This window comes from Homo sapiens, chromosome 5 (genome assembly GCF_000001405.40).
Source record: "Homo sapiens chromosome 5, GRCh38.p14 Primary Assembly".
Classification (NCBI taxonomy): Eukaryota; Metazoa; Chordata; class Mammalia; order Primates; family Hominidae; genus Homo; species Homo sapiens.
The window spans coordinates 122246790-122535147 of NC_000005.10; the positions used below are offsets into that span (position 1 = coordinate 122246790).

The 288358-nt window shown below is 39.1% G+C and overlaps 1 protein-coding gene, 3 long non-coding RNA genes and 1 pseudogene across 57 annotated transcripts, besides 9 other annotated features; 2 read left to right on the forward strand and 3 right to left on the reverse strand.

The window, feature by feature from the left end:
* Positions 19884-21083: an enhancer, noted in NCBI's record as "MED14-independent group 3 enhancer chr5:121602368-121603567 (GRCh37/hg19 assembly coordinates)". NCBI's record gives its function as "activates an origin of replication core promoter dependent on BRD2, BRD4, P300/CBP and CDK7 cofactors, and independent of MED14, by STARR-seq in HCT116 cells {active_cell/tissue: HCT116}" and the evidence as "EXISTENCE:reporter gene assay evidence [ECO:0000049][PMID:35650434]".
* Positions 50005-50506: an enhancer, noted in NCBI's record as "NANOG hESC enhancer chr5:121632489-121632990 (GRCh37/hg19 assembly coordinates)". NCBI's record gives its function as "activates a minimal SCP1, AML or CMV promoter by ChIP-STARR-seq in naive H9 embryonic stem cells {active_cell/tissue: H9 hESC(naive)}" and the evidence as "EXISTENCE:reporter gene assay evidence [ECO:0000049][PMID:30033119]".
* SNCAIP (synuclein alpha interacting protein) lies at positions 64564-217430 on the forward strand. Of its 54 annotated transcripts, none has more exons than XM_047417911.1 (14): positions 64971-65049; positions 141778-143081; positions 144300-144402; positions 154197-154337; positions 157004-157076; positions 176079-176950; positions 178563-178742; positions 185180-185293; positions 193840-193965; positions 197774-197943; positions 203056-203148; positions 203744-204812; positions 206136-206206; positions 216702-217430. In XM_047417911.1, the coding sequence occupies exons 3-14, from the start codon at positions 144346-144348 to the stop codon at positions 216784-216786; spliced, it is 3051 nt and encodes a 1016-aa protein (XP_047273867.1). In that variant the 5' UTR covers positions 64971-65049; positions 141778-143081; positions 144300-144345; the 3' UTR covers positions 216787-217430. The 54 variants fall into 54 exon arrangements, 49 of the variants coding, with proteins under 49 accessions (XP_006714797.1, XP_047273881.1, XP_047273888.1 ...); NM_001308100.2 differs by lacking the exon at positions 64971-65049 and adding an exon at positions 65448-65495; XM_011543738.3 differs by lacking the exon at positions 141778-143081 and having other exon boundaries at positions 64898-64993.
* Positions 65250-65349: a silencer, noted in NCBI's record as "silent region_16268". NCBI's record gives its function as "represses an Ori minimal core promoter by ATAC-STARR-seq in GM12878 lymphoblastoid cells {active_cell/tissue: GM12878}" and the evidence as "EXISTENCE:reporter gene assay evidence [ECO:0000049][PMID:35858748]".
* On the reverse strand, positions 74502-76571 carry SNCAIP-AS2 (SNCAIP antisense RNA 2). The gene is made up of 2 exons (NR_198973.1): positions 76531-76571; positions 74502-75045 (listed from the first exon to the last, which is right to left on the reverse strand). It is a non-coding gene; the product is annotated as an SNCAIP antisense RNA 2 (long non-coding RNA).
* Positions 122538-123038: an enhancer, noted in NCBI's record as "H3K4me1 hESC enhancer chr5:121705022-121705522 (GRCh37/hg19 assembly coordinates)". NCBI's record gives its function as "activates a minimal SCP1, AML or CMV promoter by ChIP-STARR-seq in primed H9 embryonic stem cells {active_cell/tissue: H9 hESC(primed)}" and the evidence as "EXISTENCE:reporter gene assay evidence [ECO:0000049][PMID:30033119]".
* Positions 126723-127692, forward strand: ANCV1RP (ancient vomeronasal 1 receptor pseudogene; annotated as a pseudogene).
* Positions 135853-136467: an enhancer, noted in NCBI's record as "OCT4-NANOG-H3K27ac-H3K4me1 hESC enhancer chr5:121718337-121718951 (GRCh37/hg19 assembly coordinates)". NCBI's record gives its function as "activates a minimal SCP1, AML or CMV promoter by ChIP-STARR-seq in naive H9 embryonic stem cells {active_cell/tissue: H9 hESC(naive)}" and the evidence as "EXISTENCE:reporter gene assay evidence [ECO:0000049][PMID:30033119]".
* Positions 136468-137081: an enhancer, noted in NCBI's record as "OCT4-NANOG-H3K27ac-H3K4me1 hESC enhancer chr5:121718952-121719565 (GRCh37/hg19 assembly coordinates)". NCBI's record gives its function as "activates a minimal SCP1, AML or CMV promoter by ChIP-STARR-seq in naive H9 embryonic stem cells {active_cell/tissue: H9 hESC(naive)}" and the evidence as "EXISTENCE:reporter gene assay evidence [ECO:0000049][PMID:30033119]".
* Positions 174824-175033: an enhancer, noted in NCBI's record as "active region_22995". NCBI's record gives its function as "activates an Ori minimal core promoter by ATAC-STARR-seq in GM12878 lymphoblastoid cells {active_cell/tissue: GM12878}" and the evidence as "EXISTENCE:reporter gene assay evidence [ECO:0000049][PMID:35858748]".
* SNCAIP-AS3 (SNCAIP antisense RNA 3) lies at positions 189708-232298 on the reverse strand. Its single transcript, NR_051996.1, has 6 exons — positions 232226-232298; positions 231797-232026; positions 207587-207720; positions 204992-205017; positions 203758-203877; positions 189708-190548 (listed from the first exon to the last, which is right to left on the reverse strand). It is a non-coding gene; the product is annotated as an SNCAIP antisense RNA 3 (long non-coding RNA).
* LOC107986446 (uncharacterized) lies at positions 207801-230038 on the reverse strand. Its single transcript, XR_001742867.2, has 3 exons — positions 229999-230038; positions 222195-222272; positions 207801-212545 (listed from the first exon to the last, which is right to left on the reverse strand). It is a non-coding gene; the product is annotated as an uncharacterized LOC107986446 (long non-coding RNA).
* Positions 227378-228206: an enhancer, noted in NCBI's record as "OCT4-NANOG-H3K27ac hESC enhancer chr5:121809862-121810690 (GRCh37/hg19 assembly coordinates)". NCBI's record gives its function as "activates a minimal SCP1, AML or CMV promoter by ChIP-STARR-seq in naive and primed H9 embryonic stem cells {active_cell/tissue: H9 hESC(naive and primed)}" and the evidence as "EXISTENCE:reporter gene assay evidence [ECO:0000049][PMID:30033119]".
* Positions 268053-268590: an enhancer, noted in NCBI's record as "NANOG-H3K27ac-H3K4me1 hESC enhancer chr5:121850537-121851074 (GRCh37/hg19 assembly coordinates)". NCBI's record gives its function as "activates a minimal SCP1, AML or CMV promoter by ChIP-STARR-seq in naive and primed H9 embryonic stem cells {active_cell/tissue: H9 hESC(naive and primed)}" and the evidence as "EXISTENCE:reporter gene assay evidence [ECO:0000049][PMID:30033119]".

Here is a 288358-nt window from a genome sequence, read left to right on the forward strand (position 1 = left end):
ATATATATATATATATATATATATATACATATATATACACATATATACTTTAAGTTCTGGGTTACGTGTGCAGAACGTGCAGTTTTGTTACATAGGTATACACGTGCCATGGTGGTTTGCTGCACCCATCAACCCATCACCTACATTAGGTATTTTCCCTAATGTTATCTCTCCCCTAGCCCCCAACCGCCAACAGGCCTTCGTGTGCAATATTCCCCTCCCTGTGTCCATGTGTTCTCATTGTTCAACTCCCACTTATGAGTGAGAACATACAGTGTTTGGTTTTCTGATCTTGTGATAGTTTCCTGAGAATGATGATTTCCAGCTTCATCCATGTCCCTGCAAAGGACATGAACTCATCCTTTTTTATGGCTGCATGGTGTTCCATGGTGTATATGTGCCACATTTTCTTAATCCCGTCTATCGTTGATGGACATTTGGGTTGGTTCCAAGTATTTGCTATTGTGAATATTGCTGTAATAAACATACATGTGCATGTGTCTTTATCATAGAATGATTTATAATCCTTTGGGTATATACCCAGTAACAGGATTGCTTGGTCAAATGGCATTTCTGGTTCTAGATCCTTGAGGAATCCCCACACTGTCTTCTATAATGGTTGAACTAATTTACACTCCCACCCACAGTGTAAAAAGTTTCTATTTCTCCACATCCTCTCCAGTATCTGTTGTTTCCTGACTTTTTAATGATCACCATTCTAACTGGTGTGAGATGGTATCTCATTGTGGTTTTGATTTGCATTTATCTAATGACCAGTGATGATGAGCATTTTTTCATATGTCTGTTGGCTGCATAAATGTCTTCTTTGGAGAAGTGTCTGTTTATATCCTTTGCCCATTTTTTGATGGGGTTGTTTTCTCCTTGTAAGTTTGTTTAAGTTCTTTGTAGATTCTGGATATTAGCCCTTCGTCAGGTGGATAGATTGCAAACATTTTCTCCCATTCTGTAGGTTGCCTGTTCACTCTGATGATAGTTTCCTTTGCTGGGCAGAAGCTCTTTAGTTTAATTAGATCTTATTTGTCAATTTTGGCTTTTGGTGCCATTGCTTTTGGTGTTTTAGACATGAAGTCTTTGCCCATGCCTGTGTCCTGAATGGTATTGCCCAGGTTTTCTTCTAGGATTTTTATGGTTCTAGGTCTCACATTTAAGTCTCTGATCTATCTTGAGTTGATTTTTGTAAAAGGTGTAAGGAAGGGGTCCAGTTTCAGTTTTCTGCATATGGCTAGCCAGTTTTCCCATCACCATTTATTAAACAGGGAATCATTTCCACATTGCTTCTGTGTGTCAGGTTTGTCAAAGATCAGATGGTTGTAGCTGTGTGGCATTATTTCTGAGGCCTCTGTTTTGGTACCTGTACCATGATGTTTTGGTTGCAGTAGCCTTGTAGTATACTTGATGTCAGGTAGCATGATGCCTCCAGCTGTGTTCTTCTTGCCCAGGATTGCCTTGGCAACGCAGGCTCTTTTTTAGTTCCATATGAAGTTTAAAGTAGTTTTTTCTAATTCTGTGAAGAAAATCAGTGGTAGCTTGATGGCGATAGCACTGAATTTATAAATTACTTTGGGCAGTAAGGCCATTTTCACAATATTGATTCTTCCTATCTATGAGCATGGAATATTTTTCCATTTGTTTGTGTCCTCTCTTATTTCCTTGAGCAGTGGTTTGTAGTTCTCCTTGAAGAGGTCCTTCATCTCCCTTGTAAGTTGTATTTCTAGGTATTGTATTCTCTTAGTAGCAATTGTGAATGGGAGTTCACTAATGATTTGGCCCTCTGTTTGTCTGTTATTGGTGTATAGGAATGCTTGTGATTTTTGCACATTGATTTTGTATCCTGAGACTTTGCTGAAGTTGCTTATCAGCTTAAGGAGATTTTGGGCTGAAACGATCGGGTTTTCTAAATATACAATCATGTCATCTGCAGAGAAAATTTGCTTCCTGTCTTCCTATTTAAATACTCTTTATTGCTTTCTCTTGCCTGATTGCCCTGGCCAGAACTTCCGATACTATGTTGAATAGGAGTGGTGAGAGAGGGCATCCCTGTCTTGTGCCAGTTTTCAAAGGGAATGCTTCCAGTTTTTGCCCATTCAGTATGATATTGGCTGTGGGTTTGTCATAAATAGCTCTTGTTATTTCGAGACATGTTCCATCGATACCTAGTTTACTGAGAGTTTTTAGCATGAAGGCGTGTTGAATTTTACTGAAGGCCTTTTCTGCATCTATTGAGATAATTGTGTGTTTTTTCTCATTGGTTCTGTTTATGTGATGGATTACATTTATTGATTTGCATATGTTGAACCAGCCTTGCATCCCAGGATAAAGCCAACTTGATCATGTTGGATAAACTTTTTGATGTGCTGCTGGATTCAGTTTGCCAGTATTTTATTGAGGATTTTCACATTGATGTTCGTTAGAGATATTGGCCTGAAATTTTCTTTTTTTGTTGTGTCTCTGCCAGGTTTTGGTATCAGAATGATACTGGCCTCATAAAATGAATTAGGGAGGATTCCCTCTTAGTTTCTATTGTTTGGAATAGTTTCCGAAGGAATGGTACCAGCTCGTCTTTGTACCTCTGGTAGAATTTGGCTGTGAATCAGTCTGGTCCTGGACTTTTTTTGGTTGGTAGGCTATTAATTACTGCCTCAATTTCAGAACTTGTTATTAGTCTGTTCAGGGATTCAACTTCTTCCTGGCTTAGACTTGGGAGGGTGTATGTGTCCAGGAATCTATCCACTTCTTATGGATTTTCTAGCTTATTTGCATAGATATGTTTTTGTATTTTCCGATGGTAGTTTGTATTTCTGTGGGATCAGTGGTGATATCTCCTATATCATTTTTTAATGCGTCTATTTGATTCTTCTCTCTTTTCTACTTTATTAGTCTGGCTAGCAGTCTATTTTGTTTTTTATTTTTGTTTGTTTGTTTTTTCAAAAAACCATTTCCTGGATTCACTGATATTTTGAAGTGCTTTTCGTGTCTCTGTCTCCTTCAGTTCTGCTCTGATCTTAGTTATTTCATGTCTTCTGCAAGCTTTTGAATTTGTTTGCTGTTTCTTTTCTAGTTTTTTTAATTTTGATGTTAGGGTGTCAATTTTAGATCCTTCCTGCTTTCTCCTGTGGGCATTTAGTGCTATAAATTTCCCTCTAAACACTGCTTTAAATGTGTTGCAGAGATTCTGGTACATTGTGTCTTTGTTCTCATTGGTTTCAAAGAACATCTTTATCTCTGCCTTCATTTCGTTACGTACCCAGTACTCATTCAGGAGCAGGTTATTCAGTTTCCACGTATTTGTATGGTTTTGAATGAGTTTCTTAATCCTGAGTTCTAATTTGTTTGTACTGTGGTCTGAGAGACTGTTTGTTATGATTTCGTTTCTTTCGCATTTGTTGAGGAGTGTTTTATTTCCAATTATGTGGTCAATTTTAGAATAAGTGCAATGAGGTGGTGAGAAGAATGTATCTTCTGTTGATTTGGGGTGGAGAGTTCTGTAGAGGTCTATCGGGTCCACTTGCTCCAGAGCTGAGTTCAAGTCCTGAATATCCTTGTTAATTTTCTGTCTTGTTGATCTGTCTAATACTGACAGTGGGGTGTTAAAGTATCCCACTATTATTGTTTGGGAATCTAAGTCTCTTTGTAGGTCTCTAAGAACTTGCTTTATGAATCTGGGTGCTCCTGTATTGGGTGCATATATATTAGGATAGTAGCTCTTCTTGCTGCATTGTTCCCTTTACCATTATGTAATGCCCTTCTTTGTCTCTTTTGATCTTTGTTGGTTTAAAGTCTATTTCAGAGATTAGGATTGCAACTCCTGCTTTTTTTATGCTTTCCATTTGCTTGGTAAATATTCCTCCCTCCCTTTATTTTGAGCCTATGTGTGTCATTGCACTGCACACGAGATGAGTCTCCTGAATACAGCACACTGATGGGTCTTGACTCTTTATCCAATTTGCCAGTCTCTGTCTTTTAATTGGGGCATTTAGTCAGCTTACATTTAAGGTTAATATTGTTATGTGTGATTTTGATCCTGTCATTATGATGCTAGCTGGTTGTTTTGCCCATTAGTTAATGCAATTTCTTCATAGTGTCAATGTTTTTTACAATTTGGTATGTTTTGGCAGTGTCTGGTACCAGTTGTTCCATTCCATGTTTGGTGCTTCCTTTAGGAGTTCTTGTAAGGGAGGTCTGGTGGTGACAAAATCCCTCAGCATTTGCTTGTCTGTAAAGGATTTTATTTCTCCTTCACTTCTGAAGCTTAGTTTGGCTGGATATGAAATTCTGGGTTGAAAATTCTTTTCTTTAAGAATGTTGAATATTGGCCCCCACTCTCTTCTGGCTTGTAGGGTTTCTGCAGAGAGATCTGCTGTTAGTCTGATGGGTTTCCCTTTGTAGGTAAACTGACCTTTCTCCCTAGCTGCCCTTAACATTTTTTCCTTCATTTCAACCTTGGTGAATCTGACAATTATGTGTCTTGGGGTTGCTCTTCTCGAGGATTATCTTTGTGGTTTTCTCTGTATTTCCTGAATTTGAATGTTGGCCTTTCTTGCTAGGTTGGGGAAGTTCTCCTGGATAATATCCTGAAGAGTGTTTTCCAACTTGGTTCCTTTCCCACCGTCACTTTCAGGTACACCAATCAAATGTAGATTTTGTCTTTTCACATAATCCTATATTTCTTGGAGGCTTTGTTCATTCCTTTTTATTCTTTTTTCTCTAATCTTGTCTTTCTTTATTTCATTAACTTGATCTTCAATCACTGATATCCTTTCTTCCACTTGATCGAATCGGCTAATGATACTTGTATATTCTTCACAAACTTCTCGTGCTGTGTTTTTCAGCTCCATCAGGTCATTTATGTTCTTCTCTACATTGGTTATTCTAGTTAGCAATTTGACTAACCTTTTTTCAAGGTTCTTAGCTTCCTTGCATTGGGTTAGAACATGCTCCTTAGCTCAGAGTTGTTAGTTATTACCCACCTTCTGAAGCCTACTTCTGTCAGTTTGTCAAACTTATTCTCCATCCAGTTTTGTTCCCTTGCTGGCAAGGAGTTGTGATCCTTTGGAAGAGGAGAGATGTTCAAGTTTTTGGAATTTTCAGCCTTTTTGCACTGGTTTTTCCCCATCTTTGTGGATTTATCTACTTTTGGTCTTTGATGTTGGTGACCTTTGGATGGGGTCTTTGAGTGGATGTGCTAATCCTTTCTGTTTGTTTTTTTCCTTCTAATAGTCAGGCATCTCTGCTGCCAGTCTGCTGGAGTTTGCTGGAGGTCCACTCCCGATCCTGTTTGCCTGAGTATCACCAGTGGAGGCTGCAGAGCAGCAAAGATTGCTGCCTGTTCTTTCCTCTGGAAGCTTTGGCCCAGCATTGCACCTGCCAGATGCCAGCCAGAGCTCTCCTGTATGAGATGTCTGTTGGCCCCAAATGGGTGGTATCTCTCAGTCAGTATACACGGGGGTCATTGACCCACTAGAGGAGGCAGACTGACCCTTAGCAGAGCTCATACGCTGTGCTAGGATGTTTGCTGCTCTCTTCAGAGCCATCAGGCAAGGACGTTTAAGTCTGCTATAAGCCCCTGACTGGGGCTGCTGCCTTTTTTACAGAGATGCCCTGCCCAGAGACAAACAATCTGGCAGTCTGGCCACAGCAGCCTTGTTGAGCTGCAGTGAGCTCCACCCAGTTTGAACTTCCCAGTGGCTTTGTTTACACTGTGGCTGTAAAACCACCTACTCAAGCCTCAGAAATGGCGGATGCCCCTCCCCCCACCAAGCTCCACAATCCCGGGTGGATCTCAGGTTGCTGCTGTGCTGGTAGTGAGAATTTCAAGCCAGTGGATCTTAGTTTCCTGTGCTTCGTGGGGGTGGGACCTGCCAAGCCAGATCACTTGGCTCCCTGGCTTCATCCCCCCTTTCCAGGGGAGTGAACAGTTATGTCTTGCTGGTATTACAGGCACCACTGGGGTATGGCAAACAAACAAACAAAAAACAACAACAACAACAACAACAACAAAACTCCTGCAGCTAGTTCGGTGTCTGCCCACTTGGTCGCCCAGTTTTGTGCTTGAAACCCAGGGCCCTAGTGGGGTAGTCCCTGGAGAGAATCTCCTGGTTTGTGGGTTGTGAAGACTATGGGACAAGTGCAGTACCTGTGCCAGAGTTCCTCAGGCTCAGACCCTCATGGCTTTCCTTAGGTAGGAGGGAAAATTCCCTGACTCCCTCCACTTCTCAGATGAGGTGATGCCCCACCCTGCTTTGGCTCACACTTTGTGTGCTGCACCCACTGTCCAGCCAGTCCCAGTGAGATGAACTGTGTACCTCAGTTGGAAATTCAGAAATCACCCGCCTTCTGCATTGATCTTGCTGGGAGCTGCAGACCAGTGCTGTTCCTATTCGGCCATCTTGAATCTCCTCCCACATCTAAGTCTTTAATCCATCTTTAGTTAATTTTTCTATATGGTGATAAGTAGGGGGCCAGTTTCATGCTTCTGCATATAGCTAGCCAGTTTTCCCGGAACCATTCTTTGAATAAGGTTGTCATTTCCCCATTGCTTATTTACATCAACTTTGTCAAAGATCAGTTGGTTGTAGGCATGTGAGTTTATTTCTGGATTCTCCATTCTGTTCCACTCATGTCTGTGTCTATTTTTGTACCAGTACCAAGCCGTTTTGGTTACTATTGACTTGTGTAGTTTGAAGTCAAGTAATGTGATGCTTCTGGCTTTTTTCCTTTTACTTAGGGTTACTTTGGCTATTTGGACTGTTTTTGTGTTTCCATCTGAATTTTAGAATAGCGTTTTTCTAGTTATGTAAAAAATGACTTTGGTAACTTGATAGGAATGGTGTTGAATCTGTGGATTTCTTTAGGCAATATGGGCATTTTAACAATATTTATTCTTTCGCTCCATTAACATGGAATGTTTTTTGTCATTTGTGATTTTTCATCAGTGTTTTGTTCTCCTTATAGAGGTATTTCACCTGCTTGGTTAAATGTATTCCTAGGTATTTTAATTTTTTATGGCTATTGCAAATGGAATTGAGTTCTTGATTTTGTTCACAGACTGAGTATTGTTGGTACATAGAAGTGCAAATGATTTTTGTACACTAATTTTGAAGCCTGAAACTTCACTGAAGTCATTCATCAAATCTAGGGGTTTTATGGAGGAATTTTTAGGGTCTTCTAGATAGAAGATTGCATCATCAGGAAACAGAGATAATTTGACTTCATCTTTTCCAATTTGGATGCTTTTATTTCTTTCTCTTGCCTGATTGCTCTGGCTAGAACTTCTGGTTGAATAGGAGTAGTGAGAGTAGACATCCTTGTCTCTTCCAGTTCTTAGAGGAATTGCTTTCAACATTATCACATTCAGTTTGATGTTGGCTGTGAGTTTGTCATATATGGCTTTTATTATTTTGAGATATATTCCTTCAGTGCCTAGGTTGTTGAGGGTTTTCATCATGAAGGAATGTTGAATTTTATCAAATGCCTTTTCTGCATTGATTGAGATGCAGATGATCATATGGTTTTTGTTTTTAATTCTGTTTATGTGATGAAACACATTTATTTATTTGCATATTTTGAACCATCCTTGCATCCCTGAATAAAGCCCACTTGATTGTGATGGAGTGTCTTTTTGATGTGTTGTTGGATTTGGCTTGCTAGTATTTCAGTGAGGATTTTTGTTGCATCTATGTCCTGCAGGGATATTGGCCTGTCCCTCCTCCTTGGTTTCATGGAACTGTTTCAGTAATATTTTTGTCAGGTCTTCTTTGCATGTATAGTGAAATTTGACTGTTAATCTGTCCAGTCCAGGCCTTTTTCTTGTTGGTAGGTTTTTTTTAGTACTGATTCAATTTCATTACTCATTATTGGTCTGTTCAGAATTTCTATTTCTCTGTAGTTTAATCATGGGAGGTGTTATGTTTCCAGGAATGAATCTATCTCTTCTAGGTTTTCTAGTTTGTGTACATAGAGATGTTCATAATAGTGTCTGATGATCTTTTGTATTTCTGTGGTGTCAGTTGTAACATCTGTCACCTTCACCATTTCCAATCATGCTTAATTGAATCTTCTCTCATTTTTTTCTTGATTAATCTAGTTAGTATTCTATTTTGTTTATTCTTTCAATGAACCAGCTTTTCATTTTGTTGAGTGTTTGTATTTTTTCTGGGGTGGGGGGTCTCAATTTTATTTAGTTCTGCTCAGATCTTTGTTATTCCTTTTCTTCCGCTAGCTTTGAGTTTGGCTTGCTCTTGTTTTTCCTAGTTCTTTGAGTTGTGAAATTAAGTCGTTAATTTGAGATCGTTCTGTCTTTTTGATGTAGACATTTAATGCTGTAAACCTTTCTCTTAACATTGCTTTTGCTCTATTCCAGAGGTTTTAGTATGTGGTATTTCTATTTTCATTTGTTTAAAAAAAGTTTGATTTCTGACAATTGTATTATTTACTCAAAAGTTTTTCAGGAGCAAGTTGATTGGTTTCTATGTACTCATGTGGTTTTGTGAGTTCCTTTTTGTTATTAAATTCTAATTTTATTTCATTGTGACCAAGAAGATACTTCATATGATTTTGATTTTTTTTGCAGTTATTGAGAGTTGCTTAATGGCCAGGCATATAAATAATTTTAGAGAATGTTTTATGTGCAGATGAGAAAAATGTGTTCTGCTGTTGTTGAGTGGAATGTTCTGTAGATGTCTATTAGGTCCATTTGGTCAAAAGTCCAGTTTAAGTCCAGAGTTTCTTTGTTAATTTTCTGCCTTGATTGTCTGTCTAATGTAGTCAGAAGGGTTAAAGTCTTCCACTGTTATTGTATTGCTGTAGTATTGGTTCATTCTCACACTGCTATATTGAACTACCTGAGACTGGGTGATTTATGAAGAAAAGAGGTTTAATTGACTCACAGTTCTGCAGGCTTAACCAAAAGCATGGCTAGGAGGCCTCAGGAAATTTACAATCATAGCAGAAGGCAAAGGGGAAGCCCACATATCCTACTACAGTGACGAAAGAGAGAGAAAGGGAGGGCACTACATTTTTAAACTGCCAGATCGCCTGAGAACTCTATGATGAGACAGCACTAGGGGAATGGTGCTAAACTATTAGAAATTGCTCCCATGATCTAATCACCCCCCACCAGATTTCTCCCCCAACACATGGGGGTTATAATTTGACATGAAATTTGGTTAAGAACACAAAGCCAAACCATTTCAGCTGTCTAGCTATTTTCTTAGATCTAGTAGTACTTGTTTTATAAGTCTGGGTGCTCTGGTGTTGGGTACATATATATTTAGGCTAAAGTTCCTTGTGGAATTGAATGTTTTATCATAATATAATGCTCTTCTTGTTGTACTGTCTTTGGGTTAAAGTCTATTTTATCTGATATAAGAATAGCAAACCCTGCTATTTTTTGTTTTCCATTTGCATGATATAAATTTTTTCTATCCTTTAATTTGAGCCTGTGAGTGTCTTTACACATTAGGTGGGTCTTTTATAGGCAGCAGATGGTTGGATCTTTTCTTGTATCCAATTTCCCAAACTTCATCTTTTAAGTGGAGAATCTAGGCCATTTATGTTCAAGGTTAATAAAGCTATGTGAGGTGATTTGTTGTTGTTGTTGTTTGTTTGTTTGCCACAGTGTTAGCTAGTAACTTTGTAGTCTCAATTTTGTAATTGCTTTATAGAACCAATGAACATTGTATTTACATGTGCTTTTATGATACTAAGTATTCTTTCATTTCCATGTTTACAATTCTTTTGAGCATTTCTTGTACGACTGGTCTAGTAGTGATGAATTCCTTTACTGTTTGCCTGTCTGGCAAATACTTTATTTCTCCTACATTTATGAAGCTTGGTTTGTCAGGATATAAAATTCTTGGCTGAAATTTTTTTTCTTGGAAGCTGAAAATAGTTCCCAACCTCTTTAGACTATTGTTTCTGTTAAGAATTCAGCTGTTAGTCTGATGAGATTTCCTTTGTAGTGATCTGACCCTTCTCTCTATCTGCTTTTAAGATTTTTTCTCTTTTTATGTTGGCCTTGGATAGTCATATGATTATATGCCTTGGTAACGTTTGCTTCGTGTAGTATCTCACAGATATTCTCTGAATTTCTTATATGTGGATGTCTACCTCTCTAGCAAGATCAGAGAAATTTTCCTGAATTATTCTTTCAAATATGGTTTCCAAGTTGCTTACTTTTTCTTCTTCTTTCTCAGGGATGGCTACTAGTCAAAGGTCACTTTACATAATCCCATATTTCTCAAAGGCTTTGTCCCTTTTTAAAAATTATTTTTTCTTTATTTTTGTCTGACTGAGTTAGTTCAAAAGACTTGTCTTCAAGCTCTTAAATTCTTTCTTCTGCTTGGTCTATTGTTAAAGCTTTCATGTGTGTTTTAAAGTTACTTTAGTGAATTTTTCATTTCCAGATGTTCTGTTTGTTTTCGTTTGTTTTTTTGATGGAATCTCGCTCTGTCACCAGGCCGGAGTGCAGTGGCGTGACCTCGGCTCACTACAACCTCGGACTCCCGGGTTCAATTGATTCTCCTGCCTCAGCTTCCTGAGTTGCTGCGACTAGAGACTACATGTGTGCATCACCATGCCCAGCTAATTTTTGTATTTTTAGTAGATACAGGGTTTCACCATGTTGGCCAGGATGGTCTTCATCTCTTGACCTCCTGATCTGTCTGCCTCGACCTCCCAAAGTGTTGGGATTAGAGGCGTGAGCCACCACACCCAGCCTGTTTGGGTTTTTTTTTTTTAAATAGCTGTATCATTTTTCATATTCTGAATTATTTTATCTGATTTATTTGTGTTGATTTTCAACTTTCTACTGGATCTTATTGAGCTTTCTTAAAAATCTATATTTTGAATTCTTTATCATTTTAGAATTTTCTTTTTTGTTAGGATCCATTGCTAGAAAGCTGATGCAATCCTTTGGAAGTGTCAAAATACTGTTTTTTTTGTACTACCAGAGTTTTTGTGCTGATTTCTTCTCATCTAAAGGGGCTATTGCTTCTTATTTTTGTACATGCTATTGTTTAAATGGAAGTTTTTAACTTTTAATTTTTTTCCCTTGAGAGTATGCTCATGGTATAAATTGTGTATGATTACTTGGCTTAGTTTCTGGGTACTTTCAGTGGTTCCTTGGTTATGGAGAGCTTTTGCGGGATGGCATTTTCAAATGCTGCTTGTGGTAGCAATGTACTGGATGTATGAGCCAACACACTACCTTCTGCAGGGCTGAGCTGTAGAGGACTCAGGAAGGTTATCTCACCCACTAGCACTATGCCCTTCTGACAGCAGGTTTTTTATTTGATGCAGCAGTTTTTTTATTTGATGATGCAGTTCAGTCTTTATTCCAGGAGGTGATGATTAAGAGTAAGATCTGGTTCTCTTTTGGGCAGTTTGATGATGAGTGGAGGCTCCTGTCCTGATGGGGGATGGCAGGAAGAGATCATGATGGGGTGCACTGAGGTCTTGAGGGAAGGGGTGAAGGGTACAGTAGCTCCTTGTTTTGAGTAGACAGGAATGTGATCTGCTCCCTTATCATGACCCTGTCACAGGGTTCATGAACTTCAGCTCATACATTTTCCTTTGGCTCCCAGCCACAGTATGACTGAGGTCTGTGGAAATGCCCCTCTGGTGGCAACCACCAAAATGTCCTCAGGGCAGAGTCTCTTCCCTCAGTCTAGAACAGACAGTTCTGCAGCTTGTATGCCCTCTATTGCTGGAATGCTGCTTCTCTGCGTAGGGAGGGAGAGTGGGGCCCTGCCCTTCATGCAAGCCCAGGCAGGGTGGGATGTTTCAACAGGGGGTGTAGCCACCATGAAAATCACTGGAAAGTTCATATCCAAGTGCACTTAAGCCGGCCCTGAGAGGGGAAAGCCTCTATGTATCTGCAACAGTAGATGGAAAAGCAGGAGGTGACCCCTATTCCATATTTATTCCCAACCACCTTCAGCAATCAGCATCACACCTGAATTTCCTTTGTCCCAAGGGGAGACTTTGGTGGACTGCACTACCCTCTCTTCTAGGGGTAGCCAGTACTGTGGACTAGATGTTTGGGAATCCTGTAGCTCCCCAGGGAGCAACTGGTCCCCTGCAGTGGCTAATGTCAGAGCAGGTTGTGGGATATATTTGCAGGGCATTTGGTAATGTGGCAACACAAGGGCTAAGATTCCCCTAGCAGAGGAGTGGCCCACAGAGGTGCACAACCAGTATGGCACCTGCTGTCTCTCTTCCAGCCTGAGCAGTATGTGAGTGCACCAGCATTAGCTGGCCACATGGTGCTCTGCCCCTGAGAAGTTCCCAAATTGCCACCAACAGCTTGCCTGGAGTTGCAAGCGCAGAGGGACTCCCTGAAAACTTAGCAATCAGCAGTGTGTCCCAAGAGTGAGGGGGGCAGAGAGGCACCTTCACCTAAAATTTCTGCAAGATTCTGAGTTCCTCAAGGGTTAATCTCTGCCAACTCTTGCTGCTTTACTTTTCTGCATCCCAGCTTCTTCCCATAGGCTCTCAAATAGGTCCTGGCTGCCTTGCCTCAACTTTCCATTCAGATTAGTTATCATTCACCTGCAACTTTGATCTTCTTTCTAAGGACTGCTGCCATGTGACATCCCTAGTCAACAATGTTAAGCAAAATAATATATTAATCTGAAATATATTATAACTACATTGACATTATTTGAAACATTAAGCTCTCATTGTAAAGACATAAAATTTTTTCTCAAAGTGATATATTCTATATTCCATAAAAATAATTTATAAAAGAAAAAAGAAATAAGAGGTGCTTCCCAGAGTGTGTGCATGTGTAGGGAGACATAGCTAGGAAGAGAGAGCCCTAAGGTACAGCTTAAGAGTGCTAAGTGAGAGAAGGGAAAGATGGGATAAATGACAAAGAGAGGGGAATATTCCATTCAATCTTGGGCTCCTTCATCACATCACCTAGCTTTATCCCAGCCATTAGGTGGTAGGATCTGGACAAAAAATATCAGGAAAAAAAATGACCAAAAGAGAAGAAAGGATATGAACCTGTGTCATGCCAAGCCTCAGGTTTCAGTCCATGTTGAAGTTTAAAGGGAGTGGGTTCAGGTGGCAGATAGCTGACATAACACTTGGGGGGCCATAGACAGGTGAAAGATGGTTTTATTCAGCAGCTCTCTTACACTGTCTGCCTTTGTCTCAGCTGCCTGTTCTGGCTCTGCAGCTCCTGCTGCTTCCACTCCTGCAACTACATTCCCTGACCTGCAAGGCTGGCTTTCCCTTACAGGGTCTGCAGCTTCACATTCTCTCTCTCAGCACAAGCCAAGCCATGCCATATGTACAGCATCAGCAAGGCAGTTATACCTTTTACAAGCAATAGTGGCTCAGAGTTGGGTGACGAGCCTTCCCATGTTATGGCTACATAGCAGTGATTACATAACAAGTGGAGTTATGTGTCTGCACTCCGAACTGGCTGAGTCACACTGGCCCTGATGTCTGCCTCGGCCTATTCTTGGCCACAGCACATCCATGTACTTTACACTCTACCCCCTAGGCCATAGGTCTTGGATACACAGGTTATACATACAAGCTTTGGGTACATAGGCTCAATATACACACACAGGCTTTATACATAAGTTTTGGGCACATAGGTTTGATATAAAGGTTCGGCACACAGACCTTACAAGCTTGTTGTGAAATATCTAGTTATGTGTGTGTGTAGACATTACATATTTGTAGACCTGTTTATGAGTTCACATGAGCAAACAAACACACATGTGGGAATTGAGTGGATGGGACAAACATAAACAAGGGATTCTGAAGGGAGAGACAGAGAGAAGATCCATCAATAAATATAATGTGAAAATTATATATTCAAGTTTGTGTGACATCATCTGAAAAATATTAGCTGTTATTTAGAAAATTCTCAGTTTTCAAAAAAAGACTATATTCACAAAACTTAAGAATTGATAGTTTGAAAGAAAAAATAAAGACTCCTGAATGCCTTCCTGTATACCTTAATTGATGTTATGAAAGAATGAGTTAGAATCGTATTCAGGAACCATGCCAGTACAAAAAAGAAAAAGAATAAAAAGCCATGCTATACTGAGCTTCAGTAATATTTTGGCATTATTTAGAAAGTACCTCATATGTTACTCCTCTGAAAAAGTAGGCTTTACATACAAATCTTGAGTGTAGGTGTGTTCACACTTTTAGGCTAAAGACTTTATAGGCTAAAGAGGGTGAAGATTATAAACTTTTGAGCATCATAGTACTACAAATAAATACTTGCACACTCATACACACTAACTCTGGCTACAGGGTAATTTAAATGCCACAGGGTAATTTAATTCATTATTCTTTGCTACTTTTACTTCAGGTGTTCAGTTGTGGACAAAAAGGCTCAGAACAGTCAAACTAGTTCTGTACATGGAAATAGTCTGAAACAAGAAAATAAAAAACCCAAGGACAGTTCACGTTAGATTTCTAAAATCATCACAGTGCTAAACTATAAAATTTACTTTTCCAGGTGTAAAGCAGATGCTACAAGATTATTTTAAAGTATTTTCTTTTCTTCAAGGACTTTTCTTTCAATATATTCTCAAGATGACATACCAATCATTCACACTTGTGTTGAATACATTCCAAATATCCTAAGTGGGAGTACATACCTTCTAACAAAAATCAAACAAAGGCTTTTGAGGGTTTATGTAACTGGTGTTTTATTGAGAGACATTGCTTTTCTAGCATTTCAGGAGAATTCCCGGAAAACAAGTTAAAATATACTAGGAATATTATTATTAAGAAGTAATCAGTGATATTAACTTAAAGAAAATTTAATAAGATCTATTTTTATTTACAGAATACTTAATCCTCATTAGATGAGACAATAGTCAGCTCATTGCAATAAAAGACTTTCTGTTGGACAAAACAGGTATGAAATAGTTGGGGAAAGAAATTTGATAATATCATAAAATACGTGAATGACAAACCCCATTTTTTAGTAAACTTACATGTAACCCAAATGTAACAGACATTAATATATACAGGACGTAAACTTTATAGTCAGGTTGAACAGAAGTAAATTCAATTTTATTGCACCATAGGTAAACCTAAGAAAATATTTGGACTTCTTTCCCAAAATATGTCACTCGTTCTGTGTCCTAAAAACAAATAACAGAAAAATACAGTTTACATATATATGTAGCAAACACAAAGCTGATTGATCATCATTATACAATGTACATGTATTTAAATCATTATGTTGTGTCATTCAAATATTTTAAACTTAAAAAAATTTAATTAAAAAAATTTAAATTAGAATCCATAAAGCTGTGAGTAAGGCTTTGATAGATGTCTTTGTGTTCCATCACAGGCAATCCTGTAAACCCTAAATGAGGGGAAAGCTTGACATGCACATCCAACAGTGACCAAAAATCCATTATGGAAAAACAGTTATACAGTGGCTGAGGCATTTTTCTAGGTTAATTGGGATGTGGCAATATAGCAGAATCCTCCCTCTGACTATACTCACTAGTTTCCAATGACTACAGCAAAAAAAATTTCACCTTGTGACCTAGGAAAACAGTATATCTCAGGAGAATAACCCTGGCTGTCTGCTAATTTCATCCATACCAGTGAGGCATTTGCTGATAAATGCCGGGGAAAAGCTTCTGTAGGCTGTCTAATGTGCAATTATCATAACCTCATTTGGAAAAATCTCCAGAACCACACCCATGGGGACCCTCCCAAGATAAAAACACCCCCACCTCAGCCCTCTCTCCTTTACTATTTCCCCTTCTCTGCCTCCTCTTCATCTGGGGCTCTTCCTCAGACCTCTGTTTCCTTCCTCTCACTTCTTTTTAGTTTTTTTCTATCTCTTGTTCTCCTCCCCATGTTTTCTTCCTCTTTTTCTCTATTTCTTCCTCCACCTTCTCCATTTCCTCATCCCCTGACACTTCTTTTGTCATAGCTTCCTTTCTCTCTATTCCTCTTGTTCCTCTCATCTGCTTGAAGTAGTCTTTTGGGATTCTTTGGGATGGAGACTTTGGGGATGGATGTGTCTCCAAGCATATTCTTTGCAGAGCCTATTTCAGCAGCTCTTCACAGGGGTCCCATCCTTTGCCCCACCACAGGCTTCATCTTTGGTTCATGCTGACCCTTTGTAGCCCAAACACATCATTCCCTTTGAGGAGGTAGAGTGGTTAGAGAGATAAACATGTTATTAGAAATCAAAATCCTATTTATTTATTGCCATCAGCAATACATTTAGGCCAGATTTTCAAAAGCCCTCCCTTTTCAGAGCCTACCATTTTTAAGGTTCCTGCTTAATTTATGCTTAAAGCCAATTAATTGTTTCCTGAAAAAAGGTAAAAAGCCAATCTGCTCTCATAAAATTGAATGCTGTTTCTTTGAAAATTTTCCCAGAAATGTTGGTGGAATTGTTCTATTCATCAAGACTCAAAAGATCAAGAGAATGAAAATATTTAGGAGAAAACAACAACAACTTCAAAAATGCCAATGCTGTGTCTACTGTCTCTAATGGTTTAGATAGAAGATGTTAGAGCCAGCAACTGATAGCATTGATGAATTATGAGGGCTTATATATCAGAAATGAAATGGTTAAAGTAAATTATGCTTAAGGCATGCAAATGCATCATCCCCCACTACTGTTTAATTATATTAGTAAATAGTCCACAGTCAGACTCCAAGAGAAAAAGCCCTTTGGAGCTGTGTTGGTGGGTGCTTTGTTCATGAAGTAAATGCAAACATGGCCCTATGAATTCACAACCTTGGAATGCAAATGTTTTCCCCCATAGTAACATTAACAACTGTCTGATAAAGAAAACTGAGTTGCTGGATTATATACCCACAGTTCCCCTCTTTAAAAATTCTGTTTGTTTCTTACACTGTGAATTGTTTTATGATAAAAGTAGGGGTTAAAAACAGTGCTTGTCTGTGTTGTTCTTGACAGAATTTCAAATGCAACCAAATTCTCTCATCCTACTTAAACCAGACAAAAAATTATTGCTTTCATGTGCTCTTACTGAATCCTATCAGCTGTTTCCTGATTCACAATTTAGTATGTGATCATGACATTCTTATCTGTGAGTAACCCAAATTAAAGTTTACCTTGGCCTCTTTTTTAGATTTTCTTATTGGATGAAAGAGACATCCTTAGCATTCAGTGGCAACTATGTTAATGAAAATGACCCTAGCCAGCCATCCTGGCACTAAATATGTGTGGTTTGCTAATTACAAAAGGAAAAAAAAACCCTCTATTATGTCAGATTAAAATCTTTATCCCTTAATGAGCAGCAAGCTCAGAGTTTCTTTGTCTGAATGGTGTCTTCAAATCAATTGTTCTGTATCAGAGTCCAGGAAATCTGATTTTGTAGCTGAAAAATTCAACATAAACTTATATATTTGTATATAAATAGAAATTTATATTTTGAAAAATATAAGAAATATTTTAAATAGGTAAAAGCATGATCTGAGAATGAAAACAATGCCAGTTCATTGTTTAAAATGTGTTATTCAGTTTCAAGTAAAAAAATACATATATATACATGATCTTGAGACATTTACATTTGTCCAAATGATCATAAAAGGTTTACATTGGAAAGAACTTTAGAGGCCATCCAATGGTTCTCAAATTCAGTTTGCCTCAGAAGCACCTGAAGGGCTTGTTAAATAACAGATCATGGGCTCACCCATATCGTTTCTGAGTCCATAGAAACTTTGCATTTCCAATATGTCCCAGGTGATGCTAATGTTGCTATTCTACAGGCCACACTGTGAAGACCTTTGACCTAGTTCAACCCTCTTGTTTTACAGACTAGAAACCTACAGTTTCAATACATTGTCCAATGCTAAACAACTTTTGAGTTGGTGAGGTAAGAAAAGAACCTGGTTCTTCTTGTACTCAGCTTAATTGTAGGTTTTCCACACCAGTGCTTCTCAAACTCTGATGTGCATACAAATAACCTGGGGAACCTTTCAAAACACAGCCTGTGATTCAGTAGGTCAGGGAGGGGAAACTGGGCTTCTACATTCACAACAGGCTCTGTCCCAGGTGCTGTCCTAACAGCTGGTCCACAGACACATTTCAAGTAGCAAGGTCCTGCAATGTGGTATGCAATAGTGTTGTCCTTTTTATTTTAATTATTTACACTAAAAATGTAGGACAGATGTTCTTTTTTTAATAGACCATTTTAAAGAGCAGTTTTAGGTTCACAGCAAAATTGAGCAGAAGGCACAGAGATTTTCCATACACCTTCTCCTCCCCCACCCACATTTCCACAGCCTCTCCCACTATCAACATCCAGAATCATGGTGGTACATTTGCTACAATAGATGAACCAACATTGACATATGATTATCATCCAAAGTCCATAGTTTACTTTAGGGTTCATTCTTGGTGTTGTATCTTCTGAGTTTTGACAAATGTGTAATGACATGTATCCACCATTATAGTATAATGCAGAATAGTTTCACTGTTTTAGAAATTCTCCGTGCTCTGCCTCTTTATCATTTCTTCACACCTAACCTGGAAACCACTTATCTTTTTACTATCTCTACAGTTTTGCCTTTTCCAGAATGCATATAGTTGGAACCAGAGTATGTAGCCTTTTCAGATTCACTTCTTTCACTTAATAATATGCATTTAATATCCTCCATGTGTTTTCATGGCTTGATAGCTTACTTTGTTTTAGTGCTAAATAATATTTTGTTGTTTGTATATACCACAGTTTATCCATTCACCTAACTGAAAATATTTTGGTTGTTTCCAATTTTGAACAATTATGAATAAAGCTGCTATAAACATCTGTGAATGGGTTTTTCATCAACATAAATTTTTAATTCACTTGAGTAAATACCAAGGACCATGATTGTATGGTAAGAATATGTCTCTTTAAAAAAAAAAAAAAAACTACCAAACTGCCTTACAAAATGGCCATACTATTTTGCACTATCAAACTGCTTTACAAAATGGCTGTACTATTTTGCATTCCTACAAGCAATTAATGAGAGTACCTGTTGCTCTACATAATCACAGCATTTAGTGTTGTCAGTGGTGTTCTGGATTTTGGCAATTCTTGTAGATGTAAGTGGTATCTCATTGCTGCTTTAATTTGCAATTCCCTAATGACATATGATGTGAAGTATCTTTTCATATCCTCATTTGGCATCTGTATATCATCTTTGTGAGGTGCCTCTTCAGGTCTTTTGCCCATTTTAAAATCAGGTTATTCTTTTTGTCATTGTTGAGTTTTAAGAGTTCTTCGTGTGTTTTAGATAACAGTCCTTTCAGACATGTATTTTGCATATCTGTGTCTTTGCAGGCTATGACAAATCTTCTCATTTCCTTTATAGTAATTTTTAAGGCAAGAGACATCATTTCTTAACTAGAATTAATTCTTTCATAAAGTTTAGCTTTATTGATTAGCACTAAATATATGTCATATAAGTACATGAAGTGTTAAAAATGTCTTTTAAACTATCTTTTTATTACTTAAGAAAAAGAAGCATACTCTGAATATGCTAGGTATTTTTGTATATGTATTACATAGCCATTGCTTGCTTATATATAAAAGTATTCATTCATTCAACAGCATTTATTACCAAGCAATTTCCCTGTGCTAAGGACTTGGAATACTAGAGTCATAAGACCCAATCTCTGTCATCAAGTCTACTTAGGAAGGTAACTGTAAAATAAAATACAGTGTAATACAGTAGATGTTAGCACAAGCAGTATATACAAGAATAAAAAGACTTCTAGAAAGAAGTATTTATGGATGACTTTCCAGACAAGGTGACTTCTGAGCTGGATTTGAAAGTACATATGGGAGTTTCACAGATTTGGAGTGGGGAGCAATTGGAGAAAGACAGACATTTCAGAATGAGATGTAGTAGAATTTAAGATATTATGATTAGGATCATGGCGGGCAGTAGTCTGGGCTAGATTGCAGCTCTGGACAGAGCAGCCAGTGGCTCATATTGTGAATTTTAGCTTCAGATCAACTGCAAGAAAAAACCAGCAATCCCGAGAGGACCCACAGACCCTCTGAAGGAAGCAGACTGCTCCTGCAGGACCTAGGAGACCCCCCAAAACTGTGAGTGCCCCAACTGCGGAAGTGGGAAAGGGAGAGCCTTCACTCCCAGACACACACCCCCACTGGAGAAGCTGAAGGTCTGTTTGCAGGAGAAGTTTTCGTCTTTACCTGTAGTGGAGTCAATTTGGAGAGCTGAGTGAAATACAGGGGTAGAGGAAGCAGCAGAAAGGCCCTGGGAGCTTGCTGGGTCCCCTAGCAGGCCACTCCTGCCTGGCACCACAGGGATCCAACACGAGAGGAACAGGGGGTAAAACTCCACAGCGAGAAGGAAATCTTTAGCTGAAATTTGCAACAATTTGAATGGGGTGAGAAACCTACTGGCCAGAACTCAGGGGAGTGTGCAAATCCAGTGTGCAGACTCCACAAGCTGGGGAAGAACCAAGCCCTTTCCTTTCACAGTTGGAAGGCAGATAGCCTGGGGCAGGTTTTCAAGCCTGTATTGCTCTCTGCTTGGAAACTGTCTGGGTGCTGTAGCAGGGAGAGAACGGTGGGAGTGAGACCAGCCCTTCAGTTTGCGTGGGAGCTGGGCGAGGCCTGTGACTGGTGGCTTTCTCTCACTTCCCTGACAACCTGCGTGACTCAGCAGAGGCAGCCATAATCCTCCTAGATACAAAACTCCCGTGACCTGGGAATCTTATCCCCATACCCCACAGCAATCACAGCAAGATCCGCCCAAGGAGAGTCTGAGCTCAGATGGTCCTTCCCTACCCACCTTGGTAGCAGAAAAACCAGAGCATATAATCGTGGGAGTTCTAGGGCCCCATCCATTGCCAGTTCCTTCCCATAATACCACAGCTGATGCTTTCTGGAAATCAGCACCTCCTAGGAGGAGATTATCCAGCATAAAAATAGAACATTAAACCACCAAAGCTAAGAACCCTCATGGAGTCCACCGCACCCCCCTCTGCCAGAACAGGCACTGGTGTCCACAGCTGAGAGACCCTTTCACATCACAGGATGCTTTGCAGACAACCCCCAGTACCAGCCCAGAGCTGGGTAGGCTTGCTGGGTGACTAGACCCAGAAGATAGACAACAATCACTACAGTTTGGCTCACAGAAAGCCACATCCATAGGAAGAGGGTGAGAGTACTACATCAAGGGAACACCCCATGGGACAAAAGAATCTGAACAACAGCCTTCAGCCCTAAACCTTCCCTCTGACAGAGCCTACCCAAATGAGAAGGAACTAGAAAACCAACCCTGGTAATATGACAAAACAAGGCTCTTCAACAATCCCAAAAAATCACACTAGTTCACCAGCAATGGATCCAAATCAAGAAGAAACCCCTGATTTACCTGAAAAAGAATTCAGGAGGTTAGTTATTAAGCTAATCAGGGAGGGACCAGAAAAAGGCAAAGCCCAATGCAAGGAAATTTAAAATATGATACAAGAAGTGAAAGGAGAAATATTCAAGGAAATAGATAGCTTAAAGAAAAAAACAATAAAAAATTCAGGAAACTTGGGACACACTTTTAGAAATGTGAAATTCTCTGGAAAGTCAGCAATAGAATTGAACAAGCAGAAGAAAGAAATTCAGAGCTTGAAGACAAGGTCTTCAAATTAACCCAATCCAAAAAAGATAAAGAAAAAAGAATAAGAAAATATGAACAAAGCCTCCAAGAAGTCTGAGATTATGTTAAACAATTAAACCTAAATCAGTGTTCCTGAGGAAGAAGAGAATTCTAAAAGCTTGGAAAACATATTTGGGGGAATAATCGAGGAAACCTTCCGCAGCCTTTCTAGAGACCTAGACATCCAAATACAAGAAGCACAAAGAACACCCAGGAAATTCATCACAAAAAGATCTTTGCTTAGAACATTGTCATCAGGTTATCCAAAGTTAAGACGAAGGAAAGAATCTTAAGAGCTGTGAGACAGAAGCACCAGGTGACCTATAAAGGAAAACCTATCAGATTAATAGCAGATTTCTCAGCAGAAACCCTACAAGCTAGAAGGGACTGGGGTCCTATCTTCAGCCTCCTCAAACAAAACAATTATCAGCCAGGAATTTTGTATGCAGTGAAAATAAGCATCATACATGAAGGAAAGATCTAGTCTTTTTCAGACAAACAAATGCTAAGAGAATTCGCCATTACCAAGCCACCACTGCAAGAACTGCTAAAAGGAGCTCTAAATCTTGAAACAAATCCTGGAAACACATCAAAAGAGAACCTCTTTAAAGCACAGATCACACAGGACCTATAAAACAAAAATACAAGTTAAAAAGCAAAAACAAAAAACCAAAGTTCACAGGCAACAAAGACACGATGAACGCAACAGTACCTCACATTTTAATATGAACATTGAATGTAAATGTCCTAAATATTCCACTTAAATACAGAACTGCAGAATGGATACAGAACTGCAGAATGGATAAGAACACACCAACCATCTGCTGCCTTCAGGAGACTCACCTAGCACACAAGGATTCACATAAACTTAAAGTAAAGGGGTAGAAAAAGGCATTTCATGCCAATGGACACCAAAAGCAAGCAGGGTCAGCTATTCTTATACCAGACAAAATAAACTTTAAAGCAACAGCAGTTAGAAGAGACAAAGAGGGACATTATATAATGGTAAAAGGTGTAAAAGGCCTTGTCCAACAGGAAAATGTCACAATTCTAAACATATATGTCCCTAACACTGGAGCTCCCAAATTTATAAAACAATTACTAATAAACCTAAGAAATGAGATAGACAACAGCACAATAATAGAGGAGGACTTCAATACTCCACTGACAGCATAGACAGGTCATCAAGACAGAAAGCCAGCAAAGAAACAAATGGATTTAAACTATACCCTGGAACAAATGGACTTAAGGGATATACACAGAACATTTCATCCAACAACTGCAGAATACACATTCTATTCGACAGCACGTGGAACTTTATCCAAGATCAACAATATGGTAGGTCATAAAACAAGTCTAAATAAATTTAAGGAAATAGAAATTATATCAAACACTCTCTCAGACCACAGTGGAATAAAACTGGAAGTCAGCTCCAAAAGGAACGTTCAAAACCATGCAAATACATGGAAACTAAATAACCTGCTCCTGAATGAGAACTGGGTCAAAAAAATGTAATCAAGATGGAAATTTAAAAATTCTTTGAACTAAATGACAATAATGGCAAAACCTATCAAAACATCTGGGATACAGCAAAGGCAGTGCTAAGAGGAAAGTTCATGGCCCTAAACACCTACATCAAAAAGAATGAAAGAACACAAACTGACACTCTAAGGTCACACCTCAAGGAACTAGAGAAACAAGAACAAACCAAATCCAAACCCAGAAGAAGAAAGGAAATAACCAAGATCAGAGCAGAACTAAATGAAATTGAAACAAACAACAACAACAACAAAATACAAAAGATAAGAGAAACAAAAAGTTCATTGAAAAGATAAATAAAATTGATAGATCATTGGCGAGATTAACCAAGAAAAGACAGAAAGTCCAAATAACCTCACTAAGAAACAAAACAGGAGATATAACTAACACCACTGAAATACAAAAGATCATTTAATGATACTATGAACACCTTTACGGACATAAACTAGAAGATTAGCAGAGACGGACAAAGTCCTGGAAAAATACAACCCTCCTAGCTTAAATTAGGAAGAGTTAAATACCCTGAACAGACCAATAACAAACAGCAAGATTGAAATGGTAATTTAAAAATTACCAACAAAAAAAGTCCAGGACCAGATGGATTCACAGTAGAATTCTACCGGATATTCAAAGAAGAATTGGTGCCAATCCTTTTGACACTATTCCCCAAGATAGAGAAAGAAGGAACCATCCCTAATTCATTCTATGAAGCCAGGATCACCCTAACACCAAAACCAGGGAAGGACATAGCCAAAAAAGAAAACTGAAGACTGATATCCTTGATGAACATAGATGCTAAAATCCTTAACAAAATACTTGCCAGCTGAATCCAACAACACATCAAAAAGATAATCCACCATGATCAAGTGTGTTTCATACCAGGGATGCAGGCATGGTTTAACATACTCAAGTCAATAAATGTGATACCCCACATAAACAGAATTAAAAACAAAAACCACATGATCATTTCAGTAAATGCAGAAAAAGCATTAGACAAAATCCAGCATTGATTTATGATTAAAACTCTCAGCAAAATCAGCATACAAGGGACATACATTAGTGTAATAAAAGCCATCTATGACAAACCCACAGCCAACACAATACTGAATAGGGAAAAGTTTAAAGCATCCCCTCTGATAACTGGAACAAGACAAGGATGCCCACTCTTACCACTCCTCTTCAACATAGTACTGGAAGTCCTAGCCAGAGCAATCAGACAAGAGAAATAAATAAAGGGCATCCAAATCAGTAAAGAGGAAGTCAAACTGTCGCTGTTTGCTGGCGATATGATTGTTTACCTTGAAAACCCTAAGGACTATTCCAGAAAGCTCTTAGAAATCATAAAATAGTTCAGCAAAGTTTCTGGGTACAAGATTAATGTACACAAATCAGTAGCTTTTCTATACGCCAACAGCAATGAAGCAAGTTCAAATTGTTTCAGTTCCAATCAAGAACTCAACCCCTTTTACAACAGATGCAAAAAAATAAAAGACTTAGGAATATACCTAACCAACGAGTTGAAAGACCTCTACAAGGAAAACTGCAAAACACTGCTGAAAGAAATCATAGACTACACGAACAAATGGAAACACATCCCATGCTCATAGATGGGTGGAATCAATATTGTGAAAATGACCATACTGCCAAAAGCAATCTACAAGTTCAATGCAATCTCCATCAAAATACCATCATTCTTCACAGAATTAGAAAAAAACAATTCTAAAATTCATATGGAACCAAAAAAGAGCCCACATAGCCAAAGCAAGACTAAGCAAAAAGAACAAATCTGTAGGCCTCACATTACCTGATTTCAAACTACACTATAAGGCCATAGTCACCAAATCAGTGTAGTAGTGGTACAAAAATAGGCACATAGACCAAAAGAACAGAATAGAGAACCCAGAAATAAACCCAAATACTGAGAGCCGACTGATCTTCGACAAAGCGAACAAAAACATAAAGTGGAGAAAGGACATCTTTTTCAACAAATGGTGCAGGGATAATTGGCTAGCCACATGTAGGAGAATGAAACTGATTCCTCAACTCTCACCTTATACAAAAATCAACTCAAGATGGATTAAGGACTTAAACATAAGACCTGAAACTATAAATATTCTAGAAGACAACATTGGAAAACCCCTTCTAGATATTGGCTTAGGCAAGGATTTCATGACCAATAACCCAAAAGCAAATGCAATAAAAACAAAGATCAATAGCTGTGACCTAATTAAACTAAAGAGATTTTTCACTGCAAAAGGAGCAGTCAGAGTAAACAGACAACCCACAGAGTGGGAGAAAATCTTCACAATCCATATGTCTGACAAAGGACTAATATCCAGAATCTATAACGAACTCAAACAAATCGGTAAGAAAAAAAAAAAAACAATCCCATGAAAAAGTGGGCTAAGGACATGAATAGACAATTCTCAAAAGAAAATATACAAATGGCCAACAAACATATGAAAAAATGCTCAACATCACTTATGATCAGGGAAATGCAAATCAAAACTGCAATGTGATACCACCTCACTCCTGCAAGAATGGCCATAATCAAAAAATCAAAAAACAGTAGATGCTGGTGTGGATGCAATGAATGGGGAACACTTATACACTGCTGGTGGGAATGTAAGCTAGTACAGCCACTGTGGAAAACAGTGTGGAGCTTCCTTAAAGAACTAAAAATAGAACTACCATTTGATCCAGCAATTCCACTACTGGGTATCTACCCAGAGGAAAAGAAGTCATTATTCGAAAAAGATGCTTGCACACACATGTTTACAGCAGCACAATTCACAATCGCAAAATCATGGAACCAACCCAAATGCCCATCAATCAATGAGTGGATAAAGAAATTGTGGTATATATATATACAATGGAATACTGCTCAGTCATAAAAAGGAATAAATTAACAGCATTTGCAGTGACCTGGCTGAGAATGGAGACTATTATTCTAAGTGAAGTAACTCAGGAATGGAAAATCAAATATCATGTGTTCTCACTGATATGTGGAAGCTAAGCTGTGAGGATACAAAGGCATAAGAATAATGCAATGAACTCTGGGGACTTGGAGGGAAGAGTGGGACGGGGGTGAGGGATAGAAGACCACAAATATGGTGCAGTGTACACTGCTAGGGTGATGGGTGCACCAAAATCTCACAAATCACTGCTAAAGAACTTACTCATGTTACCAAGTGCCACTTGTACTCCAATAACTTATGGGAAAAAAGTAAATAAAAAATTTTTAAAAAGAATTTAAGACTAGAAGAGGAATGACCTGAAGATGAAACATTGAGATAGGTTTATATTTAGGGAGCTAAAGAAAAAAGAGAAGTAAAATAGAAACACAGCCTCTTCAGAGACTGGAGAGAAACTAATATTCGAAGCTAACTTTTAAAAACAGAATAGAATTACCTATCGGTTGCACTTATACTCCAGCAGACATAAACAATGAGCATCTAACTTCTCATCAGTTTTTAGTCTATAGAAAATTCAGTTCACTGTAGCTCAATGAGACTCATTGTTAAAGCAGACACACTGGCTAAACTTCAGGGATTCATATAAGTTTAAAAGTTATAATTTTAAAAACATCATCTCTTATTAGCTATTAAAGTATAAACTAATATATAAACTTCTATTTTAAGTGTAATGTGCTTTAAAACAATTTAATGAAACAGAATCAACTGACTAAATTGTAAGCTTCAAGAGGGCAGGGACTGTAAGTTGAATTAATAAATTTCTAAAGATTAATTAACTAGAATTTTTACTTCTGATCTTGATCTTTACTTCCTTAAAAACATATATGTGTTTTTTAAAGAAAGGTCTTCTTTTCTCTACATTTTTTCACAATGCAGCTCAGTTGCAAGCCCCTGCTCTTTTTGGCAGCCTCCTTCTCTTTAGGGAGCTATCTTTCTCTGACTCAGACATTTCTGCCTTTCTTTCTCTCTCGTGTAAGACCTCTACCTAAATTTTCCAGCTATATTTCAGCTAAAAGATCCCCTCTTTCCTGTGTGGGTAATTCAGTTTATTTTCTACTCTGCAGTTTCCCTGTCTCTCCTTGGAAGAAAGAACCCTTATAGAAATTTCTTAGGTCTCAACATATCTGAGCACAGTGATTTAGAGGTGTGTTGAAATTTTTTTCTCAGATATGACTTTTTAGATTCAGAATGAATTCTTGTAAATTCCCAGAATCACTTCAAATGGAAACTTAAATACATTAACTTATTATGTGCCAATTAGCTGATTTTTGTTTTCTATCTAAACTTTTTGTCACCTTTAAACATTAAATATAGAACATTGTTATCAATTTAAGGATTATTCAGTATTTAACACAATTGAAATCATATTTATGAACCATCATGTCAATTCAGAAATCATCAGCTTTTAAAATGAAAAATATAAATATAGAAAATAAACTTTTAAGATCATTGAGCAGATGGAAAGAAATAATAAAAACTAAGAGCATTTATTAGCAGAATTGTAAACAGGAAAACCATAGAGAAAATTCAATGGAAAAAAAGCTGGTTCTATGAAAAAATCAAATTGATAAATCTCTAGTAAGACTGATGAGAAAGAAAGATGGAGGAGGCACAAATCAACAACATCAGAAATAAATCAGGGCCTATCAATACAGATCCTATAGATGTCAAAAGGAGAATAAAGGAATACCACAAATGACTTCGTGCTCGTAAATTTGATAACTGAGAAGAAATGAACTTGAAAATCCACAAGCTACCAAATTCAACCAAGATGAAATAAGCAAACTAAATAGTCCTACAAACACCAAACTGAATTAGGAATTTCAAAGCTCCTGAGAAAAAAATCACTGGGCACATATGGTTTCACTGAAGAATTCTACCAAACATTTGCATAACTAAACCCAATTTTATACAACCCCTTCCAGAAAATAGAAGAGGAAAGATTTCTCATCTCGCTTTATGAAGATAATACTACCCTAATACTGAAATCAGACAAAGACAAAACAGAAAAAGAAAACTATAGGTCAATATCTCTCATGAACTTAGATACAAAATTCCTCAACAAAACATTAGCAAATGGAATCCAGCAGTGTATAAAAATTATTATAAACATGTCCAAGTGGCATTTATTCTAGGTTCGTAAGTCTGCTTCAACATTTGAAAATCAACATAATCTACCATATGACCAGGCTAAAGAAGAAAACTCATATGAGCATATCAATTAATGCAGAAAAAACATTTCACAAAATCAACATACAATCATAAGAAAAACCCTCAGCAGGAGAAATGTCTTCAACTTGATAAAAACACATCTACAAAACACCTACAGTTAATATACTTAATGGTGAAAGACTCAGGCAAGGATGTTCGTTCTTACCACTCTTTTTTTTTCTTATTATACTGTAAGTTTTAGGGTACATGTACACAACATGCAGGTTTGTTACATATGTATACATGTGCCATGTTGGTGTACTTCACCCATTAACTCGTCATTTAGCATTAGGTATATCTCCTAATGCTATCCCTCCCCCCTCCCCCCACCCCACAACAGGCCCCGGTGTGTGATGTTCCCCTTCCTGTGTCCATGTGTTCTCGTTGTTCAATTCCCACCTATGAGTGAGAACATGTGGTGTTTGGTTTTCTGTCCTTGCGATAGTTTGCTGAGAATGATGGTTTCCAGCTTCATCCACGTCCCTACAAAGGACATGAACTCATCATTTTTTATGGCTGCATGGTATTCCATGGTGTGTATGTGCCACATTTTCTTAATCCAGTCTATCATTGTTGGACATTTGGGTTGGTTCCAAGTCTTTGCTATTGTGAATAGTGCCACAATAAACATACTTGTGCATGTGTCTTTATAGCAGCATGATTTATAATCCTTTGGGTATATACCCAGTAATGGGATGGCTGGATCAAATGGTATTTCTAGTTCTGAATCCCTGAGGAATTGCCACACCGACTTCTACAGTGGTTGAACTAGTTTACAGTCCCACCAACAGTGTAAAAGTGTTCCTATTTCTCCACATCCTCTCCAGCACCTGTTGTTTCCTGACTTTTTAATGATCGCCATTCTAACTGGTGTGAGATGGTATCTTATTGTGGTTTTGATTTGCATTTCTCTGATGGCCAGTGTTGATGAGCATTTTTTCATGTGTTTTTTGGCTGCATAAATGTCTTCTTTTGAGAAGTGTCTGTTCATATCCTTCTCCCACTTTTTGATGGGGTTGTTTGTTTTTTTCTTGTAAATTTGTTTGAGTTCATTGTAGATGCTGGATATTAGCCCTTTGTCAGATGAGTAGGTTGCAAAAAGTTTCTCCCATTCTGCAGGTTGCCTGTTCACTCTGATGGTGGTTTCTTTTGCTGTGCAGAGCTCTTTGGTTTAGTTAGATCCCATTTGTCAATTTTGACTTTTGTTGCCATTGCTTTTGGTGTTTTAGACATGAAGTCCTTGCCCATGCCTATGTCCTGAATGGTATTGCCTAGGTTTTCTTCTAGGGTTTTTATGGTTTTAGGTCTAACATGTAAGTCTTTAATCCATCTTGAACTAATTTTTGTATAAGGTATAAGGAAGGGATCCAGTTTCAGCTTTCTACATATGGCTAGCCAGTTTTCCCAGCACCATTTATTAAACAGGGAATCTTTTCCCCATTTCTTGTTTTTGTCAGGTTTGTCATAGATCAGATAGTTGTAGATGTGTGGCATTATTTCTGAGGGCTCTGTTCTGTTCCATTGATCTATATCTCTGTTTTGGTACCAGTACCATCCTGTTTTGGTTACTGTAGCCTTGTAGTATAGATTGAAGTCAGGTAGCATGATGCCTCCAGCTTTGTTCTTTTGGCTTAGGACTGACTTGGCAATGCGGTCTCTTTTTTGGCTCCATATCTCAAACATAGTACTCAAAGTTCTAGCCATTTCAGTAAGACAAAAAAAAAAAAAAGAAAGAAAGAAACTCACACATATTAGAATGGAATAAATAAAACTGTCCCTTTTTGCAGGTGACAAACTGTGTAGAAAATCCTAAGGGATCCACACACACACACAAAACTACTCCTAAAACTAAGAAGCTCAGCAAGGTTGTAGGACACAAAATTAACAGAGAAAAATTCATCACATTTCTATACACAAAGAAAGAACATGTGGAAACAAAAATTAATATCACAATACCATTAGGATCTTTCAGAAGAAAAAAAGGAATACTTAAGTATAAACTTAACAAAACACATACAGCATCTGTATGCTGAAAGTTATAAATGCTGATTAAAAAAAAGTCAAAGACCTAAATAAATGAAAAGGCATGCTGCATTTGTGGACTGGAAATTTCAACATAGTAAAGATGTTAATTCCCTCCAAATTAATCTATAGGTTTACAATTCCTATAAAAATTCCACTAAGGGTTTTTTGTAGGCATACACAGGACAAGCTTATTCTGATATTTACATGGAAAGGCATAGATCCTAGAATAGCTGAAACCATCTCGAGGAAGGAATAAGGTAGAAGGAATCACTCTACCCAATATTCAGGCCTACTATATAGATAGAGTGTAATCAAGACAGTCTGATATTGGTGGATAGATAAATATAAGGATCGATGGAAGTGTATAAAGAGCCCACACAAATAGACCCACACAAAATATGCTCAACTGATATTTGACAAAGATGCAAAAGTAATTCAATGGAGGATAGGTAGATTTTTAATTTGAGATAATTGGAGGTTCACAAACAGTTTTAAGGCATAATACAGAGAGATTCTATGTACCTTCTACCCAGCTTCCATCAATGATAGCAGCTTCAAAACTATAGTACATTTTTCAACATATGGTACTGGAACACAATAGGAAAAAATGAATCCAACCTAAATCTTATACCTTATACAAAAGTTAACTCATAGTGGGTCACAGACTTAAATGTAAAACATACAACTCTGAAATTTTTAGGAAAAAGTATAGGAGAAAATCTTGGAGATGTAGGGTCAGGCAAGAATTCTAAGACTTGACACCAAAATCACAATCCATATGAGATAAAATTAATAACTTAGACTTCATCAAAGTTTTTAAAATTTTCAGCTGGGCACGGTGGCTCACGCCTGTAATCCTACCACTTTGGGAGGCCAAGGCAGGTGGATCACCTGAGGTGAGGAGTTCGAGACCAGCCTGGCCAACATGGCGAAACCCTGTCTCTACTAAAAGTACAAAACAATTAGGTGGGCATGGTGATGTGTGCCTTAATCCCAGCTACTCAAGAGGCTGAGGAAGGAGAATTGGTTGAACCCAGGAAGTGGAGGTTGCAGTGCACCGAGATCACACCACTGCACTCCAGCCTAAGCGACAGACCGGGATTCCGTCTTAAAAAAAAAAAAAAAGGTTTTAAATTTTTCTCAGTGAAAAATCCTTTTAAGAAGATGAAAAATCAAGCTACCAACTAGGAGAAAATATTTTCAAACCATCCACCTAACAAATGTCTAGCATCTAGAATATTTTAAGAACACTCAAAACTCAACAGTAAACAAATAATCCAAATACAAAAAGACATGGAGCTAGATGTGGTGATATGGACCTGTTATCCCAGCTACTCATGAGGCTGAGGTGGGAGCACCTCTTGAGCCTGGGAGTTCAAGACCAGCCTGGGCAATGTAGGGAAACCCTGTCTCAATAAAAATAAAGATAAAAAAAGAAATGAACAAGTATTTAACCAAAGGGGATATATACTTGACAGATAAGCACCTGAAAATTTATCAGTCATTAGAGAAATGTATTATAATCACAATAAGAAATCACTGTATACCTATCAGAATGACTAATATAAAACATATCAACAACACTAAATGCTGACAGAGATTCAGAGAAACTGAATCACTCATACATTGCTGTTGGGAATGAAAAATGGTGCCACCACTATGTTATACAATTTGACATTTTCTTATGAAACTAAACATGCAACTCACATATGACGCAGAAACTGTATCCTTGGGCAATCCCAGAGAAGTGAAATTTCATGTTCACACAAACACTTGTCATGGATGTTTTATTTATGGTAATCAAAAACTGCAAACAACCCACATGACCTTCAACAGGTGTATAGCGAAAAAAACTGGTACATCCATATATCATAGAGTATTACTCCTCAATAAAAGAATACTTATGACAAAGTGGATGAATCCCTGAGGAATTATACTGAGTGGAGAAAGCCAATGCTAATAGGTTAAATACTGTATAACTTGATTTATAGGACATTCTTTAAATGACAAAATTATGGAAATGGAGAACAGCTGACTGGTCACCACTGCAAGGATGGCTATAAAGGAGCAGTGGAAGGAATCCTTGTGATGATGGAGTTGTTCTGTATCTTGCTGATAGCATGTCAACATCCTGGTTGTGATATTGTACTATGGTTTTGAAGAGGCTATCACTGAGGGAAGCTGGATAGAAGGTACATAGGATCTCTCTGTATTATTCCTTAAAGCTGTTTGTGAACCTCCAATTATATCAAATTAAAAGTGTAACTAAAAATCATCAGTTCTAATCTTTTCCTATTTTCTAATTTTTTGAAAATGTGTACTGATATCAAAAGAAGAAAAGGAAGTCAAATTACATAAAATACTATGGAGAGGAAATAAGAACTTATTATTTTACAGAATACTAATAATAATACTAACAACCCATATTATAAACATGAAGCATCATATGGGATATTGCAAGACTACAGAATATGGCATTGCTTCATCTTATATGGAGCAAGGTGGTGTGTGAGGAACCAAAATGAATTGGGGAGAATACAACCTCAGTTTCTCCATATAGAATGTTAATAAAATGGCATTTCTTTCTCAATCTCATTCAAATTATGGCTTTAAGCAGTGCTTCTTCTGTCATCACTGGTCAGTCTTATTAATGAGTTTTATCCGCTGATGATAGTATACCTATTAACATTAAGATAATTTATGTAGGATATTAGTTAATCAGATTAATTCTATAACGAAAAGTGAAAATTTCCTCATTTCTTTTATTTACTTATTTATTAAAAATAATTTCAACTTTTATTTTAGATCTGGGGCTACATATTCAGGTTTGTTACATGGGAATATTGTGCGATGCTGAGGTTTGGCGTGTGAATGATTCTGTCACCCAGATTTTAAGCATAGTACCCAATAGCTAGTTTTTCAACCCTTGACCCCCTCCCTCCCTCTCCTCTCTAGTAGTCTCGTCTATTGTTGCCATCTTATGTCTATGAGTACCCAATGTTTAGCTTCCACTTATAAGTGAAAACATACAGTATTTGGTTTTCTGTTCCTGTATTACTTTGCTTAGGATCATGGCCTCCAACTGCATCCGTGTTGTTGCAGAGAACACGATTTTGTTCTTTTTTAAGGCTGCATAGTATTCCATGATGTATATATACCCTATTTTCTTTATTTTTTATTTTTATTTCAATAGTTTTGGGGGACCAGGTGGTGTTTGGTTACATGGATAAGTGCTTTAGTGGTGACTTTTGAGATTTTGGTGCACCCATCACCTGAGCAGTCAGTGTACACTATACCCAATGTGTAGTCTTTTATCCCTTCCCTCCCCGACCCTTCCCTGCAAGTCCCCAAAGTCCATTGTATCATTCTTATGCATTTGTGTCCTCATAGGTTAGCTGCCACTTATGAGTGAGAACATACCACCTTTGATTTTCCATTCCTGAATTACTTCACTTAGGATAATGGTGTCCAACTTCATCCAGGTTGCTGTAAATGCCATTATTTCATTCCTTTTTATGGCTGAGTAGTATTCCATGGTATATATATGTATATCACATTTTTCTTTATCCACTTGTTAATTGATGGGCATTTGAACTAGTTTCATGTTTCTGCAATTGCGAATTGTGCTCCTATGAACATGCATGTGCAACTGTCTTTTTCATATAGTGACTTCTTTTCCTCTGGATAGATACCCAGTAGTGGGATTGCTGGATCAAATCATAGATCTACTTTTAGTTCTTTAAGGAATCTCCATACTGTTGTCCATAGTGGTTGATATGGTTTGGCTCTGTGTCTCCACCCAAATCTCATCTCAAATTGTAATCCCCATGTGTCAAGGAAGAGACTTGATGGGAGGTGATTGGATCATGGGGGCAGTTTCTCCCATGCTGTTCTCATGCTAGTGAGTGATTCTTATGAGATCTGATGGTTTAAAAGTGTTTGGCAGTTCCCCCTTCGCTTTCTCTCTCTCCTGCCACCCTGTGAAGAAGGTACCTGCTTCCCCTTTGTCTTCTGCCATGATCGTAGGTTTCCTGAGGTTTCCCCAGCCATGGGGAATTATGAGTCAATTAAACTTCTTCTCTTTATAAATTACCTGGTCTTAGGTAGTTCTTTACAGCAGTGTAAACATGAACTAATACAGTGATTATACTAGTTTTCATTCCCACTAGCAGTTTAAAGTGTTCCCTTTTCACCACATCCATGCCAACATCTATTACTTTTTTTTTATTTTTTAATTATGGCCATTCTTGTAGGAGTAAGGTGCCTGTCACATTGCGGTTTTGATTTGCATTTCCTTGACAATTACCGATGTTCAGCATTTTTTCATGTTTTTTGGCCACTGTGTATCTTCTTTTGAGAATTGTCTATCCATATCCTTAGCCCACTTTTTGGTGGGATTATTTCATTTATTTTCTTGCTGATTTATTTGAGTTCCTCATAGATTCTGGATATTAGTCCCTTGTCGAATGCATACTTTGCAAAAATGTTCTCTCACTCTGTGGGTTGTCTCTTTACTTTGCTGATTATTTATTTTGCTGTGCAGAAGCTTTTTAATTTAATTTAGTCCCATCTATTTATCTTTGTTTTTGTTGCATTTGCTTGTGGGTTCTTGACTATAAACTCTTTGCCTAGGCCAATGTCTAGAAGAGTTTTTCTCATGTTATCTTCTAGAATTTTTATGGTTTCAGGTCTTAGATTTAAGTCTTTGATTCATCTTGAGTTGTTTTTTGTATAAGGTGAGAGACGAGGGTCCACTTTTATTCTTTTACATGTGGATTGCCAATGATCGCAGTTCCATTTGTTAAGTAGGGTGTCCTTTCCCCACTTTATGTTTTTGTTTGTTTTGTTGAAGATCAGTGGCTGTAAGTATTTGACTTTATTTATCGGTTCTCTATTCTGTTCTATTGGTCTATGTGCCTATTTTTATACCAGTACCATGCTGTTTGGGTGACTACGGCCTTATAGCATATTATTAAGTTGGGTAATGTGATGCCTCCAGATTTGTTCTTTTTGCTTAGTCTTGCTTTGGCTATGTGGGCTCTTTTTTGATTCCATATGAATTTTAGGATTGTTTTTCCTAGTTCCGTGAAGAATAATGATGGTATTTTGATAGGAATTGCACTGAATTTGTAGATTGCTTTTGGTAGTATGCTCATTTTCACAATATTTATTCTACTCATCCATGAGCATAGGATGTGCTTCAATTTGTTCGTGTTGTCTATGATTTCTTTCAGCAGTGTTTTGTTATATTCCTGTAGAGGTCTTATACCTCCTTGGTCAGGTATATTTCCAAGTTTTTGTTGTTGTTGTCATTGTTGTTTTCCAGGTATTATAAAAGGGGTTGAGTTCTTGACTTGATTCTCAGCTTGGTTGCTGTTGGTGTATGGCAGTGCTATTGACTTGTGTACATTGATTTTTGTATTCTGAAACTTTACAGAATCCATTTATCAGATCTAGGAGCTTTTAGGATGAGTCTTTAGGATTTTCTGGGTATATGATCATATCATCAGCAAACAGTGGCATTTCAACTCCCTCTTTACTGACCTGGATGCCCGTTATGTCTTTCTCTCATCTGGATTGTTCTGGCTAGGATTTCCAGTACTATGTTGAATAGAAGTGGTACAAGTGAGCATTCTTGTCTTGTTCTGGTTCTCAGGGGGAATGCTTTCAACTTTCCTCCATTCGGTTTACTGTTGGCTGTGGGTTTGTCATAGATGGCTTTTATTACCTTAAGGTATGTCCATTCTATGCCAATTTTGCTGAGAGTTCTAATAATAAAGGGATGCTGGACTTTGTCAAATGCTTTCTTTGCGCATCTGTTGAGATGATCGTATCATTTTGGTTTTTAATTCTGTTTATGTGATGTATCACATTTACTGACATGCATATGTTAAACCAACCCTGGATCTCTAGTATGAAACACACTTGACCATAGGGTATTATCTTTCCGATATGCTGTTGGATTTGGTTAGCTAGTATTTTGTTGAGGATTTTTGCATCTGTATTTATCAGGGATATTGGTCTGTAGTTTTCTTTTTGGTTGTTGTTATATCCTTTCCTGGTTTGTGTATTAGGGTTATACTGGCTTCATAGAATACATTAGGAAGGGTTCCCTCTTTCTCTATATTTTATAATAGTGTCATTAGGACTGGCACCAATTCTTCTTTAAATGTCTGATATAATTCAGCTGTGAATCCATCTGGTCCTGGGCTTTTTTTTCTTGGCAGTTTTTTTTATTACCATTTTGATCTCACTGCTTGGTATTGGTCTCTTCAGAGTTTGTATTTCTCCCTGGTTTAATCAAGGAGGGTTGTATATTTCAGAAAAGTATCCATATCCTCTAGGTTTTCTAGTTTGTGCACGTAAAGGTGTTCATCGTAGCCTTGAATGATCTTTTGTATTTCTGTGGTATGTTTGTAATATTTCCCATTTCACTTCTAATTGAGCTTATTTGGATTTTCTCTCCTCTTTGTTAATCTCGCTAACGGTCTATCAATTTTAATTGTCTTTTCAAAGAACCAGCTTTTTGTTTCATTTATCTTTTGTATTTTTTGTTGTTGCTGTTTCAATTTCATTAGTTTTGTGCTGATCATGCTTATTTCTTTTCTTCTGCTTTGTTTGGGTTCAGTTTGTTCTTGTTTCTCTAGCTCCTTGAAGTGTGACCTTAGATTGTCTATTTGTGTTCTTTCAGACTTTTTGATATAGGCATTTAATGATACGAACTTTCCTCTAAGGACTGCCTTTGCTGCATCCCAGAGGTTTTTATAGGTTGTGTCACTATTATCGTTCAGTTCAAAGAATTTTTTAATTTCCATCTTGATTTCATTTTTGGCTCAATGATCATTCAGGAGCAAGCTATTTAATTTCTATGTATTTGTATGGTTTTCAGGGTTTCTTTTGGAGTTGATTTCCAATTTTATTCCACTGTGATCTGAGAGAGTACTTGATATAATTTCAATTTTCTTAAATTTATTGAGACTTGTTTTGTGGCCTATCATATGGTCTATCTTGGAGGAAGTTCCATGTGCTGATAAATAGAAAGTATATTCTGCAGTTGTTGGGTAAAATGTTCTGTAAATATCTGTTAAGCCCATTTGTTCTAGATTATAGTTTAAGTTCATTGTTTCTTTGATGACTTTCTGTCTTGATAACCTGCCTAGTGCTGTCAGTGGAGTATTGATGTGCCCCACTATTATTTTGTTGCTGTCTATCTCACTTCTTAGGCCTAGTAGTAATTGTTTTATAAATTTGGGAGCTCCAGTTTTAGGAGCTTATATCTTTAGGATTGTGATATTTTCCTGTTGGACTAGTCCTTTTATCATCATATAATGTCCCTCTTTGTCTTTTTTAACTGTTGTTGCTTTAAGTTCTGTTTTGTGTGATATAAGAATAGCTATTTCTGCTTGCTTTTTGTGTCCATTTACATGGAATCTCTTTCTACCCTTTTACCTTAAGTTTATGTGAGTTCTTATGTGTTCATTGAGTCTTTTTAAGACAGTAGATATTTGGTTGGTGAATTCTTATCCATTCTGCTATTCTGTACCTTGTGAGATTTATCCTTAAAGGAGGATCTATTTTGGTGTATTTCAATTTTGTTTAAAGATTTAGAGCTCTTTTTAGCTTTTTTTTTCTTCTTTTTTTTTTTTTTTTTGGAGTGTTGGCTTTGTAGTAGTGACATCTCTCAGCATTTGTTTGTCTGAAAAAGACTTTATCTTTCCTTCATTTCTGAAGCTTGGTTTTGCTTGATACAAAATTCTTGGCTGATAATTGTTTTGCTTAAGAAGGCTAAAGATAGGACCTCAATCCCCTCTAGCTTGTAGGGATTTTGCTGAGAAATCTGCTGTTAATTCTATTGGTTTTCCTTTATAGGTTACCTGATGCTTTTGCCTCATAGATCTTAATATTCTTTTCTTCATCTTGACTTTAGATAACCTGATGGTTGTGTGCCTAGGCAATTATCTTTTTTCAATAAATTTTCTGGGGAAGTTTTCCTCGATTAATCCCTCAAATAAGTTTCCCAGACTTTTAGATTTCTCTTCTTCCTCAGGAACACCAGTTACTCTTAGTTTTGGTTGTTTAACATAATCCCAAACTTCTTGAAGGCTTTGTTCATTTTTATTTTTAATTCTTTTTTCTTTGTCTTATTGGATTGGGTTAATTTGAAAGCCTTGTGTTCAAGCTCTGAAGTTCTTTCTTCTACTTGTTTGACTCCTCTGTTGAAACTTTCCAGTGTAATTTGCATTTCTCTTAGTGCATCTTTCATTTCCAGAAATTGTGATTATTTTTTCTTTATGATATGTATTTCTCTGGAGAGTTTTTCATCCATAGCCTGTATTATCTTTAAAATTTCTTTAAGCTAGTTTTCACCTTTCTCTGGTGCTTCCTTGAGTAGCCTAACAGTCAACCTTTTGAATTCTTTTTCTGGCAATTCAGAAATTTCTTCTTGGTTAGGATTTACTGCTGGTGAGCTAGTATAATTTTGGGGGGTATTACAGAACTGTGTTTTGTCATATTACTAGAACTGTTTTTCTAGTTCCTTCTCATTTGGGTAGACTATGTCAGAGGAAAGATCCAGGACCCAAGGGTGGCTGTCAGATTCTTTTGTCCCACAGGGCCATCCCTTGATGTGGTGCTCTCCATCTTCCCCTAATGATGGGGCTTCCTGAGTGATTGTTATTACTCTTCTGTGTCTGGCCACCCAGTGGAGCTACCGGGCTCTGGGCTAGTACTGGGGAGTGTCTACAAAGAGTCCTGTGATGTGATCCATCTTCAGGTCTCTCAGCTGTGGATACAAGCACCTGCTCCAGTGGAGATAACAGGGGAGTGAAGTGGACTCTGCAAGAGTTTTCAGTTGTAGTTCTGTTTAGTGAACTGGTTTTCTTGAATGCTGTTTATGCTAGCAGTGAAGTTGTCACATGGACAGACTCAGGACCTCTGGTTAGCCAGGATGTTACAGGTGGTGGAATTAGCTGTTGTTTTCTCCTTCCTTGGAGCGGGATTGTTCTGTTACGAATTGCTGTAATGGTTTGAGTTGGTTGGCCTCCAGCCAAGTGGTAGCACCCGCAAGAAAGCATCAGCTGCAGTAGTATGGGGGCATATGAGCTTGCCCTAAGGTTGCTGGATAAGTATTAAGGTTTCTCCGGTGATGGATGGGGCCACCGAGCCCCCACAGTTTATGCCTTTTGTCTTTGGCTACCAGGGTAGGTAGGGAAAGACCATCGGTGGGGGCAAGGAAATGAGTGTCTTAGCTCAGACTCTCCTTGGGTGGAGCTTGCTGCAGTCACTGTGGAGGATGGGGGTTTGTTCTCAGGCAAATGGAGTTATGTTGCAAGGGGGAATATGTTATGTTCCATGGGGGAATATTGCTGCTTTTGCTGTTTCGTACAGTTTGCCAGGGAAGTGGGGTAAAGTCAGCAGTGACAGACCTCACCCAACTCCCATGCAGCCAGCAAGGCCAATCTCACTCCCACTGTGTTCCTCAACAGCCAACAGAGCTGAATTTACATCCAGGCCTCCAGTGCACAGGGCTGACATCCTGCCCCAGGCTACAAGCCTCCCTGCTAAGAAAGCAAGCCGGGCTTTCAGGCTTGCTTTCTCACTCCCTGCCTGCCTGCCACAGCTTCTGTGCTCCATGTCTGCAATTCCCATCCCACCCGACCCCAGATTCTGCCCAGGAAAGTTCGTGCTCAGTTGAAATTATTCCAAAGTTCAGCTGGAAGTCTCCTTTTCCCATGGCCCTTCCCCAATTCCACTGGCTGCCCTTTCCAGGGACCTCTGTGAGACAAAGTCAGAAATGGCTTCCCTGGCTACTGGGAGTGCCTACAGGGCTCTTCCTGCTGCTTCTTCTACTTTTATATTTCCGTTGGCCCTCTAAATTTGTTTCAGCTCTAGGTAAGGTTAAATCCTTCTCCTATGATCTGGATTTTCAAGTTCCCCAGTGGGGATGTGTGTTTGGAGGTGGACTTTCCCCCTGACACTTTGGGCACTCACAGGTTTTCAGCTGTCTCACGGAGTTAGAAGCAGGAAGCCACTTCTTTCAAAAGGTCTGTGAATTCTTTCGGGTTTCCTGGTATGTTCCTATGGTAGTTCATGGAGTAAAAGTTCATGACGTGAGTTTCCACATTCTGTTCAGTCTGTTTGAGTGGGAGCTGCAAGTTAGCCCTGCCTCTTATCTGCCTTTTTTTAATGAAAAATCTCATCATTTCTGTGCAGAAAAAACAATTATAAAAGTACAGTCTAGAAGTTGAAGCCTAGAATTGGAGGTTGATGTTATAGAACCTTTATTTTTTTCATCATTTTATATGAACCTTGATACCATAACATGCCATGACATGCCATTTGTATATTCTGATATCTGTTAATTCATTTATTTTTATATTCATTTGTTCAGCTAACATTTATTAAGGATATAATATGTGCATAAAATTATGCTTGGCATGAAGGTAGAGCAGAATGGCATATAAAGCTCCACCTCAAGTAGACTTGAGGGTAGCACATATCCAGAAACATCAGTAATATAAAAGGAAAAGTCTTAAATGCCCTAAGATGCAGTTCATATAAGCAAAGGGCACTCAGTATTCAGAAGAAATGAGTCTTTCCCACCCAGACAAAGTAGGGAAGACTTTGTAAAGAGAATAGTGTCTGGTTTGATTTTTAAGAAGGCTGGATTTAAACAGGCTGAGACAATAAAGGATTACGACAGAATGTGGCAGAGACCCTCTAGAATTGCAAGGGAAGTCTGAGCCACTTTGTGGCTGACAAAAAGAAGTGTTTTGTTTGTTTGTTTTTTTGTTTGTTTGTTTACCTCTGACATTGGTCAGTCAAGCTTCGTTTGATTCCCAGTGATAAATCAGGGACTACTTTGCAAATAATTTTTTTCAACCATTCTGTAAATTTCTTATATGTATCCATTTGCTTTTTCAATAAAATGAACTTTTCAGAAATTAAAGAACCACAAATACCTAAAATACCTAAATAAATATATATTTTTGCTACTTTTATTGACAATGCAGATAGAATGAGAGAAAGTTGACAAAACAAGGTGGCAAACAGGAAATTATTAACAAGGATGAATTCAGTGGGCTTAGGGTTTAAGGATAGTAGCACTGAAGTATGACTGGTTCTCAAATAATGTCATTTTGCTATATCATTAATGAGAAAAAAAATTGATTCCCAGCTAGAGCCGCTGTCTGTGTGGAGTTTGCATGCTCTCCTCATGTCTGTGTAGGTTTCTGCAGATACTTTGATTTCCTTCACATCCCAAAGATGTTCTCATCAGGTTAACTGACATGTGTAAACAGTCCCAGTGTTAGTGAGTATGGGTGTGTGAGTGGTCCTGTGATGGGATGGTGTTCTGTCTAGGGTGGGTTCCCACCTTTCCCCCTGTGCTGCCAGCATAGGCTCCAGCCACCCATGACCCTGAACTGGAATAAGCAGGTTGGAAAATGAATGAATGAATGAATACAAATTATTGAAAGTTAAAAAAATGTTAAAGTCTACGATAATCACACAAATGCACAACAATAAACAATTCAGTACAAAAGTGCTTAGTGAGCACATGATATTTGTGTTAGTTTTTGAACTGCATGGTGGTAGGAGGTGCTCCTTACAATGTTCATTTTGCAAATATTTATTTCTTAATTTAACCCACTGCTACTACAACTGTCATCATTCACCAAATCATCAAAAATTAGGTAAATAGTTATCTTACTTGTTTTCATTTATCTTTCTTAAATGTATGTATAGCTCATGTTTATTTCAATGTTTAATATTAGAAATATTTTGGGTCTTTATTTAGAAATTTAATGATGTTTTTGTAACCAAAAAGATGCCATAAGAACTTAACTCTTGTTTATATCAATTAGTGTATAGTAAATTGGTTTAGTTATATTTTAATTATATCACTTAAAATGACAGTTTCCAAGAATCCATCAGTGAGGTTGAGTGAAGACTTATGTACTAAGGAAGTCTGGGATTTACAGGTAGAGTATTTTTAAAAAAGCGAAATTAATACTTATTATCATGAGGCAGTGTTATAAAGGGACAATCATTTCCAAAGTCAGTGTGAGGATTTGCCCGATGTGAACTTCTTTCAATTTGTGGCTGTTTGTACCTGGTGAAGCTCAGGCTGATAAATTACTTGAATGCATATGTTTATCTATTGTTAATCCTCTGAAGAGCTTAAGAAAGTTGCTGGGATTTTTCCACCTGCATATTAGTTAATTTGGGACATCGTTTTTGATGTCCATCCAAACGCTTTCATCTTAGACACTGAGTAAAATCTAATGCCAGGCAAAATGTCTGCTCATGAATTTGAATTCTCTCTTTCCCTGTTCTCCCAGAATCTGGACACTCTTTTGTGTGTGTGTGTGTGTGTGCATGTGATATGATGTGTGTGTGTGTGTGTGTGTGCGTGCATGCAAGTGGATGTGAGTGTTGAGAAGGGGAGGGCAAAAGGAGTAGTTAAGGAAGGTGATCCTACCACATATTAACTATTGGTAAACTGATCTTCAATTTCCTTGAAACTCTAAGAACCACTTTCATTAACTAGAAAGTGATATTCATCTTAGTAAAAAGTAGTTATATCAAATTTAGTAAGTTCTACAGTTGTAAAGCAATGTTTGGTCTGTCTGTGAATATTGATAAATTCTCAAACATAATAGAGTTATCAGTTTTTTCAGATAACTTTTGAAACTTCAGGCTTCGATCTTGAAAATTTTTTAAACATTAAGATAGCTGGCCTTGATCATACCCCACCTCCAAGTTGACCAATGAGTGGCATAAGAAACATTTTTGTAAGGTCTTGAAATGTGAACACAAAAAACCTTCATATATCCATTCCTGCTCCTCCTGCTCTCTAATTCCATAGAGGTACCATGAATGTATATAACAGACCTGTTTCCCTCAGCACATTTCAAAAGAGAAAACATATTCAGATCAACAAAGAGTGTTTTTAATTTACCCTGATGAGCTGTATTTCAAATCGCCATGCAGATAGGAGACTTGAGTCATTTGCTTACACACACACACATCCCTACTCATATGTTGATCACAAAGCAAACTCCTCTAATCACAAGATTGCAGGACTGAACTTCTTGGGAGACATACCAACCAAGAACCCACAACTTCACAGGGAAGTTTAATTACTACATTGCCCCACGGAGCTTACCCTCAACTCTGACAAGCAGATTTCACATTAACATGATACACAAAATGTCTAAACTCATTCTGTTCAGAATTTTTTAAAAATGGCTGTACGTTGTCTTAAGTACTCAGCCCCAAGATGAAGAATCCTCAAAGAAAACAATAGTACATAAGCTGATGTGGTAATGTCAAATACCAGATACCATGCAGAAAATCCAGTGTGAGTTTTCTCCTTCATGTAAAGGTCTGGTTCACTCACCTGAATAAACTGGCCTCTGATATGCATTACACCATGAGTATGAGATCAGAATTTTCTTCCTTGACTAATGTCTAATGTAGAAACACGTAAAGCCTATGTTTCTTTAAATAACTATGGTTATAATTATTTTAAACCATTATCAAGTGCAAAGTATTTGAGTATTATCAAGTGCAAAATTTTAAAGCATTGGTTCCAAATTATGAATCGCTCACGTTGGACAAATCACTTTACACCCAGATGCCTGACAGTTGCTCTCAAAGACCAGACTGGAAACTCTTTATCCTAACACTTAGGTTTTCTCCTAAACTCTGCAATTGCCTTGATGTCCAAATAGGAATCCAAAGGTAGTTAAAAACAATAGTAAAGGTAACATAAGAGACTAAAGAATCCAAAGAAACTGAATGTTCTGGGAGTTTCTTTATCTTTTACAAGCGTTAACAGATTGCAATTGTGAGTTTATATTTTTTGGCAAGCATGTTTATTTTGTACTGATGAAAATATTTGGCTTTGCAAAATGTGTTTTGGTCAGGTAGACTCATGACCCAGGCCATTCATCACTGGCGTAATGTCAGGACTAGGACTGTTTGGCTCATCTAGGAGAACATGAACTCCCAGCATATGCAGCAAAGAGCAGTCCCTAAAAGAGCAGGTATCTGAGGGGGGTACCACATGGCCCAAGTGTCAATAGCAGCTGCAGATCCTTGTCTCCTTCCCCACTCCACCCTGTATAGACCTGCAAATTGCAGTATGACTCAGACCTTCCCTACTGCTAGGAGAAGAATACACGGGACCACAATCATTTTGAAAAGTGGGAGGGAGTCTGTTGCGGGTCTGGGCTGACTGTCCTCACCCCCGGCTAGAGTGATCTCTCAGTGGACATTCTTTGCTGTTTTATAGGACATTGCAATGCAATAGATCTGGTTACGTGGCAGTTGTGAGCTGGTAGGGGGTGGGGTGGGGGGAGGAGGATAGATGATGATACATTCCTACTCTTGTCATAAATGAGCACAAATTTCTTCCATGGGTCATAGTCAGTATAAATGGCAAAGTCCCCAAGTTGTTCTTTGAGTAAGTCTGCCTACCATAACTCATATAGATTAAGAGTGTTTACATACATACACAAAAAATTCTGTTGCTGGGGGGTAGCTAAGCCAGATGGAACATTTTAGAAAACCCAAACACAATTTGCTGTCACATGATGCTACAACGTTGCTACTGCTGCACAACCAGTAGGGGATAAAAATGTACTCCTTGTTTGAACTTTATCTTAGCACCTAACCTCAAGTCCTCTGTCCCTTCACTGATGGCTATTTAAACCTTGTACAGCATGTACAGAAGGTTGACCACCAGTTGATACATCTGTGCTGTAGCAAACAATATTAACAGTTAGGATCAAATGCAATAATACCTAAAACATCTTCCCATTTTCTCTGACCTTCAAGCTTTCCTTATGCTTAAAACATGTTTGGCCTTTCCTTTATATCCTGGTGCTATTGGAGACAAGCTCCTGATGGAATTTTCCATATCTTTTGGCTTGTGGAAAAATCCCTTCACCAGGTGCATTGCCTGTTTCAATGGCATTTGTTTTTGAACTGCCTACTTTTTTTTTAAATCCAGTATTATGGCAGATTTGTATTTTCACAGTTTATACATCTATACTTCTTCATGGTGATTTAGGCATGTCCTGGCACTTAGTCATTAAAACACAAGAGAATAAGGATTCTTCACGATTTCTCTCATTATTGAGCCTCAGGCCCCTTTGTGTGTTTAGGGGTTGAAAGTCGGAGGGAGTGATGTTCCTATTAATAGATGAAAGATGAATTTAAGAGAAAGGCTATATAAAGATAAGCTCTTGCAACATACACATAAAGCTGGTGCTTCACTTCCCAGTTTTGGAGTGTCTGGGATGAGCAGGAATGCTGGAGACCCAGCTGCTGCTTCTGTGCTTCACCATGAAAAACTTCCCCTCTGAAGTGCTTGCTTTTTTAGATGTCACATGATTCTTGCAGCTGAAGCAATCCTTCTCTAACTTGGCTCTTTTACATGCAAAACATTTTAAATCATGTTCACATTAGCTTAGTGTACCTTAATTCCAATCTTTTAAGTTAAAATAAGAAAGAACTTGTTTTCTTTTATTGAAACAGGGAGGGGTTCCCTGTAGGGCAAAAGGGGTCAAAATATTTAATCTCCGTTTGATACCAAGTTCATCACCTTTATTGTTCAGTGAGTTTTCTTTCTGATTATCTTATGTTTTTAGAGTCTAAGTAGTTTTATATGCAAGAAACAAAGGACTAAAGTGTTTTTGAAAAATTATGCCAGAAAGAAAAAACAATTGCCTATATAAAGCTGAAACCCAAATATCTTAAACTGATTTTCCACTTAATTCCTCAATCCTTTTCTAAGAGTGTAAGTATTTAGCTAATATTCATTACATACATATTTGAATTAACTCTGTACTGTGTTTAATTCTCAAACTCTTGATCTTGGATAGCAGGACCAAATCTCTAGCTTTTTGTGCTAAAATTAATGAAAGGGAGGAAGAACCTAAGGACAATAGATGAGCCACTACCCTTGGACTACCTCTGGATTTCCCCTTCTGAGCTCAGATAGGCCAGGACCTCTGCATTCTGGATGGGCTTTTCTAGGAGCAGACTTTCTGAGATTCACAGATCTGTGACCCATTTTGACAGGACGTGTATGTAAGAAGGCATATTTAAAATGTCTGCCCTGAAGTTACCCTAACTTGCCAGTCTTCTGGAACTGCCTTTTCTTTACTATCTAAATAAACTGGATCAATACTCCAGTCTTACTACCCTTCCCTATATTTTTACAGATTTCCCAGAGGGATTTGTTTACCAGCATAACTTTTTAAAAATTTTTCATTTTTATTTTAGATTCAGGTGGTACATGTACAGGTGTGTGACAAGGGTATATTGCATGATGCTGAAGTTTGGGCATCTGTTTATCCTGTCACCCAGGTAGTAAAGGTAATACTTAAGAAGAAATTTTTCAACCTTTCCCCCTCACTCTTTCTGCCTTCTTGGATTCCCCAGTGCCTATTATTCGTGTCTTTATGTTCATGTGTACCAAAGATTTAGCTCCCAGATATAAATGAAAATGTGATATTTTCACTGCCTACTTTTCTGTTTTTGTGATTTTCTGTTTTTGTGTTAATTCACTTGGGATAATCCATGTTGCTGCAGAGACCATGATTTCATTCTTTTTATGACTGTATAGCACTCCATGGTGTATATATACCACATTTTCTTTATCCAATCCACCATTGAGGGGCACATGGGTTGATTCCATGTCTTTGCTATTGTGAATAGTGATGCAATAAACATGTAAGTGCATGTGTCTTTTTGGTAGAACAATTTATTTTCCTTTGGGTATATACCCAGTAATAAGATGGCTGGCCTGAATGGTAGTTCTATTTTTAATTCTTTAAGAAATCTCCAAACTGCTTTCCACAGTGGCTGAACTAATTTACATCCCCACCAACAGTGTGTAAATATTCCTCTTCTCTGTAACCTCGCCAACATCTGTTATTTTTTACTTTTAATAATAGCCATATCTGGCTGGTGTAAGACAGTATCTCATCGTGGTTTTGATTTGCATTTCTTTGATGATTAGTGATGTTGAGGATTTTTTCATGTTTATTGGCCACTTCTATGTTTTCTTTTGAGAAGTGTTTGTTCATATCTTTTGCCCACTTTTTAATGGGGTTTTTTTTTCTTATTGAATTGTTTAACTTCCTCATAGATTCTGGATATTAGTCCTTTGTCAGATGCATAGTTTGCTAATATTTTCTTACCTTCTTTAGGTTGTCTGTTTACTCTGTTGATAGTATCTTTTGCTGGGCAGAAGCTTTTTAGTTTAATGGGATCTCACTTGTCAATTTTTGTTTTTGTTACAATTGCTTTTAAGGACTAGGTCATAAATTCTTTTCAAGGCCAAAGTCCAGAAGGGTATTTCCTAGATTTTCTTCTAGGACGCTTATACTTTGAGGTCTTACATTCAAGTCTTTAATCCACCTTGAGTTGATTTTTTTGTATGGTGATAAGTAGGGGTCCAGTTTTATTTTTCTACATATAGTTAGGCAATTTTCCCAGAACCATTTATTGAAAAGTCCTTTTCCCGTAGCTTATTTTTATCAACTTTGTCAAAGATGAGTTGGTTATAGGAATATAGGTTTATTTCTGTATCCTCTCTTCTGTTCCATTGGTCTATGTGTCTATTTTTGTACCAGTACCATGCTGTTTTGGTTACTGTAGCCTTGTAGTATAGTTTGAAGTCAGGTAATGTGATGCTTTTGGCTTTGTTCTTTTTGTTTAGGATTGCTTTGGCTATTTGGGATCATTTTGGTTTCATATGAATTTTAGCAGAGTTTTTTTTCTAATTCTATGAAGAATGACATTGGTAATTTAATAGGAATAGTAATTATTGGTAAATTAACAGGAATCTGTAGATTGCTTTGGGCAGTATGGTCATTTTATTGATGTTGATTCTTCCTATCCATGAGCATGGAATGTTTCTTCATGTGTTTATATTGTCTCTGATTTCTTTCAGCAGTGTTTGTAGTTCTCCTTGTAAAGATCTTTCACCTCCTTGACCAGCATGTCTCTTTCTCTGAATTCCTCTGCCTAATTGGGCTACCTGCTTCCCCACCTCCATGTCCTGCTGGGCAGTACTGAGGGTTATGTCATTGTTATGTCATTGAACAGCTCTAGGGGGCACCACTAACTTTGTAGTTTATGTGAATGACATCTTCTGAAGCACATATACGGGTATACGGGTGAATGATGTCCCTGGAACTGAGCAACACTGTGGCTGCCAAAAATTTTTTTAAAAATAAAATAAATAAAAATAAAATAAAAATTATTTTTTTTATTCCCTAAAGTACTATAACTCAAAACTCATATGTATGATAGAAGTCTACAGAAGGTAATATAGCTAATAGGGAGTTAATTGCATTACAGAGTGGGAAATGCTTTTAGGCCAAGTAGGGGGAGGGGAGGGGTTCAATTTTCATAACCAAACAGTCCCAGATCATTGGGGTATTTTACTTAAAAAGAAAAAACTCCCAAAAGGAATTCCACCTTATTCCTAAACCTTTGCCCTTTTGTCTCAAAATGCCAAGATGACAGATATTTTTATTGCCTTTACAGATGGTTTAAGGAAAAAGGAGGGAAGGATGTGATGAAATCACATGGATGATTTAGAACTATGGCAAAGCCCCAAGCTGAAAACCTAAAATCTCTGGATTCATTTCTGTTTGCCACTTCACATTATATATTTAGCCTTTCCCAAATTGAGACCAAGAGGAAAACAGCTTTCAGAAACAAGTTTCTCTTATCTAGCCAATGTCAACCAATTGTTTACACTATTGATTTGAAAATTTGCCTCCTACTCTAGGTCTTTCTTACATTGCCAATTAGCTGGTTCCTAATATCCTGTCACCAAGATTAAGATTCTCTGATTAAGGATTTATAACTGGTATCTCATTTTTATTATATTTCTAGAGAAGTGAAGTCTCCCCTTACTGTGTAATTCCTCTCTCCTGACCATGATTGGTAAATACATATTTAATTGAGTAAAATGTAAATAAATTTTCTTTTTAAAACTGATTTATGAGAGTTTAATGCTATCCAAATCAAAGTCTTTAATTATTTTTTAATCCTTCAGATAGCCACTTCATTGAATACAAAATTAATTGATGTTATGAAATTTTCTTGATGTTGTACTAAAGCTAAGTAAATTGAATGAACATCATCACTTATAGAAAAATTAGAAAGCACTGTATTTAAATAGAATGATGTCCAAAATAGCTCAGTAGCCAGGCAAATATATTCTTGGTAATAGGATAGTTGGCTAGTCCAGGCTATCTCATAAAAGGACACAGATGAAACTAGAGAGACTGGCTAGAGAACTAATTATCAATTGAATATAGAGCTATATTTAAAGGATTTTATTTATTGCAGTCTGTGAAATGAATTTTTACATATATTTAAGAATTACAGAGAAATAGACAATCTTCTTCATTAGAACCTTAACTTCTCTTCCCTATTATTGTAATCAAAAATTATATCACATACTGCAATTTCAGTAGCTGCTTAGAATATATGGTTGGCTATATAGAATCTACATGGTTTAAAGAAAAAACAATCATGATATGAAATAGGGAATTCAAAGTATCAGAAAAGATGGGACTGAGTTGAAAAGACAAGAGACAAAGGTAATAGTTGAATCAGTTGGAACAATGCTGTCTTCTTTATCCCAACCTGACCCAATGTGTGTCTCTTTTGAGCTCTCTAGTTGAACAACATGTGATGGGCATTTAAATGAGGTTCTATAGAAGCAGTTAGCATACCGTGTGTCCTATAACAAATAAGGGCAGGTTAGCCATGAAGGAAATGAGATATAAGCATGAGAAAAGTAATCACTGAAGTTCACACATTTCAAACAAGACCTTTTACTACTTCTTTTGTGGAGCATGAAGAGGCTGCCTCATATTCGAGAATGTTCTCTGGCAGAGCTCCTTTCCCCTGCTGTGAAGAGGAGGGCTAAGGACTGCTGAGCTACAGTTGCAGCTCTGTTAGGATATTCCATGAAATTTCCTATCAAATAGCAGAAGGCCAGGCCTAAGTTAGTGTGGTAGGGAGTTGCCTCCAATGTGCTTTGAGGAGTTTCTAAAAGCATTTCTGTCACCAAATGCCTCCCATAAGAAAGTGCTTGGAAGTCCCATCATAATATTCATTCCTCTTACATAAAGGAGATCTTAACCAGACTCAGGAAGTCCTTCTTAGCAACACATAGTTTACCCAAGAGGTGTACCCATGAGTGACCTGAACTGTATAGATTTCTCAGCTTGGTTCCACATCCTATTAAGGATCCAGAGGGAGTGGATCCCAAGACAAGTATATTTGGGTGGCAAGTGTAGGGTGAAGACAGAAAAGTCCGAGATGTAGTAAACATTCCAGATTTAAAATAAAAACAATAAAATGTGGACATATGCACACCATCCCAGGGCAAGAATAGTGGGTTTCTAGAGGCAATGAAACTAAGGGCCTATTTGAGAAGTAGAAGGCCATTGAAAAGCAAAGTGAGATGGTTAGTACCCAACATAAGCTTTGCCTACCCCGCAATTTTGCAGTCAAGTCCTGACTTTCAGTAAGGAGGGGAATGGCTTTGGTGGTAGCCATTTATGACTCATGTATGATTGTCAAATGAAGTAAAGTAGGAGAAGTCACAGAACTCTAGCTGACTTGGGCTTCTGACTCTCTTCTGAATGTCAGTGTTGAACAGGGATCTGCCATCAGGAATTTATCTTCCTTGTTAACAAAGAGGGAGGGCTTGTGGTTTTAACTGGCCACTGATTTTTGAGCTAATAATCTGCCACCTTTGGAGATTCCATTACAGAGTTCTCATGTTATTTTCTTACTTTCAGTAGAACTGAAGAAAACAATAAACGAGAAATGAAAGTGTGCTCTGCTGTCTCTCTGGGGTCACAGGCCAGTCACCTGCGCATCCTGTACCAGTCAGGTTATCTGGCCAAACAAGGAGAGGGAGCCGTGCTACACATCAGTCAGCACATTTTATCTCACTGCTTTCCGCCATAAAAATGCCAGCGTAAAGAAAATTAAGCCAGGTGACAAACCACAACAAGAAAAGATTGTTTTCCCAAATTTTCTTGCCTGAAGAAGGTAAAGGAAAATATTAAAGGTAATTGGGTCAGGCTTCAGTAACTTAAGTGTCATATACCACCCACTATGCAACCCGCCAAATAGCCTGCAGGGTTAATAATGATACAAAAGCAAAAAAGGAAAAACTGAACTGTTTGAAAACTCACGAAATTTCCTCGGGAAGGAATTCAAAGAAGGTGAAATAAATGAATCCTGTCCACTAGGCTGATTAAAGAGCAGCAATTGTATTGTCAGTCCTGCCAGGACTCAAATGCCCCCTCAGAATTCAGAATTAGAGGTACTTGTAACCCTCTTGATTTAGACAAATGGACAATAGACATCTGCCTGAAGGTGAAGAACAGTTTTACTAACTGTCTTGTGTGGTAATTGACAGCAGCTGACAATGAAAACTGCGGAGAGGTAGGTTAAGAGGTCAGTTATCTGCCAAGACCTGTAAGCCTGGAGCATGATTTGAATGTTATACATGAGCACCAGGAAAGGCTGTGCATGTGTGACTGTGGGTATAGAACTCACCCATCCTGTGTCAGATAATTTATGTTGATGTTTCTTCTCATGTCACATGTCAAATCATGCCTCACTGGCTGCTGCCAATTTCATCAGACCCAGTGTACACAAGGATCTGTGCAGGGTGAAGGTTTTCATTGGCCCTTGTCCTTAGATCATTAGTTCGTAGCTTGCAATTAGAGAACTGCTGCAACAATAATTCAAGTAATCATAACTTTTAAAAAGAAAAGAGTTTAAGAATATATTCATAGTTGTGTATTATTATTATTATTAATATATCATTGGGACTAACAGGAAAAAAAAAAAAACCCTCAAAAACTAGAGACAAACTAAATGGCCATCAATACACTGAAATATTAATCAGCCATTAAGCAAAATGAGGTGGATTTATAAATTTTTGCATGAAAAGATGTCCATAAAATGCCTTAAGTTATTAAAAATAAAAAGAATTTGGCCAGGTGCAGTGGCTCACGCCTATAATCCCACCACTTTGGGAGGCCAAGGCGGGCAAATGGCTTGAGTTCCGGAGTTCGAAACCAGCCTGGACAACATGGTGAAACCCTATCTCTACAAAAAATACAAAAAAGTTAGCTGGCCATAGTGGCACACACCAGTAAACCCAGCCACCTGGGAGGCTGAGGAGGTGGGAGAATCAGCTGAGCCCAGGAAGGTTGAGGCTGGAATGAGCCATGAGCACACTGCTATACTCCAGTCTGGGCAACAGAGTGAGACTCTGTCTCAAACTTATTTTTTTTAATTTTTAAAAAAGAATTAAATTGAGAACAAAATATATTTTTTGATTCCATTTTTTGTTAAAAAATAATTTTTTTGATATATGAGAGGAAAAGAATCTGAAAGAGTACGCTTGAGGAATAGGTTTGAAAAGAGTAAGATTTGGATTTTATTTCTTACTGAATACACTCTTTGCTACTTACATGTTTTGAAATGAGCATAAATTCATTTATTAATTTTTTAAAATAGCCAATTTCTTATTTAAAAAGGGGAAATGGTAAAATAGAAAAAAACAATATGGGAAGAGCTGAGAAGTATGGTTCAAAACTGTATTTTTGTGGGCAGATCACTTGAATTGCCAGGGGTAGTTAATTTTATTGTACTTGCTTAGTTTATGTTCAATTCTATTGGATAACTTAAGATCTATATTTTCTCTTTAGAATGCCAATGTGTGTGTCTGGCATGTGTGTGGTTTCTGATAGCACACTGAGAGAAAAAAAGAGAAAATGTTGAATTATTTCTACTTTTCTTATTTTTGTTCTCCATTTGGGGAGGTCCTTTTTATTCTTTTTTTTCTTCCCTCATTTCTTTCTCTTTTATTACCTAATTTTTATTTGTGCTAAAACTGTGTATTATTCATGAATCTTTTGCTTACAAGAGACAGAAACCCAGCTCAAAAAAGCTTATGCCATAAAAGAGAAATTGCGTTAAATTTTTTCATGAAGATTTTCTTTTCTTTCTTTCTTTCTTGCTTTCTTTCTTTCTTTCTTTCTTTCTTTCTTTCTTTCTTTCTTTCTTTCTTTCTTTTTTTCTACCTCTTATTGCTGCTTTTTTCTATGTTGCTTTCATTCTCAACCAGGGTGTTCCTTCAGGGTAGCAAAGATGGCAACTGTGGCTGCCCTAGGCTTACATCACCCTCTGAGCTAACAAAAGTAAGAGAACAAGAAAGACTACCTCTTTTTAAATAGGTCTAACCAATCATCTGTCCCTGTGCAATCTTTATGGCCAAGAGGATGTGAAACCCTGATTGGCTAGTCGTGGTCATGTGCCCATCCCTATACTGAGGGAGGCAAGTGTTCAACCAATCTATCAATGGGGGGAAAGAAGAGTTCTCAGAAGAAAAAGGTAACAGCTCTTACAAGAAAAAAGAAGGTCTGCTAAAAGGCAAAAACAACATGGAACATTAAGTGTCATACTTCATATAAAGAAGTAACAGAGCCACCTTCCTAAATGTTTTGAGAGTTTCCCTGCCCAAGGTTTCTATAATTTCTTCTAAATATTTCTCACTGGATTAGAAGACATGGTTGCTTTTTGTTTTCTTACCTGTGTATCCTGTTATGAGCAAAAAGTTTGCTCTGTTTCTCTGGTTTGCCCAACTGGCCTGTCATTTGCCTTTTGGTGATTTATCTTAAAAGGAAATTCTGGTAAAATGAAAACTTTTGATTTTTAAAACACCTTATTTGATTATGAGGGAAAAAAAATACAGTGTTTCAGATACAGTTTTTGAAAGTCTTGAGCTGGTGAGTTATTGCATAAAAATAACTTATGTTCTTCTTCCTGAGCCAGCAGTCCTTTAAAAAGCAGGTGTTCCGGATACTGGAGATGACAAACAGCTTTATAACTAATGTGAGGAAGAGCAGAGGACAGTAGACTCCTCTGCCAAGTGTTAAAGCCAAAGGGAAATATTCCAAAATGGACTTTTCTGTAACTATCTCAAAACAAGGGAAGCCAGAGGATTAGTAAAACAGTAAGTGTACAGTCTAGTCACTTTGAAGCCTGACATATTAGCTAGTTTGCTAAGGGCATACGTTTATGTAGATCTTTTAAAGGGAAAAGATTTTTCTTTCAGCCAAGAATAAAGATGCAATAGTTTTTCTCTGTCTTCAGCTCATTTTAAGTATTATCAACATCTGTTGCATAGTCTACTTGGAGTGGGACTATTTTTATGCAGTTTGCAGAATGCACACTGGATTCTTAACACACTGACTGTAAAGGCTTATTTCCTGATTATTAAGTTGTTTTAGAGAGAGAAAGAAAAAGAGATGTTAGGTATAGGATTAGAGAATCATGCAGGCTCTCTTTCTGTTTGAAGAAGCACAACAGACCGGAACTGCAATATATTTTGCAGCCCCTCAGCTACTGAGCACAAGGATAAAATAGTATTTTGTTTTGTTTTTTAATATTCCCAGTTTCCTTCTTTTGGAACATCTACAGAGCACATCAGTAATTTCCTTCTAGCATTTATTGATGAGTTTTCTACCAAACATCAATTTTTCCCATACTGTGTAACTGTCACGTTCATCTGTTACCATTCACGTAAACCTGTAGCTAGTTAGCCACCTGTTTTCCCCCTTTTGACAACACTGCCATCTGTTTTGATGGAATGGTTTGGGATGGAAGTTTAGGGAGCAGGTATGATGGGGATGATTTTTCACATTCCCAAGAACAGAACTGTCCAGTAGAAATACTACATAACTGAAATATGTGATTTTAAAGTTTCTAGTAGCTGAATTTTTTAAAATTAAAAATTACTGGCGAATTTTTACTTTGGAATATTTTATTTCAACGTAAGACTTTGAAATCCAGTGTATCTATTACCTTCACAACACATCTTAATTCGGACTAGCTATATTCCAAATGTTCTATGACTACATGTGGCTACTGTATTAAACAGTGCCATAGAAGGACTAGAAGGACTCTGTAGGCCATACTTAAATTATCCATTGTGGACGTATGATCATTTTATATAACACTACATAGTTCTGAGTAGTTTAGGATACTATGAACATAAAATTGTTTTTTTCAAAAATCCTTGTTTCCTCAAATCTGTACCAAGATTCCAAGCTCTTTTCCCCTAGTCAATCTATCTACTAAAAGCCATTTCCAAAGTCAGGACAGATTTTAGAAAACGTGGAAAGCTAGAGGTGAGGAGAAGTGCTCAAAATTTACAGCTCATAATTCTTAAGTTAAATTCTATATTAGATAATGACATTTTTAAAAAAGTATCCACCTGGTTATTTATGATTCTCATAGACTTTTCATCACTTTCATGATTTCTGCTACCCCTGACTTGCTCTTACATTTATTTTATGTTCTAGTCTCAATTCTCCAAGGTTTTGGAACGATTAATCTCCTTTTTACCTTGGCTACACATTTCTAATAGCAGTGATTGATCCTCATGCCAGAGGATGCCCTAGGAGTTTCTACTTTCTCTTTAGAACTGCTTTCTAGGGATGAGTAGTACGTGGTGACATTGATCACACCAAGGCTTTGCAAGCACTTTAATATGTCAACATTTCCACTTGTGTTTTCTGCATCTATGGTTAATGGAGGTGGTGGTGACGATTGTTTTTGTTTTTGTATGCATGTGTGCCAGTCCATGGGGTACATTGCACATGAGCCTCATTAAAGCTTCCTTAATCACTAACTTAATTTGGGAAACACTCTGCACACCTTTTTGGCTTCTGGGTGGTTGTTGGATGGACACTCAGCAGTACAATCTGCCTCCCCTACCTGGAACATTCCTCTATTCACTATTCACATCATTAACTTCTTCTGGTTCTTCAAAACTCAGAATTCTTCCCTAACTGCCCAAGGCTGTATTAGATCCTCTCTTTATTTTCTGCCACAGCTATCTGGGTTTTGTCTTCATAGCACTTAGCAACAAGGAAATACACATGTTTATTGACTGTCCATAAGAGCAGTCTGTTGTGCCTGTTCTGTTCACCTCAACAGAGCCTAAACAATTATCACAGTGCCCAGTACATAGCAGGTGCCCAAGAATATTTGCTGAATAAATGCATGGAAAAGTACTTTGTATTTTTTCAAGAACTGTATTTTTCCACTGATAACAAATTAATGACAAACATATCAAAATCATATTAAAATCAGTACAGAGTTTAAAATGCTGATGATACTCCTCTCATTACAGATGTTTCATTTTTGAAAATTCTTCTATGTCTGTTCTTGAGTTATGAGTCAAATCATCTTTGGAGGTCTGGGTAGAATGTTAATGCTGTTTACAAATCAAAGTTTAGTATCAAATGAGAAGATCTAAATATTAAGTGCCTTAAATTGCCAGAGAACCAATGGCAATACTTAAACATGAACTAAAAGGTTTTTCAAATAACATTTCACATACTGTGACTATAATAAAAGTCGGGTTGTGGAAAGCTATACACTTACCACATAAGAATATAAGATATACTATTATTGTGGCTTAAGGAGCAAATAATTCAAGTTATGTTTAATGCCGTGATACAAGTGGAGAAATAAGGATATTTATAGCCAGCTAGCCAGCACTCAGCTTCAGGGTCCATATTTCAAATGGATTCACCCATACTCCATAAGCATTATAGAGTTTACTTACTTAACAAACAGTAATTCTCTTAGTATGTTTAATTGTAATTTTTTTTTAATATTAGCTTATTTAAGTCTCATAGTCTTTTGAAGTAGAGACTATTAGCATCCCATTTTGTAGCTGAGGGAACTGAGGCCTGGTCATATTAAATAATGTTGAAGATAAAATAAGGCCAAGTGTGGTGTTCATATCTGTAATCCCAGAACTTTGGGAAGCGGAGGCGGGTGGATCACTTGAGGCCAGGAGTTTGAGACCAGTCTGGCCAACATAGTGAAACCCTGTCTCTACCAAAAATATAAAAATTAGCTGGGCATGGTGGCACATGCCTGTAATCCCAGCTACTTAAGAGGCTGAGGCATGAGAATCACTTGAACCCAGGGGGCAGAGGTTGCAGTAAGCCAAGATCATGCCACTGTACTCCAGCCGGGACAACAGAGTAAGACTCTGTCTTAATAAATAAATAACTTTAAAGATAAAATAAGTAAAGCTGGGGTTTGAACCCATGGAGTCTGACCCTTGGATTAATATCCTTAAGTCCTCTATACTATAGGGTTACATTGGACTTTGAATTTAAAACCATTTATTCCATCAATAATTACTTTCTTTTCTATTCCTACAAATCACCTTTAAAAAATTCCCCATGATTTACAAGGAACTTTTTTTTTAAATCAGCCATCAGCTTTTTTTTTTTTTTCATCTAGTTCAATATGTAGTCAGCATTTTTCTCCTTGTTTTTTTCTAAAGACGACCATATGTCCCCAGTCCAGGGAATTTGGCACTAGAAGCTACAAATTTGGGGAAGAAAGTAAAATTCACAAGATAGTCATATTTAACAGGACTGAAAACCTTACTTCATTTTCAGAACTAGTCTTTCTTCCCAAAAGTTGTTTGGAATTAGGATTTATTCTGGTTTGGAACAGTGGTGATTATAATTACTTAAGCATTCCATGCACTGACAGCTTTCTGCTGCTACTTAGATGTAACAATTCTAAAGTATTTGTGAAGCTTATCCAAGGGGAACAAGTTTCTGTCCTATTAATTCACTAAAAGCTGCTTAAAGATAAAGCCAGAGACTAAAGTCAGTTATAGCTTTAATCCCCATTGGATCTAAATCCCCTTTTTCCATTTCATAGCCATGTGCATCATCCATAAACCAATCTAATTATTTCCAAATGCATGTCCTTGCTCTCAAGTTAGAATAGATGAGTAAAAAGATAAATTACTTGTATCATAAAGACAACAGAAACTCCGAATACAACTATATCAGTGGATTTATATTATAGTAATATCAAAGCACAGATTATATGCTATAGTACAATTATTATCAAAATGAAGAAAGGAGACTTAATAGTTACCTCTAGGACCAGAAGCAATTAAAAATATAATGCTGTTACAATTGATAAGTAATCAATGGAATGTGTTTTCATTGGTTTCATAGTCTGCAGCCATGTCAGATCCACATGCATGTGGCATGGTGTTCGGAAGTTGACCTGCATTTCTCTTCAAATCATTTAACCACACTCAGCTGACCTGCATTCCTTTTTAAACAACCTAATCAAATTTATTTCAAATACCAAAACCTTCAGTTAGAGATTTAATCTGTGTTTATGCACACGTGTGAAATCTCTAGTGTCTAAACGTGCCCTTGCCTAAGAGTACTCCATGTTTACAGAATATAAATTTCATAAGATTTCCCAATTTTTTCAGTCTTAAGTGAACTTTTTCATTTCTTTTTTTTCTTGAAAATGGAAATCCCCAGTCAAGGTCAGACTGCCCCAGATGATGTTTGGTTTTATGCATGTTGGCCTATAATCAGGGAGTCATTCTGGGAGGGAAAGTATAGGTGCCCCTCCCTACGGATCTCTCTCATTCCCTTCTCCCCCTCGCCTTACATAGTCTTTAATCTGTGAGATATACCAGTTGTTGAAAGCACCCATTCTAGGCCTGCATCTTAGAAAATATTTCTCTTTCCTATTGCCCAAGTTGGAAAGTAGTATAACCTAGCAGGCAAATTACTAATTTGGAAGCATTTGTATATTAATTCTATGATGTAGCGTCCACTAGAGGACTTGCCTGCATATTTAATAACTAAGATATTGCTATACACATATGTCATGGTATGAAAATAAATGTGGTGCCCATTCAGCAAGGGTATGGCATATTCATTTATCCCCAAGATCAATACTCTGATGAAGGAGGGCTATTTATTTCAGCAATAGAGAAAACAAACCTAAGAAAAAATTGAATAAGTCTGTACAATTTGTAGGGTTTTAAACACTCTTCCTTATTAAAATACCCACTTTTTGGTTAAATAACAGATCCATGATATCAGTTTACATTAGTGACTAAAGTAGTTACTAATGAAGATGAAAAAAAACAGTAGAATACAAAGGGGGAAAGGATGGTGTCAAAGAAGAGAACCAGAGAACATTGATTTTATTCATGCCCTTGTAATAGAAGAACACCCTACATCTGAATATCAGAATGTTTCTGTAGGTTGATTTTCCCTTAGATTTTATAGGGAAGAATAGACAAGTTACAGGTGGGATGATTTATTGTTTGGGTCGTTTTGCAGTCAGGGGAAGTCTAGGTCAGTTAGCTGAAGAGGAAATGTTTATCTCTGTTTCTAGCAAGTTTCAGAGGGACAAACAGTTTTAATCTCAGCTAATCATTCATAAGATAGAGAATGGGAAGTTGAAGGGTCTGTGTCTGGTCTTATCAGCAGATCCAGGCAAAAAGGGGAAAGTCTGTGTTTGGTCTTGTCCTAGGTAAACAAAGGAGTCATCTGTGAATCTTATGGGGGTCGTGAGAAAGAGTGGGCTGAGAGTTTTATTTAAGTCACATGGGCAAGGGTGGCTCTTTGTGGTGAGCCATTTCCTGGAACACTAAAAAGCTGAGGGATTTCTCAATCATCACTGTTTTCTGGAAGCACCAGGCTCAGGTAGATTTCACCATTGTCGCTGGAAACCTGATTCAGACCAGGGGCAACAGTGGACAGATAGGGAGATGTGATGTGACCCAAGGGGAGTCATTCAAATACACCTGAAAACTATAGGCCACCTTGGGAGGGTAAAGGCTTTCCAGTAAAAGTATCCAGGAAAAAGCAACTTGCTGAAGACAATGTGGATAGAATCCCTGAGAAAAGCAACCAGTCCAATGAGGCTCAGGTAGCTGTAGAAATACCACTTTTAAATCAAAATTGAAGGTTTACAGATGAAGCTGAGTGAGGAGAGGCAAAGAGTCTCTCAAGGCCTAGGTGGAGAGTGAGCCCAAGTCAGCCTCAGTGCTAACCTGCCAAATCCTAGCTGTTGGGTTAAAGTAAGAGTAGATAAATCCAGTCATGAAGCTTATACATTGCCTGCCTGAATGGAGTTTGAAATTCATAGTTTCTGTCTATATTCTAGCTGCTACCCAGATTGACTATGCTCTCTGATGGTAACTCATTATGGAAGATAAGCACAGGGGAAAGATCATAGCCCCCAAATCACATGATTTCTAGAAAACGCATTAGTCCCTTGTGGATAGTCTCTATTTTTGCCCCAAAATGAGTGTCATAACACATGGCAAGACACTCATTTATCTGATTGTGTTTTTGCACATGTCTAACAGTTTCCATTTAAAATACCAGCAACAAAGCTGCCGATGAATGATACGTAGGAATAGGTAAAACAGAGTAATAGAATTAATTGGAATCCCAGGATAATCTCAAGGAATCAGATTAACAATCCATAAGATTTCTTCTACACTAAATCTTTTATTAAAGCTGCTATATTATAAGCAGTTAAGCTTCTGGATTTGGATTTCATCTCCCTCCCCATTATAACTATCAGAGGTGCTAAGAAGATGCAAAATACTAACACTTGGCACAAGAAAAGAGAAAAAAAGAAATACTGAAGGAAAAAAATAACTTTTTAAAAGTGAAAAGCAATCATGAAGAACAGATCAGGTGAGGAATGTCAAATTGTTAGTCACATCCAGCTCGAGCACACAGGGACACACATGGCAAGAAAGATGTGCCCTGGCCTAAAGAAAAAGATAAGGGAGGTACGTTCAGGGAAAAGGAGGTGGGGAGAATATGTGAGCGTGACCTAAAACCTGCTAGAAAACTAGGTAACTCCATGTTTTTCTATAATGATTTCTTTCCTTGTAAAACTCAAAAATGTTCAAAAACTGGGTTCCTAATCATTCTTCATCAAAGTCCACAGTTCTTTACTCTTTTTTTTTCTGCAGTTATTTACGAAATTAAAACTGCTATAGAATTTATACTTCTCTTCAGCATCCATTTTTATACTTAAGCTCTCTGGCTTTTATGTAAAATACCCAGAGAATTTTCTCATGTTTTATAATATCTACAGTGAAGTGTAATATGTTCATATTTCCTCATATTATTATTTACCAAATATTCTAAGGATTATTTACCAAATATTCTAATTATTACCAAATATTCCAGGATTATTCTAATATTGTAAGAATTGCACTTCTTTGTCCTCTTGTGATTTGGTAGAGCCACACAATTAGTTCGGGCCAATGAGCTGTGAGCAGAAGTGATTTGTGTAACTTCTGAGCCGAAGCATTTAATTCCTAGCATAAACTACTGGAGGGATGTATTTCTCTATCTAGAATTACCAGCAATATTGTTGTTAGTGGCTCCTCCATTGGGCTGCCATCTTTTTTTTTTTTTTTTTTTGGCGGGGGGTGGATGAGGTCTCACCCTGTCTCATAAGCTGGAGTACAGTAGAGGAATCATAGCTCACTGTAACCTCAAACTCCTGGCTTTAAGGTATCCTTCTGCCTTGGCCTCTCAAAGTGCTGAGACTGCAGGCATGGGCCACTATACCTAGCTTGGGCTGGAGTCTTAAAGTGAGAAAGACATGAAGCAAAGATGCAGCCCATGTGCAACTGTTGTACAGTGGGAGCAAAGAATATATTTTTATTAATCTATGGAAGTTTGGGGTTGTTGTTATGGGATTGTTTGTTACTGTAGCACAGTCTAACCTATCCTGACTGATATAATCAAATTTGCAAAAATATTTAGTCTGATTTTTGATATAAATAACTTATAATTACATATATACAGTGGGAGCCAAGCAAATAAAACTCAGCTCCAGAATAAAAGAGCAGCCTGGCCTGACCAATTATAGCTCCCAACCAGAATCAGAATGACGCAGACTCATTAATAAGAATAAAAAATCTGAGCTTTTACCACAGATTTGGATGGTTAAGTCAAATCTACACTTTAAAAATAGAAAAAATAAGGAACATTTTTTTCTATTTGATCATCAATAGTGTTATGGTAGTTTTATCCAATTTTTGTAGCACAATAAAGATATATTTATAGAAATTGGGTAAAAGGATAGAGAAGACAGATGTTTAATTGTAATAATTAAATGAACAAATTACTGGCAGCTCTTTGGCAGATGATATACAGAGTGAAATGCATTTTTGTACTAATTATTTTCAGTAGCTAACTCTTGAGTATAAAAATGTGTTCAGTGTTGAGGATCCCAATATGAGTAATATGTACGCCCTGTCATCATGATGGGAACTGACAATTGAATAGAAGAGGATAAGAAACAGACAAGAAACAGAAGTATGCTAAGTGCTTTAAGAGGAGTACACCCTGTGCTGTGGCAGGCATGGGTGGGGCATCCTAAAAAATGGTAAATGAGCCAGTGGCTGGGCTGCTAAGCCACGTCTTGGGAATAACTAGCCCATAGAGGCAGCTGCTTGATTAGAAAACTGAATGCCAGAAACTGGTTGTCAGTAAGAAGCAACATAAGGACTACTTCCACACTTTGGTATATCAATTTGTAGTTTGAATTTGGCAAGGGTATGCACAGGAGAAGCAAACCAATAAACAGTCCAAAGGAAGGCAAACACACAGCCTATGTGGGAAAGTGTATATAAGCCTAGATTTAAATCACACTGTAAAAACAATCACATGGAAACAATGCTAAATATGTAATCAAAAACATGTTAGAAACCGAAAAAACATAACAAAAGAACCATAAAAAATAGAGGAAAATATCTGAAAAAACAACTCAAAAGATTGCTCTTTTACACTGTAGCATGCTATTCCCTTGGCTATGCAAAAATGGGAAACTTTATTTCCCAGGACAACCCACTTTCTGTACATACAGCACTATCAGACCCCTTCTTGTTGAATCATTTATACTGAATTAACACCTGGCTCGACCAGAGCTAATGAATATTTAGGACAGTTGGAAGGAGATGACCATTTACAATTCTTCAATAAATGATTCCTTCAATAAATTAAAATCTGATTTTCAGAAAACAGAGTGTCAAAATATTTAAGAGAATAGAAATGAAGTATGTTCTCTGTAGATCATGTCAAGGGTGACACCAATCCCATCCATATCTACTGGATGAAAGCAAGATGTGCTTTTCTCGAAGTTTACACTAGGCAAAAAAAAAAGGCAGTTTTATTTTAACCAGATGTGAACAAATTAAACCCAATATTTTCAAGTATTTTTAGTGCCACATGATGTCATCCAATTTTATATTTTCTACTGGGGGATAATGTGTATTTTTAAAATTGTGAAGCCACTTTCCATGTATGTACTTAAGACTTACACACGATAAATTACAATAAACAAATTACAACACCGCCGGACATGCTCTTGGCTGTTTATGTCAAAAGCCGAGAAAGAAATTTAGGTTTTCAGTAGGACATGGAATTAGACGCATGTGAAATGTCTTCTGCTGGCATTCAAGTTAGTCCTCATTTCAATGACGATGGTCCTGGTCCGAACAGGTCCAGGGCAAGCATTACTCCGGCTATGCCCTCCTAGTACACTGTGGACTCCACAAAGACTGCAGGCAGTCTTAGGCTAGTTACCCAGGAAACCCCAGCTTTAAACAACCAGAGCCTTCCTTTTTTTGTTGTAACAAGATCACACATCCCCATTGCCACTACTCAGATAGTGCCGGGTGTCCTAGGATCTTGGCGTCGCTCTTGTCCTCTGGAACAGGCATGGGAATGAGGATGCCTCTAAACTGACCAAGACTTACTTCCTCATGCTTTTCTCTGGGGCAGCATCAGGCAAGCAGCCATACCCTGGAACAAGAGTGTGGTCCTCAATGGCTTTGCTGAGTGAACTTCTCCAAGTCATCTCGCCTGGGAAAGAGATTTCTCAAAGACCATTTAAAGCTTTCCAGAGGGCAACAGCGAGACAGTCGCGAGCCAAGGTTACCATAAATGCTTCCACAACCCCTGATTTCATTTCGGAAATAAGGAAAGAAGTAGTCACCACTGCAGGCGTTGCTTACGCCTCATCCAGCAGCCTCCCACCCCCAATCCCTCAACAATTAAGAGACAATAAAAGTAAAGATAATATTACTGTAGGGCCATTGGTACACTGAAACGTCGTTGAATTAAAAAGTCTTTATTTCAGCCTAACATCTTCTCCATCCACCCACACTTGAGCACAGAACATTCCAGGCAGGCAAAGCCACCCTTGCCCTCCTCTCCTTGGCCACGTCCTCAGGGGTGGGCGAGCTTCGGGGGGAGGGGTGGGGGTGAAGACTCCGTGCCAACGCAAAATACTCTGCCAAAAGGCTTCTCAGACATGAGTTTCCCAGGGCAATGCCCACCTTCCGTTCCCCGCCTTCCCGAGTCTCTTCTCCCAGTTTATGCTGGAACCCTGGAATGGTCTGGGGACCAATGAGATGGCAGCGGTTAACGCTTGGATCACGGTGAGGGGGCGATTTCCAGGGGGAGAGGCCAAGAAGCAAGGAAGGGGGTGGGGGGCAGGAGGAGAAAAGTGGGAAGCGCGGACAAAAAGTAGGCGGGGAGGAGAGGAGAGCCCCAGCTGGGGAAAAGCAACGGCAGTCGAGGTAAAAAGAGCGAAAGGTAAAGAAAGAGCAGGTTCGTGGACAGGAGCCGGCGGGCAGGCCGGGGGATCCCTGGTGAGGAAGCGGCGAGGGAGGGGCGTGGGCCGAGCCGGGGGCGCCGCGGGGAGGGTCGCTGTCAGTCAGGCCGAGCGGGGCTCGCTGGCCTGGGGGCGGCCGCAGGGGCGCAGCGCAGCCTGAGGGCGCGGCGGCCCCGGCAGCCTCCGCAGTGGCAGTGGTGGCCGCGCCCCCGTCCCCGGCCGGGCGCCCGCGCTGCGTTCCTTGTCCCCCAGCGCCGGCTTCGGGCCGCGGCCGCCCAGGCTGCCCCCGCCCGCGCGCGCCCGTTGGGGGGCCCGGGGAGCGGCGCCCGCGGCCGGGCCGCATTGTGACGTAGCGGGGCCGCGGCAGCGCCTCCACCGCCCGCCTACTTCGGCTGAGGCTGTTCTGCTCCTGCCGCTGCGGTCCGTCGGTCGGTCAGTCAGTCCCTTCGCGCTCCTGAGCCGCCGGCGCGCCGGGCGCCCCGGGTGAGTCCAGGTCCCAAGCGGACGCCGCGGGGAGGCGGGAGGCGGGCAGCCAGCGGCTCAGCCTTTCCAAGTTTGCACCAGGCGACCCCGGCGGGTGTCGCCCCGTGCTCCCCAAGCCCCGGGACCCCTTTGTGCCGCGAGTCTCGGCTGCTCCGGGCAGCAGAGGCGCCTCTGCAGAAAGGGTTTGAGGGGGAGGTCTCTATAGTAACAGTAACAGTGGTGGCGGCAGCGGCTGCTTTACTGGGGAAAGGGGGAAACAACCCCCGCCTCGGTTTCCAAAGGATTGTTCTTTTCATTTGCCCGCCTCATGTGGTTCTTATTCTTGCTGTCACCCGGGATCTTATCGCAGGCAGGGATGGGCAGTTCCGCGGCTCGGAAAAGCTGAGATAAGGAGGGGCGAAGTAATAGTAATAGCGACAGTACTAACAACGGTAATAATAGCTGTAGAAAAGGGACGTCTGGTGTTGCTGCCGCCCCTCGCTCATCAGCACCAGCTCCCCGACTGCCCTGTCCAGCCCGGGCTCCGCCAGCCTCCCTCTAGTGCTGTTCTGCGTCCCAGGCTGGTCCGCGTGGATTTCAGAGGGGAATGTTTCTCTCTTGGCCTTGTCTCTTGGCGATGACTTTCATCTGCAGGTGGTAAGTGGGGTGAACCCAATTTTAGCTAATTGTCAAAGGCCACATTTTGTTTATTTCATTTTTACGAAGAGAAAAGAGGGAAAATTATGAGCCATTACTGGCAGCCATACAGTTTCCACAGGAAATACTAGCATTCTTTGAGGAACACGCTACTGCTTGCAGCGAAGAAAGTCTTAGGAAACAAAAAGGCAACAGCATTGTTGCTCATTTTCAATGGACGGCTAGGAGGGGGGAAACGTGTTGTTTTTTCCTGTGGGAACGTTGCTTTCCTTGGGAAAGTTAATTAAGGAAGCATTACTGTCGGTGCCCCTTTTCACTTGCTGGAGGCAGGATCGGATTCCTCTTGGCTGTTACTGACAAGTGCCCATCAAAGAGCCCGGAGGACGGGAGAACTGCTGCAGGACAGTCTCGCCACACACCACGTGCCGTGGAGCCTGGCCAGGGTGCAGTTTGCAAAATGAAATAAGGGCTGTCTGGGGAAGTTTATGAGGATTACATGTGTGCACAGTATGTCAGTTCTCCAAGGTGTCACTCTAAACACGTAATTTTCAAGCACTACTTTCGTTGCTGAATCTGTAGGAAGGGAAAAACCTATTTTTCTTTTATGGAGCAGACATCCCAATTGGGAATGGGTTGAAATCTGTATTTCATTTGTACATATTGAAAATTTAAAAGGCAAAGAACAAGGTGTAGGAAAGCAGTATGCTAATGTGTACACATCTGGGAGAGAAAGTCTATTGACTGTTTCTGATGCATCTCAATGTTAAATTACATTCAGCATGGTTAGAGTACAAGGAGACACCTTTAAGCAGTCCTCAAGACTTTTTGGAAGGTGCAATATTTCGGTACTGATCGCGGAAGTCTCTCTGGAAAGGGAGTATTAACTGAGGATTACCCATAACTAAATATGTATGCATTAACAGGTCTGGAATCAGAAAGTAAAAGATAGTGCTTCTCTTAAGGATCTTTTGGACACCTCAGTTAGAAATAAAATATAGCATGGGATTTTGAAAAGAAGGGGTATAATTTTGAATGTAAATTTCATTTTCTCCGTAGCAAGCATTTCATGAAGAAAAGTTACAGATAGTAGATTTGAAATGATGCTGCATTCATGAATTTGACGGTTACCATTTGTTGATATCCAAAAGGAAGTGACTAAAGCAAATGCATTTCTCTGTCTACTCTGTCACAACTTTCCTAATTCCAGACAGTTGTTCTGGTGCAGGTGTACAGTGGAAATGCAAGCCAAGAAACTTTGTGCGTGCTATTGTTTTGGAAGAAATTGTAGCAGTACTTTACTGCTCTTAAGGGAAACCCACACAAACATCTAATACAAACAAATGATCTTTGATATTAGCAGAAAAAGCCTGGAGCTGTTTTTCTTGCCAGATTTAAGGCATTTCTTGTCAAAAGAGGAAATCTCCCAAGGAGCAGGTGCATCATTATAGGAAACACAAGGGAATTTCTCTTTTAAATGCAAAATCTAATTGAATAGCAACAAGAGAATCAGTAACACTCTTAGAATAGAAGCTTTGTTTTTGGCAGTTTGTCAGGTTACAGTTGCAAACCACATAGGAGAAATATGTGTCTTGGGAGAAAAATGATATCCTGGTGAAAATCAAATAGTTGCTTCTGTGAAACTTTTACCCTTATATACTTATTTTCTTGTGCCCATTTGATTTATATGCAGATTCACTTGCAGGAAGTTATTTATGGAAAATGAATCAAAAACTTGTTTGCTAGTATCATATGTACTATGCATGATTTTTCACTTTATAGATTAGGTAACTAGATTTATATTTTATGGTTTGCATCTTAGCGGTTTTTTACGTTTTTGAAATTAATGATCAAAATATGTGTTAAAATAATTTTTAATTGATAAGACTGATAGCTAGGCCCTGGGAAAGTACTAATTGATTCCTAAATAGTTATCGTGCATTTACTTTGTGCTTATTTGTAATACAGCAATTTAAAATCCATAGTCTTTTCGTAAGGAACATTTTCATAGGAAATAGGACCCATGGAAAATTAAATGATACTAAACATCGAAGAACACATTTCATAATTGAGTGCCTAAGATGCTAAATAGTAATTGAAAAGGAATTCTGAGGAGAGAGTGATCAAGGTAGCTTAAATGTTATATCAGTTATTCATTGCTGGATAACAAATCCCCACAAAATGCATTTACTTAAAATTGCCACTATAGCTTATGATTCTGGTGGTCAGCAATTTGAGCTGGGCTCAGTGAGATGGTTCTTCTGCTATTCTTAGTTAGGTTCCCTCAGACGTTTTCAGTCTGCTGGTGGTATAATTGTGAATGGCTTTACTTATATGTCTGGCAGTTATCAGACTGTTGGCCAGGGTAACATAACGAGTGGCTGGGATGTACCTCCCATTCTCCAGCACACTCCCCTTGGCTTCTTTACATGGCAAATCAAATAGTGTTGTAAGAGCAGTAAAAGAACAACCTGCAATGCAAAAGCAACTTTAAAACCTCACCTTGAATCACATTAGCTACTCTCCCATTAGCCATGTCAAGTCAGAAGGTTACCCCAGATTCAAGGGGTATAGAAAGAGTCCACTTATGATGAGAAGGAGCTGCAAAAAATTAGAGCCAGTTTTTGTGATCTACTACATTTTTGAGGATACTTGTGTCTAGCAGATGTTTTCTGCTGAAAATAATATGTTAGGAGAGCATATTGGAGCCTGCTTAGCAATAGCCCAGGATTTAGGTTAAGTAATTGTCCAGTAAATCATTGTCCTGCAATTTTTTTTCTATAAACCCCAGGTAGAGGAAGTATGACACAATGATAATAAAATTTTAGTCATATCCTTCTGACAGTGGTGTTGGGATGGTTTGGAGACAGGAGGCTGGTGGCAGGGTGAGCTGAGCATTGTTGAAAGTTGATGTTTTTGAGAAAAATGGAGGCAGGAAAATTGGAAAGGGGTCGATCTGGGAGATCCCATATTTAGGATGAGGTGACTGATTATAGGGGGTTAGTAAAAGTAAAAAGTCGAAAGCATTCTGAGATTTAAAAATACTTAAGTGACTAAAAGAATGATTGTGCTTTTGTAAGAAATAGAAAAATCAATAAGGGATTTATTTGGGGGAGGAGAAAAATTCAGTTCCAGAAATGTTGATTAAAAGAGATAAATTGAATGTCAAAGTACTTTATAAGCTGCAGAGTAGGCTATGAATGTTAGCTATTGTTTAGTGTTTAAATCACAGTGCACTATTGTATATAGTTAAGTTTCTTTATGTGTATATCAACAGAAAACAAAATACAACCTCAGGGATTCCCTAAGATGTCAAAGGGAAGTCAGAACCACTACTCTCAGGATGGAAGGTCTACTCTTAGAATGCTCTTCCCTTAAACTAAGCATACCAGGCAAGAGAACACCTTTGACTTAATTTGAGTGGCATCCACACTCCTGAGCCAGTAGCACTGACTGACAGCCACACCAGGTCAGCACACAATGCAAAGTGGGTGGGTTCACCCTTAAAGGACACTGGAGCACTGCTGTCAGAAGTGGAGATGGAAATAGGGTGACAAGACCAACAAATGCTCACCACAGATGAACACTTGAAGATTTATTTCGGCCTAGACGTGGGGAAGCAAGAGGTAAGAAGGCAGGAGGTGACAACTTAGGCATATGTCCATAGAGTGTAGATGCATGAATAATAGTTGAACCCATGCTTGTGGTGGAGTTTTCTCGTGGAAAATAAAGAAAAGACGGTCTGGCACAATGCCTCATCCAGACTCCTTCATTAACGTTAATGGATGTTTAATAGAAGGGAGAAGAATTCTAAACATGTTCTGTTCTGCCTTTCACCTAAAAGCTCATGCAAGGTGCTGTTTCTTCAGCCTCATTTTATGGCCAGACTGAAATTCAGGTGGTGCCCTTACCGCAAAGTGCAGCTGCTGGGCCAGACAGAAACACCTGGCCTCTCCAGCTTCACACAATTAGTCTGAACAGCATACACAGCTGCTCTTTATGGAACGACCTTGGATGGACCAGCTCAAACCAAAGAATACGTTTTTATCATTTTTATTGCACAAGTCTAAAACCCCTGAAGACACTCAATAAATGTTAATTGAACGAGTGGATGTGCCATTATCTCGTGCAGTAACGTTTTTTTAAAATGATCTGGTCTGGCTTTTCATTATAAGTGTAGAGTTTGCTATAAAGTCCCTAAGTGCCTTTTGTAGACTTAAATGTTTTAAGGTACTCTTGTCACAGTAATGTAGGTTTTTTAAATCCACCACTCATAAAAATAAACTATTTTTCCTTTATTGAGACACAGTTGTCTTTCATCCTTGTGTTTGTCAGGACACTTGGTTGCAAATCACAGAAACCCAGTTTATACTTGCTCAAGTAGGAAAGGGCATATACTGGCTACTGTAAAGGAAAAGTTCAGAAAGAATCCAATTCTGATTTCTTCTTTTCTTCATGGTGGCAAAATTTTCATCTGCAGCTTTAGGCTTAACTCCTGAGAAAAAGAGAATTCAGGATTAACTTTAATTAGACCACTTTGATCACATGCATATGCTTGAACCAGACCCTATGGCCGGAGATTTGGACCATGCCACTTGACTCAGCTTTGATTATGAGCCCAGTCCTGGAGGCTTTTGGAAGGGGAGAGTGGTATGTGTGACGGCAGGTGGGAAGGAGTGTATGGGAGTGAAGGAAGTACATGGGAGACTAGTCAGCAAAACTCTTCTAAACCATATAACCTGAGAGCAGGGAAGGGGTAGTTTTTAAAAGGAAATATTGAAAAGAAGAGATAGGAGATGCTGTGCGTGCAGAAACAGCAGATATCTATTAAATACTATAACACCTGTTTTCCCTGACAGGCATATCATCCTCTCACTACACCTCCAAGCCAGAGACCTGGGAATGATCTCGATCTGACCTTCTCCCTTTCTTCCTCCACCTAATCAGTCACCAAGACCTCCTGCTCCACTTCCTTTCATGTTTCACTCTTCCCAAGTCACCTCTACAAATGCTGCCTTCAGTCTCTCAGCTTTCAATCCATCCTCCTCACCGCTGCCTGCTTGCTCTTTCTAAAGAATAGATAAAATTGAATTATATAACTCCCTGCTAAGAACCATTCCAAACCTTGTCATAGTCCTGGAGAAAAGTACAGGCTCCTACCATGAATTCCAAGATTCTCTCTGAGGTGAGTCCTGCCTCCTCCTGTGGGTGCAGGGGATGGGTAGGTGCTGGTATGTTCAGCAACGCCTTCTTCTAGCTGCCCATATTATCCCCATGCTTAAATGCTTCATTGCATGTGCTTTTACATGGGCTGTTGTCTCTGTGGAATATTGTTTCTTCTTTCTCAAACTATGAACTATTAAACATTTACTTATCCTTCCAAACTCATCTCAAGTGTTGCTTTTTCAAGAAGCCCCTGCTGAACATCCCCTCCCAGCCTCTCCCCACATCACACTTTATCCTGTGGTACGTATGGCGTTGGATATACATGTGTGTCTCCCTCTGTAGACTAAATGTCTTGAGAGCTGGACTTACTTCCTTATCTTTGCACATCCTGTGCTCAGTACAGTGCCTTGCCCACCATGTATCTCAAAAATTTTTAAATAAATGAGAGAAAAATGTGTGTTGAATCATTCATCTTTCATTTTTTCAGGTGACTTTCTTTAGGTATATTCTATTTCCTTTAAATTGATTTTCACATTTGCCTCTTAGGATACTGGGACATGAAGACAGATTCTCTTTGAAGCTGCTGCTCAGACACTTTTTCAACAGTTTTCTCAATGGTTTATATACTTACTTATTACTTGGTCACTAATAACAACCTTAAGGAGGAGGCTGGAAAATATCAGTGACCCAGAGTAAATCTCCAGGCTAAAATCTATGGGTCAGAGACCAGATAAGGAATCCTTTTCCCCCTATCATCAGAGAGGATATTTAATAATTAATATTTATGAGGCACTCTGTTTTGAGTACTTAAAAGATGCCTTACAATTACTTTCTTATTTAGTTCTCACAGCAGCCCTAGGTAGGAGGCGTCACTGTTATCATCTTTTTTTTTTTTTTTTTTTTTTAACAGATGAGGAAACAAAGATTTAGAGATTTGAAGCAGTTTGTCTGCCACTAAGCTCCTTCCTCCTGGCGACTGCCAAGTGGCCAGACACTCACCTGAGTTGTTGAGGAGTAGAATAAAGCTTTGATTGGGCTCTTCCCATTCATCTGTTATTTTTTGTTGTTGTTGTTTTTATTCTAAGATGAGTAACCATCATCTTGAGAATAAAACATTATAGCTGCCTTCTTTGGTCATCAATCCTATAAAAAAAAAAACTATGGAAAAAGGTGTATTTAAAGAGGTAAGGGCTCCAGTACTATTGTTGAAATTAAGATCAGTTTCTTACTTATAAATTCCAGTCATCTTCCTGTGATACTGCTGCTGCCAGAAAATAAAAGCGTCTTATGGAAGGAAGTTGTACTGCTGCATATAAAATGCAGGCCTCTTGAGGAGGCACAGAAAAGCTTGGTTTTGAGAGTCATTCACAGAGCTATTCCATAGATAAATAGAAGGAGCTAAACACTTTGGAAGCCACAGAAACTCAATAGTTCTTAAACTGTTTTCAGTCTGAGAGTCTTAAGAGCATCATATGAAAGCTATGGATTCTTTCCTTGAAGAGAAAAGATGTCCACACATACCCCGCTTTGTATTTAATTTTAGGGATTTCAAGGATCCATTGAATCTCGTCTGTGGATTTCCTGGGACTCCTTGGACTCCAGGTTAAAAAATCTGTTTTAAAAGCTGATGCAGAAGGAAGATATTAGCCATTGTTGAATGTTTACTGTGTTTGACATGTAACCATTTATTCAGTGTTTACCGGATGCCAGCCCTTTTTGAAAGGTACATTATAGCTAAGCCATGCATTATGAGTCCAGTTTTAAGCCATGGAGGAGAACGAGGTTCAGAGAGGGAACTCACAGTCTCCCACTGGGAAAGTACTGAGAATAGAATTAAACACAGAACCCAGGTTTGTATCACCACTACTTCATGCTGCTTCCGCACTCATTCATGCAACCAAATGAAGCTTAAGACTTGTGCCACTGAAATTTGGATCCTCTGTTGGTCCTGACTTCCCTCAGCCTTCAGCTTCTCTTGTTAAAAGTAAGTTAAGTGGCTGCTTCTGCCACAAGAGCTTCCTGGAATGTGTCCAGTGCAAGAGCAGTCAAGGGCTGGGAAGGTCTCACCTCACTCTCCTCCTTCACCTGTGACAATGTTTTCACAGTGGGACAGATAACATCATTAGAGTGACAGCACTACTGGTTTGATCATCTCTAGGTAAGTTTCTACTTCTTACTCATTTCCGAGTACAGTTTGCACACTTGGAAACTTTAACTTAACAGATGCTCAACAGCAAAAATGACTGCAAATTCTCCATGTGACCCCTCTTCCACAGTATTTATTGAGGCCTGTATTCTGGGCTCTGTCCTCTAAGTTGCGGTCACAGCAGTGAGCAGACAGATGTGGGTCCTGAGCTCATGGTATTTATAGCTAGCTTATATCTAGCTAGGAAGGGGGCTAATAAATAATCGAAATAAAGCGTGGTAAGTGTTATGAAAAAGGAAGTATCAAGAATTTATTCTATTCAAGTTTCTTCATTCTTTTCAGCTTAAAAACTCTGATCACAAAACATTGTATGTTTCTCCAGCCCTTTCTTCCCCCAGGATGTTTAGAGTGCTTCAGGTTTCCGAAAACTTAGTTGACAGAGTCAGGGGGATATGCAGGCCAAGCAGTTAATCTCAGTCCCCGCTTTGCAGATGAGAAGGCAACAGTGACCAAATGACTTAACCACAGATGGAGTGAAGACAGGGGTAACTGCTTGGTCTGGTCCCCAGTAGAGCATTGCTCACTATAAACCACAAGCTGCTTCTAATTTATTTGAGATGTTATTATCGTGGCCTTTATATTCTGGTCTCTCTTGCTGCAAATGAGTCCGGCAGGCAAGCACAACTCAGAAAGCAAATTCACCTTCTTTGTAGCCCTTGATGGGTCGGTCCCCCTGTTGTCTCTTTCTCATTCCATAGGCATTTCCCCCACTCACCCTCTTGCCCTGAGACCGCCTCCCCAGATTTTCTCCTGAAGCATTGTCTTGTGACTGCACCAACCTACACTGGCAGATAGAAATGTAATAGGATCCATGAATGGGAGCCATGCAGGCAATTTCATATTTTATAGCAGGCGCGCTTAAAAAAGTAAAAGGGAACAGGTGACATCAATTTTAATAATATATCTTACCCAATATAGCCAAAATGGTAGCATTTCCATATGTAATCCATATAAAAAATCATTAACCAAGTACCTTACATTCTTTTTTTCCCATATTACATCTTTGAAATTTGGTGTATGTTTTTTACTTACCTCAATTCAGAATGGCCACATTCCAATGTGGCCACAGGTGGCTGGTGACCCCTGCAGTGGACTTCAGGCTTGGACTCTGAGGAGACCCTGGGATGCCTAAGACAGACTTAGTGACCACCTCCTCAGCCTCCCTCGACACTTAGCTCAGATCTTTATTGCTGCTCCAATAGAAGGTTCACAAGGTTGTTTTCTCAAACCTGGGTTCTTGAGGGAAGGGAATATGTCTTTGTCATCTTTCTATCTCTCATGTAGAGTGCAGTGTTTAGAAAGCCCACCATTGGCAGTGGGTACATGGTGAATCATTAATGAACAAAGGAGGGATAACTGTAACTCCAGGAGTTGAAGGGCTTGGTATATGGAGGCTTACCTGTCCAACCCCTGCTCCCTGGCTCTGTTCCCCCATCGCAGGGGCTCCTGTTTCAATCTCCCATCTTTGTCCAGTGCTGCAGAACCACATTGGAGTCAGATTGAATGGACAGGAGGCATCTCCAGTCACACATCTAGGCTTCTAACCTAGAATTGTATTGAGACTGTATACACCTTGTTTAGTTTTTGTTTCACCTCTTTTAATACCAAATACTAGAAGAACTTATAAGCAGTCTAGTATGTGAAATCATAAGTCTTATTCAACAACATGGAAAAAAAAAACAAAAAAACAGGACAGACCAAACACAAAAACAAAAACTCGTCCAGTGAACAAGCCTCCTGTTGAGATTGCAAACAAGGCCAACTGACATATATAGAACATTAAATATACAAGAGAAGAGTAGCCTGCATCAGGGAGCTGTTAGAGTCATCACGATGAACTTTCTGTTTCCAGTGGTTTTAGAGTCATCACTACTCCCTCTGAGAGAACTGGAGATTTATATCCTATGTCAATTTGCCTTTGCACATGCAGTATTTAAATTTTGCAAGTGCTTCTAACCAACTAATGTGCATGTTAGCTTATCTACTTTACCCCCAAAGATAAGTGTCACTTCAAATAATTCATATAACCCAACCTAAAAGATTGGTACTTCCATAAAACCATACTAACCACATATTCAAATAAATTCAAAGTTTGAAAATGGAGGGAAATATGTTTGATCTGTTAAGTCATATAAACATTTTTAAAAGGGATTTTTATCTCAGAAAACAGCACGGTTACCTCAGGCCCACTTAAAGAGTACATTGGACTGGAAAGTTGAATAAGGTCTAACCTCAGTTTTACCATTGATTACCAGTTTCAACCTGGAGAGCTCATTGACCTGCTTTGAGTTTTTGTTTCTGAGTGCATACAGGAAAAATAAATCCTGCTGTCACACACTATGTTTTAGGAGGATGAATGAAGTCTAGAAAATGTTTTAAACAATTCCTCAAAAAAGATATTTGGAACAGTTTGAGGGTGAGGTAGCTTGCCAATAATTCCACAAAGTAAAATCTTAAAAATAATAGCATACATTCTATAGCAGATAACTAAACATTAGCCATGTTTAAGTAATTTGATGATCTTGTCTTTACTAAGACAAGGACACTTCAAAATAGAATTTTGCATCTGTTGGCTACAGTTTTGGGAATGCTGCTTTCATTTGGGATTCTTAAAAAAGAATTCGTGCCTCTTTGCAACTAAAATATATTTCTTCAAAGATGACAGCTCTGGTGTTCTGTGTTGGTGTAATTGAAAACCTATAAAAAGGCTGAGAGCTACTTTTGAATTGGCTCAGTGAACTTGGACTGGATTTGTCGAAGTGGTGAAAGGTTTAAAAGAATTTTCATAAATGAGGTCTCCAAGCTGTGTTTTAACCATAGAATTCCAATGAACTCCAAGGCCCATGAACTCGGGCAACAGCGCCTCAGAGAAGAGCAGTCATATCAAGATGAAAATAAGTGATTCATTTTCATTCCCCACGTTCTGCAGACATAAGCACACTTAGCCACTGATAATCATAATTTAGCAGTACTGTTGTGCACTAAAAATACAATTTAAAAGTCTAATCTTTAATTAAGTTGAGTACTCACAGATTAACGTGGTTACAAATCTTGGGCACTGGATGTAGTACAGTGTTTACTCCTGTTGCTAGGAAATACAGCAGAGCTATTTGAAAGTTACAGATTGATTTGGTGAGAAGGATGTGAGCCTCTCCCAGCAACAGACTTGCTCATTGCTTCTCTCTTATGTAATGTATGTAAATGCATTTCATGCCGTGGAAGTCCTGTGCATTCAAAGCTTTTGTTGCCAATGGAAGCACAGGTGTGTGCACCTAAGTCAACGTTCAGAGGATATTTGAAAAAGTGGTCTTACCTAGAACTCCTGGATAAAATAAGCATCACGATGTGTGAGTATTTGAGTTTTCAGTGAAATGAAGTTTTCTATTTGTTAGAGTTACCACGAAAATAGAGTGTTCTTTAAAATCTAATTATCGTGAGGCTAATTGATGGCTTTGCATTCCTGCCATTAGTGGGAAGCTGTCAAATTAGTACAGAAATTCGATCCAGGTTGATGGTTTTCCAAAATTATTAAAATGTGCATGTAGGAAACCAACTCTGCTTTACTTTTCTTTCTCCTCCCCCCTCCAATCCCCTCCCTGCTTTGGCAAACCTTGTTGCGTGACACATCGTACAACCGTTTTTAAAAATGCAAAGATGATTCTTACACAGCATGAAAGGGAGTAGCTACATGTCAGTTCACTTGCCTTGTCCCTGAATAAGATGAAAGATTGCTATGTGCTATTTTAGTCAGGACCAGGTGTGAAAGAGTGGCCTCCCCAAGCTCAAAAACAGGACTAAGAAAAAACCCACAGGGAAAAATTTCTATTTGATCTATTTGAGGCAGGCCCTTCCACAAAGGGACTGGTATTTCAAAGCAGGGTCCTTCCTAAGAGATGAAAAAAATAGCAGAATACTTAATTGTCTCAAGGAACAAAATCAGGAGTAGGATGACTTGTGCTGATTGTGAAATTATATCCTACATCCAAGCTTAGAACAACCTGGATAGAATTAGGGAAGGGTCCTGCTGGGGACCAGGATCACCACTCTACTCCAGCATGCGTGCTCATGACCTCTCAGTAATTAACACACTTTTACTTGCCCTGTGGATAATTATTGACTAATTCCTATAGAAAGCCAGTTGTTGATTTTGGTATGAATTGTTTTCTCAATGTATACGAGTATCTTTCACAGTGTCTGGTATGTATTGTATGATCAGTATATGTCTGTGGAATAAATGAATCCTTCAACATGTCTAACAAGTAAATGTGTTCCTAATATAAGTTTTAAGGCTTATTCCATTGCAGCTAATAGAGGTTAGGGGCTTGTTTCACAAAAGATATCTTGTTACCTGTTATTTACACTCAGAACATCCATCTGAGGCAAGGTGCTGTCAAACAAGTAGGCAAAATGCCATGTGATGGAAGGTTTCACTGCTCAGCCACTAGTAGTAATTGGTGATGGAATTATAAGATGTTTAAGACCCACCATTACAGAACATTTGATTCTAGAAGGGAATTTGGAGCTTTGACAATAATGAGATGGAAAAGTAAGATAAAACTGGCACATGGATTACAAGTTTCTTAAGGGTATTCTAGTCATTCCCCCTATCTCCCAAAACACCTGACAGCATAGAAATAACATGGGATCGAGGTGGTGGAAAGGAGGCAGAATAACATAATAACTGATTATGAGCATGGGCTTGAACCTCAGAACAAGGCCTGGCTCAGCGGCTTACTGTGTGTGATTTGGAACAGCGTATTGAACCCCTCAGTATTTTGATATGGTTTCTTCCCTTTTTTTTATCAACAAATATCTATTGATTATCTCATTTCTTCAAGGCAAGTTTGGGACACTTGGGATAAAATAAGACTAGTGGATTATCAGATCCATTCTCCCTTTCTCCACCTGCTCTGTGTGATAAGATGGCTGGCCAGCCTTATGGAATCCAATCAGCAGGCTCCCTTGTTCTCTGGCTTCCGGTTGGGTTTGGCCAATGGGGTGGATCAGCAAAAGATTAACAAACAGGTAGGGAGGGAGAGGTTTGGGTATTTTATTCCCTGGGCTCCCATCTTACCAGATCACCTCTCCCTACTACAAGGCACATGTGCTTACAGGCAGCTGTCTCCCTATGGCTGTTCTCTGGGTCCTAGTAACTGTGCCCTCCCCAAGCAACTTTAAGCTGATAACTGCTCCCTTTTAGTCTTACTAGCTCAGAGTACTACATCATTGCTTGCAGTTTCTCTAAACCTTGGCCACAGCTTTGCAAATGCCCTTTTTACTAAACAACTCTCAAATTGCATTTGAGTATGCCATCTATTTTCTTTGGGGAACCTGACTGACACAGTGATTACCTGTCTCAGAGGACACTGTAAGAATGGCAGGATTTATCAGGAATTTAGTATAACTATTAGCTCTTACTATGCATTCAACAAAGGATTATTGTCATCATTAGCTTTTTTATTTTTTTACAAAGTATTCGCAATATTTTTGCATTCTTCAATTTTTTTTGAGTGAGAAGAAATCTATTACCTTGCAAGTGTTAAAGATGGGGAAAAATGAAACAGAGGTCAAGGGCTAAGGTCACACAGTGCTTCAGTGGCAGAACTAAAAAGTGAAGTGAGGGTTTCCTATCTTGTTTCTGTGCACGTCGTACACAGTTACAATATGTCTGGAAGAGAAAGTTGCAGCTTCAAAGTTAAGTAAATTAAAACATAACCTAATTGGGATAATTGGGTATGCTTAAACTAATAAACTCTATTTGTGACCACTGAATAATAATTGGGGTGAAATATTGACAGCTCAGCATCTTCAACTTAATTACTGTAAGGGCTGAGGCTAAGCATTTTCACATTTATATCCTCCTGGTAGTTTCAAGACAGATGATCCTTAGGAATGAATTTCTTGTAGGCTCTTGAGGGTAGATCTGTTTATAAGCAACACTGAATAGGAGACCAGCATTCTAATGCTTGTGTAGTAGGTTTTTCTACTCATACACATTTGTCTGACTTCTCTCTTAGAGCTCTCATTCATAAGCCACATAAAGTAGGTCACTCTGTGATATTTAGAGTCATCTCATCTGTAACTTATAGTACACTCATTAACCTGTTTTTCAAGAATGAAAACTAACAAATTCCCTAAAGAAGTAGTGGTCATCTTGAAAAACAAAACATACTACTACAACTTCTTTCCATTTGATAATAAATTTGTCATAGTTATTGAAATTTCAAACCTCATGAGTGTATCTTTCACTGCCTTGGAAAAATTGTCCAAGTATTCTCTTATAGAATAGAGAGAAAGGGAACTTCAGAAATGTCTCCTTTTTTTTTTTTTTTTTTTTTTTTTTTTTTTTTACAATTAAGTAGAGTCAAGGGAGGAATAGCAATTTGCAAGGTCTTTTGATGTCAGCCCAAATAAGGATTTATAGATTGTCCCTTCTGTGTAAGGAGCTGAGTAGACAAAAACAAATATCTTGTTGCCAGAAGAGCTCATGCTTCTAGAAGGAATTATTTTCATTTAAACATTTGGGTCTCCCTCTCACTTTTATAAACATCTTATTTAAGGCCAGCTCCAGGTGGAAGTCCTGCCTTCTGTCTTTATAAAGAAAATGCTTTCATAGAGTGGACACTTAACATATATAAACTTTCTCAACTATGTATGTATGTATGTATGTATGTATGTATGTATTGCCTTTGAATTATCCTTTCTGGAGGAGATACTAGATCAAAGTACCGTAATGATCTCCCAGTTGATCCAAGTGAAATCTCCTTTTGTTTGTTCCAGACCTCTACTTCTGTTTAGATTTCATTTCTTTTTATTTTTTGCCTCAAGTGAAATAAAGTCCAATTTTTATTGAGAGGAACTAGTGTATTCCTAGTCATTACTATTCTAAATGATTTCACTGTTTTCACCACATCAGTTGTGTTGACATGAGTACCAGTAATGTGGTAATAAAGTTCCTAATGGATCATACTGGAAATATCACGTTATACCCAAGAACCTTCCTTGGCTGCTTGCCAAACAGAAGTAGGCATAGGTTCTTTAGAGTAATTGATGATGTTTGCAGATGGAGGACACATTATTTCGGGCAGTCATTCTATAAATATGCTCTGGTACTGTATGGTTTGGCTCTGTGTCCCCTCCCAAATCTCATCTTGAATTATAATCCCTACATGTCAATGGAGGGACCTGGTAGGAGGTGACTGGATCACAGGGGCAGTATCCCCCATGTTGTTCTCATAATAGTGAGGGAGTCCACACGAAATCTGGTGGTTTAAAAGTGGCAGTTGCCCCTGAGCTCTTTCTCTCTCCTGTCACCTTGTGAAGAAGGTACTTGCTTCCCCTTTGCCTTCCACCATGATTATAAGTTTCCTGAGGCCTTCCCAGTCATGTGGAACTGTGAGTCAATTAAACCTCTTCCCTTTATAAAGTACCCAGTCTCAGATAGTTCTTACAGCAGTGTGAAAACGGACTTATATAGGTACATTTCTTTGTGTGTATGCAGTCTTTTTCTTCTAGCTAATTTCTGTCTGGTGGAGAAGAAACATTTGTATGTCAGTAGTGGAGTCATGTGCCAAGTGCTATAGTCAGAAGGAGAGAGGGAACTATGATCTCCATGTGAAATGGGGAGGAAGATGGTTAGATTTTCAAAGGCATCACAGGAAAAGTCTCATGTGATTTAGGGTTAAAGGCCAAGTGGGTATTCACTAGGCAGAAAATTTAGGGGACAGTGTTGGGATTAGACAGAACTTGGGAAACTAGATATAAGTATTTTGATGTGACTTCACAGTAAAATGTATAGTACAGAGTATCAGAAGATAATGTTAAAAGGATAGTTTGAGCCAAGTCTTGATCTGTTTCCCATTGCAGTAAGAGAAAGCTTATATATCTTTTTCAATGAATGTGATTAATAAATAATCCTACATAGATTATGTCACTCATTCTCAAGGTTTATACTATCACCTGTGTTGGTGACTTCCAAATTTGTATTTCTAGTCCTGGGCTAGAGATCCTCTTTGTCTTCTGGCCATCAGCATTTTGATGTTTATCAGCTCTTGCAAAGTCTGCACCCGCAAAGTAAACTCATTACCTTCCCTTCAAAATCTTGGCTCTGTCCAAATTTCCTAGTTTGGTGAATAGCCCCAGCTTTCAAAAAATTATCCATAAATACTCCCTTCTCTTGAACCCTCTCAATATTTTCCAATATCTAAACACTCAACAATTCTTGGCTTACTTATTTGTTAAATTGTTCTGAATATTATTGTCTCCTTTCCATCCCCATTTCTTGTAGTATCTTTTTTTTGGATTGTCATTATTTTCTCTTTCAATTACTGCAGCAACATCTTAACTGAATTCTACACCTTTCTGATCAGTTCTTGCTCCGTTAACACATTGATCTTTCTCAAATTGATCACATCAGTGATTTTGCTAGTAAATTTTTCGTAAGTCCTTGCTTGCTTTAGTATAAAATCCTAAAACACTTAGCATGACATTTAAGCCCTTATGATTTGAGCCTTGCCCACTTGTCCAGCTTCATGGGACCCATGGCCAGTCCCTTACCCTTTTCTAGCCTTATTGAATAACTTGAAGATTCCTAAAATTTCCAAAGTTTGTTAGTCTTCTGGGTATTTTCCTGTTCCTGTTCCTGTTTCCATGCTTCTTACCCTGTCAACTCATTTCTCTTAACCTCTGCCGTTACTCAAGTTGGGGTAAAGTGTTTCCACAATTGTATGGTGATAAATTATTTACTCTTCTCTGTCTCAACTAGACTGCAGGCTCCTCAATGCCAGGCACCATGTTTCATTCATGTCTGCCACATTTTCAATGCTTAGCTTCATGTCTGGCACAGAATTATAGCAAAAATAATAGTGTTTACTGAGCACTTATTGTATACCAGACAAGGTGCTAATTTGTTTACATACATTATTTCCTTTAAAGGAGAAGAAATCAATCTATGCTTTGGAAAGGTAATGTGGCAAAAAAAAAAAAAAAAAGATTTGAGTACAAGATTTATTACAGGGAGTTCAATCAGGATTATTTCAGGAAAACAAATGAGAATTAAAAAGAGGTTAATTATTCATAATACTCCCTCTCTTGAACCTCCCGGTGTCTCCCAATATCGAAACACTCAAAAAGCCTTGCCTTATTTAGTTGTTAAATTGTTCTCAATTTATGGTCTCCTTTCTATCCCCATTTCCAGTAGGGTAGGGGAAATAGAAATCAAGTGAAGAAAATTTATGATAGTAATTCATAAAGGTATTGAATGGACAGATAGATAAATGAAAAGACAGCCCAGCATATGTTTGTTAGAACTCACTGAGGAGCTTACTTTAACTTACAAATCTGAATAACTTTGGTGCAAAAAGCTTATTAAGATTAGAGGAGCAGAAACAGCTTATGTGTCCAAAAGCAGATATATCATGAGAGAGTAAAATAACATGGCTTTTAAAAATAGATATTTAAAATTATAAAGGTACATACAAATTATTAAGTTAGATTCAAAAGCAGTTTTCAAGTAAATATGGAAATATGTATCTTAGAATTACTCTCATCAAAATGGAACTTCAAGTGGAGCCATCATAAGCTTAGGAGTTGTCAATGGAGACTAACGGTTAAAAGTGTGGACCCTGGGATTAGAGCACCTGATTTGAAGTCTAGCTCACTCATTTGCTAGCTATAAGATGGGGGCAAATTGCTTGACCTCCAAAATGGAAATGCCTTCTTTGTTTTAAGGATTAAATGAAAAAACAGAAGCATGTGCCACTATAACAGTGTGGGATATAGCAAGCACTTGATGAAGTATGGGCTTACCTCCGTGTACAACTTCATTTCTTTTTTTTTTTTTTTTTTTTTTGAGACGGAGTCTCACTCTGTCGCCCAGGCTGGAGTGCAGTGGCGGGATCTCGGCTCACTGCAAGCTCCGCCTCCCGGGTTCACGCCATTGTCCTGCCTCAGCCTCCCAAGTAGCTGGGACTACAGGCGCCCGCCACTACGCCCGGCTAATTTTTTGTATTTTTAGTAGAGACGGGGTTTCACCGTTTTAGCCGGGATGGTCTCGAGCTCCTGACCTCGTGATCCGCCTGCCTCGGCCTCCCAAAGTGCTGGGATTACAGGCGTGAGCCACCGCGCCCGGCCTCATTTCTTAACAATAGTGAGAAAGTGAGCAGTTACAGCATTTGTATTTCAACTTATATTTTCACCTGGCTTTCATATCTTGTAGATGTGTTATAACAGAAAATTTGCCTAGTTTTATATGAAAAATACAATTTGCATACTAAAATTTACTTAAAGGAACTTTGCATTGTGAGGGTACAGTCTAAGTGCCTTTGGTTTTCCCATATGATTCATGAAAAAATTTACTGAGATGAACAAATGTTAGTAGTAAGCCATCATTTAATTCAGCAGTCCCTAACCTTTTTGGCACCAGGGACTGGTCTCATGGAAGACAATTTTTCCATAGTTGGGGGAGGGGATAGTTTCAGGATGATTCAAGCGCATTACGTTTATTGTACACTTTATTTCTATTATTATTACATTGTAATATATGATGAAATAATTGTACAACTCATCATAATGTAGAGTCAGTGGAAGCCCTGAGATTGTTTTCCTGCAACTAGATGGTCCCATTGGTGATGGTTGTGGAGGGGTTGATGGGAGACAGTGAGAGATCATCAGACATTAGATTCTCACAAGGAGCGCACAACCTAGATCCCTCACATGTGCAGTTCGCAATAGGATTCATGCTCCTATGAGAATCTAATGCCACTGCTGATCTGACGGGAGGTGGCGCTTGGGAAGTAATGCCAGCAGTGGGGAACAGGTGTAAACACAGAGGAAGCTTTGCTTGCTCACTGCTGTTCACCTTCTCCTGTGTAGCCTGGTTCCTAACAGGACTCGAACTGATATCAGTCCATGGCCCAGGGATTGGGGACCCCTGATTTAATGCACACAATTTATTAAAAATATGGTCCCTAGTTAATTCCTGTGTGACGTGAAATCTCAAGTTCATTGGGTTTTAAATGTTCATTAAGCAGTCCCTTTTACTATTCACTATTTTAGCTACTTAGTCAAACACCTTAACAGAAAGGCTCCTTAAAAATACACTGTTTCCCAGAAGTTCAGAAGATATAATTAGTCTCTACATATTTTCAATGTACAAATATTGTGTCCTTATGGAGAATTACTTAAGAAATAAAAAAATACATATTCACTGATTTAATGACCTTCCTAGTTTTTTCAGGCCACTGTGACAAAATACCATAATCTGGGTAGCTTGTAAATAACAGAAAATTATTTCTCACATTTGTTAGAGGCTGGGAAGTCCAAGATCAAGGCACCAGCAGATCTCATGTCAGGTGAGGGCCCACTTTCTAGTTCGTAGCTGCTGCCTTCTTCTGTGTCCTCACATGGTGGAAGGGGCAAGCCAGACTCAGCACATTTAATGTCTCCACTTAATCCCGTATCGTTCTCTGTAACTTCACTTTGCATTATTTTTTCATCATAGCACTTACCCTAACTTAACATGTCATGTTTATTTGTTTGCCTGTTGTCTATCTCCCCCACCAAAATATTAGACGATACATGAAAGACTTTCTTTTTGCTTACTGATATATTCATCAAACCTAGCACAGTGCCTGGCCCATAGCAGAAATTCAGTAAATATTTGTTGAATGAGTAAGTGTACAGATACAAGCCTGCACTTAATAAACAATCCTAAATAGGGAGTGCTGCCACGTGAATGTGTTTTTTTGTAAACAGTGTTGGCTGATTAGAATGTGATACTTGTTGACTGAAAACACATAAAAAACTTGCAAGATGCAAAGATGCATCAATAGGAAAATTTTAAATCATTCTCCAACTCCAGACAATGATTTAACATGTTGATGTGTTTTCTTTCTTTATGTATTTGATATCATAATGATGTGTCATCCTGGATATATTATTTTGTATCTTGCGTTTTCCCACTTAACAGTCGACCATCAGCATCTTTTTATATTTTTACAAAAATTTTTATAAAGACTTCTATTTACACATGGTGGAGTAAAGGTACATTTCTCCTTATCTCACTAAATAACAGAAATGAGGGGGAAAGAGGAGAAAATCCATGTGTAATGAAACAAGTCACTGGCAACAGCCCCAGAGCATATACCTTGAAGCATACCTGCCAAATCTGTAATGTTTGGATACAGGTGAAGGCGGGCATAAGATTATACTTATTTCCATGGACTTAGAGCAAAATATAATTTCCCTTGAATTAAGAGTACTGCCATGAAAGACATCTCCAGTGTTCCCTGAATTATATGACAAGACCTAGAGCTGTAGCTAAGCTGCGGGAGAAGTTGAGAGTGACTCTGCAAACATCCAAGTATCACCACTGAAAGGCAGACAGTGGCACTGGAAGGAAAACCATTCTGATGCCATTTTAATTTTCCTTTCCCTAGCCTGCTGGCTGAGGGATCTTGGTAAAAGTGAAGTGGGGAATGGAGGGAGAGCAGGCAGCAGTTGTGCTTAAGGGCTTTGCTGTGAGGCCCATTAGAACAAGCAATGGGAGAAGCAGGGGGCAGAAAAGAAAGGCTTTCTGAAAGAGCTGGCCAGGCTTTTAGGAAAATGCATTACTTATTTCAGACTCTGAGAACACACTAAGATGCTAAATAGTATTTGGTGAACTGAAAGGGTAAATACTTTCTTCCAAAGCTATTTGGTTGAGAGACATGGCCACTATGGAGAAAATAAGCCATTAAAATCAGAAATAAGAATGAAATAGCTGAGCTTGTACAAACTTTGTGTAGTTTACAGAAAGAGGTTAGCACAAAGATAGAAGCCATAAATCAAAGATTAAGCAATGTGGCACAAAAGGGCATGTGTTTCTGTAATTGTAAAATGAGCTTCCCAGCAAAAGGTGAAGCTGAGCTTTTCAAATTGCTGGAATGTCACTGCTTATTTATGAGCAAAGATAAAACTCATTTTTAGATAAATGACTAAATTGAAATACCATAATGCGTACCATTCAAGTGCTGTTATGGTTAAAAAATGTGACTATAAAAATGTCACATTATTACGGAACCTATTTGTTGGTTAGGTATTTTCCAAGTCCTGTCTCAGTTTATTGACTTCCGCTAGGTTTTACTACCGCCTGCCTTGCATAGCCAATGCACAGTAGCTATTGCAAAAGCAAGATCTAGTCCTTTGTACCTCACACAGCTCTGAAGAATCTCAGGAATTCTTTAAACCAGAGCTGATATTGTTGCTAATGCCATTAGATGAAATAAGAATGAAGGCACTTTGTTGGCGGAGACCGTATCTCATTTACAGAAAAGCAGTGGTCTCTTTCAAATTCAAGTTCATATCTAATTTGAAACTACATCTTATATTCTGATTGTTCTACCATTTCCCTTGAGTGCTTAAGCAATCATGGTATCTCTCTGCCAAATTAAGTCAAGACAGAGCTTACTATATGACTTATTAAAGAATCAGCACCAGGCTGTGAACAGCAGTAGTCCTGAGCAGGGGGTGGTTGTGTGCCTTAAAGATTATTAATTGCAATAGACTACCCATGCTAGTAAATTACCTTTTACGTGTTAACATGGTAAGGCCACAGTGGGCTGAATTGTTTGCAGATAGACGACAATAAGAAGCCAGAAATTGTGGGGAAATGGAATGTATACTGTGGTAAAGATGGGGGAGATGGAGGCTACAAGAAAGAAGAGATCAGCATAGAAGACTGAGTTTTGTGAAGAAGAGAGAGGTGAATCAAATCATGAGTCAAACAACAACATGAGAGGATGGTATGGCAGGCTTCAGTTCTCCAAAGAGGTTATAAGAAGAGGAACTCAAAGAAATGAAAATGGAATGGCAAACTAATAAAAACTAGCACTTACGTAGCATATACCAGGTGCGGGCACTGTTCTAAATGCTTTATTTATGTTAATTAATGTAAACAATGACCCTGTGAGGTCAGAATGATTTCACATCTCTACCATACAGATAAAGAAAAAAAAAAAAATGAAGCAAGTTTTCAAATGACTTGCCCAAGTCACACAGCCAGCAAGAGGCCTGGCTGAGATCTGAACCCTGGGAACCTCAGATTCAAGTTCGTACTTGGAGGCTTATACCATATTGCCTCTCTCAGATGTGAGTGACAATAAAATAGATGTTTTTTCAGAGTTTAACTTTTCATTATATGAAAAAATAAGCTGGAAGTCCAGCTGACCTATGTTTAAGGTCAACTGTTGACTAATTCATACTCAAGAGAGTTACAGCAGAGAGGTGACATGCCGTGCGACTAGCACAGGTTCTTGTCAGTGGACGTCAGGTGGTAACGTTGAGGGAAGGAAAACAGGGTGGATTAGAGAAAGCATTTTAACAGCAAAGCCTAGACTGGGAACTGTGGATTTATATTAGGAGAAATTTTTTTTTAAAGACCATTCTACAATTGAAAAATATCTTATTAGAAAATGTGCTAATTTTTTGCAACTTTGCAGTAGACCTAAGCTAAATAGAATGTAAATATTTCATTGTCACCATTATACATATAAATAAACCACTGATTTTGGATAAGTGTCCAGTAATTTGTGTATTATTCCTTCAATCTAGGCCTCTTGGGCAAAAGTTATATTGACCCTATAGGTGTGGATTTGGGGACTACAGGTTTCAGGAAATGTTACTGCATTGCCAGAGATATTACTAAATCTGTAGATTTAGCCGGGAGATATTCTAAAATGCAAGTGACAAATCACCTTTACTTTCAATAACTAACATAGTTGAAAGGGTGGGAGGAAGGCTTATAGGCAACTTAAATACACATTTTTAAGGATTTTTTTCCTCTTTCTTTTGATGACTAAAATATCTTATTTTAAAGAAAAATAAAATCTGACATTTTAGCGTTTATCTTTGGTGGAAATTGTTGTTAGGAGGAAAAACAGTTTTATAGAGAAGTTTGAGATGAACAATTGCCAAGGACTCGAAAGATAGGCTTTTTGTGTGTGTGACATATCTAAGGATTTGTCTTGACAGTGTCAAAATAACAGTTCAATTCTGTTAACCACTTGATTCACAAATAAGTCAAAACAATCATTGGGCTAAATTAAACTGCTTTTATTTTTTCTCAACTTTCTTAATCAAAAGTATATATTTGTAGTTGTACAGCAAGCAGATACACCAGCTCTTTTGAAAAGTGAAAGGTGTTCCAGTTATGACAGTAAAGGGAGCCTGACTGCCATAACTTTTAAAGCACACCAAAGTTTGGCAGAGGGTTTCTCTGCACTTTAACTGTTGTACATCAGGTTCTCCAGGAAACAGAATCTGTGCAGGAAGCTTAGTAGGGACTGCTGTTGGATTCAACACCTGTGGAAGGAAGGGAAGGAGTCAGAGCAGGCAAAAGGAGAAGTTGAGCTCTGACATAGTCTCACTTAAAGCCTCAGCCAACCCATGGAGAGCTCTGAAGCTAGGAGGGCTCTTCGGCATTGTACTGAGTTGGAGCAAGGGCACCTGGCCTGTATAACTCCATGCCATCCAGTTATTGAATGAATACAGGCTGCCCCAGGAAGGTGGCTCTTTCTAGCCCAGGGCAATTCGTATAGAAAGCTGAAAGCCAAGGGCCATCAGGCAACATCTTTCCCAGGAGCTGGGCGAATATGTCCTTAAGTCCTGTAAAAGAACCTGGCGATTCATGACAATGCCCTTTCTAGTAGCTGACTGAAATATTTTGAAATTTTAAGACAGAAAAGGAAATAATCAAGAATAATATCTGCATTTTATTATTAAGACTTAACTTATATAGTGTTATTACAGAGGGAGGCCTTCTTCTACAGACAAAATAAGACCAAAAGAAATTATTTAAATAAGCCTATTTTGCATAGAAGTAATATATTTAGCCAATACTGGTTATCAAGAGAGAGAGAGAGAGAAAGAGAGAGAGAGTGTGTAACAGATACACAGAATGAGACACTTTCAGTCTTATGTACTGTATTACGACCATAAAATATTTCTGTCATTTAATGTTTGTGGCTCTCTTGTATGGAAGGTACTATTGTCCAATTCTGCTAATAAATAGAATCAGAGGGGCTAGGGGACTTGTCCAAGATCATACAGCTGGTTACTGGTGTAGTCATGACTCTAACCTACATCTGCCCATATTAAAGCTCTTCTTCTTGTTCCTGTCCTTCATTGTTCTAGTCCCTGGACCATAGAGGTTTTCTATTTCAGTAGATAACTTTTTGTCCTCCCAGACCTCAGAAATTTGTCCTTTAAGCTAAGTGTTTATCTCCTTTGGCCCTTGTCACAGCCTTGGCTGGTAAAAAGGCAAGGTGTTTTCTTTTCATTGTTGTTGTTTCTGAGACAGGGTCTTGCTCTGTCACCCAGACTGGAGTGCAATGGTGCAATTATGGCTCTCTACAGCCTCAAACTTCTAGACTTCAGTGATCCTTCCACCTCAGCCTCCCAAGCAACTAGGACCCCAGGTGCATGCCACAACACCCAGATGATTTTTTTGTATTTTTTGCAGAGACAGGGTTTCACCATGTTGCCCAGGCTGGTCTCGAACTCCTGGACTCAAGCAGTCTGTCCATCTCAGCCTCCCAAAGTGCTGGGATTACAGGTGTGAGCCACCACACTGGCCAAGGCAAGTATTTTTATCTGCACTTTAGCGGGAATGTAGTGCTGATGACAGTGGCCTAGCATCTTATGAAAACAGGACTATTCCAGGATGGTTTCTGCCCTGTACTTCTGCCTCCATTTAGTCGATGAATTAACAGGTAAAAGAAATGATGCAAAATGTGGCAGGAGTCAGAGGTGAACTTGGGTCTACTGATTCCTAATCCCATGCTTGATTCCCCCTCCAATGGGATTAACATGGGAAAAGGGAAAATATGGATATATTGTAGGTATACTGCACATATATTGTGGGTGCAGAACAATGTCAACCTTTCAATGATCCTACGTAATAATCATTTTATTTATGATGAGGAGATTGTGGAACCAGTAGAAAGAAATGATTTGAGTGGCCATTAGGAAAAATGTAAGCATATACACTTCTAAGAATGTGACTTAAACAAATTTTGAAATGATTTTAAACTTCCTTTAAATGAGAATAACTTCCAAGGCCTTCTTGATTAGAATGCCTGAATGATGTGTCTCTTTTACCGAGAGAAATAGTTACCTGATTCCCCACAGTTGAATCACATGACAAGTGATGCAACTTCATTGCTCTGAGACAATCTGTTTCCTCTGTTTTTTAGGATTTTGTTTGTTTGTTTGTTTGTTTGTTTGTTTTTGAGGTGGAGTCTCGCCCTGTCACCCAGGCTGGAGTGCAGTGGTGCAATCTCAGCTCACTGCAACCTCTGCCTCCTGGGTTCAAGTGATTTTCCTGCCTCAGCCTCCCAAGAAGCTGGGACTGCAGGCATGCCGCCACCATGCCCTGCTAATTTTTGCATTTTTAGTAGAGGCAGGGCTTCGCCATGTTGGCCAGGCTGGTCTCAAACTCCTGACCTCAGGTGATGCGCCCACCTCGGCCTTCCAAAGTGCTAAGATTACCAGCATGAGCCCCTGCGCCCTGCCTCCTCTGGTTTATTTTTGACAGCACAACTGAAATAGAAAAGGTTCTCTTGTTACCTGGTTTATTTTAATAGGGTACTGCTTGTGTCAGAAAATTCGAGAGGACTTTAAGACATTTATCAGATATTTATATAATATTTCATCTTCCATAATATAAAAAGGAATAAGGAGAGTCATTGTAATATTTTGAGTCACATATATTCTTTGATACATTGAAGTAAATGACAATCTCAACCGGAAGTATTTTAAGTCTTTTCTCAAGCAACTATTACTTTATTCATGTCTTCAGTTTCAGCTCAAATCTTAATTTAATGGAAGATTTCACCAACGGTTAAATAGAACGGATACTTCTGCATGATTAATGCAGTGTCCCCTATATATTGTATTACTCTGAATTATAAATTATTTAGCATTTTAGTACTAAAAACAGATGATATGTTTGCCTTTTGAAATGCAGATAGAGGGATGTAGATATATGTAGATAAAGGATTTTAATCCATCATGAACACTTTACACTTGCATGTGTGTTCATTAACAACCACAAGTCAGTCAGCTTAAAAATTCATGCTCACAATTTGTCAGTATTAATCTAAAGGTCCCTAAATTGGATTATCACTGTTAGTGCTACAGTAAAAACCAACTAATAATTTAATAATTTATTACTTTTTTATTGTCCTGGGTATTAAAATGGTCACAGAACTACAGTTATACCATTTCGTATGCACACATATATAAAGTTATGCTGATATTGACAATTTATAAAGGTTGTGAATGAAATCCAAATTAAGGATGCCTTTAAGTTCTCTTTTATTGACTATATGAAATCAAAACTTAAATATGATTATAATATCTAGAGAATTCACATATAATGTACAGTGATTATTAAACTTTCAAGTTTCATTGTTTTGGAAGAAGTTTTGTGTCATTCATGTCTGTTTGCCCAAATCTTTAAAAGAATGCTCATTTCCTAAAATTCTTTGTGATCTAAACATGAGAGTTGAGTATGTAGAGGGAGTATAGGGCTGTAATTAATATATTAAGTCCTCTAAATAGAATGGTGACATTTGACCAAGAGAATGAGGCTATTAGTACAAGGAGCTCTCCTAGTAGATTAATAATGGGGGGTAGGGCAAGATTCACATGCACCTCTGCTTCTAGGCCAGGGATTCCAAAGTTACGTGTACAAAGGCAGGAAGGAGGGGCACTTGAGTATTATACAGTGAGGAGTAGTGGATACTGACAAATTGAATGGTGTAGGTCTGGAGAAAGTTGAGTTTGTGATCATTTGGGAATGCAATGCCAGTTTCTCCACAGCTTCTGACTTTCAAGATAAGATAAAAATATGGATGTTTTGGTGAAATTTTCTGATTTTTAGGACACTGAGTGGGCCATATCAATCCCTTATGTGGGCTGCATGTAGCCTGTAAACCTCCGGTGTTCACATTCCCATCTAAGTCAAAGAGAGACCGAAGTCTTGGGTTGTCTTCCATTTTACACACATGGAATGCCAATCAATTTTGAGTAGGCAACTAATTATCTTAACAGAATCTTCAAAATAGAATCAAAACCATCTTTAGATACATTTAAGTTTTCTTCTACAAGTGTCAAAAATATAGTAACCCTCCAGTTTTTTGGTTTAAGCCATGGGTGTGTACTTTTTAGCCAAAGGGGGAGAGGCAGTTGGAATTCTGTTTCATTTGGCATATTGTCTTTTATTATTGATTGGTCCAAAATTGGACACCACCTTCCTTATTCACACTTACCTATCTCAGTAGGAGATTTCCGGTCTTGATTCAAATCTTTGTGGTCAGTTTTTATCTGATCATTTGTCTGTCTGATATTCTTGATATGCTTTTATAACATTTTTAACAGAAAATGTAAATGCTATTTATGGAACGCAAGCTGCTCGGCTATGAAGGGTCTCTTGTGATTTCTCAAGTTGTTTTCATGTTTGGCTAATACTGTCTGCTAGAACAGAAGTCTGGGAACTAACGTGGAATATTAAACGACTGAATACAAGTTTCCTTCCCTTCCAAGTCTGTCTTCAGGGGCATAGAGAAAAGATGAATGAGAATGGAAAATAGAGGAGTGTCACTGAGCAGGGGGTTAATTATATTAATTTCAGGCTCAACTCAGCTTGAAAACAATATAATCTATAAAAAAATGGAATTTCAACAAGAAGCCAATCTCCTATTACCTTTTTCTTTTTAAGACCACAATATGTTATAGTCATCAGGCACTCATAAATTGCCGTTACAAGCTGTTTAGAATAAGACATTATACAAAACCGACTTAGAATTGGAAACTCTAGGGAGATTTTTTTTTCCCTGTTGCACCTGAAGTATTTTTTCCATGTGTTGAGTTTCCTTTTGTTTGTTCACTGGAGAACATGGGAATTCTGCTGTGCTTCTTTTACATGTGATGGATGAGGAGGGTCAAGATGCAATTGAATTATTTTAAATACTGAGGAGCCAAATGTAAATAGTACTATGTAGTACTGTCCCCTCATTGTATATGTGAACACAGAGAGCCATCATGTTTTCCCCTTCATTTATGCTAAGTTGCCTGGCAAGAATTATTAAGTGGTAGTTGGGAATGGGAATAAGTAGAAGAGAGTGAAAAAATAGTCCAATTTCTTCCAATACAAACTTCTCTGTTCCTCCACCAGGAAAGCTTCAGTACCTGTTTCATTAACAATAGTAAGAATCTCTAGGTAAAAAACCATTGAGTAGTGTCAATACCTTGAAGCAAACGAATATTTTTCAAAATATTTACAGCAGCCATGAAAATAACTTAGAACATTGAACTGAAGTAATCAGCATTGACATTGCATACTATCCTATTTCTCATTACTTTGTCCTATGTGCATAAGTAATCATTTCAATGATGCTTTTGTTAAAATATGTGAACATTTATACTCAATTATTCAAAAGCACATAATCATATGTCAATTCCTTGGAAATTTTAGAGTAAATTTTACTACTTCATCACCTGTATCTAGATAAATTTATTAGGCACTTGCCGATGGTCAGTAATACCTGTTTATTAAGTTGATTTTCAGGCTACTTTCATGAGAGATTTCATAAATTAGCATTAGTACCTTAACATTTAAGCTTAAACAGGGGTTAGGCATTCATAAATTGAATCAAGTGATCATGGACTAAGAGGGAAGGAAAATGTTTTTTAATGCATTTCTGGCCCACCACCCTTCCCCTTCTATTCAACCCCAAGAGCCTACTTTGCCGTGAGGAAGGACATATTTAAAGTTAGAATCTCTAGTGCCAGAAATTTCTACTTTATGTCTTGGCTAACCAGCGAGGATAATCAGCACCTTGTCTTTCTTAAAATTGACAGGGCACGTTTTTAAAGTGTTGAAAGAGAAGTATACAGAGCTTACAGGTTGAACAGTCTCAATTCCCTGGCTTCAGCAAAGATTTTGAAACTTAAGTTGTTTTCAGATGTCAGGGTAAAGCCCTGTGGTCAGTTAAATGAATCAGCTACTTTAGTCATTGGTATTTTCTAACAAATACATAAAAATCGGAAGTGCACACTCTGAAATATAAAAATCAACATTATTCATGTCAATATTCATTTTCTATAGTTTTGTGTTACATTCACCAAAGGGAACAATATATTTCCCAGTTTGGTAAGCCTTTCATCTGTTTTAGCGTATTAAAAAGGCAAACCCGCTTAAAGATTCAGGTTTAATCCTTCGAAAATTAACCCAATCCCAGGCTTTAAATGAACTTTGCCTAAATTCAGACAAGTACAGAGAACCTCCAGTTTATTTTGCCCTTTTATTTGGAAAACAGTATGATTTTCCATGCCGCCCTTCACTGGCCCCTTCAGTGCCTCCTCAAAAGAGCAGTAGAGCCTTCATCTCTTGGGGATCTGTAGGAAACGCCGTTGTTTTGAGCAGGCTCCAACCATGTAAAATCCACCCCTAGTACCCTGCAAATGTTGGATAGGAGGAGATTCTTGGGATGTGGTGGGAGCAGCTAGTACTTAAAAAACAATACTCCATCCCGAATTTAGATGCTTCCAAAATCCTTTGTCTCTCACAAATCCACTTCTTGATTATGTCATGGAATCTGAATGAAGTTAAAGGAATATAAAATAAAGGCAGTTTCTGCAGCAAATTTATATAAAATATGCTTGCTTCCTTCAAGCCACATCCCCCTCTAAGAGGGTGGAACTAACACTTCTGTGAATGATGACACACAAGGATTTTTTCGATTTTAGCTGTTTGCCCATCAGCTGCCCATTCTCTCACTGGTCAGACTATTGGTTGCTAAGCATCAGCATTATTACACCCAAAATTGCAATTTTTTGGTTTCTCCCTTCTTCCTCTTCTACTCTTCTCCTCAATGGCCTATTCACTGTTGTCTTGTCACCCGAGTACTTAGGTCAAAGCATAGAAACTGGAGGACTGAGCTGAGCAGTTTGGGGAATGGAAGAGTGGAACCAGCAACTCCGTTTATCCCATGGAGTCACTGCTCCCAGGGCACGGGTCCTCAGGGAATGTCCACAGGAATTACCACTGCAGGCTTCCTGGGGCCTCCTGCAAGCAGAGATCTGGCGTCTCCACCATGATTCACATCACTGGATGTGGATTTGTAAACTAAAGAAAACACAGACCATTTCCATCCACATGCCACTTAATAGCTGTCAGCCATGGTTGACTCCTATGATGAAGTGAGGGTGTTTTCAGACGTTGTGTCATTTAGCCCTCAAGGAAGTTCTAGGCAACTTTTAATGACCATTATCCCCAATTTACAGATGAAGAAACAGGCTTATAGGGAGGGTAAGGAACTTGCCTATGTTATTCTTCAGGTAACTGGTGGTTAAAGGCCCGAGTCTGGCTCCAAAGCCCATGTCCTAAACACAGCCCTGTGTCCCCTGCACCAGCTATCTGCCTCACTCACCAGTATGTATGATGCATTCCATAACCTTAACCTTAGCTTCCTTTTTTGTCACTCGTTTTCATGGTGACAGTGGGATAAGAAGGCATTGCTATTTTTCCAGTGGCAGAATGTTTAGGATATGTTATTCTTATCTTATGCATGGTTTGTAAAAGATATCTGCAATTGATATATGAAATGCTATCTTCATATTTGCCTTACATAAGAAACAAAATAGAATGTCTTTTTCTTCCTTTCCTCTTAAATAAGTGATTACACTTGTTTTGGAAGAAATGCCAGGGTAGATGGCACCTTAAAATAGTTTTGGCAAATATGTTCATGAGTTAAAGTCATAGAAGTCCTCATACCAACCAGATTTTCCAATGGCACAAGTACAAACTGAACATCTGAATGCTGAAACCAACTTAGGAATTTAGTTCTCAAGCTAAATCAACTACCTCTTTTCTGCTTACTTCTTAGTTGTGGATAGCTAAATATTTGCTCGTGGAGCTGAACTGTTGCCCATTAAGTCGTTTTCTCATGTTTCCCCCTCACCTCCCATCTTTCCTAATAGTCGTTACTGCCTGAAATCTTTTATTCAAGTAACAACACATCATTTGAGTTGGATCTCATTTTGAAAATTTTAATAATTAGAACTGGAGATTGTTCAGATTAGCTCTTATTTTAACTATAGGATATTTGAAACAACATCAGTATGCCTTTTATATGTAAGCAGTTTTTCTTAAAACTGAAATAATGAAATATAATAATTATATCTTGCTTTCATGGATCACTGAGAATGTTTTGTAAATGAATCATCACTGCTATGCATAGATGCTCAAACGATGAGACTCTGTCATATATGTTTTCTCTGAGGGTTTTAGAAAAGCCGGTTATATACCTCAATCGCTATGGCAGGGTTTCTTGACCTCGGTCCTACTGACCCTTTGGATCGGGTTGTTTGTTGATCTCTGTGCACTGTAGAATACTTTTCAGTATCTCTGGCTTCTACACATTAGATGTGAGTAGCAACTTCTTACTCAGTTGTCATTGCCAAAAATGTCTTCAGACAGTGCCCAGTGTCCCTTAGGGGCATAGTCACCTCTGGCTGAGAACCAGTTCTTGTCTTAACAAGATGAGAAACCAGTTAGACATCAAAACATTAGCTCTGTTGATGGTCAAGTTGAAGTGGAGAATGTGGCTGAGGTCTAAGGCCAAGTTGAATTTATTTTTTCTTTTTCTTTTTTTCAGATACTTCTGCCCAAGGGTACCATGCCTTCCACGGCTACTGTATTCAAAAATATTACAACCCTGTGACTGTCTCTCTCACTTACTTTACTCAATTTGTCCTCCTAGCCCCCATCTCCACCTGAAATTCATATTGAATTGTTTATTGTTCTCCTCCTCCGCTAAAATGTAAGCTTCATGAAAGCGGGACATTTTTTCTTTAGTGCTATTACCCCAGAACACAGATCAATGCCTGCCACATAATTTGAATCCATGAGTAATTGTTGACTAAATGAGTCAATTATTTAGAGACACTTGCTGTAAAAAGATAGATTGAGGATATTAAAGATCACAAACATAGCTGAAAATAAATAGTTGAAATAATTTTTATTGAAGAAGGATGGCTTAAAGTATAATCATTCTACTTAATGGTTTTATAATTAATTAATCAATCCATAATTGAGATTTAGGCTTTTCCCTCATTTTATATAATTAGTTTTGCTGGTCTATTTTTCATGTCAAGCAAACAATGCCTTCAGAGAGGAGAGGGCTTTGAGCTACAAGGAAATGAGGAGAGAAAGCTCAGATGATGCATGAAGTGAGAAAACAGTAGGAAATACCAACATTTCTTATGCAGTCAGTCACTCAAAATACATCAATAAGCAAAAGTCTACATTGGGTAGTTTCACTGGAAGGTAAGGAGGGTTAAGCACAATATTCCTTTGAATGCTGTTTTGAGTTTCAGAGCTAACAATTGAGAGTTTTGAATTTCAAGTAAGTAACAATTTATCCATTCAGAGTTTAAAATTTGTATTATATATTTTCAAATCTTTCTTGATTTATACTTATTTTTTCAGCTCCCCAAATTTAACCAGTTACATGTATTTAAGTGCCATTATCCTCAATAATTTGAACTGAAGTAGTTGCCTTTAATAGGAAATATGAATTTCATCATGAAAATAGAACACAAAATTCTTAGCTTAGTTATAAAGTCCAGAAATATTTGGGCTGAAATGCTGTAAGCTGAGCAAATAATAAAGATACACATTCTACCAAATGTGTTCTGGTCTTGAAAAATTAAGAACATGTGTCCCAACAAGGTAGAGAATGCAGCCTCTTCAGGCCGTGTACTGACCACCACTGAAATTTTATATGACAAGAATCACATCCTGGTCATGGGCAGATGCCAGAATTCACTAGTATTGTCAACAAAAGGGCTATGACAACTTATCTTTTAAAAAATGTTGTATCAAATTTTTTGTTATTGGTTTATTGGAATGCCCTCATGTGTTTCTTAATTATAATGCCTATTTAGCTCTTTCAAAGAACCTATTTCTTACTTTTAAACATACAGTCAAAATAGTTAGTAAAAATAATGGATTTGTTTTTGTTTTTCCTTTCCCCATACCTACTTCCTGGGATATATAAAAAGTCCTAAAGAGGCTAGAGCAATCCTAGGGCTATGGATTGGGCACCTGTTTATTACAGATTACTTAAAGAAATGGAAGAACTAAAGTGAATATTCTATCCCAGTTCTTTGTTGGCTGTGGCTTGGAGAGGAGTTGCCTCCCCCAGTCTCACAGTGCATCAGCGATGGATCCTGCCTGAAACCCCAACTCCCATGATCTCTGTACAGCATTATTCCCATCCTCCGTTTATGGTATAATATGGCCATATTTTATCCCTCCTGGACTCCAACATTGCTCAACACCCGGAGTCAGGGGATTTGTTGTTGTTGTTGTTGTTTTAGAGACAACACAGTCATGGTTCACTGCAACCTTTAACTCATGGGCTCAAGTGATCCTCCTGCCTTAGCCTCCCAAGTGCCTAGGACTACAGATGTGTGCCACCGTGCCTGACATTTTTTTTTAAGAGATAGGGTCTCGCTTTGTTTCCCAGGCTGGTCTTGAACACCTGACTTCGAGCAACCCTCCTAACTTAACCTCCCAAAGTGTTGGGATTACAGTTGTGAGCCACTGTGCCCAGCCTTCAGGATTTTTTGGTATAGTTTTATAATGATGATGGGATGAGTGAAGGTGACAGGGAACAAAGAAAGAGGGAAAAGAGGAGAGGGCTGCCAATTATGGAAATTCTATCTGGTAGAACATTTTGTTCAATTAATAGACATATTAACTTTCCAGTAAGTGCAAAACATATAATAGGTGATATGGAGGGATACAAAGATAAATATGACCTGGCCCTGCATTCCAGGAAAGCATGCCCTCTAATGATTTTCTTACTTGAAAAGGTCCAGTGCAGCCAGGCCGTAGCCACAGATCTTCCTGGAAGTGTTAGCAATTGAAATAAATTATGCTCATGGAGACCCAAAAGAATGGCTTACCTTACATGGTTCAGCTAATAGTATTTTTATTATTCCTTAGAATTCCTTCTCTTGGGGACTTTTTTAAAAAACTCAAAAATGTATTTGCTTTATCCTGTGATTTGCTCTGTGTGGCTCTATATTTTCTAAGTATATTAACATCACTAAATGAGGTTAAAAGTAGGATTCCAATGTTAGCAGTGAGGGAGTAGAGCTTGTCTCAAATAGCTGATGCTTTTTGCAAAAGCGAAATAAAACTTCCTCTTTTCTCTTTATTCAAGGAGAAGACAGTTTTACCAATAAATCCAGTTAGATCCTGTCTATTGCAAAGAATAGATTTGTAGACTAATAGAATTTTAGAGCTGTAAAATTAGGGATAAGCTAGACAGCTAAATCGGTAGACACTTAGTATATATCTTCCTTCTAGTCATTGAATAATAGGACTCTTGAATTCATTTCTGATGATTTATTGGAATTTGGGTAAATGAAAGTAGGGTTGAAATGATCTAGTTGCAAGTCTTTTGACATTTTGGATCCATAGTAGTATTAAGCCAAAAAGTCTGTTTTCAGACCTTTTGGTAGCCACATAAAAGTAATAATTTTGACTACTGACATATTTAAACTGTGACGTTCTAAGAGAGATTAATGATATGGATACAATTATAGATATAATGAAAGCAATTGTCAATGGATTGTGTAGGGATTTTTCCAATCACATTAATTATATTACCAAATAATTAAAACATCGTTGAGGCAAGCTTTCTAGGAGTGATTTCCAGATGTGAGTGAGCTAATCTTTATCATTAGATTAAAGATAATTCAATGTTTTAATGTAACTGGAACAAAAAACATGTGCTTCAGTAGAACCTTCAAGAATCCAGTGTTATTTGCCTGACTTTATTTTACCCACAAATTGTTTGAAAGGATAGACTGTGAATTCTTTATCATCTATAATATATTACAGCTTTCTGGAAGGTCTATGTGAGAAACACTTTTTAAAGCTTGCTAGGATAAAGTGATGGTCATAACATCTTTACCACAAAGAACATCTGTTTACCAGCTCTTCTTTTTTTGACCGGTTGTAGGAGTGCTTTAGGGAGTGATTTCTTTCCTTTTTTTTTTTTTTTTCTTCTCTTGACAGGCCTCTGTGCTTGAGGCCAGACTGCAAAGATAACAATAGTGTGTGAGTGTTTTTCTATGTGTATTCATGTGGGCACATGTGTACAGCATGCTAAAATCATAAGCATAGCCATGTAACAATGGTTCTGTTTCATGATTTGAAAGTCATTGACACTTCCACCTATGAGTAGATACCCTCAATTGGAAAAAATATATATCCATATTGATCTTACTTTGTCTCCGTTCTAATTAAGTTTTCAATTTCTAGAAATTCTTTTCATTTTCAACTAAAATAATGCATGTGACATGACACCTTGGTATAATGGACACCTTATTCAAACAGTTCTGTTTGTATCTTATTTTTAGAAATTATAAAAAGAAGTATATTGTTTTTTCACCTAACATAGGACCATGAAGTTCTGCAAAAGAAGGCAAAGTTGAATTTGGGAAACATTCATTCTGATTTTTCCCCTGATAACGATTTTCTTTTTAAAAAAAATAAGCTAAAAGTGTTTCCCTTTTTATTTCCCATTTTTTTGTTGGCCTTTGAATATCCAACAGTACCAAGCATGTTATGAGCAAGCCAACGTATAGATAGTTTGTTGTTACATCTTAAGTCAGTAATGGTTTTTCTTAAAAATGATAGAAATGTTGACAAATACTGAATATATTTCAATTTTCCTCAAAGCATTGGGATTCCCCCATCCATTATTACAGATTTCAAAGGACATATGCCTTTCATTCCAATTTTCGTAACAATTGGGATACAACTTGAAAATGTTCAGTTCCCAAGTATTTTTTATATATTAGTTAAAGGAATGGGAAACCTAGAAATAAAGTTTATTCTTTTTTATTAAGATATCTTAACTCATTAAAGGAAAAAAGACATATAAAATAGCTTTCACTGTGTGGAATTATGGTATAGGCAATTTATATTGCTTATTACCTTCATGTTCTTGAATAGTGGGATGGTAAAAGGTCCCTGCCCTCATCGTCTGAGTCCCCACAGATCAGTTACAATGGAGTTGTCAGAAGAGGAACATATTCACTGATGAAATGACTAGTTATAAAAGTAGTCTTCTAAAACCCTATCAAGTTAATGTTTCTGTTCATCAGTTTGGGGCTGATTATAAGATGCTTATAACAATTTAATGCAGTAAAAATGCTATGCATAGTGTACATACAACCCATATAACAAAGGAAATTGATTATAAGTATTCTTTAATGCCAAGAAATTGATGTTGAAAAATTGCCTGAGTCACATATAAACCCATTGACAAATGAGAAGCCAGCAGAATTGGACCAATGAACAATTGAAAATTAGAGAACAAAAATGGATGAGGACATAAGATGTTTCACATAAGAACTATGTCAGAATCAAAAGATGAGAAAATATCTGGAAAATTGATGACGTTTTTGAGTATTTCTGCCATAACAGGTCTAGTTTAAGCTGCACTGTTGTAAAGTTTTGTACAAAAAAAATACGTCCTGAAAAATCAACAATTGATTTGGTCTTTAATCTAGTTCATAGCTTAAATTATAGTTTAAACTTTGTTCCTTGTGATATAATTTTTAATGAAAGTCATTTAAGATAATATTCCAATGTGATCTTTGTCACTATTTCTGTGAAAAAGTAGATTGACCCTTTTCTGTTACCAATTATTCTCTGATAATGAAAGCCTCTGGAATAAAGCCACCACTCTGAATTTTCTATCACAATTAATTAGGAATAGAATATGCCTCAGTTGATTCCTTCGTTTAAACCACAAATTATTTATTTGCGTCTTTTCAGAATATTTTTGGAACGCGATGATCCTCAACTCTGGTTACACATTAAAATTGCCTGAGGAGTGTTTTTAAATACAGATGCCCAGTTCCCACCCCAGAAAAATTAAATCAAAATCCCAGGGCTGTAGAGAGGTAGGAGGTAGAGCTTGATATGAACTGTTGTTTAAAGCTTCCCAGGAGATTCTAATGACTACCACTGATAATACCTCTAAAGGGTATTACAACTTCCAGCAAGCTTTCCAACTAACGAAATGAATATAGATATGATTTGCTTCCTACCCACACTGTTTTAATACATAGAAACTTTCAAGGATTTCCCTTATATAAATCAACTTTTAAAATGACAGAAAATTAGATTTTTATTAAGAAGAAAGAGAAAATTCTTAAGATAACTAATTTCTATACTCCACACTAGGTATTTCTTCCATTTGCTTTTTCTGCTATTTCCTGTCTTTGGAGTAATTATCATAGTGTTTGTGTTTCTGAGAGGTTGAAGATCTGGCAGGCAGAACCTCAGCAAAGTCAAAAGACCTCATGCTTTCTGATCCCTCTGCTGTTTCATCCCATTGTGCATCCTACTCTAGCCACACAAATATAGTCTTTATTTCCTATGCTGTGGTGCTTCATCGGGCCATGATGTTTTGATGGGGCTCTTCTCTGCCTGTGGCAGAGACTACTTATCTCTATCACAGTCTCTCCTGGCAAGTCTGAAGACCACCTCTGGACTTCCACAGCCCTTTGCTCCCCCATCAGCCAAATATCCTTTGTAAAGAGCAGCTGTGTTGTATTCTTCCCTATTATGATTTGTTCATATTAGATAGACACCCAGCAAGTTCTTATGAAGTTAGGGAATAATGGAAAAGGACATAATGGTGGGAAGAATCTCAAAGTTTCATTTAACTGTAATAAAAGTTTATACAAATTTATTTCAAGAATTGCATTTTCTTGGTCTTGTCCCATTTCTACATTTGGAATACGTTAAGCATGGTAATCGCTGAATTCGAGGGTCCATCCCAGCTAAAAAGATTTGTAAATACATAAATACGTTGCTGATCTTTATATTCAGAGGAAAGAAGCATCAGAGGTGATTAAGTACCATCCAAATATAAGAAGATAATTTATTCTATCTTAATTCAGTTTCCCAGAATTTGATTCCAGTAATGGACTATTTTAAGATGACATAATTTTTTAGTATTATTATTTTATTTCAGTATACAATAGTATATTTTAGTGTATACTAAATAGATATTATAGTTCAGATTTGTGCATTCTTTTTGTACACAAAACCCTTACAAAGGGTTTACAAGGAGTAAGGATTTTTTGTTTGTTTTTTTTTTTTAATCAATGTTGATTACTGGGGAAGTCTTATAAATTGTTTTCCTGTTTTTTAGCTCAGACTCTGACTCACAACTCATTACTGACCAACCTTACTTCCAAGCGTTTTGATGCAACAATCATCTTATTTTTCTTTTTTGTGCTTATATGGGCATGAAGCCTGGAGGTCACAGAACGTGTGTGGTAGGATCATGAGACAGGTCTCAAAACTGCCTGCAGGCTGCTTTGCAGCAAGCCTGACCAAAAGTTGGGCCTCAAATGGGAAGATGGAATGAAAGAAAGGTACAGAGAGATCAGAGTGTTCATGATGAAGTGAGAATAGACAGGAGTGATACTACGAGATTTCTTTGGAAGGAGGCTTAGCAGAAGCCGGAACACCAAAGACCATATAAGGGCTAAGACATTCAGTGCATTCTTGCTGATAGTGTTGAGTGCTCTTGACTTTCCTTAATCCTAAAGATCATTGTTAGAAATATTAAATATGTGTCTAGCACATCAATTACTATGACCCAGATCTCATATTACTCTGCTATGCCTCCAACATTTTTCTATTGATTCAGCATATTTAGTTTATGTTCTCTCAAATATAAAAGTGTTACCCTTTTTCATGCTTTTTCTACCTTGTCTAAATTCTGCTTTGTGATATCTTCTCGTTTTATTTTACATCTTCTTTCCCTCATTAATAGATGTGCTTATTTGATTGCAGAAGAAAATTTAAAATGTGAACTGGCCAGGCGCGGTCGCTCACATCTGTAATTCTAGCATTTTGGGAGGCCAAGGCAGGCAGATCACTTGAGGTCAGGGGTTTGAGACCAGCCTGGCCAACATGGCGAAACACCATCTCTACTAAAAATACAAAAATTAGTCAGGCATGGTGGCATGCACCTGTAATCCCAGCTACTTGCGAAGCTGAGGCAAAGGAATTGCTTGAACCCAGGAGGCAGAGGTTGCGGTGAGCCGAGATCATGCCATTGCACTCCAGCCTGGGCAACAGAGTGAGACTCTGTATCAAAAAAAAAAAAAAAAAAAAAAAAAAAAAAGAACTAATTAAAGACATGTTATTCTTTCTGTAGTGGTTGTGTACATAGCATAGTCACTGAGCAGCTTTTTTTGTTTTGCATTTAATGTCATTAGGACCCAGACAAGCCTGAACAAAGACAGTGGTCAGCAGCATGCAACATCTTCTGTCTGTGTTTGGACCCAGCTGTAACTTGGATGTTTGTGCTGACCTCATCGGGGAAGGCTGGCTGCTTAGCAAATTTAGCCAACTCTAACCCAAACCAAATGAGTTTGTATACAGTATTTCAGCTGTATGTCAGGAGACCAGATGATGGCTTTGCTTAGGAGGAGGGGTTTGTCAGTGATGATGACCTCTTGTTTTCCAAAAAAGCAGGATGATCTGATCTCACCCACTGATACCCTCTAGGAGGCAGGCCACATCTGGTTCATCTAATTACTCTGTTTAAAGCAACAAGGCTTATGAATGATCAGCAAAGAGCAATTTTCAAAATCTTGGATGCTCAGTGTTTGTTAATTATGTTATCACAAATGTATTAAATTGGTAAATCAGGTATTTTTAGTGAAAGTTACTTATCTTTTTGTTTCTGCTCCCCTTATCAGATGTCACCCAGACACTCCCGGAAAAACGAGTTCTTGTGTTATCAGTTCTACATTGTCATCAAAAAAGATGACACCACTGCTTGCCTAAAAGTCTCAAAGGTCATTTGTTACAAAGTTTCCCGTGATTTTTAAAAGAATATGTTTTTATTAAGCCTTCTTTTTAGAAATGTCCATAGGTTTGACAGCTTTTCTTATATTATTAGAGTTTCTATTGGGCTCTCATTAATAGGGTTAAAATTCACTCCTTTGGCTAAGTTATCTTCTCTGATTTACTGAGTTTTCTACTTCTTTTACTGAAGTACAAATGTGCTTAGTATGAACCTTTTGAAAAGAATCAGCCTCCTTAATCCTCTGTTACAAGCCAAGAAAAAGACTCATCAATTGTGGGCAAATGATGCAATATCAGAAGACAACTTTATGTTCCTTGTCTTAGTCCATTCATTCAACAAATGTCTATTTTTTGTTATCTCCATGCAAATGAGTTACAGGCTACTTGAAATCATCTTGTTTTACAGTAAATTTTTGGTTGTCCATAGTCAATATGACATGGCTCTAACCAAACAATTCATTTCAACCATGGATGGCCAGGTGGGGTGGCTCACACCTGTGATCCAGCAATTTAGGAAGCTGAGGCAGGAGGATTGCTTGAGGGCGGGAATTCAAGACCAGCCTAGGCAGCACAGTGAGACCCTCATCTCTACAAGAAACTTGAATAAAAAAGAGAAGAAGCGAGAAGCATGGACTCTGGTGAACTTTACCTAGAACAGTCCTGGAATCATCACCAGCTTTCAGTTATTCATTGCCAGTGGATACAGAACCCTTCTACCTGGGAAATCCTTTGATACACGTACATACAAAGATGACATTGCGTAGGCTCTACCTGCTTGTGGTTCTGCCTAGTACCTGACCAATTACATTGTCTTGGGTACTTTCAAAAGTACTTTTTCTTATTGGTTGAGTTAGTACTTGGCATCAGCAGAATTTTAGAGCCAGAAGGAATTAAAAATTACAACAGTGTGGATAAGTCTTCCAAATATTATGTTGAGCAAAAAAAGGAGGTGGGCAGCACAAGTGTACATACCATGTGATTCCATTTCTATAAAACCCACAAGGCAAACCAATCTATTGTGTTGGGATTCAGCATAGTGATTACCTACATTGGGTAGGAGGACAGTGACTGAAATGGGGCAGAAGGGAGATGGCTTTAATTTGTGAAAAATTCATCGTTATATAATTATGATTTATATATTTTTCAGAAAAAGCTTCATAATAAAAGTTATGACATAATTAAGCAAAAAAAAAAAAAAAAGACAACTGCTGTAGTTAAAGCAGGTGATATGGTTTGGCTGTGCCCCCACCCAAATCTCATCTTGAATTGGAGCTCCCACAATTCCCACATGTCATGGGAGGGACCCAGTGGGAGGTAATTGAATCATGGGGGCGGGTCTTTCTTGTGCTATTCTCATGATAGTGAATAAGTCTCACAAGATCTGATGATTTTAAAAAGAGGATTTCCCCTGCACAAGCTCTCTCTCTTTGCTTCCCGCCATCCATGAAAGACATGACTTGCTCCTCCTTGCCTTCTGCCATAATTGTGAGGCCTCCCTAGCCAAGTGGAACTGTAAGTCCATTAAACCTCTTTTTCTTCCCAGTCTCGGGTATGTCTTTATCAGCAGCGTGAAAATGGACTAATACGGCAGGGATTGCAGAAAGGGCCCAAGATGAGAATGGGGTAGGGGTGAGCCAGTATGAAAACCACAGGTTTAACCAAATCACCACGTTAGGGCTGAAGAAAGGCGAGCTCCTCCAGAGACGATGAATTGCCCCAAATTATACAGCTACTTGTTGATAACATTTATTAACTTACTTAATACATGTATATTGAGCATGTGCCACATCTCAGACATGGAGCAGATGCCAGAATATAGTTGGAAACCAGACTGACCCAGCCAGACTCTAACCTCACAGTTTAGAATTCAAGTCTTCCAGCTGACACATTTACGTGACCTGTCTGGACTCAGTAGACATTTGAGTTTACACTTCCTTGATTCACATTAATCTTCCTATTTCAGAATACCAGATACTTCATTTTGTTAAGGCACAGACTGGACTTGCCTTCCTACTTCTACTTGTTGCATGTTTCATTGTATTCAAGGAAAAATATTTTGAGAATTGAGTGTAGACTAATATTCTTTATGAGAGACTGGTCTTCCAGAGAGGCTGTGATGAAAGCAGAGAGATTTCTTGCGAGTGCTCCTCTGGGCTTGCAGGCTAGAGTGCCCAATATTTCTGTGCGGGTAGACTCATTCACATCACTGGGCTCCCAGGCTTGTCATTTGATCAGGCTCTCATCTGCATGTCAATGAGGCTTAGAGCCCATGGAAAGAATTAACTGGCCTGGGATGTTTATGCAACTTTTCAGCAAAGGCAATTTAAAGGAAAGTTGCCCTGACTGAAATGATTGTCTTGGAGCAGATATATAGTGAAGTAATCATGTTAATATTATGTGACTCGGGTTATATGATATTTTCAATGATCAGCCTAGTAGGAGTTTAAACATGAGCAAAAACACAAACTAATCAAAAGCAGTAAATGAAACATCCCTTTTAAAGTAGATCAACTGGACTTTTATTCATTTTTATACTTTTTATTCATATTAAAGCATAGTACAAATTCAGATTTCCTTTGGAGTATATGAGCCATATTTTGTATTGCATTTCAAAACCAACAATATTAATTTCCAGTTGTATTTCTTTTCCTTTAGGACTAATTAAAGAAAATATGTTTGTTTTTCTAGGCATCACTCCCAAATCTGCAAGTGCCAGGATATAAAGTCTGGTTTTATGTTCCAAAAGAATGTTTAGGTTTTGAGATCATATAATCTTTAGTATAAAAAACTTTGTGTGTGAGAGGGTGCATGTGTTCTTTGTTCAAGAGTTTAGCCTCCTACTGTAAACATTTCTAGAGAGGTAAGCAAATTTCATGCAAAGACTTTCCTATTGCATGTCCACAGGTCATATAAACAAACACATAACAAATTCAACTTAGGTATAAAACAATGTTTCAGAGGATATAAATTAATGGTTAAGATCTCTTGAAGTTTGCATATTCTCTTTTGTTTGTTTTAATGTCCTTCATATATAGGATGACTTCCCCAAAATATCTCATGAGAGTTTTTTTCAAGTTCTTTCAAACTAAAATATGGTAATATAAGATCATGATTTCCCTTCTCAGTAAAGCTGAAGCAATCCTATGCCAATGTTGGTACATAATGAACCCCCATCTTATAAGGTAATTAGGTGATAAACCCCGGGTGTGAGGCAAAAATTGTGTCTAGTCAGAAGGACCTTAGAAACCTATAAAATTGCCCATAAAATCCACCTTCCCATAAACTCAACATGCCAGTGTTTCCTCTCGTTGTCTTTGAACATCAGATGAGGTAAGGCCATATTGTAGGAAAAAGTATGTTTCTTTAACACCAGAAAAGTACCTCACATGGTAAGATCCTGATACCATGGAATCTCCCCTCGCATGTTCATTGTCAGGCCTAGACTCACAGAGGGGAATGGAGTAGAATTTCCCACACTATGCCAGTTGTTTTCCTTTTTTCCTCCTTATCTCGTTACAGTTGAATTTAAGTTAAATGTGTACATGCAGTGACAACACTGTATCTGTGAAGCCCCTGTTGGGCTTTTCTGCACATAACACACCAACAGACATGTCAAGAAATACGTTGTCAACTCCGAGGTTAAACACTTCAAAACAGCACTTATAGTGAGGGAATTGGGTGGTCTATACCCCAACTCTCCTGTTAGATACCATTTGATTATGGTTCAGAATAACTTTTTCTGAAGGTATCATTTATGCATGTTTAAATATATGTAGATTTATTTAATAACTGACTGAGGTGAGGTTGACAATAATATAATGTTGCAAGAGTTAGCCTTTCTTTTTTTTTTTTTTTTTTTTTTGAGACAGGGTCTCACTCTGTCACCCAGGCTGGAGTACAGTGGCATGAATGATCACAGCTCAGTGGCATGAATGATCACAGCTCATTGCAGCCTCAACCTCCTGGGCTCAAGCAGTCCTCCCACCTCAGCCTTCCAAGTAGCTGGGACCACAAGTGCCTGCCACCATACCTGGATAATTTTTGTAGTGACAAGGCCTCCCTACATTGCTCAGGCTGGTCTTGAACTCACAGGCTCAAGCAGTCCTTCTGCCCTGGCCTCCCAAAGTGTTGGGATGTAGGCATGAGCCCCATACCTGGTCATTAGCTTCCTTTTTAAAGGATCATTACTCAGTTTATATAAATTAAAATTTTTTTTGATGAGACTGAACTAATTGGTCACATTTTACTTAAAATTTTATTTATATACATTCACACATATACACACATGTACCTCCATGCTTCCTAACATATTTATAAGAGCTTTCCTGGTTTGACTGCCTCTGGGAATTTGAGCACCTTCTTTCTCTTGGTTCCAGGGTCAGTCCCTCCCCAGTGCCTGCTGGCATTGTTGTTGTAATAAGCTCTACAACTAACCTTGGGCTTGTCCTCAATGCCTCCCTTTCCTTCCTCACATACACATATGTGCTTACCACATGTCATCTGTCACCAAAGCCTGTTGGCTCTACCCTCATCCTGAGTCTGCCCGCTAGTATTACTCTAAACAAGCCACTGAAGTACCAGGCCTGGACCGATGCACCACCCTCCTAACTGGCTGCTGTTTCTGCTCTTCTAGTTTGATCTCTACCTAGCTCCTGTCTGACCTTATTAAATCGAAGTTAGCTCAATACTCTTCTACTTGAAACCATTCACTGGCTTCCCTGTGCATCACAGTAAATTCCAAACTCCTTTCCATGGGCCATAAAGCCCTGCATATTTGTATCTCTGACTGCCTCCTGATACTCTCGCAGTCTCCTGTCTGCTGGCCTTCCTGTCTTGTTTCTCTGCTAAGGTCACTCCCACCTTAATGCTTTTGCCCTTGCAGCATCCTCTACCTGTCATCTTCTTCCCCTACATTTTTGCATGACTTGCTTTCTTTTGTCAATTGTATGTCTGCCCTAATGTTACCTCTTTATTTTTATTTATTTATTTATTTATTTCAAGACAGAGTCTTGCTCTGTTTCCCAGGCTGGAGTGCAGTGGCGTGATCTCGGCTCACTACAACCTCCACCTCCTGGGTTCAAGCGATTCTCCTGCCTCAGCCTCCCGAGTAGCTAGGACTACAGGCACACACCACCATGCCCAGCTAATTTTTGTATTTTTAGTAGAGACAGGGTTTCACCATGTTGGCCAGGATGGTCTTGATATCTTGACCTCGTGATCGGCCCGCCTCAGACTCCCAAAGTGCTGAGATCACAGGCATGAGCCACCGTGCTCAGCCAATGTTACCTTTTTAAAAAAGCCTTTCCTGACCCACCGTATTTAAAAGGACCCACCCTTCTCCCATTCCTCCTGACAAGCCTTCTTTTTTTTTTTTTTTCTTTATTGTACCTTTCTCGTCCTGAAAGGATTTTTTGTACTTATTTACTTGTTCATGGTCTGATTAATCCAATGGAACTGTGCTGTTCTGTAGAATAGCCACTAGCCACATGTGGCTAATTAAATTAAAATGATGAAATAAAGACTAAAATTCAGTCCCTCGATTGTAGTAGCCACATTTCAAATGCTCAGTAGCCACATGTGGCTACTTGCTACCACATTGGACAGCACAGATACAGAACATTTCCATAAGCCAGAAAGTTCTGCTGGACAATGCTGTATTAAAATATGAGTTCCCTGAGGGCAGACAGCCTGTTTGGTTCATTCACTGCTGAATGTCCAGAAGCTATGTCTGATCTGTGGTGCTCAGTAAATAAGAGTGGAATGAATGAATGAGTGAATGAATGAACAAGAGCCTTATATTTTTCAGGAAGAATTGCCCTCATCACTTTAATATTCATCTTTAAACCTTCCATACCCCTAAACAGAGTTAATTTTCAGGATCAAAGAAAGAAAAATTTGTTTCTTTGTGTGTGTGTGTGTGTGTGTGTGTGTGTGTGTGTGTGTGTGTGTATATATATATATATAAAATACTTTAAGTTCTAGGGTACATGTGCACAACGTGCAGGTTTGTTACATATGTATACATGTGCCATGTTGGTGTGCTGCACCCATTAACTCGTCATTTATATTAGGTGTATCTCCTAATGCTATCCCTCCCCCCTCCCCCCACCCCACAATAGGCCCTGTAAGGGGACACTTGGAATATTTAATCATTGTAATGGGATGCCTTCTAATGCCCTTGAGTTTGCCATTGTTCACCTTGTGTCCTTAGAGCCTCACTCTGGGGACTCCATCATTCAAATAAAATTCTTATCTGACTTCCGGGAGAAAGGCACATTTTTCCTGGTCTCCTTTTAGCATGATAAGCCCTTTTCCTTCCTCTGTATCCACTGTGTATGCACAAGATTTTTGCTAACACTCACTAAAGCTTACAGTTACCAAAGTTAGAAACATGGCATGCTTATGACTGTGGGTTGTTATTGGCGCTATTTTCCTGAGTTTACCTTGTGAAAAACCACAGTTTTTAAAAGTGTCTTGACAGTGTCTGAACTTGCAGCACCCTATATCATACCGGATTGGCAAGGTCTGCTGCTGTGTAAGGATTGTAGCTGAGTGTTGATTAAAAGCAGCACCCTCTCGCTTGCTTCAGAGCTAATACCCTTATAAATTGTTGCTATGAACTTTTGAACTCAGAGAAACTTCTGAATATATGTAATAAGAAGTAAAGTAATCCAGGGCTGAGAATTTGTGTCTTCCCTGAAACAAATCACATAGATTAAAAAATAAGTTTGATTCTTAGCTTTTTAATGGTTTCTTAAATCTAATGTTTTAAATTATAATCTGGAGCCTTTATACTTTATATAAGGTTTTCAAAGAACAATTCTTCATATACAATTGTTTACATAAGAAATTTCATAAAGTAGATTTGAAAATCACCTTCAAATAAGAATTCTGTCAGAAATAATATGTCATTTTTATTTTAAGACAGATAAATCACTTAAGCCCAGAATAATATACTAAATCATGTTCTGAAGTGTAGATTCTAGAAATGTATTAGATTAAAACAATGAAAATAATGTCATAGTATTTACATTTTTGAGTAAGTTTTATATCTGATGTCTTATTTTCCTGAGTAAAAACATGAGATTTTTATTTTTATTTATTTATTTATTTATTTATTTATTTTGAGACAGAGTCTTGCTCTGTCGCTCAGGCTGGAGTTCAGTGGTGCGATACCAGCTCACTGGAACCTCTGCCTCCTGGGTTCAAATGATTCTTGTGCCTCAGCCTTCTGAGTAGCTGGGACTACGGGCACGTGCCACCACGCCTGGCAAATTTTTTGTATTTTTAGTAGAGACAGCATTTCACCATGTTGCCCAGGCTGGTCTCGAACTCCTGAGCTCACACAATCTGCCCACCTCGGACTCCCAAAGTGCTAGGATTACAGGTGTGAGCCACCACACCTGGCCACAACATGAAATTTTGAATAAAGCAAATATAATTTTCAGATTCACTATGCCTCACTCCAGAAAGCGTATGAATTAGTGAACAGTTTTATTTAATAATACATTATGAGAGAAATATAATAGCTATTAATGGAAAGTTGTATTAATTTTATTTTTATTGGAAAAGGTAAAGCATAATATGTCTTCAAAAGCCGAATGATAGACAGCTAATGAATCTAGGCTTAAAGATAAAAATCTTGTTCTTTAACATGTATTGCTAGCCACAAATAATAATGCCTTCAGCTCCTCCAGAGAGAATCTCATGCTGCAAGGATTCCTGTATATGAAACATGCAATACCAAAGAACCTGCTTAAGAACCTCTTTATGCAGTCACAGTTGATTATCAGCACTTGTGGTAGGGCTCTTTCATGCAGAAAAACCTTGTTCCAGGGAGCACCTGAAACCACTTTTCCAGCATTCTTTTTTGGATTTTGTTAACATTTTGATGTCAGAATTGCTTTTGGCTCATTGTCTCTAAGTATTCCTAAACGTTTCGGAACATGGCCAGCCTTTTTGCTCTAAAGATTATCCCACAACAAGCAAATATGTAAGAATGTTTGCAAGTGCTTCAGATGTCTATAGTGGCACCAATGGAATAGAATGCCTGATGTCATGTTGGAGCTGGGGATCTTCTGTCTTCCTGACTGGCTCCTCAGCCTGCCCCAGAAACTACATTTCAGTTTCTTTCTTGTGGACGCTGGTGATGAATAGGGTTGTATTAGCAACTGAACTGAAAACCAATGGTTCTGACCAACTCCAACATCCAGCCCCACATAACCTCATCAGCTTAAGATGGAATGATTTTAGGCTTAGAGTTCAATGTGAATCATAATCTTTTCTTCACCAGTTCTTGCTCTTTAATTAATGAATGTTACTTAACCTATGTCTCCATTTTTCTGTCTCTAAAATGGGTGCAGTTGTACCAACTGTGCAGAATTGTAAGGTTTAAATGTTAGGCATGTGAAAACCACCTGGCACAGGGTAGTTGCTCAAAAAGTAGTACTGTCTGTTTAGCATCATGAAATTCAGTAGCTGGAAATCTACTTGTAGAAGAGGAGAACTCTGGGTTTTTTGGATCATATTCACTTAGCACCTAAATTTTATTTTGTAATTTCTCCATGAAATGTCTCTAGGTATACTCCATAAGAAAAAGTATAATTATATATACCAGAGGTCCTCATTATCTGAATAATCAGGAGATGAGGGGAAAAACACACTAAAAAGTTAAGCCACAAAAAACTAGAACCATGTTTCATGGTAAATAGTGAAAAAAAAATCACCTAATTGAAACTTGTCTTGAAAAACTAAATGAATTATGAAAATAAGGCTATTAATACCTATATTCTATAAAATTTGTTAGTTTTTAAAAATGAATTGGCAATCAGTTCTTTCAGCAAAATTTTACATTCATATTACATTACATCCTTTATTTTGTGTTTGAATTTACAGTACATAATCAAAGATAGTCATTTTTGAAAAAAAAAAAAAAAAAGTCTTTGGGCTTTATCAGCTTACCCAAAGACCTGTCTTTATCATTTGATAGTCAGATCATACTCTTATGAAGTATCTGTCACACCTCCATCTTTGCTGATATCTTTCTGAAGTTATTTACTGCTCCAAATTTTCTAGTGGCCTGGTGTGTGTTTCACTTACTCAGCATCACTTTCTCTGACCTCGTGAATCCTGCATCTCTCACAAGCTTTGCAATTTCACTTCTAACCTTACTTGCATTGTGTTTGTGTTGCATCAAAGGAAGGTTTAAAACCTTCCACAACCAGCAAGGTTCCAAACATGTTGATTTAATGAATACAAAGAGATGATACTTGTAAGCAGGGATGTTTGAAGGAGCTGTTTTTTTAAAAAACAGCCAATTCATGAATATTTTCATGTCATGATGATTTTACATCCCTATGTAACCTTGAAACTGTGGGAGGCTGGAGAATCAGGCCTTGCTGTGTGGAGTTACTGTCATCCTCTGATGAAGAGCTCCATCGATGCCTTAAAGGTCCCAGCATGATCATTTCTAGCATGTTTGCTCACGCCATCCCCCAGATTTTCCAGAACAGCCTTTCCACCCACATTTTTTGATCCTCTGCTGTCACATCATCAGTTCCTAATGACAAACTAGACATAGAAAAAAGCAGGAAAATCTTTCATACCATTTATCAGTACAATCAGCTTTTAGCTATCTGTAAAATTGGCCAGTAATGATTATGAAAGAATGATCCATTTTCTACTCCTAGGGGATAGATTCAGTTTGGGGACAAGAAAACAGAAAGAAATATATGTGAGTGTTTTAAATTCCAGCTGTGGAATCCTAATTTCCTAATCATCACTGATTTGCCTGCATCAAATAATTTTGCTTATCTAATTAACTGAAATAGTGGAGTCCTTCTGTAATGAGAATAGTAATTAAAACAATAACAACTAACCCTCTGTTGAGCACTTACTTTGTTCCAGTCACTATTCTAAGGATTTTGCTTGTATTATCTTATTTAACCTTCACAATGCCCTCAGATAAAAGTGTGCCTATTTTATAGACAAGGACAGTGAGTCCCCACCTCTTAAAATCCTATGAGCAATAGGTGATGGAGTAGAAATTTCATAAGACTGTGAGATGAATATGGATACTGTTGCCTTTGAGGTACAAAGAAATAGAAAGATTATCAGTATGGCTCACCATAGAGGAAACATTGGAGATTGAGGAATCTGAGTGTTTTCTGACCCCAGGAATGGAGCAAATTGAAAGAATAACAGTGGAGAACCACATTTTTCCTCTGTTAAACCAGAGCTATCTAGAGGAACTCTGCAGTATTGACGTGAAGAGAATTGTAGTGGATAAGAACAAGGAAAATTCAAGGCTTATCAGTAGAAATGGAATGTTTGAAGTCGGAGAACTCATAGGAATGCTAGTACCAAGTACAGAATCAGATTAGCTGGAGGAGGGAGCTGGAGAATGTCTACACTTCACTAGATAATGAGAGTGGAGTGAGCCAAGAACTCAGTTGGAGTTTGACGGAATGAAGCAGAGGGTCCAACTGAGGCTGAACTGAGCGTGAACTACATTCAGCGGCCTAGGCAGTGCCCTCCTTGATAAGATAATGATAACAAACATATGCAAATGAATTAAACAGTACAGCAACATGTGGTCCAGCTAGCCTCACCTTGGACTCTGAAAAGTTCCATAGGGGCTTAAGTCCCAGACAAACAATATAGCCAAGAGGGAAAGAACCTAAAGAACCTATGCTTAAAACATTAGATTGAGTTTCCAGGTCAGGTATCATAAATTCTATTTTTTTTTTTTTTTTTTTTGAGATGGAGTTTCGCTGTTGGTGCCCAGGCTGGAGTGCAATGGTACAATCTCAACTCACTGCAACTTCCACCTCCCAGGATCAAGCGATTCTCTTGCCTCAGTCTCCCAAGTAGCTGTTTTTACAGGCATGCGCCACCATGCCTGGCTAATGTCGTATTTTTGGTAGAGATGGGATTTCTCCATGTTGGTCAGGCTGGTCTCCAACTCCCAACCTCAGGTGATCTGCCTGCCTCGGTCTCCCAAAGTGCTGAGATTACAGGCATGAGCCACTGCACTGGGCCTGCTTCTATTTTTCTCACTGACTTGGTTGCATTCAGTGCCAGTAATTCCAGTGGTCACATATCCATGTTGTCTTTCTTGCCTGTTCTACCAGTTGGCATTGCTCCCTGGAAGGGACTTGGTCTACAACTGGCAGAACTCCTTCTCCTAAGGCCTTGTGTAAGGTCACTGGGATAGACCATGGCCCTGATGGTTGATATTGCCTCCCCTTGCCATACCTTACCTGGGAAAGTGAGGCCCAGGAGAAGGGAAAATGGGTGTAGAACAGATGTAAACACAAGTGTGTTTAATTTGAGGATCCAACATGATTTAAGAATTGAGGATAAAGTAGGAAAACTAAGTATCCATTTTCCACAGCACCTAGAACAGTGCTAGACACTGGTAAGGAGTTAAAAAAAAAAACCCCCTCTTGGTTGGTTTAATAGTTTGGAAATGGGAAATTTTTTAAACACACTACATTTAATGCATCTGAAAAAATAAGCATTTATTGTCAACTATTTATTTATTTATTTATTTATTTATTTATTTATTTATTTATTTATTTTTAGAGACAGGGTCTTGCTTTGTCACCCAGGCTGGAGTGCAGTTATGCAATCGTAGTTCACTGCAGTCTCAAACTCCTGGGTTCAAGCAATCCTCCTGCCTCAGCCTCCTAAGTAGCTGAGACTGCAGGTGCCCTCCACCACACCAGGCTAATTAAAAAAAGAATATTATGTGTGTGAAGATGAGGTCTTCCTATGTTTCCCAGACTGTCCATGAACTCCTGGCCTCAAGTGATCCTCACCTCAGCTTCCCAAAGTGCTAGGATTGTCAGAGGCGTTTGAACCAGAGCAACTCCATCTTGAATAGGGGCTGAGTTAAATGAGGCTGAGACCTGCTGGGCTTAGGAAGTTACCCTATATAGTCTGAAAAGGGGATGCATGAATAATTCACCCTTTGTTTAGCATATAATCAAGAAATAACCATAAAAATGGGCAACCAGCAGCCCTTAGGGCTGCGCTGTCTGTGGAGTAGCCATTCTTTTTATTCCTTTACTTTCTTAATAAACGTGCTTTCACTTTATGGACTCACCCTGAATTCTTTCTTTTGCAAGATGCAAGAACCCTCTCTTGGGGTCTGGATCAGGACTCCTTTCCCATTAACAGGATTGCAGGTGTGAGCCACTGTGCCCAGCCAATTTTCAACATTTTATTGTTCAGCTATTTGACATAGATGGAAGACTTTAACTGGATATTCGAAAATTATATTCAAGACATATGTGTTATTTGTACCACCACATCCTTTGCCTGCTTATAATGAAAATAAAACAATGTTTATGAATGTCATGCTAATGAAGTCATTTGCACTACGTGCTTTGATACAAAGGTGCAGTCAACAGCCAATTTGAGGCCAAGTTGCTTTCATGTAAAAATTTTTTTTTCATTAATTTCATTTTCTTTATTTCTTTTTTTTATATTTCAATAAATTTTAAAAATGTAGACAGAACAATGCAGGAGACCTGTCTTCTCCCCACCTATGCCATTAGAAAACTGTGTGACCATAGGCAAGTCACTGGGCCCTTCTAGATCTCTTTTTTCCACATTTGTAGACCTATACAATTGTGAGAGATAATCCTAAATTTTTAAAATATACTGCTCAGTGCCTTTTTCCAGTGAAAGAAAACATAGAAAAGAATAACTGTTAAAAAGAGACATATACAAAACATTTGGGTAAGACTAGAGTTTGAACATAAAATGAATCTCAAAAGAATCTGCCATCTGTATTGGTGATCTCTCTTCCCCTTGGCTTCCTGTCTACTTTGTTGCCCCCATGCCCCGACCCCTATTTAATCCCATTTAGCTTATTTACTCCTGTGAAATGTCCATCTTCTTTTTGCTTTCCCTAATTCCCTGTCTGGACTCTTTGGAACCATGAACCTTATTAATCGTGACCAATTTTATGATATATGCTTTTCCCCAAAATGCCGTATGTCTTATGTTTATTTTTAAATAATTAGGCCATGATTTGTTTGGGGATAAGACTTTTTCTATAGTACCAGTGCAAAAAATGTGGGATACCGTCTACGGCTAAGCCAAACTTGGCTTCTTATAGAAAGATCCCTCTGGCCAGGCGTGGTGGCTCACACCTGTAATCCCACCACTGTGGGAGGCCGAGGCAGGTGGATCATTTGAGGTCAGGAGTTTGAGACTAACCTGGCCAACATGGTGAAACCCCATCTGTGCTAAAATTACAAAAATTAGCTGGGCGTGGTGACGCATGCCTGTAATCCCAGCTACTTGGGAGGCTGAGGCAGGAGAATCGCTTGAGCCTGTGAGGCGGAGATTGCAGTGAGCCAAGATTGCGCCACTGCACTCTAGTCTGGGCGGCAGAGTAAGACCCTGTCTCCATAAAAAAAAAGAAAAAGAAAGATCCCTGTTTGGTCTCATGGTTTTATTCATTAATACTTTTCCATTCATTCAAAATATTCTTGTGTGTCTATGCCAAACTCTGTGCTGAGCACTGTGGGTTATGGTGAACAAGCCAAAGGATCTCATCAGGCGGGATGCAGATGCATGGACAGATAATAATAGGAAGTCATGGTAAGTATGTCGAGCGTCATTTGCTGGGGAATTTTTCACGGAGGAAGAGGCAGGTAGACAACCTAGACTTGAAGTCAGGTGTAAACTTAAAAGCTTCCTTAGGAGTTACTTCCTAAGTAACCCCTAAGCTGAGTTTTTGAAAAATAAGTTTAAAGGGCAAGCAAGTGAATTAGTCAGGGTCAAGTCAACATAAACAGAAACCATTCTAAATATTTTATACAGAGGAAAATTATAATAGAGAATTCGTTACTCCAATGCTGAAAGAGCTGAGCCACCAAACTAAGCAAGATAAGGCAATCTTGATACTAGCAAAAGCAGGGAAGCCACCAGCTCCCCTAGGGCTTAAAGGACAAAGGGAAAAGGTCTATTACCACCCACAAGTTAGGGCCACTAGCAAAGCTGGAATGATGTTCAGCTGCTGAACAGTTACAGGAGCTGATGACATAGAAGACACTGCCTGTGGCAGGGTGAGTATGTATGTGTATGTGAGAAAGAGAGACAGAGAAAGACTAAGTCCCTTCTCCAAGCCCTCCAGTCTTCTGATTGAGTCTGCCATTGGCCAGATTTACCTGGAAGCCAGTCAGTTGGCAAAGGAGCCTAGGAAATATCATTTCCTGAGAGAATATATCTGAGAGTAAATAGGCAAATGTTCACACCATTCATTGGCAAGTGAAAAGCCAAAGGTTGGGTGTTGGATGGCTTGGTGTGGTCATAAGAGAAGGAGGACATATACAGAGGTATCAGCATAAGCCAAAGCACCAGGACAAGAAACAGCATGAGATATGCACAGAATCTCAGTCTGTGTCATAAAGTTTCCAGTATGAGTCAGAGATTGATAGGAGCTGAATGTAGGCAGGCACCCAACATGAGAGGCTTCGTGTGACTTAACGGAGTTGCGGCCATCTTCCCTGTAGGCAGTGGGAAAATTCTGAAAGGTTTTCAACAGGGAAGTGGCAAGCCCATATTTGTATTTTAGGTCACTTTGACAGTTGTGTAGACTCCTAGAATTATTTTTTAGAAGCAAAAATCTAATTTATTTGCCTTCGTCTTGTCCTTCTCAAATTCATTCAAGCAAAAAACAATGAGAAACAGCAGTAAGAAAATGGTAGGAAGGATGGAAAACATAAAAATTTAATTGACAGGATGATTGGATGTACAGGTGAGGGAGAGGGAGGATCCAGGGATGGTACCCAAGTCTGTCACCTCAGCTGAGGTTGATGGTATTGTCAAGTAAGGTTAAGTTTGAGTTGGGAGCCTAAGGGACATCAAGCAGAGATATCCAGGAGCAGATGGAATCTGTACACATAGGTATTAGTGGGTGAGTAAGAAGAGAAGTGGACCAAGACTTGACCATAGGGAGCAACAAATGTAAAGCCTTAAAAGAAAAAGAGAGTATCAGACAGGTCCAGGTGTGATTGGATTTAGTAATAGAAGATAATCTTATTCTAGATCATTTTCAGAGGAAAAAGTAGTAGAAACTAAATTGTGCTGGGTTAGGAACTAAAAGGAAGACAAGAAAGTAGCAATGGTAAATGTAGATGTGTCTTTTGAGAGTTTGGATAAGACGAGAGAAAAGACGGGATGAAATCCAAAGTTGGGATGGGTTTCATTTGCAGGGTTGGTGAGACTTGAGGATGTATGTGGTCAGGTTCCAAAAACCAGAGATGAGTTTCTTTAGAGGATAGAGTAGAGATAGAGACTAAGAGGCTCAGGGCTGGAGTCAGGCCTGGAGACACTTGGGGGAATTTCCCACAACTGTTTGCCAAGGAACTGCACTTATGCTGCAAAGACAGTGCATTCAGAATTCCAGTCTTGGCAAAGAACCCAGGTAGCACTTTCCCGTTTCAAGCAGAAAGCGCCTGTATTACTGTGTGTGTGATTTTAGGAGATAAATAGTAACAAAAACTAGCAGTTGTATAGCACTCTGCATCCTTCAAACTGGGCTCAGAGTTTCATTTGAATCCCATGATTGTCTCGTACCTGTGTGTGCATAAATTATATATATATATACATACAAACACACATATATAAATATAAGTGTATACATACACACATAGGTCTATATATATTTTATGGTCTCTGAGAAACTCATTAGGAGCCTGAGACACACAGCAAATAGGACTTGCCAAACCTTTCATAATTCATACATGATTTAACCCAAGTCTTCTGACTTTGGAGTCGTAGGGCCATCTCTAACAGACTTTGCCATTGCAATTAACAGACTTTGTCATTCTGATAGATTGGCCTAGAGAGTGGCAAGTATATAGGCACTGTCCCCTTCACTTTACTTCCTGGTTCCCTAGGACTTTCAGCCTCAGATAGTCTGGGGGCTCCTCCTTTGGATACCCTAGTGTTCCAGGTAGTAAATGGTTTCGCTGAGTACCATAGAGTCAGTTTTCCTATGATGGCAGCTCCTCCCCTCCCAGCCTCCTATATTCTGGGGCTCTTCCTTTCCACACACAAGAAAAGGTGCCTCCCAAGCCCTTGTACTTGCAGAACTTTTCGTCATGGCCTCATTTTCAAATTCTGTCATCCTTCTCTGCTACCAGATTTCCAGTTTTTGAACCTCGTATATACAGAAATCACACATTTCTCCCCATTTCTACTCAAGCCCATGCCACACAAACCTGGTGGGACTCCTGACTCTGTCATGTACCAGCTGGAACTAACTGAGCAAGCGACTCAGCCTTAGTGAACCTAATGATACCTTGCAGAGTTATTATAAGGATTTCAGGAGATAACTTATTTGAAGGATCCAGCTTAGCACCAGGCTTAATAAATCTTAGCTCCTTTCTCCCATCAGAGTGGCCTGGAGCTCTTATCCACATTTCTCAGCAGTTAGCACAGTAATATAATTAGCAACATTAGTATATCTAAAAGGCAATTACCATTTAATTGCTCTGGCCCCAGCCAGCCTGAAGTTTCTCTCCATTCACTTTTAATTTGGGGTTAGGGGTTTTTAGTCCTACCCTGGCTGGTCACAAAATCACTGCCTCAGAGAGAATTGAAAATAGCTGTAGGCAGCCATTGATTACACAGTAAGAGATTTGGTAATTCCTTCCATTTTGTCCTATATAAAAATGCACATATCAGTTTGCTCCCGGCCAGCGAACTAATCAGTTCCAAGCGGCATTTTTCTGAGTCAGTGAAGGATCGTCTTTGGTCAGACCAGCTCTGATCTCAAGAAGGCAAGCACTCCCACAGATGCTCCACACTGATCTTCATTAAAATAAATTAGTGCCCTTGTATAGGTTCAGACTCAGAATCAAGTTTCAGCCATCCTTTCTTAGAAGACATTTATTTACATTACATACTCAATTTAAAGGAGCAAATGCCCTTCTCTCAGCCTGTGAAGTTTGTTTATGTTAGAGCTACTGTGAGAATATAATGCCCAAATGAAGGCAGTATGTTTTATTTCTCCTCCTCTGACCCAATGTCGCATAAAGTAACAGCAGTCTCTAATCAAGAGGAACCCAATGTACTTTGAGATTTCCAATCAAAATCTTTAATATTCGAATGGCACATGTGCATTTGAGGAAACCTAGATTGCCTCAGGCCACACGGAAAGCATTTACATCTGAACCACTTTACATAGGATTGCAAGTTAAAGCAAATTCTAAATAACTTTTAGCAGTCTGAGATTTGGAAAACAGCCTGGCCCATATAAATTCTCCCTTAATTCTTTTTCTGTTAAATCTTATGCCAAAGTAAATGGAAGCTGTAGAGAACCTTTGAACTCAGTTCTCAAAGGACCTCGGTGAAATTGAATTGGCAGAGCCAATGTTAGGTTTTCAAAGGAAGATTTTTTTTTGTTCCCCCTTGAAGTGTCCACATCACAATCACCTTCCTTGGTGAAGGATGCAGTCTTGCTTTCTGGACCTTCTTGGCTCTGGACCATGTATGTGCCTCTGAGAAATGGGCTTTCTGCTGTAAGGAGCTCCTCAATGGGACTCTTCAGGACCCTTGGGGTTGGCATCCAGGCTTCTTAGCTCCTTTGCTTCACAGTTCAGTCAGCTGCACTTTTCCTTTTCTCTTTCCAAAAGAGCTTTTGAATGCAAGAGCCCTGGGGTTCAACGCCACCTCTTCCTGCCACTTAGAGCAAGTGGTTTCACTTTTCCAAGCTTCACTTTCCTTTTCTGTGAACTGGAGATTAAAAATAGAATGGTATATTTCAAAATAGCTAGAAGAGAAAAATTGTAATGTTCCCAACACTAAGAAAAATTAAATGTTTGAGTTGATGGATATCCCAGTTACTCCAATTTGATCATTACACATTGTACACAGGTATCAAAATATTACGTTTCCAAAATATATACATCTATTATATATCAACAAAAAAATCTGTATGCTCAAAAAAAATAGTATGGCCCACATGGATCCCACACATCTCTGAACATTTTGCTCTTGTACTCAATAGCCATGCAGTTTATTACATTGGATTATTCTTTTTATTGATATTTATTGATATTAATTAATTATTAAAATATAAATATATTTTATATTTCTTATACATGTATGTATGTAATACAATGTAACATATATGACATGTATTGTACTTTAGTGTGTTCTTACTGACAAATCATATGCCTCTGGAAGGATGGGACAATTGCACCCTGTGTACCATCCTTAGAATCCAGGCCATGCTGAGCACACAACTGCTTCTTAATAAACAGCTAATTAAGTGCAGTCTTATGAAGGCACCTCTTTATCCTTCTGTTTCATAGTTATCAACAGAAAGTATTATTCATCAGTCAAGCAAATATTCACAAAAATTAACTTTGTTCCCCTCATATTTTAATGTGTGCTGTTTCTCTAGTCTAGATATAACCCTGAAGGAAAAAATGGCACATATTTTTTGTCCTTTTTATCCTAATGTAAAGGAACATATGACATGTTTGCTAATTGTTTGCAAAGTTTCATGTAAGCTTTTTTTGGTTTTGCAAAATATGTTTTTCTAATTATTCTTCCTATCATGCATGTAGAAAGTCAGTATTATTTGCTATAAATTGTTACTATTTGTGGAAATTTGAGAAATAGCATCACTTAGACAATTTCTCAATTTATCATGCCAAAACTGAATCTCAAACTCAAGTGGGCTATATGCTGCCTGCTGTTTAGAGTTTTTCTTAAACTGCTCTACAGAGTTACTTCAGGCTTGGGGCTGGGCCTGGTGGCTCATGCCTATAATCTTTGTGCCTTGGGAGGCTGAGGCAGGAGGATCACTTGAGACCAGGAGTTTGAGACCAGCCGGGGCAACATAGTGAGACACTGTCTCTACAAAAAAAATTAAAAATTGGCTGAACATGCTCCTGTAGTCCCAGTGACTTGGGAGGCTGAAGTGGGAGGATCACTTGAGCCCAGGAATTCAAGGTTGCAGTCAACTCTGATCAGATTTCTGTTATCCAACCTAGGTAACAGAGCAAGACCTTATCTCAGAAAAAAAAAAAAAAAATTACTTCAGGTGGTCATTGTGCCTTTACTTACACACTGCCAGTATAGGGGCTAACTACTGCTGAAAACAGCCTTTTTCCATTTCAAGCAAGTCATCTTGAGCTGGTGTACAGAATGCTTGGAGGTCTTTATGAGGTACAGAGGTGTAAACAACCATATTTATTACTGTCTCTGAAAGAGAAGGGAGAAGACAAATTGCCATTCAAAAACCTGCATGATTTGTATATTATAAACTCAAAGAAACTCTTCTCAGTGTGTTATATGTTGGGTGTACCAATTATAAATCATCAGAGGGAGACTGAGAAAAGTCAACAGAAATCTGCAATCTGACGTGTGTGGAAAGGCAGTGACTGAGAACTGGTGGTTTTGGAATCAGTCCTACCTGGCTTTGATTCCTGTCATCATTATTAGCTTTGAGCAATCTGCTTTACTCTCTGGACTTCTATTTCCTCATCTGTGAAGTGAGAGTGATATTAAAGATTAAATCAGATTAAAATTGTAAAGAATAACACCAACACAGTGGCTGGCTCAAGTTGGTGTTAAATAAATAATACGCAGCATTATTATTAGGTTATTTTATTATTAGAACCACAGGGGTTTCTATTTGACTGATAATGGATGTTTCTTAAAGAAGAAAAATGTGTGAGGACTCTGAGTTGACTATCTTAGTAGCCAATTAGGGGAAAGGGGGTTAATAGAAACTGTCAGCCCCCAGTTGCCACCTCCCCACAGTAGGGTTGTGTGGCCCAGCTTTCCCATCTGCTTCCACAGCCATAAACCTCTTATCTAACATGCAGCACTAGGAGTTTTTCATACCCTTCCTGAAAGGGCTGATCAATACCAAATACTGATCATACCTTTATGTAAATAAAACATCAGCTAATTTCTTATTCTAATCTGTATTTTTTTGGTCAGGCCAATGTTGTGTTTCTAAAAGAGCTCTCCTCCGAAAAAGCTATGATTTGCAACATTTGCCAGTTTCCATGGTGTAAATACTCCCAGCATGGCCAATTGTAAGCTCTTAACACAAAGTCACTGAACACAGAGTTTGGAAGAGATGTGCACAGCTGTTCAAGTTGTTGCCACTCCATTACACCACTGGGCCAGGCTAAAGCTTATGCTTTGATAGTATAGGACAGGATGATTGACAACAGCAAAACCTACAAGCAAATGCAGTAGAGGGAAAATAGTTTGTCGTAGAGTGGATCACTATAATATACTTGGATTCATCCAGAAAGTGAGTTCATGCCAGATTACTCGAGCAATGTATCTCAATGCCATCTTTCTCTTCTTGTTCTGTACTCTCCAGTCATACTTAGAAGAGAAATATTTCCCTAGCCTCTTGTGCTGTAGGAAGGAAAGTCTCCCTAATCACTTCTCAATTGTTTGAATGTTTCCTTCACCAATAGTTTAGATATTTGCTCGTGGACATAATCCCCATGTTTATAAAGATGTCTTCTTTTTCTCCCTCCTCTTTCCCTTCCCCCTCTCCCTCCCTTCTTCCTTCCTTCTTTATAACCATCCTTACTTCCTTCAGAAGTATTTTCCACCATCTTTTGTATTTCTAACATCCCTACAAGATCATCAGAACAGGCAATAGTACTTCTGCTTTGCAAAATTGTAGAGAAACTAGAAAACCATTCTACTTGTATAAATCTCTGTCATGTTATTGCTCTCATTTTTAATTTGTCATTTTGTTATTTTGAAATCTTCATTGTTATTGAGACATCCCGTACTTTAACTTTCTTCCATGAGTGGAGTGGTGTACTTTCAACCTCTGGCTTTTCTTTTGTGTCATAAATTTAATTTTATTCTCTCCATCACAGTTTTTGAAAACTGTATTATACTGTATATAGGAAATTGTATTACAGTACTGTAAATACATTTCTGAGAACTTTTAATTAAGTGATGATACCTAGGACTTTCTCATCATAATCAAGTCCCTGGAGATGACAAAATAGAATCCTTTTGGGAAGCAGTTCTGTTTTCAGCATCTCATCACTGGAGCAAGCAGAATTCTGTTACAGACTTTGAACTGTTAGGGTGATATCAGTTGATGATTTTATCAACATAGTGGATTTATTTAAAAATCCAGGTTGTCTCACTAAAGACCTCTTAAAAGTATTCCAAAAGCCTAGTGACAAACAGAAGAGAAAAAGACATTTGAGATAACAATTCGGCATTTACCATGAAGCCCTCTGCAGACGTGCTTGAGATCATCACTTGTACCATCCTAATCTTCATGAGCATCGTGGGAAACACGTTTGTTTTATTCTACAAGAAGATGTATCACTGGGCATTTACAGACATCCTTTCTTCTAATTTTCAATCTTATTTTTGTCCACCTTATTAAAAACTTGGTGGTGAATGTTATGAAAATTGTTTACTCTTCTGGTATCATATTGGATTCAGCTGGCTGCAAAGTTCTGTGCTTTACATCAGCCCTGACAACTTCACTGGCCATCTGCTTCATGTTACACTTTGCATTGCTTTACCACTGGAAGCTTTACCAAATTGCCCACCCCTTGGGTGTAAATCCAAGCCTGGACCAACAGAAGCATTCCTTGAAGGTGGTTTCTGTACTTTGGGTGGCTGGTGTGGTGGTATATATCCCAGTTTAAATTCGTACCAGAAAACCAGAATTCTCGAATGCAGGAAATGATACAGATCCCTTGTCTACTAACAGGATGTACATGGATTGCCCAGTTGTCTTTGGAAACAAGCAGGTAGAGTTTTTCTATGGGAAAATTTTTTTCGTTCTGATTGATATTCTTTCTTTAGCTATTTTAGTCTTTGTCTGTTTCTGGATGTCTTTCCTCCTTTCAGAGAGAAAGAAGATGACATATGGTGACATCTGGATTGGAGATGATGATTCAGAAATTGAAATCCTTAGAGGGGCCAAGTTCAGTATTTTATTAATGTTGCTGATCACTCCACTTTGGATTTCTCACTTTATCTTAGTCTGTTTCTTGAAAGACTTGGCAGCATGCAGCTTTATTCCAGCTGTTCTTACAGCCATCTCTTCAAGCTTCTCTGCTCTCAGTCCTTTCTTGCTTATGTTGGTTAATTACAAAATGAAGTTGGTGACCTTCTGTGGTGCCAAAGAGGAAAAACCCACACCACAGCCTACAAATGTTATTCTTTCTCCATATGCTTAATGGCAAAGAATTCAAGTTTAATTATTGGAAAACAGACCCTGTCATTGGAGAGTATAGCTAGAGTTTTCATAGCGCTCATCAACAGTTTCCAAAAGGGTCTCTAGAAAACTGACTCCTCTTCAAAAATAGACTTCAGAGGAAACTGTGCGAGAAACTATATGAACATTAAGCTATTATATGTTAAAAAATTGTCATCACAACATTTGTTATTTAAGACAATACTGAGAGTTCTAATGTAAAAATTATAAAGCAACTCAACAGTTTTCAGTCTGGAAATGAACTCAAATAATATATTATTTACTCGTGCAAGATATTGTGTTTAAAAAACAACATATTGATGAAACTGAAGATAATACTTCCTAGCTGAATTTTAAAGGTACACATAAATAATCTTATGTTGTTTTTGAAATGCTTCCCCACATATTAGAAGTATATTAGGTAGGTGTGCAGTGTTCAGTTTTTGCACTTTTAATAATAGTACCTCATCTATGGTGGAAGCAGATTTTGTTCATCATCTCTACCCTAAGTGTCTTTAGTAAATTAGGGCCAAATGAAAGCATTGGATTAAAGAATTAGTACTTGCTAAGTCATACTCTGTGTATGTACAGATGTGCAAATATTTGGTTGTTCAGACATTTAACTCACTATCCTTGCTTAATCATCTAAATATATATTAAACTATACTCTTTTCTTCAGAAAAAAGGATATTATTTTATAGGGAATTTATCTCCTTTCAGTTATCAAATTGGTACATTTACAAATTGGAAGAATTTATAAAACCTTCATAATAATTTGATCTCTGGATTTGGATTCAATAAAAATAAGCACATTATAATTCTAATTAAAAATATATGGCTGGGTTTTTCTTTTTCTCAGTTAGCTGGGTTAGCTCTTTGGACTGCTTCCGATACAGTGAGAAATTGTTTTCAGTGTCTTCACATACATTTATGTAAGCATTGATTTTTAAGCAAATTCTTAGTAGATTTTTGCTTTTTTTTTTTTTTTCATTTTTCTTCTGTGTTAATAGACCTGGGATTTATTATACTGTCATTCTAGTGAATAGATATCCCCAAACTGAGACCTGGTTCTAAAAAGGCTGCATTGAAAATTATAAAACTGGACCTCATTAACAGAAGACACTAAGAACATCTTTGTAGCCATGAAGTGCTATAGAGAAAGGAAATTTTAAAGTAGCCAAGGCCCAAATTGTGTAAAGTTGTGTGTGCCAATGTCTATCTCTTGTATAGCACAACAAATTGAAAAAAAATAATAAAAATAAAAAGACCTAAGACCCTCTGAGATTGCTGGGTGGTCTTCATGGGAAATGCTTAGTTGAGTCCACTGAGGCAGCTTAATCAAAAGGGCACTAGGCATGAATCCTGTATAATGAAGTTAACATCTGGATAGATGTGGCATGTGGGGAAGAGGTCACCATCTTTTAATTAAGTGCAGATGTAGCCAAAGCTGAGGATAGCCATTAGCTTAGCTTAGGTAGTGGTTCTAAAATGTGATTCTGAGACCAGCAGCATCAGCATCACGTGGGAACTTATGACAAATGCAAATTATTGGGCACCACCTTGACCTATTGAATCAGCAAGTCTGGGATTTGGACCCAGCAGTCTGTTTTAATAAGCCATCTGAGTGACTCTCGTGCACTCTAAAGTTTGAGAATAACTCATCTAGGATTGCTCCAAAGTTTAATCCTCATAAACAATCAGAATGAAGCCAAGATAACTGACTGAAGATGTAGTCTTCAGTGATCCCATGCATGCTGCTGTTGTGTCTGCTTCTCTCTAAAATGGCAATCAGGGTTGTGATGTGTTCCAAACACATCCACTGTAGAAATTGAGTAATTTTTGCAAAATCAAAATAAAGCATAACCATTTCAGGTGTGCCAAAATTTGGAAGTTAGATTTGGATAGTTTCTTGTACATAACTGAGTAAGGGCTCCAGTTCCCAGATTATTCCATAGTTCCCTTCCAGAAGCCAGTGCAAGACATGATTGGTTGGCTTAAGCCCATGCTCAACTTCCCAGTGCTTGAAATGTTTTCTTTTTCTTTCCAGATATTTTCTTCTTCTTTGGACCTCATTAGGTCATAGTTTTGTCCTTGTGGAATTGATAAGTTTTCATTTACAACAGGGAACAAATCATATGTTCACTGAATGAACAATATTCCAGTTCTCTTTAAAAATTAGTTTGATTTTAACTCTCTTGCTCCCTCCTTTCTCTCCCTTAACCTCCAATTTCACTCAAGTTCCTGGTGGGATTATGATGACAGATGAAAGAGAATAGGGAAATTCAACAGAGATGGTCATGGCAGCACTCTGAAAAGGTGTAAAATTGGTCAGGACTGTCCTGAGGACCTGGTTTAGTTTCATGGGTGTTTGTCAATGCCATCTCAGACTACGCAAAATCTTTTCAGCTGGGAGGCCGTCTATTCCTCCTTCACAATGCAGGATTCTGATCTTCTTCTCTCAGAGGACTTCTATTTGAACAATTTCTTGCTGAGGTGGGTGTGATTTCACAAAGCAGCCCATTCCATTAAAGCCCATTTGAAATACCATACTTACAAAGTCTTTACTGAGACTGACATCCCTGATATGTCCTCCAAGATTTACCCTTGAAGTTAAATCCTCCTTTTACTTGCGAGATCTTTAGATTCTTAGAGAGGAAAGCTTTTTTCTCTTCACCAAGTTAGAAATTTCCTTAGCTGTATTGCATAAGACAGTTTCTCAACCACTGGTTTTCTTGGCTTCCTTTCTCTGTCTTGGTGTATTCCAGATAACCTGTGGCTTTTTAAAGAAGTGACACTCAGAACTGAATACAATATGTTTTTTCTTTGTGTATGTGTATACATTTGTGTTTGCATGTATTTTTTTCTATTATACATTCTTTTATCTTCTCCTGCACAGCTCCTGTGAGCATGAATTCTTTCTTTCTTCCAAAAAGAATTTTAAATGTTCAACTCATTTTAAATCACACACACAAGAAAGGGGTGAGAGGGAGACAGACAGAGAGAGAGAGAGAGAGAGAGAGAGAAAGAAAGAAAGAGAGATCAGATATTTTTTTTATATACTTTAAGTTTTAGGGTACATGTGCACATTGTGCAGGTTAGTTACATATGTATACATGTGCCATGCTGGTGCGCTGCACCTACTAACTCGTCATCTAGCATTATGTATATCTCCCAATGCTATCCCTCCCCCCTCCCCCCACCCCACAACAGTCCCCAGAGTGTGATATTCCCCTTCCTGTGCCCATGTGATCTCATTGTTCAATTCCCACCTATGAGTGAGAATATGCGGTGTTTGGTTTTTTGTTCTTGCGATAGTTTACTGAGAATGATGATTTCCAATTTCATCCATGTCCCTACAAAGGACATGAACTCATCATTTTTTATGGCTGCATAGTATTCCATGGTGTATATGTGCCACATTTTCGCAATCCAGTCTGTCATTGTTGGACATTTGGGTTGGTTCCAAGTCTTTGCTATTGTGAATAATGCCACAATAAACATACGTGTGCATGTGTCTTTATAGCAGCATGATTTATAGTCCTTTGGGTATATACCCAGTAATGGGATGGCTGGGTCAAATGGTATTTCTAGTTCTAGATCCCTGAGGAATAGCCACACTGACTTCCACAATGGTTGAACTAGTTTACAGTCCCACCAACAGTGTAAAAGTGTTCCTATTTCTCCACATCCTCTCCAGCACCTGTCGTTTCCTGACAATTTAATGATCGCCATTCTAACTGGTGTGAGATGGTATCTCATTGTGGTTTTGATTTGCATTTCTCTGATGGCCAGTGATGATGAGCATTTTTTCATGTGTTTTTTGGCTGCATAAATGTCTTCTTTTGAGAAGTGTCTGTTCATGTCCTTCGCCCACTTTTTGATGGGGTTGTTTGTTTTTTTCTTGTAAATTTGTTTGAGTTCATTGTAGATTCTGGATATTAGCCCTTTGTCAGATGAGTAGGTTGTGAAAATTTTCTCTCATTTTGTAGGTTGCCTGTTCACTCTGATGGTAGTTTCTTTTGCTGTGCAGAAGCTCTTTAGTTTAATTAGATCCCATTTGTCAATTTTGTCTTTTGTTGCCATTGCTTTTGGTGTTCTGGACATGAACTCCTTGCCCATGCCTATGTCCTGAATGGTAATGCCTAGGTTTTCTTCTAGGGTTTTTTTGGTTTTAGGTCTAACGTTTAAGTCTTTAATCCATCTTGAATTGATTTTTGTATAAGGTGTAAGGAAGGGATCCAGTTTCAGCTTTCTACATATGGCTAGCCAGTTTTCCCAGCACCATTTATTAAATAGGGAATCCTTCCCCATTGCTTGTTTTTCTCAGGTTTGTCAAAGATCAGATAGTTGTAGATAAGTGGCGTTATTTCTGAGGGCTCTGTTCTGTTCCATTCATCTATATCTCTGTTTTGGTACCAGTACCATGCTGTTTTGGTACTGTAGCCTTGTAGTATAGTTTGAAGTCAGGTAGTGTGATGCCTCCAGCTTTGTTCTTTTGGCTTAGGATTGACTTGGCGATGCGGGCTCTTTTTTGGTTCCATATGAACTTTAAAGTAGTTTTTTCCAATTCTGTGAAGAAAGTCATTGGTAGCTTGATGGGGATGGCATTGAATCTGTAAATTACCTTGGGCAGTATGGCCATTTTCACAATATTGATTCTTCCTACCCATGAGCATGGAATGTTCTTCCATTTGTTTGTATCCTCTTTTATTTCCTTGAGCAGTGGTTTGTAGTTCTCCTTGAAGAGGTCCTTCACATCCCTTGTAAGTTGGATTCCTAGGTATTTTATTCTCTTTGAAGCAATTGTGAATGGGAGTTCACTCATGATTTGGCTCTCTGTTTGTCTGTTGTTGGTGTATAAGAATGCTTGTGATTTTTGTACATTGATTTTGTATCCTGAGACTTTGCTGAAGTTGCTTATCAGCTTAAGGAGATTTTGGGCTGAGACGATGGGGTTTTCTAGATATACAATCATGTCGTCTGCAAACAGGGACAATTTGACTTCCTCTTTTCCTAATTGAATACCCTTTATTTCCTTCTCCTGCCTGATTGCCCTGGCCAGAACTTCCAACACTACGTTGAATAGGAGTGGTGAGAGAGGGCATCCCTGTCTTGTGCCAGTTTTCAAAGGGAATGCTTCCAGTTTTTGCCCATTCAGTATGATATTGGCTGTGAGTTTGTCATAGATAGCTCTCATTATTTTGAAATACGTCCCATCAATACCTAATTTATTGAGAGTTTTTAGCATGAAGGGTTGTTGAATTTTGTCAAAGGCTTTTTCTGCATCTATTGAGATAATCATGTGGTTTTTGTCTTTGGCTCTGTTTATATGCTGGATTACATTTATTGATTTGCGTATATTGAACCAGCCTTGCATCCCAGGGATGAAGCCCACTTGATCATCGTGGATAAGCTTTTTGATGTGTTGCTGGATTCGGTTTGCCAGTATTTTATTGAGGATTTTTGCATCAATGTTCATCAAGGGTATTGGTCTAAAATTCTCTTTTTTGGTTGTGTCTCTGCCCGGCTTTGGTATCAGAATGATGCTGGCCTCATAAAATGAGTTAGGGAGGATTCCCTCTTTTTCTATTGATTGGAATAGTTTCAGAAGGAATGGTACCAGCGCCTCCTTGTACCTCTGGTAGAATTCGGCTGTGAATCCATCTGGTCCTGTACTCTTTTTGGTTGGTAAACTATTGATTATTGCCACAATTTCAGCTCCTGTTATTGGTCTATTCAGAGATTCAACTTCTTCCTGGTTTATTCTTGGGAGAGTGTATGTGTCGAGGAATTTATCCATTTCTTCTAGATTTTCTAGTTTATTTGCATAGACGTGTTTGTAGTATTCTCTGATGGTAGTTTGGATTTCTGTGGGATCAGTGGTGATATCCCCTTTATCATTTTTTATTGTGTCTATTTGATTCTTCTCTCTTTTTTTCTTCATTAGTCTTGCTAGTGGTCTATCAATTTTGTTGATCCTTTCAAAAAACCAGCTCCTGAATTCATTAATTTTTTGAAGGGTTTTTTGTGTCTCTATTTCCTTCAGTTCTGCTCTGATTTTAGTTATTTCTTGCCTTCTGCTAGCTTTTGAATGTGTTTGCTCTTGCTTTTCTAGTTCTTTTAATTGTGATGTTAGGGTGTCAATTTTGGATCTTTCCTGCTTTCTCTTGTGGGCATTTAGTGCTATAAATTTCCCTCTACACACTGCTTTGAATGCGTCCCAGAGATTCTGGTATGTGGTGTCTTTGTTCTCGTTGGTTTCAAAGAACATCTTTATTTCTGCCTTCATTTCGTTATGTATCCAGTAGTCATTTAGGAGCAGGTTGTTCAGTTTCCATGTAGTTGAGCAGTTTTAAGTGAGATTCTTAATCCTGAGTTCTAGTTTGATTGCACTGTGGTCTGAGAGATAGTTTGTTATAATCTCTGTTCTTTTACATTTGCTGAGGAGAGCTTTACTTCCAAGTATGTGGTCAATTTTGGAATAGGTGTGTTGTGGTGCTGAAAAAAATGTATATTCTGTTGATTTGGGGTGGAGAGTTCTGTAGATGTCTATTAGGTCCGCTTGGTGCAGAGCTGAGTTGAATTCCTGGGTATCCTTGTTGACTTTCTGTCTCGTTGATCTGTCTAATGTTGACAGTGGGGTGTTAAAGTCTCCCATTATTAATGTGTGGGAGTCTAAGTCTCTTTGTAGGTCACTCAGGACTTGCTTTATGAATCTGGGTGCTCCTGTATTGGGTGCATATATATTTAGGATAGTTAGCTCTTCTTGTTGAATTGATCCCTTTACCATTATGTAATGGCCTTTTTTGTCTCTTTTGATCTTTGTTGGTTTAAAGTCTGTTTTATCAGAGACTAGGATTGCAACCCCTGCCTTTTTTTGTTTTCCATTTGCTTGGTAGATCTTCCTCCATCCTTTTATTTTGAGCCTATGTGTGTCTCTGCACGTGAGATGGGTTTCCTGAATACAACACACTGATGGGTCTTGACTCTTTATCCAATTTGCCAGTCTGTGTCTTTTAATTGGAGCATTTAGTCCATTTACATTTAAAGTTAATATTGTTATGTGTGAATTTGATCCTGTCATTATGATGTTAGCTGGTGATTTTGCTCGTTAGTTGATGCAGTTTCTTCCTAGTCTCGATGGTCTTTACATTTTGGCATGATTTTGCAGCAGCTGGTACCGGTTGTTCCTTTCCATGTTTAGCGGTTCCTTCAGGAGCTCTTTTAGGGCAGGCCTGGTGGTGACAAAATCTCTCAGCATTTGCTTGTCTGTAAAGTATTTTATTTCTCCTTCACTTATGAAGCTTAGTTTGTCTGGATATGAAATTCTGGGTTGAAAATTCTTGTCTTTAAGAATGTTGAATATTGGCCCCCACTCTCTTCTGGCTTGTAGGGTTTCTGCAGAAAGATCTGCTGTTAGTCTGATGGGTTTCCCTTTGTAGGTAAACTGACCTTTCTCCCTAGCTGCCCTTAACATTTTTTCCTTCATTTCAACCTTGGTGAATCTGACAATTATGTGTCTTGGGGTTGCTCTTCTCGAGGATTATCTTTGTGGTTTTCTCTGTATTTCCTTAATTTGAATGTTGGCCTTTCTTGCTAGGTTGGGGAAGTTCTCCTGGATAATATCCTGAAGAGTGTTTTCCAACTTGTTTCCATTCTCCCCATCACTTTCAGGTACACCAATCAGACGTAGATTTGGTCTTTTCACATAGTCCCATATTTCTTGGAGGCTTTGCTCATTTCTTTTTATTCTTTTTTCTCTAAACTTCCCTTCTCACTTCATTTCATTCATTTCATCTTCCATTGCTGATACCCTTTCTTCCAGTTGATCGCATTGGCTCCTGAGACTTCTGCATTCTTCACGTAATTCTCGAGCCTTGGTTTTTCAGCTCCATCAGCTCCTTTAAGCACTTCTCTGTATTGGTTATTCTAGTTATACATTCTTCTAAATTGTTTTCAAAGTTTTCAACTTCTTTGCCTTTGGTTTGAATGTCCTCCCGTAGCTCAGAGTAATTTGATCGTCTGAAGCCTTCTTCTCTCACCTCGTCAAAGTCATTCTCCATCCAGCTTTGTTCCGTTGCTGGTGAGGAACTGCGTTCCTTTGGAGGAGGAGAGGCGCTCTGCGTTTTAGAGTTTCCAGTTTTTCTGTTCTGTTTTTTCCCCATCTTTGTGGTTTTATCTACTTTTGGTCTTTGATGATGGTGATGTACAGATGGGTTTTTGGTGTGGATGTCCTTTCTGTTCGTTAGTTTTCCTTCTAACAGACAGGACCCTCAGCTGCAGGTCTGTTGGAATACCCTGCCGTGTGAGGTGTCAGTGTGCCCCTGCTGGGGTTGCCTCCCAGTTAGCCTGCTCGGGGGTCAGGGGTCAGGGACCCACTTGAGGAGGCAGTCTGCCCGTTCTCAGATCTCCAGCTGCGTGCTGGGAGAACCACTGCTCTCTTCAAAGCTGTCAGACAGGGACATTTAAGTCTGCAGAGGTTACTGCTGTCTTTTTGTCTGTCTGTGCCCTGCCCCCAGAGGTGGAGTCTACAGAGGCAGGCAGGCCTCCTTGAGCTGTGGTGGGCTCCACCCAGTTGGAGCTTCCCGGCTGCTTTGTTTACCTAGCAAGCCTGGGCAATGGCAGGCGCCCCTCCCCCAGCCTCGCTGCAGCCTTGCAGTTTGATCTCAGACTGCTGTGCTAGCAATCAGCGAGACTCCGTGGGCGTAGGACCCTCCGAGCCAGGTGCGGGATATAATCTCGTGATGCGCCGTTTTTTAAGCTGGTCCAAAAAGCTCAATATTCGGGTGGGAGTGACCCGATTTTCCAGGTGCGTCCGTCACCCCTTTCTTTGACTCGGAAAGGGAACTCCCTGACCCCTTGCGCTTCCCAAGTGAGGCAATGCCTCACCCTGCTTCGGCTTGCGCACGGTGCGCGCACCCACTGACCTGCGCCCACTGTCTGGCACTCCCTAGTGAGATGAACCCGGTACCTCAGATGGAAATGCAGAAATCACCCGTCTTCTGTGTCGCTCACGCTGGGAGCTGTAGACCGGAGCTGTTCCTATTCGGCCATCTTGGCTCCTCGAGAGATCAGATTTAAAGGTACATAAAATATGTATATCTGCCCTAGACTTAAAAACTAGTCTCTCCAAGCTCTCAAGTTCAGGTATATGTTAGTTTGTTCTCAATATTTGGGTTTCAGATACCATGAAATGACCTCCAAATCACTTGCAAGAATTTTAATGTATAAATTAAAGGGCAAAACTACAAAAAGACCAATCCTTACAGGAATTTTTCAGAGAAATCCTGATCTCCAGAATCAAGTTTTCTAAAACAGTGCCATCTTCCTTGCCTTTTTAATAAGACATTAAAAGGATGGTCATAATCCAATTTTCTTTAAAGGTGAAGTTGAAGACTTAAACCAACTGGCTATGGAATATGTTGTCTTATAGACTAGTTCAGGGATACCTGTGGGTAAGGTGTGTTAGAGACACAAAGTCTATACACGTTTTGTTAATGATGATGATGGTGATGATGTCTACCATTTCTGTTTAATCTCTCCAGGAAAGAAGGGTAATTCATTTGGAGTTAGGTTCATGAACATCCAAACAATACAATTCAGGGCTAGGGATGTCTGGAATTCTGACCTAGATGGTTCAAAGACACACCCATGATTCAGAGCAGTCCAGGGCAAGTCAGAAGAGCACTAGACTGGTTAGCAGGAAATGATTTGTGTTAGCTGGCTTTGCCCCTACTTAGTAGTGCATAACCTTGGATGGAATATTCCTGAGGTTTGCCATCTGTAAAATATGAAAGATATGATTGCAAATTACAAATTATGGTGCATACCTTCTGCCTCCATCACAGGTTGCAGTAAATAATTTGAGCTAAAAAATGTGAAGATGATTCTTAAAAAAAAAATGACACAGAGGCAGTGTTGCTTTACCTTGTCATTTTGGCAAGTTGAAGTAGGAGAGAAAAATACTAGACTTAAAATCAGAAGCCCTGGTTGCGTGAATTTGAGGCAATTACAGAACCTCTCTGAGCCTTGGTTTCCTTATCTCCACAAAAGAAATTATAATGACATTTGTCTCCCAGCATCTGTGTGAGACTAAGTGAGCAAGTATATGTAATAGCACCCAGTCCTAAATCTTGATACAAAGTTTTCTTCACAAATTTTTCTGTGGGTGTTTCCTTCAGGACAGCAAGGAAGAAATGCAGGCTCTCCTCTAGGAGCTGGAGCAGGCTCAATATATTACACTGAAGTCCCTTGTTTGATATCAAACATTCACTTGTATTCTTACAAACATGCCAGAAATTTGATATTCCAAGATGTGCTCTGTGTTCACTCTGGCTTTGAAAATACTCCCCTGACAATCCCTGTTTATCACCCCACCCTCACCATCACGCTTCAAGACCGCTTTGTAGAAGCAAAAATACAGCAATCAATGCTAAATCAATGTTATGCGTCTTTCTGGACATTCTGTTCCAGAATTCTCACTTCCAGGCCTGTTCCCATACTGAAAGCACAGACAACTGGAACACTTCCTCCTGTCCCAACCACTCCCTTCCCATTCACACCTCCATCCTTCGGCTTTCAGCTTTGCCAGGCTGACTTCTGTTATCTCCAAGGTCTAGATTGGGTGCCTCAGCCTGCTGTGTATTTATTTGTCCTGGCGAGCATCACATGATATTGTAATAGCATGCCTTCTTGTTTGTCTCCCCTGGTACCATATACTCCATCTTGGTGTGGAAACTAGTGTAGGTCTTATCCACCACATGCATCCAGAATATTCCATAAATGAAGAAGTGGATAAAGTCCACAGGGCTTGTGCTTTTTCTTTGTTCATGTGTACTTCTTGGCTCTCCTTCAGTTGCCTCTTTCTAGTAAAAATTTCTTGCCTCTATCATTTTTCTGCTTCAAGATGAGGCATTTACTGACTGCCATGCTTCTGGCCACTGTTGAATCAAAGAGTGAAAGAAACCAAATCCAACATTTGGAATGAGTTGCTTCCTTGCCAGCCAAGCTACTGAGCCAACTGGGGACAACATTTCTACCCAGACCTTCCAGTACTTATTTTGTGATCATTTTAAGTTTTTATATTGAAGAAAGTAAGCCCAATATCGATGTTCAGGCTTTCAAATTGAAAATTTTTCCCAGTACAAATTTGGCAGGCATGCGTGTGCGCACGTATGTGTGTGTGTGTGTGTGTGTGTGTGTGTGTGTGTGTGTAGGGGTGCAGGGAGCGGCTGTGTTTTTCTAAGAGCTGGTATATTAAAAGGTAAAGAAATAAGTTGTAATGCAAATCCTTTGAAGTTACCTCATCACCGAATGTACTCTGCTCATTTATTTTGACAAATCCAACTTACTTTTAATTACCAGGCCTCATAGTATACTGGTAAATGGAGCAATAGCGACTTTGGCAGAAAAGGAGAAATCTGTGTAACATGAGCCTTCAGAATGAGTCCAAGCTGACTCCTTGTAAAATAGAGTGAGGCAATACATTTTTAAAAATTTTTCAGTAGAGCAATTTATGTGATATGTGACTGTAGTCACAAATCAATGTGCCTTTTATGAGCCAAGCACACCAGAATGCATACACTAAAATGAGTGTAGTTTCTCAAGGAAATTTTGTTGGCCACTATAAGCTTTTTCCAGTGATGCTGCCATTATGCAACAGATTTTTGGAAGTCTTCGTTTGGAATTATTTTCAAAGTCAGTTTTCCAGTCACAACAAAAAAATTAAAAATATCACCTGAATATCATAATACGGGGGTGGCAAGGAGGCTATTTTTTTAATTGCTTGTCTATTTTTTTATTATGCAATGTGGTTCTCAGTTATTTTGAGCTCTCTCCCAAAAGGAAACTTCTATGGAAGGTAGCAGTTGGGCCATCACTGAGGTCACTCTTGAGAAGGTGACATGGTGTTGATAGACCCATTAGGGGCATAAGCCCCTCACACACACTTTAATAGGCACTGGAGGGACTTCTGCTCTTGGCAGTTTATCAAAACTCTGTGAGAGTAGGAAGAGTCCTACAAACATTGAGTGTAGTTGATGCTGTTTGTTTTGTTCTGAAAGCCGGGCATCAGTTTGGAGTTTGAGTAAGGTTTCTCCCAGTGCTGTGGGCACATCCAAAGAAGGGAGCCAAGCTGTCATTAGCAGTTTCTGCACAGCATATAGTTCTCAGCAGCCGAGCCCTGTGTCCCCACATTCTAATCTGTTTCTTCTTTCCCTCTCTATCAGTTTTCCTACCCAAATTGGGAGAGCTGAACCATTGAAAAATGTTTCCTTTACCTTTCTCAACTCACCCTCCCTGGCATCTCATCTCTCCCCACTTCAAAAAAAAAAAAAATTAAAACACATAACATACCTGCCTAAATAAATAACAAATCAAGAATTGCCAATGCCAGTAAAAAGAAATGGGATGATTTCAATCCGTGGACAATACTCATGGTGGACAAATCTTGAAAAAGGTGTGCTGTGGGGAGAGGGGCTTACATGCAAAAGAAAGCCCTCGGAAGGCCTTAGAAAACCTGGGAACAAGTGATTGTAGCTTGTAGGGTCAGGGCTGATGGCATGGGGGAGAAATTCAGATTCACAAATGACTAGGTCCTGAGATCCAAAAGGGGCCTATGATGCATAGCAATAAAAATCCTATATAAAGGATTTTTGTTTGTTTGTTTGTTTGTTTTTTGCGACGGAGTCTCGTTCTGTCACCCAGACTGGAGTGCAGTGGTGTGATCTCGGCTCACTGCAACCTCCACCTCCCGGGTTCAAGTGATTCTCCTGCCTCAGCCTCCCGAATAGCTGGGACTACAGGCGCCCACCACCACGCCCGGCTAATGTTTTGCATTTTTAGTAGAGATGGGGTTTCATTGTGTTAGCCAGGATGGTCTCCTGACCTCGTGATCCGTCCACCTTGGCCTCCCAAAGTGCTGGGATTACAGGTGTGAGTCACCATGCCCGACCCTACATAAAGGATTTTAAGCTGGCCTGCCCTTTCTGGAAAGCGTAAAAAATGTATTTTGCTTAGGTATAAACCCACTCTTGTTGGCCTCAGTAGGTTGGCTCTCTTGCCTCCCAGCTGCTGGTTTGGGCCAGACAGAGGATGGCTTCAGGACTTTTTCTGGGTTTGCACTTGGCACGGCTTCCTCCCTTCCCCTGGAGTCACAGCAGTGAAGTGTCACCATGTAAATCCACACCAATCACACAAAGCAAGAAGAACCCTTCCTTCCCCCAGTTGTAAAGTGAAGGAAACATAATCCCCACTTCGTAACATTTTATTAAGTTTGCAAAGGTTTTCTTTTCCTAGTACTAAGAGATAAAGTGGACATTCTGTGAAAGCACAAATTGTGATGTGCCAATAGTTTATTTGTAGGAAATTGTATTTTGTTGCTGTTGTGGTATGATAATTTAAAATGATCTTAGAATACAAATTAAATCTTAGAATACAAATGAAGTCAACATTTTTGGCAGGAGGCACCAATACAAAATTGGGGGTAATGGTTGTACTTATGTTTAATACTGAATTCCTTTGAAGGGTCGAACACTCAAATGTCCCCAAGGCATGTTGGTGAGTAGAGCAGCCTTGGAGAGGCTCTGGGAAAATGGGGAGCACAGGCCCCATGGACAGGTAGGAGCAGCTGCGGCTTAGCTCCAGCTAGTTGTTGCCATGGGGACTGCAGACCCCTGTTGCCAGAGCTTCAGGTATTTAAAACAAAGCCAGAAATCCAGAATTTTATGTGAAATCACCCAAGGTCTGCAAGTTGGCAACTGATTCAATTTTTTTTTTTTCTTTAACACTGTTGGGGTCAAACAAATCACATCTGTGGGCCAGATTCAGCTCACAGGCCTCCAATGCATGCCCTCTGTAGCTGTGCTTTCTGTTACAGCATGTTTGCCATGGGTCTGAAAGAAGGCTTATTGGTTTCCATAGTGGATTGGTGTGCAGAGTGGGAGGTGTCAGAAGAGCAGGATGAGAAAAGCAACCACAGTTCACCTCATTGTCCTTATCATGTTTGATCATTTGCAGCAGCTACTCTAACCTGACCTTATTGCTTCCTATCTTGTCACTGATTCCTTAGAAAAGAGTGCCTGAGAGTGCCAGAGGCTTGGTGGAAGGGCAGACGAGAGAAGAGGAGGCATTGTATTGGCCACTGGGACAACTGCAGACTCACTCTTACCTGTAAAGAAGCAGTTAATGTTGGGGAATGTAGTCAGGATTGGAAAACCACGGGGATTTCTGCACATTATAATTGAGAATGTAAATATTCTTAAAGTGGCACCCTGAAAGAGACAAGCATTGAAACCAGACAAAATAAATTGGATCATGAACAGAATGAGACATCTTAAAGGAGATAGCATGTGGAGGCCTGCTGGGAAGTAGAGGCAAATTCCAGATGCCTAGGAGCCTTAGTCTAAGGTGGGGCCATCCAACCCACAGAAATAAATATGGGCAGTGGCCCAAGACTTCCTATAATGAGCTGCACCTGTTGTAAGTCTTGTGTTCTTGCCTATAGAATAAAGAACCTCACTACCATCCTGCAAGTGCAAATTGAAAGATTCCTGTTGTGATGCCATGAGTTATTATCCGCTGGTTATATTCTATTGGAATGGCTACACTCAACTGGATATTGCTGTCTATATTGTTGGAGCACCTCAAACAGGGGTGCAATGGTTATTTGTTAATTTACTTAATTAAGACATGTTCATCCACATTTTATAGTTTCATTTATTTAAAGATCCATTTGGTCCCCAGCTTCGATGCATGTTTCTCTGCTTCATCTCCCCATATTTCCATGTTCCTGCTGATGTTTATACCATATCCTGGCACCCAGCATCATCTGTGTGTTGTTCACCAAGGCCGTGGGAACAGAGTCTGTAAATCAATAGTTCATCACGGAGTACAGATTTCATGAAAAGAAATTGGATTGGAAGAAAGTCTCCTAGTGAACACGCTAGTATCCAAAGAGTCTGGATTGTATCAGAATCCATCACAGTAGGAGAGAATGTTGTTTTGAGTAATTTCCAAGCAGAGTACATATATTTTCCTCTGAAAATCTTTGTAAATTGAAGAAAAGTGACATTTTTATACCAAGCAATTTGTTTGATAACCTATTTTCAGATTTCTACAAATAATAAAATTTCTGATTTTAAATATTTTTTACAAATACAAGTTGGTTTTCTTTTCATTGTAAGCCTTACTGTGATTTCAGAAGAATTTTTAACATTTGCTAAATGGATAATCTCATTTAAACATGGAAGTAACATCCTAATCCTTTCTTGGATGGACTCTGTATCTATTGTAATTAAGACTTTAAAAATGGTATATACATATGGGAAAAAAAGGAGAGGAAACAGGAAAATTAAATCAAGTGATGGGTTTGAGGTAAGGAATGGCAAGTTTTTTTTTTCTGTTTATCATAATTATACCATTTGCAGAGCTTAAAAAAGAAAGAATGGCTCAACATGAGGGAAAACAAATGCCTTCAGAACAAATTTGCTTTTAAAAAGTAGGTCTTTTTACACTTTCAGTCTTTTATCGGGAGGCCCATTTTCATCAGGCTAGATGTATTTTCACTTTCCAGTAATGCACTCCTTATTGTTCAGCAAGGTACATCTTGATTAGACAATCAAAGAGGGCAAAATGAATTATTTCAGATACTCAAATCTGGGTACTTAAGATAATTTTTACAATAAGAAAGACAAGTTGCAGGAAGCAGAGGCTGATTTTGCTATCTGAGAGTTGGCGCTGCAGAAGATAACTGCACACCAAGGCGCTGTCAGGAGATCTATATTTCTGCTCTTGACATCTGTAGGTGCCTCTGCCGCCGCTGATGGGGATGATGATAAGTGATGGGAAAATGAAGTGGGAGGTGATGTATCCTACTGTGATAGATTTAAAGGGTTGCCCCAGGCGGCCCTGAGGCAAGAGCTGACTGAAGACGTTCCGGGGCCTGCATCAGGTCACTATGGCACAGTCAGGCAAAGCTGTTTGAGGCAGAGGGCAGTGCAATAACTCTGAGGTTTAAATCTGCACTTAGATCCTCTTTCTTTCTTCCTTTTTGAGGGGTGAACTGGAGGTTGTGCTACAAATTCTAAAATATCCATTACTCTTGGTTAGTGGTATCTGTCTTGTGTTATTCCTGTGGAGATGCAGTATTCATTGCTCCATGTACAACACCCAAGGATATGCCCACAGGAAACATTTGAAAATGGCTTTCCTAAGATTTCCAGGCTGGCTCCCCATTTCCCAAAGCCCTGCCTTTTACCCTGGCTGTGGTAAGAGTTGGTGTGAATTCTAATATTGATTCTAGGGGGAGATTCTGACCCAAGTTACTGCTCTGGCAAAGACAAACAGGCACATATCAAATAAAGCAAAGGACTTTGAGTGCCCACTGGGGAGCCACACTGGGGACCATGGAGACGCTGTGTTTGCTGCTTCTGGAAAGCCAGGCTGTGGACAGTTGAAGGAAGGAAATGTGCTCCAAGGCAACACTAGCACCCAATAACCCTTCTCATCTTATTTGTTTAAATGTAGACATTATTTTTGGTTGTAAAACGGCTAAATTTTTTTGCCTTTCTTTTCTGCTTCTGTCTCGTTCAGGAATTTATAAGTATTTGACCGTACTCAAAATGTGCAAGGAAGAATAATGGAAGCCCCTGAATACCTTGATTTGGATGAAATTGACTTTAGTGATGACATATCTGTAAGTACCACTGTATACAAGAAATGCTTTCAAGATAATCTGCCTTCAACTTCATAGCCTACTTTCTCCATTATAGTCTATATATCCTCAACTTTTCTGACTACATTTAGAAATTCACAGCAGAAATCCTGTGTGGCAGACTCGGTGTGGTTTGGGGGGATCTCTTAGACCAAGAAGTGAATCTTCCCTAAGTGTGTGTTTTGGAAGATGAGTCATTTAACTTCAATGAGGCTTTCATTCCTAATGTGTTCCAATGTTGTCAAAACTATTGATTGAGTATACTTACAAAATGCAGCCACTTTCATAGAGTTAATTCCAAATTCTCTTATGTGGCTGGCTATTCCACAGCCAGCATTTTCTAGAGTTCACAGGGACACTGACTAAAGAATAGCCAAGTTGGAATTTATTAATTGATGAACAATAAAAAGAATCTTTCCAATCACTGTAGATATCAAAGCACAGATTGTAAGCTTGTTGGGAATATTAAGGAAAATTCGTGCAGTGATAAGGACTGGACTAGCTGACTTTTGAGGTCCTGCTTAATCCTGTAATGCTGTGGGCTGATGAGTCTCTTAATTCCCATAACAGCCACAAACTTCCTGCTGCTTAAATCAGGACTGCTTGGAATGGATTGTCTACATGCATCTTGCTTTGAGCTGCTTGTGCCTTATCCGGGACCACATAATCAATTCTGCTACGCTAGCAAACATGTTGGCCTGGAGTGCCCCAGCAAAACTGGCTAACTCTCAGAGTATGTGATGAGAAGGTTGCTGTTTCTGAGCTAGACATACAACTTTTCTTTCCAGGACCCTCAAGTTCACAACTTCTAACCTTATCTTCCATGGATCTCTCAGGGCCTGGAGCTATGGGTCACCACTCAAAGTCACTGCTTTAAAATTGTCTCAAAATGATGAACTTACTTTATCATGCTTCTGGCAGTTGTTTATTCATCTACTTTACTCCTTACCTTGAAGTAAAATATGCATACTGTACACAATAATTGGATTACTGGGATGAGTTTGATAAATCACCTATTTTATACAAACTTGGATGAGTCTTTTTTTTTTGTACCAGAGAAATGTGAATTCAACATTTGCCTATTTCAGCTTCCAGACAATTTTTATTAGTCCTCATTAAAACCAATGTGGAGTGAGCTTCTTCCTTCCCATGATATATTTTTGTCTACGTGTCTGTCTGTCTGTCTGCCACTCTCTCTCTCTCTCTCTCTTTCTGTTTCTCTTTCTCTCTCTAAGTCACTATGCTTGACTTGGAAGCATTCAAAGCAAGGTTCTTTTATGATCACTCCCCTCACAGCCATTGTGGGAAAAAGCAAGGAATGTGAATGGTAGCATGGGTGTATGTAGGTAGGATGGAAGGTGTTGTAGAAAGGGAAACTGTGTTATGATTGGGAGTTAGGTGGTAGCTCTCCGAACTTTGATAATGATGTTGTGTTTTAAAAGCAAAGGCTTTGAAAGCAGCCAGCCTGGGTTCCTACCTTGTTCTGACTCTTACTGGCTGAATAGCACATTAACTTCACCTTTCTGAGATACACTTTAGGTTGTTGTGACGATTGAGTAAAATAATAATATATGTGAAACACTTAGCTTGGCACACAGTAAGTTGCTCTTAAAAATGGTAGCTTTTGTTATTATTTCACTGAATTATACAATAATATTTATATGACCAATGGTGAAGAAAGAACTCAAGGGAAAACACTAGGCATAAAGTCAAGATTTTTTTTTAATACAACAGAGCAGTTGTATTTACAGAAGAATCATCTGGCAGCAGCCCATAATTTTGATGAATTGGGAATCTCCACTTGAAAGATAATAAAATACATTAAGCAATAACTAAAACCGTTTAGCAAACTAGGCTACAGGATTATGCAATAGTTGAGTGTCTATAACTTGACCACTCTAAAACATAAACAAAGATATCCATCTGTAATTGTGTAACTGCACCCAAAATTTCCCTCTTAAACATGTTTCGATTGTTTGGTCCTTTAACCTGCATTTAAACTTATATCAGATTTTGAAATTGCATAGATTTGAAATTCTATGAAATTTCATAGTAATTGATGAAATAATAATAATAGCTAACGTTTATTGAACATTTACCATGGGACAGGCATTATCTTGGTTAATCCTCACAGCAATCTTCTAAAGTTACTGTTTTTATCTTCATTTTACAGATGAGGAAACTGCAGCATGAAGATTTTATGTAATTTGTCCAGGGTCACCCAGCTGGTTAGGTGTATTCTGTCTCCAGAGTATTTACTTTTAGCCACAACACTTTACTGCTTCTCCGGGATGAATATAGTTTATTGCAGTGGTTCACATCAGGGGCAATTTTACCTGCCCCACCCCTACCCCAGAAACATTTAACAATACCAGGAGACATATTTTGTTGTCATACCGGGGAGTTGCTACTAGCATCTAGTGGGTAGAGACCAGAGAGGCTTCTAAACATCCTGCAATGCACAGCACAATCCCCTACAACAAGAATTGTCTAGCCCAAAATGTCAGTAGTACTGAGGATAAGAAATCCTAGTCTATTTAAATCCACTTGCAACTGAAGACGCTCTACTTTGGCAACCTCTACAACATAGATTATTTAATCATAATTTAGTGTGATCCAGACTTCATACCTTAGCGAAGCCAGAATCATATTGTTCTAACTTAATGATTACATGGAAAAAGAACTGGAGACAACCTCTTAAATACTGGAATGATTGTTCTCAGGCTGTTTAGGTAAACTAGGAGCAATGAATATTACAACTTCTTTAAGGGCTAAGTGGAGATTATTCAAATGCTAAAAATGAAAAAATGAAGATGTGTTCAACGTGCTAATTCACTGGCATAAAAAGAAATGTAGTTTCCCATGAACATGCAATTTTCTTTTTTTTTTTTGATACCAGAAACCTCCATCTCTGACAGCCCCTAAGCCTCTTTCCTGGTTAAGTGGCAGGAGGGGGAGGAAACTGCACATTACACCTGAAAAATATGTTTATGAAAAAGATGCCCAGTTTCAAACTCTTCTCCTTACTCTCTAGCTATAGCCCTATTACATAGTCTAGGCTTTCTATTCCATGGTATTTCCCTCTGGTCATGAGCCTGGTTCTTGTTTTAATTAAAACGTAAGCTGTATATTGGTAGAAAAAACAACTAGAACTTATTTTGCCTTTACTTAATGAGAGAAAACACAGCAGCTAATTTATTTTGAAGTTTCCCAGACTAGAAAATAACGCACATCCTTTGCAAAACACAAAGTTTAAACTATACATTCTTGTAATCCTGCCATCTAAAAGGGCAGAACATTCTCCAATAGCTGCAGGTCTGCAAGGGAGAGATGACGACACATAAGCACAAAGGTTTAAAGCAGGGTTTTTCTGTCACTGTGAATGGGTTCACAGATTTCTCTCTTCCTATGGAAGCCAGATCCCTATGTCTTAAAAACAAAAACCCTCTGGAATTCTTTGGAGCTATGGTGTATTTATTTTATTAAGAGAGGCCAGTGTGGTGCTCTTAAAAATAGTTTCACACACAGGACTAAAGAAAGCAGAGGCTGAACTCTGGATCTCCTGAGGAGCTCACTCACAGCCACCATCCACCAATGTTGGCCGTGCCGCACACTGAGATAAACTCTTTAACTAAGTTATCTTGTTCAAGCCTCATACATCAGCTTTGCGAGGCAAACTCTGTTTTTATTCCTTTTGGCAGATGAGAAAATTGAGGCTTAGAGAGCTTGTCTGACATTCACAAGGTTACAGGGCCAGGACCTAAATGCAGAACTATTTGGCCACCTTACTCCTCCCCATCTATGCAACTTAGCTGAGTAGTAGTTTCTCTAGACCAGTCACCTCACTCATCACTATCCCTGATTGGCACTGTAGTGATTACAAATTGTTTTTTGGAAGTAAAGGGATTGATAGACATTATAAATAAGTAAAATGAAACCAGCTAATGAGAACTTAAGCAAATCTTTTAATTTTACTGTACCTCAACATTCCCATCCGTTAAATGGTAACACCTCAACCTATTACCCTAAATTTATACACATACACTCACACATGCACACAGCCACATATATACACATATATACATGTAAGTATTTACACATACAGACATATACACACACATACAAATAGAAGTGAGAGAAATATTCTGTTGCCTTTCTGTATAACTCTGACTGCAACCTTGATGAAAGTTGACTTTTTTGGCAATTGCATAAACTATTTTTTGTACAGGTCAAATGAGATCAAGATAATAAGTATCCTTCCACTTTTCAATCCTCTTTGGTCAAAGCCTTTGCAACCTAGAGTAATGGCAAAAAATTATGTGGGTTCATTTTCCTAAGGTGCTTGAACCACTGTCTGATAGAAAAATTAATTCTTATGGTAAAATAATCTCACTTTCAGTGAGTTTTCATGTCTTTCTATCACACAGACTGTGCAGCATTTTTACTAAAAATGCCTGCCCCCTTCTGTTTTGTGTGCATCACCTTTTCCTCCATTCAATCCCCTGATGCTTCCCCAGATTTTGTTACATTTTGAGAAAGACTCATTTCAAGTAGACTCAGGCAATGAGCTGGCATGGGCAAAGAATACAGCTTAGATGTGAAAAAGAGTATAAAGGTATTCAAGGTACAAAGAACCTAGCCTCCCCTTCTCTCTAGCAATGAATATATTGAATAAGATGGACCCTATTGTACTTTCTTCTGTACCTTCTAGAAGGTGACCAACACTTTCATGTGGCCTCTGAGTGGTTCAATCCCTTTTTCACTGTCTCTGTCTGTAAGCCCTGCCCTTCCTAGCAGTCGCCCTGTTCTTATCTATATGGAAACTTTGTTTAGTGCTTCTCCGTGTGATCTAGTTCCAGCAACTGTCCAGAATACCTCAGCTTTATGCAGTGTTTTTTTGTAATATCCTGCATTCAAGGCTAAATTGCCTCTCATTCTTCCCTTCTCCAGCTCAGCATCATCAGAAACCTCACACCTTGTTCTAACATCATATGCCATATGTGTTATCTTGTTTTTCTTAATACCTGCCAGGAAATGAATTAGGAATCATCTAATCCAGAAAAGATGAGTTACATTTTGATATTCTATTGTTAGTGTTAGACCCCAGGACTAGAATCTAGGTTCCCAAACTCCAAATCTTGGACTGGAGACCTCTGCCAGAGAAGGTAGAGAATAACTCTACAAATAGAGTGGTTTCTAAGAAGAATGAGCAACCGCTGGATTTTTTTAAATTTTCCCTTTTACTCTGCAGATAGTCCTGGAAGTTCTTATCTTGCCTGATAGTCAATAGAAATTATTAGATTGACTATGCAGATTATTGACAAAAACTGTTCACCTTTTCATCACAATTAGTTTTTATGCCAATCTAGTCAACAAGCATTTACTAAACATTAACAGAGTATCAGACTTGGTTCTAAGCTTGGGGTGAATGACACAGACTTGCTATGCTCTCAAAGTGTGTATAGTATGCTATATTAATAACTAAGCACATTATGAAGTCAGGTTAACTTCATGGTAGGTCACATTTGATTATAGTACTAAACTCCATTCTTGGCAGTGAGTCCTTGTATTTTGACAGTGATTGATTATTGGCTCACAATTAAAAATAGACTATCATTGAAGTTGAACAAGGTTTATGACTGGCCATCTGCCCTACTATAACATACTTTTTTCTTGTAATTCTTTTGTCATTTGTAATTTTTGCTTGTATAATTATGATTACTTTGGCTTCATTTTAAAATGCTGGTTTTGGTACTTTTAAATATAAATAATAATATGATTGCTAACATTTATTGAACACTTAACTGTGCATCAGACACTCTTCCCAGGTTTTATATTACTAGTTCATAATCTTCCCGGACACACCTTAATGAAGGTACAGTCAGAACCTTGTTTTTTACCAGTGAAGAGACTGATATACAAAGGTTAACTAAGATTAATTAGCTAGAAAATGGTGAAGTCAGGATATAATGCAGGTAGTCTGACTCTAGAATCCATATTTGTAACCACTGCGTTGAAAATTACATCTGCTGGGCCCCATGGTCACCTCTGGTTTTCCCAGTTCAGGTAGGTCTCTTCTCCATCCATGTCCACTTCTTATTATACAATATAAGGAGATCATTCAATACTGTGATCTTACCACATTTACTAAGTGGATCTTCATCTCTTGCCTGACTACACATTATATTAATTAAATTAACATTGCAATAGAGTAGTTCCTGATGCACTCTTAAAATGATCAAAAGAGTTACTGAGTTTTCTCAAATACCAACCACAAACAATGTCTTAGCATAAAAGAATTTAAAAAAAACTTCTTAGAATGAAGATATGATAAAAATAAGGTACCAGAGCAAAATTCAAATTTATTTGAAAATAGGATTAGTTATAATAATTTTCATTAATGGAGCCCAAATGGTGGGAAGAAATGTATTTAAAGCAGAGTCTAATAGAGGTATGAAAGTGTGGATCACCAGTATCTGTACTATGTAGAGGTGGTGGTTGAAATTGGGGGTATAGTTAAGGTCATCTGTGAAAACATGGAATGTGGAAAGAGAAGAATATTCAAAAGATTGAACTGTGCAGAAGTATATTCCATGTGGTGGGGTCTGGACAAAGGCATTTCTACAAAAGAAACTGGAAAGAAGTTTTCAAAGTTAAATAAAACTAAGGGAACTAAAAAGACAAGGGGGGTGAATTTAAGGAATTTTAAACAACAGTTGATGGTGGCAAATAGGTCATTATAAAGACGAGAGTTGAAAAATGCCGTCTGGATTTTCCAGTTAAGACCCCCTTGGTGGCCCTAGTAAGCACAGTATCTATTGAGTGGTGGGCAGAATCCTATTGTGAGGGCTGGAGGAGTAAATGCAGAGATGAGGAAATAGAAACACAGAGACAATTCTTTCAAAAGAGACGGCTGATGAATGCAAGAGCAGGAAGGCCCATGCTCAGTCAAGGAGGCAGTGTCTTGAGGTGGTAGTGGTGCTTGCTTATCTTTATAAGACCAGAGGAGAAAGCCAACGCTGAGAGTGGGCTGAGGATAAGGAGAGAGGAAAGAATGGTGGCAGGCAAGAGTCCTTAGGAGATGAGAAAAGAGGAAACCTGAGCCCCAGCAAAGGGTTAGCAGTGGAGGAGCAGACTGTTAGTGCCATGTCCCAAGGGAAGGGACAATGGAACACAGTTTATAATGGAGGGCATGAAGTCTTCCTGAACTGGAAGGGCAGGCCTTTAGAGGGGAGGCTAAAATTTTAGAAAAATATTATGTTCTGAAAATTTCATTTCAGCTACATGTCTCTGCTGTCACTCCCAGCTTTGTTTGTACACATTATTGCCATTGTTTTTATTGTGTGCCTGTTGAGATACCTGCCTGAATTTTGGAAAACTGTGCGAGAAATCATGAATTTCACCATGGTTGTTTGGATGGCTGGCTTAATTGTTTCTTTTGGAAACTTTTATGGGGCCTTAGTAGTTTGAAAGTCTCTAGCTTGCAAAGGTGCTTGGGATGTTCGTTCTTTCATTTTCTGTGGCTCATTACCATTTGAGTAATGTCTGCTCATTCGCTTAGTCGGCTCCAGTTTTCAGGAATAAAAGCCAAAGCTTTTCAGCACTGAACAATATCTGGGGTGGTCAGAGATCCCCGTAGCCCAACGTAGAAATCACGCACTGTCATTATGAATCTCATGCATGTTCCAACTGTTTTGCATGGCATGGTGACAAAACTGACTGGCGTAGGCTGGGATGTATAGAATCATCTTGTGCCATATCAACTCTGTGAAGTTTTTGAAGCTGACTTTTCAGTGTCATCCCTGGGCCACAGACTCTCTTCAGTGAGGAAAGAACAAAGAAAAGCCAAATAATGTACTGAGATAGGCTAAGTTATATTTCCTTTCCTTTCTATTCCCAGCTCGACCCCTCTCTTCCCGCCTCATTAGTTCTCATGTCTTCATCTGCTGAGCTTAAAGTCATGGCGGAAATGAAGATGAGGAGGGAAGCTCTGAGGGCACACTTAGAAAACAGGATAAAGAGAAGAGACAGACATTTACTAGAGCTTTACAGTTTGCAAAATGACTGCATCTATGTTATCTCATATAATTATCTGTCTTCCACACATAAGGAAACTGAGCCCCAGAGATATTAAATGAATTATTTGTCCAGAACCACAGAGTTAATAAGTGCCAGAACCAGGACTTCAATCCAGATCTTATGGCTCCAAATCCATTGTCCTTTATACAAAAGTTTAAGCCATCAGCCATTACTCATGCTATTAATATATTAAGAATTTTTAAATATAAAATGATTTATTGCTAGACTTGTAATTATGGGTTTTTCTAAGATTAGTGCTATGTAAATATTAACTACTGACATTATTATTATTACTGCCACCAAAATTATGGACTGAGCTATATCCCTGCCTCATTAGTTCTTATGTCTAGAGGAATTTATTTAATTTGGTTTAATAAGTGCCTAGTATCTTGGGTAAATAAAATATTGTCCACACTTTCAGGAAGCAGAGAAAGCATTTAGGTAAATATATAGATGAACCATCCTATGATGAGTTCTGTAATGGACATATGCCTAACATCAGGAAATAATATAGGACAATGATTCTACAACTTCATCGTGCGTTATAATCACCCATATGGCTTGTGAAAAAACAGATCGCTGGGCCCCACCCTCAGAGTTCCTGATTCAGTAGGTCTGGGATGAAGCCCAAGAATATGAATTTCTAACAAATCCTAGGTTGTGTTGATACCACTGGTCCAGAGACCACACTTTGAAAGCTGGCTTTACTTCCTTATGGGGCAGGGGTCAGAAAAGATTTTGTAGAAGTGATACCCAGGCAAAGCTGGAAGAATTAAAAGGAGTTTGCCTAGTGTAATGGGCAGAATGGCATTTCAGGTAGATGGAGTAGCATATGTAAAGGTATAGACAGGCAAAACAATGGGTATGGCAACCACCGAGAATTTGTTATTGCCACAATCAGAAGAGAAGTAGACAATGCGAGATGAGGCTGAGCTCATGGAAGGCTTCATGTGCCATGCTAAGGCATATGGTCTTTGTCCTATAGGCTGTGCAGAGTCTTAGTCAAATTTTTATTTCAGAAAGCTAATTAATTCTAGTGTTAGTATAAAGGCCTGGAGGAAGGTCCCACTTACTACTTAAACATGAAAGAGCTCCTTTGAATGTCTATAATATTATGCCCAGGGATTAGTCAATATGTACACGTCTTGTTATTTCAGTTAAACAGTTAATCAGTCCCTGTGTGCCATGCACATATACAAGTCAAAAATATCATTCTTTCCCTCAAGTGCTTATGGAAGCCAACACCTACAGATAAGAAACACCACAGCACATGACAATGCAGAAACTTACCAAGGGGAGAAAAGAGAAAAGTCAGTAAGGGCTAAAGCAATCAGCCAGGGCTTCATGGAGAAGCAGAACACAGCTGGCCTTGCCTTGTGAAATGGTGGCATTTGCCTGGCTAGAGGAGGGCATTGCATGAATGGGGGACCCCCAAGTAAAGGAACAGAAAGTAAACAAAATTTTGGAAGCACAGGGACGGTGAAGAAGCTGAGGCAGCTGGTCAACCTTTGGCAGAGCTCTTCTTCAGACATGGTAGAGAAGTGGAAAAGAAGTCTGGAAAACAAATTTAGATCAAAAGTCTATGTTCACTGGGAATAACCTCTGGAAGACTTCTAGAAAAAGAATAAATTATAGAGATAGAAAATGTAATGCTTCTTCATTAACTGCAAGCCCCCTCTTCACTCTTCTCACCCAAGGACAATAGGAGTCAAGGGAACAGGCTACAAAAGCTTGGATTGGAGGACACAGACAGGGAAGATGCAATGGGCTTTGGTTCCCATAGGGCCAAACTGACAGTAGTTGCTGCCCTGGGAGCTTGCCATTGTCCTGAGAATGAGGTATGTTGGCGAACTGACAGTTACTTATAAAAGGCCATCTGTCCTGTGAACTGGGATGAAGGCCTGGGAAGCCTTCCATTTCAGCTCCCAGATGGTAGCACAATGCATACTTGTAAGGGAGACTTCTTGGATCATTTGCTCATTCCCAAATTTGCAAATATGAAAACATTTTTAGATGTTGGTTTTGTGAGTTATGTGTTCCCTGTGCATTTCTTCACATCACAGCTTAACAATCTTCACAACACTCCCTTAAGCCTTTTCTTCCATCCAAGGAGCAATGTTTATACTTACTGAAACAGATCCACAAATTGATTTTATCTTGTGTCTTTATAAAAAATGATGGACTTGTTCACAATGTAGATTAGAGTCATTGCTGAATTTGATGTTCATATACCCTTAAAATTTTCCAAAACTTTAATTTTTCTGGATAAACTGTCATCTTTTTTAGATTGCTATACTTTTTATTTCTATTCCCAGGAGTAGCAAATGATATTTTCTTCACAGTTATTGTTACCAGAGAATGAAAATATATGCCTTCACCAAAGTGACTTCCTATGTGACTCTGGGTAGAGAGGCAAAGTGCCACAAGTGATTTAGGTTGAGGCAGTGGCAGTGACTCACCTAGGCTAGTGTCCGCCTGTAACTCAGTTCCCACACCAGCCAGGTGCTGCTCAAATGTAAACCTCGTCAAATTAAAACTTACTATACACTATGGGCCTTTGAGGCCAAATAGGAAAAGTTGAAGCTACAGCGAATACATCAGAGATTCTGATATGTCTGACTTTGGGGTGGGAGATGGCAGTTAGGAAGCATGTGCCTCGAAATACAGATAGCAGCTCACCCATTTTAATCAGATATATATCATTAAGCCCAGTGAACAAACCTTAGTGAATTTTTCATTAACTGTATTTAAACACAATTCATCTTAAATTTCCTCTTTCTAAACTCTTGCCTTGGATGAAAAGAAAAAAAAAAAGAGTGAGACTTTGCCAAAGGGTGTTTCATGGGACACATGGCAACCAAAACAAAAGGCCCAATTTTAATTGAATTATAGACTGTGTAATTATCTAACTTGTACCAGCTGGTCTCAAGAAGCTACCAGAGTCCTTAGAGAGCTTGTACTTGGCCAGAAACATAAGGTACCTTATTAGTACCAAGAAAAATGCCTTGTGTACCTGTGCTACCCCAGACCCCCAAAGAACATAATGTGAAAGGAAAAAAATACTTACAGGTTAATTTTGGGTTTAAGAGGTAGTCATCCCTCCCTCTGAGCATGTGGGTGGGTTTGCTAAAGCACCTGTAGTCTCAGAGGCATGGCCAATATAAACAGGATGTTATTGCATCAGACAGGTAAGGGTAATTTCCCTAATTAGTCATTTGAGATTTCACTTTTCACTTGGAAATACTGGAAATTTAATTTGTTTGTGACATGCGGTTGGCAAACTGACAATATCTACGTTCCCACCCTATGTCTTGCTGTCCTGGTATCCTGGGGAAAGCACAAGGAAGTCTCAATGCAGACGCTTTGCTTCATGTATTGACGTCAAGCTAACTAAAGTACCTTCTTACTGATAAATGTGTCCTAATTACACATTCTTCACTTGTAATGCTAGAGTAATCCTAATGAGTTTCCTGTGATCATTTTTCTTTTAGATTAAATGCTTTTTCTCAATCCCCCCAAATTTTGCAATGGTGAAGTAATTTATGATACAAGCTCATTTACTTTAAGAACATTGTCCTTAGAGGTAAAAAGCAAAATAGTTTCAGGGAGCTGCATTTTATGAATTAAAGTATGAATGTGATTGAAGATAGTCCCTGACTTGGCCTTTGATTAAAGAACAATTTCATTTTATTTATTTTATTTTAAAACACCCTCCTCTAAAGAAAGACTGATTGGCATCACATGTTGTCCTCATAAATCATAGCTATTGATTTTACATTTGTTTTAGCTCTTCCAATTGTATGCCCCCTTGTATCATAATTTATCCTGAAAGCCAGCCTCTGAGTCGGTGCTGAAACTGAGCCTGGAGGGTGGTTTCTTTCCACTCAAACTAATCTATATGTGAAAGAGATGAGCTTTCAAACACAGAACCACACCCCTCTTGCTTTTTATGACATTACCCTGGTATTTCCCATGGAGATAATGGATGCTACACAGTAAAATCTGTGGCAAGTGGCAACATTAGGAACTTTTGCCTAGTCCAGTCAGCATCGGCACAGACATGTCTCCTGACTGCCCCGGATGCTGCAGGAAGCCAGGTGCTCCCGTACTTGGCTTTTCGTACACAAGCTCACCCTTAGGATTCAGAATGCAATTATTAAGGCCATCTTCTTGAAACTCTCAGGGTCAGACAGTTCTTCCATCTTCCACAAGTGGCAGAAGTGATAAGAGGGAGAGAGTGTCTGCTGGCTACACCCCACCTTTTTTTGTTAAAGAAGGAGTGCCCAGCCCTCTTTTTAAACTGCATGTGGTTAGATGCTGCAGGTAGATCTTAGGATGCTGCCAGGTCACCACGCAGCCCATTTAGGGTAAAATGAGATAAATTTTCTGAATATACATGTTGTGCCCAAGTATCACTTATTGTGTTTTGTTTTTCTGGCCAATCTGAGTGAATGCTCGCATTTTAAATTATTTTATGCCCTCTCTTCTCTGGCTTCCCGTTCAGTATTCAGTCACATCACTCAAGACGATCCCAGAACTGTGCCGAAGATGTGATACGCAAAACGAAGACAGATCAGGTAGGTTTTGCTCCTCCCCTCTTCTCCTTATCCTGGCTCAGTGTTAATGGCTCCTGGAAAGCTGTTTTTCCTCACACTGGTCCCCCCTGCTTTCAGTTTTCTTTTCTCTTTACGGCTTCTCCACTCACACCACCCCCCACCTCATGCCCTGCCTTCAACAAACAGATGTTAGGTCATCTGAAAGAGGATAGCAGGACAGGGAGGCCCTAATGAGGACTCAGCTGTATACAGATAAATAAATATGGGAGATCATCTCGGCATCTCCAAACCACAATATATGCAGCAATTTACTGAAAACCCGAGAAACCATTGGTGACAAAACATAATGATGCAGGCGCCAATGAAAAAATGTTGGATGCATTTACTACCCATATGGCAAGGACCAGCTTGGGGAATGGTGCTTTGCCAAAGTCGGAAACCCTATCAGAGATGCGACATGATAGAATCTGCAATAAGGCATACTGTAACAGTTAAGATTAAAGCAAAGGCTTTGGAGTTTAATAGTGTAAACTAAACAGAGAATTATGGCATATAGATGAAAACCAGCTGGTCGACCTTTTCTCTTTACACCCCCAACCCCCAAGAATAAAAAAGTACATTCTGAGTTGTTTTCCCTCTGTAAATCAAATTAAGCTTCTCTTCTTTTCCTTCTATGATGGGCAAAAATGAAAATAAAAAAGGATATTGATGGGAGTGATACCATGGTATTAAACTATGAAATGATGTTTATTATTTTTCCAAGTAATTACTCTATGGCATCACCATTAACCTTCCCAAAGCTGGACCTACTCTGATAGTCACTAGAATCCTGAGAACCAGATAATCCTCAAATTATGTGTATTGTGTTTAAAAATAAATAGATGTGCCTTACCTATACAGCTACTAGAATTCTAGGCCTTTCTAATGGAAAGGATTTTTTACAAAGCTAATTTACTTTTCCTCTGGACTGTTTGTTTTCCTTTGACATTTTTCTTAGGAGAGACAGGAAAAATAATTAGTCTTTCTAGGTTTGTTTATCTTGGTGTTTTTTTGTGTGTGTGAGTGAAAGTAATGCTTCAATGTTTGGGTCAGAAACATCACAGAAGATAGTTTTCAGTTCAAATAAAAGCTTTTACTTACCTTCACTTGTTTTTTATTTCAAAAACATTCAAGTTCATATAGGATTTAATAGAGGCTCTTGGCTATAAGTCTTATAAGGATGTGTCTTCTTAAAAGGCAGTGCCCATTTCAAACTTGAACCAATGACTATGATCAATGACACAGGTAGCTGACTGCAGTGGAGAGGCTGCCAAGGTCAGAGTCACCAGGCCTAGGTTTGAGTTAGAGTTCAGGCACTTATCAGCTAAATGACCTTGAATCTGTGACTAGTTATCTACAAAATAGAGAAGATACGTGTACTAATGTTGCCCAGCTGTCCTTAGGATCAAAATTAGGTGATGTATCAAAAGGTTACTTTGCAGACACAAGATTTTCTTTTTTCTTTAATTGGATGTAGGGAATAAGAGAGAAGAAAAAATAGCAAATACTTTATCAGGGCTTAATGTGCTGGGTACTGTTGTAAGCACTCTACTTACATTAATCCCATTAATCCTAAAATACTTGTGAGCTAAGTACTATTAGGATATTTATATTATAGATGGGGAAACTGAGGAACAGAGATGAGAAGTTAAATATCTTACCCAGAGTCACACAGCAATTAAGTTACAGAGCTGGGATTCAAACCCCAGGAAGTCTACTTCCAGATTCTGTTATATTATCCCTTACATATACTACCCTTCCAGATAGTTTGACTTACTGGTAATAATTTACTTTTAAGATATTATCCTTTTAAATCTTTACAAGTCAGCATTTTCCCTGATTAAGTTTAAATTATTTTTTCCGTTAAATGGTGACTCTTACCAAGTTAAGTGAATAAACAGAAACTTTTAGTTTTTCCCAGGGCTGGTACATTCCATTCTCTCCAGGTCTTACAATTTCTAGTCATCTCCACAATAAATGATGGTAGACTTTTCTTCCGTGGTTGAGGAGGAGGCCAGTTTCAAACTTAGAAGCTTTTGAACTTTACTCACAGCAAAGGCGCAGTGCTCAAGGTAATCAGTAATCAGACCTGACAGGAAATGGATTATGAGGGAAAGACTCAGGACTCTTAATGGAATTGCATGTACATTTCCAATTTGATGGACCATTTGGAGGCTGGGAAACTGCATTCTGATAGATTGAGAGTGATCCTAGAAAAAGGAACCCACGGAAAAATGTGTCTGCCCACAGCATCACTGTAGAATTATCCATGGGCCCCTCTGAAAGAAATCTCAACGTGATGAAGTTTTCGGAGCTGGTTTCCTAAAGAATTGAGGCATTCTCAATCAGTTCCATAGGCATCCAGATGTAGAAATAACCCTCCTCCCCCTGTCTTTCTTGTAAATCAGCCACATAGAAGGAGTTTGCTCCAGGAAAGCTAGCAGATTTCTATCTTTTCAAACAGACGCAGCAGAATGCACTTTGGCTTCTGAGAAAAGTCCACATCTTCTTTGGGATGGGGCACTCTCAGGGGAAACTTCCTCAACCGTCTGTCACTTACAGTATACCTGATATGGTTTGGATCTCTGTTCCCATCCAAACCTCATGTTGAATGGTAAACCCTAATGTTGGAGGCGGTGCCTGGTGGGAGGTGACTGGATCATGAGGGTGGATTTCTCATGAATGGTTTAGCGCCATCTCCTTGGTACCATCCTTGTGATGGTGAGTGAGTTCTCATGAGATCTGGTTTAAAAGTTTGTAATACCTCTCCTACTCTGTCTCTTGCTTCTGCACCCACCATGTGAGATGCCTCATTCCCCCTTTGCCGTCTGCCATAATTGGAAGCTTCCTGAGGCTGTCGCAGAAGCAGAAGCCGCTATGCTTCCTGTACAGCCTGCAGAATCATGAGCCAATTAAACCTCCTTTCTTTATAAATTACCCAATCTCGGGTATTTCTTTATAGCAGTGCAAGAATAGACTAATATGATACCCCACGAGACAAAGACATTTCTCTTTACCTTTCTAGAATAGTTACACACTTGCTATTTTGTATAGGTTGTCAAATGTTAACATCTATCCTTGTACATATTATATCTTTGACCAGATGTTCTCATTTACTCTCTTATTTATTTATTCAACAAATATGTGTTGAGTGTCCTCTGGCCCAGGTACTGAGGACATGGTAAAGAACAAGACAGACAAGGCCTCTGTGCTCATGAAGCTTACATTCTACTGGCAGTGACAGCCAAAAGGCAAGCAAACAGATAAACAAGGTCACCACAGATAGAGAGAAGAGGCAACATGAGAGACTGTGGTAATTTTTAGGAGCTGGGGAGGGAGGGAGGTCTTAGGGCATCAGGGAATATTAGAAGGCTCCAGCCACGAGAAAACCAGCAAAGAGTGTTGAAGGCAGAGGAACTAGTAATTGCAAAGTGCCTAAGCCAGGAATGAGCTTAGCAAGTATGAGGAAGAAAAAACCAGTGTAGCTGCAGCATGGTGATCAGAATGAGGAGCAGTAGGAGATGAAGGCAGAGAGATGATCAGGGTCAGACTCCTTGGGGAGTTCAGATTTTATGCTTAGTGCAGTGAAGAGCAATGCCAGCAGGATTCCAATTTTTCTAAAATCTTATGACCTGGAAAGAAGCCTCAGCATGTAGAATCATAACTCTCACTAAGAGAAAGGACTTTCAAAATCATCTAGTCTGCAAGAAAGAGCAAGTGAGAAAGTACAAATAATAAAGCAAATGGGTAAAATGCTGACAACTGATGAATGTGGATAAAAGGTCTACAGCTATTTTTTGTACTGTTTTCATTTTTGCAACTATTGTATACATTTATTTAAAAGTGAAAAATATAAGAGTTACACACAAATAAAAAGTTTTCTAAAAGGCAAAAAAGAAAAAAAATAGTCCAAAGCCAATCAGATCTTTGAAGGTAATCCTCCTTATCCCAACCACAGGGTCATGTAGCCTGTACTTCATCAATTTAGCAACAGGGAGAGCACAATCTCACAAGGCAGCACATCCATAAAGGTTAATGCTTTACCTGACCAAAGTCAGTGTTCGTTGAATTTCCACTCATTGATCCTGGTTCTTCCTTTGGAACCACAGAAAAGGACAGTCCCTCCTGGCCAAGAGTGCCACTAGGTGTGTGGAGACAGCAGTCACTCTTGGGCCTGTCTTCTCCAGATGAACATTTCCTTCCTCAGTGCTGAGTGTGTGCTGCTCATTCTTTTCACTCTCCTGTGGATACAGTACAGTTACCAGCATCCCTCTTAAAGTGGAGTGCCCAGAACCAAACCAGAGGTTCCTCCACATGTGGTCTGCTCGGAAACCTGTCAGCCCCACAGAACAGTCCCCTGGGTTTCCCACATATCTTTTCTGCTTTCCCAAGTAGGGCCGTCCATTCTGCCTGCTTCCTGAGTGTCCTCAGAGGAGCTAGAGTGTAAAACAAGCCGTGTTTGTGGCCCTTGGAAGCCCCTCTGTGAGACACGCAGCCTAGGGCTCACCTCACTTCATCCCTGCGGCTTTAGTGGTGGGCTCCAAGAATGGAAAATGGCAATGTTGTCAGAGGCCTGGAAGTCATCTCCTTGCACCTTCCACTGGCTCACCAATGCCCACAAATCCTCCTTAGGAGTGCCCTTTCTTTAGCTAGAAGCTTTGATTCCTATTGAAGTCTATGTTTTCCCCTAACAGGAATAATATTTTAAACTATTCTCCATCAATTACACTGCAGTAGGACTGTTTCAAATTTTTGTGAGAAAAGTGGTCTAGAAAGAAAGGAAGTGCAAGGGAATTGGAGATGCCACAAGGTGGGAAGGAAGCAAAAAACTAGGAGTGGGAAGCCTGAGAATGAACTGCCTGTGCATGGAGATGCACAGGTGCTATTGAGGTTTCTGAGTTGTTTCATAAGCCAGCAGTGTACCAGGCATTGTGCCAGGCCTCTGTAAGCAGCATATTTATCCTCAAAATAATTATCAGAGGGAGAAGCATTACTGTGCCTATTTTATTGATGAGGAAACTGAGGCTCACAGAGGGTAAATAATGTGCACAAAGTTCTAGAGCTAACAAGTGGATGTGAAACTTGCTCTACAGTCTCCAGACCCCCTGTGGGTAAGCTGACTCAATTGAGGAATAATTTATTCCAGAGAACCATGTGTAGCAACTAGTTTGGGACAAGGATTAGCAGAAAGGAAGTTATGTGTAAAAAAAAAAATGCACCTAAAAAAGGAAGTTATTTGTGGAACTTTTGCACGCATTCTCTGCTTAATATCTACTACTCATGTGGGAAAAGAGGACACCACAAGGCAGTGAATGTTAATTCTTCTCTATGGTTTTCTCCAAATGAGGACAAAAAATACATTATGGTGACATATGGTGTTCAAATCAAAACATATTCAGTTTCATTGATTTAGAGTTTTTAAAAATTAATTGGGCATTCAAATACACATTTGTCTCAATTCATGCTGCTTTAAATGTGATTCTTTCAACATCTGTATCTGCTAAACTCATTGTATAATTTTCTTATGAAAGAAGGCAGATAAATATTAATACTGCTTCACATCTGAAAATTTAGATGTGCTGGATTTAGAAAGTTCAGTTATGTAAAAGTAATAAATGACCCTGTAATGTGTCTGAGAATGGATTCTGAAAAAAATTTTATACCTAAATAATATAAAGTGTTACTTGTATGACAATGAGTAAGGAAACAGTACTTTTTAAACTTGGTGTCTGGCATTAAAGTCATGTAGGTTGTACATTTAAAAGCATTGCAAATTCGCTATATTTTTGAACCCTGTGCATGCAAATTTTGTGACAAACCCTAAACCTACAAAGATAAAATATGTGATGTTCTAAGATTAAAGGGATTTAAGCCAGCACCTAAAATAAGTTGACATGAAATTTGTCCTGTAGATGCTGTTATGACATAGTTGGTGATGCTAAATATATAAACCTCCTGTTTTCAATATTTGTTAAGGTTTAATGCTAAAAGCTTGAAAGTGAAGGTTGGTATGGCAGTTTGAATTGAAAAGCTTGCTGATTAATCCATTTCACAGGATGTAATGTAAACTGGACTCTAAAGAGCAGGGAAACACATTTTCTAAGATCTCAATCAAGAAAATGAACACTTCAACCTGATGCAGCAAGAAACCTAGCATTTATGACAAAGAAATGTTTCTTTAACTAGAGTAAAAATTTACAGATAAGACATCTAGATGAGATTGTTTATCAAATAAAACAATTATTTTTATTGTTTAACAAAATATAATTATAAAGGTGATATGATCCATTATTTTTAAAGAACTTAACCTTGCCACCAAAACAAAATTACTGCACTTCTTTTGAGTATTTTTTCCCCGAGGCATATTTGTACGTATGGTTGTAATCACAATATGAGGACAATTTTTGCTGCTTTTTCTGTTGCTCCAGAATGTGCATAGCTGTCATTTTGGATGGACCACAGAACTTACCCATGAAAGCCGAGCTGCCCCCTCTGTGGAAAAGGAGAGATCATCTCTACCTTTAACCCCTTTTAACTTATTAACACTTCATTTATGTTTCTGAGAGGAAAGATGTAGGTCAATGTTCATAAAGATGGGGGCAGGAGGTGAGAGAAAAGTTAAAATAAAATTCTGGTGGTATTGAAAATAATAAAAGGGGCTGGGTATGGTGGATCACACCTGTAATCCCGGCACTTTGGGAGACCGAGGCAGGTGGATCATTTGAGTTCAGAAGTTCAAGACCAGCCTGGCCAACATGGTGAAACCCTGTCTCCACTAAAAACACAAAAATTGGCTGGTGGTAGTGGCACACCTCTGTAATCCCCGGTACTCAGGAGGCTGAGGCAGGAAAATTGCTTGAGCCTGGGAGGCGGAAGTTGCGGTAAGCCAAGATCGTGCCACTGCACTCCAGCCTGGGTGACAGCGAGATTCCGTCTCAAAAAACAAACAAACAAAAAAAGAAAATAATTAAAAGGGCTGAAGGTAGCAGAGCTTAAACACATCGCATCTTTGCCCCTTTTTCTCTTGACTGGAACATTTCTTTGCTTAACCATAAATGTTAAGTGGCACAGCAAACTGATTTTCTACAAGGTTCACAGCAGTGGAATTAAGAAAGGAACAAGACAGTATTTGAGGGAAAGAAAACTTACGGGTAAAAACTCACAGTCTTCTCTCCTGTGTTTTGGTTTATTTTTACTGGACTCAAAGAAACATATCTTCCACTCCCCAAACTGGTAAGTAAAGAAACCGCCTGTTGGTAGAAATGAGTTAAAGGAAATCTGCAGTAAAAAAGGATGAAAAATGGGAAGTCCAGAGAGGGACATCCTTTAGGCAGGGAGGGAAAGAACTGAAACATAGGGACAAGGACAAATGGATACACGGCCAAGTCCCTTTGACTTTGTCTGGCTTTGCCGTGACTTCCTTCTCACAAGTCCCCATCCTGTCACAGGAATAGCAGTTTCCCCCATCCCATCTTCCCATACTTTTTAAAGGCAAAAGTATGAGTGTGTGTTGAGGGACATTTCTAGTTTAGGAGCTTCTGTTATAGCATCTCTGACAGCACCCCAGTTCTTCCTGAAAGCATACCCTTTTGCTTTTGTCTCTCAATATTAAATGGGCTCTATCTTCCCATTTCAGATCACCCCTTTTTATCCACATATCTCCTTTGCTCTGACTCTTCCCTCAAAAAAAAAAGTCATAAAGTAAACACAAGTAATAGAAACAAAATCCTAGAATCTCATAGTTGAAGGGTCCTCTTGCATAAGTCCTGACCCTTCTGTGGCATTTGCTTTTCAAATGGCCCTTGCATCTCACCGTATGATCCAGGACTCACCCCAGCACCGTAAGCGTCAGCATCACCCAGGAGGTTGTGAGAAATGCAGACTCTCACAATCAAAATCTGCGTTTTAACAAGCTCAATCCCCAGGGTATTCGTTTATGCACATTCAAGTTTGAGAAGCACTGACCTGGGCCACCTAGATACCAGCCCATTGTTTTTAGTGAGGCACAGTGATCTTTTCAAAAATGCAAGTCTTATCATGCCACTCCCTGCTCAAAACCAGGCAATGGTTTCCCAGGATGGTTCTCAAGATATGCAGTGGGAAACTCTCTCATGTGGCCTTCAAGGCCAGAGTGATCTTCTCTTGGACCAGCAGGCTTCCTCGCACGCCTCCTGCCTGCCAGTCACGTCAAGGAGCCTCCTTCAGTTCTTCAAATGTGCAGTGTTCCTTCACATGGGATATTATTCCTTTTCTCCCTCCACCTTCAAGATCACCTCCTTAGGTGATCACCTCCATCTTAAAAAACAAACAAACCACCTCTAGAATCTCCCATCCTGTTTCTCTGCTCCTCCTTGCCAACCCTCCATTTAGAGCCAAGCTGCTTTAAAAAGTCATGGGAAACTCCCTCCTCTGTCCCCAACTTCCTATTTACCTTAAACATCCCTAGTATGATTTCCATCTCTCTAGGGAAGGTCACGGCTTCCATGCTGTCAAATGCACTGACACTTTGCTATTCTCATCTTTCTTGACCTGTCAGCATTAGTTGAGACAATAGTCCCCTCCTTTCTGGAAACGGTCACCTCTCTTGGCTTTGTGAGACCACCTCTCTCCTCATTTTTCTCCTAACACTCTGACATCCTCTTAGTCTTCCTTTGCAACTCCTCCTCCTTCCCAATTTGACCTTTCAATAGTCAAATGGAACTAAATATTTAATAGGACCCTCCCTCTGCCCTCTCAGCCTCTCAGTTGGTCTCTCATACATGCTTACAGCTTCAAACACCATCTACATGCTGCTGTGAATCCCCGCCATACTCCAGCCTCCTATTTAATGGCCCACTCAATGTCTACATTAGATGTCTCATGGAATTCTAAAGAGAAATTCTTGAATTCCCCTGCCTGACGTGTTCCTCCTCAGACTCTCTCCTCAGTGAACTGCACTCTGCTGACTGAAACATCTCATCAGGCGCTGAAGCCAGATTTCTTGCTTTCCCTGATGTCCCACATCAATTCATCACCAGGTCTTGAGTCTCTGTGCTCAAAGTATTTCCCCATGCTATAAACTAAATGTTTGCGTCCCTCCAGAATTTGTGTGTTGAGACCTAACTCTCAAGATGATGGTATTTGGAGGTGGGATCTTTGGAGAAGTGATTAGGTCAAGAGGATGGAGCCCTCATAAATGGAATTAGTGTCTTACCAAAGCAGCTGCTGAGAGCTCCCTCTCCCCTTCTGCCATCTGAAGACAATACTTCTCTGTAAAACCCCTCAGAAATACCCTATTTCAGTTAAAATAAAAAACAAACTCTTTGTTATGGCCAATAAAATCCCCAAATGGGTTGGTCCCTGATGACATCCCCCAGCTTCAACTTTGCTTGCTTTGACTCTGACCCACTCTGATCTAGCAATAACAGCTACAGAACCTGCCAGATTCTCTCTGCTTTAGAAACTTGCACATGTGCTTCCTTCTACCTACTCAGATCTTCATAAAATTATCTTTCCTCTTATATTATCTCCCAGTTTCTCACGTAATTGGCTTCTTCTCATCCTCCAGATCTTAGCTTAAATGTCACCTCCTTGATGAGGTTCTCATCTGTTTTCTATTCCAGTCCTCTCCTTATTTCTTCAAAGCAGTTTACATTAAGTAATTTTTTTTATTTACCTGTGTACTTGCATCATTGTCTGAGCAGGATTATATCTATTTCATTCACTCCTGCACCCCTAGTGACATGTGCATAGAGACGTTCAATATATATTTGTTGAATGAATGAACTGTCTAAGAGTACCATAGCATTCTGCCAATTACCAATTGCTTTAACACTCTGACCATGCTTTGTATTCCTGCTTTCCTTGCTAAGTTAAAAAAAAGAAAAAAGAAAAAAAAAGGATCACCACCCTTAGCCAGTTGAAGGAATTAGCAGCTGTAAGAACAGATTACCGGTGATAAAATGACTAAATTTAGGCTAATGCTGCTAAAAATAAAGAGGAAGAAAACCCTTCCACTCAACTGTTTTTAAGAAAGGTTGGGGGATTTTTTTGTTTGTTTTTTTATAGACAAGGTCTCACTCTTTCGCCGCAGCTGAAGTGAATTGGTACAATCATAGCTCACCACAGCCTCCAACTCCTGGACTCAAGCAGTCCTCCTGCTTCAGCTTCCCTAGTAGATGAAACTACAGGAGCAAGCCACCATGCCTGGCTAATTTTTTAATTCTTTGTAGAGATGAGGATCTCAGTGTTACTCAGGCTGGTCTCAAATTTCTGGCTTTAGGCAGTCTTCCTGCCTCAACCCCCCAAAGCACTGAGATGACAGGTCTGAGCCAGTGCGCCCAGCCAAGAAAAGTCATTAAAAATTATTTTTCCTTTTTTTTTTTTTTGAGACAGTCTTGCTCTGTTGCCCAGGCTGGAGTGCAATGGCACAATCTCAGCTCACTGCAACCTCCATCTCCCAAGTTCAAGCGATTCTCCTGCCTCAGCCTCCTGAGTAGCTGGGATTACAGGCATGCACCACCATGCCTGGCTAATTTTTGTATGTTTAATAGAGATGGGGTTTCACCATGTTGGCCAGGCTGGTCATGAACTCCTGACCTCAAGTGATCCGCCCACCTTAGCCTCCAAAGTGCTGGAATTACTAGCGTGAGCCACCTTGCCCAGCCATAAATTACTTTTCTGACTTTGCTCCCACACAGAAGGTTCCTAGTAAATGGTTACCAAAATTTAGACAGACAACACAGTGTTGGATTTAGGTTAGAGTGAATCCAAAATGAGTACGACCACTGATTTCTGGGATTCCATTGCATATAGGTGACCCAAATAGAGAAAAATGTGAATTATATCTTTAGGGAATAATTTAATTTCAATAAGGCAGTCCTCCAGTGTTACGGGAAGAAAGTTAGAGTCAGAGAACCTTGGTCCTAGTTGAGAAGTCAGCATGCTATGTCATTTTCCACATTATACTTAAAATTCTCTGAGTTCTCATTTATTTCCAAGTAAGAATACATAAGAACTGCCTTTCCATCCTCCAGAGTTGTGGAAATCTCTAATGAAATCATACACTTGCCTTGTACTCAGAAACATAAAAAGCCTTAACACAAATGTATCGGCAATTTTAAAGTATTAAGTGGAGGACATTTTAGGAAAATTCCAAATAAGAAATATTGCTTTGTGGAATTCTTAAAATAGGTTTAAATCTTTCTTTCACTCTTTATAGTATACTTGTGAAGTGTATGGTGACCTGCACCTGAAGACGGAGGTGCAGCAGCTCTGCCATTCATTAATCCCAGGGCGAGCCACTTTCCGCTGTTCCTCCCACTTTGTATGCCACTGCACCTGCCTGTTCTCTCTCTAGTCTTGTAGCTGAGAGTTCAGGCCATGGTAGGAGCCTGCATGGGCAGACCCACAGACCTGCCAAGAGCAAGAGTAGGCTGCAGGCCAGCACTGGGTCTTCCATTTCTCCTCCCCTTAAAGTGTGTCCTTCTTAAAATAAGACCAGTTTTCACAGACTCACCACTTTGTTTCTTGTGGAAAATAGAATGCATTTAAGTTTTAGCAACAATAAAACAAGAAGGGAACACTCTTATACCCTAAAGACATACCCCATTTTCTTTGTTGTCTTGGTGTCTAAAGCTAATTTTCTAATGTGGACACATAGTCCATATTTAGAAGTAAAATCAGCAGGCATTTTGGAAGTTGTCAGTTGGAAATGGAGAGAAGAGGGCAGGGATTTTTCAGCCTGTGCTGTCAGCCTCCTGTTCTCTCTTACCAAGGAGCAGTAACTCAGAGTCCTTTGTCCTTGACGGTAGATCAGCCCTGTAAAACATCGCCACCTTCAGTTAAAATGTGTGCGTGCTGCACGGCCAGAAGCCATACTGAGCCTGCTCACAGCTCTGCCCTGTTCCAGAGCATCTCAAATGGTGAGCCTTTCACTGTCCCTTGAAATGTATCTCTCCCTACATTTCCTCAAGAAAGGGAGGGAAAGAAGGAAAGGAAACCTGGTAAATGGACCTGGAATGAACACAAAACTTAATCCACTCCCGAGGTTTTGCTAGTGTCGAAGTGAAGGTCAGCATACTTTATAGATGACACAATAATGCGAAGACCACGTAACTTTCTGCACCCCACCAATTGCTGTTCTATGGAAACTGTACTTTTGAAGCCCAAAGGTTTAAAGTTGTCAAAATATTGAGTCTGATTTCGTGATGGAATATGCCTCTTTGGTGAAGTATCTTTTCTATCCAGGGTAGTAGGGCTTGAGTATTTCAATGAGTTGTCACTAAAACAAAGAAATGGGTGCAAATAGGGTGCAAAGTTATGTGAGCAGGTCTTGACAATTCTGGGCAGAGCTGGGAATAATAAAACATGAATCGGACACATTCAACGACAGCTGCTTGATATCAGTAGCCACTTAAAGACAGAAAGTTTAGAACCCAAATCAATGACGCTTTCCCCACAGTGTTTTAATGCCCTAATGTGGATAGATCGTTGGCTGGCATTTCTATAATAAACAAGCCTTCTGTCCTCCTTCCTCAGCCTCACATTACCCTTACTAGAGGGTCTGTAGCATCATTGAAAAGGATGAGCAAGCAGCCAGAAGGGAGCATCCCAGAAACACTCATTCCTCACACACACTTTTGCTTTTCCCAAGACAGTGCCCCATCACAATTCTCCAAATCCAGAGTTGACTCAGCCTTAACTTTGATCAGGTCATGGTCTCATCTCTCAGGACAGCACAGAAGAGCACCCAGCAAGTCGTCCTCACTCAGACTCCATGCCTTCTTCCTACTGTCAGAACATGGGATAAGCCACCTGTCATCATTTCTTACAGAGCCTGAGGTGTCTGCAGTAAGTGGGTGCAGTACAGACTTCACCTTACATAGGACTAACCAAACTCCTGACTCTAGCATTAATACTCCCAATCATTCATAATGCCCCTCCTTTTGCTGTGAAAATGGAAAGAAATGGAATGTTGGAGAACTTCAAAAGTATGTCCTTGAAGGCGCCTAGGTTTCCAGTAGCTATGGATGTGAGGTATATTGTTGTGTACATTTGAAGGCAATTATAGCTAAAGCTGACCCCTTTTTTCCTCATGGAAAATAAAATCCATTTAACTTTTAATGAAAAACAGTAGGGGAACACTACTTTATCCTAAATCATACCGCTTTTCTTTCTATTCTTGATGTCTCAAGCTAATTTTCTAATACGGACACATAACTTTCTATTTAGAGGTAAAATAAATAGGCATTTTGGGAGCCAGCATTGACGTTTGGTCCTGAAAATTGAATCCACTGTTGCAACAGCAAACTGTCCATTATCTTCCTAAGAAAATACTAATTTATCAGTCTTAGGAGCCAAAGAGTTGCTCTGTGTCAGCAATCAGCATAGCCTCATAATTATAAATTTGTGAGGATCTGGTGAAAGACATAGATCCAGAGAAATTATAGTGTTTCATAGTGAGTCATTCAGAATAAAGAGCTCTGTTATTTGTAGACATTCCATACAGTCATAGAAATTTAGGGGTGGATCGGGTTTTAGCAATCTTATAGTCTAACCCGTTCATTTTACAGATGAGGAAACTGAGGAATGTTTTGTAGGAAATAGATGAAAGTGTTTTAATATGCAGCACATCTTGTCTAAACATTTTCAAGAGCTTACTAACACTATCTTTGAAAGTATTTGGCACAATTAGTGTGCCCGAAATGTGGCAAGGTGACTTCATTGTGTCAGAATTCATATTTATTTACTATACTTTTCTTCTTTGGTTTTGGCATCTTCCTTCCCTCCTTCCTCCTTCCTCCTTCCTTCCTTCCCTCCTTTCTTCCTTCCATTCTGCCTTTCTACCTTCCCCCTTCCTCCTTCCCTCCCCACCTCCCCTTTTATTCATTCATCCATTCATTGAAAGATTAAGTCATTGGTCCCCAGTATCTTCAAGGCACTCTGCTAGACAAAGGGCTGGTTATAAACACAAGTTGGTTCTCAGGCTATCTTTGCCCTTGAGGGGTTCTCAGGAGGGAAGGTGAAACAGGTATATGAGTGAAGAGTTGTAACAGAATTTCAAAAATGCCCAACTCTAGGTATGTGCAGGTATTATCAGGGCACTGGGAAGCAAGGAGCAATTATTCCCTAGGAGAGTCACAGGAACTGCACAAAGGAGGTAACCCCTGAGTGTAATCTTGTGAGATGAGCCTGAGTCTCAGGCAGAGAAGACAGCCAAGAGCATTGTAGGAAAGTAAGAATAAGCTTAAATGCAGGGAGAGTATGGTATATCCAGAAAGGATGAATTTAGCAGTGGAGCTGCAGGGAAAAATTAGTGATTTGGGAATCATGAGTGCTGAGATGATAAGGCAAATTAGAAAACAAATACAAGAGCTGCTACATACCATGCTAAAGAATTTAGCTGTTATCCTGGAAGCCAAAGTTTCACAAACCTAGTAATTTAAGTATCATTTCCACAACATGTGTTATATCCCAAGTCTACCTCTGTTATTTTTGCTTTACCTGTATTGCACCTGTACTATGTTTATTTAATATATTTTTCTAAAACACCTGACTTTCAAACATATTTGTTTTTAAAGGAAACTTCATGTCACTATGGTTGTAAATAGAAAGCCATGGTCACTTGCAATAAATTCAAGTTCATCATTAAAATGAATGTGATAAATTGAACATAAAACATTCCTTTCATTATTTGCTTATGAACGTCTCTGAGCCTGAGGCCTGAGGTCTCATTTTTCGAATAGGGAATTGTAAGTTTTGGAAAGGAGTTAAATTCATTCTAGCACCAAAATGAGTCTCCTTATATTAATTAGTAAGAAAAAAGAGAATTTGAAAGGCCAATAGCATTCTCACTCTGTAAATCAGGGGTATTTAGCATGGTTCCTGTGTGCCTCTTAGATATTGCAGGGATATGCACCCACATATGGGGAAATATTGTTTAGTACAGGGCTACCTGAAATATTTGAGTGGATTTTGGGTGACAAAGTCAGACTTACTGAAGAAGGTTAACTCAGGACTGAAAAAAGAGACCAGGGGAAGCCAGGAAAACCTTGCAGAGACTGTGGGAGAGGATGCCAGTGTGGTCCAGCCAGTTTAGTGATGATGAAGAGGGCCCAGATTTCAGAGGGATTGAGGATAAGGACACAGCAGGACTTGGTGCCTGAGCGATGAAGGGCAGGGGTCAAGGAAGGAGAAGGGTCAAGGAAAGAGAATAGTCAAGGATGCCTTGGAGATAGATTGCTTAGGAGACTGCATAAGTGTTCATGTCACCATGTAGGCCACGATCACAAGGGATATGTTTTGGGAAGGGGAGTAGCATCTGGATGTGTTAGGGGAAAAGGGGAAGGGGAGGGAGTGGGCAAAGGTGGAGAGAGATGAGGCATTTGGATCAGACCAGGCCACCTATCAGGAATCCTTGCACATTCTAAGACTGCACCACATGTTTGTTCAATCAATAGATGGGTGTGGACAGTCAGCAGGCAAATACTTTGCTAAAGCTAAGTGGCATTCCAAGTGTCAGCTAGATCCGAAGAGATAATTGTGGCCTATACATCAGCAGCAAATACATGTCTGTTTACTTACTGACCATTTTAGAAAATCTGTGGTGTAATCAGATAGGCAGGTTTAAGGCTTATTAGGCATGTTTACTTCTGTAAGATGTTAAAAATGAGCCCATTCAACCAAAAAGTCATTATGAATCTACTTATGTAAAGCAATTTTCTGGGTTCTTTAAGGGATAGAGAGATAAATTAGACACAGACTCTGCTCTCATGGAACTTGTACAAATCTAAAATAGATAAAATTTGGGGGGATTTAAATTTTGCTGACATGTAAAGAATTTATTCATAATTTCCAAAAAGCAAATTTAGCCTCAAAATTTTTCTAGTAACAAAATAAGTCTAAACTTTGTTTCCATGTATGGTAAGAAATTTATTATTATATTGCAATAAAATAAAAGTATGAGTGAAATTTTTGATAGATTTAAATAATTGCGAGTGAAAATCTTACTAGTCATTAATAGCCCCTCTTCTGTGTTATTCTTAAAATACATGATTACAGAGCTTAGCAGCAATAAAGGAATTGAATTTTGTCTTTTGTATATAGCACAAAGTTGCCCTTCTTCCCATCCAGGTGTATGATATAGCAATACATTGGAGACTTTTAATGAAAACCTGTGAAATAATCCATTTTTCATTCCTGGGATGTCTTTTCTTGGCAATCAAGACATAGACGAGAAAACACAGATCTCACTCACAGCCTCAAAAAGAGCCATAGGTTTGAAGAAGGAGAGGGACAACAAGCCAAAATGTTGGCACTCCTTCTTCAGTTTCTAGATCCTTCTGTGAAAAGACGTGTTTTCGTAAGACCCAGACAGAATTCATTTCCATAGAGCGTTTTTAATGGCTCCTGTCAGAACAAAACAGCTGGGAAACATATGGTATCCATTTCCCTGTATCACTTGGAAAAAATTTCACATGTAAATAAAGCCAACATAAAAGAGTAGCCCTTTGAACCTACGACCTTATATAATACATAAATATATTGGTACAATGCACTCGTTGTATTGACCTACTAAGTTATGTGGCTTTAAAATTTTTTATTACATTCTGAGATGCACATTTTCTAGAGCTTCCAAAGAAATCAAGGTAATTGGCAAAATATTACTAAATATACTCAGTAATAAGAGTGTATCTCAGAAATGTCTATGAGTATATATATATTTTTTTTTCCATTTTATTTAAAGCCTTGCCGAAAGTTGATGAATAAAATTAAAGGCATATTTGCATCTTATAAACTCTATGTCCACTATCTGCTGTTTTAATTAAATAAGTAACCATGTGTTCTTGAGGAGAGAAGACTTGGCAGAAATTTCTGGCAGTCATTAATTTTTCATGGCTTTATATTTTTAGAGAGAAAAGTTCATATAAAAGATAGAAAACTTCTTAAATTTATGAGACCAACTGTAATTAGTCTTTGCCTTTGCATATTTACATTTCATAAATAACTTTAGCAAATTGATCTCTTACTGGTGATTATCACTCCACTGAGTTTATAACAGGATTTTGTCCCCTGTGAAATTAAACTGTAAATCCCTCAGAAGGATGCACTTTGTGCATTTTAGAAGATTTAATGTGTTGTGCAAAGTGAGATTCAAATTCACATACTAGCATTTGTTAATTGTCTGATCTATGCCAAGCACTGTGTACAACTGAGAACTAAAGCCAGCAAAAGGGAAGAAAAGCAGCAGCCTAAGACCATCTAGATACCTTCCTTCCCTTCTGGAACATTCTCTTCTACATTACTTATTGGAGAGAATCGAGCCCTCCTTCCACAGCTCGTAGTATTCTCTTCTTAGATTCTAAAATGTCAGAGCCAGAAAGGTCTGAGAAGTGGACTGCATAGTGCAGACCCTTGGAAACCTCATGCAAAACTGTGGTCAATTTCAGGGAAAGAACTCACTGATAGTTATATAGCATTCAGGCTCAGAGCACTCACTCTCATCCCGTTAGCTTGGTTCCAGAACTTCTCTGAATCCTTTTAGAACATATCCCAGCAGGAAGAAGAATGACCAGTAGCTTAAATTTAGGGAACTTTAATAATGTATGTTCCACTTTCACCCTAAGAATCAGTCATAGCCAGAGGCTATGGCAGAAGTTATAGATGTGAGTATACACCCATCTCATGTTCTTTTTTTCTTTGGTTGTTCCCAGTAGCAAAGAACACACACATACACATGCTTCCCACTTGTTTCAGAAGAGAAGCGGTAAATGGAAAGTCCCTAGTTGTAGGGCATGCCCCCTGAAATCTCATCCTTTGATGGGGGATGATAGGAACTACATGGCAGGGAACTAGGAACCCATAAATCAGTGGCCTGCAAGTTTCCAAGGGTACTGGGTCATCTTTTATCTAGCAGTGGAGTGGCCCAGGGAGGAAGCAGTATAATCATATCTGAGGAGACTGTTATTGCTCCATCTGCTTGCCTCAAGAGAAGGCACCAGGCAGCCTCTCATAACCAGGAGAGATGGCTCTTATCTTTCACCTCCAGGTGTGTCTGGCTGTTTCACTTTCTACTCTATCGCAACCAGACACTTACTCAAATGCAAACCAACACACAATCTTTATCCAAACTTTGCACAGAAATTAGAAAAAAAAAAAAAAAAAACCACTCTGCCTGACCCATTTTCTTTTCAGAACTTTCTTCTCCTGTTTGTTTCCAGCCTTCTCAACAATGGAGGGCAGTATTGAATCCTAAAGAACATGTTCTGTTGTGAAGTGTTAGTGCATTCTGTCACTGTGTCATATGTCAGAAAGCACCATGAAATGTTGCTGCATGATAGTTGACCAGGGTACTTTGACCAAGGTGGGGTTAACTCAACTATGTCTTCTCTCCCACAGTCCTTTCAACTCCTGAGCACTGTATTCCTTCCTATTCTTTCCCTAATCCACTTAATGGCACACCTAGGGAGTCACTCAAGGAGGTCATAGTTTGAATTTGCTCAATATTAAATAATTTGCCACTTCTTTTCATGGGACTTCTTGTGCATTAGGGGTGTATGTGGACATGCACGCTAATGTGTGTGCATGTGTGCATACGTCCCTTTTCTCCCTAAATCAGTTTGGAAGTTTATTTAACACTGAAGATCTTATTCTCTAATCTTGTTTTTCAGGGTGGTGACAAATATAAAAATATTGCCAGGGAGGTAGATCTATCCAGGGAATAAACCTAAATACCTATCTGGGTTTGCTTCCTTAGCCATTTACCTGTACCATTATTATTACTTTAATTAATTTTGAGTCACTGTGTTATAACCTTCTTTGATCATTCACTGTTTTCCAATGGTAAGTATGATTTTTTTTGTTCTATTGATGTGCACTCTAAGTCATCCTCACACACAGAACCTTAATTTGAACATAATGTGAATGAACCACATCTACCTGCATAGCCAAGATGTGTTCAGCATTCCAGATTAATAGCTTTCTATTTTAATTTTTTAAAAACAGTTTCTAGCTCTAGCTGGAATTGTGGCATCTCAACTCTTATTACAAACACGCAAAAGCCCACAGGAATCGCTGATGTGTACAGTAAGTTCCGCCCAGTGAAGCGGGTTTCGCCACTGAAACATCAGCCAGAGACTCTGGAGAACAATGAAAGTGATGACCAAAAGAACCAGAAAGTGGTTGAGTACCAGAAAGGGGGTGAGTCTGACCTGGGCCCCCAGCCTCAGGAGCTTGGCCCTGGAGATGGAGTGGGCGGCCCACCAGGTAAGAGCTCTGAGCCCAGCACATCGCTGGGTGAACTGGAGCACTACGACCTCGACATGGATGAGATTCTGGATGTGCCTTATATTAAATCCAGTCAGCAGCTTGCCTCTTTTACCAAGGTGACTTCAGAAAAAAGAATTTTGGGCTTATGCACAACCATCAATGGCCTTTCTGGCAAAGCCTGCTCTACAGGAAGTTCTGAGAGCTCATCATCCAACATGGCACCATTTTGTGTTCTTTCTCCCGTGAAAAGCCCTCACTTGAGAAAAGCATCAGCTGTCATCCACGACCAGCACAAGCTGTCCACTGAAGAAACCGAGATCTCACCTCCTCTGGTTAAATGTGGCTCTGCATATGAGCCTGAAAACCAGAGTAAAGACTTCCTAAACAAGACATTTAGTGATCCTCATGGTCGAAAAGTTGAGAAGACAACACCAGACTGCCAGCTCAGGGCCTTCCACCTACAATCCTCAGCAGCAGAATCCAAACCAGAAGAGCAGGTCAGTGGCCTAAACCGGACCAGCTCCCAAGGCCCAGAAGAAAGGAGTGAGTATCTGAAAAAAGTGAAAAGCATCTTGAACATTGTTAAAGAAGGACAGATCTCTCTCCTGGTAAGTATAATCTAGTTCAGTATACATGTCAATAGACTGGAGACTCCTTTTTAATAAACTGCATTCGTTAGTAACAGAACGATGCTGCATTTGTTTTGGTTTTTACTTAATCTTTACTTGTGGCTTTAGTTGGGAGATGTGACCTTTTGAGTTTTAAAATAAGAAGTTATGAAGTTAATACAGGGAAAACAAATAACTATAGAGGGAGTGTTATTTCATTTTAACTTTGCATGAATTCAACTGAAGACTCTTAATCTCAAAGAGAGCCCGGCACTTTCTTTAACTTGAATCTCAATGTCTTTCTTTTTGCTTTTCAAATGGTTCCCAGTGCTCTCACGCAGCTATTTGTGAGGATGTCAATTCTTGGCTGATGGTGGACCTGCCAGACATGTAAACAGAGGGTCTTCTGTTTTGTCCTGATCATTATTCAGAAGAATTGGACCAGGTTGTTTGAAAAGCATTTGTAGATAGAAGCTTACCCAAGGGCTTCATTGCCCTCTGACCCAGGTGGAGTTTTTACTTACTTCCAGCTCTGCATGTCTAGGGAGCATGAAGAAGCTTTTCCAAAGACTCTAGACACAGAGTAACATGATGTAAGAAAAGTCTGTTCTGCTTTGGCTTAGAGAGAGCTAAACTTAAATAGCACTCCATCTGCCTACATTGTTCTTTTCTGGCTTCCAGACTTGGATCAAACAGTAGCAAGCCTGGGCTCGTACTATGATGCTAATTAAAGTCTCATTCAAGAAAATCATCACATCTTGGCAATGTGATTCTACTTAGTATAAAGCCATGCATACTTAAGTACAATGTACTTGCTCTATTATCACAAATACTATTGTGATAGGGTAATATAATTGAATAATTTTATGAAATAAAGTAGTATTTTTTCTCCTGAAAATGTCTTTTCCATTTTCCTGGCTCTTCCCCCTAATTCTCTTTGGTTCATTCCTTTCTTTTGTCCTTCTCATGTTTTCATGTTTCCCAAATGCTAAAAACACCTCTTAGCTCACCCAACAATCTCTATCAACGAGTTCATAGTCAAGGGACAAAAACTTCACTAGAGATGAGAAACCAAAGCCATGTAGCCTCCAGATACCCCCAGGAGTTTGTTTGATGACAGTGTCTAGAGGTACCTATGAGAGCACTAGTAGCAGCAGTCATCATGTTGTTTGCCATAGCCAGTTCTCTACAATTCAAGGCAAAATAAACAGGTAGAGACAAATAGCTCATTCATTCAACAAACATAGAACAGGGAATAAAACCCAGCCCCAGCCCTCAAGGACTTCACAATCAAGTAGGGGAGACAGACAGGGAACCTGACAATTACTGTAAATGTAATTATAGTTCTTTAGAAAGCCAACTTGAAGCCTCCACACCTCATTGGCCCTAGCCCTGTTGCCATGTCTCGTATGAAGATCTGTCTCTCGAGAACTCATTTTCTAAAGCATATTGTAACAAAGAATAATAGCAAGAAACTGATTTATTAGATCCCCAAGGCTGCCACCAGAGCTTCTATAAGCTCATTTCTTCTTTCCAGTGCCCAGAGAAAAACTCCTACAGGGTCTTGCTCTGATTTATTGACTTGGGTTTTCTAATCTTACTATTTATACAGCCACACCTAGCTGCAGACAATCTAGACAAAATTCACGACGAAAATGGAAACAATCTATTACATATTGCGGCGTCACAGGGACACGCAGAGTGTCTACAGCACCTCACTTCTTTGATGGGAGAAGACTGCCTCAATGAGCGCAACACTGAGAAGTTGACTCCAGCAGGCCTGGCCATTAAGGTGACTGGTTGGGGGCTGGAACCTCCACAGCTAGAAGCTGGATTTCTATTTTTTAAGATTCCTTGTGAGCTAAAGTGTTGGAAGGGAGAGAAGAGAGTGATTTGTCAAGCAAAGAGCAAATGAACATATTGCATTTAAGAGAGTAATCATTTCAGTCACTGCTTTGAGATTTTGAGACTTAATTCCCAGTTTTTGTCAATCTGCTACTAAAGAGAAAGGAAAATGATATGTTGTAGTTCTAACAACTTTTGTTATTCATAGGGATTGCAATTAAGCTTCTTAACCACACCTGGATCTATCAAAGACTATCATTTCTTCCTAATATGACAATAATGAGCAAGACGAATGTGGGGAAGGTGTGTTTTAAGGATGCTAGCACTCGGGAGTATTTCAGATCACAAAGTGGGCGCTTAACGGATCACATCTGAAGTTTGAGTGTCTTCAGTATCAAGAATTTTTTAGAGTATCAGTGCCGAGTTTGAGTTTAGCTCTTGCAGAGCACAGTACGCTACCAAAAACTACACAAATTAATGTCGACTGGAATAGAGTTAAAACCTAGAAACTGTGAGACAAGAAACATGGACTTTTATAGCACTGCAGCAAGTGCCTCTGCAAAATATAGCACATCACTAGAAGATTAGCTATTCAACTAAAATTACCTAAAAGATCTTTGGCAAATAAATGTAGAATCCAATCATATTTATTAAAAAGCCAGAAGTGACATTCAGGGAAATATAATACATCTTGTATTTTTGCATATGTGCTTTGCTTTACATAATAGTTGTGTCTTCTAAAAGCTGAATAATCATAATTTTTATAAATTTAATTATATTGAAATTGGTGAGGGGAATTTGTTAGAGAAACCTACATGTGAATTCACTAAAGAACGTTACATTTAAAAAACCATTAACTGCTGTTCTACCTTAATATATTTTTTACGCAAACCTGATTTTTTTGTATTTTTAATTTGATGATTCAGCAAAGTTTTATACATTAAAAAATAATTTCCATTTTATTTAATTTTGCTCGGTTAAGCAAGGTAATTAATAAGGTATACTTCAAATCTAGCATAGAAGATAATTTTTTAAATAAAATAAATCTATGACCCTGGTAGGTATTATTTTGCTTTGGTTGTAAGTGATATGATGTTGAATTAAGAAGTAAACTTCAGGCAGCTATCATGAAGAAAGATAAATAGAACTAAACTACAGGCAGCTATCATGAAGAAAGATAAATAGAACTAAACTACAGGCAGCTATCATGAAGAAAGATAAGTCAAATGTAAAGTCGAGATTTAATATAGTTGAGCTTAACAAAGTGTACCAAGTTTACCAGGTACTGCGTTTGGTGGCTGGCAATACAAATTTGTATAAGTCATAGTCCCTACTCTTAAGGAGCTAATATTATTGCTAGTGGATAAGACTGGTAAGTTATCAGTAACACAAGTATAGGATGGCAAATTTGGGATATAGCCCTGTGACAGAGTTCTGTAGACATCAATGAGCATGTGTCAGTGATAAATATTCTTGCAGTGCTAATGAGTGTTAAGATTTGCCTTGCTGTTTTAGTGTTTATAAAATACAGTTCTCATTAGTCTTCCTAATGGTAGATTATTTATATAGGTAGAAGAAAATAATTTTTTTTAATTTGTATGCCCTAGGGCTTGTTTTGATAGATTAAAAATCTCTGAGTAGAAGGTACATAAGAAACTTAGTGGTTGTTACGCCAATCTTCAGCATAAACACCTTCTATGATATCCATATTAAGTTTCAATTCATTCTTATATTCCTGCAGTCAACATAAGATTGCCATCATACCATCAGTGTGCAAACTTAAACAGCAGTGTTTTTTTTTTTTTCATTTTAATGAAAAAGATTTCAAACCCATAAGACTCAAAAACTTTTACAGGTTTGAGGTCTCAGGCTTTTCATACTTAACTTCCAGAAAATGATTTGAATGTTCTATTCCTTTATTCTAGAATTTACAAAAGCAGTAAATACAAATATTTTATAACAAGTGCTTCCCTCTTTAGAAATCTGTCCTGACGCATATTTTGTCTCAGTCCATTCAGTGTATTTTGATGAACATTGATGACATTGAGAGAGTCCTAAAGAGTCACCATTTTGTTTTAGGACCTTGTTTTGAACACCAGTAACCAACTAGTGGTGTTTCACCTCATTAAACACAGTTTTGAGGGCCCTGCTGTCATGGAAAGACAAAGTTGGTACAAATGTACAGAAGTTGCTAAGATAATATGACTTGGCTAACAGGAAGCAGAGTCAGGGATAAGGTATCAAATAGAAAGATTTACCTGGGAACGGGCTTTGAAGTCATATCAGGACTTAAGAACATCTCCCTCACTATTAAACTCCTGGAATGGAACGTAATAAATTCTGCCAGTTACATACAGAATTTATTCACCACTTCTGGGATACCCAAGAGTACATACTGTGGGAGTTCAGGGTATTATTGAGTTTTCTTTAGAAATGATTAAGCAAAGTAATTGGAAAGAAATATTTCTAAAAGGTGAGAGCAGTCTGTTTTCTAAAACAGGACAGAAGAAGTAATTATTTTAAGACTTAAATAGTCTAGGAATGAAATAATCTTAATTCCCTTTTCACTTCTCATTCAGTCCTTTTGATTAAGCCAAAAAGCAAAGTGTCCATCTGGATATAACGTGACTTCAAACACATAATCTTACTGATACCCCCTTGCTGTATGTTAAATACAGCAAGTGGCCCCAGGCCCATAGACTTTGGCAGGCAAAAATCTCCTGCTAGAATTTTTTGTTTGTTTGTTTTCTTAGTATTTATATTTATGGCAAGTAATACTGGTTTCAAACTCACAATAGTGATATAATATTTCCTTCTGCCTTTCTAACAGCATTTTGTTTAAGTGTTGCCTCCTTGAATAACTAGAACTAACAGACATCTAATAGAACACTACCCAACAATAGCAGAAAACATTCTTGTCAAGTACACATGAAACATTCTCCAGGATAGACCAAATGTTAGGCTATGAAACAAGTCTCAATAAGTTTTTTTTTTTTTACCTTTTATTTTTATTTATTTATTTATTATACTTTAAGTTCTAGGGTACATGTGCACAACATGCAGATTTGTTACACATGTATACATGGGCCGTGTTGGTTTGCTGCACCCATTAACTCGTCATTTACATTAGGTATTTCTCCTAATGCTATCCCTTCCCCATCCCCCCACCCCACAACAGGCCCCAGTGTGTGATGTTCCCCGCCTGTGTCCAAGTGTTCTTATTGTTCAATTCCCACCTATATGTGAGAACATGCGGTGTTTGGTTTTCTGTCCTTGTGATAGTTTGCTCAGAATGATGGTTTCCAGCTTCATCCATGCCGCTACAAAGGATATGAACTCATCCTTTTTTATGGAAGTCTTAATAAGTTTTAAAGGATCGAAATGCAAAGTTATGTCCTTCGATCATAATAGAATGCAATTAGAAATCAATAACAAAAGGAAATTTGGGATGTTCATAAATATGTAGAATTACATGTCAAAATAAATCAACGTGTTAAGAAATCACAAGGAAAATTAGGAAATATTTATAGATGAACGAAAATGAAAATACAACATACCAACACTTACAAGATGCAACTAAAGCAGCACTTAGAGGGAGATTTGTAGCTGTAAATGCCTCTATTAAAAGAGGAGGAGAGGAAAGTGGGAAGGAGAAAGACTTCAAATTAATAGCCTAATTTTCCACCCTAGAAAACTAGAAAAAGAAGAGCAGACTAAATCCAAAGCAAGCAGAAGGAAGGAAATAATAAAAATTAGAGTAAAAAGAAATAAAATAAAAAATAGAAAAATAATAGAGGACGTCAATAAAACAGCATTTAGTTCTATGAAAATATTTTTAAAAAGTAATGAATGCCTAATTTAGGTAAACTGACCAAAAAAAAAAAAAATAGAAGACCTACATTACTAAAATCAGAAATCAGAAATGTTGCCTCACATTTCTGTGTTCTGTGTAAATGCCAGTTTGCTTAAACCGTCTTGCCTAGTAAATGATCAATATGGTTGCTATTCCTTTCTTCTTTTAGCGGGAATGAAGCACATTGTATTTGTGTGTTAGTGGTTTTTCGTTTTTAATCCTGGTAGGAAACATTTGGCATGCTCCAATTGCGAAATTTAAGGAAAGTCTGTAATTAAGGGATTATATATAAAAGGATGGTTGAGGGTAAGGGGTTCGTAAAGGAAAGTGCAGTACCCTGGGGTGTTTATTTAACAGCCAGGACACGGTTACCTCCCCAAAGCTGGGAAAGGGAAAGGAGTGGTTATAAGAACTTGAGATAGAAAGGACTGAGTACAAAGGACTGGCTTACTTTTGGGCTTTTTAAGGGACTCAGATGGCCAATGGCAACCCCATAGAGAGGGCCTCAAACTCACTTTCCTTTCCTGATCTGCCACTGTCACCATCAGCCAGATCCAGCCAGAGGAGCAGGGAGCCAACTCATTCAGAACAACCTTCTCGGGCAAATACCTCAGGAGAATAGAATCTGCATGTGAATAGTTGGGAGTTCCATTATCCAAATGGAATAAAATGAAGAATGAGCAGATTACCTCATTGTCCTCCTTTTAGAATAAATTTTTACCCTTGAGCAGTTAAATGATAGAATTCTAAAATAAAGAGAAACTAATCCTATTCTACTAATTTAAATGCTACCCTCAGTGAAGCCTCCCTTGGCTCCCTGCCAACCATACCTCTTTTCTCCTGGGCTAAAATCCCACAAGCTGCAAACTAGGAAGGCAGTTGAATGTTTGATTTGTCTGACAGAGTTATTGCGAGAATCTAAGAGAGCATTCTAATAGAAGGTAACAAGTATTGTCTGCTTAGTAAGTTTACATGCTTTATCTCATTTAATCTTCATGGTAACTCTATGAGGTAGTTACTATTATCCCTGCTATTTCACTGTTTCACAGATAAGAAAATTGAGTATCGGATAGGTAAAGTAATTTGTCCATGGTCTTGCAACTAAGTGGCAGATTAAGATTTAAAACCATATCAGAATCTGGGTTTTAATCACGAGGAGATACGTATCTGGGTTTATATATCATACTGCTCTATAAGTGGTAGGGAACATTTTCTACAGACATGTATGGACTATATTGTAGCTATTTACATGCCTTGATTGCTTTTTGAGAGAAGTTTAAGTTTCTAAAAATTATGAGAAATTTTTTAAAAATTATGAGGGTAAAAAATACTCATAAACGACTATAAGAAAATCCTACTCTTTTTTTTCTGCCTACTTTTACTTGATCCTAAAGGTCAAGAGGGTTGGTTTCCTTAAAAATGTAAAAGTTGAGGATATTTTACTTTCTGTATCCATAGTTATATTATTTGTATATAATAAAAGATAATTTCCCTTTTTAAAATTGTTTAATATTTTACTAATTAAGATATTTACCTCATCCCTTAATGAAATTTTTAATTTCAAATATGAGTTTACTGATTTTTCATTAACAAATATGATTCTTTGGGGATTGGAAAACAGTTGTGCATCTTATGAAGTTTAATTGAAGAATACTGATTAACTGACCATGCCGTGTGTTGGCTTAGTTTTGGAACAATTAGAATGCTCATATGATGCTGGTGGTGATATAAAGTGGGCAATCACTTTGGAAACTAGTTTGGTGGCTTTTTATTAAGTCAAATATACAGCTACCATATGACTCAGAAATTTCGTTATTTACCGAGGAGAAATAAAAGCATGTATTCACTATTCACAAAAAAAATTCATAGCAACTTTATTCATAATATCCCCTAAGTGGAAACAATCCACATATCTATCAATAAGTTATTGGATAAATAAATTGTGGTATAATTCTACAATGAAATACTTCTCAGCAATAGAAAAGGAATAAATTACTGATACAAGCAGTAGCTTGGATGAGTCCCAAAGGCCTGCTATGTAAAAGAAGCCAGACACAAGAGTATATACACTAATCTATTGTGACAGAAATCTCATCAGTGGTTGTTTGGGACAAATGAGAGGAGGGTGAGAACCAAAGAGTACTAGAACACTTCTGGGGATAATGGAAATGTTCTTTGTCTTGAGTGAAGTTATAGTTACAGGAGTATACATATTTGTCAAAATACATCAAACCGTATACTTTAAAAGATTATATTTTATAGTATACAAATTATACCTTACTAAAGTGAATTTAAAATAACTGATTACAATTATGAAAATGAACTTAAATAAAAATTCTGCAATTGATTTCGAGCCAAATCCACAGATCAGGAATATAATAGGTGATATCTTTATATCATAAATAAATTAAGCCTGATATAAATGCCAAAATTTATATGATTTCTTTCCTTGGTGAAATTACCATCTTTAATGTATTTTTCAAACCTGAGTTACCTTGAATTTCCATCTCCCTTTCTTTTTTAAAACCTAGAATGGTCAGTTGGAGTGCGTACGCTGGATGGTGAGCGAAACAGAAGCCATTGCAGAACTGAGTTGTTCTAAGGATTTTCCAAGCCTTATTCATTACGCAGGTTGCTATGGCCAGGTATGAAGGAGTTTTTTAAGTATCTTCCCTTTGTGTACCATATAATCTTCCTACTTTTTTATTATTAGTCCATCAAAATCCAAACATAAGAAATCATCAAAAATGTATCCAAAGGTATATAACCAATGATATTTGTTGTTATTTTTGTTTTAAATGAAAAAAAGTTTACAACAACCTAAATAAATATCCCATGACAGATATTGGATAAATAATGAAGCTGCAGCCATTGATGACATTTTATGGGAAAATGTTCATTATATAGTACTAAACAAATATGTATGATACAAAACTGGTCCTATAATTTAGCACCAACTTTGAATTTTGGAGATAAAGAGAAATAGAAATTAATACTAAAAAAATTATGTCACAACATGTTTATAGTAGTTATCACTCAGAGTAGCAGTACAAGTGGCTTCGATTTTCTATTTTTTTAATTTTTCAGTATTTTCCAAATTTTTTACAGTAAACACATTTAACATTTATCAAAAGGAACAATGATACATTTTCTTGAACCCAAAGTTAAAAGGAAAATCTTTATAAGACATTAATCAAGGCAGTCTCACTCAATTAAAGATGAATAAGCACACTAACCAGATGGCTCTCAGTTGCAATCAATTTCCACATTAGGAAATCCCAACATTAATTAGTGTACACAGATCACAATCCAGTGTTTGCAGTTAAAAAAAAAAATTACTACCTCCCTTTGGAGAATGTGACTGTGAGTTATCTTTTTAAAAAACTGGAACCACAAAATACCAATCTCAGTCTTAAAAAATAATAGTACTGTGTTAAAATAGATTTAATTGTGTTTGTGGCAAAGAAAATTGCTTCTCATGCATTTAACTGTATTCTCTCTGGCTTCATAAACTTTCCTAGTAGAAGTAAACTGTGGCGTTGTCAACAAGAGATTATGCTTTTTCAAGTAAGACAATCTCAAGTTCAAAAAGTAGACAACACTATTACCACAGTCTTTCTTTAGTGGGAGTCATGCTTAGGGATAGTTTATTTTGTGCTGTGGTAACTTCTAGTAGTGTGTGTGTGTGTGTGTGTGTGTGTGTGTGTGTGTATAATATATATTACATAAAAACATGTTTTTTATATGTTATATACACATGTAAAATGTTTCCTATGTGTGCCAGGCACCACGCCATTGGATTTTGTGTACATTCTCTCATTTATTCCTCAAAACAACCCTGTGAGAGCTTGTTGTGTTTATCCCCATTTCATAGATGAGGAAGGAGACTGAAGAAAGAGAGTTACATGACTTGCACATGGTCTAATGGCTAGTAAGAGCAAAGACTAGATTTCAACTCAGATTCTCTCACTTCAGGGCCAGATCCTGTTTTGTCCCCATTTGTATAGAAAATGTATGCAGATTGTTTGTAGAGGCACTGATATAGCTGAAGAAGACTTTTTTTTGCAGTTTTATCTAACAATACATTGTAATATTTGGAGTGCTTCACACTACTCATTGAAGAGATTTTTAACTGTACCAAATTTATGAAATGGAGAAAGGAGCAGGCCCTACATTAAAATTTGTAAAAGCCACTGTCTTTGAAATATTATACTTACTCTGTGTTCTTTGTGCATTGTACTTACTAGTCCCCATCCACAGTGTCCTGAAAATGATTACTGGTTATTAAGGCATGACGTAAGGATGTCATTTTTTGCTTATGCAGACGCTCCCCAACTTAAAATGGTTCAACTTATGATTTTTGGACTTCACAGTGGTGTGAAATAAATACACATTCTGTAGAAACCATACATCAAGTTTGAATTTCGATCATTTCCTAGGCTAGTGATATACAGTACAATATTCTCTTGTGATGCTAGGCCGTGGCAGCTGCAGCTCCCAACAGCCACGTGATCACAAGGGTAAACAATCAATACCCTATAGTGTATTAAGTGCATTTTCGACTTAACAATATTTTCAACTTAGGATGGGTTTATTGGGCCATAACCCCATTGTAAGTCAAAGAACATCTCTACTGGCAAAGAAGAGAATAGGATTTTCAAATGATCGGAAGAATTTGATCACTGTTCATCTTCCTAATCATTTTGAGTCTAAAACAAAATTTTATTCAATTGTGTGAATAGTTATTTCATGTCTCCGATTTCATTTGCTTATATTAAAGCCTAAAAAGGAATTTTAAGTATCAGTGGAAAGGCTGCCTGCACTTTTGGTAGAGCTTGCCAAAGAAAAGGAGGAAAGAATTACAGGGCTGTTCTGAGACTCTAAGTAAATAATTGGGCATTCGGCATGCTTTGTCTTGGGAAATGTTGATTATATGTGCCAGTTTCTTTATTCAGCTCTCACAGCAGGTTTCTCATAATTTTGAAGCTATTGGGACTGAACAAAATAAAGTGCCCTTTTTCTGGGACTGGTTGGGTCACAGTGTGACTTACTTGGTGGGACTAGAGGAAAATATGGAAATTGGTGACCTGTTTGAAGAGCTGTGTCAAACGTTTGCTTCATGCTAGTGTCAATATTCAGGTTGTTATTTCAAGATGATATGCATTTTTTATGACCTAAAATACAGCTCTGAGGGGGGCAGTCCAGCAGTGCCCTTAGGAGATCATTCTTACCCAACTGGAAAATATAGAAGCCCATTAGAACTGCAAATGCTGTCCAGCCATCCTACATCCGCCACAGCCACTTATGTAACAGATAACCTGTGGAGATGCTGAACTTGGAACCATTACAAGCCTAATATTTTCACAAGGAAGACTGTTATTGAACGGTTTTCTAATGGATTCAGCATATGCAAGTTTTTCTACATCCAGCAGGCATTTGAGTGTGTCCTGGCTTTGTTTCTTCAGTAAATGCCCCTGGAAAGGATAGTACAGAGGAAAATTCCTCTCTTGGTTTATTTTAGCCGCTCTCTGCCCTTCATATAGATTCCTAAAGAATGGGCTCCACGTGACTCCTAATTTGTGTCGTTTTTCTTGTAAAAATTACCTTTAAAGACTCTAGTACCACAGGGTAGCCAACAGTTTTTAGTGCTCTCCTGAAGTGATAGATCCCTGGGTGATAGGAATTGATTTTCTTCATCTTGACACATGAAGTCTCAGAGGGTGCAATTATTTCATTGCCTGACTGTACCTGGCAGAACTAGCCACAGGGAATGTGAAGGTGGAAGCATCAGGGACACCCGAGGAAAAAGCAGGGAGTGTCCTCGGATAGGCCTGCTTTGCTGGCCCTTGAGAAAGATGTTGCTGGCAAAACAATTGAGATGGAATTATCTCAATTCAAAGCTACTGCCTGTGTAACTTGGGCTGTTTTATTCAAACATGAAGGTTCAGATTGTCTCATCCAGGCTCTCCCAGCACAGCTTCCTGCCCTCCACTGCTTGGGAGCCTCTGCCTGCTCTGCGCTGGTTATTAGTCCAGTGGGCTCTATGTTACTTTCAACATCAAACCTGTGATTCCTTTTGTTTCTGAATCATTCATGTGACTTTTAGTCATGAGATTCTTCTACGAAAACAACCTGCATCATGGCATTGAACATTTACTAACAGCACCTTTACCTACACTGTTTTTATTATTTTCTGTAGTTTAAATATTTGCCCTAATACAGATTTTTTTAAGGGCACTTTTTGAAAAAAGAAAAGGCTCAGCAATTCTTGCAAATGGTCATGAGCAGTGGTAGACATGCTGGTGAGGGGGGTGTTCCCGCAGGCTGTGTTATTGTTGTTTTTCCACAATTTACTTTAAAAAGGAAAAATATTCCCCTGCCTTTATTGTTTTGCTGTCATAGGGAAGTAAGTCAACAGTACTGAAAGTGCTGCGATCACAGATGAAAGCAAAATAGAAGAGTCTTTGATTAGCACACACGCATCTGCTCTCCAAGTTCTGATCTTGACAAAGCATAACTGACACAGAGCCCTACAAACCCACAGACTGACAGGCAGTTAACTGTGATTTCTTTGACTCAAGGGGCACAAAGGGAGCATGTCCTTTACAGAGTCAGGGGTCATGAGGGGATGCGCAATTGTGGATATCCATACTCAAAAGACAGAAAACAGAGTCATGAAGAACATTGGTTCATACAGCAAACTGTCTCCATTGTCATCCTAACCTTACCACTTACTAGTTCAATGGGTTAGATATTTTAATTTTTTTTTTTTTTAAAAAGAGAGAAAATATAAGAATAGGTCTCCCTGGACCTCAGTTTCTTCATATGTAAAATGGAGATAATAGAACCTTCCTCACAGTGTTAATCTGAGGACTAAGTGAGAAAAGCCACATTGCCCAACCCATACTAGGCACTAGATGAATGTCGGCTGTTATCACTATTGAATCTCCTCCAACTTATTGTTTTTATTCCTATCAATATTATTCAGTTTACTTATTTTACCATTAGTAATGTATAGGAGAAACTTGCAAAGGAATTATTAAGGCCATAACCTATTTAATCAATTCTTAGGTGCACTTTATTTCACATTTTACCGTCTTTTGATTCTACATATATCTTACAATACATGAAATTATAAAATAATTGCTGACCTTTATTTTTTACATTTTTACATCTCAAAAACTGGAATAAATCTTATAATTGGTGGCATATTAGATTTGATAATCTATGATCACAAAGCTAACTCCTTTTAAAACATGGATTGCCACACACTATAGAGACTTTATTGATACCAGCAATAAACCTGTGACATACTTCTCAAGTACATTTTTTATTGGAATTTGTCCAGCAAATCTCATAAATCACATGAGATAATTGCCTCTTTAAACAACTTGCATTGCCCTTAGGAACACATAAAATACAACATTAAAACAGGTTACCAAAACAGCAGAAAATCCCCAGAAGAGGAAACTGCTGAGGAAAACTATATAAGAGGAGTTTTCAGTCAGTACATGAAGGTTGAATGGATAAGTGGATATGTGGGTGGATGATGAAATGTAAGTTGGAGAGCCATTCTGGGAAACAAATGATACAGAAATCTTCATCCATGTGACTTCATTAGATATTCTCTGAAAGCAATACTTATGGGGAAATGAAGGTCTGAAGTTACATCCATCCTTTAATGTCTCCTGCATGTAGATACACTGACTGAGAGAACACACACTGAGGGGCTAAGAGGGGAGGGGGACACCATTACATATGTATCTAATCATATTAACAAGTGCCCTCTTGGCTGAAGAAAAGTTTTGTCCTTCTTAGGAGGTATTTTCAGATAGTCATTTTGAATGGTAGAACTGTGCATCTCCACAGGCATGGTCCCCAGAATCAGGGCAGGATTTGTCTGTAAGCAGATATTAAATATGCTTTTACCAAAACCAGAGACTCTAGCCATCTCCATGTCCCCCTCAAAAACCCTAAATGTCTGTTGTTAAAAGACAAGGTATATAGTCAATCCGTCATTTTGGGGAGTACTTCTCTGCATTGTATAATGGAAGATTTTGGTTTACATGTCATATCTCAGTGGACAGGCCAATCGCACTTCTTATTTTAAATTCTTATGCTTATTCTTAAATTGTCCAACATAAAACCCAAGACTGGATTTGAGGTGCTAGGCAAAACCTTGTTCTGAACAGTCAAATAATGGTTCTTTCTTTATGTAAATCTTGCATATTGAATTGGTTAGAATCTTTCATTGTAAGGAAGAAGAGTTATCCATGCCTTCCTAAGAAGGAAAGGCAAGTTATTGTAACAATATAGGTTGAACCTGACTTGGAGGCCCCCTCAGGGGCCCAGGTAACTTTTGGCTCACACAGACCATGTATGTCTTGTTCTCCCAGATTATCAAGCCCCTGAAAAGTCCGAGGTCCTAGACTCTCCCCACAGATTTCCACAATGGGAACATTCCCACTCTTATGAGGGGCAGTATTCCATTGCCTATAACCCCACTACTAAAACTAAAGCACTGTGATTTTAATAAAGGGCATTTTTTTGTGTATGTGGAATAGACATACCCCCCATAATATTGGGGCCTGGAAATATGGAATTACATCCAACAAGAAGATACATGTAAAATGCTTCTCAGTATCTTGAACTCCTCCAGGCTTTACTTGCTAAAGAAAGAAGTCTCTAGAATATCAAGGAATACAGCAGGTCCTTACATTAACCTGGTTTCTTTCAACATCATCTTCTTATAATGTTGATGAGAAGAAAAAAACCAGTTCCCAGCCAGGGCCACTGTCCCTGTGGAGTTTGCTCATTCTCCACATCTCAGTGTGGGTTTTCTCTGGGTACTCCAGTTTCTCCTCACGTCCCAAAGATGTGCACATTAGGTGAACTGCTGTGTCTCAGTTGTCCCACCATGAGTGAATGTGTGTGGGTGTGAGTGCACCCTGTGTTAAGGTGGTGTCCTGTCCAGGGATGGTTCCCGCCCTGTGTTCTGAACTTCCAGGATGGGCTCCAGCCACCCAAACCCTGACTGGAATGATCAGATAAATAATTATCTTACTTGTTTGTATTAGTCTTTCTTAAATGTATGTATAGCTCATATTTGTTTCAATGTTTCACTTTAGAAGTGTTTGGTCTTTATTTAGAAGTTTGGTGCTGTTTTTGTGACCAGAAATATGTCATAGGAACTAAAATGGTAAAATTAGTTTCATTATACTTCATTTTGCTTAAAGTCGCAATTTCCAAGAATCTGTCCATGCCATCACATGAGGACTTGCTGTATATCATTGTCCGCTCCCTCAGTTTTCTGACTTATAAAATAAGGCTTTTTGAATTGGATGATTCTTTAAAATCTCTCCCCTCCACATGTTTAGGAGTCCATGATTTAATATCTTGAAGCAAACCAAATCACCACAAGTTTGAGAATGACCCATTGAAGAGAATTTGTTCTGCCTATGGTGGGTCCATCTGTTTCACTGGTAGAGGTACCATAATCTATCCTCTTGCAGCCTCCATGTCTGAGCCATTAACCTCAACCAGTTGGTTATGTCTTTTATCCTGAGATACTTCCATTCATCCAGATTTTTAAGGAGTTAAGAATCGTATGCTATAATCATCTATGTCCAATTAAAAGTAATCCAGTGTTTTTCCCCTACCTAATTAGAAAAAAAACAAAGGAACTGCTTTTACGTTATGCAAATGAAACATCACCTGCTGTGGTCCAAACATCAGCTCCAATTTTCTCTAGGTTTGCCTTTGAAGAAGAGGACTAAGCATAGCAGCATATTCTTATCCAACCTCTAACTCCCAGCCATAGCTCCAGGCTCTGCTTCTACCTCATTCTCTAGGGACCCTTGAGGGTTTCAGTTTCTACCATGTCTGTCTCCTTTTGCAGTTAACACTCACCCTGCTTTCTGGGATGCCTTCTTAGAAGGCTGTAGGCATAGATTACATTGTTCTCATCATGCTCTTTAGGGGTCTTACTCCCTGGTGCTCATTTAGAAAAAGTGTGGTGCAAATGTTCAGTCTCTCCCTGATGTCACAAATACCTTCATAAACAGTGCCCTGTTCCCCAACATAAGGGGTGAAACATTAAAAGATTTGGCTGTTTTTATCCAACATTCCTTTAGCAGATTAGTTGGCATGTTCAGAAGATGAAGGCAAATTTAATCCAGAAAAGTATAAAAGTTCATGAGCAGTCGGAGCAAACAACTGGAAAAAAAAATCCTTTAAAAGGCTAAGAAGAAAGAAGTTCAAGGTTATTTCAAACACATGATCATCTTTTTAAATGTCAAATTCCACCCACTAAACTTCATGCTGTTGTTTTTACCACTCTCATATTTTTTTAACTTTATATTTAATCTTCTATTTTAAAACAGTGAAATCCCATCCCCCTGCTTTCTCCAAAGGCCAAGCATAACATGAAAATACCACAAAACACTCAGTGGGTAAAATGCAAACAGATTATGACAACACATACTGTGACTGCTCTATGTCTTTGCTTTTGAAAGGTTTGCGTTCCAAGCTTTTGGTTCCCTTCCTTTAACATGAAAGAAGGGAAATCTTTACCTTAAGACACCACCAACACTTGGTCAGAAAATCAAGAGGGTCCTGGTTTTATTTCAATGAACTTATCTTACACTTGGCAACTTAACGTATTTACCTGTTTTTTATAAGCCTGTTGATTGCAGGAGGTATGGATTATAAAGGCATGGTTGAAGAATTATAAACTTAAGAGTAGAAGCTAATTCTCAACAATTCAAGGTTTTATGGTAACATTCTTGAAGCCTACAGGCAGTATAACACAGCAGCAAGAACATTGCCTTGGGAGCCTTGGAATCAAAAGACATGGATTCTAGTTCCAACTTTGGATCTGTCTAGCTGTGTGCCTTGGATGAGGCACTCAATCTTACTGCAAACCTATTTTCCCATCTATAGAATAGATAAGTAAAATAAGAGCGCTTCCAAGGGAGCTTCCTGCTCTTAAAATTCTCTATGCCGTCCTCTTTCATTCATTTCAGTCAGAGATTCAAGGATTTTCAATTCACATCTGAATGAGAATTTTCTCTTGCTACGGTAAGCATGGTTTTACCTAAGCTTCACAAATTAGGGTATTGTTTTCCTCTGTCTTTTTATCTAACTTCTCTGCAAGATATTACATGAATTCCAACTGTCTTTGTGTTTATAGGAAAAGATTCTTCTGTGGCTTCTTCAGTTTATGCAAGAACAGGGCATCTCGTTGGATGAAGTAGACCAGGATGGCAACAGTGCCGTTCACGTAGCCTCACAGCATGGCTACCTTGGATGCATACAGGTACACAGGCCCTGCTGTTTTGCAATGAGAAATGAGTATATCAAATATTAAACAAAACATTAAAATTATGTTCACTAGGAGAATGTCTGAATTAATTCACCTTTTGTATGGTCGTAGACAATAAGGAATTATTGCTCTATTTGTGTTTCCAGAAATCCACACAAATGTAGGTAGGCATAAATATCCATAAGAGTTTCTCTTTCAGTGTCCCAGGGTGTTGAAAGGGACTTTTCCTGCTCCCTTATCACTGCTCTAAAGCCCCAGTGCTGAGGACAATAGACATTAAATTTCCCCATGTTCTCAAGGCACCAGAGAAACCACTACCAGGCAGACATCTGTCTCTCAAGTGGCAGGCTGCTCTTCCCCTAACTAGTAAATTTCATCCTCCAGGTATATGAAGAATAAGATAGATTTTTCAGGAATGGATTAGAATTCTTTGTGTAGGGAGTTGTAGGCTAGAGAGAGAATGCTGTAGTTCCCCCTTTCTCTGTAGTAGGACTGAGCTTCTCAAATGCATTCAAAAGGTCCAGAATTGGTTGGGAGTAGATTCAGATATTGGTCCTCTCCGCCCTTGGGCAGGCCACCCAGGGCCTTGATTGCCCAACCACTGCACCCAACAGCCTCAAGTAGCCTTATCTTTTTACCCTAACTTGCCTTCTAAATATTGTCATATCCAGTGTGTACAATGATGTCAAAAAGTTGGGGAGCTGAGCCACAGGAGAGGGGAAGGAGTCTCGACCCCCTGCCCCAAGCCACATGAAGGGTGCTCCAAGAAAGCTCCCTAGAGAGTGTAGGGTTCCTATGAGAAGAAGAGGTGACATCTCATCCCTCAGTTGAATGCAGAGCTGCATGAAACTGGGCCAAACCCAGAGCTGCCATCCAAGTAGTGCATGGCAGGAAAGCCCAACAAAGGTCTCCAGGAGTCTGGAGTATATGTGAACATAAGACCCAATTGATCTTTCCACCTTGAAAATGTCGAATGCCCTCAGTGACAGAGCAAAAAGAGGGGATAGCTGAAGGAGGAGTAGCAGATGGAAGAGGCATGACAATGTGAGGAAAGGAAAGGCTTTGAATTGGAAACAAAGTCAAAGTTTAGACTTGGTCTAGAATTTTATTTACAGACATAAATCATTATTACCAGAATCAGACCAATTATACCATTATTATCATTGAAAGTGACCCGACATATATGGATTTATTCCCATATCTATCTGATATATAGGATAGGGAAATTGACAACATATGGTTGAAGGTCATGATTAGAGACAAGACTTTTACCTCATCAAGTTCATACGGTTCAAAATATGTTATGGTATATAACATGTAATACACTTTCTACCTTTAAGAAAGCAGTACTCTTTTTTTTTTTTTTTTTTTTTTGGCTTACACGTGTGTTATTTTCCTATGTTGCAAACTCAGTGTGCTCAGTTATTCAACAGGTACTTACTGAGGCCCTCCTGGGTGCAAGATAGATGGTATCCAAAACAGAAAACTGAGAGGTGAGAACCAGTTGCTCAGGAAGGTAGAGGAGACTTGGGAAATGACAGGAGAATATATGGGGAAACTATAAATATAAAAGGCAAGAGATTTATGAAAACAAAAAGCAGAGATAATAGCAGAAATCTCTCTAGAGTGCCTACTCACATGAAACTGCTGTTTGGAGAACTCACTTGATAGGAAATAGTCCGGAGAGCTGAAAGTTTTTCTATTATTGTTGGCAAAGTGTGCATCTTCTAATTTAAGGCATCAAGTTTTTAAAAGAGTGATATGAAATTGGAGAGTATAGGAGAGAAATTTAAATTCTTAACAGGTTCTGCAGAAATATTAAAGGAGTAGCATTTTTTTGTAAAGGAAATATGATTGAATAAACATTGAAAAATATGCTTTTCTATTTAACAAAACACTCTAATATTTAATAGTCTTGAAACAAACTTTTAAGCAGCTAAGAAATGACTAAAGCCAAAGAAAGCCAGCTGATATCACTACGTGAGATTTTAGTTATTTTTCTTTTTAATATGTGAAGAGAGACAGTCTTTGCTTTTAGAGCGTTCATCACTCCACTTACACACAAATGATATTTTTGGCACTGGGTACCATGGAAGTGGAAACTTGGATAATCTTGGAAGGGGATCTGTCCACTGGGTGTGAAATTTAAAGAAAAAAAAAGATAAGAGACCGAGAGTGAGCAAGGGACCCTATGAGGTGAGGAGGGGACTGAGTAAGGAAAACAATGGAAAGAAAACTGCAGAGGTCAGGGCCAAGGGGGAGTAATAACAGTGTGTGTTTATATAGCATCTCTTCAAGAGCCCTGAGAGCTCAATACTGACATGGTCTCTGTGACACTCCTGTGAGGTAGGTGGCAATGGCTTTGTGGTGAGTTGACCTTTCATGGTGAGTGATCATAAACCAAAAGGAAAACGAAGCTCCTTACTGACCTCTCAGTCTAAGTAGTCTAAAAATTTAAATACTACAACTATTGCTTAGGGGAAAACACTGTCTACTACCCAGATTAATCCAGGTTTGCAGTCTCATCATGATATTGTCAAAGAATCTATCAGATTGTAGTGGTTGATTAATATTGATGTAATAACTTTTTGTGGAATCTAATAATATCACAGTATGGACACAAAATAGTTTGGATTTTTTTAAATTATTAATTTCAACCATGTTCCATCAAATTTCTCTCTCTCCACAACTAATGATACCTTGGCCAGATTCCGTAACTTTCTCCTTTCTTATGACTATTAAAATTTACTCCAAGCCTCTTTAAAATCTCAGTCTTACTTCTGATTCAAAGCATTCTCCTTCCCACCCAGACTAGACTCAAGATTCAAGGGACTTGGAATGGGAGTGAGACATGCCTTTTTACACACCACTTTAGCTCCTATCCCCCTATCTCTTCTGGGCTGCAGTGTCAAGGACAAGAAGGAGGTATGAAGAGAAAAAGTCCGGTATCTCTTTGCTTAACTGGGAAAGGCATGCAACCTCCCTGAAAGTTGTCCCTGCTTCTTTGGCTGGCTGTGGTCACTGATGCCCTCTGTGCCAACCTTCAGATGCTGACTCTCCAGTGAGTGCCATGGTTGGGGTCTTCAGAGGGCCCTCTGGAGCCTTCCCCTCCTCCCCCATACAGTTCTCTCCACCTCTGGGGCAGCCTATTGCCAATTGTAGCCATAGAACCCTCTCCTCATTAAAGAGGTGATAAGAAGCTCACACAAAGCTTTCTTCTACAAAGCCTGCTCAATCCACAGACATGTCCTCACCATAGCCCATTGTGGGAGGGTGGGAGCTGCTTCACAGCCTCCCCACTCTCAGCCATGTCATTTCTTTCCAGTTCTTTTTATTCCTGATCAGGTTGGCGCAGCAACAAATAAACAGGTGTTATTTCAAAACCAATTACCAGAGACCAAATCCAGTTACTAGAGCCCAAGCAAATGAGAACAGGTAAGATTCCAGTCTCCCCCTCTTACAGGCATCTCTGACTATGAGTGATTCTCTTGGAGCCCAACCATGACAAGAGACAGAACTCCCCACCACAAAGACTGCACTGCATATCTCATAAAGGAGAGCACACTATGGACAGCCTCCTCCTCTCCTTCCCAGCCCCCTCCTTATGTGGGCTGCAGATGAGCATTGATAGTAGTAGGACTGGCTCTGCTACATCATCATAGACTCTGAAGGGAGGTGTGTGATATTGACTGCTGAAAGGTCCCTAGAGGCTCTCTTCATACTATTCAACATTCTGTTACAGTCATTAAAAAATAATGTGTACAGAGATGTCCTGATACACATGTCCTTCATTTTCTGACAGACCTTGGTTGAATATGGAGCAAATGTCACCATGCAGAACCACGCTGGGGAAAAGCCCTCCCAGAGCGCCGAGCGGCAGGGGCACACCCTGTGCTCCAGGTACCTGGTGGTGGTGGAGACCTGCATGTCGCTGGCCTCTCAAGTGGTGAAGTTAACCAAGCAGCTAAAGGAGTAAGTGGCCTGTTGGTTCCATGAGAACCAAGTCTAACTCATTATTGTTGTACTTAGGCTTCAGCCCCATGCTGTGCTGAGCACTCTTCTTTCCAGTTGTACAGGGAATTCCTAGCATTCTCCTCTTCTGTTCTTCCATCCAAAGTCCTCACAGCCAGCGTTCGTGCTGAAGATGCCATCTCTGCAGAGGCAAAAGGATGTCTAAACAGTAAAGTGTACAGCAAGCTCCCAAAGCAGGGAATTTAAGCCAGTGGACAAGGCGAGAGAGCCTCTCTCTGTGTTCACAACTCAGGGCCAGATTACAGAGCGCTGGAAGCACTCATAGGCATCATCTCCAAACTTTTGTCCTTAATATTTTAGGAATCATAAAGAACATGAGAGAGAGGAAAAGGCTAGAGATGGACCAATTTCCCAGTTTTCTCAAAAAGAAAAATGTGTGGGGGAAATTACAGATAAATAACTTGGTGACTATCACCAGCAAATTTCTTATAAAAATTAATCAGATGATTCATGAATCTTCATAATAAAAAATAGTGCTCAGTCAGCATGAAGTTACTTAAAACACTTCACGACTAATTACAGTCAGTTCTTCCCTTGATAAGATTATTAAACTGGTACCAGTGCATGTCTGGGTGTCAGGGAAGTATTTCTGGGAGATTGTCATAATATGCTTAGAGAAAGAGGTCCCAGATGAAAGGTCATCAGGTCTCTGGCAAGTTGAAGGACTAAGGAGTTAACACCTGCCTGAGGGGAACCAAGGTCAGCCCTTGAAAAGCTCACCCATTAAATACAGTTTCCAGATTGGGGAGGGTTTCCTGAAAATCAGTCAGTATTCAAAGTAATGTTGACAGATTAGGAGGGTAAATCTTAAAAATTAAATTTTAGAGGGAAAATACTCTTACCTTTAAGTTTTACACACACACACACACACACACACACACATTTTTTTTCTGAATACAGCTGTACCCTAGAACTTAAAGTATAATCAAAAAAAAAAAAAGAAAAAAACCTTGGTTTTTTTCACCCAACCTTGGTTGGGTGAAAGACCTCAATTAATTAATTATAATCCATGCAACAATATGACAAGGCCTTGGACCCTCTGCCTCTTCTCTAAGCTTAGGGAAATGTCCCTTCTCTCTCTCCTTCCACTCTTTTGCCTTCAAGCTACAAGTCTCTGTGCCCCTCTACCCCTCCCCCTGTCAATACTAGAATAATTTCTTTAATGAGTTTAGACTTCTAGAAAAAATAAATTAAAATTTGAAACTTGAAAAAAAGGGGTTACTGCCAACCATCCTTTGCCTAGTTACACAAAACTTCCCCAAGTTAGGTGAGCTAGGTAAACTTCAAGGTCTCAACGTAATCACAGGGAAAATGCACACAAATTAATAAGTCAGTAAGCTGTCTCCCCACAGTGAACACACTGTGCAAATGCCTTTATGAACATGTATAGATATTTCAAAAAAACAAGTTCCTAGAAAAGGAATTGCTAGAGCAAAAGACATACATATTTAAAATGTGGATAGATGTTAACTAATCTTTCCAAAAATGCTATACTAATGTCCACTCCCTCAAGTAATGTATGGACATATCCATAAAGAGGAACTTTAAAATGATCCAAAGGAATGTTTTTTCTAAAGGTTCATACTCAGAGAAGGGAATCACAAAACATCCTCCTTCTTGTTCATAGCATGGAATCTACAAAACTTTCATGAGCTACAATCGCTCTTTTATTGGTGAACTGCTCAAAGTCAAAGTCTTGGCTGCTTTCTCAGTTGGTGATCCTGGGATAAAGTACACATATGTACTAGTAGACTGCAGTCCTTCAGTTGTCTCCAGAACAGAATGCTGTGGACAGCTATAGTTGGGCCAATGACAAGATGAACTAAGAGAGGCTACGTTGTATACCCTAGTCTTTTACCTACTGTATATCTAGGTGAAGTTGGCAAAACTAGAAATGAATGGAGAAATCAACTTGGTACAGCCACAGTACACTGTGCCCTTCAGGCTCCCAGACACCAATAACATAGACAAGGACAGGAGAGAGGATGGAAAACACTAGTCTTCCCAGTCCAAAATTCTGGGGGAAGACAGTCTTGAGTGCCTTTTCCAACCTTCAGCAACTCCTCAGAGTTAATAAACATACTTAATATTTAGAAATGGCAACCTTCAGCTCTACTGAAGTGCTAATCAACAAGCCTAGGTATTATGGGTGTCCCCATCAAAAAAGTATGTTAGATTGTGACCTTATTTGGAGACAGCACCTTTACAGAAGTTATCAAGCTACAGTGAGGTCATTAGGATGGGTCCTACTCTGACTAGAGTCCTTATAATAGGAGAACATTTAGACACAGACATGCACACGGGGAGAATACCCGTAAACATGAAGGCAGGGATCAGGATGTGCATCTGCAAGCCAAAGAATGCCAAAGACTGCCAGCAAACCATCAGAAGCTAGGAGAGAAGCAAGGAACAGCTTCTCCTCACAGCCTTCAGAGGGAGCCAGCCTGGCCAGCACCTTGATCTCAGACTTCCAGCCTCCAGAGCTGTGCGATAATAAACTTCTATTGTCTAAGCCACCCAGTTTGTGGTACTTCCTTACAGCAGCCCTGTCAAACTAATACAGTGGCCATCTGCCCATATATTTTCTTTTCTACAATTAAAGCTGATGAGTTCTTCCTGAGGGCTACTATAGAATCCAGAGAGTAGTCTTCCTTCTCCATTCATACCTGAGATTCAAGTTGTCAGTCAACCCAATTACCCCAAAATATTTTTCTTTGACTGTGTCATAATTCACTTAAAGACACATAATAAGCCCTTTAAAAGCAGACGCTAATCTTTCTTCATCTGTTTTATCCCCTCAATAAATATTTTTCTTAAAAACATGTGACTTGCAATACCAGCTAGCAAAGTGGGAAAAGTAGAATGCTTTTATGTTTTTAGTTTTTATTTTTTTCATTAGACCAGAATCAGCAAATTATAGACTGTGGACCAAATCTAGCCCATCAGTTGTTTTCATAAATAAAATGTTACTGGAACACAGCCACACACATTCATTTGTCTATTGTGTAGGACTGATTTCATGCTGCAAAGGCAGAGTTGAGAAGTTGGGATACAATTGTATGGTTCACAGCCTAAAATATTTACTATTTGGCCCTTTAAGAAAAAGTTTGCTTGCTGGTTCCCATGTTAGACAATTACATGTCAGTAGGTGAGTCTGGAAGAATGAGTGAGATAAAATGAGATCACAGACTTCTCTGGTCTTAGTGATGAAATGTTTGGACTAAAACTGATAGCTTCTGAGAAAAACAAAGTGCTTGGAGCTTATAGAAGAGTATTAGCAGGATCCGATCTCACATAATTAGATTTAGCCAGCTAATCGTTGCTGAGTATATGCAGTGACACTCAGCAAGGAGAACATTGGGCCAATATCTGAAGTACAGCAGTCATTTTAAGAAAATTTATGATATATTTGTTTAGTTACATGTCCTGGCTCGTGAGAGCTGCTGTCATTTTTTTCTGCTAATTGTATTATTATAATAGTTTTCTATTGCTCTGTAACAAATTACCACAAGATTAGTGGCTTAAAACAGCATCAAATTTATCTTACAGTTCTGTGGGTCAAGCCAAGCTAGGCAGAACACACCTGTAGTCCCCACTACTTGGGAAGCTGAGGAGGGAGCATCACTTGAGCCAGGGGTTCAAGTCCAGCCTGAGAAGCATAGCAAGACTCTGTCTCTAAAAATATTTTTAATTAAAAAATTTTTTAATTCAAACAATTTAGGAAAAGTAAATATAACATTTTGAAGTATATCCTTCCATATTTTTTATATATATATATCCTTCCATATTTTATATATATTTTTATATATATTATATATATTTTTATATATATAATATATATTATATGTTATATATATTTTTATATATATTATATATATTATATATGTTATATATATATTATATATATTATATACATATATATAATATATATGTTTTATATATATATATACACACACACACATACATGTGGGAAAGACAGAGTTAGTTTTCTTAAAAATGAGATTACAAGGTCAGGAGATCGAGACCATCCCGACTAACAAGGTGAAACCCCATCTCTACTAAAAATACAAAAAATTAGCTGGGCGGAGTGGCGGGTGCCTGTAGTCCCAGTTACTCGGGAGGCTGAGGCAGGAGAATGGCGTGAACCCGGGAGGCGGAGCTTCCAGTGAGCCGAGATAGCACCACTGCAGTCCGGCCTGGGCAAAAGAGCAAGACTCCGACTCAAAAAAAAAAATGAGGTTACAGATGCTCCTAAATTTACCGTGGGTTTACATCCCAATGAACACATCACAAATTGAAAATATCATAAGGTAAAAATGCATTTAATACACCTAACCTGTAGAACATCGTATCCTAGCCTAGCCTACCTTAAGCGTGTTCAGACCACTTACATTAGCCTACAGTTGGGCAAAATCATCTAACACAAATTGTACTTTATGATAAAGTTTTAATATCCCATGTAATGTATTGACTACTGTACTGAAAGTGAGAAAGAATGGCTGTATGGATACTCAAAGTACAGTTTCTACTGAATCCATATCACTTTCTCACCACTGTAAATTTGAAAAATCACAAGTTATAGTAAGTCAGAGATTGTATGCTGCAAATAGTATTTTGTAGTTTCCTTTTTTATTTAATGAAAGTAAAGTATACTTCATATATACATATTTATATATATGAAACTATGCTTTATATCTACATTATATAGACATAATTAGGAAGACTTCTTCTATGTCCATAGATACTCAAACATATTATCATTTTAATAGCTGTCATTATAGAAATAATTATAATTTGTTCACTGAGACTTACTGCTAAGCATTTAGGTTACTTATAATTTTTCATTAATATTGACAATACATATCTTTTTGGGGTACTTTTGATTGTTTCCTTAGGAAAATTTCTGAACCTGTAAGGATGAATATTATGCACATTTTAAGGCTTTTGTATTTATTGCAACTTACTGGAAATTATTACGAAAAATATTATACACCCTAATTTATAGCAGTAACCAGTATCAGAGTCCTCATGTGTTTTGGTTGTTTTCCCCAGACAAACAGTAGAACGTGTCACGCTGCAGAACCAACTCCAACAATTTCTAGAAGCCCAGAAATCAGAGGGCAAGTCACTCCCTTCTTCACCCAGGTAATACCAGCACATTGTTGTTTAGCATTCTTAAGTATCCTAAATTGTTAAGCCTTCTTCTGAACTTCCTTTGATATATTTTAAGAGGATGACAACAGAAAACATTTTCTTCTTATAAAGAGGAATAAAAATGAGAAATCACAGTGAAAAAGGCACTGGACCTAGAGTCTGAAGACCTGCTGTATTCTCTGATTCTGCTATTTCTTCATTCCACGACTATAAACAAGTCATTTACTCTTTTGTAAGAATTGAATCTTTCAATTCTTCATCTGTGAAGTGGGAATAGGAGATATATATATATAGCTTGATAAGTTTGTTGAAAATGGAATTAACTGAGAAAATTTATGCAAAATTGATGTATAAACAGTAAAACAGACAAATTTAGTAGTCATGGTAGTTATAGCCGAAGGCATAAGGCACCTTATAGCTGATACTATGGAGTATTTGCACATTGTTTCGAAAAGAAATTATGTACTTATCTGTATTCTGTTCTTATTTACTTATACATTATTAGTGTCAGTAAAGACCATGTAGTGACTTGAGTCATTTCAACCCAGTAGGAAATCATCTCATATGTCCTTCATCTTCTTTTTAGTTCACCATCCTCACCTGCCTCCAGAAAGTCCCAGTGGAAATCTCCAGATGCAGATGATGATTCTGTAGCCAAAAGCAAGCCAGGAGTCCAAGAGGGGATTCAGGTTCTTGGAAGCCTGTCAGCCTCCAGCCGGGCTAGACCCAAAGCAAAAGATGAAGATTCTGATAAAATCTTACGCCAGTTATTGGGAAAGGAAATCTCAGAAAATGTCTGCACCCAGGAAAAACTGTCCTTGGAATTCCAGGATGCTCAGGCTTCCTCTAGAAATTCTAAAAAGATCCCACTGGAGAAGAGGGAACTGAAGTTAGCCAGGCTGAGACAGCTGATGCAGAGGTCACTGAGTGAGTCTGACACAGACTCCAACAACTCTGAGGACCCCAAGACTACCCCAGTGAGGAAGGCTGACCGACCAAGGCCGCAGCCCATTGTAGAAAGCGTAGAGAGTATGGACAGCGCAGAAAGCCTGCACCTGATGATTAAGAAACACACCTTGGCATCAGGGGGACGCAGGTTTCCTTTCAGCATCAAGGCCTCCAAATCCCTGGATGGCCACAGCCCATCTCCCACCTCAGAGAGCAGCGAACCAGACTTAGAATCCCAGTATCCAGGCTCAGGGAGTATTCCTCCAAACCAGCCCTCTGGTGACCCTCAGCAGCCCAGCCCTGACAGTACTGCTGCCCAGAAAGTTGCCACAAGTCCCAAGAGTGCCCTCAAGTCTCCATCTTCCAAGCGTAGGACATCTCAGAACTTAAAACTGAGAGTTACCTTTGAGGAGCCTGTGGTGCAGATGGAGCAGCCTAGCCTTGAACTGAATGGAGAAAAAGACAAAGATAAGGGCAGGACTCTCCAGCGGACCTCCACAAGTAACGAATCGGGGGATCAACTGAAAAGGCCTTTTGGAGCCTTTCGATCTATCATGGAGACACTAAGTGGCAACCAAAACAATAATAATAACTACCAGGCAGCCAACCAGCTGAAAACCTCTACATTGCCCTTGACCTCACTTGGGAGGAAGACAGATGCCAAGGGAAACCCTGCCAGCTCCGCTAGCAAAGGAAAGAATAAGGCAGTAAGTGCTATTTGGAGAATATTCTTTTTTTTCCTTCAAATGGATTATGTTGTTCCTAATATCACAGATTGTGGGCCCACACTACCTTGAGGGAATCCCCAGGAAAAAAAAAAATCCAAAGGGATGCATGGAAAGCCAACTTCATGTGTCTAATGAGACATGTCATGTTAGATACATACCCCTTGCTCTTCTTTTGGAAAATACTCTAAGAGAGAAAGGTTAAAAAAAAAATAAGAGATTATATTCTGGTCCATAAATTTCCCTAAATGGCCTAATCTTTAGGTGTTAGGGTCCTAGACTTGGAGGCATTTCTGCAAGATGAAACCACCAATTAGCGCAAGTTTAGTCCTGCATTGGCATTGATTCTGTCCCAAGGAAGAGTTTGTTCTCTTCATGTGATGGGATAGTTTATTCTCAGGCCCAATTAAAAAGTACATAAATAGATGCTCTATTGCCAAAGACTTAACTACACAACTTTGGGATGACCTTTGAAATGAATACACCACAGGGACCTCCACATAGGTATTTTACAACACAGACTCCTAAGTGTTGATTGGAGCCTATAGGAGCCTGAAGTGCTTGCCAGTCCACAGGGGATGGCAGAGTATGCCATGAACTACATTTTATAATTGCCTTCACTGGAAACCCATGCACTATAATCTGTGATTTATATCCAGTGGATAGGCGATATGAACATCTTTTTAGGCAATGTTTCCTGCAAGCTTTGTGCTTGCCATGCCATTAAAAAATGGTATAGCAGCCAAAATGCAAAACTCTCTGTGGAATGGAATGACCTAGATCATTCTCCATGTGATCCAGATAAACCACCCAGTGGAGCTGCAGAATCTTTGTAATTTATCATTAGCTATAATGTTAGAATCCCATTACAATGAGGTCTAAGAACTGTCCAAATTCTTTTTGCAGTACCCAAATCAAGTTTTAGTGAGTATTTCTCTAATAAGTTGAACACCAAATTTTAAATTAAATATCAAATTCCTCTGTAAATTGTCCTTGTTATAGAAGACTATATCATGTATTTGTTTCAGCTAGAAAAGGCATACTCGTGCCCAAAACACCAGACCTTTTGGGTTAAATGTGTCAAAACTTAAGTCACTCAGATCAAACTTTTCCAGGTAACTTACTGGGTTCTGCTGCTCAGTAGTAACAGAAGAATCATCTCAATTGCCCATGCTCCTTAAAGTGCATACTAAGCCACTGTCCTCTAATCTATCTATCTTCCTGCATGCTTCATGTTTACTGGGACTTGTGCATGTGCTGAGCTTGTTGCATGTTTTCAGATGATTTTTAATTGCACCTCTCTAGGAAATGTACAGCAGCTGCATCAATCTTTCCTCTAACATGCTGATTGAAGAGCATCTGTGTAACGACACACGGTACGTGGTGCTAGGAGATATGCTGTGCGGCATTGACATGCTTTGCTTTGAATTGCATGAGCTTTTAAATCATGGACTTGGAGCACCTTTCATCAGGGGATAACACCAAGGAAGAAGAAAATTACAACTATTCCCCCAAGTAGAAGCAGGCACTGATGTAATGGTAACTAGGTCTTAGGTCGCTAGTCTGCCCTTGGAGGGCTTTATTCCAGTGTCAGCCAGAAGAATCTGCTCAGTTCACAAACTTTTGCTGTATTTCCTAGTTGACTTTAGCTTTCAATCTTTGTTTTAATGGAGTCAAGTATTAAGAAAGTATTGAAATTAAATTTCCTGTCATGGTGGAGTGAGTCAGCCTCCGATCAGAACTAGAACTTTGAAACAGAGCTTTAATTTTATTTCAGTGCTGATTACAAACCAAAAGCTCCTTTTATTACCATTTTGCTGATCTCAGGAGAAGCAAGGCCTTGCCATTCTGAAATTTCTCTGTGTTAGCATTATGAACACGATTTCAGTCCATGAGCCAGGTTTATGAGTGCCCTCTAATAAAACAAGGGCCTTTCTCAAATAAGACGTTTACAATTCAAAATGCATGGACTACATAACACAGAAAGGAGAGAATCGAGTCCCCAGTGGCTGGGCCACCTCCTTGGGCAAAGTTCTTCTGCAACATAGCTTTCATCTCCCTGTGGGATGAAACCAGTATGCCTTAATTGGTTTACTTCAGAAGAGTTACATCCCTAAACCCATTTTAAAAGACTATCACTTTTTTTTTTTTTTTTTTGAAGACAGAGTCTCACTCTGTCACCCAGGCTGGAGTGCAGTGACACGATCTTGGCTCACTGCAACCTCTGCCTCCCGGGTTCAAGTGATACTCCTGCCTCAGCCTCCCGAGTAGCTGGGATCACAGGCCTGTGCCACCACATCTGGCTAATTTTTCTAATTTTAGTAGAATGGTGTTTTGCCACGTTGCTCAGGCTGGTCTCAAACTCCTGGCCTCAAATGATCCACCTGCCTCAGCCTTCCAAAGTGCTGGGTTTACAGGCGTGAGCCACCGCACCCAGTCATAAAAGACTATCACTTTTTAAATATTTAAACGAATTGAAAAATTATAACATGCCATTCAGCACTCTTCCAAAATCCTCCAAAGCATGCATGTGGGTAGGTGGATAGGTGGGTGTTGGTGTGGATGTATTTGTGTGTTGTGGGTATGAATTTTAGTTGAGAATACTAAGTTGTAAGAAAGTCACTCTGCTTTTTTCTTCCTCTAAATCAAATTTAATCTGCTCTAAGTCTTTATTCAGGCTAGAGAGAAATTAAATCTCAGTCATTTTAGGGGATGCCCCTAGGGGGCTCATTAATTCAGTATGTTAAAGGAAGAACCTTGGAGCTTCAATATTTACTGGTCACCAGTGATCTGCTTGGGTCAGGCTCACATGTTGCCAGAAGTCAGGTGTCTGAACTGCTTCCGGCCTCACCGGGGCAGGGAATCTTGGCCAATGGTGAGAGCCCAATGCCTGGGGTGGGAAAGGAATAGAAAAAAAACATACTCATTCCCCTCCTAGACCTTGGTATTAGCCCACTTCTATTTCATTTCTCCTAACCTGGGTTCCTCACCCCTATGCCCTTCTCTGTCCCCATCTTGGGAGGAATGTGTTTTCTGGTGCCTGGAAAATTCTGGTTTTGTCCTTAAGCTGAAGTTACCAGCAACCCCCTGAGGCAAGAAAGCACAAATAGTTGGCAAACTCCTTGGGAAGGGGAAGAATACTTCTTATTTCTTCCAGGCTCCTACAGCAACAGGGAGCAAGACAATTAGTATCACAGTAGATTCTCCTGCCAGAAACATTTCATTCTGTCTTTTTATAAGAAAGGGAACAAAGCTGAGACATCTGTTATAATAGGATTACAAAAATCAGAGCACAAAATGAGGTTATGGGGCTACTCAGTTATCTGATGCTAGGTTAACACTTTCCTTCTCTAAGCTTAAGGAAAAGTCCTTCTAAAGGCTCAGTTTAGATTCACTGGCTTTACTTATTAACAGAGTTTAATTTCAACAATAAATACTTAGAAACCCCAAAATAAAAATATTCACTGTATTTAAATAAGCATCTTGACCCCTTCTCCTCATTACCCTGTAAATTAACCTATACTTTATCATGGTTGTCATTTGGCATGTGTTTCCATAGGAAGTGGAAACCTTAGTTCTTTCATGCTAGAAAGGAGAGGTTTCACTCACTCATAATCACACACAGACAGAGAGAACTAGGCCGGTTCACTCCTGAGATAAAGCAAGAATGGATCTCTCTGGCTGAAATAAAGATTCTTCTGATAAATTAAGACTAGAGTGGGAATGTGGGCCTGAAAAATACCTAGGCTTGCCTAATTTTGCCTATGGGACCCCACTGCAAGAAGGAAAGGAACTAAAGTGTTCATCTCTCAGCTATGACTCCAAATCTTGGCCCCAAAATTTGCTTGACCACCAAATGGCTCCTCTCAGGTAGCAGGGATGCACAGAGTAGTATGACTTTGGAAGTCAGTGGCAGTCATTGGGTTGGAGTTGGGGCCAAATGTTATTGCCTCTACATGGCCCTATCAGCATATCCCTGGGGAAAAGAGTGAGGCGATGGATCCCGGTTCCAGGAATACATTGGAATTCCATTTTAGTTAAAAGAAATTGTTATTTTTTTCTGATAAAGGAAAAATAGGGACAATAAATATAACATTTTTAACATTTTAAAGAATGTCTGCTCTGTGAGGGCTCTGTTTGCTGTTTATTTTTCTAAATTGTTCACAGCTTGATAGCAAAAATCTAAATTTCTTTTCAATGCCCTTTAAAATTAGATTCAACTCTATTCCTTTGAGCAGCATCCCCAGTGTGATTCAACTGTAGAGGATCACTTGGTTTATAACAAGCAGATTTATCTTTACTTTATCTTACAAAAGACAAGTTGTTTTTAAGTTATTGTAACTCCAAGGAAATGTTTGCAATTACTTGTCTTAAAATGCCAGTGAAACATTCATTTCCCAGAGTTTAAGTCCATCTGAGATCTTTAGGGCACAAAGTGAGCAGTGATTCCAGTTACTGATAGGCAAAAGGGCATAACCCCTGGCCACCACCAGTAACACCCACTTTGACCACAGTTGCACAGTTGCCTGAGGGGTTAGGAAACGCCTAATCCTAGCACCAGCATTAGCATAGAGTCCTTAAAAATCATAAAGCAATAAACACCATTAGTGTGGGTTTTACTGCCAAGGTATTAGCCACACTGGGAACTTCATACTGAGAGCCAAGAGCTGGTATCAAATATTTTGCATAGATCTTAAGGTTGTTCAGCAGCCACTTCAAAGAGACTGGTCTGCTTCGCCAGTAGTGAGATGACATCTACTATAGTAATGGTCATCTGCTGTGCCCATTAGAGAGTCAGAGTTTAGGGTATCATTCCCCCACCCCTAACACACACAAACACACATTTCTGTCCTTATTGCCAGGACATCATACTAAACAGAAAAAGGAACAAAGATGTGGAAGACATTGGGAAGTAAAGGTGAGGCCCTGGCTGAAACCTGCTCCCAACCAGAGCATATCCTCAGCCCCACTAAAAAGCATTTCCAGAATCCTGATGGGAAAATGCAGCCAGTGCAACAAGACCCTGGTGCTGCTGAACAAATGTCTCCTTGCCATCATTTCTCTATATATTATCAAATAACCATATTTTAATCTTGCTTTCATTTTTTGACCTTAAAATGTTAACATTATTTTTAACTCATATGCTTGATTCTTGAAAGGATAATGATAAACCTACTCAATCATGTGGGTGTTGTTACCAAACTATGTAATATATGTTGAGTGCATCCTTCCAGAGACAGACAAATCTCACCAATGCAACAGTTCAGAAAAGTTTGTTAAAGCTGTTAATGAAAAAGTATTTAGTAAAGTAGTTGGTGCTTAACACTATAGACATTTGAGTTTTTGCTCAGAAACTGTAGTTTCATGTTTTTTATTTTTGTTTTGTTTTGTTTTGTTTTTGAGAAAGGGTTTTACTCTGTCACCCAGGCTGGAGTGCAGTGGTGCGATCTTGGCTCACTGCAACCTCCACCTCCCAGGCTCAGGCAATTTTCCTGCCTCAGCCTCCTGAGTAGCTAGGATTACAGGCGTATGCCACTACCACCCAGCTAATTTTTGTCTTTTTAGTAGAGACGAGGTTTCACCCTGTTGGCCAGGCTGGTTTTGAACTCCTGACCTCAGATGATCCACCTGCCTCAGCCTCCCAAAGTGTTGGGATTACAAGTGTGAGCCACTGCAACCAGCCTGTAGTTTCATGTTCTAAGCCCTGAACGGAAGTATAATTTTCTGTTTGCCTTTCTAACCTGCTGGCATCAGGCTGCATGCCCAATGAGCAAAAGTTGAAAGACAACAGCCAGGTGCCTGAAGTTGGGTGATTGCCTCTGCTCCAGAAACCCTTAGAGCAGCACTGACCCTCCCAGCTCCCATGCTTCCCCAGGTACTCTGTGCTCTCCCACAGTGTACCCCCAGGTGCTCCGTGGTTCCTCCCCACCAATGCTTCCCCAAGTGTTCTGTCTGTGTCCCCACCCAACCCCGCCAACTCTTTCTCTCTCTCTCACTCTCTCTCTCTTTCCTGCCTCCTCATGCTTCCTTAGGTGTTCTGTGTTCTCTGTCCTGCCCACACCCACCTCAGCCTCGCCTGTAGTTTCAAAGTATTTTCAGAAAGAAAACCCTCATTTTATACCATGACTTGGAGAAGAAGAGGAGGCTCTAAACTTGAACTATTTCTTCACATGAATTAAGCGACAGTTCCTTCTTTCAAATGTGCCAGGTTTTGGGGTTTCTATTGACCATTGCACAGTAGAATTACAGGGAATTGTTGCCAATAAGGCAGAGTCTTGTGTATAAAGAAAAAATGTCCATGTTATGAGAAGCCAGAATGATCACATCTTCCCAGTGTCTAAGCACAATTTAGCAAAGTCTTTATAGAGGCTGGCAGAGTTCCCAAGATGGATGCACAAATGGGGTGTCTTTTCATAAGCTCCTTACACTGGGAAAAGGAGAAAGCAGATTGCACCACAAGAAGACAGTGAAACAGTTTAGTTAGTGTCAAAGTATGATATGTTGAGACATAAAAAAGGCAGGGAAGACCCTCGTACTCTCTTAAATCACTATTCCAGGGAGGCAGGAAATGAATGTGTGGAGTTTGTGAACACCCATGAACCAACAGTAGGAAGACAACAGGAAGAGAACTGCCTTGGACACCAAAATCTTCCCACCAGACCATTTGCTTTCAACAAGCCGCTCCTGATTTAAGGATAGTCAGAAAACCTAAGGACAACTCACTTCTCCACCCCCACCCTCCTTTCCTTATTCCCCAGAGATCCAGTTTTGAATTGTGTGACCTCAAAGCACATACATGTTCTATTAATGTCATATTTGCACCACACGTCTGCCACCACTAGAGGCATCTTTGTACTTTAAAAGAACAGAGCCTGCCTGTATCTCTTAAGGCTGGAGTTTCAAAGAAGCAATAGGTTAGTTGAGTTTAAAAATACCAAATAGAGACTTTACACAGCCACTTTCCAGTGCCTTCATCAAGTATCCTTCCCCCGGCCAGTCACTGGTGCTCTTCGTTCCCACGCTGAGGACAGCGCGGATGGACAATCTTCCTAATGCCACATCCCTGGATGGCCGGGCCACTCTGCAAATATTTTCAGCTCTAAGCCACACATTTTGCTCTGCCAGGATAAGGCCTGATTCCTTCACTCAGGGAGATCATAATCAAGAGAGAATGAAAATAGGATTCAAGTAAAACATGGCAAGCTCTGTGAAAAAGGCCTAAGAGCTTCATGAAAATAGTAATCCCCAATAGCACCTTTGTACTCCACGTGTACTCCCAGTGTCTTGCTTGGTGCCTGGTGCATGATAGAGACTTCATAGATATTTGGAGAGAGGTGAAGCTAGAGAGAGGAAAAGTGGAAGAAGAGAGAAAAATATGAATAAAAAAAGGACTGAGCCTGTCTTCCCACAGCGGGGAAAAATGGTGTGTTCTTTATCAATATTGGCCTTCTGGTCACAAGTCCACCTACCCACAGTGAGTTTCCATTTGGGCACTTCAAATACAAGTTTTCATGCCTTGAACCAAAATCCATTTCTTAGTAGATGAGACTTATAGATGTGCTCTCAGTCAAAACTCTGAGGGAGATCACAGAAAATAGCAAGGTTTCCCTGTTTTGGTTATCAGCGGAAATGTCGTGCGTGCCGTGGACCATTCTACATGGATGCTGTAAGTTGCAGTCTGGTCACCATGGACTGTGGAAATCTGCAATCCATGCCTAGAAGAGTCAGCAAGTTAGAACACTTGAAAAACTGTTATTTAAATTTAAGCTTTTTTTCTTTCCAATTTTGGTCACTCAGAATGTGATTTCATATCCAAAAATGAAATAGAGGAGTAGCAAATTATCTGAATAATTCATGCCAGAATTACCCAAACACTTTCGTTCTTTGAATACTGTTAATTTGGGACTAGGTAATTGAAGGGTTCAGGGAGGATTGAATTATCCTGATATTTTTCAGATAAATGCCTCAAGTTAATATTTTACTTGGTACAGACTTAGCTCTAATCATAAGGGGTTTTGTCCTGCAGAAAGAGTGCTCATTTTAGTGTTTTTGACCACAGCACCTCTTATATTAAAGCAGAAATGCCCATCAAAGTCTAAACTTTATTATCTTTAGACTATGACCAAAACCTTCTTTTAAGTGTTCTATTTTAATTTATTGTTAAAGTGATATAGATACTTATAAGAGTAATACTAGCATTATAATAAAGACTGGATGTGCCCTGTGCCAAACCCACCCCCTTCCCTAGCCTCACTCTTTTGAATCGACCATTCACTTTTCCTTCAGGTGTTTTCTCTAGTATTCTCTATTTCTAAGTAACATGCTCATACAGATTTTCAGTTTCAAATAGTATCCCTGTTATCTACTGGCATTCTACTATAGAAAATCAAAATGATAGCACTTATAAACACTTATAAAGCACGTACAGTATCCCAGAGAATATTTCAGGTGCTTTACACATATGTACTATTTTAATCTTCTCAATGACACTATGTGGCAGATACTTTTTTTTTTTTTTAAGAAACAGGGTCTTGCTCAGTCACCTAGGCTGCAGTGCAGTCGTGTGATCTTGGCTCACAGCATCCTCTAACTTCTGGGCTCAAGAGATCCTCCCACTTCAGCCTCCTGAGCAGCTAGAACTACCAGCATGTGCCACCCCACCCAGCCAAGCAGATACTATTATTATCCTAATTTTGCGTATTGGAAACTGAGACATAGAATGATTACATATCTTGCCCAAGATTACATAGTAATGATGGCAATAAATTGTGGAGCCAGGATTTGAACTCAGTCTGGCTCCTAAATCCGTATTTTTAACAATGATCCAAATGTGTCTAGCTCCATTTTAGCATCCAACAATCCAACACTGCACCTGTTCTCTCTTGTTCTGTCTCTCTCTTTCCCTCTCTTTCCTATCTCTCACACACGCACCTACACACATGCACACATTCCTGCTTCCTCTTCCTCCCACCCCCATGAATATAGTTGTATCACTCTCAAGAGCTAAATCAGTATTCAGTGTTAATTATCATTATGGTTATTTAAATATTAATCACAAGGACTCATTATGTTGTCCTATGTTATATTTTCTTTCTCATACAATTTTATGTTTGCCATGGAAATAATTTTGGTTTCTTAATTTACAATGCGTTTCTAAACACTCTGCTGAAGACCAAACCATCTTTTAGCACCCTCAGACAGCTCAGGTGTTTGTCAGTTACTCTCTGTTCATGGAGACCCCTCCTCCTGCCCCCATCTTCACTGCTGCCTCCTGGCACTGCCACACAGCTATCATCCTGGAGTCTCTCATGCACATCATCCTGGGAATTCCTTGTGCTTCTCTCCTGTTTAGACTCTGTTTCCTGAACCTGTCTTTTCCTTTCTATTTTGTTTATTCTCATGCTTCAGTCATATATCTTCCCACCCAAGGAAGGTAAACAGTTGCTAATTTTTTTGAGACCCTGACAGTCTGAAAATATCTTCAATTTACCAGATTGAGTGTTTGACTCAGTATAGGATTCTAGGTGGGAAATTATTCTCTTTCAGAATCTTGAACACATCATTTCATTTTCTTTTGCTTCTAATGTGTCTGTTGAGAAGCCCTATTCTTCTCTGCCAATGGCTTGGAAGATTTTATGATTTCTTCTTTATCTCCAATATTTTGATTTTTTGATGCTTTGCCATGATGTGGGTCTGTTTTCATTCCTGGGCTGTGGGCACTCAGCAAGCTTTTTCAATCTGGAACCCTCAGTACTTCAGTTCTGGGAAATGTTTTGTACAATTTCTTTGAAAATTTTCTCTTCTCCAATTTCTCTGTTCCCTCTTTTGAAAATCCTCTTATTCTAATGTTAGACACACTGGACTGATCCTCAGATTTTCTAATGATTCTTCTCTATTTTTCCATACTTTGACTTTTTCTAGTTTGAATCTCTAATATATCTACTGAAACTTGCCTTTCAATCTTGCTATTGAATTTTTTATTTCTGTTATAATAATATTAATTTCCAACATCACTTTACTGGTCTTCTCTTTGTTCCTTTTTTATAGCTGTTTTTTTTTTTTTTTCTTTTTCTTTTTGAGACAGAGTCTTGCTCTGTCACCCAGGCTGGAATGCAATGGTGTGATCTTGGCTCACTGCAACCTCTGCCTCCTGGGTTCAAGTGATTCTTATGCCTCAGCCTCCATAACTGGGACTACAGCCACCACACCTGGCTAATTTTTGTATTTTTGGTAGAGACAGGGTTTCGCCATGTTGGCCAAGCTGGTCTCGAACTCCTGACCTCAACTGATCTACCTGCCTCAGCCTCCCAAAATGTTGGGATTACAGGCATGAGCCACCATGCCCGGCTTTTATAGAGTTTTATGTGCAAATCTTATTTAAATTTTTGCAGTCAAATACAAATGCGTATCTTTATCTTCCTTTTTACAATAAAGGTGTCGCACTGTACACACAGTTTTGTTTCTTGCTTTTTTTTATCTGACACGTTGGAGGACTTTATGTGTTAGTATATAGAGAGCTTCTTCATTCTTTAACATAGTTGCTATCATCTTCAGAAGTACACGGTGCTTCTAATTCCTGCATCTGGTAGTGCAAATCAGTTAGTTGGATTCCCTGACTGTAAGCTTGGGTTTTTGCTTTTTCTCCTCTGCTAAATCAACTCTAAATGTTCATCCACCTTTTTGTTTCTGAAATACCATTGACATTTTGTCTGTTGTATCCTCTCCTCCCATTTCCCTTATTCATCTAAATTTGTGCCTTTTTTATTTATTTTATTTCAGTGTTATTTTGCAGGATATGGAGGACAAATGTGTGTATTCAATCCATCATGTTTAATTGGAATCTCTCGCACATCTTTTAGCCAACTAGATTTTTCTTTCACCTCTTCCCTTTCCCTTTCTTGCCCATGGACAGCTCTCTAAAGTTCCAGTTAGAGGAAAAATAAAAATAAGAATTATAACTTTCAGATGATGATGATGATGATCAAATATATTCCAGCACACTGAAAATAGGCTTCATGGTCTTTGTGAGCAAGCACAATTTTGAGACTCTGGAGCCATGCCTGGGGTTCTCCTGCATCCAAATGTGGTCTCATAATAGCTAGTATCATTACCAGAAAGTGTTTTTGTCTGGTGTAGCAACAAGAAGTAATTTAGTAATATGTGGCCTTGTCCACCCTCAGAATATAGCTCCTCTCTGAAGATTTTACACCCAGAATGGGAGTAATACCTCATGAAAATGATTGCACCTACCCAAGGGAAAATTTATTTGAAAAGCAAAGCTGTTCCAAGGCTCGAGTTTGTACTCTTTTCCCGCAGACTTAGCAGGTATCAAGTACTGAGGGAAAAGGAGCATATTGTTCTTTAGCTTTTTCTTTTTCCCATAGATTTATCTACTTATGATCTTTCAACATGCTATTACTCAGTAATCACACACCAAAAAGCATTCTTCTTTAAACTTTTAAGGCTCAAGCTTATTGGAGAATAAAAGTGTCACCAGTGAATCTATCTAAATAAAATAAAAATATTTTGTTTATACTCAGCCAACAATACTATACTTCCTATCTTGTTTAACTTTGATAAAATTCCCTTGACTGTAAAATGCCTGTATTTCAATCAGTATGGTTGAGAAATTATTTCCATAGCTGAGTTAAAGAGTGTTTAGTAACTGTGTGTTATTACATGACTATTGCTTTCATTGTTTAAAGAGTAGTTTACATGAAAAGAGAATAATTTGCGTATTGGAATGAAGTGTTCTTCAGTGTGGTTTGTGTGAGGATAATTTCCATTTTTTGGTGAGCTGTTTAGTGGTATTGTCTTGTAACTTGACCATAGTTTTATCTAATTTTGGCCTGTGGTTTCTCTTCTGCTTAGGCATAATGACATCAATAGAAAAATGAAGAAATCCTACAGCATAAAGCACATTGCTGAGCCAGAGTCAAAAGAACTCTTCTTGTAAATCACTTTTTAAATTTTCTCTCACTGATGCCCTTTGGAAATTATTGGAAATTTCTGGACTATCCTCTTTGGAAAGAGAACCATGAAAACAATGCCTCACCAGCAGAAGAACAGAATATCAGGATGCCTTAAATTTATAGTAGTAGACTGTAAAAGATTCATTTTGGGGTGATATCTGTATATATAACTTGTTTTTTTAAAAGATGCCGTTTAAAAGCATGATTGGGAAAATGTATGTTTTTTAAGAGTAGATTGATTCACCCTACCCACAGGACATTCACCAAGCCACTGATACCATTTTATATTTCATCAATTGCATGAGTATTTGCTAATGTTGATTGAACCTCCCTTTCCCCATAATGTGGGCAGATTTGGCTCAGCTCCTTCATGAGATCAGGTCAGTGGTATTGTTTCTGTCAAGAGTGTTTTTTCTGTCATTTCTACTTTTTGTATAAAGGAAATAAAACAATGTTAACAGCCACCTATAAGCTTGGGGCACCTACTTTCTAACAAATCTGTGATGTTCTGATTTCTAAGGGACTTTGCAAGTATTTTGATTGCTGATATTTGATTTCAGGAACAAACTGCTCAGTTTAGCAGTTTTCCCATAGGCGTCAAATAAAACATTCTATATTTCATTAAGTACTAAAGGATCAGACAAGTATATAAAGTAAGTCAGTTCCTTCTGCCTTCTCAAATCTCAGTGTTGACATGGGAAAATATTAAGGAGAACTAAGGATTTAGCCCCTTCTTGGGTCACTTTTTTCTGCCTCTGACACATTATGAGACCTGTCTAATCCCTTTAGGAGACAGTGTGGAGCCCGAGTTCATAACAGCCCCATTGTTGATGCAACTCCTTCACTCCATGTAAGCGGTAAGTTCCAGAAGGCTTCCTCCTATCATGTAAAAATATATTTCTGTTGAAACTTCAAGAGTTTTATTTTCAAAGTGTTGGCATGGCCTATAAGAGGCCTGTCAAGTTTTAGTTTAAAAGTAGAATGTATTCTTACCAGTAGGAGGGAACACTGTATGCTATTATAGTTAGTAGCAATGTTACTGCAGCCAAATCAGTTGAATGTGAACCATTCCTGTATCCTGGTGCAGAGAGCAGATAAAATCACTGAATTAAGAGATAATCTTGCATATGTAGGTCATCTGACAAACTTGGGCTTGATGAGATGCAATTAGGTATAGAATGAGCTAATAATACCTTAGTGCCTTTTATGTACCAGACACTATTATGTGGCGATGTTACTACTCTCATTTTATAGATTAGAAAACAAAAGTTTGAAATGTCTTAAGACCTGGTTCCCAGGTAACACTACCAGTAAATCGTATAACTAGGCTTTGGTATGTATTTGCCTATTATCCCCACTGCACTAATGAACCTACACTGTGCTGTCTCCCTAGTGCACTGACTGCTGGACTCGCACACAGGAGGCATGAGTTCTGGTGTTGGCTCTTCTTCTAACAGCCCTTTGATCTCAGGAAAGGGACGTTGCCCTGCCCAAGAAATCTGGAAAGGGCAAGACAGGCCTACATGCACATCGAGGAGAAGTTTCCTTTCGAACTTACAGAGCAACACATCTGTGAATTTCAGTCCATGTGCTATGTCCTTGTCCGGGTCCTGTGAGTTGCTACTGTTAGAGCCTGGTGCCATGTGTGAACCTTCATTTATCACATGGTCTTTTTCTCAAACGAGATGCCCTCGCTCTGATTTATGGCCCCTTGGCCCTATCCACCCACTTTGATTTCTTCCTCATATTTCACTACTTTGTCCTATTGCTTGAGATTCTAATAGAGAATTTATGGCAAGCACATGTGAAATGTAGACTCCTGTGTTTTCTTTCTGCTTAGTGCAGAGGAGGTGATGGTGAGGTCACACAGCCCACTTTTGGGATTTGGCCAAAATGAAGCCTCAAAGAAAGAGGACCCAGCGAGTGCTCTCTATGTCTCCCAGAGGTCCCAGTTTTGTTCTTAAACTGTGTTTTTAAATGTGAAAGATGAAGGGGGCTAGGCAGAGATTTCATAAGCCACATAGAGTTCCCAATTAAACATAGCAAAGAAAATTTCAAGAGTTTGAAAGAAAGAGATGTTACTTTGACTTAGAAAACCCTGGCAATTCAGTTGTTCAGTGACACTAGCATTTTAGCTTCTGCAGTATGAGTACAAAAGAGCAAAGAATAAAAAAGGTAAAATAGGGAAGTTGAGCAGATTCAGATCAGCCCAAGAAATCTGGGCTGATAATGCATTCTGTTTAATGATGCTGCTAGGATACTAAAAATAATGGCCCTTAAATTATACATGTACCTATCTTTACTGTCTAAGTTCCTTATGAAATTGATACATTATGGTTGCTTGAAATTAGTACAAATGATGTTTTCCTTACAACAAACTTAGTTTTGTCCACCATTTTTTAAATGAAAATACACAAAACTCGTTTATTTTTTTCTAGAAATTGAGAAGCATTAGCATGTTAAAGAAAGTGAGAGTGCGTTTCCTTTTAGTGAGCAGAGCTTTGAGGCCCCTGTCCCAACTGCCACCCAATGGGCTAGTAAAATGAGTAAAGCTCTATCTGCATGCCTAATTACATGCAGCAGAGTAGGAAACTCAGCTCCATTGTAAAAAAAACAATCACATCTGTCAGCATCTTTTAAAGACTGGCTTCTTTTATGTCACTAAAGGGACTTATATTGCCAAAGTTCAACGCAGCAAATTAAGAATGTTTCTTAGAAAAGATAACAAGATACCAAACTGTCACCGCTTTCAGTGGATTAAATTCCCATTATTTATTCTTGTAAAACAGTATCAAGACTTCAAATCAAATAAGAAAGTTCTAGATGTGCATCACAGGGTTGGAAGTGGGGATGAGGCTTTCAAAAGATATCTTCAAGTAAGACTGACAATTAATTATTTTTCTCAAAATGAATAATTATAAGCAAAATTATGGTACAGGCTAGAGGAAATAATTATAAATATTTAAATAACTCCCTAAAAGACTCCTTGATACAAACTAGATTCAATATTTTTTCTTCAGCAGCCACCTATATCCTTAATGTTGAATTAAGTTAATAGAGCTAAGTAAGCCTAAGGAACTACTGCAACAGAGTTGGTACCATTGCTCCTCATAAAAAATGGAATTCACGCTTAGCCTATAACTCTCATTGGTTGATAGGTCTGTCATTATTGTTATGTTATCTCAGTATTATTTCCCTTTATTCTTTAACTATTGCATAGTTTTATGTAACTTTTCAAGCACTTGATTCCTGTCTCCTAATGAGACCAAAAATTTGTTAATCTCAACAGAATCTTAGTATCACCTCTCACAGATGGTGTTTAGTATCTACTAACAACTTACAGCCATCTTTCTTTTCATTTCCTCCCCAGTCTTCTTCTATTCTCTCCTTGTCCTCCTTTTCTCTCTCTCTTCCTCCTTCCTTCTCTCCCTTACTCTCTCCCCTCCCTCCCTCTTTGCTGTCATCTTCCCTCCTTTTTTCTCTCTCTCTTCTCTGCCTTCTGTTTACAAGATCACTAAACCCTATATATATGGGATCTTCCTTGAAAGAAACCTGGCAAAGAAATTGCAGTAAGTACACATGTGCTGGACCAGGTTTACAGTGAAAAGCAAGTTGCTTCTCCCTTCTTGCCAGAGCATGTGAGTGGGACAAGTGTCCCACATGCTGATATATTCAACACACTGTGATTGAACCCATGCCAAAGAATGAGGCCCTGTGCTAGGCATTCCATTTGAACAAAAAAGACCTGGAAGTTGGTATCAGCCATAGTAGCAACAAAGATAGATAAGTCTACCAAATTGTGCATTTGGAGAGACTTGTGGAAAAAACTGTTGCAACTGGTCTATAGCAGTGATTCCCAAATTTTGCTGTACATTATACCACCTAGGGGAGCTCTTAAATATTGGATGCCCAAGCTAAACCCCCAACAAATAAATCCCCTCTCTGTGGTGGAACCTAGGCCTCAGTATTTGTAAAGAAGAAGACGAAGAAGAAGAAAAAGAAGAAAGAAGGAGGAGGAGGAAAGAAGGAAGAAGGAGAAGAACAAATATTAGGATTTCCATATGCAACCAGATTTAAGTTAACAATAATTATACATATTCATGGGGTACATAGTAATGTTTGGAACCATATCATTTACAGCGATCAGGTCATGGTACTTAGTATATCCATCACCTCAAATACTTAACACTTCTTTGTGCAACTAAGTTTTAAAACCAGCACCTTGCTAACTCAAAACGTGGTCAGAACCCATCAGCATTGGCATCGGCTGGGAGCATGTTGCAATGCAGAATCTTCTGGCATTCACCATGGCTTCCACTTTTAATTTTGTGATTCTGTGAGCTGTCTATCAAGAAAATATTTCAGAAGAATAGGCAAAAAATTACCCTGACCTCAAAGAGAAATGAAGAGTAGTATATCCCTAAACCTGGGGTAGAATGTGGAGAAGAACCTATTTTGTGTTTTAAGGGAGTGTGTGTAATATGTATACAATTTGAAAATCATGTTCCATGTTGTAATTCACATGTTGGAAATTTTGTAAATCCTAAAGTTATAGAAAGTGAAACTTCTTTTCTGGAGGGGAGAGGTAGAAGACACAGCAATAATTTTTCAATCCAGGATAGGGTCATTACACTTTTATGTTTAAACATAATGTAGCTAGGTTTTCACTTGTTATGAAATATTTCTCTAAATTTCCTAAAATCAATGTTTATAGAAGTCAAATCACCAGAAAACGACTCATTATGCAGTAGCATAACCAAGACAAAGCACACTCAAAGCAAAGACCAAACCCCACCTCTCAATACCATTTCCTAGCTGCTACTGGAGGGGCTCTTCTTGATAAACCACCAAGATATATGATATTTTATTACCTTGTTGCTTAGGACACTGTTATATGTCAAACATATTATTTTGTACACACCACACACACACACATGCTGAATGCCTACCATGTACACAGCTCTGCCCCAAGTGGTGGAAGTAAATTAGCGATAAATTCATAAGAAATATTTTTGATGAAATGTGGAAAGTCTTAATTAAACAGAATGAATCTGAGAAGTACAGTGATCTGTCATGATGTTATACTCATATATGTATTTTATAACTGTATATTTTTTCTGTGGAATTTGTTCTCACAGTTGTTCAGCCAATTAGGAACAATGGCAGAAGAATTTAAATTCTATTATTTGTGGTAGAAAATACTAGTTATCTCCTCAATGTCCTTTCTCCCTTTCTTCTGATTAAAAGAACACAGTTAAATGTTCCCAGGTAAAATTACTTTCCCAGATGCCATTGAAACTGGGAATGGCCATGTGACTCAATCTGGCCAATGAGAGGGAAGTGGAATTCGTAGAGTGGGGCTTTAGAGAATCTTGTAGAGGACAAAGCTTACCTGGCACTCATCTTTTGCCCTTTGTACTACTGTGGGATACAGCACTGCTTCTTTAGCCATAAAGACAAAAGTCAGATTCTTTAAAAAAAAGAAAAAAAGGAAAGATAAGGAACCCAGCTCCTTGTGCAGCTATGTGAGCCCTGAATTGTACATATTACTTATTGAGTAAAAAAACTCTCCTAATTGACTAAATCACTGATATCTGTCTTCTGGTAGGAGCAGCCAAATATACAACCTAACTGAAATACTCAATTGACAGAATAAAGAATACACCACTGGAATAAAGCAGCATTTCACAAATCATATTCTATTTACCACTAGGACTAGGGGATGTTTGGCTATGCTCCAGGATTAATGTATATTTTGCTAATTAGTTAGGTAAACAGTGCATACAAAGTCCTGACATACACTGTGAAGCCCCACCTTCAGAAACAAAGGACATAGTCCCCCAGCTGCTGGCGGTACTGCTGGCCCAGAGCTTTCAGGTCTTAGCCTTCTCCAGGAACTGCCCTTGGCTGAAGAAAGTCACCTTGCCCAAGAGCACAACCTTTCCCTGGGCAGCCCATATCCAGTAGTGGTCAATGTGCAGGTATATAGACCCAGCCCCTAACATAACTTTGGACAATCCCAGAAAGCCATCCCAGCTTCAGACCTCCCCCACGGGTTTGTCCCAACTTCTTCCTCTACCTGACACAGCCTCTTTCTCTTCCGTAATATAGACGTTGATCCCAAGAGCCATCTATAATAAACTTCCTGCACATTAATCTCTAGGTCAGAGTCTACTTACCAGGGAATCCAGTCTGTAATGATATATTATCATGTTCATATCTCGAAGAAGTCCCAGAGTACAAAAGAAACTTGTTTAATTGGGTTGGGTGCTTAAACTGATTTATAAACCAGAGGTCTTTTAGAATACCTTTCACATCCCCCAGAGTGATTTCTACTAATGTTTAGTTTAGGATGTGCTGGAATCAATTTTAGGTCATTACACATATATGGAATTTAGACTATTCTAACTATCATGAAAGCCCAATGTCAAATCAAAATGTGTATACCGGAACAGAGCTATTAAGCCAAATGTCAAAGAAATGCAGCCAAAGTTATATTCTATTTGGATATAATTTTGTGGTCATTATTATTGAAATGTACCATTTCCAGGGTCCTTCCAAAAGCTATGGGCTCAAATTCATTTCACTGCTGATGGTTAAACTACACCCTAAGTTTCCATAGAAATGTCATCTATAAACTATGGCATTTATCAAAAATCAATATAAGAAATAGTCATATAGAAAAAAGTTTCCATATATTTTTTATAAAACTCTTATTGAAACCATCATATATTTTAAAATTCAATGGCTCTATAAGGGGCCATAAAATAAATTCCTCTTAGAGTTAGTACTAGAGAAAAAAATGCTTCTATAGGAAAAACTGGCATGCTTCTTTTTATTAGCTAATAAGAACCTTATATAACTCGTGTTTTCCCTTTTTGTCTTGCTTGCCAGGAAAAGGTCAAAAGCAAAGTTTGCATTTAATCTCAGTAGCAATCCTTAGCCTAGTTTTTTCTGGTATAACAAGCTGTCTCCAACTCCACCCTCTTCCTTTGTTCTTACATTTTTATCCTGTTTAATGGCTGTAACACACCTATGTCTTCTATTTTAAAGACCTTCTGAGAATAAGTAGGCTGAAATAAAAATAAATGTTTCCATCGTGTTTTTTCCACCCTACCTTTCTATCTGCCCAATCCTGCCCCTTTGTTTTATTTATTAGGTTGGTGCAAACATAATTGCCATTACCTTTAATGGCAAAAACTGCAATTATGTTTGCAGCAACCTAATAACTGATGTTGAAGTCCACACCAATTGTGTGTGCAAGGCAGTGCTGATTCAAAGTGTAAGACAATTGTTATCTTCAAGTTGCTTACTGTCTGTGGACGCTGGGAGAAATCACATACGCAAATATATAAAGTGCAAGACAAAAAACAATATGTGTGGAGGGACTCAATGTAGCTGAGAGGAGGGAGAAACCACTTTTGGTTTGGCTGAGGCCAAGCAGGTGCCCTGTAAGGTTTGCATTTAATAGAGGCTGACCAATATATACTCAGATGCAGTGACTGGCTGCCCATGTCCACATGTAATGTGATTAAGTGTCAAAATGAGAATCACAGATAGGAGCATAGTACTACGTGTTCACAGCCAAATGGCCTTACTGGTAGCTTGTCAAGCTCAGAGAATCTTGGAAAAGAGTCAAACAGCCCTTAATATTTTCCAACCTACAGACAGGTGGGCAGAGATTCAAAAGGGAGTTCTCTGTTTAATTCGTCTCCTTGCTCTGACCCAGATCCAGGGCCTTAGTCCTAGATCCTGAGAGTCCCTCTAAGGAGCACTCCACGTCAATGCAATGTACCCCTCCTTGTGGCAGCCCTGAATTACCCCGCTAAGAGCTCTCTGCAAGAAAGCCTGCTGTAGGGACACCTTCAGCTCTATTGTGCGCTCACCCCAAGGCCAGTGACTGAGCACAGCAGAGGGATGACAGCCAGGGCATATCCTCCCACCCTGAGACTCTTCCAAGGGCAAACTGTGGTCTGGGACTCCCCTTGACCTGGCTAAATTTTTTTCTGAATGTGTTGCAGTCTAGAGCTCTTCCTACCCCATCCTCCTTCCGAGCCACTCTCACAGTATCAGAAAGACGTTGCTGCCTACACCTGCGCCCTCCTCCTTTATCCTTCAGAGGCAAGGCCCGTAATAAATCTCTTGCACATCTAGTCCCATTTGGAGGGCTGCTTCTCAGACCGCCTGAACTGACACGCTCCCCTGACCCTCCTCCTCACCCTCATCCTTCTACTCCCCCTGTTTTTCCAAGGGTCAGCCTCCTCCTGGGTTAAGCACTCACCTTGGGCTGTCCTTTCTCGCTACTCTCTCTCCCTCCCCTGCTGGGTACGGTGGTAGTTTGGGGTGAGGATGGTGCTTAAGATCCTATAAGTGGAGGGGGCAGTGGCACAGGCCTTCTCTCCTCTCCGCAAAGATTAACTTAGTGCTGATATCTATGTCTCCTGTAACTTATGCTGAGTCTATTTCCTTTCTCAACTTGAGTTGTATTACAAAGAGCCATCTGCTGTTCGCTTATGCCTCATAAGTTCCAGGTTCAAGGACCAGGTTTTGGCTTAGTGGGAGGAAGACAGGCTAGTGGGGTGGGGGCAGGTGATATGTGATTGAGGAAGACTCACCCTACAGCACAGCTAAAATATGTTATCTGCATTCAAAAAAATAAATAAATAAAGGTTAGTAAGAGGTAGAAGAGAACTTCTGCTTTACATTAAGCTCCCTGCAATTTTTTTCTTCTCACGTTTCTTGTCTCTTACTCAAAAAATTTTGCTGTTTGTAGGTGAATAACTCATAGTTGTTGTCTCTTCCCTTAAGTTTCTCTCTCACATAATCACTCTCCATATTTACATTAATTTAGCACAAGAAACAAGTAAGCAAGTTACTAAAGTTGTTATCTATCGTTGTTGATAGCATGGATTTTCTTAATTCATCTATGTTGAAAAAGATGTACTTTTAAAAATAAATATACTTAAAGTTTTAATAAACTAGTTACAGGCAGTAAATAGCAGGTATGGGGAGTAAATATTAAGTTAGATTGAGAAGTTACTAGTCATTATATTGGTGGTTGCCTTTTTCAGCACACATGTAGGACTAATTGTCATAGCCAATTTCCAAAACCTGTAAAGACTTCAAGAAGGGAACCATTCTATTTGTGTCTTGTCTGACTGGGTTACTGGCATCCTGGCTACAGACCTCCATGTCTCTCTGGACCTGCACACACATCTGCAAGACAATTCTGGGATGTCATATTCCCAACAACTGCTGGATTGTAGTAAGTCTCCAGCAGGAAGCAATTCATCATTAAGCTTTAGAGGAATAAGAAGAGAATGGAAAATCCTTCTTTCTGCTTATATGTACAATAGCCACATTCCAAGTGAATGCCTAGATATTGTTCCTTTCCAGACTTAAACTCTGACAACCCAGAAAAATCACACCTCTGATTTTAGGGCCATTTTGCTGGGACTTACCTAGGCCCAATGGACACTTAAAAATAATCACTTTATTTAAATATCCTTCAGCCTCCTTCCAGACATGTTTCACAGGCCGAGCTTCCCCTTTCTCCTGTGTTCCTTTTGTTTTCCAGACACACCACAAACCAAAAGGAGCACACGGCCTGTGTTATACAAAATGTGCAGGAACAGGGTTTCTTGAGTGGCTACCCAATTAAGTAAATCTCCTTGCCTGGAGGAAACTAAGTTAAAATAACATTGAGGTCTGTCCCCAAGCCCGCAAAAGAGAAGAAAATGTAAAACCAGAGCTGAAAATTTCCTCTGTTGTGCAATGAGTATTGCAGAATGAGAACTCTCAGATGAAGTTTCAAGGAAGTATTAGCATTTTCCAAAGCACAAGTTCAGAGCACCCCAGTCTCCTAAATGTTGCAGGTTTGGCTGACATTAGTTTTTGGAAGATTACACTGTTAGAAACCATCAGCAATAAAGTGACTACTTGCTATTATAGCCTCTTATTTTATTATATGGTCAAGAGGATTTTCTCTTCTGCTTTTCAGTAATAAACACATGTTGAGAAAGTATGGTATGCTGGGCAGAGACCTGAGAGATCAGCTGCCTCCCAGGTGTTTCCGGACGTAGCTCATACACATGATTCCAGACACACGAAAGCATGCACCTTCTTTACTAAACCTGCAGACAATGAGATTCCACTATCCTTACTGACATTTTTAGGTTGGTGCAACCATTAATGCAAACAGTCTTTCTCCAGGCATAATCATTTCTATGGGCCTACCTGCACAGAAATGTTCCAATTTGAACCGAGTCACTTGACCAAGACAAGTACCCAATCCAGTACAAGTATAGAAAGGGGGGGAAGAGTCAATTCTAAAAGCAGAGAATTGTAAGAGAGGGATTGAATAGCTCTTTTAGTGTAAGAATTGGCACTTCATATTTTAACCATAAAAGAACTAAAATATATCCCTCATAAAGCCACATTTTATTGGTATGTATGTGGTTCAATAAGGTAAAAACCACCTTAAAGCTAATAAATACTTCATATTCTCCTTGACCTGTGGAATAAATACCCGTGAAGGACAAAGTTCTTGGGATTATGCATCATCTTGTTGGTAAATTTCCAATAAGTCAATGGTTAAGGCATCACACTAAAACAGGCAGTCTTTTTTTTTTTTTTTTTTGTGAGCAATAAAGCTGTTTATTTCACCTGGGTGCAGGTGGGCTGAGTCCGAAAAGAGAGTCAGCGAAGGGAGATAAGGGTGGGGCCGTTTTATAGGATTTGGGTAGGTAAAGGAAAATTACAGTCAAAGGGGGTTTGTTCTCTGGCGGGTAGGAGTGGGGGTCGCAAGGTGCTCAGTGGGGGAGCTTTTTGAGCCAGGATGAGCCAGGAAAAGGACTTTCACAGGGTAATGTCATCAGTTAAGGCAAGGACCGGCCATTTACACTTCTTTTGTGGTGGAATGTCATCAGTTAAGGTGGGGCAAGGCATATTCACTTCTTTTGTGATTCTTCAGTTACTTCAGGCCATCTGGGCGTATACGTGCAAGTCACAGGGGATGCGATGGCTTGGCTTGGGCTCAGAGGCCTGACATTCCTGCCTTCTTATATTAATAAGAAAAATAAAACAAAATAGTGTTGAAGTGTTGGGGCGGCGAAAATTTTTTGGGGGGTGGTATGGAGCGAGAATGGGCGATGTTTCTCAGGGCTGCTTCAAGCGGGATTAGGGGTGGCGTGGGAACCTAGAGTGGGAGAGATTAAGCTGGAGGGAGGTCGTGTGGTAAGGGGTGATATTGTGGGGATGCTAGAAGAAACATTTGTCGTATAGAATGATAGGTGATGGCCTGGATACGGTTTTGTATGAATTGAAAAACTAAATGGAATAACAGAAGGAGAAAAACAGGTATAAAAGGTCTAAGAAATGGGACGACTTGATGTCTGATTAGAGAGTGCTTAAGGAGATTTGGCATAGTCCTGCCAGCAAAGATTATTTATTTACTTCAAGAGTTAAGAGTGGCAGTTTGGGGATAGCACCAGGAGATATCAGCTGTGATGGCTTGGAGAAACAGTGTAAACAAGAGCAGGGCAGGTATGAGTAGTTGAGAAGGGTGAATAGGAGTATGGCTAGACAGAAAATAGTAGGGATGACAAGTTTTTTGTTTTTTTTTTTTTTTTTTGAGGCACAGTCTAAGTTGGTCTGGTGTCTGGAATGAGACTGGGGCCTAATAAAAAGGAGCGTCTATACAGGACCTTAAATGGGCTGTACCCTGTAGCATTCTGAGGACAGGCCTGAATTCTGAGAAGGGAAAGTGGTAAAAAGTATTGTCCAGTCCTTTTTAAGTTGGTGGCTGAGCTTGGTGAGGTGTGTTTTTAAAAGACCTTTAGTCCATTCTACTTTTCTTGAAGATGGAGGACCATAAGGGATATAAAGGTTTCACTCAATACTAAGAGCCTGAAAAACTGCTTGGCTGATATGACTAATAAAGGCTCATCTGTTATCAGACTGTATTGAGGTGGGAAGGCTAAACTGAGGAATTATGTCTGACAGAACAGAAGAAATGACTGCGGTGGCCTTCTCAGACCCTGTAGGAAAAGCCTCTACTTATTTTGAGGGCCTCTAAAAGTATTAAAGCAGCGGCAGCCACTGCACGCAGACATGAGGGCTAGGCTAAAACAGTAAGGTCAAGTTGTTTGGACAGAAAGGCTACAGGGTGTGGTCCTGGCTCTTGTGTAAAAACTCTGACCGCGCTAACCATGCCTAGGAAGGAAAGGAGTTTTGTAGAAGGTGCTTGGGTTTGAGAGATCAGTCGGACACGATTGGCAGGGAGAGCACGTGTGTTTTTATGAGAATTATGCCGAGATAGGTAACAGATGAGGAAGAAATTTGGGCTTGATGGAAGTAATGGGGGCTGTCTGTGAAGCTTTGCAGCAGTACAGCCTAGGTAATTTGCTGAGCTTGATGGGTGTCAGGGTCAGTCCAAGTGAAAGCGAAGAGAGGCTGGGATTAAGGGTGCAAATGAATAGTAAAGAAAGCATGTTTGAGATCTAGAACAGAATAATGGGTTGTAGAGGCAGGTATTGAGGATAGGAGAGTATATGGGTTTGGCACCACGGGGTGTATAGGCAAAACAATTTGGTTGATAAGGCGCAGATCCTGAACTAACTTGTAAGGCTTGTCTGGTTTTAGGACAGGTAAAATGGGGGAATTGTAAGGAGAGTTTATAGGCTTTAAAAGGCCATGCTGTAGCAGGCGAGTGATAATAGGCTTTAATCTTTTTAAAGCGTGCTGCGGGATGGGATATTGGTGTTGAGTGGGGTAAGGGTGATTAGGTTTTAATGAGATGGTAAGGGGTGCATGATCGGTCGCCAAGGAGGGAGTAGAGGTATCTTATACTTGTGGGTTAAGGTGGGGGGATAGAAGAGGAGGACACAAAGGAGGCTTTGGATTGGGAAGAAGGTCAGCAATGAGATACAGCTGTAGTCCAGGAATAGTCAGGGAAGCAGATAATTTAGTTAAAGTGTCTCAGCCTAATAAGGGAACTGGGCAGGTGGGGATAACTAAAAAGGAGTGCTTAAAAGAGTATTGTCTAAGTTGGCACCAGAGTTGGGGAGTTTTAAGAGGTTTAGAAGCCTGGCCGTCAATACCCACAACAGTTATGGAGGCAAGGGAAACAGGCCCTTGAAAAGAGGGTAACGTGGAGTGAGTAGCCTCCGTATTGATTAAGAAGGGGACGGGCTTACCTTCCACTGTGAGAGTTACCCGAAGCTCGGCGTGCGTGATGGTCTAGGGGGCTTCCGAGGCGATTGGGCAGTGTCAGTCTTCAGCCGCTAAGCCGAGAAGATCTGGGAAGGAGTCGGTCAGAGAGCCTTGGGCCAGAGTTCCAGGGGCTCTGGGAGTGGCTGCCAGGTGAGTTGAACAGTCCGATTTTCACTGGGGTCCCACACAGATGGGATACGGCTTAGGAGGAATCCCGGGCTGCGGGCATTCCTTGGCCCAGTGGCCAGATTTCCGTCACATGTAGCAAGCTCCTGTGGGAGGAGGTTCTGGAGGAACGCCTGGCCGCTGCAGTTCAGGCGTTTGGAAGTTCTTGTGTGCTGGAGATGTGGCTGGGGTTTGTCTCACAGTGGAGGCAAGGAATTGCAACTTTTTTCTATTATGGTACACCTTGAAGGCGAGGTTAATTAAATCCTGTTGTGGGGTTTGAGGGCCGGAATTTAATTTTTGGAGTTTTATTTAATGTCGGGAGCAGATTGGGTAATAAAATGTATTTTGAGAATAAGACGGCCTTTTGACCTTTTAGGGTCTAGGGCTGTAAAGTGTCTCAGGGTTGCTGCCAAACAAGTCATGAACTGGGCTGGATTTTTATATTTGATGAAAAAGAGCCTAAACGCTATCTGATTTGGGATAAAGAAAAAGGAGCATTAACTTTGACTATGCTTTTAGCTCCAGCCACCTTTTTAAGAGTAAACTGCTGGGCAGGAGGGGGAGGGCTAGTCACGGAACAAAACTGTAAGCCGGACCAGGTGTGAGGAGGGGAGGTGATAAAAAGATTATAGGGTGGAGGAGCAGAGGCTGAGGAAGAATTGGGACCTAGCTCGGCCTGGCGAGGAGCAAGCAGGCTGGGGAGGAAGGGAGAGGTCAGATGGGTCTGTAGAAAAGGAAGATTAGAAAGGCTCAGCGACGCTTGGGGTTGGTACTGAGGGGACAGGCGGGAGGGAAAGAAGGAAGATTTGGGACGAGTTGCACTGGTCACAGAGACTAGGAAGGGACTGATGTGTAAAAGAATGCCTGGACGTCAGGCACCTCAGACTGTTTGCCTATTTTACGACAAGAATTATTTAGATTTTGCAGGATGGAAAAATTCAAAGTGCCATTTTCTGGCTATTTGGAACTACTGTCGAGTTTGTATTGGGGTCAAGCGGCATTGCAGAAGAAAATAAGGCATTTAGGTTTTAGGTCAGGTGTGAGTTGGAGAGGTTTTAAGTTTTTGAGAACACAGGCCAAGGGAGAAGAAGGAGGAATGGAAGGTGGAAGGTTGCCCATAGTGAAGGAGGCAAACCCTGAGAAAAGAGAGCATAGAGACACGGAGGAGGGGAGTGGGGTTCTTGCCCTCCAGAAAAGCAGAGAGGGGGTTGGGACACGGAAATAAGGGATTGGGGCACAGAGATAAGAGGTCAGGGTGCAGAAATAAGCGATTGGGGGGTTCTTGCCCCCTAGGAAAGCGGGACTTGCCGCTAAGGGTGAAGGACCAAGGCAGGCGTCCCTGCGTGGTCTGACACCCTTGAAACATGGCTGAATGATCAGAGAGGCGTCCCTGCAATGATTAAACACCAAGGGAAGGTTGCCTTCCCAGTCCGTGACCGGCGCCGGAGTTTTGGGTTCACGGATAAAACATGTCTCTTTTGTCTCTACCAGAAAATGAAAGGAATTGAAATTAAGAGAAGGGAGAGATTGAAGTGTGGCGCCAAGATTGAAAGGAGAAAGAAGTTGAGGGATAGCGAGGGAGGTTGGAGAAGAGAGTAAAAAGAGGCCGCTTACCGGATTTGAAATTGGTGAGATGTTTCTTGGGCTGGTCGGTCTGAGGACCTGAGGCCATAGGTGGATGTTTCTCACGGAGCAAAGAGCAGGAGGACAGGGGATTGATCTCCCAAGGGAGGTCCCCCGATCCGAGTCACGGCACCAAATTTCATGCGCGTCCATGTGAAGAGACCACCAAACAGGCTTTGTGTGAGCAATAAAGCTGTTTATTTCACCTGGGTGCAGGTGGGCTGAGTCCGAAAAGAGAGTCAGCCCAGGTAGTCTTAATGACAAATTCATATCCAAAAACCAGCACTATCAGACCACAAGTTACAGATATCTTTGAATGAATTTAGTTAACCATTAATTAAGTTTAGCACACACTAAACCTAGTTTAGATTCACCTCCCCTCCTCCAAGTCCCCACAAAGATCAATTACACAGGAGTTACCTGGTTTATTTCCATATTAATGCTTGATATCTAATATGGCTTGTTAACATAGCTTACCATATTTTCTGGGCATAAGTGTTTATGGGAAAAACTTCAGATTTATACAAGGTTTTGGACATGTGACTCATATAAACTGGAATAACAGCATTGTTGCTAAAACTTGCCGCTTGCTTTGAAGCCTCATCATACTGTTCTTGGGAAACCATTAAGCAAAATGCCCTGAAGGGTAGGAGAAATTGCATTGAGCAATAAAATGTCAACAAACTGCAGAATTTGAACATCAAGCACTTTCATCTAAATATGCCCTTCTCTCCTTTCACTTGGCAGGGGTTTGGTTTTTGAAAAGTAATAAACTCTAGCACTCTAGTTGACCTGGGATGTGTTTAAGAAATCAAATCTTAGAGCCAGAAGCAGTATAACCTTTAATGTGGACTCCCCACCTCGGAAAAACCATAGAATGAGAAATATAAACAGAAAAGTAGAACAGAAATATATATCTCAATTGTCTAGATATTTAATTTTTTTAAAGAGGGTACACACCAAAACCCTAGGCCAGAAGAAACAATCTTAAATCTGTTTAAACAGGTGCTCAGTTCTTACTATCATCAACAGCAAATGACTATAATCATAGCACAAAATAAGAAGTATATGAACAAGGAAAACCTATTCATAAGTCTGCATAACTTTTATAAACCTGGGATGGACACAGCTCAATCTCAGAGCAGGTTTGCAGTCAAGAAACAGCTGCCCACAGCCAAAAGTAATTTCAAAACAACTGAAACCCTTCACTTATGTTTCTTAAGAACCATAAAGGGGATCTACATTCAAAGACCATACCAATATTTATTAAAACCCCTTTCGTCTTCTACCCTTCCCCCGCAAACTTGCTGCCAATCCAACACATTACAATTCATGATTCCCCATAACTTGTCTCAACACTTTATTCTATTTTCTGTCTGTCTTTACCCTCTCTTTTCTATATCACTTTATTATTCAGACTGACCTTACCTCTCTCCTAGCAGAAAAGAATCCCTACTTACAGGAAGAAAAAGGATCTAGAAATTGATCTGGTAAATAGAGAATTCCCTTAGGCTTGGTAGGGTAGAGGAATAGATGGAAAACAACCCACGTGATGAATATGATCCCAACTTATATATTTAACTGTATCATGAATTAAAAACTCCTGAAGGGTAAGAGCTGTAACTTCAGTGTACCCTAAAACTGAGACCTAAAAAATCTGGGAGACATTATATGGATACATGCTGTTTGCATAGTTCTAGTGATAATGAATGTTTGCCTTGAATGACTCATGTTGATTAAAGTACAGAGAAGGACATCTCTGTTTCGTACCTCAAAAGAGTCAAGTTTCCTTTTGGAACTATAAATCTAATAGGTTACCAAATGGAGGTCTAGAATTTCTTGGAGAAGGAAGGGGCAGGAGCCATAACAGAATGCCAGTCATGGACAATGGGAAATGTTCATACCTGCATGTAGAGAACATTGTCTCATGGTTTGGAATATTAAATCAGGGATTGCATATACATGACTAGCATTCATCTTCTAATAAGTTCTATCCTGCAAAATTGGGGATTGTGAATCCAAATGCTTAGAAGAGTCAGGCTGTGTCCTAATTGAGTGACATTGGCAGACTGATAACTATGGCAATATGAGAGAACATATCCTATCTAAGCAGGAGTAATTTTTCTATTTCTACTAATTCTTATCATGTAGGAATGCTGGCTCAGTATTGTCAGATTCTCAGTGTTCCAAGATAGCCTGAAAATCCAAATGCTATATGTGATATTCCTCAAATTTTAGGTGTTGGCAGTTTAATATTTTTTATCACTATGACGACCAAATAGCCACACCTGTGGGCTGATGCAGCTCACAGACTACGTCACTCCTGGAAAAAAATAATAATAATCAACCTTCAAGAAGCAATGAATATAATATATAAATATTTTGTCTCTACTTGATTCAATATGAATATTCAATAGAAAGAATTTTCTGCAAAAACCATTCACCAACAAATAAAAAGGCTTAGAAGAAATCAAACAAGTGGCAACTTTGCAAAAAAATGAATTCAACTAAACATATAAAAAATGTAGTCTCAGGCCGAGAAAAAATCAGAATGAAATAGGAAACTATCTTGAAAGAGGATACCCTTACCCAACAATTCCACTTATTAGAAACCATACAAAAAAATTTTAATTGCACAAAGATTAATATATAAATATATTCATTGCAACAATTTGTAACTGAAAAATTAGAAACTACCAAGTTAATAGGTGCTTGGTTTAAATAAATTTTGTATGACATATCTACAATGTGCAAAACTATACACTCATTAAAAATGATGCTGCAGAAAATTTATTTAGTGGAAAGATTTTCTTGATATTATTAAAAACACAGGTAATAAATACAAAGAAAGTATGATTTCATTTTCTTACATGTTCGTATCTTTGTGTGCATATGTCTGGGTCAAAGAAGAAATTACAAAGGAAATTTAAAGATAGTTTGAATGAATGACAGTGAAAAAATAACAAAACTTGTGGCATGCACCTAAAGCAGTGCTTAGTAGTAAATTTTTAGATTTTAATGCTTACACTAGAAAACAAGTAACATTTAAAATAATTATATGTTTCCACATTAAGAAGCTATAAAAAGAAAAGCAGGCCAGGCATGGTGGCTTATGCCTGTAATCCCAGCACTTTGAAAGCTGAGCAGGGTGGATCATGAGGTCACGAGGTTGAGACCATCCTGGCTAACACAGTGAAACCTCTTCTTTACTAAAAATACAAAAAAATTAGCCAGGCATGGTGGCAGGCGCCTGTAGTCCCAGCTACTTGGGAGGCTGAGGCAGGAGAATGGCATGAACCTGGGAGGTGGAGCTTGCAGTGAGCTGAGATCATGCCACTGCACTCCAGCCTGGGCAACAGAGTGAGACTCTGTCAAAAAAAAAAAAGAAAATTAAACTCAAAGTAGAATAAAAAATGTAGCAAAAATAGGAGCAGAAATTAATGAAAAATAAAACAAACAATAGAGAAAAATTCATGAAAACAAAAGTTAATTATTTGAAAAGATCTATAAAGTTGATAAACCCCAGGATGACCAAGAAAAAGGAAAAAGAAAGACCATAAAACACTAATATCAGAAATGAAATTGTCATTATTACTGTAAACTCTATGGCCAATTTAAAAGATAATAAGAATATTATGAACAATTCTATGATAGTAAGTTTGACAAAATAGAAGAAATAGACAAATTCCATAAAAGATATAAATTATCAAAATTGACACAAGAAATAAAAATCTGAAAAGTCCTATATATAGCAGAGTAGTACATCTAATAGATTGAATGTGTGATTTAAAAAAAAAAAAAAAAAACTTCCTTCGAAGAAAACCTCCAGTCAAGATGGCTTTACTAGTGAACTCTGTCAAACATTTAAGGAAGAAATAATACCAATCCCACACAAACTCAGAAAATAGAATAGCAGGGAATATTTTTTGACTCATTACCTTGATATTAAAACCAGACAAATACATTGAAGGAAAAGAAAATTACAGATAAGTATGCCTTGTGAAAGTAGAAGCAAAAAAGTCTTTAATAAAACTTTAGCGAACTAAAGCTAGCAATATATATAGATTATAATACATCATGACCATGTGGGGTTTATTCCAGGAATAAAAGGTTGATTTGGTAAAACAATCAATGTAATGCATCATAATGAGACAATAAGAGAAAACCATATATGAATAGATATGTAAAAGCATTTAAGAAAACTTAATACACATTTATGAATGAAAACTTTCAGCCAACTAGGAAAAAAAGTAACATTCTTAACATGATAGAAGGCAGCTAAGAAAGGCCTATAGTTAACATTCTATATTAATAGTGAAAGAATTACTGCCTTCACTAAGATTAAAATTGTCTTTATTCACAAATGGCATAATTGTGTACACAGAAAATCCTAAGGAATCTACAAAATGAAGTACTAGAACTAATTGAAAATTTTGCAAGGTTTCAGTATACAAGGTGAGTAAAAATAAATTGCTTTTCTATATATTAGCAATGAATAATTGGAAAGTAAAATTTTAGAAAAATTTTGCAATTGCATCAGAAAGCCAAACAACCTAGAAGCAAGTTAACAAAACGTGTGTAAGACTTATACACTGAAAACTACAAAATATTGCTGAGAAAAGTTGAAGATGACCTGAAAAGTAGAGAAATAAACTGTGTATATGAATTGAAAAATTCAATATAGTTATGAAGTCAATTGTCCCCAAATTGATCTGTAACTTCAATAACAGTCAAATGCATGGCAGGATTTTATTTTTTGAGAAATTGGTATGCTAATTCTAAAATGTGCATAGAAATGCAAAGGACAGAGAAAAGCCAAAATATGGAAAAGATCAAAGTTAGATTTACACCTTTTTTTTTTTTTTTTTTTTTTTTTTTTTGAGATGGAGTCTAGCTCTGTCGCCCAGTCTGGAGTGCAGTGGTGCCATCTCGGCTCACTGCAAGGTCCGCCTCCCGGGTTCACACCATTCTCCTGCCTCAGCCTCCCGAGTAGCTGGGACTACAGGCACCCACCCGCCACCACGCCCGGCTAATTTTTTTTGTATTTTTAGTAGAGACGGGGTTTCACCGTGTTAGCCAGGATGGTCTTGATCTCCTAACCTCGTGATCCACCCACCTCGGCCTCCCAAAGTGCTGGGATTACAGGCATGAGCCACCGTGACTGGCCTAGATTTACACCTTTTAAGATTTGCTGCAAAACTAGAGAAATCAGACAGTTGTATGAATATAAGGATAGAGATATAAATCAATGGAATAGACAGTGCAAAAATTGACCCACACATATATGGTAAATTGATTTTTGACAAAGGTCCCAAGGTAATACATTTTCCCAAGTGGGAACAATGTAGCCTTTTTAACAAGGGGCCCTAGAACAACTGGACATCAGTGTGTGCATGATAGTTAATTTTATGTGTCAATTTGGCTGAGACATAGTGCTCAATTATTTGGTCATTATTCTAGATGTTTCTGTGAGGGTGTTAGTAAATGAGATTAACATTTAAAATGAGGAACTTGGGCTTTTTTAACTTTTATTTTAGGTTCAGGGGTACATGCGCAAGTTTGTTACATAGATATACTTGTGTCATGAGGGTTTTATGTACAGATTATTTCATCATCCAGGTACTAAGCCTAATACCCAACAGTTATTTTTTCTGCTTATCTCCCTCCTCCCACCCTCCACCCTCTGATAGGCCCCACTGTCTATTGTTCCCCTCTTTGTGTCCATGTTTTCTCATCATTTAGCTCCCACTTATAAGTGAGCACATGTGGTATTTGGTTTTCTGTTCCTGGGTTAGTTTGCTAAGGATAACGACCTCTAGCACCATCCATGTCCCTGCAAAAGACGTGATCTCATTGTTTTTTATGGCTGCACAGTATTCCATAGTGTATATGTACCACATTTTCTTTATTCAGTCTATCCTTTATGGGCATTTAGGTTGATTCCATGTCTTTGTTATTGTGAATAGTGCTGCAATAAACATACACATACATGTCTTTATGACAGAACTATTTATATTTCTTTGGGTATATACCCAGTAATGATAATGCTAGGTCAAGTGGTATTTCTGTTTTTAGCTCTTTAGGGAATTGCCACACTGCTGTCCACAATGAACTAATTTACACTCCCACCAACAGGGTATGTTTCCTTTTCTCCACAACCTCACCAGCACCTGTTATTTTTTGACTTTTTAGTAATAGCCATTCTGACTGGTATTGAGATGGTATCTCATTGTGGTTTTGATTTGTATTTCTCTAATGATCAGTGATATTAAGCTTTTTTCATATGTTTATTGGCCCCATGTATGTCTTCTTTTGAAAAGTGTTTGTTCATGTCCATTGCCCACTTTTTAATGGGGGTGTTTGTTTTTTTCTTGTAAATTTGTTTAAATTCCTTAAAGATGCTGAATATTAGAACTTTGTCAAATGCATAGTTTGCAAATATTTTTTCCTGTTCTGTAGGTTGTCTGTTTATGCTGTTGATAGTTTCTTTTGCTGTGCAGAAGCTCTTTAGCTTAATTAGATCCCATTTGTCAATTTTTGCTTTTTTTGCAATTGCTTTAGGCATCTTTGTCATGAAATCGTTGCCAGTTCTTATGTGTAGAATGGTATTGCCTGGGTTATCTTCCAGGGTTTTTACAGTTTCGGGTTTTACGCTTAAGTCTTTAATCCATCTTGAGTTGATTTTTGTACATGGTGTAAGAAAGAGATCCAGTTTCAATCTTCTTCATATGGTTAGCCAGTTATACCAGCATAAAACAGTGAACTTTGAGTAAAGCAGATTGCCCCACATAATATGGGTGGACCTCATCTAATCAGTATAAGTAGTTAATAGAACAAAGGTTGACTTCCCCTGAGCAAGAAGGAATTCTACTAGCAGATTGCCTTTGGACTTGAATTGCAACTCTTCCCTGATTCTCCAGCCTACTGCATCAGATTTAAGACTCACCAAGCCATTTTACTGTGTGAGCCAATTCCTTAAAATAAGTCAATCTCTCTCCCTCTCTCTCTTTCTGGTATATGCAATATAGATTATTCTCAAAAACATCACACTAAGCAAAAGGAGACTGATACAAAAGAATATACACTGTGTGATTCCATTATATAAATTTCAAGAAAAAATAAAACTATACTGAAAGAAAAAATAATAGTAGTTGTCTACTGTGTGGGTCAGGGTGATAGGTGGATTGACTGCAAAGTAGGATGTAACAACTTCTATGTGTGCTGGAAATATTCTATATCATGATTGGGGTGATTGTTACAGAGATATATATATATTTTCAAAACTCATCAAACTGTACAGTAAAACTGATGATTTAAAAATCATACCTCAATGAAGTCGATTTTTTTAAACATTTTCTAAAGAGTGTCCCACTGCTGCTCCACACTGTGTGAGACCTCCTGCACACTATAAGCCCCAAATGAAAGCTCATGCGAAGTTATGATTCTGAGGATCAGCACACACATCTCCCAGCCCTTGTGTGCTCCACCAGGAGAAGAACTTCCAGGCAGTGATCTCAGATCAGGATGCATATGACAATCACCTGGGGTGTTCATTAAAAATACAGATTCCGGCCGGGCACGGTGGCTGACGCCTGTAATCCCAGCACTTTGGGAGGCAGAGGCGGGCGGATCACGAGGTCAGGAGATCGAGACCATCTTGGCTAACACAGTGAAACCCCGTCTCTACTAAAAATACAAAAAATTAGCCAGGTGTAGTGGTGGGCGCCGGCAGTCCCAGCTACTCGGGAGGCTGAGGCAGGAGAATGGCGTGAACCTGGGAGGCGGAGCTTGCAGTGAGCGGAGATAGTGCCACTGCACTCCAGCCTGGGCGACAGAGCGAGACTCCGTCTCAAAAAAAAAAAAAAAAAAAAAAAAAAATACGGATTCCTGGGCCCTATCCCTAGAAATTTTGATCTTAGGTCTACTTTATTTATTTTATTTTATTTTTTGAGTCACTCTTATTCTGTTGCCCAGGCTGGAGTGCAGTGGTGCAATTTCGACTGACCTCCCAGATTCAAGCAATTCTCGTGCCTCAGCCTCCCGAGTAGCTGGGACTACAGGCATGTGCCACCACACCCGGTTAATTTTTATATTTTTAGCAGAGATGGGGTTTCATCATGTTGGCCAGACGAGTTTCAAACTCCTGACCTCAGGTGATCCACCCACCTTGGCCTCCCAATGTGCTGGGATTACAGGCCTGAGCCACCACGCCCGTCCAAGGTCTGCTTTAAATCCAAGGCAAAGGGCACACTGTCCTACTTTCATTGCTTGCATCCAACTGCACTATATTTAAAGTCACTGCTGCAAGGCTCTTTGCTGAAACTCAATTCTCCCTTGTGTCTGGGGCTGCCATTGGACACTTGCCCCACTGTTTAAAGAACTGCCTTTTTCAAATTTAAGCAGCTCAGAAGACAAATGATGTCACTCTTATCATTTATACACCAAATTATGAGGGCTCTGAGAAAAATGAACAGAAAGCCCCGTCTTTTTCTGGGGTTCTCTCCCCTTAGCAATCCCAGGAACCTCTAGGAAAGGTTACATAAATGCAGGAATCAGTCCTACTCATCACCACTGCTTGTCAGGGGAGTGGGAACCCAGACTTTCCCTTGAAATCCAAGATTAAGGATAAAATCCTTTAATGGCAAAAGTGAGAAGGAGGACTCTGCTCTGGTTCCAGGTCAAGGTGACGCTAAGTAACCTTACTATTTAACTAGTTTGTTAATTCATAGAGTTTGTTTTCTGAAGCCTATGCCACAAGACCATGAAAATTATGGTGACTAGGAAATCCCTTTGTTTGGTCTGATTAGAAAAATATTGAAGATTGTACATGAAGAACAGATGTATGTGAGACTCCTAGCATGGCCCTAGTAGAGGGCCATGACTGTTCGCTGATGATGTCCACCTAAGCAAGGCTTTGTTTACCTCCCCCTAGCTTACATGGCTGACTTTACCAAAAAAGCTTCGGGTGGAAATGGGTGTGTGTGAGACAGCAATCCTGATTTTATGATTCTCAGGTCCCAGAAGAATAGACGAGACAATGGACCATATTTCAAACTGCACATTTTCTTTAGGCCTCACTCACCCTTTAATATAAATGTTTTAATCAATTGGGATACAGGCTATTGATGAGAACTTCGGGGATTGGAACTCTAGCTCAGTGAAGAAGAAACAAGATAAATCTCTGTGCAGATCAGTAGAACAGTCAGAGATGAAAGGGTTTAGAAAGCAGATGGCAGTATGAGAAAATTCAATAGCTAGAGTACAATAAATGGAGTGCAAGAGGGTGGTGGAACGCAGAATGCAAGCTTGACCTTCTCTACAACTTTGCCTGGGGCCCTGGTGACAGCTGTTAACTCAACTTCTCTACATTTTTGCCAACAGAGCCACTTTGGAAAATAGAGTACATCTGCCATGATTCGGTACAATTTCCACTAGTAAAAATTCTGATTTGTTTTCATGTCTTCCTGATTCTCGCCAATGAAAAGAAAAAAATAGAGACAAGCCAATTACTCACCTAAACATTCCCCCTTGTCAATACGATATTGGCAGAATTTCCCTAGTTGTGTATTCCCAACTCTTACTTTGAAGCATTTAACCATTTATACAACACTACATATTATTAAGCCTCTACTCTGAGCCAGGAATCAGAAAGAGCTAGAGATTTACCCTCAAACATCACAATGTCCCTTGTTTATCTGTGCTAAGCTGGTGGCCATGAATTTCTCTCAATGTGGAGTTGTAGGTTCTTTAAGCCACTGCCTACTATGTAAGCAGTAACTCTTCATATTGTTCCTACACTTACCTCTTTTGGACTACAGAGATTAGAGTATATTAGTATTATAAAAAACAGATAAAAATTAGTCTAAGTAAGCTTATATTCTAGTGAATAAAATAATTGACAAAGAAAAATAAATATCTAAATCAAATAGTGATAAGAAATAAAGTATAAGTTAAGTAAGGGGCTAGAGAATGACAGTAGAGCTGGTGACTTATTTAAACTGGTGGTTAGAAAAGGCCTTTCTGAGGAAGTAATACTTGAATCGATATCTAAATGAAGTGAGAGAATAAACCAGGTAGAGATCTGGAAACAGTATTCCAGACCAAGGAAAGAGCAAAAATGCAAAAAGCCTGAGGTGGGAATGAGCTCGTCATACTTCAGGAACAGCAAGAAATCCACTATGGCTAATATGGAGTGAATAAGGCCAAGTGATAGAAGGTAAGATCAGCAACAAGCAGAGGACAAATCATGTGGGGATGTAGGAATCTAAAAGACCTGTAGGGAAATTTTTGAGTAATTTTCTAAGGTCAGAGGTATAATTTGTCCCACTTCCCCTATACTCCACAGAGTATTTTAAAAGTAACCTAGAAGCTAAGGTCACCCTAAGTTTCTGAAGTCAAAGTCTGTCCTTATATCTTATAGTCCCAGTTATCATCCATTATAAAGTAGACCACAAAGTAAGAGCAGAGCAGAATGAGAGAAGGATGAGTAAACCCTAAAAGGAATGAGATGAGTAATAAAATTTTGAAAAGAAAAGCTACACACTGGGAGATTTAACTGAAATTTTATGCCATGGAAAATGTGATAGGATCCTAATGGAATTATCTTTATCCTGTTCCTAAATATGTCTTTCCAATAAATGTATAGTCAATTTTATTTTTACAGATGTGTAAAGAGAAGACTCTGGAAGCTCAGTCTTTCATGAACAATTCCCATATAGTGAGTCCTCAAGGAGTGGCCAGAGAAGGCCCTCAGGTAACAGGCACTGGATCTGCAGAGCCAGTGCCCAGGTCTGTCATCCAGAGCGGGATCCATTGGCAGGCCAACTGGGCAGAGTAAATTAGAAACATGGCACCTGTCAACTTGGGTATCTATCCAGATTGTAGATCACACTGCTAAAATACAAGTAGGTACTGCTTTCAACAAAGTAGACATATCAAGTGGAACCATAAAAACCATTCCTCCAAAAAAGCTGTCTGCCCAGTACAAATCTTGAAACCAGCCAGTTAATATTTTTCTAAAATCAAAATATTAGGCTGTGTAGGCTCACGCCTGTAATCCCAGCACTTTGGGAGGCTGAGGTGGGCAGATCACTTGAGGTCAGGAGTTGGAGACCAACCTGGCCAACATGGCGAAACCTTATCTCTACCAAAAATACAAAAATTAGCCTGCTGTGGTGGCACACACCTGTAACCCCAGCTATTTGGGAGGCTGAGGCACAAGAATTGCTTGAACCCAGGAGGCAGGAGGCAAAGGTGGCAGTGAGCCAAGATTACGCCACTGCACTCCAGCCTGGACGACAGAGCAAGACTTTGTCTCAAAAATAAATAGATTAATTAATTAATTTAATTTAACTAATGCATGGGACAATACTATTTATTGAAAATGGAATTATTTTATTATCTAATGCTTGGATACCTGAATATGTTGTCCAAGAAATTAGTCCAGAAAACGGAAATTCCAAGACGATTGCAACAAAATAAAAAGAAAATGAAGTAAATTCATACTTCCCATATAATAATGTCTTAATTTTGAGCATTAAGTAAAAAGTACACAACTTTGATTAATAAAAAAAATCAATATCTCCTCAACCTTACTAAATAAATGTTAAACAAATATACAAATAATTTATCAGTTTGAAGGGATACCAAGTTGTTCGCCTTGCATGGAGCCTCATATTTCTGGGTCCAGCCCTATTGTCATCTCACTTTCTCAAATGTACCAAGATCCAGGAAGCTCTTGCCCTAAATGGAAATGAAGATTCGATCCCAGCTGATCCTAAGTTCATATCTGAGAAAGAACCAACAGTGCTGGCCAACAGGTAAATGAAAGACATGGAGTTGAATATGTTTTTCCTCATATGGAAAATATGATATTTTGGGATTCAGATATAAATCTAAGAGTCCAAAAGAGGTAAACTTAGGAATAATATAAGAAATTACTACTTACCTAGCAGAACGTACAACCCCACATTGATAGAAATTCATGACCACCAGCTTAGAGTAGGTAAATAAGGGCACATCTCTGGCTTTTTCTGGTTACCTCTAGGGAAGACAGCTGTGCGCTTTCCTAGATGTGCCTTGGTCTCCCTCAAATTCACGGGATGTCTACTACATAGGCAAATCTCATGTTCACGTGTTCTAAAAATACGTGGTTTAAGACGTATCTAAGAGACAATGGTTTTTATTTTCCTCCGTCATCTAGATATTTTGAGGAACTCAGAAGAGAATTCTAGCCATTTGAAAAAGTTTGTGTTTAATAGAATCTCTTAGAAATATTTAAGTCATTGGCTAAAGTGAGGCCTCTGTTTCTACTCAACTATTTGACATTTCATACATCTCTCCCTGTTTACCTCAAGAAGTTTTCTCTGACTAACCCATGCCCTGGAACCTTCTCTGAATTCCTAAAGAATTGCCTGGTCCACTCATTTTCCGTTTGACATATACCATCCTATAAGGTTCTAACTTCTTTCTTCCTTGCTTGCTTCCTTCCTCTCTCTTTCCTTAATCTCTTCCTTCCTCCCTCCCTCCTTCCTTCCTTCCTCTCTTCTGCTTCCTCTTTTCTTTCTCCTAAAATGTGTTGACCACTCACTCTGTGCGAGCACTGTTGTAGTCTCTTTTCAGTCAATTTTCTAACCTAATCTGCACAAATCTGTGATCTAATCCGTTCCTGTTAGATTCTCTACTTTTTGGTTGTAAAGACCACCTTACTCCTCTTTGGATCCTAGGTACCTGACATGCTTATTCTTCCAAAAGAGTAAAACTTGGACCAAAATTTGTACACAACTGAAGTGTACACTTGTGTTTGACATGTGGCTCACTCCAATATGATGGAAAAATTAATTTTGCCATTCTTATTCAGTCCGGTTATTATGTCCTAGCTCTGCGACTATCATCATGCATGGCATGTCCTAGAACAGAGGATTTTCAGAGAAAGAAAAGAGAGAGAGACAGGAAAGAAGGGAGGGAAGGAGGGAGGGAGGAAGGAAGGAAGGAAAAAGAAATAAAAGGAAAAAATGAGAGAGAAGGCAGTAGGAAGAAGAAAGGGCGACTTGTCACCTCATACATTTTATTTTATTTATTTATTTATTTATTTTTGAGGCAGAGTCTTGCTTTGTCGCCCAAGCTGGAGTGCAGTGGCACGATCTTGGCTCACTGCAACCTCTGCCCCCTGGGGTTCAAGAGATTCTCCTGCCTCAGCCTCCCGAGTAGCTGGGATTACAGGCACCTGCCACCATGCCCAGCTAATTTTTGTATTTTTAGTAGAGATGGGGTTTCGCCATGTTCGCTAGGCTGGTCTCAAACTCCTGACCTCAGGTTATCTGCCCACCTTGGCCTCCCAAACCAAAGTACTGGGATTACAGGTGTGAGCCACCGCATCTGGCCACCTCATACTTTTGATAAACTGTGAAGTGTGTCTCCTTTTCTATGCTGCTGCTTTTATTTTCTTATATCAACCAGCCAAAAGAACATTGGTTTCTTGAAGAACACCTGTCAATGTGCTGTACAAAATTGTGTATATTTTCAGAATAAGAAAGAGAAGCGTGTATGTGTTGGGATGGTGGAGGTAGAGGCAAGAGATTCCTTAAACCTTGCTCAACAACCCTAAAAGGGCATTTTTTTTTTCAAAATTACAACTTATTCCAAGAAATAGTTTCCCCCTTTCAAATAGTTTCCCCCTTGCAAATACTCTACCACTAAATTGGTTTGGATTCAAGTCCTAAATCTCAGCTACTGGGGAATTCAAATCTTGACTTCAGAAACCACCAGTGACCTACATGCTCATCATGGGAAGTGAAGGAGGCAGTTCAAAGCCCAGAGCCAGCAGTGACCAGGAAGAAGTCTCTTTAGGCTCAGGACGCCACTGATCCCATTTTGCAGGAATGTTGAAAATAGCAGCTTTCCCAGGCAAAGACCCCTAACTATACTTTTAGGTGATGCAACCCAAGCCAAGCGTCCTCACGTGGCAGGCTGTGGAGCCAAGGAAATTTCTGTCAGTTCTTCAATCCTCCCTGAACTGTTTGGTCACTAGAAATCTGGAATCACAAATAAATTAGGAAAATTCACAGAGTACTGAAATGGTACTATCAGCTACACTTGGAAGGCATATCACATGCCAGGAATTAACCAACTTTCATTTTTCCAATTTTTATAACAAACATAGAAGATATATTATGGACAAGGAAATTGGGTCTCAGAGAGGCTAAGTAACGTGTTAAGTGGCAGAAGCAGAATAAGAACCCAGGTCTAGCACAGAGTTTCTCAACAAGATGCAATTTTGCCCCCTAGGGGACATTTGTAAGGCTTGGCAACATTTTTCGTTGCTACAACTAGAGTGGGTGCTAGTAGTATCTAGTGGGTAGAGGTTAGGGATGCTCCTAAACACCCTATAATTCAAGGACAGTTCCCACAACACAGAATTCTGTAAGCCAAGATGTCAATAGAGCTGCTGAGGCTGAGAACCCCCGGTCTTTTTGTTTCCAAGGCTGACTTTATAAAAAGCATCCAGCATCTAGATGTACAGGAAAACAGATGAGACTGTGAAGGTGCGGCCAGGGGTAAAGGAGGACTGAAGGCAAGTCATTGACTTGTGGTGGAGAGTTCCATTAGTTTGTAATAGAGGGGTGGGGAGGGAGCAGGGAATAAACATTCAAGCCAATACATTTCTGATCATTTATATTAACTCTCCCCCTTGTTAGCCCATGAATACCAGCCAGTATGATCGAGGATACAGAAGACCAGACCAGTGGAGCTAGACAAAACCAAGCATTCCAGTCCAGGGGCCTTTTGCTCTGGCCGCCTTCTGACCATTGCCTGCCTGCCTGCCTGGAGATTGATAGGGTAACCAGGCAGCCCATTAGACCTGCTTATCTCAGCACCCCGTGGCTGGCTGGCTGGGAACTGGCCCGCCAGTGTCTACTTCATCACAAGCTCAGCCTCTGGCTGTCAGCACCTGGAGCTGGGCCAGTGGGGCCCGGGTGGGGCAGCTGGTACCAGACACCCAGGCCTGCTCTGTGTCCTCCCCCTACTAATAAATGACTTTCCTGGCGCTGCCACCACATGGATCAGTGGCAGCACAGACTCCCTGTCGGCAAGACAGCCATTTTTCTATGCCTGATTGCAGCATGAAAAACAGAAGTTCCCTTGGATTGTAGTTTTGTGTAAATGCTTTCTCACACATTTTCTCCATCATTAACTAGTCATAAATCAATCCAGTAAGCAACTATTTTACCACCCTGTGCAGTTTTCCTCAAGCCCTTCCAGAATTGGGCTATGCTGGAGGAGTCACAAAGGGAATTCAACAAGAGCCTGCATGCCTCTCTCAGCACGCCTTCCCCTCCACTCTCAGCTGAAGATGTAGCTTTGCACAGGCCCCCACCCTGAGTGGATGTTGAGTGCTCCTTCCATGTGACTCCACAAATCTCTGCCCTTCCCCAACAGAGAATGCTCTGTACTGTATCTATTTGTTCACCTGTTTGTTTCTGCAGCAAGGTTGTGAATTTGAGGGTCTCTCTTGTCCACAGTTGCACGCTCAACATGTAGCAGTAGACCCGGTACTGATGGGTTGGTCAGATTAGATTAGTTAAATGAATAAGTGGGTGTGATATCTGTACAGAAATCCTTTATAGCAGCTACCTTTTGACATTCTCACTTGTAGGTGTCTGGCTCCTCTCCAAAACAAAGAGCTGGTTGTCGTCAGGGGTTATGTTTTGGTTCCTTTGTATTCCCAATGCCTAGAACATTAATAGGTCAGGCACGATGGCTCATACCTGTAATCCCATCACCTTGGGAGGCTGAGGTGGGAGGATCCCTTGAAACCAGGAGTTTAGGACCAATGCCCAGTACATTAATAGGATATGAAGTGGCTGAATAAGTGAAAAGAATAAATTGAAGTGATTAATGGATCTAGGTTTGAGACTGTCTTTATATTTTACTCCAATGTCAACACAGGGCACCAGAGGGTATACAACTGTATGTGTTTTATCAAAACTCACAAAACTGTCCACTAAACAGGGTGAACTTTTGCTGTATATAAAATAGCTTAATTTTTTAATGTGAAAGAGTATTTAAAAATTACCAGAAGGCCGGGCGTGGTGGCTTACACCTGTGATCCCCGTACTTTGGGAGGATCACGAGGTCAGGTGTTCAAGACCAGCCTGACCAATATGGTGAAACCCCGTCTCTACTAAAAATACAAAAATTAGCCGGGCATGGTGGTGCACGCCTATAGTCCCAGCTACTAAGGAGGCTGAGGCAGGAGAATGGCGTGAACCTGAGAGGTGGAAGTTGTAGTGAGCTGAGATCACCCCACTGCACTCCAGCCTGGGTGACAGAGCAAGACACCGTCTCAAAAAAAAAAAAAAAAGTTACCAGAAAAAATAAATCCCTTTTTTCTGAGGTGTAATCGTGATCACTATAAAATTTTAAAGCAACTTCCTCCCTTAAAAATGTTGTACAAAAAAGATGTATGTTATTTTAGTTGCATCCCCTCACTATTGTACCAGAAGGAACATTTAATAGCTATCTCTGGAATTCCAGTGTAATTTTATTTTATGTGGAAGCTCTTGGTAAAAAATGAGGCACTTCTAGCTCCTAAAGGCATCATTCAGCTGCAGATATGTCTTCAGAGAGTAAATGTTCTTTTAGCAGGATATCACTCTATTAGATTTAAAAAATGATATGTGTTAGAATTCCTGAGTTTTAAAAATTGTTTTGCCTGAGGGATTTATTTACCTCTATCCCAACATGTTACATCATTTTTCCTGCATATGCTTGCAGGAATAGCTTTCTAGGGACATGGAGAGTTACTATGGGAATATATTAACAGAATATGTTCATATATTCATAAAAGCATTTCATAATATTTTAAAATCTCCAATTTTTGAATGGTAAAAATGAATAATAAAGAGGGCACCAGATATCACGTCTTTAGTACAAAGCAGAAAATTTGTCATGGTGCTTCTTTTCTTCTTCTTTTTATTTTATTTATGTATTTATTTGTTTATTTGAAATGGAGTCTCACTCTGTGGCCCAGGCTGGAGTGCAATGGCAAAATCTCAGCTCACTATGACTGCCGCCTCCTGGGTTCAAGTGATTCTCTTGCCTCAGCCTCCCGAGTACCTGGGATTACAGGTGCCTGCCACCATGCCCAGCTAATTTTTTGTATTTTTAGTGGAGATGGGGTTTCACCATGTTGGCTAGGCTGGTCTCGAACTCCTGTCTTCAGGTGATCTGCCCACCTCGTCCTTCCATAGTGCTGGGATTACAGGCGTGAGCCACTGCACCCAGCTGTCATGGTGCTTCTTCTTTCAGTCTCCTATGACTCTTTCATCTAACCCCAAAATCGCCCATCTCTAAATCCTGTTGGCATTTTCAGTTTACATCTCTTGAGACTGGGATCATCAACCTATAGCAGCTGCAATCTAGGCCTCATGTAAAAATAAATGTAGCGTGAGTTTTGTGTGTGTGTGTGTGTGTGTGATTTTGTTTGACTTGCAGGTTTTTTAAGTTTTGAATTTGTTGTTAATATTTTCAAAATTGATAAATTTTTAAATTTTCTATACAGATACAGTGTTTGGGTTTCTGTTGAAAAATCAGAAAGATTTGGCAATGCTAGGTGCATGTACCCATGTGGCTAGAACCAAGTGGTGGCTGATTTCTGTAGAAGGGGCTTGTGCCCTCTAGCTTGCCAGCATTTTCACAATCATTTGTCACTTTCCTGGCCTTTGTGAGCTTTGATTTGCAACCACTGGCCTAAGGAATGGTCAGGTGTATACAATATTGGTGCATACGTGATGTGGGTAAGCAGGCTGAAGTGATGGCTGAGAATTTCCTGACACATGTTGGACTAAAGAACTTTGTCATGAGTTAGCCAACCCCACAAAGCTGGAGGGAAGACTCACAGGCTTGGATAATCAGGAAGTGTCTGTGGAGGTTGCAGATGGCTGCTGGATGATCTGGATGACAGTGGACAGGGATGTTCCAAGAGGGGGCAACGGCAATTTTTGTATTAACAACATACTGGTATCATCTGGGAACCCTAAGTCATGACCTCTGACATGACCTATGTCGTGGGGATTTCCTTCTACAAAGCATTCAAAGCAATCAGAACCACATGACAACAGGGATCTCACTGTGCTACATTGTTTCAAGGGCTGCAGGTTCTCATCAATATCATGGCTACCTTCTGAGACTGGAGCAGAGTCTCTGGCTTCAGAAACCTTCACAGTTTCCTCATTTTGACAACTATTCATAGCCTGTCTGGCATTGGCTTCCAGTGTGTGTTTTATTTCTTCAATAAAATAGTTACTTTCCTGTGGGCAGGTGAAACACCTTCCATTTCACTGTTACTTTCTATGACAAATTACTGTGTGTTTGGTATATAGTTCATACTCCCTATCTGTTCTATATTGAATTAGTAGACTGTTTTCAGTGCCTGAGTAAGATCTTAAAGACAAAATGGCTGAACAATGATGATGGGAACTGCAGCTGGAGCCACAGAATAATAAGCTGGGCCCCTGCTATGTTTTCCATGATAGCTGGGGCTACCTACAAATTTGGCTAAGGATTCCACAAAGAGAAGATTTCAGATGTTTACCTACAGCATTCTAAAATCTAACTATCAGATAGTTATGGAAGTGGTACAAGGTCTCACCTGATTACACCTGAGAACAGGTATTAGGTGGCTCTAATATTCTGCATTGGATTTTGAGGCTAAAAGACTTCTGAAGGTAAGTCTTCTCTCTGAAGACTGCATAGTTTCAAACAACTCCCAACAAACTATCAAAGGGGATTTATACCTACACTCATCTAGGATTCTAATAGAAATTAGCTCAAAGAACCAAGAGGAGGAAGAGCCTTCCACTGGTGTAAATGCTGATGGATCAGCCTTGCTGCTCATTAGCGTACACCCTGCCTTCTAATTATGCCCTAATTTGTGCTGTGCAAACATCTCCTAACAATTCCTCCACCAACAGCTTTTCTAATTAGTAAGAAAATCAGTGGCAGATGTGAAATTCGTGGGATGCTAAATGTAAAATGTTAATTAATTTTAAAAACTTTGAAGCCATGTGAAAAGCCTTTTCTGGGAAAACTTTGGTTGATGTCCTCATTAACAGAGACCCTGAAATAGCTTTTCCTTTTATCCTGCTACACTTTGAATCTACCTTTTACCATTTCTGGAATCTTCTCGGGACTGAAGTTATTTTGGGTGTTTATGATGCTTACATGTCATGGACAAAATCACGGCTTTGCTGGACCTAGAATCGGTTATTCTAACACCCTTGACCAAACATCTAACTGTCTTGTCTGAGCCTGGGGACCAGCAGTGTCCCAGCGCTGCCTTCCCCAGAGCAATGTCAGCCAAGTCACAGAGTCTGTGAGTTTGTCACAGTAAGTGATGAGGGCCTCGGTCTCCCCTTAGCGGGCTTCATCTTATCTTGCATTCCAAAAGTTTCCAAGACCCTTGTAGTTGCTCTTGCGAATTTGAGCAGAATTGCCCTCAAAGATGGGAGCACTCTGCCTCCGCGTTTGATAGGCCTCATGCTTCAGGGGCCAGCTGCTCAATAGCTTAGGTCCACAACAGCAACAACAAAAGGCTATAAGACCTAACAATAGAGAGAACTAGTTTTATCCCTATTACAAAATTGCTAAAAACAAATTCCTAACCCAGGAATGCAGAGCAGCCAGCATTCTCTGTGAAACACATAAAGTCTTCCTGTGAGGCAGAAGGGATACAGCTCAGCCTGCATTTGTTCCTGCAGCATCCCCTGCTGTCACTTTGGAGGACACCAGCTGGCTGTGGCCTGACATTGGCATTCTTTTCCTAGCTTGATCTCGGCCATCACCTCCTTCCAACACCTCCACCGCTGAAGTTAAAGGAAAGGTCCTTATTGCACAAGTGTGAGAATTCTCCCAAGCCAAGGATTTTGCTCTTAGTTTTTTTGTTTTTTGTTTTTTGTTTTTTGTACAGCCCCTTTCATTGCAGTCACTTGTGTTTTAAAACCTAAACATGTTTCTTCCGCACTAGATCAGAAATAATTATCAACACTGAATATGGTCCTTAGTATGCCCAAACCTAAACATGTTTCTTCCACACTAGATCAGAAATAATTATCAACACTGAATATGGTCCTTAGTATGCCCTAAGCACTCTTTAAAGCACTTGACATTGATTACATTTAATTGCATTAATTGACATTTAAGCCTTTCATTAACAACTCTGTTAGGTGAGTGCTGTTACCATCCCCATTTTACAAGTGGGAAAACCCAGGCATTGAGAGGTTCAATGGCAAGCCCAGGTCACACAATGGCACAGCTGGGATTCAAACCCAGGTAGTCTGGCTCCAGAGGGAAAATGAGACAGGGACACTGCAGGATTGTCCCTGAAAGCTCTCCTCTAATTTCTAATGCAATCCCCAGACTCACTAGATATGCCCTACCTCTCTCCCCTCAAGGTGACTTCTTCCTGTGTGCCTGCACCTACCTCCTTGGTTGGAAAGGGAACCCTTGCTGACTGTACTTCCCCGGCACCCCAGGTCCCCACTCACCCAAGAACATCACTGGGTTCTTGGGCTGACTCATAGCCACTGCCTGACCCTTAAGTTATTCCCAGAGGGCTCTGGATGTTGGACAAATAGAACACTGGTGGCTTCCTTCTAAGTCCCTTGCCATAGATGTAGAGACAGATTCTTCCCACTGACCCCAGACCAGCCCTCCCCTTTCCTATGAGTTCATTCACCTCTTTTCACAAAGACAACCCTTTTAAGGCTTTCCTTAGTGTTGACTGTTGACTTGAGTTCATGTGTATACGTGTGTGAATGATGACCTAGGTTTGAGGTCTCTGATGGATGGCAGAGGACTTCAGCCCCCTGTGTAAATGAAAGGGATTTCAAAGAGAATGGGGTCAGGTTTACAGTTCTGAAGAGGATGGCTGTTTGCAAAAATACTTGTTGTGGCTTGAATGTCTGTATCCATGGTTTTTCTGACCCTTGAAAGCCAGTCAAACTGCTCAGATTCCAAGTCTACTCTGTACTTAAGTTGCTTTTTAGCTTGCATAGCTTAGCAAATTTTGCATCAAAGTACAGGGGAAAAATCTAAATATCTAGCAGCATGCAATTGTGTAGCAAAGTATTCTTAAGGCAGTAGTTCTCAACCTTGGCTGCACATCATCATCTTCTGGAGAGCTTCTATAAATCTCCATGCCAGGACACACCCTGGATCAATTACATCAGAACCTTGGAGGGTGGGGACCCAGCTTTGACATTTTTTAAAGCTCTCCAGGCAATTCCAATTTGCAGCCAATTCTGAAAATCTCTTTTGTAAAGAAGGGACATGGACTTCCTTCTAACCCCATTGCTTCAGCAATTACAGTTAGCAAGTTTTCTCCCTTGATACTGGGCTTGAATTTACTCTGAGAGTGAGAAGCTCAGCTCGGATTGGAGTTGATATGTAACATACATATGGAGGGCTTCCTCTGAGCAAATATTTGCTAGGTGTTTCATGCAGATGGTCTTTTTAATTATCATAGGAACATTGTGGGTGGGGAGGAGCAAATCTGATTCCCATTTTACAGAGGAAGAGACTAAGGCTCAGAAAATCCAAGTAATTTGCCCGAAGTCAAACAGTACAAAAGTAGTAGAATCAGAATTTGGCCTGAAGAGTCAGACTCTAGAATCTCCCTGAGAAAGAAATTTCTGAATTCTTCTGGTGACTAGGGTGTGAAAAGATTTTATGTTTTTTGTATGTTTTTACCGTCTAGGATCTGATTTGAAACCATGAGCTGTGAATTCCCATGTGGAAACTGAATCCTAACAGACACACCCCATCCTTTCCTGCCTAATGCCTCATTTCCAGATGCTTTGGTCTTGTTGGAAAAGCTGTGCTCCCTACTGCTTAAGAGTGTCTTCACAGATTCTGCTTCCAGAGCCCTCTGTCAATGGTGCCCCTGTGAAGGCCCAAATCAAAACGACAGCAGTGTGCCTTCTCTCTGCCAGGCACAGTGCAAAGTGCCAATGTACGGTATCTCATTTATTCCTCACGGCAACCTCTGAGCTACTTGCACCCTCCTTCTCATTTTACAGATGAGGAAACAGACGCAGAGTTTCAATCGTGCACTGGATGCCTCATAGTTAACAGTGGCGCTGACACTCAAACCCAGGCAGTTGAATTCAGAGCATGTGCTGTGAGTGGGGTTATATACTGCCACCCCAACCGAGGCTAACCTTAGAGTCCTCAAAGGGAAAGACTGAGAATTTTTTGTTTGTTTTAATCAGTGTGGCTTCTGCTTCTCAGAAAAAAAAAAAAAAACGGGGATGACCACAGCCTGTGCTGCAGTCCCGAGATAGTAAGACTGGTCACCAGAGGGAGACAGAGCTTGAGACATCACGGACCCTCCTTTTTCAGCATCTCATTCGGCAAAGCACAGAGCCTGGAGGAAAACAACTGCAGACAGAATCCTTTGTTTTGGTTTAATTTCTTCTACTGCTGCTTTTCATTCCTCTCCTTCTCCGTCTTCCTTTTCTCCTTCCTCTTCCTCTTCTCTTCCTCTTTCCCCATTTTTTTTTTCTATCTTTGTTTCTAAGTCACCAGTGGCTGCTTTACCAGAGGGTGCAATCCAAAGGAGAAATTAGAGGTTAAATCTCCTCCCTCTGCCCAGAGCCTGAAGTCTGGGAAAACACACTACTTTCTGAGTTACAGTACACTCATGAACAGAGTTCCCAGAACTCCTGTGTCAGATCCCAGCGTTCTTGGCAGAAACTCAGAAGCAACACTAGATACATATTTTTTTTAAGGGAAGAAATTGCACATTGCCAAGGCAAAACAGGATTTGATGTGAAATTGATCTGTATAATTTTTGCCATGAAATTTCAATTTGGAGTTTTAGATATCAAAATGCTCCATATAAATAATGGACATGTGAAATCGATTCAAAAATTTTAAGGGTATGTGAAATTATACTCATGCCATCAGAAGTCTATTTTTAAAGAACTGATTACCTAGTTTCTGGATTTTAAACTTTCTTACAGCTTCTCATTAGAATAGTTGCCACACGATGGGAAAGAATGGAGGAACAGAAAACCAAACACTGCATAGTCTCACTTAGAAGTGGGAGCTGAATGATAAGAACACATGGACACATGGGGGATGGAGGAACAATACACACCGGGGCCTGTGGTGGTGGGGACAGAAAGGAGGGGGCAGAAGTGAGGAGGGAGAGCACCAGAAGGAATAGCTAATGGACGCTGGGCTTAATACCTAGGTGATGCGTTGATCTGTGCAGCAAACCACCATGGCACACGTTTACCTATCTAACAAACCCACACATTCCGCACGTGTACTCTGGAACTTAAAATAAAAGTTGAAGAAAAAAAAATCAGTAGAATTAGGCCAGGCATGGTGGCTCATGCCTGTAATCCCAGCACTTTGGGAGGCCAAGATGGGCAGATCACTCGGGCTCAGGAGTTTGAGACCAGCCTGGCCAACATGGTGAAACCCCGTCTCTACTAAAAATATAAAAATTAGCTGGGTGGTGGTACAGGCATGTAGTCCCAGGTACTCAGGGGACTGAGGCATGAAATTTGCTTGAACCCAGGAGGCAGAGGTTGCAGTGAGCTGAGATCACACCACTGCACTCCAGGCTGGGCGACAGAGTGAGAGTCCATCTCAAAAAAAAAAAAAATCAATAGAATTAACACAAAATTTGCTCTTGAGTCACAGATCTGCTTAAAGAAGAGGTTTAGGCTACTGACAGTGAGCTCCTCGAGAGAAAGAACTTGATTTTATTAACTTAGACATCTCTGAAGGCTCTCAGAGAATGTTAGCTTTAGTAAGATGCTCACTATATATTTCTCAGATTGATTAATGGATGACAAATTTGTGATTACCTGGTTTCCTCAACACAAACCCCATGCCTACAAAGAAAGGCCAACCCTTGCCAAACCAGTAGGTAGCCCACCCAAGAAGACAGGTGTGCAAGAGGAGGACCTGATCAAACACACTACCTCAAAGAACCACAGTAGTAATCAGTCCACTAATTCTTCCCCTCACTATTTTCTGCCTAATGACTTGTGCTGGTCAGGAATTATTTATTTAAAAATAACAAAAACCTACCCAAACTAGGCTAAAGGGGAGGGCGGAGATGACACTGGAAGGACTCAAGGGTCTTACACAGAATCAAGGGCTGGAAGCATCATCCACCTTCTAGAGAAGGCCTGGGAGTAGTAACAGAAACACAGTAAGGAAGTTAAGCAACCTTGATTTGCCCCTACTTCTCATCCCCTTGACACACGTCCTTTTCCCCCCATACATCTGCTTCTCTCTCCCTGCAGATCAGCTTTATCTGCCTCATTGTCTGTGATGGAGAAAGTGGCTGTTCTAAGCAGTCCTACCTGTCCTCTGAACTCAAGGTCCTGACTGTCACTGTGTACCAAATCCTTTTCCCCAAACTCAGAACCTGGCCTGGGTTCGGTCAAGTGTTAACTTCTAATCTAAACAGCTGTGGCCAGAGGACTGAGGTTACTTGCCATTACTCATTGAGCAGGCCCACCCTATCCCTTAGGGACAGTCATCTGTATAAATGAATCTCTCATTGGTAGATACTGCTGGTATGGGCCTAAAGGGTACCACAGTTCACTCTGATCTCATTAATCTTGATGGAATAAGACTAACACATTGAAGAAATGGATTCAATAATTATAAGCGTCTGTAATTTTAGTCCCTGTATTTAAAATTACAAAAGTGGCTCAACACTTCTTTCCTGTAAATAAGTGGTTTTGTTGATATGAATTTTGCCATGGGAAAATAATTGCATATGGACATTTTTGACAATATCTTGAGGTATGTTTCAAGTTGCCTGAGACTGTATATCTTCTGTGCATCTTTCTGTAGCATTCAGAATATGTGATCACAAAATTGCAATTTAAGAATGTGTGCATTTCTTCTGGAATGATGGGGAGTCCTGAGTGAGAAAGCAATAGTTAGAAACTATGCCAGGTTAAAGGTAAAGGCATGGTTGAAGCCAAACAGACTGGAGCTTTGACAGTGATTCGATGAGATGGCTTCAGGTCCAAAGTGACAGTGTTTGGCTAATGCTGAAGGGATTCCACACTTTAAACTTCTTTTACATGGTTGTGCACAAATGCCACGATGACCTCCAAAGAATGATAACACATAGGAGTCCTAAAACATTGTCACCTAATTTGGTGAACATAAATGCATACAAATGCAGTGACAGTGATCTAGACTTCTAAATATTTGACTCAGGTAAAAATTCAGGAATAGAATAGAGGCCAAGTTTCTGCTTTTATTCATCTTAATTTATGCCCAAATTCATCATATGGCTCAGACCTTATCCCAGTGGTGTGTTAACTATGCCCACATTTCTATTTGTTTTAAGATAGGCGTTTGCAAGTCCTTTGTCACCAAATTCAAAGGTAGGGTACTACCACAAGATTAAAATGCCTGCAACAAAGTACTCTCACATTCATCAAAAATGATTAGCTATAATTTGCATCAAATCTTACTTCATTGTTTTTATTTATTACCCAATAAGCCATAATCTTATGAAAAACAGCTTTCAAGATACCTCATTAATCTAATTTTTGTTTTATTTAATAAATATTTTATTTTACTTAAACATTTACACATGTAAGCATTTTTAAAACACTAATTTAATCATAACAACAGGACTACCAGATGAGTAAGTAATATTATCCCCATTTAGCAGATAAGGAAGCTGAGGCCCAGAGAGGCTAAGTAATATGCCCAAGGTTACAAGTTAGTGAGTGGTTTAACAAATAACAGCATTAGAGTGTGTTTTATCAACATCTTCTGAAGGTTCCCCTACACAAACAGTCCTCTTTAATATAATATTAAAAATTCTAAAGTTCTTTCCTGTTGTCATATTTGATTCTCAACACCCCATGAGGTTAGCCTTAGGTAACCTCATCTGTTTACAGAAGAGACAGGATCCCAGATGTTAGAAGATTTCCCAAGGCTGTGCAAGCTGGTAAGAGATCTAATTAGGATATAGTCAGAACTGACTCTTCTGACTCCTCCTGGTTCAATTTCTTGCTACTAATCCACAAATCTAATATGATATTCTGGTTGTCAGCTTGCTAAAATGGCAAGGCCTTCATTAGCCTGAAGATGTCCTCATATAAATAAATGCAGCTCTTGCTACATATAAAACACTTACCTGGTCTCTTGAGCTAATTCTTGTTGAGGAGAGGAGGGTCTACCTATCAGCAACTGAACCTTTTTCTGGCAGAGATAACTTTCCCCATTAAAATAACACATTTTCTAGGATGGTCAGGGATGCCAGCTGAGCTCTGATGCTCCTTCCCTCTCATCATTTTTGCCCCACCAAATGGACCACCAAATCCCAAAGCAGGTTCATTCCACTGATGAGTTCTGCGACTGCCCTACGCCCTGAAGTGCCAAACCTAGTGCTCAGGAATGTGGAAGATGAAAGTTGTAGGAACTCTGTTATTGGTTTTGTTGTTTTTGCTTGTTTGTTTTGCTCTCTTCTCTAGTTCCGTATCAGGAGTTTTCTAGCTCCATGAAATAAGGTAGAAACTTTTCCTTTTCTTTTTTTTTTTCTTTTTTTGCTCTGAAATACTTTTTAAAATACATATTTGATAAGCTCTCTGTCATAAAACTACTAGGGTTTTAACTATGTTTTTCAATTATTTCAAAAATTACTTGTTGATTCTCATGTTTATTTCTTCTTAATTTTAGTCTTTTATAATTTTTGCATATATTCTGTAAGTCAAGAGCCTAGAGTTTATTATGAAAGGCTTCGTGATGATAATGCTTTTGTCGATTCACAGGCTTCACAGGGGCAGGAAGATTCCCATGCAAGGAAGAACCCCTCAGTTCACACTGAGGATGGTGGTTCTTTGAGGGGAAGTAAAGGTCCAGTGAGACCATCCTTGGATGAAGGATTGTGGCATTGAAGCTTCACATAGGATCTCCATCCAGCTCCTTCACGTTATCATTTATTCATTCAATTAGCAGTTTTTGATCATCTACCATGTGCCAGGAATTGTACTAGTTAGGGATTCAAAAAATGAATTAGACTGCTCTCGGGCCATTCATAGTTTAGAGAGTAAGAAAGACACGTGAATGGAGTAGTGAATGCTCAGAACAGCAGTGGAGGTCTCTTAAAGAACAATGCTGTGACTGCACACAGTGCACGTGCACATATATCACAGACCAGGAGCTGAAAGTAGAGATAAACAAATATTTATTATGAGCGTTGGTTTCCAGATGATTTTTATGAGTCTGAGAGCAAGTTTTAGAGGCATCCTAGCCCACATATCTGTTTAATTCTACTCTCATTTCCTTCCTGACTATTCAGATAAGCCTTGGCTATATTGCAGTCACATTTAGCTAAGTAAATATAGTTTGCAGAAATCCAGTTCTCTTTAAGCAAAAAGTGTGCATGATTATGTCAGTACTTTTATATGTTTATCTGAGGCCATCTTCCCTCCATAAACAGGGTTATTTGCTTTGCTGCCATTTCAGTGTTTCAGGTGGATATTTTTTGTTTTACCTCAAGCTGTTTATCAGTAGGCAAGGAAACCATTCTCTATAGTCCTGTGTAATTACGTAGCTCTGGAATCTAAAACAACATTTATAACTCCTTTGTGCCTGCTGGAATTTTTCAGGTGAATGGAAGGGACGATTTATCAGTGCTTGTTTTACCTCATATCCATATTGTAGACCCAATTTATGGCTTATCATCCCAATTATCTCAATTTTTATAAGAGCAAATGCCAATATCAGAAGAGATAAAGTTTTCCTTCAAACTGAAGGAACCTTCCTACAGGGAATCAGGAGCTTTTGCCAGGCCTGTGAGATGGTGGTGTGAGCACTACAGAACAAGTGGTAGTGACAACTGTGACAACTGTGAGCTAACTGTAAGCTACTGAAGGCAGGGCCATATGATATCATCTTACATCCTCTGCACCTAGCCCCATGGCTGGCACAGGGTGTAAATGCCAATATGTGCAGGATGCGATGTATATTTTAATATATTTCACAGCAGGGAATAACAGTGGAAAGAATTCTAAAGCATTTGTTTCATTATTTTAGTTCAAAATATGTTCACTGTTTACGTGCTTTTTCGTTTCTGTAGTAAGAGAACCTAGATCTTCGGTTTTTGAGCTTACCTTTCTGATGTCATCTTACAGTGTAAACCTTGTGCTTTAGTAAACATTATATTTCTAAAGTATTTCTTTGTACCAGGACATTGAAGAAAGGTGAAAAGATTTCATGTTTGGTATATGTATTAGTTATCAATTACTGAATAACAAACTATTTCCAAAGTTTAGTGACCTAAAACAACAAATCTTATCTCACAGATCCTGTGGGTCAGGAATCGAGGCACAGCTTAGCATGCTCCTAAACAAGATTCTGTCTCTGACAAGAGAAGATGGTTCCTGTAGCTTTATCAGTCTGTTATATGTCATCAAACACATTCTTGACAGACAGGCTTACATTTATAAGTCGATTTTCTACTTTGTGACATTTCTGGAGTTTGGAAATAAACCATTTATTTCTGTGTCCTGAAGGAAATAGGCAATCAATAACTGTAGTTTTTGTTCCTGGAAAAGGTAAAATGTGACCTTCATATTTGTTGAATAAGCAAACAATCTGGGTTCATTTTCAGGAAGGCTTATCAGGGTGTTTTCCAAACATACAAATATAAAACCCTCCTGGGCAGTAAAGAAAGTCAGTCTATTGTCAAGAAGCACTTCATATTAATAACAATAATATTTGAAATAGTAAGGAATCAAGAAGGCAGAATAAGTGAGGGCTGGGATGGAGTTGATTCACATGCCTTCTCTCAACTGGATTTCCCAAGTTCCAATTCTCATGAATCCTTAAGCTCTCTTGGAATCAAGGAGCGGTCCAAAGATGATCATAAAATGGAACAATTTCCAAAGTTGGTATTGGATACAGACATCTGCCTATGACTACACCAGGTGCAAAGGAGGGAAAATGAGAAGGAGACAAGGAAAGGGAGTGCTACTGTGGCTTCGTATGGTTCTTTGGTCTACACACCTTGACCACGCATTGATGATCCTTCCAATGGCCTCCCAGGTCCAGGCACACAGGCTGGCTCTCAGCCACATCTCTGACTCCTCTGTCTCACCCCCTCACTGCAGCCACGCTAGCCTGCTGCCACTGCTCCAAAGTCCCAGCATGCACCTGGCGTTTACTCATCAGAGCCTGGCGTTACTCATCTTTCTGTTTGGAACACTCTTTCTGCAGGTAGCCCCATGGCTTGTCTCCTGTACCTCACTCAGGTCTCTGCCCAAGTGCCATTTTCCTTGAGAAGTCTTTTCTGACCAAAAAAAAATTTTCCCTCTGTCAAAAATAGCACTACTGTCACTGTCCATCCCATACTCTGCTTTATTTTTCTTCACAGCACATAGCTTCAGATATATTATATTTCACAAGCTTATTATTATTCTCCCTTAGTTAAATCATAGGCTCTCAGAGCTGAGAGGTCGACTCTTTCATTCACTGCTGAATTCCCGGAACATGGATCGGTACCTGCACATAGTAAGTACTCAATCAATTTTTGTTGAATAAATGAGTTGAATGCTCACTCTGTGCCAGGTACAGTGACCAGTGATTTCCATACATTGTGTGCTAATAACCCTCACAAGAGCTGCCAGGCAAGATGCCATTATCATTATCTCCATTTTAGGGCTCAAGAACTCAAAGAAGTGAATAAATTATCCAAGATTGCCTAGAGAGTAAGTGACTGATATGGATCTTGAGCCCAGGACAGTCTTATTCTGAGCTCTTAACCAATTAACTTTCTTAAATTAAATGATTATATGAATACAGTCAACCCTGAGGTAGTAGCAGAATTTCCTGTCAAATTGTATATATCACAAGGACTTTGCCCAGTTCCTACTGGTGAAAATGCCACCTAAATAAGATAGAAAACCACCTCCAGGTTGGCATTGGCAGATTCTGTCAGTGCTATAAGTGAATTCCTTCCCTCCTTGTAGTCCTGCCATCTCTCTTGTTCAGGAAGTGAGCTATCAAGAAAAAGTTTTGGAGAATGTTCTCTAATTTGAAAATAAAAACCAGAAAAACAAACTCTCTTTGTAATTACAGGAAGATGGAAAAGGAGGATATTTAAATAACACATCAGCTTCCAATGCCAGGAAAAGGCTGACTTATTCCAGCATTAGCCAGGTCAGGTGATTGGCACTGGGAATGGAGTGCCCAGCAAGCAGATCCTCATTCCAAAAGCCTGCCAATGCCCAATCTGCAGAAAGAATTTTGAAGATTAGGGAGCTTGTGTTGGTCTTGGGAATGGAGTGGATTTCTTTTGTTTTGTTCTAGCAATTCTTTATTAATCATTTTCTGTGTGCCAGGCACCATGCAATACATATTACATGCATTAACTCCTTAAATCCTCAATAAGAGCAAGGATTTGAATTATCAGTGCATTCATCATTTAGAAACACCAATGTTTGCTCAAAATATTAGCAAATGAATGTGCAGTGGTCATTGTACATCAGTCTATCTGACCTCTGATGCCAAGATATTCTGGGTTCCTTCCCTACAGTATGTATTGTTAAACATTTTTCTACCCATGGATATATTTTAAACAAACCCCTTTAAGCTTTTCTGTCTAGTGGCCAGGTACAGTGGCTCATGCCTGTAATCCCAGCACTTTGGGAGGCCAGCATGGGTGGATCATCTGAGGTCAGGAGTTCGAGACCAGCCTGGCCAACATGGTGAAACCCCATCTCTACTAAAAATACAAAAAATAGCCAGGCATGGTGGCAGGCACCTGTAATCCCAGCTACTCGGGAGGCTGAGGCAGGAGAATCACTTGAACCCAGGAGGCGGAGGTTCCAGTGAGTCGAGATCGTGCCATTTGCACTCCAGCCTGGGGGACAAGAGGGAGACTTTGTCTAAAAACAAAACAAAACAAAAACTTTTCTGTCTAGAGATGGTGAGTTCTTTTTTTTTTTTAATTAATTAATTTATTTTTTTATTATTATACTTTAAGTTTTAGGGTACATGTGCACATCGTGCAGGTTAGTTACATACGTATACATGTGCCATGCTGGTGTGCTGCACCCACTAACTCGTCATCTAGCATTAGGTATATCTCCCAATGCTATCCCTCCCCCGTCCCCCCACCCCACAACAGTCCCCAGAGTGTGACGTTCCCCTTCCTGTGTCCATGTGATCTCATTGTTCAATTCCCACCTATGAGTGAGAATATGCAGTGTTTGGTTTTTTGTTCTTGTGATAGTTTACTGAGAATGATGATTTCCAATTTCATCCATGTCCCTACAAAGGACATGAACTCATCATTTTTTATGGCTGCATAGTATTCCATGGTGTATATGTGCCACATTTTCTCAATCCAGTCTATCATTGTTGGACATTTGGGTTGGTTCCAAGTCTTTGCTATTGTGAATAATGCCGCAATAAACATACGTGTGCATGTGTCTTTATAGCAGCATGATTTATAGTCCTTTGGGTATATACCCAATAATGGGATGGCTGGGTCAAATGGTATTTCTAGTTCTAGATCCCTGAGGAATCGCCACACTGACTTCCACAATGGTTAAACTAGTTTAGAGTCCCACCAACAGTGTAAAAGTGTTCCTATTTCTCCACATCCTCTCCAGCACTTGTTGTTTCCTGACTTTTTAATGATCGCCATTCTAACTGGTGTGAGATGGTATCTCATTGTGGTTTTGATTTGCATTTCTCTGATGGCCAGTGATGGTGAGCATTTTTTCATGTGTTTTTTGGCTGCATAAATGTCTTCTTTTGAGAAGTGTCTGTTCATGTCCTTCGCCCACTTTTTGATGGGGTTGTTTGTTTTTTTCTTGTAAATTTGTTTGAGTTCATTGTAGATTCTGGATATTAGCCCTTTGTCAGATGAGTAGGTTGTGAAAATTTTCTCCCATTTTGTAGGTTGCCTCTTCACTCTGATGGTAATTTCTTTTGCTGTGCAGAAGCTCTTTAGTTTAATTAGATCCCATTTGTCAATTTTGGCTTTTGTTGCCATTGCTTTTGGTGTTTTAGACATGAAGTCCTTGCCCATGCCTATGTCCTGAATGGTAATGCCTAGGTTTTCTTCTAGGGTTTTTATGGTTTTAGGTCTAATGTTTAAGTCTTTAATCCATCTTGAATTGATTTTTGTATCAGGTGTAAGGAAGGGATCCAGTTTCAGCTTTCTACATATGGCTAGCCAGTTTTCCCAGCACCATTTATTAAATAGGGAATCCTTTCCCCATTGCTTGTTTTTCTCAGGTTTGTCAAAGATCAGATAGTTGTAGATATGCGGCATTATTTCTGAGGGCTCTGTTCTGTTCCATTGATCTATATCTCTGTTTTGGTACCAATACTATGCTGTTTTGGTTACTGTAGCCTTGTAGTATAGTTTGAAGTCAGGTAGTGTGATGCCTCCAGCTTTGTTCTTTTGGCTTAGGATTGACTTGGTGATGCGGGCTCTTTTTTGGTTCCATATGAACTTTAAAGTAGTTTTTTCCAATTCTGTGAAGAAAGTCATTGGTAGCTTGATGGGGATGGCATTGAATCTGTAAATTACCTTGGGCAGTATGGCCATTTTCACAATATTGATTCTTCCTACCCATGAGCATGGAATGTTCTTCCATTTGTTTGTATCCTCTTTTATTTCCTTGAGCAGCAGTTTGTAGTTCTCCTTGAAGAGGTCCTTCACATCCCTTGTAAGTTTGATTCCTAGGTATTTTATTCTCTTTGAAGCAATTGTGAATGGGAGTTCACTCATGATTTGGCTCTCTGTTTGTCTGTTGTTGGTGTATAGGAATGCTTGTGATTTTTCCACATTAATTTTGTATCCTGAGACTTTACTGAAGTTGCTTATCAGCTTAAGGAGATTTTGGGCTGAGACAATGGGGTTTTCTAGATATACAATCATGTCATCTGCAAAGAGGGACAATTTGACTTCCTCTTTTCCTAATTGAATACCCTTTATTTCCTTCTCCTGCCTGATTGCCCTGGCCAGAACTTGCAACACTATGTTGAATAGGAGTGGTGAGAGAGGGCATCCCTGTCCCGTGCCAGTTTTCAAAGGGAATGCTTCCAGTTTGTGCCCATTCAGTATGATATTGGCTGTGGGTTTGTCATAGATAGCTCTTATTATCTTGAAATACGTCCCATCAATACCTAATTTATTGAGAGTTTTTAGCATGAAGGGTTGTTGAATTTTGTCAAAGGCCTTTTCTGCATCTATTGAGATAACCATGTGGTTTTTGTCTTTGGCTCTGTTTATATGCTGGATTACATTTATTGATTTGCGTATATTGAACCAGCCTTGCATCCCAGGGATGAAGCCCACTTGATCATGGTGGATAAGCTTTTTGATGTGCTGCTGGATTCGGTTTGCCAGTATTTTATTGAGGATTTTTGCATCAATGTTCATCAAGGATATTGGTCTAAAATTCTCTTTTTTGGTTGTGTCTCTGCCCGGCTTTGGTATCAGAATGATGCTGGCCTCATAAAATGAGTTAGGGAGGATTCCCTCTTTTTCTATTGATTGGAATAGTTTCAGAAGGAATGGTACCAGTTCCTCCTTGTACCTCTGGTAGAATTCGGCTGTGAATCCATCTGGTCCTGTACTCTTTTTGGTTGGTAAGCTATTGATTATTGCCACAATTTCAGAACCTCTTATTGGTCTATTCAGAGATTCAACTTCTTCCTGGTTTAGTCTTGGGAGAGTGTATGTGTCGAGGAATTTATCCATTTCTTCTAGATTTTCTAGTTTATTTGCGTAGAGGTGTTTGTAGTATTCTCTGATGGTAGTTTGTATTTCTGTGGGATCAGTGGTGATGTCCCCTTTATCATTTTTTATTGTGTCTATTTGATTCTTCTCTCTTTTTTTCTTTATTAGTCTTGCTAGCGGTCTATCAATTTTGTTGATCCTTTCAAAAAAACAGCTCCTGGATTCATTGATTTTTTGAAGGGTTTTTTGTGTCTCTATTTCCTTCAGTTCTGCTCTGATTTTAGTTATTTCTTGCCTTCTGCTAGCTTTTGAATGTGTTTGCTCTTGCTTTTCTAGTTCTTTTAATTGTGATCTTAGGGTGTCAATTTTGGATCTTTCCTGCTTTCTCTTGTGGGCATTTAGTGCTATAAATTTCCCTCTACACACTGCTTTGAATGCATCCCAGAGATTCTGGTATGTTGTGTCTTTGTTCTCGCTGGTTTCAAAGAACATCTTTATTTCTGTCTTCATTTCGTTGTGTACCCAGTAGTCATTCAGGAGCAGGTTGTTCAGTTTCCGTGTAGTTGAGCGGTTTTGAGTGAGATTCTTAATCCTGAGTTCTAGTTTGATTGCACTGTGGTCTGAGAGATAGTTTGTTATAATTTCTATTCTTTTACATTTGCTGAGGAGAGCTTTACTTCCAAGTATGTGGTCAATTTTGGAATAGGTGTGGTGTGGTGCTGAAAAAAATATATATTCTGTTGATTTGGGGTGGAGAGTTCTGTAGAGGTCTATTAGGTCCGCTTGGTGCAGAGCTGAGTTCAATTCCTGGGTATCCTTGTTGACTTTCTGTCTCGTTGATCTGTCTAATGTTGACAGTGGGGTGTTAAAGTCTCCCATTATTATTGTGTGGGAGTCTAAGTCTCTTTGTAGGTCACTCAGGACTTGCTTTATGAATCTGGGTGCTCCTGTATTGGGTGCATATATATTTAGGATAGTTAGCTCTTCTTGTTGAATTGATCCCTTTACCATTATGTAATGGCCTTCTTTGTCTCTTTTGATCTTTGTTGGTTTAAAGTCTGTTTTATCAGAGACTAGGATTGCAACCCCTGCCTTTTTTTGTTTTCCATTTGCTTGGTAGATCTTCCTCCATCCTTTTATTTTGAGCCTACGTGTGTCTCTGCACCTGAGACGGGTTTCCCGAATACAGCACACTGATGGGTCTTGACTCTTTATCCAATTTGCCAGACTGTGTCTTTTAATTGGAGCATTTAGTCCATTTACATTTAAAGTTAATATTGTTATGTGTGAATTTGATCCCGTCATTATGATGTTAGCTGGTTATTTTGCTCGTTAGTTGATGCAGTTTCTTCCTAGTCTCGATGGTCTTTACATTTTGGCATGATTTTGCAGCGGCTGGTACCGGTTGTTCCTTTCCATGTTTAGCGCTTCCTTCAGGAGCTCTTTTAGGGCAGGCCTGGTGGTGAAAAAATCTCTCAGCATTTGCTTGTCTGTAAAGTATTTTATTTCTCCTTCACTTATGAAGCTTAGTTTGTCTGGATATGAAATTCTGGGTTGAAAATTCTTTTCTTTAAGAATGTTGAATATTGGCCCCCACTCTCTTCTGGCTTGTAGGGTTTCTGCCGCTGTTAGTCTGATGGGCTTCCCTTTGAGGGTAACCCGACCTTTCTCTCTGGCTGCCCTTAACATCTTTTCCTTCATTTCAACTTTGATGAATCTGACAATTATGTGTCTTGGAGTTGCTCTTCTCGAGGAGTATCTTTGTGGCATTCTCTGTATTTCCTGAATCTGAACGTTGGCCTGCCTTGCTAGATTGGGGATGTTCTCCTGGATAATATCCTGCAGAGTGTTTTCCAACTTGGTTCCATTCTCCCCATCACTTTCAGGTACACCAATCAGATGTAGATTTGGTCTTTTCACATAGTCCCATATTTCTTGGAGGTTTTGCTCATTTCTTTTTATTCTTTTTTCTCTATACTTTCCTTCTTGCTTCATTTCATTCATTTCATCTTCCATTGCTGATACCCTTTCTTCCAGTTTATCGCATCGGCTCCTGAGGCTTCTGCATTCTTCACGTAGTTCTCGAGCCTTGGTTTTCAGCTCCATCAGCTCCTTTAAGCACTTCTCTGTATTGGTTATTCTAGTTATACATTCTTCTAAATTTTTTTCAAAGTTTTCAACTTCTTTGCCTTTGGTTTGAATGTCCTCCCGTAGCTCAGAGTAATTTGATCGTCTGAAGCCTTCTTCTCTCACCTCGTCAAAGTCATTCTCCATCCAGCTTTGTTCCCTTGCTGGTGAGGAGCTGCGTTCCTTTGGAGGAGGAGAGGCGCTCTGATTTTTAGAGTTTCCAGTTTTTCTGTTCTGTTTTTTCCCCATCTTTGTGGTTTTATCTACTTTTGGTCTTTGATGTTGGTGATGTACAGATGGGTTTTTGGTGTGGATGTCCTTTCTGTTTGTTAGTTTTCCTTCTAACAGACAGGACCCTCAGCTGCAGGTCTTTTGAAGTACCCTGCAGTGTGAGGTGTCTGTGCCCCTGCTGGAGGGTGCCTCCCAGTTAGGCTGCTCGGGGGTCAGGGGTCAGGGACCCACTTGAGGAGGCAGTCTGCCCGTTCTCAGATCTCCAGCTGCGTACTGGGAGAACCACTGCTCTCTTCAAAGCTGTCAGACAGGGACATTTAAGTCTGCAGAGGTTACTGCTGTCTTTTTGTTTGTCTGTGCCCTGCCCCCAGAGGTGGAGCCTACAGAGGCAGGCAGGCCTCCTTGAGCTGTGGTGGGCTCCACCCAGTTCGAGCTTCCCGGCTGCTTTGTATACCTAAGCAAGCCTGGGCAATGGTGGGCGCCCCTCCCCCAGCCTCGCTGCAGCCTTGCAGTTTGATCTCAGACTGCTGTGCTAGCAATCAGTGAGACTCCGTGGGGTAGGACCCTCCGAGCCAGGTGCGGGATATAATCTCGTGGTGCGCCGTTTTTTAAGCCCGTCAGAAAAGCGCAGTGTTCGGGTGGGAGTGACCCGATTTTCCAGGTGCCGTCCGTCCGTCACCCCTTTCTTTGATTAGGAAAGGGAACTTCCCTGACCCCTTGCGATTCCTGAGTGAGGCAATGCCTCGCCCTGCTTTGGCTCGCGCACGGTGCACACACCCACTGACCTGCGCCCACTGTCTGGCACTCCCTAGTGAGATGAACCCGGTACCTCAGATGGAAATGCAGAAATCACCCGTCTTCTGCATCGCTCAGGCTGGGAGTTGTAGACCGGAGCTGTTCCTATTCGGCCATCTTGGCTCCTCCCCCAGTGAGTTCTTTTTGAAACTGTTCATGAGCATTTAACTAATGCTTTAAAAATCCTTTCTAAAATTGTGCTTTGAGCACTTGCATTTAAATTTGAACTTTTACTGCCACATAGTTGAGGACACTGATTCCAACTCCATCTGAAGGAGTGTGTGCTTTGTCAGTTAACTGGTGTATGCACAAGCACAAATCCTACTTTGGAGTCAGATGTTGCCTGCTCATATTGCTTCTCCCATATGACTTCAGCAGCATAGAGACAACAGGGGCTTCTACCATGCAACGCAATGACCTCTGTATGATTGGGCTCCTTTCACTCTCATTTTCACTCACCAGCACACCCAAAGGCATCCGCTACAGTACTTACAGAGGTATTGACCCTCGATGAGCAGGGGTGGAAACGAGCATGCTAGAATCTTAGAGGAAGGGTCCTGGAGACTCAGAGAAATCCCATAACACTGGGCCCAACACCCTCTGGGCAGAGTCACAACATTTTCAAAGAACAAGGATCACTTTTTAGTAAAATATAAATAAAAAACTTAAGGACACAACAGTTCCCATTTAAAAGGGAGTGGGGGCAGGTAGGTTAGGATCAAAAGCTGCTGAGATAGAAAAGTCAATAGTAAATAAACCTTCAGTAATAAGCCAACAACCAGATGGCCCCTCTCACTTTCCTTAGAAGCCAGCAGAGAGCGGTGTTGTCATGCACATGTGCTCATTCGCATCCAGCCTGTCTGAGCTCAAGTTAGCCTTCCTAGAAAAGGATTTGATACAGGGAAGACAGTTTAAGGCAAGGTAGAAAGCACTACATGCAGGGTCAGGAGATTAGGTTTTAACCCCAGCTGCACAGCTTCGCAAGTCACTCTTTGTGAATCAGTTTAGGGTCTACTAAATGTATTGAATGCGGCAGAGGAGGGCTGGACTAGTAAAAAAAAAATGGCATTCCGTTTATTGAGTACTTGCTGTATACCACTTCATGCTAGGTCCTTCCAACAGCAGGAGTTCAAATCCGATCTCTGCAGCACATTTAGTATCCATGTGATTTGGGGGCAAGTTACTAACCTCTTTAAACCTCAGTTTCCTTGCCTACAGATTAGCCATAATGGATCCACACAGGATTCTTCTGAGGATTAAACTAAGTAAATGCACTCAGCACAGCGGCTGGCACATGTAATATTGGCAACTATTGTCATTTACTAGTTCCGTTTCATCTTCACAACAATCTTGTAAGGTAGTTAGTACACTTTCCCCATAATATAAATGAAGAAACTGAGGGTCAGGGAGGTTCAGAATTGACTTATGGTGACCCAGCTCAAAAGTAGTATAATCTGGATTTTAATCCAGATGCAATCTTTCTACTATACTCTACTAAACATTCTTTTTTCAAAATTTTGACATATACAATGCATTTTTCTTTATTAAATTCATCATTCTGCACTGTAGATCATTAAAACTTATTTCTCCTGTCTAACTGAAACTTTGTGCTGATTAATCAACATCTTCCCTTTCCCCATTCACCCCCATTCACCCCATCCCCTAGCCTCTGATAACCACCATGCCGCTCTCTACTCCTATAAGTTTGAGATTCTACTGTTTCAGTTTCTACATATGGGTGAGATCATGTGCTATTTATCTTTCTATGCCTGGCTTATCTCACATAGCATAATGTCCTGCAGGTTTATCCATGTTGTCACAAATGACAGAATTTCCTTCCTTTTTAAGGCTGAATAGTATTTCAGTTAACCATTCTTAAAGATATAACACACTGTGTTTTAACTGCTCCATCTTTTTGGTCTATAATTTAGCAATGGAAATAGTCCAGTTGGAAGGGGAGACAGACTGGCATTCATAAGATGTTCGAAGCTAAGCAAGCCTTACTAGGGTCAGAGCAAGCTGTAAGTAGAGTCAGCTTTAAAACTTGCAGTTTGAAATGAAATGCTATAAACCATGCTCTTAGCTGCTTTTTCTTGTTTTGGCCCACTTTTGTTCACCCCTCAAAGTATTTGTTGAAACTAATTCCCTTAAGAGGACATAATAAGTCACCTTTTATCTAAAGATCTCTAAAGGTGCAGAGTTAAGCCAAGGGCTATTGAATAAAGTCTGGAAATGCCATTCAGAAAGTTTCTGCTCCACCAATGCATTTGAGACTCTTGCTTTTCAGCCAGCCAGGCACATGGAAGCTCCCACGTGGGCAGGGAATATCCCACTGCCGGATTGAGTCACACCTCACTTCCCACCTTGGAAAGGATGAAAGCCACCATTTATGCCTGCCTCTATGTTTCCATCACTGTGCTTAGCACCCAACACGTATTGTTTTCAACTCTCTCAGCAGCGCTGCAATGTTTGTATTGTCATTCCTGGTTGGTAGTTGAGGAAACAGAAGCTTAAAGGGTGGTGAGCCCCATAAGTAAGTGACTGAATTAAGGATTTGCAATCAAGATTGTTGGACTCCAAAATCCACTGCCCTTCTACCCCTCCATTTCACTTCATGGCTTGGCCTCGAAGTGGACTCTATTCTGCACCTCAAGCAACTGCATTTCTTTGGAAAGTCATTGGACTGGGATTTTGTAATCGGCATTCATTTTCACCCCTTTATTATGCTTTCTCCTGAAAGAAGCCTGGAATACTTTTCCTTATACTCCCTTGCGCCAGGGTTCTGGATAAAATTTGCATTCTGGATGCAATGAGATGCATTTCATTCAACTTGAAAGTGGAAGCTATTCTTCTCCTCCCAGCCTTGGCACAGAGGCATGGGCTGCACAGAGAAAAGTTTGTGCAGCAACATCCATGCCCTCTTCCTGGTCCCCATCTCGATGCTAAGGAGGTTCTGTGAATTTGGAACCAGTTTTCTGTAGATCTGTTTCCTCTGGTATCCTCAGAGTCAGCACCTCTCTGACTCTGTACCACAATTATGGCAGGGAGCCTGAAAGCTGATAGCAGATGCCTAGCCTTTCCAATAATTTTGTAAGCACCTAAATCTCTGCTTGAAATCCTTCAAGTTGTTTCCAGTTTCTTGTCTGAACGTTGACCAGTGTTGTCCTTACCTTCTTCTGCATGCTTCTTTTCTTGTAAATGCTATTTAACTATAAATTTACTGCTAGATCCCAGGCCCACCCTTCTTGTCTTCTTACTTAAGACATTTCCTGGGATATCACATATCTACGGCTTCTGTTATCATCCATGTGCTGATAACTCCCAGTTTAACATTTCCAGCCCAGACCCCTATTGTGAACTCCCAAATTCAGACAGCCAAATCCAGACTGGACATGTTCACATGACTATCTTATGTGTATCCTGCCCCAACTACTATTGCTTTACACCAAACTATCCCCCAAAGCTTAGCAATGTAAAATAACCATTTTATTATGCTCACAGATTTGTGTGTCAGGATTTCAAAGAGGACACAACAGAGATGCCTGGTCTGTAATGCATCATGCCTGGGAACTCAACTGAGAAGTTTCAATGTCCAAATTTGACAATTTGGACCTAGAACTCATCTGCATATACCTTCTCTCACATGTCTGGTGAGATGATGTTCCTGTTAGCTGGGACCTCCACTGGGATATTGGCTGGAAGGCTTGCACAGGGCCCTTCCACGTGATTTCTCCACATGGGCTAGTTTGGACTTCCTCACAATATGGTAGCTGTGTCCTGGAGTAAGCATCCCAAAATAACAAGGTAGAAGTGCATAGAATCTTTATGTTCTTGCCTTGGAGGTTACATAGCATTGATTCCACCATATTCTATTGTTCAAGACAGTCACAAAGGCCAACCCAGGCTCAATAGAAAGGACTGTAGACCGCCCTATCTCTCATGGTGGACATGTCAAAGACACATTGTGAGAAAAGCATGTGGAATACAAAACAACATTTGAACCATCTCTGGAAAATACAATCAACCACACTTCTGAAATGCAGTACTTTCAAAATAAAAAGTGTTACCTTTCCTGCCTCCCTAGTATGCCCGCTCCTTATTTTTTGCCTTAGTGAATAATGCTCATTATTATTTAGGTGTTATTATTTTTTATTATTAGAGATAATGCCATTATCCCTCAGTCACTTGAGCCAGAAGCTTAGAAGTCAATATAGAATCCTATCCTACCCAGTCACACCAAAAACCCCTCCAAGCTCACTTAATTTATTACCCAGTTCTTCTAATGTTGCCTTCTAAATATATCTGGAACCCATATGTCTTAGCCTGTTTTGTCCTGCTATAACAAAATACCACAGACTATAATTTCTAATAAACAAAAATTTATTTGTCACAGTAACAGAGGCTGGGAAGTCCAAGACTGGCATCTGGTAAGGGTCTTCTTGATGCATCATCCCATGGCAGAAGGCTAAAGGGCAAGAGAGGGCAAAAGAGAGAGACAGAGTTAAAGTGGGTGGAACTCCCCCTTTTATAATGCAATAATGGCACTAATCCATTCACTCTACCCTCATGGCATAATCACCACTCTTTAGCCCTCACCTCTCAACACTGTTGCATTGGGAATTAAGTGTCCAACACATGCTTTTTTGAGGACACATTCAATCCACAGCACCATCCCCTCCTTTTATCCCTGTTGCCTTAATTCAGGCCATCAAATTCAGCACCATCTTTCTCCTTGTTTCTAGCTTCCCCCACTCCACCAACTTCCAGCCTCTAACCCATTGCATGAGCTGCTGTCAGAGTCATTTTCTAAAATTCAAACCTGATCAAGTGATCTTTTCTGCTGAAAAAGCTTCGATGCTCCCCAAATTTCCTAATTTGCTGTGGCAAGACATCTACACCAGCTCCTGCTCTACCTGCATTCTCACACTGAACTCTCTGACAGAGCCACACTTACTCTCCAACCATATGGAGCTATTTGTAGATCCCCAAACTCACTGAGGACCCTTATACTACTGCAAAACCCTTCTGCATGGAACTCTCTCTGCTCTCCTTTTTCTGTCTATCTTCTCTTTGTCCTGCAAGAACTCAACTAGGTAATTTCCTCTCCCAGGAAGCTTTCATAGTATCTCTTTGTCCTTTGCCTACTTTTTCTTCATATTTGGCTTAACCATTAGTTTTCTTTGATTTTGGCTACCTTCCAATTCTGATTGCTTTGATGATATTATGTTATATAGAACTTTAAAGCTGAAGGGAATCTCAGCAATCATGGACCGGACTCTCTTAACCCCTACTCCACCTCTAAAGAGAGCATCTTACAGCCTGTATCCTTAGCACCTCAGTGCCTGGTGTGCAGTAGTTTTTCATTATGTTGTTTAATTGAATAAATGTCCAAAAGTTTATAGCCAAGTTCAGAGGTTATGGTTTTGGAAACCATACATGATTGTCAACTTGATTTGAGTTGCCTAATCAGAAGGAGGCAGGTTGAGAACTTTCCCTTGGGCCCTTGTGGAAACATAATCCTCGCTCCCAGGGATACAGAAATCTCGTTTTAAAATGAGATTTCTCATTTTTAAAAGATCTTCAGTTTCCTATTACTGATTTCTCCAATGAAGACATTATTCATGTATGACTCACGAGTTTTCGGGATCCATCTAATTTTTTTCTAATTTTAAACCTTCTTCCTAAAATGAGAAAAAAAATCCACAGGATTTATGGTGACAAGGAAGTTACTCCAAAAATCCAAACCAAAGAAGATCTTGTTTTCTCTCTTATTTTCTCAAGAGTATTTAATTCCTTCTTATAATGTTACTAAAGACAGAGTTTTATATGGACTAAGAAAACCACAGCACGTCTTCAAAGTAAATGTAGATGTGTTCATATTTTATAAACTAGCCATCCACATCCCTAATAAATAAAACAATTACAAGCTTTTAGATTCCATATCTAGCTCTTTAATCCAAGAGCTTTCTTGACAAAGGCAAGGTGTTGAAATAGTAAAGTGATCTTTTTGTTTCTCAGAATGAAAAACAGATTAAGTGTTAAAAAATAGAAGAGAGACGGTAGTAACAAGGACACTTCATTTCCTTCCTTCTTCTGCCTTCTATAGAAAAGAAAAAAGGCAAGATCATCTCTATTGTGACCACCAGCATTTATCAGGTTTGCCTGCTGTCACTGTAATGATGTATAGTGTTCTAAAAGGAAGAATCCCAGGAAACTGCTTAGATCACTCTCTCTAGTAGAATCAAGTAAGGAGTGATAACTTTTCCTATAGCAAGTTCCAACTACACTTTGAATCTAAAATGTAGAAAAATATTTAATTCTTATGAGAATGGAAGAAAAGGCCAAGAATTATTACAGTGGCTTTTTAAAAATTATAATAACTTATACTGGGTAATTCAAAAATATAACACTCATTCATTGTAAAAAAATTTAGAAAATATTGTTTAACAGCAATAGAAAAAAAAATCTCCTATAATCACATCATCCAGAGATAAATATTGTTACCGTTTTAGCGGTTTCTCTCTCGCTCTCTTCCTCCCTTCACTTTGTGTGTGTGTGTGTGTGTTTGTGTTTGTATGCTATGTATGTATAAACTGGACTCAAATATATATATTAAGAAAATGAGCTCACATTCTTCTTTTTTTTTTTTTTTTTTTTTTTTTTTTTGAGACAGAGTCTCACTAGTCACCCAGGCTGGAGTGCAGTGGCTCGATCTCGGCTCACTGCAGACTCCACCTCCTAGGCTCAAGTGATTCTCCTGCCTCAGCCTCCCGAGTAGCTGGGACTACAGGTATGTGCCACCGTACTAGGCTAATTTTTTGTATTTTTAGTAGAGATGGGGTTTCACCACATTGGTCAGGCTGGTCTCAAACTCCTGACCTCAAGTGATCTGCCCACCTCAGCCTCCCAAAGTGTTGGGATTACAGGTGTGAGCCACTGTGCCTAGCCTCATATTTGATATATTGTTTTATAACCTAAGTTTTAATCCCTTTTAAAATAATTTTAATAAATTAATTTAATTGAACCATTATGCCAATGTAAAAAGATAGAGTATTTAACCAATTCTCTGCTACTGGGCAGCAATGGCTTTTTCTTTTTTTCCCCTGAGACAAGATGTCACTCTGTCACCCAGGCTGGAGTGCAGTGGCACAATCTCGGATCACTCCAACCTCCACTTCCCATACTCAAGCGATTCTCCCAACTCAGCCTCCCGAGTAGCTGGACCACAGGTACATGCCACCACGCCCAGCTAATTTCTTTATATTTTTGGTAGAGATGGGGTTTCACGGTGTTGCTCAGGCTGGTCTGAAAGTCCTAAGCTCTAGCCATCTGCCCACTTTGGCCTCCCAAAGTACTGGGATCACAGGCATCAGCCATCACACCCGGCCAGCAATGGCTTTTAAATGATAGATTTGTTTGACATTAGTGGCTGGCCAAGCTACTTTGGGTGGGAATTGGAAGAAGACTGAGCAACCAGGTGGTACAAAAATCTGGCAATTTCTACCCAAAACTGGGCATCTACCAGTTACACTGCATTTTCCAGTGGGTGTGAAAAAGTAGGGGGACACAACCCTGGTGGGGCACCCCTACCAGAGTTTCTGTCTGGGACTTGGCCTGCTCTGGTCTGAGCAGATTATGTGACTCTGTTGTCAGCATTCTTACAGAAAAAGAGAATTTCCTCCTTCCTTATAAATACAAATTGCCCTATTAAAAAATAAATTCAATAGACCAAAACATGGACTCATAAAAAATAAAGTGGAATATGACAATTCACATTTTAAAAGGATTCTTTGTCCAAATCACTCCCTTCTGAAAAATCTTCCAAACACCCATTGCTCTTGATACAGAACTCCTTAACATAGCATTAGGGTCTTTAAAATCAGAATTATCTCCAACTACTCCCAACCCTCAGTACTCAGTACCTCATATTCAAATTACACCCAACTACTAGCTTTTTCTTTGGAAATGCTATGAAAGTTTACATTTTGCTTCGTAATATTGTCTGTCTTTGATGCCATGCTCTTCCTTTCACTTGCCCCAGTTGGAAAAATCCCACTCATCTCTTAAATCCAGCTTTGTGTATGTGTGTGTGATAAGGAATTTATCCTTGCCCTCTGGGACCCTGGTGTGTCATGCCTGGTAGGAGTAGTATCCTTGTTTGCCTGGGGCCTTTGGTTATGCAGAATAGTCTGACATTGTGAATTTAGTGTATAGGCTGGCCACACCAACTAATATTTAGAGTGGGGGCTGACCAAAAGACCAGCACTATAAGGTAGGGTGGAGGCTTTGAGACACATGGTATCAGTTGACTTAGAAACTGAGATCAACGATATGGGCAATCAATTAATTATGCCTATGCGACGGAGCCCCAGTGAAAACTCCGTTGAGGCTCCCTAGGTGGCAATACTTCACGCCACACGTTGATGTTGTTACACATCAGTGCTGAGAAAGTGAGGCTGTCCATGACTGAGCAGGGAGAGGACAATGGAATCTCTGTGTTCAGTACTTCCCCAGGCTCTGCTCTATGTACTTGGCTATTTTTTCCCTGCCTGATTTCAATCTGTGTCCTTTCCCTGTAATAAACTGTAACTGTGAGTGTAGCAGCTTTCAATGAGTTCTGTGACCTTCTACAGAACTATCAAACCTAAAAGTTTGAGGACCCCCTGAACTTTCAATTTGAGTTAGAAGTGAGGGCAGCCTTGTGTAGACTGTGCTCCCTCTAACTTCGTGGTTTAACTCTCACAGTGTGGCCTCCCCTAAAGAGACTCTTCTGACTTCTCCAGGCCCTTCCTCTGTGCCCCATGCCTTTTCATACCATATAATAACACTTATTTCAGGATTTATGCTTATATTTGTTTCCTATCATCATACTTGGTGGCTTAAAGCAGCACACATTTATTATATTATAGTGTCAGAATCGGTTTTACTGGGCTAAAACCAAGCTGTGAGCAGGGCTGTGCTCCTTCTAGAAGCTATAGAGAAGAATCTGCCCTTTGCCTTTTCTGGTTTCTAGAGGTTGCCTGCATATTTTGGCTTGTGGTCCCTTCTTCCATGATTCAAAGCCAGCAGCACAGTACACTCAAATCTCTCTCCTATTCTGACACTCCTGCTGCCCTCTTATAAGGACCCCTGCTATTACACTGGGACCATCCAGATAATCTAGGATAATCTTCTCGAGATTCTTAGCTGAACCACATCTGCAAAGTCCCTTTTGCCACGTAAGGCAACATATTGAGAGTTTGGGAGGATTAACACAAGGACTTCTTTGGAACAGTCATTATTCTGTTTACCACAATGCTTGATTTTTTAATCCAAAATTCACTTCACAGTTTATTTAGATATCATAAACCCTCTATTTGCATTAAAGTAACTAACAAGAATTATAATTATTTACTTGGGAATTATTGTTGAGATTCCTTAATCTATTCACAATGGCAGCTATAGGGTCATGTAAAGATCAGCTGAGACAATTAATATAAATCACTAAGAACAGTACCTGACACATAGAAACTGCACAAATAATGTTGGTTTATTATTATTATTATTATCATCATGACTATTATTGTTATTATTACTATTATATATCTCTTATACATAATGATGGGGCAAAGTATGGTAAAAGTCAAAATGTCTTCCTGAAAGAGAAAAAAAGTCAAATGTTTACTACAGATTTTAGAAAGTGTGCAAGAAGCAATAGGATCTATGGGAAAGGAAGAATGGCAATAAGTTGGAGGCATTTTATTCATTTAATAATCTTACCTTGGAGTATTTATCCATATCCATTGTATATGGATTGTTCAGAGCAGTTTGTAATCAGCGTTGAAGCAAAGCAGAAGGCAGAAAGATTAACACTGCCTTTTTCTAGTCCACTAGTGAGTCTGAAGCTGGTGGAGAGAGGAGCCTGCCCTCTGTGTGAAGAGGGACAGATATAATTCCCACAGAGCTTCTTCAGAAGCTCGCCCACGCCCTCCAGGTTCCTACCTACCTCACTGCCTATTCAAAGTCTGGGGACAAAGTGAATAAGGATAATGATGTGAAAGTAAATACAACATGTTGGTAATTACTCCTAGGTTCTGTCCTTTCATAAAATCTAAGAAAATTGCACTTTAAATGTCTATATTCATAATGCAGCTGTGATATATTCATTCTGGTATTACTTTTTTGTCTGTCTGGAATTTTAAAAAAGGTGCATTTCATTGGAGAACAGTACATTTTTTATTTTAAGTGGAATAGAAAAAAATTGATTTTTTTCTAAGCCCTAATTGCAAACATGTCAAATAACATGTCACATTTAAAGGCTGTCATGGGAGCCAAACAGTGTAATTGTATATGGACAGTGCTATCTAATTTAGCTGGGTTAGTATGATTTACTAGGATGTTTTGCTATTGGTTGCATTATTTAGATCTTTGATAATCTTCTTCTTTTCAATGGTAATCTAAATCTGGAAATACTCACTTTTTTTGGCCTCAAGAGGTCATTTTTGTCAATCAAATTATCCGGATGCACCAGAAACTGAGCCTGAAAAAAAAGGTGCAGAAAGAAGAGTCCCAGCAGGCTAGGAGTTTACAAAGCAGAACACTGGTGTACAAGCACAAGATAAATGTGCTGGTTAGGGCTTTCTGGGGTTTGTTTGCATGTGTTCTATGGAACTCTGTAATTGTGGAAAATTCATGACCAAATTTATTTTTTTCTCTCAAAGTCCTTTGATTTCCTAATATTTCTTAATAAAATATTAATTCAGGTCAAAGCATTAGTTTGCCAAACTTGGATTGGGTTGCAGCATATTCAATACAATTTGTTTTCAATAAGAATTGAAAGCAAGCTATTTCTAAGTCACATCCATGTGGTACATTAGATACATTTTTAAATCTTTGAACTTGATCCGTGTAAATGTGTCACTGTGTTTATGGGCTTACAGCCCTGTTATGAGAACCTCTAGGCTTATAAAATGAAAGTATGCTTTGCCACAGTTGAGGTGCTCATAAATGCATTAGTACCGATGGCTGTGGTTTGGAACTCTTCATCAGGCATCCACATCCCCTTTCATCAGTTCCAAGCTTCATGCTACATGCAAGCATAGATGTGAACATCAATATCAACTGTCTGAGGAAAAAGCAGCAGCCTAGTCAAAGGCAGCTGGTGCTTCATGAAAAAGTCTGGGAAAACACCCCATAAATAACTGCATTATGATACATACTGTAGCTACCAAGACACTTTCTTTCTTCTAAATTTGTAGTGAACTTTCAATCTGGAAGTTGTCATGTTGACAACAAAAGTCTTCCCATGAGCGATTCATAACCTGGAAACTAGCTTCTAAGGTAGCTGGGTTTGTTAACATCTGCAACAACTTGAAAAGGTGTTTTTTATCTGAAAGAAAGGAAAAATGGTCTATGAAAGGAAATCCTTTAAATAATGAGGTGGGTGGCTCTGGACATCATACAGCTATGGAACTCTTTGCTGAAGCACTCTATGGAAAATACAAAGATTCTAGTTCTATACCACTAGTAAGTCTATCAATAGGCTCAATATTATCACTTAGTGATAAGCAGATCTTGAAAAGGAAGAAAAGTAGAATTTTTGAAACTACAATTAATTGAAAAAGTGGATTAAAGCACTGAGTGAAAAACACTTATGAATATATTCCTTATTGTTTAACCTATGACATAGACATGTGCATTTGTCCATTTCTTCATTTAACGCTATTTATTAACACTGTGTATGTACTAATTGCAATTCTTTGTTGACTTTATTTACACACCAGACCCAGAATGCATCATCTGTCATTTCTATCTCCAGTTTCTTTAAAACACAGTGAGAAATTTGAGAGCTTATGATGTAATCTTAGTCCAAGATCCATCTAGATTTGTATGAAATATTTTTCCATTTTTTATAGTTTCTCTTGCCTGTACTATATTTGAGGGCAATTTTTTTAAACAACATGTTGTACCAAGACTGCAAAACCCTCACTGCTCTTTCATTCAGGCCATTTCTCAGGGTTGTTTATGCAGCAACTTTGAGAGAGGAGATAATGTCTCCTCCCAGACAAAGGGTAGGCTTGCTTACTGCTTGCTATAAAAGAGAAAGATTCCCTAAATTCAATGTTCCTTATCTGCAATACAAACTAAATGCATTTGTAGCATCCATGGTGCCCATAACATTGCCCTGGTGAGACTCAGAAGTGAAAGAAACTGATGCAAATATGCTGATGCTCCTGTTGCTTGCAGTGCTGTGAATAATAGTCGAAGCAGGTTTATGCTGGTTAAGATGATTATGTACAATCAGTTTAGACAGCACATACTATGCAAATAAAGGGCAATACTTATCTCACTTTAATAAGAGTGAGTGAGTTGAAGCTGATTACATCATATAAATAATGACCATCATGAAAAGGGGTAATAACCATATAGTTGGTCCCAAAATAAAAATTCATGAATATAAAAGAAAATTAGATATGCTCTTCTATTCTTAGATTTGTTCCCTAATAATAGTTGATTCTTAGTATTTTCCAGAACAATTAGGCAACCTTCAATAGGATTTTTAGGAGTGTTAACAATCCTGCCATGCCATAGTCATTTGCTTGGTCAAGTCTAGATTTGATTCCTATTAGATGTCACAACACACATATGAAAGTAAAGACTTTTAAGAGAGTATAGGCAAGAGTCGCCATATAACATTCCTTCCACATAAAATCGTCTGTTTTCCATTGGATATAATCAAATTAAACTGTGAGGAAAATGAAAAGGCATAGTTTCTTCTATCCAACTACTTACTACATTTTATGAGCATAATACTTGTCTCCTATTAAAAGTATTAATTTCTGGATGCCATCAACACTGTATGCTATCAAATTATACATGTTTGATTTGATTTTTATAAAATCAAAATTATTTTATGTATTAATTACAAATATTGTAGGTATGTGTTGTAGAAAATGAGGACTACCCAGAACAATACAAGGAAGGAAATTATCAATGATCTTCACTATTATAGAATAGTCACTACAATTTTATTGGGTATTTAGGTTGTTCTCAATTTTTTTGCTATTATCTTCTTAAATGTTGTATGTTAAGATAGCACTGTAGGCCAGGTGCAGCGGCTCACACCTGTAATCCCACTTTGGGAGGCCAAGACAGGAGGTTTACTTGAGGCCAGGAGTTCACGAGCAACCTAGGCAACATAACAAGAATCTGTCTCTACAAAGAATAAAAAAATAATACTAGCTAGATGTGTTGGTGCACACTTGTAGTCCCAGCTACTCAGAAGGCTCAGGTTGGAGGATAGCTTGAGCCTGGGAGGTCAAGGCTGCAGTGAGCCGTTATCACACCACTGCACTCCAGCCCAAACAATGGAGCAAGACCCTGTCTCAAAAAAAAATAAAAATAAAAATAGCACTATGACAGATAAACCTTTTAAATCTCAACAGGTTAACACAGTAGAATTTTATAACTTTATTTATTGCTCATGTACTATCCCAACCAGTGTTTCTGATCATCAGGTGACTGTCTTCCAAATGATGATCCAGGGATGCAAGATCCTTTCATATCATGGTTCCGCCATCTTTAACATATGGCTTCCAGGGTCACCATGGAAAGGGAAAGAGTATAAACACTCCTCAGTAAGACTGGAAGTGGCACACATCACACATCACTTCTGCTCACATTCCATTGGATAGAGCTTAATCAGATGGCCACCTCTAACCACAAGGAAGGCTATGACATATATGTTAGCTGTGTGTCCTGGAAGATGAGGAAACAGGCTTGCTGGTTAGCTAACCATTTCTGCTACATATTGGTTGTACATAATCCTTGTGGGTAAATCTTCTCAAAGTCTTAATTATATCTTTAGAGAAATTTCCAGAAATGAAGAATAATTTTATTATTTTACAAATATTTTGAACATATATCAGATTTCTAACTTCTCATCACAGCCTTAAGATATAGATTGAATATGTTCGGATTCTTATCAGGAGTCCTGGTTTACTTGAAGCTGTAGGAAAAAATCATGAATTGGCAGACTTTATGCCCTGTGATCATTTTCTTGATAATAAAACATTGATGAGAAGCTAGACTTTTTTAGGTAAATGTGTGTATGTGTGTGTGTGTGTGTGTGTGTGTGTGTGTACCAGAGTATAGTTAAATATCATATGTAAATGCATTCCAGTTATTTTTAGAGGTATATTCACATTTCTACAAAATTTTACATGTAAGAGAATCATTTCCTTAAATATAAATTTCTTCTGAAAAATTATTTTAAAAATTGAATATGCCTATAACTTAAAAATTCAAATATGATACTTTTGAATTTGTAGTTTCTTATTCGTACATACCAAAAGTCATCCTGAAATTATGTTTTATTCTGTATGTATTCTCTACAAAAAATAACCAGCAAAAAAAGGCAAATTCTAACAAGGGTGAATATAATTCCCTGGAATCTAAAATATAAGTTGCTGTTAACAGTGCTTAATATATGTTTGCATGTTTCCTCTACCATGAAACCTGCTCCCCTGTGCCTTCTCAATTGTTCACAAATTTGATAATTGCATTTACTTCTTTTTGACAATTTTCTCTAGCTTTTCTTTTAATGATTATATGTTCACTTAAATTATTTATAAAATGGATATTTTCACACAAACAGTTTACTGGATTATTTTCTTCCTCAGTACTAAATACGGCATTAACTTCTTTTCTGTATTTCCTCTTTAAAGTGACGGTTAACACTTAACAATAATCCTGTCTTGAAAGAGAAACTACGGTTCAGAGACTTGAACCAAATGAAATATCGATTCAGGTTGGAGAATATTTTGATGTTTTAGTTTTGTTACAGTTCAGTTGTTTTAGAAAATATGTAGGTTTGGATTTAGTTCAGAGTGGTTCACTGGGTTTTTTGTTTTTAATGGATTTGATTTATAGTTCTGTAAAAAGTTTAATATTGGGTTTAGGTCAGAGAGGACACATTCAGCAAAATAGTTGTTTGTTTCCAATTTTGGTTCATGGATCATTACAAGGCCTTGGTGTTGTAGTTCTTTCCAGAGCCACAGCATGAAGTTTGCACCTCACTATGGAGTCTTCCTTTAAGAATACAATAGATGTTATTCACTCCCAGAATTGTGAGCACTCACAGTAGACCTCATGCTATTATACACATCCTACGTGACATAGAAAGATAGAAAAAAGTTGCATGTTGGGGAAATAGTTGAGTCTTAAGCTATGACAGAATTTATTCTTTATTTTCCTACATATGGATAGGAAATTTCCTATAATCTCACATTTCAAATCTTTACAGCCTAAATTTTCAATTGATTTCTTCTTTTTTGTCTATTTAACCATGCCTTTTAGTGAGCTTTGCTTTCAGAACTTTGCAAACTTTTAGGAGACTCAACGAAAAGCTAGTGCCCTAATCAGTTCCATCTTTTTGCTCTTATTTTAATGTCTAAATGTGGCAAAGGATTATCAAGTTATTAAGTAGAGAGGTAGTTGTAGTAATATTCTTCCAGCCTAGGAATGTTTTATACAAAGCTACACTTTAAAATATTCGTGGGGTTGTCATTGAGTATAATAATATTTAAGGTGAAGAAAGAGGGCAAAATCCTCTCACTAAAAAAACTCTTTAAAGGCTGGATAAATAGTAAGGAGTGTGTTTAATACAACTAATTTATAGATAAATGTGGTGCCAAGCTAGAATACATTAACAAGGTAAGGCTTCAGGGTCTCTAGGTAAGATAATATATTGCTTTCATTAAAAAGCAATCTGCATGGACGATATCCACCACCACTGGAAACTCTGCAGTTGTCACCTTTATCAGGGGAACAAGAGCAAGCCACTACATTTTAATCACTGGAGTTTGTCAGGAACGAAAAACAGCCAGCTTCCCACAAATCAACAGACATGTATCCTGATAAGGGAAGTGCATTGGAAAAGGACAGCTACATACCACATGACACCACCTATTCCAGGGTGATCAAAGCTCCATAATTGTTGAAGATAAATCTACTGAATTGGGCTTTAGGATGAAATAGTTGTCTTTGAACAAAGTAGACACATACTTGTACAAATTACCCACAACTTAGAACACTGTTAGATCTAAGTATATTTTGCAATGTGGGAAGGAATGAGTGATAGAATGGCAAAGCGTGGGGCATCGTCACACTATACTTGTTCCAATAACTCATTTCTGGCTATATGATCCTTTAATCAAATTAAGAAGATATCGTGAAAAAACTGGAATAAGAGTCAGTCAGAACAAGACATCTGAGTGGAAACAAGACACTTGCATAAATGAGACAGAAATGGGGAATTATTTTTTGACATGCTCATACCTCTTATACCTGCACTTAGGGAAACAGTGAGACTAGCCCCAGCCCAACAACGCCATCCCAGACCTGTTCCAGTTCCTCTGAACATAGGTCCTCACAATAGAGCTCTTTGTTCAAGGTGGCTTGAGAGGGTCTTTGTACTTTCAATATAAGAACCTAACTTTAAAAAGAAAATGTTACAAACAAGCAACAACAAAGCAAAATCTGGATATATCTAAACACTACCATATTTTTAAGGACTGTTGCATCACAATGAAAAAGCTGACTATAAGATAGAAATGCAGAGTTGGCCAAACAGAGGTTAAAATGTATGAATAAGAGTGCCTCGAAACCAACGACAGCTTAAAGATCAGCTTACAGCTGAAGTGAAGATCAACTTACAGCTTACAGCTAAAGACGATGAAACGTGTGAGGATAAAACAGGGTGGGGAAAAGAGGATCAGTTACTCACAGGGGGAGAAAACAAGAAACTGAAGTCTAGCTTTGGAAGCCATCCAGAGTCACAACCTAGGGGATTGTGATCTATTTTAAAAACTCACATAGGTCTATAGTCTCTGGCTTAAATTATACTTGTTGAATGCTAGCTACCCAAATATCATTAGAATAACCTGTTAAGAAGACAAACCTGAGTTTATTGCTTATCAAAAGAGAACATCAACTTCACAGACTTTATTGTTATTATTTTTTAGAGATAGGGTCTTGCTCTGTCACCCAGGCTTGAGGGCACTGGTGTGATCATAGCTCACTGCAGCCTCGAACTCTCAGGCTCAAGCAACCCTTTTGTCTCAGCCTCCCAAGTGTCTGGGACTACAGACACTGCCACCATGCTGGTCTAATTTATTTTTATTTTTGGTAGAGACAGGGTCTTGCTATGTTTCCCAGGCTGGTCTTGAACTGCTGGCCTCAAGTGATCCTTCCATCTCAACCTCCAGAGTAGTTGGGATGGCTACAGACTTTTTTAAAAAAATTTATAAATAGAGGGGAGATTCATGTAACATAAAGCAAACCATTTTAAAGTATACAATTTAGTAGCATTTAGTACATTCGTAATTTTGTACAACCATCACCACTAATCTAGTTCCAAAGATTTTCATCATCCCCAAAGGAAATCCCATAAATATTAAGCAGTCACTCCCTATTTTCCTACCACCACCACCCAAACCACTGGCAACCACTAATCCGCTTTCTGTGTCTATAGCTTTACCTACTCTGGATATTTCATATACATGGAATTATACAATGTGTGACATGTTATATCTGGATTCTTTCACTTAGCATAATGTTTTTGAGGTTCATCCATTTTATAGCCTTTCTTATGGCTGAATAGTGTTTCCTTATATGGATAACCACATTTTGTTTATTCATTCTTCCATTGATGGGCATTTGGGTTTTTAGGTTTTTCTGTTTGTTTTCAGCATTTGGCTATTGAGAATAAGACAGGCTTGAGGGAAGGGCAAGGTCTGGTATTTACTGGAATTGTGAAGTCTGCATTTAAGGTTGTCCTTTCAAAGTGGAGACTTGAGTAGGATTGGTTAAGGATCATGATATAATAGTTTGGGATTGGTAGAAACAGCAAGCATCTTGAGGCAAGGGTTCAAGGAGTCTTGGATATGAACTACCTTTTGATGCTTTCTATTGAAAGTTGATGGATCTTTCAGGAAATTCATGTAATAAGCAATCAAGTTATTGACCTGGACAAGAGACTCTTGAAATAGTAAAGTTATGCTATTGAAAGCAATGAAATAGTAGCATCATGTTAATATAGACAACAAGCTGTGGTGGGGAAAAAAAGAGTTTGGTTCTCACACCACGAGAGACAGAGATACATTAAAAAGACACATTTTCTGGCAATATTGAGAGCAGAAGTGCTCTTGAACCATTCTAATCATAAAATTCATAAAACAAGTTAAAACACTATCTATCCATATGATGCCTTTAAGAATAGTAAGATCCTCTGGGGTCAGCATCGTATTTGTTGGCCCTTTGTATCAGCAGTGTATCGTATTATTTAGCACACAGTAGCAGCTTCCTAAAATCTCTGAGAGTAATAATTATATGATACTCTCATAGTGGGTAACTAAGCAATCTAAAAATTCAGACTAAAAATTCCTCTCAAGATACTGCATATTTTGCCAATAAAAACAAGCATTGCTTTAAATATCTTAAATTAGTTGCTTAATGTCATCTATGCTCATGGGAAGATTTTCTATCATTTAACAAATAATAATTCTTTGCAATTTGGACATTAACCAGTCTCTAAATGATATCAGAGAAATTGGAATGTCCTTGCAAGGTAAGAGCTGTAAAGACTAAAATAAACTTGGCAGCCAGGCTAAGTATCCAATAGCTGATGCTTCCTGATAACACAGAGCATATTTATAATGAGAGTTTCCTGTAATTAAAGAAAAACTAACTGTAAAGGAGTAGAAAGAACAAATATCTCATTCCTGCTGCCTTTGGATCGATCAGAAAGAGTATTGCAAAAATAAAGGCTTGTCTATTTATTTTCAAATAGAAATAATCAAAGCAAACATTGTACTCTGCAAAGGAAAAGATCTCTTGGCTTCATAGAGTGTATAACTCTCAAATCCTTGATACCTTTGTTAAGCTATAAAGAGTGCATTAGTTTACCAGCTACTAAGTACTGCCAGTGGGGAAAGAAAGTGGATCACCTGTAAGTCACTTGTTTTTGAAAAGCCATTGCATGTTTTGGAAACAAAATAATTATCCTTGCTAAGAATAATAAATATTACTTCAGAGAATTGTTTTAGTCGATCCTGAAGTATAAGGGTCATTTGCATTTTTGCATTTCATAACTTTCCCCTAGAACTCTTTTCTTTTAATTGTGGTAAAATGTACATAGCATAAAATTTACCATTTTAACCATTTTTAAAGTGTACAGTTATGTGGCATTATGTACATTCACTTTGTTATGCAACCATCAGCACCATCCATCTCCAGAATTTTTCATCTCTCCCAACTGAAACTCTGTTCCCAGTAGGCAGACACTTCTTAGTTCCCCCTCCACCCAGCTCTAGCAACCGCCATTTTACTTTCTAAGTATCACTGTATGATTCCGCTTTCTGTCTACCCTAAGTATTACTCTATGATTCATTATATAAGTGAGAGGAATCATATAGTGTATTTTTTGTCACTGGTTTGTTTCACTTAGCATCAGGTCTTCAAGGTTTATTCATATATGAGCTTGTGTCAGCATTTTCTTCCTTTTTTATGGCTTAATAATGTTTCATTGTATGTATGTATCACATTTTGTTCATCCATTCTTCTGCCAATGAACTCTTGGGTTGCCTCCACCTTTCAGCTAT

Coding starts and splice junctions, on each gene's coding strand:
- SNCAIP (XM_011543738.3), top strand. CDS start 144,346: ATGGAAGCCCCTGAATACCTTGATTTGGATGAAATTGACTTTAGTGAT. Junction 154,338..157,003: donor GCCATTGTCCTGAGAATGAG/GTATGTTGGCGA, acceptor CTTCCCGTTCAG/TATTCAGTCACATCACTCAA. Junction 185,294..193,839: donor ACGCAGGTTGCTATGGCCAG/GTATGAAGGAGT, acceptor TTGTGTTTATAG/GAAAAGATTCTTCTGTGGCT.